The 288358-nt window shown below is 39.0% G+C and overlaps 1 pseudogene; it reads right to left on the minus strand.

The window, feature by feature from the left end:
- Positions 1-14241: 14241 nt before the first annotated feature.
- LOC126073191 (28S ribosomal protein S35, mitochondrial-like) lies at positions 14242-14933 on the minus strand (annotated as a pseudogene).
- Positions 14934-288358: the final 273425 nt, after the last annotated feature.

Here is a 288358-nt window from a genome sequence, read left to right on the forward strand (position 1 = left end):
TGTGCTGACCCAAGATATGGTATTTTCAGTCACCTCATATGCATGTGAAAGTTGGACAATGAATAAGGAAGATTGAAGAAGAACTGATGCCTTTGAATTACGGTATTGACGGAGAACGTTGAGTACACCATGGGCTGCTAAAAGAACGAAAAAATCTGTCTTGGAAGAAGTACAACCAGAATGCTCTTTGGAAGCAAGGATAGTGAGACTTCACCTCAGTTACTTTGGACATGTTATCAGGAGGGACCAGTCCCTGGAGAAGGACATCATGCTTGGTAAATCAGACAGTCAGTGAAAAAGAGGAAGACCTTCAATGAAATGGATTGACACATGGCTTCAAGGATGGGCTCAAGCATAATAAAGTTTGTGAGGATGGCACATCAGGCAGTGTTTCGTTCTGTTGTACATAGGGTCTCTATGATTTGGAACCTACGCGATGGCACTTAACAACAACGACATGCTAAAATAGTTCAACCCTGTCATCTTAAAATAGATAATAGCTAGTAATTTTCCAGAATTGATGAAATATGCCAATCCTTGAACTCAGAGAGTCTGATGAAATTGAAACAGGGTAAATGATAAAAACAAAAACACCATACCTCGTCATATCCTAATGATACTTCAGAACATCAAAATCACAGAAATTACTTTATAAGTAATCAGAGAAAAAGAACAGATAACTCATATAGAAATGATAGTGTGATAGCTGACTTCTCAACAACAATGAAAGCCAGAAGACAATGCAATAGTGTCTTTAATGTGCTGAGAGAAAAGGACTGACAACCTTTAGTTGTATATCCAGGAAAAATATTTTTAAAGAACATAGGCAAAATAAAGACATTTTAGAAAAACAAAACTAGGAGTTTGCCACCAGCATATTTTCACTAGATAAATTCTAAAGGATGTATTTGTAGCAGAAGGAAAGTGTTCTGAGAATACAGCTGCTAACCAAAGGGTTGGCAGTTCAAATCTGCCAGGCGCTCCTTGGAAACTCTGTGGGGCAGTTCTACCTTGTCCTATAGGGTCGCTATGAGTCGGAATCGACTCCACGGCACTGGGTTTCTGGGTTTAAGAAAAAATGAAGAGCACAGAAAGTGCTAAATATATGAATAAATACCAATAAATATTCACTATTTTTAAGCAGTAGTAATAATGTCTTATGGGGCTTATAAAAATAGATATCAGTATAAATTCTGAAAGATGAGAGTATACTAGTTGTTGTCGATTTAGACTCATGGTGACCCCCGTGTATCAAAGTAGAGCTGTGCTCCGTAGGGTTTTGAATGTCTAGTTTTTCAGAAGTGGATCACCAGGCCTTTCTTCTGAGGCAGCTCTGAGTGGATTCAAACTTTTAGCCTTTCAGTTAGCAGCTGAACATGTTAACTGTGTGAGAGCAAATGGCATTAAAGTATTCTAAGGCAATTCTTCTCAAACCACGGGTGATGAAGAACCAGTTTTTTTAATTTTCCAAACCCAAGGTAGGCCAATACTTTTATTAAAAAAAAAAAAAAAACAAATAAAAAAGACAAAAATGCAAGCTCTAATTGTTTATTACTAGGTTAAACAGACATAAATTATATTTGAATATATGCAATCAGAACAAACAAAACATAGGGGCAAAAGAAAGAATTACAAAAGCTTTGTTCATTGAATATTGCTACTGGTAAATTCTTATTGTCCTGGGATCATAAGTTACGAGTGAACAGGAGAGTCAGTTAAACATGTATATACACACACTTTGAAAGAATTCTGTGAGGAATGAGTTTGCTTCTTGTTTATTAACTTATTTAACATAGATTAGATCAATAAAAATGCTGCCTGTAGGGATGATGTATATTTAAACAGGTAATGTATAACATTCCACCCTTTGGCCCCCCAAAATTCATGTCTTTGCCACATGTAAACCACATTCACCCTGTCATATCATAGTAAAAGTCTTAAATCAACTCCAAGTCCAAAATCCAAAAATACCTCTCCATCTATGAAATCTAGAATACAAGTTATCTGCTTCCAAAGTACAATGGTGGAAGAGGTACAACCTAGATATTTTCATTACATATGAGAGAAACTGGAAGAAAAGGAGGGATAACAGGCACCAAGCAAGTCAGCAGAACACATTACATTAGCTGTCAAAGCTTGAAAATAATTCTCTGTTACCAGAGACAATTTACACAACGGCCCTGCCCTCTGGACTGTGGGTGTTGGTCACACTCTCTGGATTCTGTGTGGAGGCCCCTGGGCTCTGGGCTTCAGCTCTGCCTTCCAGGCCTATTGGAACGGTAACTCTGGGTAGCCCCATTCTCCTAGTCTGTCTGAGTGGCAATGCTACCCACTGCAGGCCCTGTTCTTCTGCCCATTGGGAATGACAACTCAGCTCCCTCAGCTTTGGACAGCAGATCTGGCCCCATTCCACTGGCACTTATGAAAGGCAGCCCTCACACTCTGGAACTGAGTTGTGAAGATCTGATTCTTTGAAATCTTAGATACTGTGGCCCCACCCTTTGAAACCCAGAAACTGTGGCTTCACCCTTTGAGACCCCAGAGGTCTTGTCCGTACCCTTTGAGACCTAGGCAGCTCTGCTTCCTCTGTTCTTTGTCTCTTCAGCTTTGCTTCATGATTCCTTGGCCTCTCGACCCCTTGGCATCTGCCCTGCTGGGGCTAGTGTTCCAAAGCTCTTTAGCTCTACTGATCAGTGCCTTGAGGCACCCTACTCTGCCAGTAAACCTAGACTGGAAGGCACTTAGCTTTCTGGCTCCATGGGTCAGCTCCAGTCTGTCTCAAATACCAGTCTCCTGGTTCTGCTGCTGCTGTTTCTCTTGCAGTCTGCTCCATCTCTGGTGTTGCAGCTCTTCTCACTTCCTTCTGAGTCCCCACCAGAATTGCCTTTGATGGTCATAATTCCACCAACAGTGTCTTGAAGGCAATCTAGGCTTTTACTATTAGTCATCTTAATATTCTTCCAACCTCTACCAATTCACAATTTCAAAACCACTTCTACATTTTAGGTATCTGTTAGAGTAGCACCCCACTCTTCCAGTAACAAATTCTGTCTCAGTTAACCAGTGCTGCTATAACAAGTATACCACAAGAGGATGGCTTTAACAAAGAGAAATTTATTCTTTCACAGCCTAGTAGGCTAGAAGCCCAAATTCAGGTTGCCAGCTCCAGAGGGAAATTTTCTTTCTCTGTTGACTCTGGGGGAAGGTCCTTGTCATCAATCTTCCCCTGATCTAGGAGCTTCTCAGCACAGAGACCCCAGGTCCAAAGGGCACACTCCCCTCCTGGTTCTTGATTCTTGGTGGTAGGAGGTCCCTCTGTCTTTCTGCTTGCTTCTCTTTTTTTTTTTATCTCAAAAGAGATTGACTTAAGGTACAACCTAACCTTGTAGATTGAATCCTGCCTCATTAACATAATTGCCTCTAATCCTGCCTCATTAACATCATAGAGGAAGGATTTACAACACATAGGAAATCACATCAGATCACAAAATGGTGGACAATCGCACAAGACTGAGAATCATGTCATAGTCAAGTTGACACACATTTTTGGGGAACACAATTCAATACATAGCAGCATGCACATTAAGTGATTGAAAATACCAGTCTGTCTTAGTCTGGAAGTTCTGCTGAGAAGTGTCCAGCATGGGTGACCCTGCTGACTTTTGAAATACTGGTAGCATAGCTTTCAGCATCACAGCAACACGCAAGCCACCAGAGTATGACAAACTGACAGACCAGTGGTGGTCTTTTATCAGTAACCAGTTTAAAAAATTAGCTTCTAAAGTTATAATTAATTTTACTTTCGGTTAAAGAACTTTATATTTTCTCCACTTTTGATTTACAGTTGATAAACCAAACTTAACATATCACAGAACATTATCTAGTCCTACTAAGCTTTTGAAACCCTGGTGGCATAGTGGTTAAGTGCTACCGCTCCTAACCAAAAATTCAACAGTTCGAATCCCCCAGATGCTCCTTGAAAACTCTATAAGGCAGTTCTACTCTGTCCTATAAGGTCAATAGCTCATGCCACATTGACTCACAAAATGAGTTCAATAGCACTAGCACTGCTCTGTACACTGTTCAATAAGATAATTCCCCTTATCATATGCTTGGTTGTTGTCGCAATGTCATGAAAGTTTCTCAACTTAAAATTAAATCCTTATTCCCTATTTCTATACTTGTCGCTGACCAGTAACAAAGTTAGCTGAGTGTCAGTATTCTGTGACCACACTTTTAGTAGCATTCTAAGGTGATTAATTGTTCAGCAAGAGTGTAAAAATCACACTTAGAGCTATAAAAGTAAGATGTATGTTGTGATTACTAATGTGATCCAATAAAAGAATAGAAACTGAATGTATGATTTCTTAACTAATGTAGGAAAAAAAATGAGAAAAATACCCAATCTAAAACATGCCTAAATAAGTAAAGCAATTAGGAAATACAAAATAAGATGGTAGTTATAAGTCCAAATGTATTCTTTTTTTTTAATTTTATTGTGTGATCAGTGAAAGTTTAGAGTGCAAATTAGTTTTTCATTTAAAAAGTTATGCACTTATTGTTTTATGACATTGATTGCAATGCCTACAATGCGTCAACACTCTCTTCCTTTCCACCCCGGATTCCCTGTGTCCATTTGTCCAGTTTTCCTCTCTCTTCCTGCCTTTTCGTATTTTCTTTTGGGCAGATGTTGCCACTTAACTTCATTGAACTGAGAAGCATGTTCCTTGCATATGCTATTGTTTGTTTTACAGGCTTGTCTAATCCTTGGCTGAAAGGTGGATTTGGGGAGTAGCTTCGATTCTAAGTTAGCAGGGTCTGGGGCCATAGTTTCAGGGGTTCCTCCAGTCTCTGTCAGACCAGCGAGTCTAGCCTTTTTGTGAATTTGAATTTTCTTCTACATTTTTTTCCTGCTCTGTCCAGGATCTTTGCAGTGTGATAGATCACTTTTGTGTGTGACCTTTCTAGCCATGGTCTTGTAACTTCCATTCAACTGATTGTGCTGGACTATGCAGATAGGGTAATTGTAGCCCACCAAAGGGATAGGTCAGTTTCACCATACCGCTGGGCTTGAAATGAGCTACCCCAGCGGTGGAAGGAGAGGAATCCCACCACCACCACTATGGAAGAACAGCCAGGAGCCAGCACGTACTTTGGATCCTAGATCCTGGTGCTGAGAAGCTCCTGGAAGCAGGAGACTGAGAGAGAAAGCGAGCTGTAACCCTCAAGACCCTGAGAAGCAGTGGCAGAAGAGACCTGGCAGCAGAGGCCCAGCAGCAGGGAACGGCATGGTGGGCTTCCTAGCCCATGAAGAGAGAAAGCTGAGTGCCTTTTGGCAGAGGTGGAGGGTCAGGGAGAGGTGTGCCTGTGAGCTATCCTGACTGAAGAACTGTATTCTGAGAGTTCCTGACCTGAATCATAACCTGTTACTTTCCCAATAAACACTGTAATCACAACAATTATCTGTGAGTTCTATGTGGCCATTGTAATAAGTTATTGAACCCAGCAGAAAAGTAGAGAGTGCCATGGGAGGGATGGTTGGTGGAGACAGGAGGCAGGTCTGACCCTAGCCTCATGGGAATCAGCCTTGGGTTGTTGATCTTGATTCTCCTTCTGCCTGATGAAGTTAGAGGAGGTCAGACAACTCCAACACGCCATTTTTACAACTCTCTATTGTGCTCCCCGTTAGGGTGTCAGTGGTGGTAGCTGGGCACCATGTAGTTCTTCTGGGGTCAGGCTAGTGGAGGTTCATGTGGTCCATTAGTCCTTTGGACTAATATTTCCCTTGTGTCTTTGGTTTTCTTCATTCACCTTTCCTCCAGATGGAATAGGACCAATAGACGAATCTTAGGTGGCAATTTGCAAGCTTTTAAGACCCTGGACGCTGCTCACCAAAGTATAATGTAGAACACCTTCTTTATGAACTATGCCAGTTGTCCCCTGTGACCATGGTTTCTAGGCCTCAGCTCCAGTAACTCGGTTCTTCAAGGTGTTTTGATGTGTCTAGGAAGCTTCCGTGACTTTTCTTGGTCACGTTGTGCTGGCTTCCCCAGTATTGTGTACTATCTTACCCTTCACCAAAGTTACTACTTATCTATTGTCTATTTGGTGTTTTTCCCTCTCAACCCTCCTCTCCTTCACAACCATTAAAGGTTTTTTCTTTTTTCATGTAAATCTTTTCATGAGTTTTTATAGTAGGGATCTCATACAATATTTGTTCTTTTGTGATTGACTTATTTCACTCAGCATAATGCCCTACAGATTCATCCTTATTGTGAGATGCTTCACAGATTCACCATTGTACTTTATCATTGTATTACACTGTGTGTATGTACCACTGTTTATCTGTTGATGGGTACCTAGGTTGGTTCCAACTTTTTGCTATTGTGAACAATGCTGCAATGAACATGAGTGTGCATATGTCTATTTGCTTGACAGCTCTTGTTTCTCTAGGATATATTCCTAGGAGTGGGATTGCTAGATCATATGGTATTTCTATTTCCAGGCCTTTTAAGGAAGTGCCATGTTGTTTTCCAAAATGGTTGTACCATTTTCATTCCCACCAGCAGTACATAAGAGTTCCAATCTCCCTGCAGCCTCTCCAACATTTGTTATTTTCTGTTTTTTTTTTTTTTTTGATTCGTATCAGCAACCTCTGGGTGAGATGGTATCTCATTGTAGTTTTGATTTGCATTTTTCTAATGGCTAGTGATTGAGCACTTCTTCATGTGCCTGTTAACTACCAGAATGTCTTCTTTGGTGAAGGGTCTCTTAATATTATTTGCCCATTTCTTAATTGGATTATTTGTCTTTTTGTTGTAGAGGAGTTGAATTTTCCTATAGATTTCAGAGATTAGAACTTTGTTGGTTTTGTCATAGCCAAATTTTTTTTCTCAGCCTGTAGGTTCTCTTTTTATTCTTTTGGTGAAGTCTTCTGATAAGCATAAGTGTCTAATTTTTAGAAGATCCTAGTTATCTAGCTTATCTTCTGGTGTTTGTATGTCATATTCATTTATTTGATGACAGTAAAGGTTTGAAGCAATCTAAGTGGTTGTGGAAGCAATCTAAATGGCTTGCTGTGTTAGAACATTCTTGGCCCCGTATCCTTCCCCTTTCCCGCCAGGACTCTTGGGAAGAAGTCTTGACATGCATCTAGATGTACATTGAAGGAAAATAGGAGAGAGAGGGAAGGAGACACTGTAGAAAGCCAATATAATCATCCATAATATCCTGAATTACTGACTTATTTTCCTCACCGTATGAGCATACTCATGTCTCTTTTCTCTAATAAAGAAGAACTCTTCATAGATGTAATGGTTAATTCCAAGATTCCTGCCCTTGAGGAATTTACAGTAAGATGGGTATAGTAAGGCAAGAGCTGTGGTAGGGATATGCTCAAGAATGGGGATTACGTAGCACAGGCACCTAATTCAAGTCTTCTTAGAAAGAATTGCCAGAGTGCAGAGGTTTGCCAGACACAAGGGAAGCAAAAATAAAATGGTGCGGTAGATCGTTCAGGGTCTGGTGGGTCCTCCGAGAATGAGAAAGCACATATCCTCCCTTGAAGCAGAGGGTGGAAGACGCCTTCTTTCTTTCTTTCCTTTATACCAATCCTGAGAATAAACACAATTACTTTGCTCATATTGGAATTAATTCAATCTAATTTGTTCCAGCATTTAAAGTTATTCGTTCCTCCTTTCTTCTTAATAGAATCATAAAATCTTAGAGCTGGAAGCAATCTTAGAAGTTATTCATCTGGCTTTCTTTTCCACTCAGGGGGCATCCTAGTTCTCCTAAATCATTTGAAGAAAGTGTTTCCTTTATCGTCTCTTTGGTTTCAAAGCCTACTGTTTCCCACTGGTATCCTACAATAAATATTTGCTTCCCTGGGTTGTATTTCTTATTAAGTATCAGTGTAGGGTGTTTGTACTGAACATTTATACATAATTTTTAAATAAGACAATCATGCAATTAACCAAATCACTTTGCCTTGGGTATGATGTGAAACAAGAGAGGTGAGCCAGCAGTTTGTGGCCTTGAGTTGGGGTGAGAACTCCCAGGAAGCTGTGGACATTGCCTCTGAGATTCTGAAAAGGCATCTTGTTTCTATACACTAGGACAGGATGCACAGTTCATAATGTTGTTTTTGTTAGGTGCCATCAAGTTGGTTCCAACTCATAGCGACCCTATGTACGACACTACTCGGTTCTCCACCATCATCACAATCATTGTTATGCTTGAGTCCATTGTTGCAGCCACTGTGTCAATCCATCTTTTCGAGGGTCTTTCTCTTTTTCACTGGTCCCCTACTTTACCAAGCGTGATGTCCTTCTCCAGGGACTGATTCCTCCCAATGTCCAAAATATGTGAGACTTAATCTTGCCATCCTTGCTTCTGAGGAGCATTCTGGTTGTACTTCTTCCAAGATAGTTCATAATAAGCTTATCAAATTCTTAATGCTTTTAATCAAAGATGGTTGTGAAACTTTCAGAACAAAAACTAGGAGTTTAGGCTTTAAAATAAGTTGTATGGTATAAAACAGATTAAAGATAGACAGACTTTGAGAGCATTAAGAAAGAAAACCAAAAACCAAACCCATTGCTGTTGAGTCGATTCCAACTCATAGCGACCCTAATAGGACAGAGTAGAACTGCCCCATACAGTTTCCAAGGAGCAACTGGTAGGTTCGAACTGCTGACCTCTGGGTTAGCAGCCATAGATCTTAACCACTGCACCACCAGGGCTGCTGGGAGCATAAATAAAACATAAAATATCAAAATGATGATTTCATACATGAAAGCATTGTATGAAAATATCACTATGACAAAGATTGGCTGTGTGTGAAATGATGTTTTGATGACAGTGCAGAAGAAAAGACTAAATCAGAAACATGTCAATATTAGGTAATTCAACCTTCTTGACTAGAATTTGGTTGCAAAACCAAATTAAACTCAAGAAAAAGTAGCTTGCAGTCTTGTATTTGTAGCTCCTCCTTCCTCCCCCCTCCAACCCCTTGATTTTAAATCCCAATACCCTGCCAGGAATGGAGCTATAAACGTAGCTAAGAGTCGTCTGTGCAATTTCATCCAAACTTCCTTATGGTTGTGTGGGAATTCCATAGATTTTCCCTAGTGGATGCAGCAAAAGTGGTAAAATTTGGTTGAGGGGTGAAAAAAAAAAAGCGGCACTCAGCTAGCTCTGCTTTAGGCTAAGAAGAGAAGATGAAAAAACTAAAAACCAAATCCATCGCCATCAAGTCGATTCCGACTCATAAGGACCTTATAGGACAGAGTAGAACTGCCCCATAGGGTTTCCAAGGAGCACCTGGTGGATTTGAACTGCCGACCTTTGGGTTAGCAGCTGTAGCTCTTAAGCAATATGCCACCAATGTTTCCAAGGAGAGAAGATGAGAGGGCAGATAATTCAAAGGTAAGTCCAATCTTTTGCTTCTTGTTTTTAGCATGGGTCAAAGAAGGCACATTCTCCCAGGCGTGGGCTGTGTAGAGAAAAAACAGCTTTAAAAAAAAAGAGGTTATTTGAATGGGAGAAAAAGTGATATGCAGGGACTGTGGAAGTCAGCAATCTACCCAGGAAATTACAAGTGTATCCTAGAAGATATAATGGGGAATTAAACTGTTTCACAGCCTCAGAGACAGAATGCTTAAAGAAAAGGAATAAACACAGTATGGAAATCTCTTTCTCTCTTTCTCAATGTTTTTCTTTCTTTTTGAGATTTCAGGGAACATCCACTGAGATTAGAAAATAACTGGAAGAGCTTATGTAAGGAAATTATATTTCTTAATGCTTAGTGATTTACCTTGTGGAATAAAGAAAAATGGAGATTTTTAAGCATATCTGAAATGGACAGTCAGCAGATATGCAATTATGTAGTCAGATTTGGATTATATCTTCATTTATCCATTTAAGAAATATTTGTTGAATATCTAATACATTCCAAGAAAATATATGTGTCATGGGTTGAATTGTGTCCCGTCAAAATATCTGTCAATTTGGCTAGGTCATGATTCCCTTATATGATTGTACGATTGTCTACCATTTTATATTCTGATGTGATTTTCCTATGTGTTGTAAATCTTATCACTATGATGTAATAAGATGGATTAGTGGCAGTTATACTGATAAGGTTTACAAGATTAGATGGTGTCTTAAGCTAATTTCTTTTGAGATATAAAGGAGAGAAGTGAACAGAGAGACATGGGAACCTCATACCACCAAGAAATCAGTGCCAGAGCAGAGTGCGGCCTTTGGACCTGAAGTTCCTGTGCTGAGATGCTCCCAGACCAAGGGAAGAATGATGCATCATAAGGACCTTCCTCCAGGGATGATAGAGAGAGGAAGCCTTCCCCTGGAGCTGACGCCCTGAGTTTGGACTTGTAACCTACTAGACTGTGAGAGAATAAATTTCTCTTTGTTAAAGCCATCCATTTGTGATATTTTGTTATAGCAGCACTAGATGACTAAGACAATGTGTTTCCCCAAAGTTAGGTCTTTCAAAGAAGGGCTTTGATATTAATATGCACTGAGTGGAGCAGATGACTTACTGTGACATTTTTTGAGAACATATATATGTATATATAATGGAGCCCTGGTGGCACAGTGGTTAAGCACTCAGCTGCTAACTAAAAGGACAGCAGTTCAAACCCACCAGCTGCTCCTCATGAGAAAGACGTGGCAATCTGCTTTTGAAAAGATTACAGCCTTGGAAACCCTGTGGGACAACTCTACTCTGTCCTATAGGGTCTCTATGAGTCAGAATTGACTCAACAGCAATGGATTTGGTTTCAGGTTTTGGATGATGAATAGTCTACCTGAGCTATTCAACTCTTCCATAATTACATTTTTATTTTCATAATAAATTTTGCTAGTGGATCCGTATTTCCTTGCTGTTGGCAGTACATGCATTTTGCTTACCACTGCAGGAGATTAAGTTTAAGAAAAGGAGTTTCTAGGAAATTATTGGACTAATTGAATGAATTGTTTTTCACCTTTTCATGATGTTTTTGTTTTTATTTTTATAGGTTCCTACATATACCACTCCAATGCTAGAAACAATAGTTTTCTCTAGAGTATAGAATGGAGGAAGTTGGACAGACTGCAGAGTCTCAGGGAAAGGAGTGATTCATTTCAAGAGTAATGATGTGCAAGAGAAAGAATGAGGTCTATCACTCAAATACACTTAGACTGGGAACCAGGCAGCCTGAGTTCTAATCCCAGTTTTCTGACCAACTAATTAGACTCTTTTCATTAAGGCATCTATCCTTTCTGTACTTCTTTATCTACTAATTTCTAACATTTATTGACACTTACTGTGTTCCAGGAATTGTGCTAAGTTAGAAATTTTCATGCACTTTGGTATTATGAATGGTACTATGATTATCTCCACTTTATAGATGAGAAAGCTGAGGCACAGAGAGGCTAAGTAATTTACCCAAGGATGCACAGTTAGAAAGTGGTGGAGCTCATATTCAAATCAAGTTTGTTCACCACTACCCTGTGCTGTACCTCTAGAATACCTTTCTCAAATAACTCTAAATAAAAACCAATGGAATTATGGACTAAAACAATCCAAATTTTTTTTTTTTTTACTTTTTTCATTAGTAGGTTATCTCAAAACTATAGGCATATCAATTAGCAAACTACATAGAAGTATATAAAGTTAAAATAAGGTACTTTAGTCCTTAATGGAGCCCTGGTGGTGCAATGTTTACCAGTTCAGCTGCCAACGAAAGGGTCGGCAGTTTGAATCCACCAGCCACTCCTTGGAAACCCTATGGGGGTGTTCTACTCTGTCCTATAGGGTTGCTATGAGTTGGAATCAACTCAACGCAACAGGTTTTTTTTTTTTTTTTATTTCTTCATACCATTCCTTACAGGTAATGACTCTTAACAGTTTACTGTGTATCCTCCCAGAACTTTTAGTATGCTTATACAACATGTATTTTCTAAAACAAAAATGGAATATAGGGTATTTTTCTGGATCTTGCTTTTTAATGTAACATATGGTATACATCGTCTACATTATTACATACAAATCTACCACGTTTTAAACAAAAATTGCCTAATATGTCATTGTAAGTACAGCCGTAATGCTCATTAGAAGCAAGGATGGCAAGACTCATCTTACATACTTTGGACATATTGTCAGGAGGGACCAGTCCCTGGAGAAGAACATCATGCTTGGTAAAGTAGAGGGTCAATGAAAAAGAAGAAGACCTCAACGAGATGGATTGACACAATGATTGCAACAATGGGCTTAAACATAACAATCAAGAGGATGGCGCAGGACCTGGCAGTATTTTGTTCTGTTATATATAGGGTCGCTATGAGTCGGAGCCTACTTGACATCATCCAACAACAACATCAACAACAATTATGTATACAACAATGTATTTAACTGTGTTTCTTTGATGGCCATTTATGTTGTTTCCAAATTTTTGCTATTTACATTATACTACTGCCACGTATATATATCTGGGTGTACATGTGCAAGATGCCTAGAAGTTACATACTTTTGAAAATTATAAAACTAATGTGAATTTAAAGAAGCATTAGTGATAAACTTATTTTTTAATGGAATTGTCTTGCTGAGTTGTAAAATTAATCTAATAAAAATGAAGTTTCTTTTGTTAAAAAAAAAAAAGCTTTCTAAAAATATGGAAGAGGTAGTTGAATCCAGAAGATAGTCAAGCCAGACCTTAATTAAGAGAATGACATTCTGGTTCACCCTTCAGCCAAAGACTAGACAGGCCTATAAAACAAAATGACACAAAAAGGGCACACCAGCCCAGGGGCAGGGACTAGGAGGCAGGCGGGAACAGGAAAGCTGGTAATAGGGAACCCAAGGTTGAGAATAGATAGAGTTGACATGTCATGGAGTTATTAACCAATGTCATAGAACAATGTGTGTACTGGCTGTTTAATGAGAAACTAGTTTGTTCTGTAAACCTTCATCTGGCTGTGCCATCTCTTTCACTCCCAGGATGGTGAGGGAAGGTCATTTGTGAGTGCATACAAGATGAGTTCAGTTATATAGCTGCCTGTGATACAGAATTTTAAATCAATTTAGCAAGGTGCTGATGCTGATTACAGACTATCTTTCCCTGCAGGTATATTAAAGTGGGACAAAATCACATTATTTGCCCACCTGAGAGGCAAAAAGTGGGCCAGCTGACCTCAGAAGGCCCCTGCAGGTCTTTTATCTCAGTAGATGAATTTAAGGATGGTGACATTCTTTGTAATTCTGTATCAGTAAGATTCATTTTGCTGAATCCTAGCCGTCTCCTTCAGGCTAAGGTGAGATGTTGGGAAACAATAGCTAAGTTAGTTCTTTTTTTTTTTTTTTTTAAACATTTTCAATTTTATATCAAATTAGATATTGATTACATACATATCATAAAATTAATAAATCAAGCACATTTTTCTACTTCATGACTATCTTAGTCATCTAGTGCTGCTATAACAGAAATACCACCAGTGAATGGCTTTAATTAGGAGAAATTTATTCTCTCAGAGTCTAGCCGGCTAGAAGTCCAAATTCAGGGTGTCGGCTCCAGGGGAGGGCTTTCTCTCTCTGTCAGCTCTGGAGGAAAGTCTTTCTCGTCGATCTTCCGCTGGACTAGGAGCTTCTCTGCACAGGAATGCCAAGTCCAAAGGACATGTTCTGCTCCTGGTGCTTCTTTCTTGAGGGTATGGGGTCCCCCACTCTCTGCTTGCTTCCCTTTTCTTTTATCTCTTGAGAGATAAAAGGTGGTGCAGGCCACACCCCAGGGAAACACTGTTTATATTAGATCAGGGATGTGACCTGGTAAGGGTGTTACAATCCCACTCTAATCCTCCTTAACATAAAACTACAGCCACAAAATGGAGGACAACTGCAGAATACTGGGAATCGTGGCCTAACCAAGTTAATACACACATTTGTGGGGGCACATGATTGAATCCATGACAATGCCAGATTCAATACTCTTCACTGATTCTTTGTACTGAGAAATGGTATTTTCATTTTCAGCCTCAATCTTAAGAGTAACAAGAGGCTTTTCGTAGTCTTCAATTTCTTCAGTACCAACGAGCTGTTCTTTATTCACTTTCATATTTTTCTCAGCAGCTTTAATCTGGAGAAGCGTTTCCAAGATATTTTTCTCTGAGGAGCTATTTTTCCATACGTACTCCTCCATGTCTGCTTCAGTCTTATTTTTCTCCCGTTCTTCAGTTTTCCAAGATTCATGGTATAAAACTGTTAGCAGATAAATCGTATAATCATAATTCTGTCTCTTGAAAGGGCACCTACCTGTTTTGATGGTAAGCACATCTGTGGTCTTGCAGTATCACTTTCCTACAAGTTCAATAAGTTTCTTCTTTGCATGATCATCTGTATTCAGACTGGAAAGTTTAACCCTTAAGTTTACTACTTGAGCCTCAGGGTTTCAAACAGATGGTCCTGCTGACACAAAATCAGCTGTGTCAATTTCTCTAGAAAAATGTTTCTCATACTTGTCATCACTGTCTAGTGCAGCTGGCCACTCAGTGCAAAAACCTTTAAGAGCTTCACAGTGTTTTTTAGTTGTTACAGGGGTCAAATACAGAAAACTGGGCATCTTTAAACATTCTAGATTTCCCTCCTTTGCCATGGGCACTCCCCTTTTTACTGGCTAACCCGTTCGAACAGGAAGAGGTACTGCAGATGGTTTAAAAGGTAAAGACTAGGTGAGTCTTGGTCAACAGCCATTTTCTCTATCCGGAAATAGTGTTTTTCTTCTCATCAGCCTTTCACTTCTGGATGTTTTAATGATTTCTAGTATATGCAAGCTTGATCTCAGTGTTAGAGTGGCTAGAGACACATCAGTAGAGAAGGCATGCAGGGTCCTGGCCCCCAGCTGCAGGGACAGGTACACTGGGAGCCTGGCGGCCACCATAGCTGTAAAGACTTCACCTTGCTTTTGAAATAGTTTTCAACTATTTTCACCACATTTAAAGATGAAGACTCTTTTCTTTGAGCGAGGCTGTCACACAAACTCACAATAGCTTAAGGTGCCTACCAAAGAGAAATTCATGTCAGATACAGGATAAAATATCAGGAAGATTCCTATTTTTCTGCCACAAAAAAATAGCACATAAATACCTACATGTATTAAAAGGAAAATCAATGAATATAATTTCCTGTTACTTGGAAGCTTCTTAACATCAGATGATTGTTTTTAAAAAATGAATATGGTGTAGGTTCAAGATCTGATTATTTGTTATGTGGCCTTGGGAAAACCACTTAACTTCTCTGGGCCTCAGTTTCCTCATTTGTACAATATGAAAAATTGGTGTTTTTTTTTTTTTTCTCTCTTTCTTGGTGTTTTGAGAATGAAAATAAGTATCTAAATCAGTTTTGAAAATTTTTAAGCAAAATGTAGCTGAAAACCTGTGGCAAATATTGTCCAACAATAATTCTGCCCTCAATCCATTTATTAAATTCAATTTTATGTAGGTGTTCAATGGGGGCACAGGGCTCTTCCTCAGCTCAGAGAAGGAATCTTGATTGTTGTAAGGCAATTACAGTGATTTCAATCTACTTGCCTGTGCTGGGTTTAAGAACAGGCAAGTGAATTACTTCTGGCCATGAGATTTGAGGCAAAGTCTGTCAGGGCCTTTTGGTTAAAGAGAGTGGATGTAAGCCAGGGATATTCTCATTTTCTGCAAATGGAGGTTGTACTGTGAGGATGGAATGCTCAGAGCTGCTGAAGTCCTCTTGCAACCAAGAGGGCACACGTTCAAGTACAAAAATCCATTTATGGAAGATGCCAGAGCCCTGATATTAGTGAGCTGCGGAATTCTCCAACTCTGGGACTTCTCTACCTCTGAACTTCTTAGAAGAGTTCCACTAATCCTTATTGTTTAAGAAGATTTTAGTTGTGTTTTTGGTTAACTGTAGCTGGAAGTATGCCAGTTGATGAGAAATTATTTGGTCAAAGTAGTTTCTCAGTTTGAAAGACCTCATTTACTTATTCTTTAAACTCTATGTTGTCAAACCAAAGTAAAACTATGAATTAGTATCCAGTAAATTCTGATAATGTAGAACACACCTAAACAACTCAAGCCTTCTTTCAGCAATAACAATTTGAGAAAGGGAAAAAGAGAGGGCTCTAAATGTCCTAAATATGATTTTCTTTTGTGCAGATAAAGTTTAAAATGTTATTTTTTAAAAAAAGAAGTGAATAAATGAAAACAAAGCATAATTATCCAAAGTCGTTACTACCATGAACACCATCACACAGTGAGGGAAGAAAAACCCCATAGCCATTAAATATGCTTGAATCATTTTAAATAGTGATGAGCTACTGGGCACCAGTCAGCATTTCTTCTAAAAGTTCAGAATTTCCAAATATAAGCAGTTTAACTTTATTGCATTCTAGATTTATGAAATGTAGTCTGGAATACAGACTTCAAGCTTTGAAGTTTAAGTCCTGGTTTCAAAGAGACATCTTTGTTTTGACTGTCATTGTTGAAACCTTGGGATGTGAAATTACTATCTCTTTTATGAAAGAAATTAACTAGACATTCATAAATTAGCAGAATTCCTGTAGAAATGGATCTGACCTAGATAACCAAAGCTGTTCTAGAGTTTATTGAGACTTTTAGTGTGTGTTTAATCAATGATAACAATTTATAAAAGGCATGATGCTTGATTTTATAATATAATAATTTAATTATCTGGAATCAAAACTAGACAACTCAATAATATGATTTGTCACTTTTCTACTGTTGTAAATTAATGTTTCAAGAATAATGTATACTGACAATGACGACTGTAAAATCTTCAAGATTTGGAAGTATGTTGTGCATCAGAAAATCAAAGAGAGCCCTGGGCGCAGTGGTTAAGAGTAGGCCTTTGAAGCCATGCAGTTCTGGATTTGAATTCCTGCTCTGCCATTTACTGTATCACCTTATTGTTGCTGGATGTCATTGGATCAATTCTGACTCACAGCAACCCCAGGTGATAGACTAGAACTGCTCCGTGGGGTTTTCTTGACTATAATCCTTACGGGCGCCGATTATCAGGTTTTTCTCCCACAGAGCTTCTGGGTGGGTTCAAACAGCCGGCCTTTCGGTTAGAAGCCAAGTGCTTAACTTTTGTGCCACCAGAGCTTCTTGTGTCACCTTAGACAAATCATATTATCTCCTAACCCTCAAATCCTGGTTTCTTCCTCTGTAAAATACCAACAGGGAAATGGTGTCTAATAAAATCTAACCCACAGTGATTGAAGATCAAATGAAATGATTCATGGGGGGTGTTTAGCATGGTGGCTGATCCATTAGAAGTGTCCAACAAATGCAAGTTATAGTGGAAAAAAATGCAATTGTATTTATATTCTGCTTTAAATTTTCTAAATGATCTTTCTCATACCATCCCAATTTATTTTGGGATAAATGGGAGTATGATAGGATAAAAAAAAAAAAATTTTTTTTTTAAGATGAAAAATAGGGAATTGACAATGAGTTTGAGATTATTTATTTAATGTTCATTCATTCAATAGTCACTTAACAAATATTTATTTAGTGTCCACTATGGGTCAAATACTGTTCAAGGCATCTTTTATGGATTGAATGGTGTCCCTAAAAAGACATGTTGAAGTCCAAACTCCCGGTAACTGTGAACATGACCTTATTTGGAAACAGTCTTTGAAGAGGTTATATCAGCTAAGTTAACATGAGGTTGTACTGGAGTAGGACGGGTCCTAATCCAATCTCAGTGGTGTCCTTATAAAGAGAAGAAACACAATGAGAGACAGAGGAAAGCCTGCCTTGTGATGGTGGAGTTATGTTGTAGCTGCAAGCTGAGGAACTCCTGGGGCTACCAGAAGCTGAAAGAGGCAAAAAAGGTTCTTCCCCTAGAGCCTTTGGAAAGAATATGACCCTGCAGAAACCCTGAATTTATACTACTGTCCCCAGAAATGTGAGAGAATACATTTCTGTTATTTAAATCTACCTACTTTATGGTCCTCTGTTACAGCAGCTCCGGGAAACGAATACAACACCTAAGATAGAAGTTAACAAAAGAGCCAAAACAAGAGATGCCTACCTGGACATCTGTTATTTTTTGCCATCCACTATCCAGTCCTCCTTTTTTGGGTACTTAAAGATTTCTTCCTGGATAACTTCTCTCATCTCCAGTATGTGTGACCTTGGAGGTACAAAAGGGTTGGGCACAACAGAAACCAGGGCAATCACTTTCACTAGGCTGGGGTTTGGAAACTTGTGGGAGGGACACAGGATAAAAACAATTGCAGTTCATTCAACTCTGATGACACTGCCCATTAGTCCATGTGAAGATGCCCAGACCTGCCCTGATGTCAACCCTGGTTATTTGATTCATGAGCTGGCCCCTTCCATAATAAATTCCCCTTTTGCTTAGGTTGATCAATGTTAGATTACATTACTTTCAACAAAAATTTGATTTAGGAACGTCCTAGGATCTGGAATCTTTATCTTTCCTTTTTTCAGAACCTCCCAGTCTCAGGCTAGGTTTTCCAGCTCGTGTTATTTTCAATCCTTTAGTGCTCTGCCTCAGTAAATTCCAAACATTGACTGTCTTTCTTTTAATCTCTGAGTTTCTGCCTCTCCCTGAAAGCTTCACACTTAGCCTCCACAATTGCTCTTAGTTTGATTTTGTGCCCAGGTGGAGAGCACGTGAGGATATGTATTAATGTTCCCTTAGAGCTGAGGCAAGAACAAGTAGTTGCAATACTTGTCTTCAGCCAATCTTTTTCTTTGGTGCTTTACTCCCTAACTCTGTTTCATTGCTCTTTTCTGTTCTGCAGCTGTCCAGGCATTGCCTCGTGTATTTCCCTTATATATTAGCCAGGTTTTATTGTGTAATGAACAACTTAAAAAATGTCAGTGACTTGTACCAACAAACATTTATTTTTCTGCCCCATGTGTCTGTGGGTGAGCTGGCTTGGCTTCAGCCTGTATGTTGGGTCCAGGTCGACTCCACATGTTTCCATGTTCTTGGATGAGGCCTGTTACTCTCCTGGCAAATGGCAGAGATGCAAAAGGCCAAGCTAAATCATGCAAGCAAACCTAAAACATCTGCTTGCATTACATCTGCTACTATCCATTGGCCAAAACAATTCACGTCAATGGAATGGAGAACATATTCTGCTTACCTAGTGGGAGATACTGCAAACTCATATGGCAAAGAGGTTGGATGTAAATTCTGTAACAAGGTGGGGGTGAAGAATTTGAAGCAATGTTCCAGTCTATCACACTCCCCATTTTCACTCCTTGCACTGGAGTACATCCATTCTTTTTATCTCATTCTGACTTATCTCAGAATCCAAAGTGACCTACGGAAGACTAGAAGAAAGCAGAATCCTAGATAATATAAACCCATTTAAACCCAGCCTTAGGCCTTCTGAACAAAATACCAAGTTAGTTGAGAATTTTTTCACCAAGAGTGGGGACAGAGGAGAGAAGTGGATGAAAATGTTTTGATATTCTAGAAAAAGCACTCAGATCACATTTCATAGGAACTCAATTCATTACCAGAAAAGAATGGTATCCCCCTTACAGACAAAATGCTACGTGCGTATCTTATATATATACAAATAACCTTCATTGAATATTCACTATGTGCAAGCAGAGCATAAGTTCTTCATGAGCATTGTTGTCATTGTTGTTACTTGCTGTGGAGTCAGTTCCAACCCATGACGACCCCATGTGTACAGAATAGAAGTTTGCTTCACAGGGTTTTTCAGGCTGTAGACTTTCAGAAACAGACCACCAGGCCTATCTTTCAAGGCGCCTCTGGGGGGCTTTGAGCAGACAATCTTTCAGCTAGTAGTTGAATGCTTAACAGTTTTGTGCCACCCGGGGATTTATCTTTTAAAATCCTTATTAAACTCTCTGTGAAGTTTATAGATAAAGAAATTGAAATTTATAAGGTTTAGTAAGGATCATTTTTAAATTTTTTACAAACATGAAAGATTATTTTTCTGTTGCTATGGCAACTAGTAGCCAACAGAACTGGTTTTAAACCCAATTACTTCATCAACAGAAACTGAGGCAGTGAACACTCTTTTATAAGCCAACCAATCAGGACCAGGCCCTGGTTTCTGAAATTCAGCCAATCAGGACTCAGTCCAATAAGCTTGTCTCTGGGTGCCAACTAATCAACAATAGTCTCCATACCCAGTAATCACATTCTATAAATGATATTAACTTACTCGTGTGCTACTTATCTAGGATGCAGTGGGATCTGAGAGGAAAGAGTTCCTAAATCTGTCTTTAGCACTGGGGACACTCAATAAATAACTGCCAAATGACTTACGTTTATGCATTATTTAGTTCATTGGAGCAAATAGTTATTTCACAGTCAAAAAAAAAAAAAAAAGTCCTCAAAATACTAAGAGCCTTCAAAAGCCTCTTTGAAGTACAGCTCCCCAAAACTCTTGAATAAGATGAGCCTGAGACTTTCTTACTGTGCTAGGCAATACATTCAGCTTTACCTTTTTATATCCAATCTTATGTAATGGTCTCACCATCCTTTGACAGTGACTTATCGAAGTTTGCACAGCTAACAAACAGTAGTTCCATCTGATTTCAGAGACTGAACTCTTACCCAGCACATTGTATTGCCTTTCCCCAATCCACTATAATTATTGCTCAGGTAATTTTCCCTGGAAAAGTTTAGCCTCTGGTAGTACTTCAGCTCTTGTATTGCTATTTAAATTTGCATGTCTTATCTCCCCAGCTAACTTGTAAAATCAGTTGAATCTTACAGTTTCCTACTTCCAGTAGTGCCTAATTTATCTACTTACTCATTTATTAAATTGATAAGATTCAGTGGATTGCTTACTCTGTGCCAGGTACCATGATTGTCATAAAACTAGAGTTTTATCTCTCAAGAGCCCATAGCCTAATGGGAGAGACAGACAACAGTAGTGAGATGTGCAATGTGAAATGTGCTACAGTGTGTCCAGAGTACAGTGGAATCTGAGGGGAATAGTCCCTAAATCTATTGGTAGCATTGTGGGCCCTCAGTAAATAACTTTCAAATGACTGATATTTGTGCATTATTTAGTTCTTTGGAGCAAATAATTATTTCTGTGTCAAGAAAAAAGTCCTCAAAATTGCTAAAACTCTTCAAAAGTTGAGCATTGAATCTGGAATTACCTTGAATGGGTTCTGAATTATCTGAGGCCACATGATAAATATGTAGTTTATCAAATTTAGAAATACGTAATTTATCAAGTGGTAATACATGTAAGTGAATGCCATTTTCCCTCTCTATTGCTCGCTGTATAGTTTCATTTATTTATTTTTATCAAGTTGCAGGTATAGTTGCCTTAAGCAGAGTATTGCACACTTAAGATAATTTGCAGAAGATTATGAAGAATGTGAAAAAAATACTTTCATGACATTTAATACAATAGGAGCTGCCTTAATTAGAAGGAAAAATTTCACAATGATCTTCCATTTCCACTTACACTGATTCCTTTTTATTTATAAATTTTATTATTATTATTGTTCTTGGTGAAAATATACACAGCTAAAGATATGCCACTTCAGCAATTTCTGCAGGTACAATTCTATGACATTGGGTACATTCTTTAAGTTGTGCTACCATTCTTGATATCTTTTTGGCATTATTCCACTACCACTGACTCCTTTTTATACTTGATGTAAAGCTATTTTTCTGGATTACCCTCCACTCATTTTCTTTTGAGTGCGGTTCAACTCTGCAACACACGGGGTTGCTATGAGTTGGAATAGACTCAGCAGCAAGTGGTCTGTTTTTTTCAGGTTTCTACCAATTTTTAAACATAATGCAATCACCAAAATGAAAGTTTTGTACACTAGGAGAAAAAGATCTCTAGTTTTTACAGAAGATGTCAGCGCTTTAGATACAGAAGCAAAGTTTTTGTTTAGTCTTGGTTAATGATAAGGCACCACCTTACATTTCAGTACTTCTCTTGGCTTTCCCAAACAACTAAAACCTTGGGTGACAAGTTTCTTGCCTGAGCCAAAAAGTAAGGGCCACTGAATAGTGATCATTTCTGCCACAGGGAGAACTAGACTCCCTTGTGTTTGCTAGTGCTGCATCGATTTTGATGTAAGATGGTGCATGTTGTATACCGAGCAAAAAATGATTTGTGCCCTTGGATGAACAAAAAGACAGTGAGTGCATTTCAAAAGGTTTAACATCATCGGGAAAAGTCAGGGTTCTCATTGGAATCACTGAGGGCAAAGTTTACTTTGATCACTTCCGTCTTTGTGGAACCCCTGTGACTCCAAAATGCTTAATCCACCCTTCCATCCTTGTCTCCTATTTGGCTCCTCAAGTATGCATTTTCTCCTGCATTCTAAATCTATATTTCCTCCCCTTAATTGAAATATGAGTATTTACAAGTCTTGGACCCATTCCAGAAGCTAACTGCTTTCTGGGATCAGATAAAATCATTCCTACACTGTCAAAAAGAACAATAGCTATAATTTGTTGATCATTTGCTGAGTGCTTTCAAGGCCTAATTGCATTTAATTCTCACAAAAACCTGGTAAAGCAAGTACTATTATTGTCCCTATTTTGCAGATTACAAATCCAAGGTTTAAAGAAATTAAGCAAATTGCTCAATTTCTGATAGCCCTCAAATGGCAAAGTCAGTCTTCTCACCCAGGTCAGGTAGGCTCCGAAGTCTTGTTCTCTCCACAGTGCCATCTCACAGGCATTGGTGACTGATAATGGGCTTCCAAAGACATTTGTAATTTGATAACGGACAATGCCCACAGAAATGTTGTTCACTGTCTTGGACTGAATTTTTTTTCCCCAAAATGTGTGTACCAATTTGGCTAGGTCATGATTCCCAGTATTGTGTGATTGTCCAACATTTTGTCATCTAATGTGATTTTCCTATTGTTGTAAATCTTGTCTCTATGATGTCTTTGAGATGGGATTAGCAGCAGTCATGTTAATGAGGCAGAACTCAATCTACAAGATTGGATTGTGTTTTAAGCCAATCTCTTTTGAGATATAAAAGAGAGAAGCGAGCACAGAGACACAGAGACTTCATACCACCAAGAAGCAGTGCCAGGAGTACAGAGCATCCTTTGGACTCGAGGTTCCTGCACTGAGAAGCTCCTAGACCAAGGGAAGATTGACTCCAAAGTAAAATGAGAGAAGTAGGAAGAAGAGCCCACTAATGTGTGCCACCCTTTCCCCTGGCTCATGACTGCTTGCCACCCTTTTTACATCAGTAACCAGTGGAAAAGTAGAATCACAATGTACAGAATGATGGAATATTGGTGTTGGAAGTAATCTCAGAGGTGATGGAATCTAAACAATTTATTGTAGAGAGGAAAAAAAGGTGACCCAGCTAGGAAGTAGATGAGTCTCTCTCTCATCACTCTCTCTTTCCTAGAATTCATTGAATATCTATCATATGCCAGTCACTGTAAATACAGAACAGTAAAAACAGTCAAAAATTCCTGCCATGATGGAGTCTACATACCAGTGGGGATAGACATACAACAAACAAGAAAATCAGTAAAATTTATACTGTATCAGTAAAATATATAGTATTGACAATGATGCTAAGGGCTACAGAGAAAAGTAACAGCAGACAAAGGGTATATGGAGAGCTAGAGGAGGGAAATGATGCTATTTAAATGAGGTGTTTGTGAGGATGTGAGCCATAAAGCAAATCCCAGATGGACAAACAGCAAGTGGGCTTGGCTCGCTTGAGGAAGAGCAAGGAGGCCAGTATGGCTGGAGAGCAGTGAGTCAAAGGCAAGTCACAAGATAAGGATCAAATGGTGGCAGGATTCAGATGACTGGCTCCTCTAAACTACCAGTCAGCATCATTCTATCAACTTCATCACCTCTTCTCAAGAGGCTCATAGAATGGTGTGTCTAACTAATTTGCCTTTTATGAGCATGACTAATCTCAGCGGTCTTCCACCTAGAGATATGCAATGCAGTATAAAATACATTCGATCTGGAGTCAGAATAACCAGATGCAGGTGCTGCCACAATTAACTAGGTCATTTGCCATGTTTAAGCTCCTTTTCTTTCTCTGTAAAATGGTGATGAGGTTACTATTTTCCAGCATTTTTATGAGGACTGAGAGTGTGTGAAAGTGATTTGGAAATTGTATATCTTGAGTAATTGCAGTCACTCAGTGAGATTGTAAGTTTTGTGCCTTCTGATGTCCAGACAGCTGCTACTTCTTTGTCTCTAGTAAGGTCTGAAGAAGGACTTGAATAGAACTGTAGAGGAAGTGAAGGAAAAGAAAAAATGTTTATCTTTCACTCTATCTTTCCACCAGTACCTTCGACTTCCTTCCTCTACCTGCCAGCAACAGTATGAGGGAGAAAGTTATGATCAGTGTGGTAGTGCTCAATGAAAATAAGTACAGCTTATTTTCTTCACTGTCAGGGAAAGAGCTATGGGATGGATAGTATGACTGCTGGCTTTTGGAAGAAAGAGTACTGCCAGTTATGAAATTTACAATGTAGATATTTTCTAGTTTTAAATGTATGGGCATTGATACGCTAGTGTGCCACCGCTATCTATCATAGTAACTTCCAAACTCTATCATAGAATTCAAGACTCTTAAAATGAAAATCTATTATGGAGAAACTATTTGTCATGGACCTGAAAATTTCGTGTACAGACAAGAATTATACCTCCTTTTATCTAGTTGCCCAGTATAGTATATACAGATCATTGACTGCATGCAAAATGTTGTTAGTTGCCACGGAGTAGAGTAGACTTCAACTCCTGGTGAATCCATGTGTGCAAAATAGAACTGCTCCACAGGGTTCTCAAAGCTGTGAGGTTTTGGAATCAGGTTGCCAGGGCTTTCTTCCGAGACACCTTTGGGTGTGTTTGAACCAGCAACTTTCCTATTGCTAGTTGAGCTCTGAAATGTTTGCACCACCCAAGGATTCCTGCATAAAGAGTATTGTATTCTAAAGAAAATTTCAAGTAGTTACAGTCAGGAAAATGGTTTACTGTGTGATGTTGTTGTTGTTAGGTGCCATCAAGTTGATTCTGACTCCTAGTGACCCCATGCACAACAGACAAAAGACACTGGTCCTGGGTCATCCTTATAATCATTACTGTGTTTGAGCCTATTGTTGCAACTGCTGTGTCAATCCATCTCGTTGAGGGTCTTCTTTTTCACTGACCCTCTACTTTGCAAACCATGATGTCCTTCTCCAGGGACTGGTCCCTCCTGATAACATGTCCAAAGTATGTGAGACGGTCTCACCATCCTCGCTTCTAAGAAGCATTCTGGCTGTACTTTTTCCAAGACAGTTTTTTTTCATTATTTTGGCAGTCCATGATATATTCAACATCCTTTGCCAACCATAACTCAAAGGCATCAATTCTTCTTTGGTCTTTCTCATTCATCGTTCAGTTTTTGCATGCATATGAGGCAGCTGAAAATACCATGGCATGAGTCAGGTGCACCTTAATCCTCAAAATGACATCTTTGCTTTTGAATAGTTTGCAGATTTGCCCAAAGCAATATGTCACTTGATTTTTTGACTGCTGATTCCATGGGTGGTGATTGTGGATCCAAGAAAAATGAAATCCTTGACAACTTCCATGTTTTCTCCATTTACCATGATGTTGCTTATCAGTCCAGTTATGAGGATTTTTGTTTTCTTTATGTTGAGGTGTAATCCACACTGGAGGCTGTAGTCATTGGTCTTCATCAGTAAGTGCTTCAAGTCCTCTCCATTTTCAGCAAGCAAGGTTGTGTCATCTGCATATCACAAGTTGTTAATGAATCTTCCACCAATCCTGATGCCACATTCTTCTTCGTATAGTCCAGCTTCTTGGACTATTTGCTCAACATACAGATTAAATAATTCTGGTGAAAGGATATGGCCCTAACACACACTTTTCCCGATTTTAAACCATATAATATCCCCTCATTCTGTTCAAATGACTGCCTCTTGTTCTATGCACAGGTTCCATATGAGCATAATTAAACAAACAAACAAAAAAGCCAAACCTGTTGCCGTCGTTCTGGAACTCACATTCTTCACAATGTAATCCATAATTTGTTATGATCCACACAGCAGAATGCTTTTGCGTAGTCAATAAAACACAGGTAAACATCTTTGCGGTATTCTCTGCTTTCAGCCAAGGTCTATCTGACATCTGCAATGATATCTCTTGTTCCATGTCCTCTTCTGAATTTGTCTTGAATTTCTGGCAGTTTCCTGTCGATGTACTTCTGCAACCATTTTTTAATTATTTTCAGAAAAAATTTAATTGCGCGTATTTATTAATTACATTGATAATTTCTACATTTGGTTGGATCACCTATCTTTGGAATAGTCATAAATGTGAATCTTTTCCAGTTAGTGTGCCAGATAGCCGTCTTCCAAATTTCTTGGCATAGACAAGTGAGCACCTCCAGCACTGCCTCCATTTGTTGAAACATCTGAACTGGTGTTCCATCAATTCCTGGAACCTTGTTTTTTATCAATTCTTTCAGTGCAACTTGAACTTCTTCCTTCTACACCATCAGTTCTTGATCCTATGCTCCCTCCTGACTAATTGTTTTTGGCACAGTGACTCTGTATTTCTTCTATCTTCTTTTGATGCTTCTTCTGCCATTCAATATTTTGCCCATAGAATTCTTCAATATTGCAGCTTGAGCCTTTAATTTTTTCTTCAGTTCTTTCGGCTTGAGAAATGCTGAGTGTGTTCTTCCTTTTTGGTTTTCTAGCTCCGTATCTTTGTGCACTTCATTGTAATACTTGACTTTGTCTTCTCAAGACTTCCTTTGAAATCTTCTGTTCAGCTCTTTTACTTCATCATTTCTTCCATTTGCTTTAGCTACTTTAAGTTCAAAAGCCAGTTTCAGAGTCTCCTCTGACATCCATTTTGGTCCTTTCTTTCTGTCTTGTATTTTTAATGTCCTTTTGCTTTCTTCATGTGTGATGTCCTTGTTGTCATCCCACAACTCGTCTGGTCTTCAGTCGCCCGTGTTCAACGCATCAAATCTATTCATGAGATGGCCTCTAAATTCAAGCAGGATATTTTCAAGGTAGTACTTTGGCTCTTGTGGACTTGTTTTAATTTTCTTCAGCTCCAACTCGAACTTATGTATGAGCAGTTGATGGCCTGTACCTCAGTCAACCCCTGGCCCTGTTCTGACTGATGATATTAAGCTTCTCCATAGTGTCTTTTCCACAGATATAGTCAACTTGACTCCTAGGTATTCCATCTGGCAAGGTCCACTTGTATAGCAACTGTTTATGTTATTTAAAAAAAGGTATTTCCAATGAATAGGTTGTTGGTGTTGCAAAATTCTTTCTTGGGATCTCCTGCATTCTTTCTATCACCAAGTTGTATTTTCCAACTACCAATCCTTGTTCTTTGTTTCTTACTTTCGCATTCCAATTGCCGGTAATTATCAGTGCATCTTGGTTGCATGTTTGATCAATTTCAGATTGAAGAAGTTGGTACAAATCTTCAATTTCTCCATCTTTGGCATTAGTGGTTGATGTGTAAATTTGAATAATGGTTACATTAACTGACCTTCCTTTTCCAAAAAAAAAAAAACATTGCTGTTGAATTGATTCCAACTCATAGCGACCCTATGGGACAGAAAAGAGCTGCCCCATAGGATTTCCAAGGAGTGGCTGGTGGGTTTGAACTGCGAGCTTTTTGGTTAGCAGCTGAGCTCTTAACCACTATGCCACCAGGGCTTGGGTATTAACCTATCAGTGATAGCATCATACTTCAGGATATATCTTAAAAAATCCTTTTTAAGAATAAATGTGATGCCATTCCTTTTCAATTTGTCATTCCTGGAATAGTAGACCATATAATTGTCCAATTCAAAATGGCCAATACAGGTTCATTTAAGCTCAGTAATGACTAGGATATTGATCTTCAAGTGTTCAATTTCATTTTTGACAACCTCCAATTTTTCTTGATTCATACTTTGTACATTCCACGTTCAGGTTACTAATGGAATTTTGGAGCTATTTCATCACATTCTGAGTTGTGCCACAACAGCAAACGAAGATCCTGAAAGCTTTACTCCACCCACATCATTAAGGCTGACTTTACTTTGAGGAGGCAACTCTTCCCCAGTTGTAATTTGAGTGCCTTCCCATCTGAGAGGCTCATCTTCTGGCACTGTATCAGAAAATGTTCTACTGCTGTTCATAAGGTTTTCACTGGCCAATTTTTTAAGAAGTAGATTGCCAGGTCCTTCTTCCTAGTCTGTCTTAGTCTGGAAGCTCTGCTGAAACCTGTCCATCGTGGGTGACCTGGTTGGTATTTGAAATAGTAATGGTATAGCTTCCAACATCACAGCAACACACAAGCCACCACAGTATGACAAACGGATGGGTGTGATCTTGGGGATCCTCATTTTTAAAACGGGAATAACAAAAACTCTGTCTCAAGGAGTTGTTATCAGGATTAAATGATATAATATTTGCTAAAGTTTTTTTTTTTTTTTAAAGTTGAAGCTGTTAATATGATAGATTGCAGTGACTGATTTTCAAATATTGTACAAGTCATGCATCTTTGGAATAAACCTCAAATGGTTGTGTTGTATAATCCTTTTTATATATTGCTGAATTTTATTTGCTAATATTTTGTTAAGAAATTTTGTATGTATATTCTTAAGGGATATTGGTCCGTAGTTTTCTTTGTCTGGTTTTGGTATTAGGGTAATATTACCTTTATAAAATGAATTGGGAATGACTCTAGCAAGATGGCGGACTAGGCAGACGCTACCTCGGATCCCTCTTATAACAAAGACACAGAAAAACAAGTGAATCGATCACATACATAACAATCTACGAACCCTGAACAACCAACACAGATTTAGAGACGGAGAACGAACTAATACGGGGAAGCAGCGATTGTTTTCAGAGCCTGGAGCCAGCGTACCAGTCAGGTACGGCACAAGCACATAGAGCTGCTCCACCCCCCCGAACTAACCCCAGGAGGGGGACCAGCTGGTTCCGCAGGCGGCGTGGGATGCAGCTGGTAGAAGAAGTCCCTGGGAGGCAGTGACTGGTCTTGGAATGGGGAGAGCAGTGTCCCAGCCAGGGAACCGTCCCGCCGGGATTTGGACTGGACGCAGGTACGGCATAAACACGGAGAGTTGCTCCACCCCCCTGAACTAACCCCGGGAAGGGGCCCAGTTGGGTCGTGCGGGCGGAGTGGGATGCAGCTGGTAGGAGAAGTCCCTGGGAGGCAGCGACTGGTATTGGAGCGGGGAGAACAGTGTCCCAGCCGGGACACTCGGTCATGGCACAAGCACGGGGAGCTGCTCCACCCACCTGAACTAACCCCGGGAGGTGGCCCAACTGGTTTGCGGGAGCGGCACGGAAACGCGGCTGGAGGGACGAGAAGTCCCTGGGAGGCAGCAACTGACTTTGGAGTCAAGAGTGCACCGTTCCAATAGGGGAGCCTTGACGCTGGGCGTGGGGCTGGAAGAGGAGGATCTGACCTTGACTCCAGCAGGCCAGACCCCCCGGGGGCAATCTCCACACAGCCAGCACACAAAGGCGACGTGCCCTGCTGGAATCTCAGATATAATAGTCATTCCAAGCAAGACAAGCAACTCTGGCTATATTCTGAGGTGCTACTCTCCTATCTCTCTGTTCCCTCCCCCACCCTCCCCAGGCGGCTTCATTAACATCCGAATAGCCTGAGCCAGAGGGAGAACTCTGATAGGGATCTGACTGCAGTTTTTTTTTAGCGGATTTTCTGGAAAAACCAGTTTCGCAGTGATGGCTCGGAGACAGCAATCCATATCAAACCACTTAAAGAAGCAGACCATGACAGCTTCTCCAACCCCCCAAACAAAAGAATCAAAATCTTTCCCAAATGAAGATACAATCCTGGAATTATCAGATACAGAATATAAAAAACTAATTTACAGAATGCTTCAAGACATTACAAATGAAATAAGGCAAACTGCAGAAAAAGCCAAGGAACACACTGATAAAACTGTTGAAGAACTCAAAAAGATTATTCAAGAACATAGTGGAAAAATTAATAAGTTGCAAGAATCTATAGAGAGACAGCATGTAGAAATCCAAAAGATTAACAGTAAAATTACAGAATTAGACAACACAATAGGAAGTCAGAGGAGCACACTCGAGCAATTAGAATGCAGACTGGGACATCTGGAGGACCAGGGAATCAACACCAACATAGCTGAAAAAAAATCAGATAAAAGAATTAAAAAAAATGAAGAAACCCTAAGAATCATGTGGGACTCTATCAAGAAGGATAACCTGTGGGTGATTGGAGTCCCAGACAGGGAGGGGGGACAGAAAACACAGAGAAAATAGTTGAAGAACTCCTGGCAGAAAACTTCCCTGACATCATGAAAGACGAAAGGATATCTATCCAAGATGCTCATCGAACCCCATTTAAGAGTGATCCAAAAAGAAAAACACCAAGACATATTATCATCAAACTCACCAAAACCAAAGATAAACGAAAAATTTAAAAGCAGCCAGGGAGAAAAGAATGGTTTCCTTCAAGGGAGAATCTAAGAATAAGTTCAGACTACTCAGCAGAAACCATGCAGGCAAGAAGGGAATGGGACAACATATACAGAGCACTGAAGGAGAAAAACTGCCAACCAAGGATCATATATCCAGCAAAACTCTCTCTGAAATATGAAGGCGAAATTAAGATATTTACAGATAAACACAAGTCTAGAGAATTTGCAAAAACCAAACCAAAGCTACAAGAAATACTAAAAGATATTGTTTAGTCAGAGAACCAATAATATCAGATATCAGCACAACACAAGGTCACAAAACAGAACGTCCTGATATCAACTCAAATAGGGAAATCACAAAAACAAACAAATTAAGATTAATTAAAAAAAAATACACATAACAGGGAATCATGGAAGTCAATAGGTAAAAGATCACAATAATCAAAAAGAGGGACTAAATACAGAAGGCATTGAACTGCCATATGGAGAGTGATACAAGGCAATATAGAACAGTACAAGTTAGGTTTTTACTTAGAAAAATAGGGGTAAATAATAAGGTAACCACAAAAAGGTATAACAACTCTATAACTCAAGATAAAAGCCAAGAAAAACGTAACGACTCAACTAACATAAAGTCAAACACTATGAAAATGAGGATCTCACAACTTACTAAGAAAAACGCCTCAGCACAAAAAAGTATGTGGAAAAATGAAATTGTCAACAACACACATAAAAAGGCATCAAAATGACAGCACTAAAAACTTATCTATCTATAATTACACTGAATATAAATGGTCTAAATGCACCAATAAAGAGACAGAGAGTCACGGACTGGATAAAGAAACACGATCCATCTATATGCTGCCTACAAGAGACACACCTTAGACTTAGAGACACAAACAAACTAAAACTCAAAGGATGGAAAAAAATATATCAAGCAAACAATAAGCAAAAAAGAAGAGGAGTAGCAATATTAATTTCTGACAAAATAGACTTTAGACTTAAATCCACCACAAAGGATAAAGAAGGACACTATATAATGATAAAAGGGACAATTGATCAGGAAGACATAACCATATTAAATATTTATGCACCCAATGACAGGGCTGCAAGATACATAAATCAAATTTTAACAGAATTGAAAAGTGAGATAGACACCTCCACGATTATAGTAGGAGACTTCAACACACCACTTTCGGAGAAGGACAGGACATCCAGTAAGAAGCTCAATAGAGACACGGAAGATCTAATTACAACAATCAACCAACTTGACCTCATTGACTTATACAGAACTCTCCACCCAACTGCTGCAAAGTATACTTTTTTTTCTAGCGCACATGGAACATTCTCTAGAATAGACCACATATTAGGTCATAAAACAAACCTTTGCAGAACCCAAAACATCGAAATATTACAAAGCATCTTCTCAGACCACAAGGCAATAAAACTAGAGATCAATAACAGAAAAACTAGGGAAAAGAAATCAAATACTTGGAAAATGAACAATACCCTCCTGAAAAAGGACTGGGTTATAGAAGACATTAAGGGGAGAATAAGGAAATTCATAGAATGCAACGAGAATGAAAATACTTCCTATCAAAACCTCTGGGACACAGCAAAAGCAGTGCTCAGAGGCCAATTTATATCCATAAATGCACACATACAAAAAGAAGAAAGAGCCAAAATCAGAGAACTGTCCCTACAACTTGAACAAATAGAAAGTGAGCAACAAAAGAATCCATCAGGCACCAGAAGAAAACAAATAATAAAAAATTAGAGCTGAACTAAATGAATTAGGAAACAGAAAAACAATTGAAAGAATTAACAAAGCCAAAAGCTGGTTCTTTGAAAAAATTAACGAAAGTGATAAACCATTGGCTAGACTGACTAAAGAAATACAGGAAAGGAAACAAATAACCCAAATAAGAAATGAGAAGGACCACATCACAACAGAACCAAATGAAATTAAAAGAATCATTTCAGATTATTATGAAAAATTGTACTCTAACAAATTTGAAAACCTAGAAGAAATGGATGAATTCCTGGAAAAACACTACCTACCTAAACTAACACATTCAGAAGTAGAACAACTAAATAGACCCATAACAAAAAAAGAGATTGAAACGGTAATCAAAAAACTCCCAACCAAAAAAAGCCCTGGCCCAGATGGCTTCACTGCAGAGTTCTACCAAACTTTCAGAGAAGAGTTAACACCACTACTACTGAAGGTATTCCAAAGCATAGAAAATGACGGAATACTACCCAACTCATTCTATGAAGCCACCATCTCCCTGATACCAAAACCAAGTAAAGACATTACAAAAAAAGAAAATTATAGACCTATATCCCTCATGAACAGAGATGCAAAAATCCTCAACAAAATTCTAGCCAATAGAATCCAACAGCACATCAAAAAAATAATTCACCATGATCAAGTGGGATTTCAACCAGGTATGCAAGGCTGGTTTAATATCAGAAAAACCATTAATGTAATCCATCACATAAATAAAACAAAAGACAAAAACCACATGATCTTATCAATAGATGCAGAAAAGGCATTTGACAAAGTCCAACACCCATTTATGATAAAAACTCTTACCAAAATAGGAATTGAAGGAAAATTCCTCAACATAATAAAGGGCATCTTTACAAAGCCAACAGCCAATATCACTCTAAATGGAGAGAACCTGAAAGCATTTCCCTTGAGAACGGGAACCAGACAAGGATGCCCTTTATCACCGCTCTTATTCAACATCGTGCTGGAAGTCCTAGCCAGGGCAATTAGGCTAGACAAAGAAATAAAAGGTATCCGGATTGGCAAGGAAGAAGTAAAGTTATCACTATTTGCAGATGACATGATTATATACACAGAAAACCCTACGGAATCCTCCAGAAATCTACTGAAACTAATAGAAGAGTTTGGCAGAGTCTCAGGTTATAAAATAAACATACAAAAAACACTTGGATTCCTCTACATCAACAAAAAGAACACCGAAGAGGAAATAACCAAATCAATACCATTCACAGTAGCCCCCAAGAAGATAAGATACTTAGGAATAAATCTTACCAAGGATGTAAAAGACCTATACAAAGAAAACTATAAAACTCTGCTACAAGAAATTCAAAAGGACATACTTAAGTGGAAAAACATACCTTGCTCATGGATAGGAAGACTTAACATAGTAAAAATGTCTATTCTACCAAAAGCCATCTATACATTTAACGCACTTCCGATCCAAATTCCAATGTCATATTTTAAGGGGATAGAGAAACAAATCACCAATTTCATATGGAAGGGAAAGAAGCCCCGGATAAGCAAAGCACTACTGAAAAAGAAGAAGAAAGTGGGAGGCCTCACTTTACCTGATTTCAGAACCTATTATACAGCCACAGTAGTCAAAACAGCCTGGTACTGGTACACCAACAGGCACATAGACCAATGGAACAGAATTGAGAACCCAGACATAGATCCATCCACGTATATTTTTTTATGAGCAGCTGATATTTGACAAAGGACCAGTGTCAATGAATTGGGGAAAAGAAAGCCTTTTTAACAAATGGTGCTGGCATAACTGGATATTCATTTGCAAAAAAATGAAACAGGACCCATACCTTACACCATGCACAAAAACTAACTCTAAGTGGATCAAAGACCTAAACATAAAGACTAAAACGATAAAGATCATGGAAGAAAAAATTGGGACAACCCTAGGAGTCCTAATACAAGGCATAAACAGAATACAAAACATTACCAAAAATAATGAAGAGAAACCCGATAACTGGGAGCTCCTAAAAATCAAACACCTATGCTCATCTAAAGACTTCACCAAAAGAGTAAAAAGACCACCTACAGACTGGGAAAGAATTTTCAGCTATGACATCTCCGACCAGCGCCTGATCTCTAAAATCTACATGATTCTGTCAAAACTCAACCACAAAAAGACAAACAACCCAATCAAGAAGTGGGCAAAGGATATGAACACCCATTTCACTAAAGAAGATATTCAGGCAGCCAGCAGATACATGAGAAAATGCTCCCGATCATTAGCCATTAGAGAAATGCAAATTAAACTACGATGAGATTCCCTCTCACACCAGCAAGGCTGGCATTAATCCAAAAAACACAAAATAATGTTGGAGAGGCTGCGGAGAGATTGGAACTCTTATACACTGCTGGTGGGAATGTCAAATGGTACAACCACTTTGGAAATCTATCTGGCGTTATCTTAAACAGTTAGAAATAGAACTACCATACAACCCAGAAATCCCACTCCTGGGAATATACCCTAGAGGTACAAGAGCCTTCATACAAACAGATATATGCACACCCATGTTTATTGCAGCTCTGTTTACAATAGCAAAAAGTTGGAAGCAACCAAGGTGTCCATCAACGGATGAATGGGTAAATAAATTGTGGTATATTCACACAATGGAATACTACGCATCGATAAAGAACGGTGACGAATCTGTGAAACATTTCATAACATGGAGGAACCTGGAAGGCATTATGCTGAGCGAAATTAGTCAGAGGCAAAAGGACAAATATTGTATAAGACCACTATTATAAGATCTTGAGTAATAGTAAACCTGAGAAGAACACATACTTTTGTGGTTACGAGGGAGGGAGGGAGGGAGGGTGGGAGAGGGTTTTTTATTGATTAATCAGTAGATAAGAAATGCTTTAGGTGAAGGGAAAGACAACACTCAATACATGGAAGGTCAGCTCAATTGCACTGGACCAAAAGCAAAGAAGTTTCCGGGATAAAATGAATGCTTCAAAGGTCAGCAGAGCAAGGGTGGGGGTCTGGGGAACATGGTTTGCGGGGACTTCTAAGTCAATTGGCAAAATAATTCTATTATGAAATCATTCTGCATCCCACTTTGAAATGTGGCGTCTGGGGTCTTAAATGCTAACAAGCGGCCATCTAAGATGCAGCAATTGGTCTCAACCCACCTGGAGCAAAGGAAAATGAAGAACACCAAGGCCACACGACAACTAAGAGCCCAAGAGACAGAAAGGGCATCATGAACCAGAGACCTACATCATCCTGAGACCAGAAGAAGTAGTTGGTGCCCGGCCACAATCGATGACTGCCCTGACAGGGAGCACAGCAGAGGACCCCTGAGGGAGCAGGAGATCAGTGGGATACAGACCCCAAATTCTCATAAAAAGACCAAACTTAATGGTCTGACTGAGACTAGAGGAATCCCGGCGGCCATGCTCCCCAGACCTTCTGTTGGCACAGGACAGGAACCATCCCCGAAGACAGCTCATCAGACATGAAAGGGACTGGTCAGCGGGTGGGAGAGAGACGCTGATGAAGAGTGAGCTAATTATATCAGGTGGACACTTGAGATTGTGTTGGTGACTCTTATCTGGAGGGGGGATGGGAGGATAGAGAGAGAGAAAAGCCGGCAAAATTGTCAAGAAAGGAGAGACTGAAAGGGCTGACTCAAGAGGTGGGGAGCAAGTGGGAGTAGGGAGTGAGATGTATGTAAACTTATATGTGACAGACTGATTGGATTTGTAAACGTTCACTTGAAGCTTAATAAAAGTTAATAAAAAAAAAATGAATTGGGAAGAGATTGTGTAAAACTGGTATAATTTTTCTTTAAACATTTGGTTGAATTTTCCAGCTTCATCACCTGAGCCTGGAGATTTTTGGGGGTGTGTTAAAGTTATGAATTCAATTTCTTTCGTAGTTTGAAGGTTATTCCAATGATCTATTTCATATTGGGCATGTTGTAGTAGTTTGCGTTTTGTGATGTAGTGGTCCATCTTGTCTAAGCTGTAGAGTTTGTGTGTGTATAGTTGTACTCTGTATTATGCTTTTGATTCTTCAGAGACTGTAGTGATATGTGATATTCCTGATATTGATAATTTGTGTCTTCTCTCTATGTTTCTTTGTCAAATTTGCCACAGGTTTGTCAATTTTATTGATCTTTGCAAAGGACTAACTTTATATTGAACTGATTTTCTCTATTTTTCTGTTTTCAATTTCATTGATTTCTGATTGTGGTGCCATAGATTGCTTTTGTGTGGCCTTTCTAGCCATGGTCTTGTGACGTCCTGATAGGATTATCTGATTCATTTGTGAGTATTGCTTGTTCAAAGGGTTAACTGTGATTGTAAAAACTGTAATTGTAGAAGCTGTAACTGTGAAAGCGTAGACTAAGGGGGGTGCACTGCTAGACTGGAGTATGGTTGCAGAACCTAAAGTCCCTTAAAGGTTTTGCTATGCTGATACCTCCTGAGGCTCGTAGCAAGGGAATAATTTCTCAGTTAAATTTTACCAGACACCAGAAAGGGTGAAGCTGAGATGACTTTTGGAGAACCTGACCGGATCAGATGGAAATCAGCTGCAGATCTGAGTGACTGGTACTTGAGTAACCTCACCCTGTGAACTGTTTGCCTTGAAGGACTAATTGTTAAAGACTGTTTTGGAACGGTATAATGATTGGGATGGGGAAGTTACCCCCCAGGTATAAAAGAACCATGGCTGGAAAATCCCAGGGGTAGCCCGTAGTGTCATAAAAAAAAAAAAAAAAAAAAAAACATAGATCGCTTTTTTGTGGCCATTCTAGCCATGGTCTTTTAGCCCCCACCCAAGTGATTGGGCGAGACTATGCAGATATGGTAACTGTGGCCCACCAAAGGGATTGGTTAGTTTTGCCATTCCACTGGGCTTGAAATAAGCCCTCCCAGATGTGGGAAAGAGAGGAGCCCACCAACACCAAGGTAGGACAGACCCTCAGGAGAGACCTGCAGAAGGCAGTGCACTGGACTTCCACGCCCATGGAGTGAGAAAGCTGTGTGCCTTTGGGCAGAAACTGAGGGCCAGGAGAAGCATGCCTCTGAACACGTCTGAGAAGAGGCTGTCCTGATGGAAGACCTGTATCCTGAGTGTTCCTGAGCTTGAATTATAACCTGTTACTTCCCTAATATACCCCATAATCGTGAGTATGGTCTGTGAGTTCTGTGAGTCCATTGCAATGAATTATTGAACCCAGCAGAGAAGTAGAGAGTGCCATGGGAGGGACGATTGGTGTCAGAATTGGTAAAGATGGTGGAAAGAGGAGGTATTTTCTGTTTATTGTTTTGATTGAGCAAATTCTATTGTTTTATCTCCCAGTTCATTGATTCTTTCCTGCTCTTGAGTCCAGCTACTGAATTTTATATTTCAGCTATTTTCTTTTTCATTTCTAAAATTTCCATCTGGTTCTTTTTATGTTCTATTTCTTTGCTGAGGCTTTCTATTTTTTATATTTGTTTCTAGTGTGTTCACAGTTTCTCATTGATGCATCTTGGTCATGGCTGGTTTAAGATCTTTGTTAGATAATTCTAACTTCTCTGTCATGTTGGTGTTGGCATCTTGAGTTTTTTTTTTTTTTTTTCTTTCAGTTTGAGATATTCCTGATTTTGGTATGATGAGTGATTTTTTATTGCAACCTGGACATTTTCATAATATGCTGTGAGGATTTGGATCTTATTTAAACCTTCTGTTTTAACTGTTTTTTTCTGACATTGTTCTGGAAGTGGAGGGAGGTGCTACCTTTTTACTACCACATAAAAGTTCTCCACTGGGCCTCATTTGATACCTAAGTGGGGGTCCTAGTTAGTGCTGGGCAGGAGCAGGAGCTCTAGCTCCCAACATGGGCTCCACCGACACCATAGCAGGTTTGGTCTCATTGCCAATGTGCAGTGGTAAAAATTCCAAGTCTCTATAGACCTTTACTGACACCATTTCATTGTTGAAAGGGAGGAGCACTTCATTACTGCTGGTGGAGATGTAATTCCAGGCTCCTCATATGTTCTCCATTGACACAGTCCAGTGTGAGGGCAGGAAAGAAAAGGGTGCTGGTTACTGACCAGTGGAGATTAATGTTCTGGCTCCCTATCAGCCTTTTCTACCACCACCCCAGGGCAAGTGGGAGGCATCTCATTAGAGCTTGGCAAGGGTGAAAATCTATGCTCCCCAGCCAGTCTGTCCTGGCATGAGAGGGAAAGAGGGTATAGTTTTTCTGTGGTGTTTGGCTGGTGTAGCATGGTTATCACCTAAAAATTTTCTGCTTTACTCGGCTGCCCTTTTCCTTTTTAGAGAGAACAGCCTTTCTCTCTCTCTCTCTCTCTGTTTCTGGGTTGACAGCTTCTTCAGCTCCAAGTTTGGAATTTATGGGGCAAAAAGAAACCCTAGAAGAATCGTCACCATGCCACTTCTGGGTCTCCCAAAGTTCTTCACCAATCTGTCTCTTCTCTCTACTTTTCAGAGTTTTCTTATGTTTGTTTTATATACAGTATTCAGGATTTTGAGATGGACTTAGTGGGAGGAGTAGTAAAAAGTATATCTACCCATCTCCCTGGAAGCAGAAGTCCTGGGAAACATAATTTTACAAAAAGATCTTTGATAATCCAAGAACAATTATGATGTATAAATTTATGATATATAGGGTTCTCTTAAGCTCTAACCATTCTATGATTATGAGAACAACATCCAAACTGACTGACTTACTAACCTGTGGGCTGACTGATAATAAATCATCTTCACATTTATTAATGAAAGAAATACATATGAATAGATGTGAGAGATAGTGTTGACGCTCAGTGATTGATGCTGAGACAAGTAAAGGCCTTCTTTTATTGCACTAAAATCTTGTCTCTGCATAACCTCATAGAAAAGATATAAATTCCAGGTGCTTCATACTATGAATTCACCTCTGTCTCTGCTATCACCTCTGTTGAGTCACCGCAGATTCAGATTTAAAGAATAAAATTTTCATTTATTGTTATTTCCGTGTTTACTTCTAGGCCCAAGTTTTCCTTTATGGGGGAAAGAAAAGCTAGTGGTTTTTTACTCTCCTCTTATGAATAGGTTATCTGGATATTTATCTTGACTTCATTGTTTAGATACATTACCCACCCACCCATTGCTGTCAAGTCGATTCCGACTCATAGAGACCCTGTATGACAGAACAGAACTGCCCCCATAGGGCTCCAAGGCTGTAATCTTTACTGGAGCAGACTGCCACATCTTCTTCCTGTGGAGCGGCCAGTGAGTTTAAACTTCCAACCTTTCGATTAGTAGCAGAGTGCTTAACAACTGCACCACCAAGGCTCCTTTTAGATATATTACATTTCTACAATTGTGTAAACTTAATCAAAGCTTATTGTTCATAGACTTATTTTATGAGTTATTTAGTCTATCCGCACTCACTTTATAAACTTCTTTGTGACATAACTGGGTTTCACAATTCTAGCTGAAGGTTATGTTTTGTGCTCAGTATTGTAGAAACAGTAGTTTGGCAATTGTGCAGCTGAGTAATTGCTCTGTAATGATAATCAGTGTCTGTTAATGACTTCGAATGCAATTGACAGAGACAACAGTTAATAATTTGAACAAATGGAAAAAACGTTTCTTTTTCCTAAGCAACCTACGGAAAACCAGTGCCTGACTGTCAGGCTGGCGGTCATAATCATTTCTCTAGCCCTAATGGTTATAGAAATTGTTTATGGTGCCCTCTCTCAGTGAGTTTTCAAAAGGATTCAAGAGTAACAACCGAAAGAATGTTTTAACTGAAGAAACCAAGTTCAAAGAATCACAAAGTTTCACAAAATTTATTAGTAAAAACAAATCACTCTGGTAACTCCAACAAATGACAAATCATTCTTGGTAGCAAATTATCAAAAACATGTCATTGCCAGAAACAGTCACCTACAGTCATACCAGAGCTAGCAAATGACCTCATCATCTTGTCAAGTGTGGGCCACAGTCATAGTTCACTGGCTGTGACAGTTTGGGCATAAAAAAGAACAGCAGAAATGAAATAATAAAAACTTTTTATTTTCTGGTTTCCTATAAAACCAGAAGCCATGAAGTAATATAGTAATTGTTTGGGAAATGTCCTTTTCTTCTATGACCATATTTTCTGTACAGTGAAGTGCATATTAGGGAAGTGTGAAAAAGATTTGGAGAACGTACAAAGACCTTGCTCTAATTCTGATCTTTCCAGATACATTAGTGCTGGAACATGGCTCTTCTTGACAAGTTAAAGTCAAGAGTGAGGATAGATAAGTTCATTGTTTTTTTCTACATGACACGTCATTTATACACTACATCCTCACCTGTGGAGCCCCTTATCTATCTATTTCCCTATCCATCTATCTATCCAGTAATTTGTGCATCTGCCCACCCGCCCATCCGTCCATCCATCCATCCACGGATCCAGCCATCCATCCATCCATCTTTCGTAGTACTCTGCTCTTTAACTAGAGAAAAAAAAAGGAAGAAGAATGAAAGTAAACAAAAGAAATATACCATGTTTTTACACAAATAACGGGTGTTTTCTACATTTGCCAACGGAGTCTTCCCCTTGCAAGATGGTTTCATAAGTGCTGCTTTGCCATTTTTTTTTTTTACATGTTGCTTAAAATACTTCTTTGCTGTGTGAATTTAGAATGCTTTTTAGAAGTGAGAATGCCGAGACTTTGTCTCATGTACTTTGGACATGTTACCAAGAGGGATTAGTCCTTGGAGAAGGACATCATCCTTGGTAAAGCAGACGGTCAGTGAAAAAGAGGAAGACACTCAATGAGATGGATTGACACAGTGGCTGCAACAATGGGCTCAAACATAGCAATGATTGTGAGGATGGCACAGGACCATGCAGTATTTTATTCTGTTGTACATAGGGTGACTATAAGTTGGAAGTGGGAACCAACCAGATGACATCTAACAACAACGTAAGCATTAGATTACAGATTTTTTTTTTATTCCTGTGCAGGACACAATATATGTTTATTAAACAAGAAGGCACCCATTTTCTGAACTTTCTTGCTAGTTTTTGTGATTTCCCCAGATTTTCTCTTGAACGCTCTTTGCAGGTAATATCAACTGCAAGGAGTCATTTGTTTCTTGCTTTCCAAAGTTTGTATATCTTACTTTGTTTTTGGCTAGAGCTTCTGGTTCAATGTTTAATAGAAGTGGTATAAATAACATTCTTAACTTGCTACTGTTACAAAAGAGTATACTTGTAAACTTTTACCATAGAATATCACATTTGTTCCATATATTTGAAGACACTTTTTTTCAGGTAAAAAAGGATACTGAGTTCCATCAAGATTCAAGTGTTGAGTGTTTCTGAAGGCCTTTTCTTTAGCATTTTAGCAGTTTGAATCATGTTTTATTTTACTTTATTCTGTTAATGTAATGAGAATATATGTAGCCCCCCATATTAAGGCATTTTGAATTATTGAGATAAATTCATTTTTGTTTGCTATTTTTATAATGTATATCACATAACATGATAGAGTCTCATAATATGGAGCCTTGTACAGATGGGAAAGTTAGTTTATCTTTAACTTTTTTTTTTTAATTGTCCTTTATATGAAGGTTTACAGAACAAACTAGTTCCTCACCAAACAGTTAGTACACATGTTGTTCTGACATTGGTTAACAACCTCATGACATGTCAATGCTTTCCCTTCTCAACCCTGGGTTCCCTATTACTAGCTTTCTTGTTCCTTACTGCCTTCCAATCCCTGCCTCAGGGCTGGTGTGCCCCTTTAGTCTTGTTTTATTCCATGGGCCTGTTCAATCTTTGGCTGAAGGGCGAACCTCAGGAGTGACCTCATTACTGAGCTGAAAGGGTGTTCGAGGGCCATACTCTCAGGGCTTCTCCAGCCTCTGTAGACCAGCAAGTCTGGTCTTCCTTTTTGAGTTAGAATATTGTTCTACATTTTTCTCCAGCTCTGTCTGGAACCCTCTACTGTGATCCCTGTCAGAACAGTCAGTGGTGGTAGCCAGGCACCATCTAGATGTACTGGACTCTACTAATCTTTCCCTTGTATCTTTAGTTTACTTCATTACTCCTTACTACCAAAGGGGTGAGACCAGTGGAGTATTCTAGATAGCCGCTTACAGGCTTTTAAGATCCCAGACGCTACTCACCAATGTAGAATGTAGAACATATTCTTTATAAACTATGCTATGCCAATTGAGCCAGATGTTCCCTGAGACCGTGGTCCCCACAGCCCTCAGCCGAGCAATTGGGTCCCCCAGGGAGTTTGGATGTGTCTATGGAGCTACCATGACCTTGCCTTGTACAGGTTGTGCTGGCTTCCCCATCTGATGGACTTCGGGCACTTTTTGAAGATCACGTGAAAGTAGGTGGATGGATTTACATCTGGTTCTCAATTCTGTTCCATTGGTCAATGTATCTGTTGTACCAGTATCAGACTGTTTTGACTACCATAGCTGCATAGTAGGTTCTGAGGTCAGGTAATGTGAATCCTCCTACTTTATTCTTCTTCAATAATACTTTACTTATCCAAAGCTTCTTCTCTTTCCATATAAAGTTAATCATAAATTTTTCCATCTTTTTAAAGAATGTTGTTATATTTGTAAATCACTTTAGAAAATCTGGTGGCATAGTGGTTAAGTGCTATGGCTGCTAACCAAAGGGTCAGCAGTTCGAATCCGCCAGGCGCTCCTTGGAAACTCTATGGGGCAATTCTACTCTGTCCTATAGGGTCGCCATGAGTCGGAATCAACTCGATGGCACTGGGTTTGGTTTTTGTTTTTTTTTGGGTAGAATTGTCATTTTCACTATGCTGAGTCTACCAATCCACAAGCATGATTTTTTTTCCATTTATGTAGATATCTTTTGGTTTCTTGCAATAGTGTTTTGTAGTTTTCTTTGTACATATTTTCTACATCCCTGGTTAGATTTATTCCCAAGTATTTTATTTTATTTATTCCCAAGTATCTTATAAATGGTGGAAATCCTGGTGGTGTAGTGGTTAAGTGCTACGGCTTCTGCCCAAAAGGTTGGCAGTTCGAATCCACCAGGCACTCCTTGGAAACTCTATTGGGCAGTTCTACTCTGTCTTATAGGGTCGCTATGAGTCGGAATCGACTCGACGGCACTGGGTTTGGTTTTTGGTTTATTATAAATGGTATGGTTTTCCTGATTTCCTTTTCATCAATCTCTTTATTGATGTATAGGAATCCAACTGATTTTTGTATTTTATCTTGTTTCCCTCTACTCTGCTAAATCTATTAGTTCAGTAGTTTTCTCGTGGAGTCTTTGGGGTTTTCTATGTATAATATCATATCATCCACAAATACGGAGAGTTTAACTTCTTCGTTACCAATTTGGATGCCCTTTATTTCTGTTTCTTGCCTTATCATTCTAGCTAGGACTTCCAACATAATGTTAAATAGGAGTAGTAATAAAAGGCAACCTTGGGAGGCAGAGACAAGATGGTGGAATAGACAGATGCTTCCGTCGAGCCCTCTTTACAACAAAGACCCAAAAAAACAAGTGAAACGAGTATATTTGTGACAAGCTGGGAGCCCTGAGCATCAAAGGGAAGCTTAGACAATGAACCGAGGGGCAGGGGGAGGAAAAGGCCGTTCAGAAGTGGAGAGGAGTTACCGGACCTGAATCGCGGGGAGCCCTCAGGCACCATTCATGGAGTGGCGGCAGTGGCAGCGGTGATGGTGGGCTAGTACTAGCATTCCACTGCAGTTTCCTCAGGGAGAAGCAGCCAGCCACAAAGCCCACTCACACCTCCAGAACCTGAGGAGAAAGGCGCTGTCGGCAAAAGCTAAGTACTTGCAAATATTTTACTGCCCCCCCGCCCCAAGCCAGTTTCAGCAGCTGAATCCCTGGGCCTGAGATAGACCCTGGTGAGCACCTGGAGCCATCCTCCCGGCCTTGGGGAAGGAAAAAAATTGCAACTGGGGGGAAAAGATAATTTGCTAGCTCCATTAACTGGGGGAGCTCAGGACAGAAGTGGCTCCTGTCCAGGCATAAACTATCCATGGACCTTGAGCACCTTTCCCTTCTCCATGGATCTGTGTGGGCCTATTTCAGGAGAATAGGCCCTTGTTGGCAAACTCCAACCATTTCAGTGGTGCTGTGGAGAGTTGGGCATTTGACGTTTGACATTGCTTTGCCTATTAAACAAGGTCCTCACCTACCCACAACAGGGATCTAAGGACTGGTGGCTCCACTTGGGTTGCCCAGCCACCTGCGACAGGGGTCCAGGGATGACTGGTACCTCTCAGTCCTTAAAACAAAAACTTTGGGTGTCCACCGTCCCTCTGAAGAGCCCACCCACCAGCACACTCTAGGGAACAGAGACCCGTTTTCCTCAAGACACCTGGGGGTTGGTTCTCAGCCCGTGCCTTGTTCAGAGTGTGTCCCCCTGCTGCAATCAGATATGGGTATACACGCCAATCTCCTCTGCCCCTCTAAGACTGTAGGACAGAGCCTTTACTACACACTTGATATCAGCTACCTGGAAACCTGAGCTGAATTTGTACAAGAAAACTGAATGGACTCCTAGACTGATATATCTGATAACAGCTCTAGCCAGCTGGGGAGAGGACACCAGAGCACCAAAGGCAAAAATAATCAAGCTAGCTCACTCAAGCAACCCATAGGAATATACCAAAACAAAACAAGGCAAGCAGCTATGACACAGTAAGCAAGCATAAACTAATACAATAACTTATAGATGGCTTGGAGACAACAGTCAGTATCAAGTCACATAAAGAAATAGGCCATGATCACCTCAACAGGCTCTCAAAACAAAGAATACAGGGATCTTTTAGATGAAAGTGGATTCCTGGAATTACCAGATGCAGAATACAAAAGTTTAATATACAGATCCTTTCAAGACATCAGGAGGGAAATGAGGCAATATGCAGAACAAGCCAAGGTACACACAGATAAAGCAACTGAAGAAATTAGAAAGATTATTCAGGAACATAATGAAAAGTTTAATAAGCTGGAAAAATCCATAGACAGACAACAATCAGAAATTCAGAAGTTGAACAATAAAATTACAGAATTAGATAACTCAATAGAAAGTCAGAGGAGCAGAATTGAGCAAGTAGAAGCTAGAGTTTCTGAATTTGAAGATAAATCACTTGGCACTAATATATTTGAAGAAAAATCAGATAAAAGAATTAAAAAAAAAATGAAGAAACCTTAAGAATCATGTGTAACTCTATTAAGAGAAATAACCTATGAGTGATTGAAGTACCAGAGCAGGGAGCAATAACAGAAAATACAGAGAAAATTGTTGAGGATTTGTTGGCAGAAAACTTCCCTGATATTGTGAACGATGAGAAGATATCTATCCAAGATGCTCATCGAACTCCACATAAGGTAGATCTTAAAAGAAAGTTACCAAGACATATTATTATCAAGCTTTCCAAAACCAAAGACAAAGAGAGAATTATAAGAGCAGTGAGGGATAAAGGAAAAGTCACCTACAAAGGACAGCCAGTAAGAATGAGCTCAGACTATTCAGCAGAAACCATGCAGGCAAGAAGGCAATGGGACGACATATTTAAAAAATTGAAGGAAAAAAAATTGCCTGCCAAGAATCATATACCCATCAAAACTGTCTCTTAAATATGAAGGTGAAATTAAGATATTTCCAGATAAACACAAGTTGAGGGAATTCATAAAAACCAAACCAAAACTATAAGAAATACTAAAGGGAGTTCTTTGGTTAGAAAATCAATAATATCAGGTATCGGCCCAAGACTAGAACACTGGGCAGAGCAACCAGAAGTCAACCCAAACAGGGAAAACTAAAAAAAAAAAAGCAAGATTAAAAAAAAATCTCAACGCAGGGTAACGGCCATGTTATTGTATAAAAGAAGACAACATTAAAATAATAAAGAGGGACTAAGAAATGTAATCATACACCTTCCATATAGAGAGGAAGATATGGCGATACAAAGAAATAAAACTTTATTATAAATTCAGAAAAATAGTGGTAAATAAAAAAAAAAAAAAGGTAACCACAAAGGAGACAAACTATCCTTCCCATCAAAATAAAATACAAGGGAAAAATACAGACTCAGCAGAAACAAAATCGACAACAACCAATATGAGGAAAGGACAATATATAAAGAAAATCTACTCAGCACGTAAAATCAAGTGGGAAAAAGAAGCTGTCAACACGTAAAAAAAGCCATCAAAATGATAACACTAAATTCATACCTATCCATAATTACCCTGAATGTAAATGGACTAAATGCACCAATAAAGAGACAGAGAGTGGCAGAATGAATTAAAAAACAAGATCCGTCTTTATGCTGCCTACAAGAGACACACCTTAGACTTAGAGACACAAACAAACTAAAACTCAAAGGATGGAAAAAAATATATCAAGCAAACAACAATCAAAAAGAGCAGGAGTGGCAATATTAATTTCTGACAAAATAGACTTTAAAGTTAAGTCCATCAGAAAGGATAAGGAAGGACACTATATAATGATTAAAGGGACAATACACCAAGAAGATATAACCATATTAAATATTTATGCACCCAGACAGGGCTGCAAGATACATAAAACAAACTCTATCAGCATTGAAAAGTGAGATAGACAGTTCCACAATAATAGTAGGAGACTTCAACACACCACTTTCGGTGAAGGACAGGACATCCAGAAAGAAGCTCAATAAAGACACAGAAGATCTAAATGACACAATCAACCAAATTGACCTTGTAGACGTATACAGAGCACTCCACCCAACAGCAACCAAGTATATTTTCTTTTCTAGTGCACATGGAACATTCTCTAGAATAGACCACATATTAGGTCATAAAGCAAGCCATACACTCTTATTCAACATTGTGCTGGAAGTCCTAGCCAGAGCAATTAGGCTAGGTAAAGAAATAAAGGGCATCCAGCCTGGCAAGGAAGAAGTGTAAGAGTGTCTCTATTTGCAGATGACATGATCTTATACACAGAAAACCCTAAGGAATATTCAAGGAAACTACTGAAACTAATAGAAGAGTTCAGCAGAGTATCAGGATACAAGGTAAACATACAAATATCAGTTGGATTCCTCTACACCAACAAAAAGAACATCGAAGAGGAAATCACCAAGTCAATGCCATTTACAGTAGCCCCCAAGAAGATAAAATACTTAGGAATAAATCTTACCAGAGATGTAAAAGACTTAAGCAAAGAAAACTACAGTACACTTCTGCAAGAAACCAAAAGAGACTTACATAAGTGGAAGAACATACCTTGCTCATGGATAGGAAGACTTAACATTCTAAAAATATCTATTCTACCAAAAGCGATCTATACATTTAATGCAATTCCGATCCAAATGCCAATGACATTCTTTAATGAGATGGAGAAACAAATCACCAATTTCATATGGAAGGGAAAGAGGCCCCGGATAAATAAGGCATTACTGAAAAAGAAGAACAAAGTGGGAGGCGATTACCTGATTTTAGAACCTATTATACCTCCACAGAAGTCAAAACAGCCTGGTACTGGTACCACAACAGATACATGGACCAATGGAACACAATTGAGAATCCAGACATAAATCCATCCACATATGAGCAGTTGATATTTGACAAAGCGCCCAAAACAGTTAAATGGGGAAAAGTCAGTCTTTTTAACAAATGGTGTTGGCATAACTGGATATCCATCTGCAAAAAATGAAATAAGACCCATACCTCACTCCATGCACAAAAACTAACTCAAAATGGATCAAAGACCTAAATATAAAACCGAAAACAATAAAGATCATGGAAGAAGAAATAGGGACAACATTAGGAGCCCTAATACATGGCACAAACAGTATAGAAAACATTATAAAGAATATAGAAGAAAAACTAGATAACTGGGAGCTCCTAAAAATCAAACACTGATGCTCAATCAAAGACTTCACCAAAAGAGTAAAAAGATTACCTACAGACCAGGAAAAAGTTTTTAGCTATGCGATTTCTGATCAGCGCCTGATCTCTAAAATCTACGTGAAACTGCAAAACCTCAACTGCAAAAAGACAAATAACCCAATTAAAAAATGGGCAAAAGATACAAATAGACACTTCACTAAAGAAGACATTCAGGTAGCTAACAGATATATGAGGAAATGTTCACGATCATTAGCCATTAGAGAAATGCAGATCAAAACTACAATGAGATTTCATCTCACTCCAACAGGGCTGGCATTAATCCAAAAAACACAAAAGAATAAATGTTGGAGAGGCTGTGGAGAGATTGGAACACTTCTACACTGCTGGTGGGAATGTCAAATGGTGCAACCACTTTGGAAATGGATTTGGCGCTTCCTTAAAAAGTTAGAAGTAGAACTACCGTATGATCCAGCAATCCCACTCCTTGGAATATATCCTAGAGAAATACGAGCCTTTACACGAACAGATATATGCACACCCATGTTTATTGCAGCACTGTTTACAATAGCAAAAACTTGGAAGCAACCAAGGTGCCCATCAACGGATGAATGGATAAAGAAATTATGGCATATTCACACAATGGAATACTACGCTTCATCTATAAAGAACAGTGAGGGATCTGTGAACATTTCCTAACATGGAGGAACCTGGAAGGCATTATGCTGAGTGAAATTAGTGAGTTGCAAAAAGACAAATATTGTATAAGATCACTATTATAAGGACTTGAGAAATAGTTTAAGCTGAGAAGAAAACATTCTTTTGTGGTTACGAGAGGGGGAGGGAGAGAGGGTGGGAGAGGGACATTCACTAATTAGATAGTGGATAAGAACTACTTTAGGTGAAAGAAAAGACAGCACACAATACAGGGGAGGTCAGCACAATTGGACTAAACCGAAAGCAAAGAAGTTTCCTGAATAAACAATGCTTCAAAGCTCAGCATAGCAGGGGCAGGGATCTGGGGACCATGTTTTCAGGGGGCATCTAAATCATTTGGCATAATAGAATCTATTAACAAAACATTCTGCATCCCACTTTGAAGAGTGGAGTCTTAAATGCTAGCAAGCAGCCATCTTAGATGCATCAATTGGTCTCAACCCACCTGGATCAAAGGAGAATGAAGAACACCAAGGACACAAGGTGATTACGAGCCCAAGAGACAGAAAGGGCCACATGAACCAGCAAGAACATCATCCTGAGACCAGAAGAACTAGATGGTGCCCAGCTACACCCGATGACTGCCGTGACAAGGAACACAACAGAGAGCCTCTGAGGGAGCAGGTGAGCAGTGGGATGCAGACCCTAAATTCTCATAAGACCAGACTTAATGGTCTGACTGAAACTGGAAGGACCCCAGCGGTCATGGCTCCCAGACCTTCTGTTGGCCCAAGACAGGAACCATTCCCAAAGCCAACTTTTCAAACATGGATTGGACTGGACAACGGGTTGGAGAGGGATGCTGGTGAGGAGTGAGCTTCTTGGATCAGGTGGACACTTGAGACTATGTTGGCATCTCCTGCCTGGAGGGGAGATGAGAGGGTGGAGGGGGTTAGAAGCTGGTGAAAAGGACATGAAAAGAGAGAGTGGAGGGAGAGAGCAGACTGTCTCATTAGGGGAGAGTAACTGGGAGGGTGTAGCAAGGTGTATATGGGTTTTTGTGTGAGAGACTGACTTGATTTGTAAACTTTCACTTAAAGCACAATAAAAATTATTAAAAAAAAAAAAAAAAAAGCCATCCTTGTCTTGTTCCCGTTCTCAAGGGGAATGTTTTCAGCCTCTCTCCATTAAGAATGACATTGGCCATTGGTTTTGCATATATGCCCTTTATTATGTTGAGAAAGTTTCCTTCTATACCCATTTTATTGAGAGTTTTTATCAGGAACCGGTGTTGGGGTTTGCAGAATGCCTTTTCTGCCTTGATTCAGGTGATCATGTGATTCTTTTCTTTCCTTTTATTTATGTGGTGGATTATGTTGATTGATTTTCTAATGTTCAACCCTCCTTGAGTAACTGGTATGAATCCTATTTGGTCGTGGTATATTATTTTTTGATATGATGTTGAGTTCTGTTGAGAATTTTTGCATCTATATTCATGAGAGATATTGGTCTGTAATTTTCTTTTTTTGTAGTGTCTTTGCTTGGTTTTGGTATCAGGGTTATGCTGGCTTCTTAGAATGAATTCGGAAGTATGGCTTCCTTTTCTATGTTTTGAAATAGTTTGAGTAGTACTGGTGTAAGCTCTTCTCTGAATGTTTTGTAGAATTCTCTAGTGAAGCCATCTGGGACAGGCTTTTTTTTTTTGCTGGGAATTTTTTTTTTTTTTTTTTAATGATCTTTTTAATCTCTTCACTTTCTTGTTATGGGTCTGTTCAGATTTTCAACATGATTCTGTGTTAGTTTGGGTAGGTAGGGTGTTTTTAGAAATTTGTCCGTTTCCTCTAGATTTTCAAATTTGTTGCAGTATATAGTTTTTCATAATACTCTGTTATGATTTTTTTTTATTTCAGTTGGGTCTGTTGTAATGTCCCCCATTTCATTTCTTGTTTGGGTTATTTGTGTCCTCTCGTGTTTTTCTTTTGTCAGTTTGGCCAGTGTTTTGTCGATTTTGGTTATCCTTTCAAGGAACCAACTTTTCATTTTGTTGATTTTTTCTATTCTTTTTCTAGTCTCTATTTCATTTATTTTTGCTCAGATCTTTATTATTTCCTTTCTTCTGGTGTTTGTAGGCTTCTTTTGCTGTTCTTTTTCTATTTGTTCAAGTTGTATAGCTAATGTTTTGATTTTGCCCCTTTCTTCTTTTTTGATTTGTGCAACTATTGCTATAAATTGACCTCTGAGGACTGCCTTTGCTGTGTCCCAAAGGTTTTGGTATGATGTGTTTTCATTCTTGTTTGATTCTAGGAATTTTCATTTGTTTGTTTGTTTGTTTTGGTACATAATTGTTTATTTTATATATATATATATATTATTGTACTTTAGATGAAGGTTTACATAGCAAACAAGTTTCTTATAGACAATTGGTACACATATTGTTTTGTGACATTTGTTACCAACCCCACGACATGTCAACACTCTCCCCTTCTCGACCTTTGGTTCCCCATTACCAGCTTTCTTGTCCCCTCCTGGCTTCTCGTCTCTGCCCCTGAGCTGGTGTGCCCATTTAGTCTTGTTTTGTTTTATGGGCCTGTCTAATCTTTGGGTGAAGGGTGAACCTAAGGAGTGATTTCATATTGAGCTATGTGGGGGTCTGGGGGCTATACTCCATATTGTGACTTCAATATCAATTTTTTTTAAATAATTTTTATTGTGCTTTAAATGAAAGTTTACAAATCAAGTCAGTCTGTCACATATAAGCTTATATACACCTTACTACATACTCCCATTTACTCTCCCCCTAATGAGTCAGCCCACTCCCTTCTTCCAGTCTCTCCTTTTATGACCGTTTTGCCAGTTCCTAACCCTCTCTACCCTCCCATCTCCCCTCCAGACAGGAGACGCCAATACAGTCTCAAGTGTCCCCCTGATAGAAGTAGCTCACTCTTCGTCAGCATCTCTCTCAAACCCATTGTCCAGTCCCTTCCATGTCTGATGAGTAGTCTTCAGGAATGGTTCCTGTCCTGGGCCAACAGAAGGTTTGGGGACCATGACTGCCGGGATTCTTCTAGTCTCAGTCAGACCATTAAGTCTGGTCTTTTTATGAGAATTTGGGGTCTGCATCCCACTGTTCTCCTGCTCTCTCAGGGGTTCTGTGTTGTGCTCCCTGTCAGGGCAGTCATCGGTTGTGGCCGGGCACCATCTAGTTCTTCTGGTCTCAGGATGATGTAAGTTCATGTGGCCCTTTCTGTCTCAGGCTCATAGTTATCGTGTGACGTTGGTGTTCTTCATTCTCCTTTGATCCAGGTGGGTTGAGATCAATTGATGCATCTTAGATGGCCGCTTGTTAGCATTTAAGACTCCAGATGCCACACTTCAAAGTGGGATGAAGAATGTTTTCATAATAGAGTTTATTATGCCAATTGACTTAGAAGTCCCCTTAAGCCATAGTCCCCAAACCCCCGCCCTTGCTCCGCTGACCTTCGAAGCATTCAGTTTATCCTGGAAACTTCTTTGCTTTTGGTCCAGTCCAGTTGAGCTGACCTTCCCTGTATTGAGTATTGTCCTTCGTTTCGCCTAAAGTAGTTCTTGTCTACTAACTAATCAGTATATAACCCTCTCCCACCCTCCCCCGCCTCTAGTAACCACAAAAGAATGTGTTCTTCTCAGTTTATACTATTTCTCAAGAACCTATAATAGTGGTCTTATACGGTATTTGTCCTTTTGCATCTGACTAATTTCACTCAGCATAATGCCTTCCAGGTGCCTCCATGTTATGAAATGTTTCACAGATTTGTCACTGTTCTTTATCGATGAGTAGTATTCCACTGTGTGAATGTACCATAATTTATTTAACCATTCATCTATTGATGGGCACCTTGTTGCTTCCAGCTTTTTGCTATTGTAAACAGAGCTGCAATAAACATGGGTGTGCATATATCTGTTTGTGTAAAGGCTCTTATTTCTCTAGGGTATACTCGGAGGAGTGGGATTTCTGGGTTGTATGGTAGTTCTATTTCTAACTTTTTAAGAAAACGCCAGATAGATTTCCAAAGTGGTTGTACCATTTTACATTTCCACCACCAGTGTATAAGAGTTCCAATTTTTTGGCAGCCCCTCCAAAATTTATTACTTTGTGTTTTTTGGATTAATGTCAGCCTTGTTGGAGTGAGATGGAATCTTATCGTAGTTTTAATTTGCATTTCTCTAATGGCTAATGATTGAGAGCATTTTCTCATGTATCTGTTAGCTGCCTGAATATCTTCTTTAGTGAAGTGTGTGTTCATATCCTTTGTGGACTTTTTGATTGGGTTGTTTGTCTTTTTTGTGGTTGAGTTTTAACAGAATCATATAGATTTTACAGATTAGGCATTGGTCAGAGATGTCATAGCTGAAAATTTTTTCCCAATCTGTAGGTGGTCTTTTTACTCTTTTGGTGAAATCTTTAGGTGAGCATAGGTGTTTGATTTTTAGGAGCTCCCTGTTATCTGGTTTCTCTTTGTCATTTTTAGTAATGTTTTGGATTCTCTTTATGCCTTGTATTAGGGCTCCTAGGGTTGTCCCTATTTTTTCTTCCATGATCTTTATCATTTTAGTCTTTATGTTTAGGTCTTTGATCCACTCGGAGTTAGTTTTTGTGCATGGTGTGAGGTATGGGTCCTGTTTCATTTTTTTTTCAAATGGATATCCAGTTACGCCAGCACCATTTGTTAAAAAGACTATCTTTTCCCCAATTAACTAACACTGGGCCTTTATCAAACATCAGCTGCTCATATGTGGATGGATTTATATCTGGGTTCTCAGTTCTGTTCCATTGGTCTATGTGCCTGTTGTTGTACCAATACCAGGCTGTTTTGACTACTGTGGCTGTATAATAGCTTCTAAAATCAGGTAGAGTGAGGCCTCCCACTTTCTTCTTCTTTTTCAGTAATTCTTTACTTATCCGGGGCTTCTTTCCCTTCCATATGAAGTTGGTGATTTGTTTCTCCATCACTTTAAAAAATGTCATTGGAATTTGGATCGGAAGTGCATTGTATGTATAGATGGCTTTTGGTAGAATAGACATTTTTACTATGTTAAGTCTACCTATCCATGAGCAAGGTATGTTTTTCCACTTACGTAGGTCCCTTTCAGTTTCTTGCACTAGTACTTTGTAGTTTTCTTTGTATAGGTCGTTTGCATCTTTGGTAACATTTATTCCTAAGTATTTTATCTTCTTGGGGGCTACTGTGAATAGTATTGATTTGGTGATTTCTTTTTCAATGTTCTTTTTGTTGATGTAGAGGAATCCAAGTGGTTTTTTTATGTTTATCTTATAACCTGAGACTCTGCCAAACTCTTCTATTAGTTTCAGTAGTTTTCTGGAGGATTCCGTAGGGTTTTCTGTGTAAGATCATGTCATCTGCAAATAGAGATGATTTTACTTCTTCCTTGCCAATCCGGATGCCTTTTATTTCTTTGTCTAGCCTAATTGCTCTGGCTAGGACCTCTAGCACAATGTTGAATAAGAGTGGTGATAAAGGGCATCCTTGTCTGGTTCCCGTTCTCAAGGGAAATGCTTTCAGGCTCTCTCCATTTAGAGTGATGTTGGCTGTTGGCTTTGTAAAGATGCCCTTTATTATGTTGAGGAATTTTCCTTCGATTCCTATTTTGCTGAGAGTTTTTATCATAAATGGGTGTTGGACTTTGTCAACTGCCTTTTCTGCATCAATTGATAATTTCATGTGGTTTTTGTCTTTTATTTATATGGTGGATTACATTAATGGTTTTTTCTAATATTAAACCAGCCTCGCAAACTATTAAACCAAACTTGCAAACCTGGTATAAATCCCACTTGGTCATGGTGGATTGTTTTTTTTGATATGTTGTTGAATTCTATTGGCTAGAAATTTGTTGAGGATTTTTGCATCTATGTTCACAAGGGATATAAGTCTGTAATTTTCTTTTTTTTGGGATGTCTTTACCTGGTTTTGGTATGAGGGATATGGTGGCTTCATAGAATGAGATAGGTAGTATTCCGTCATTTTCTATGCTTTGAAATACCTTTAGTAGTAGTGGTGTTAACTCTTCTCTGAAAGTTTGATAGAACTCTGTAGTAAAGCCGTCCGGGCCAGGGTTTTTTTTTGTTGGGAGTTTTTTGATTACCGTTTCAATCTCTTTTTTTGTTATGGGTCTATCTAGTTGTTCTACTTCTGATTGTGTTAGTTTAGGTAGGTAGCGTTTTTCTAGGAATTCATCCATTTCTTCTAGGTTTGCAAATTTGTTAGGGTACAATTTTTCATAATAATCTGATATGATTCTTTTAATTTCAGTTGGGTCTGTTGTGATGTGGCCCATCTCATTTCTTATTCGGGTTGTTTCCTTTCCTGTATTTCTTTAGTCAGTCTCGCCAATGGTTTATCAATTTTGTTAATTTTTTTCAAAGAACCAGCTTTTGGCTTTGTTAATTCTTTCAATCGTTTTTCTGTTCTCTAATTCATTTAGTTCAGCTCTAATTTTTATTATTTGTTTTCTTCTGGTGCCTGATGGATTCTTTTGTTGCTTGCTTTCTATTTGTTCAAGTTGTAGGGATAGTTCTCTGATTTTCGCTCTTTCTTCTTTTTGTATGTGTGCATTTATCGATATAAATTGACCTCTGAGCACTGCTTTTGCTGTGTCCCAGAGGTTTTGATAGGAAGTGTTTTCATTCTCATTGCATTCTCAGAATTTCTTTATTGCCTCCTTGATGTCTTCTATAACGCAGTCTTTTTTGAGCAGGGTATTGTTCAGTTTCCAAGTATTTGATTTCTTTTCCCTGCATATTCTGTTATTGATTTCCACTTTTACGGCCTTGTGGTCTGAGAAGATGCTTTGCAATATTTTGATGTTTTGGACTCTGCAAAGGTTTGTTTTATGACCTAATATGTGATCTGTTCTAGAGAATGTTCGATGTGCACTAGAAAAAAATGTATACTTTGCACCTGTTGGGTGGAGTGTTCTGTATAGGTCTATGAGGTCAAGTTGGTTGATTGTAGCAATTAGGCTTTCCATGTCTCTATTGAGCTTCTTACTAGAAGTCCTATCCTTTTCTGAAAGTGGTGTGTTGAAGTCTCCTACTATAATTGTGGAGGTGTCTATCTCACTTTTCAGTTCTGTTAAAGTTTGTTTTATGTATCTTGCAGCCCTGTCATTGGGTGCGTAAATATTTAATATGGTTATGTCTTCCTGATCAATTGTCCCTTTAATCATTATGTAGTGTCCTTCTTTATCCTTTGTGGTGGATTTAACTTTGAAGTCTATTTTGTCAGAAATTAATATTCCTACTCCTGCTCTTTTTTGATTGTTGTTCGCTTGATATGTTTTTTTCCATCCTTTGAGTTTTAGTTTGTTTGTGTCTCTAAGTCTAAGGTGTGTCTCTTGTAGGCAACTTATAGACGGATCGTGTTTCTTTATCCAGTCTGAGACTCTCTTTCTCTTTATTGGTGCATTTAGTCCATTTACATTCAGTGTAATTATAGATAAGTATGTGTTTAGTGCTGTCATTTTGATGCCTTTTTGTGTGTGTTGTTGACAATTTCATTTTTCCACTTACTTTTTTGTGCTGAGATGTTTTTCTTTGTAAATTTTGTGTCCCTCATTTTCATAGTAGTCAAATTTATGTTTGCTGAGTCATTATGTTTTTCTTGGTTTTTATTTTGAGTTATGGATTTGTTAGGCCTCTTTGTGGTTACCTTAATATTTACCCCTATTTTTCTAAGTAAAAGCCTAACTTGTATCATCCTATATTGCCTTGTTTTCCTCTCCATATGGCAGTTCTGCACCACCTGTATTTAGTCCCTCTCTTTGAATATTGTGATCTTTTACATATTGACTTCAATGATTCCCTGTTTTGAGCATTTTTTTCTTTTTAAAATTAATCTTAATTTGTTTTTGTGATTTCCTTATTTGAGTTGATATCAGGATGTTCTGTTCTGTGACCTTGTGCTGTTTTGTTATCTGATGTTATTGAATTTCTGACCAAACAATTTCCTTTATTATTTCTTGTAGCTTTGGTTTGGTTTTTGCAAATTCTCTAAGCTTGTGTTTATCTGTAAATGTTTTAATTTTGCCTTCATATTTGAGAGAGAGTTTTGTTGGATAAACGATCCTTGGCTGGCAGTTTTTCTCCTTCAGTGCTCTATATATGTGATCCCATTGCCTTCTTGACTGCATGGTTCCTGCTGAGTAGTCTGAACTTTTTCTTATTGATTCTCCTTTGTAGGAGACCTTTCTTTTATCCCTGGCTGCCTTTAAAATTTTCTCTTTGTCTTTGGTTTTGGCAAGTTTGATGATAATATGTCTTGGTGATTTTCTTTTTGGATCAATCTTATACGGGGTTCGATGAGCATCTTGGATAGATATCCTTTCGTCTTTCATGATATCAGAGAAGTTTTCTTCCAACAGATCTTCAACTATTCTCTCTGTGTTTTCTGTTATCCCTCCCTGTTCTGGGACTCCAATCACGCGCAAGTTATTCTTCTTGATAGAGTCCCACATGATTCTTAGGGTTTCTTCCTTTTTTTAAAATTCTTTTATCTGATTTTTCTTTAACTATATTGGAGTCAATTGGTTTATCCTCCAACTCCCCCACTCTGCATTCCAATTCCTTGATTCTGCTCCTCTGACTTCCTACTGAGTTGTCTAATTCTGTAATTTTACTGTTAACCTTTTGGATTTCTGAATGCTCTCTCTCTATGGATTCTTGTAGCTTATTAACTTTTCCACTATGTTCTTGAATAATCTTTTTGATTTCTTCAACTGCTTTATCAGTGTGTTCCTTGGCTTTTTCTGTAGATTGCCTTATTTCATTTTTGAGGTCTTCCTTGATGTTTTGAAGCATCCTGTAAATTAGTTTTTTATATTCTGCATCTGGCAATTCCAGGATTGTATCTTCATTTGAGAAAGATTTTGATTCTTTAATTTGGGGAGTTGTAGAAGCAATCATGGTCTCCTTCTTTATGTGGTTTGATATCGACTGCTGTCTCCGAGCCATCTATAAGATATTGTAATGATTTATTTTATATTTGCTCACTGAGTCTTATCTTGTTTTGTTTTCTTTCAATATATGTAGATGGACTACTAGATTGCACTGTCTGGATTGTTGTAGCCTTTGAATCACTTATATCCTCTTACCAGTTGGTTTGGGCTGTTACCAGAAATATAAGCCTAAGAGTCCATTCACTATTCTTGAGTAGAATCTGATTTTGGGTCACCAAGTGTGTGGGGTAGACTGTCACCTATTCGCTTACAGGAGTAGTGGTGATACTTGTGTGCACCAGATTCTAGTAGCAGCAGGGGGTCACATTCCAGGGGGGGCAGGATGCTGACAGGCTTCCCCCAAGTGCCAGTGAGGTAGGTGTGTCTCTATTCCTAAGGCACTTTGTTGGGTGGGCTCTGCAGCTGTACCTTAGGCACCCAATGCATGTACCTCTACAGATTGGTAGATGTCAACTTCCTCAGACCCCTATGGCAGGAGGTTAGGTGGTTTGGGTGGAGCTTCAGCCCTCAGTTCCCTGTTGTGGGTCAGTAAGGGCTCTGTTTAATAGGTAGAGATATCAGACCTGGGAAACTTGTCTTTCCAGTAATCTGCTAAAACAATTACAGTCAGATCACTATCAGAATTGCCTTTGCATTTTAGTAGCCACCTTGTTCCCTGTAGGGATGAAAGCCCAAGACTGTGGATCGCATATGCTTGGCTGGAGCTGGTTCTGTATTTTTAGTCCAACTTCGGGAAGTCAGGGAAGGATTCCTGGTCCCTGGGCTTTTTGTAGCTGCTTCTCTCAGGCCAGGAGAATGGGTTAGGAAAAGAAAAACAAACAAACAAACAAACAAAAAACTGTAGAGCACTTCACTCTCTGGCCCAGGAAATTTCAATGTTAATGAAGCCACCTGGGAAGGGGAGGGGAGGGATCAGATAGATAGGAGAGAGTAGCACCCAGGAATATAGACAAAGTTACTTATCTTACTTGGTGAGGACTGTTTCATCTGAGATTCTGGAGAGGCGGGTAGCCTACGTGCGTTGGCTGGGTCGAGATAGCCCCGGGGGTCAGGCCCACGTCCTGTGCATGTGCTGTCTCAGAAGCCGTGGTCAGTTCCTCCGCTCCATGTCCAAAGCCCTGTGCCACAGTTACCCAGCTGGGATGTTGCATTCCGTCTCCAAAACCAGTCACTGCCTCCTGGTGACTTCTCCTCCTGTCAGCCGCTTTGCTGCGCTGTCTGTGTGCACTGGCTGGGCTCCCCCCGAGGTCACTTCTGGGGGCTAGGGCTGCATCCCGTGTTTGTGCTGTCTCAGGATGCCATGCTCAGCTCCCCTGCACCCAGTCCAAAACCCAGCACCAAGGTTTTCTGACTGGGACACTGGCTCTAGGCTCCGAAAACAGTCGCTGCTTCCCCGTGGTTGCTCGTTTGTTCTCTCGTTAGCCCCGTAAGTGTGCAGCCTGCTTGCTCTGGCTGAGTCTCTACTGAGGTTACCCCAGGGGGCTAGGGGTTAGGGCTGTGTCCCTTGCCTGCCCCGCCTCAGCAAGCCACTATCAGCCCCGCCACTTGGCACCAGGGAACTGCGAGTGCTCAAGGCTGTGGAGCAGGTCGCAGGTTCCAGAAGTGGTCACTGGTTCAGGGCACAGCTTTTCGCTCACCTGTCACTCAGGTCAACTCTTTAGATCTGTGTTTGATGGTCAGGGCTCGTAGATTGTCATGTATGTGATTGATTCACTTGTTTTTCCAAGTCTTTGTTGCAAGAGGGATCTGAGGTAGCTTCTACCTAGTCAGCCATCTTGGCCCCGCCTCCTCTAGGAATTTTTTTATTCCATCTCTGATTTATTCTATTACCCAGTGGTGATTAGCAGGGTGTTTTTCATTTTCCACATAATTGATTTTTTCCCCTTACTCTTTATGTTGTTAATTTCTACATTGTCGGCTGATCAGAGAGGATACTTTGTATTATCTCAATGTTAAGGATTTTATTTTGGGTTGCTCTGTGGCCTAAGGTGTGGTCTATTCTGGAGAATGTTTCATGTGTTTTGGAAAAGAATGTGTGCTTTGCAGCTGTTGGGTGGAGTGTTCTTTATATGTCTATGAGGTCAAGTTGACTGATTGTGCTCTTTAGCTCTTCTGTATCTTTGTTGAGTTTCTTTCTAGATGTTCTGTCCTTTACTGAGTGTGGTGTGTTGAAATCTCCTACTATTATTGTGGAACTGTCAATTTCTCTTTTCAATGCTTTTAGAGTTTGTTGTATGTATTTGGGAGCCTTGTCATTGGGTGCAGAGATGTTTACTATGGTTAAGTGTTCATGATCGATCATCCCTTTAGTTATTATATAGTGCCCTTCTTTGTCTTTTATGGTGGATTTTGTTTTAAAGCCTATTTTATCTGAGATTAGTATTGCTACTCCTGCTCTTTTTTAGTAACTGTTTCCAAACTTTGATTTTTAACAAATTTTCATCTTTGTTTCTAAGGTGTGTCTCTTATAGGCAGTATATTGATGGATCCTGTTTTTTAATCCATTCTGTCACTCTGTGTCTCTTTATGGGTGCATTTAGGCTATTTACATTCAGTGTAATTATTGATAGCTGTGAGTTTTTTCCTGTCATTTTGTAGTGCTTTTTCTTGTGGTGCTAATATTTTCTTTGTTCCTCTTACTCTCCTGAGCTGAGTTCCTTTTGTTTGTGGATTTCTTTTTCATTTCTTAGTTTTTTGTTTTTTTTTTTTTTAATTGAGACTTTATGTTTCTCTTCTTTATTTTGAAGATCAGGTTTGTTAACTTTCTTTGTGTTTGCCTTGAAACTTATGCTTATCTTCTTAAGTTTGAACTAGCCTATTATTACTTGGTATCACCTTGCCTTCCTCTCCATTAGAAAGCTCTATACCTACACAGTTTATTCCCTCTTTTATTGTTCTGACATTGTTGTCATTTACAAATTAACCTCTCTGATTCCCTGTTGCAATCTTTTGGTTTTGAGAGTTCATTTCCTATTTGGTATCTGGCTGGTATTATCTTGTGTGCTAGATTCAGGCTGTGGTCTGATGTTGGTTGTTCTCAGACCGAAATACTCCTTTTACTAATTCTTGTAAGTTTGGTTTGGTTTTTACATATTCCCTTAATTCCTGTTTATCTGGAAATGTCCAAATTTCACTATCATATTTGAACAAATGTTTTGCAGGATATATTATTTGTGGTTGGCAATTTTTTTTCTTTCAAGATTTTGTACATGTCATCCCACTGACTTCTTGCCTGCATGGTTTCTGCTTAATAATCAGAGCTTAGTCTTATTGTTTCTCCCTGCATGTTACTTTTTGTTTTCCTCGAGCTGTCCTCAGGATATTTCTTTGTCTTTTGTTTTAGTGAGTGTGATTATGATACGCCTTGGTGTTTTCCTTTTGGGGTCTACCCTACATAGGGTTCATTGAGCTTCTTGGATGGTCAGCTTTTCATCATTCACGATGTTAGGGAAGTTTTCTGTCAGCAATTCTTCAATGATCCTCTCTGTGCTTTCCATTTCCTCTCCCTGTTCTGGAACTACAATCACTTACAAGTTTTTGCTTTTGATTGTATCCTACATAATTCTCAGGGTTTCTTCATTTTCTTTTCTGATTTTTCCTCAAACATAGTTGTATCCAAGTATTCGTATTCAATTTTGCTGATACTGTCTTCCATCATTTCAAATGTGTTCCTCAGCCCTTCTATGACACAATCCCTTCCTGAAATCTTGTTATTTATCGTTAGGATTTCTAATTGTTGTTTTTGTATGATTTCTAGTTGTGAATTTATTTTGGCATTTTGTTCCTGTGTTCTTTTCCTGAATCTTCCAGTTTTTTTGTCTGTATTTTCCATGAATTTGTATGCCTTTTCCATAAATCTATTTTTTTCTCATTTTTGTCTGCTTTTTTCTTCAACTCTTGGATAGCTCTGAATATTAGAGATTTGAATTCCCTGTCAGGTAGTTCTAGTGACTTTTCTTCTTCTGGAAAGTCATCCAGTGTTTTATTTTGGACACCTACTGGGACCCTCCTGTCCTTTTTTTTTTTAATATATATTTTTGATGTTGTCTGCTGTCTTCGAGACATTCAGTAGTTATTTTCTTCATTTCTTGATTGTAGATTTGTTTCATTCTGGTTTTTTGTTTTATTTGGTTATGCCTGAGCAGGTGGGCTGTGTGTTCTTTATTGTTTGCTTATCTGTAGTCCCAATACTTTTCACCTCCTTCTCCAATGGGTGGGGCCAATAACTCAGCTATGGTGCAGCAAGGCAGGCCCAGCCGAAGGGAAGGGACTGGGATTGGTTGTTTGTCACACATATAAGGGCCAGGAATCAGCGGTGGGCAGTTTCTAGTAGGTCGTGTCTGTGCTGCTCAGGGATGTGATGTTCAGCACACATTGCAGGTAGGAAGGAAGGAGGGGGGAGATTGTGATGTGTGGAGCTAATATGGGTTTAGGGAAGAAGAAAGAGAAACAGGAACCAAAAACAAATAAACAAACAAAGGGGAAAAAAGAATGCTAATGGAGCTTATGGTTGAAGTGGAGAGAAGAGAAACCGAGAGATGGAGAAAAGCAAAAAAAAAAAAAAAAAAAAAAAGGACAAAAAATAACTAGATAAAAATTTGTAAAAGAAAAGCCCCTAGGGGTCCCACTGGTGGAGCAGTGAAGACCTTGCAAGTGGCTTCCAGGCTGCTCAGTATAGCCTGGGTAGAGGGGGTAAGGTTGTCACACAGCACCAGTTATTCAGGAGACATGAAAAGAGGGTAAGTATTTTTTTTATAGATGGATGAGAACTGAGAAATGAAGAAAGACAGAAGAGAAAAAGAGAGAAAAGAAAGAAAGAAAAAAACAAATACCCCCAGGGATCCCACCTACGTGGTTGTGCAGATTAGGGGAGTGACCCCTAAGTCGTGCAGTGTACCCCAGCTAGAAGGGGCTCTCACGTGTGAAAAGAGAAAGAAAACAAAATGGAACAAAGCAAAACAAAACAAAAGAAGCCCCCCCCCCAAAAAAAGCCCCTGGGATCCCACCAGCATGGTGTCACGGGCTAGGGTGTGATTCTCCAGTGAGTGGGGCTTCACAGCCTTTCAAGAAGAAGCAAAGATGGCACATGGAGCCAGGTGTTTGAGAGAAAGAAAGGGGAGATGGTAAGAGGCACAGAAGAAACCAAAAGAAATAGAAAGAAGCAACACCAGCTCAGGGACCTGGCCAGTGTGGGTGAGGTGAAGCCAAGCAGCCTGGAGCTGAAGCATTTGTCTCCTGGCCAAGAGACTGTGACTGGCTGGAAGCAGAGGAGGCTGAGGTATTGGGGGGGGGGGGGGTTAGGAAAAAGTGTGTATTGCTCCTTACAGAGTTCTCTGTCTCTTGCTGGGAACTTTGTGAAGCTGCTTTCCCGTCCTCCCTGCCCGCTGATCTGCAATGTGGGTGGGACAAATCCAAGTGGCATGGACACTGCACTTCCCAGCTGGCCAAGCCACCACAGCCAGCCAGGAAGCTCGGAGGTAGAGCAGCAGGGAGAGGATGGGGGTGGGGGAGCATGCATCACTGGTTACCAGGTACTCTGTCTCCTGCTGGGAGCTCCATGAAGCTGCTTTCCCGTGCTCCCTGTCCACGGACCCCCGACAGGAGTCAAAGATGGCAAATCTGTGCTACGTTAACTGATAAGGGGCCTCCACACGTACTCTCCTTACTCTCTTTCCTCTGTCAGTTTCTTATTCCATTTGGTGTTTGGCTGAGTTTGTTATCACTTCATTCGATGCTTCGGGTTCCAAGAATGATGTTTGTCTCTGTTTTACTTAGATTCTTGGGTCTTTGCTGTGGAGGGATGGTGTGGTGCTTCTGTTTATGGTGCCGCGTTGGCCGGAAGTCTGCAAACATTTTTAAGTTAGTGTCTTGAAGGAGAAAATATTGAGGTGCTGGATCTTTCTCAAGAATCTTATTTAAGTGTTCTCTCCCACTCAATAGGAGTGAGCCTCAGGAAAAAAAAAAAAAAAAAACTGGATTAAGGGGCAGTGCCTTTCCACCCAAGGGAATCAACCATTAAGACAGGGCAGTGAGGCAGAGAGGCCCGCAGGTAAGTGGCTAGAATTCTCAGCCTAAAAGAGTGTTTCTTAAACTATCTGTGGCGAAGGAGCAACCTCTCCTACCTTTCCCTTGCTGACAATGAAAATAAATTATTAAAAATAAAGACATAAACAAGAAAACAAATACATAACAAATACAAACCCATTTTAATTATTGCATTTAACAGATAAAGATACTCTTTGAAGTTACTATAACATTTTCTTAGCTTGTACACTTTCCTTGTCATGGAGCAATAACAGTTCACTGACTGGCACCTGTCCTTGAGCTGTATGTTGAGTAGCTCTGTTCTGAGAGATCCTGTCTAGAAAAGACATTTGGCTGTGAATATTCACTCACTGAGTTGATAGGAAGCTAACAGATGGGAAGGTTACTATGCTTTGAGAAAACTCTATAGACAAACACTAAGCTTATCTAGAAATAGTCTATGACTCTTCAACTCTTAAAACTTTGACCTTAACCCCAAACTCACACCAACAGGAAGTAGACTGGGAAGTTGTTCAAGATCCAGGAAGTGCATCCTCTTTAATATTCATCTCAGTTGTAGCAAACCATATGCCCAGAGTTCAAAACTGGTGGCCACGGAGAGCAGTGGGCAAGACACATTTATGCAGAGACCATCGCCAGAGGCTACCACACTGACTAAAAAGGCACCTCAAAAGAAAGGCCTATAAGTCTACTTCCTCTACTTCCTGGATGAAAAATATTTCTATTATTGTATAAGCAGTTGTTGCTGTTCAGTTGACTCTGACTCATGGCAACCCCATGAGTGTCAGAGCAGACCTGTTCTCCATAGGGTTTTCAATGGCTGAATTTTTTTTTTTTTTTTCAGAAGTAGAATGCCAGGATTTTCTTTGGAGGTATCTTTGGGTGGACTCAAAGCCCCAAGCTTTTGGTTTACAGCTGAGCATGTTGACTGTACCATCTGGGGACACTGAGATTTAATATTTACTGTGGGCTATTACTGTCCTCCATTCTCCTTTCTTTCTGCCAAAATGGAAGGTTTTACTACAGTAATCCTGTTTTTAATTTATTAATCCTGTTTTTTCTCTTACATTGAATGTTGGGTATAATGGAGTATGAAAATTTGTCTTTTAGTTTAAAGTCAGAATCATCAGTCAGAACAAGCCCAGGGGCCAACTGCAAAACAGAGCATCAACTGCTCTTATGCGAGTTCAAGTTGAAGCTGAAAAAAATTAAAATAAGTCCAAGAGAGCCAAAATACAACCTTGAGTATATCCCACCTGAATTTAGAGACCATCTAAAGAATAGATTTGATGCATTGAACACTAATGAGCTGTGGGAAGACATCAAGGATATCATACATGAAGAAAGAAAAGGTTATCGTGAAAAAGACAGGAAAGAAAGAAAAGACCAAAATGGACGTCAGAAGAGGCTCTGAAAGTTGCTCTTGAATGTAAAGTAGCTAAATCGAATGGAAGAAATTATGAAGTAAAAGAGCTGAACAGAAGATTTCAAAGGACAGCTTGAGAAGGCAAAGTAAAATATTACAATGAAATGTGTAAAGACCTGGAGTTAGAAAACCAAAAGGGGAGAGCACACTCAACATTTCTCAAGCTGAAAGAACTGAAGAAAATAGTCAAGCTTTGAGTTGAAATTTTGAAGAATTCTTTGAAGAAAATATTGAATGATGCAGCAATTCTCAAAAGCAGATTGAAGGAATATATAGAGTCAGTGTACCAAAAATAATTCCCCGATGTTCAACCATTTCAGGAGGTAGCATGTGATTAAGAACCAATAGTATTGAAGGAAAAAATCCAAGCTGCCCTGAAGGCTTTGGTGAAAAACAAGGCTCCAGGAATTGGTGGAAGCAGTGCTGGAGGTACTCACTTGTTTACGGCAAGAAATTTGGAAGACAGCTACCTGGCCAGCCTACTGGAAGAGATCCATATGTGTACCCATTCCAAAGAAAGGTGATTCAACAGAAGGTGAAAATTATTGAACAATATCATTAATATCACATACAAATAAAATTTTGCTGAAAATCACTCAAAAGTGATTCCAGTAGTACATTGAAAGGCATTACTAGAAATTCAAGCCATATTCAGAAGAGGATGTGGAATGAGGGATAGCATGCTGACGTCAGATGGATCTTGGCTGAAAGCAGAGAATTCCAGAAAGACGTTTACCTGTGTTTTATTGACTATGCAAAGGCATTCTGCTGTGTGGATCATAACAAATTATGGATAACACTGCAAAGAATGGGAATTCCAGAACGATTAATTGTACTCATGAGGAACATGTATACAGAACAAAGCAGTTTTTCCACAGAACAAGGGGATACTGTGTGATTTAAAGTCAAGAAAGTTTTGCGTCATGGTTGTATCCTTTCACCATAATTGTTCAATCTGTATGCTGAGCAAATAGTCCGAGAAGCTGAACTATATGAAGAAGAACGTGGCATCAGGATTGCTGGATGACACAGCCTTGCTTGCTGAAAGTGAAGAGGACTTAAAGCACTTACTGATGAAAATCAAAGACTACAACGTTCAGTGTGGATTACACCTTAACATGAAGAAAACAAAAGTCCTCACAACTGGACCAATAAACAACACCATGGTGAGTGGAGAAAAGATTGATGTGGTCAAGGTTTTCATTTTACTTGGATCCATAGTAAATGCCCATGGAATCATCAGTCAGGAAATCAAAAAACATATTACATTTGGCAAATCTGCTCTCAAAGATCTCTTTAAAGTGTTAAAAAACAAAACGTCACTTTGAGAACTAAGGTGCACCTGACCCAAGCTATGATATTTTCAATCACCTCATTTGTGTGCAAAAGCTGGACAATGAATAAGGAACACCAAAGAAGAATTGATGCCTTTGAATTATAGTGTTGGCAAAGAATATTGAATATACCATGGACAGCCAGAAGAACAAACAAGTTTGTCTTGGAAGAAATATAGCCGGAGTGCTCCTTGGAAGCTAGGATGGTGAGACTTAGTCCACATGCTTTGGACATGTTATCAGGAGGGACCAGTTCCTGGAGAAGGACATGATGCTTGGTAAAGAAAGGATCACAGAAAAAGAGAAAGACTCTTGATGAAGTGGATGGACAACACAGTGGCTGCAGTGACGGGCTTAAGCATAGCAACAAATGTGAGGATGGTGCAGGATCGGGCGTGTTTTGTTCTGTTGTGGATAGAGTCACTGTGAGTTGGTACCAGCTTGACGGCACCTAAGAACAACAAGAAGAATCCTGTTTTTTGTTTTTTGGAGTAATCATGTTTTTTCTCTTATATCGAATATTAGGAATAATGGAGTACAGAAAATCTGTCTTTTAGTTCAAAGTCACTAAACCATAAGTTACTACAACAGAATGTAATAGTGAAGACTGCTCATCACCTGAGAATGCTAGACATTTATCAGGATGCACTAACTGGATGAGATTTTGTTTATCTCCCATGCGGGAGCTTGAATTATTTCTATATAAGGTGGAATGTATGTTTTGGGAAATGACTGTTGGGTAGTCCAACAATTTGTGTGACAGATACTGCTGGTTGGTTCTTTTAATATACATTCTCAACTATCCCCTTCCCCTGCCTTTTTTAACTTCTAATACAAAGACTCTAAAAATGTAAATACTTTTATAATCTCCCATGATGGTGAGGTGACAATGTGACATAGTTATGACTAATAAGCAGAAACCATTGGAGGGATATTTTGGGAAAGTGTTTGCTTACCCTATAAAAAGTAGATATATATCATTCTTTCTGTTTTTAACTGCCTTGAACTTGGACTAGATGTCTGGAGTTGCAGTGGTCACTTTTCAAGCATGAGGTGCAAGCATGCAAATTAAAAAGTAGAAAAATCTTAAGAATCTAAGGCTTGGCTGTGTTAAGCAATTAAACCAATGCCAGACATCACATACCCCTAGAATTCTTAACATGAGCACAATAAAACCGTATTTGTTAAGATATATCTAGATATTTAATTATTAATGGAATATTTATCATTGTCTTTTGTCCTCTGCAGCTTTACGAAGTTTGCCATCTTTTGAATTGTTGTGGATGTGTAAGTAATGTCTGTTTTTTCTTTTTCTTTATTGTACTCTAATTTCTCTACAATGTGCTTGGGTGTGGGTTCCATTTCATTTATCCTGCCTGATCGGATGTGATTTTTCAACCTAAGGATTTATGTTTATCATAAGTTTGGGAAATTTTCCAGCCATTTCTTTTTGAATATTAATTCTCTTTACTTCTTTTCTATCCTTCTAAACTCTTCTGAAGCTTCTTAATCTATTACTTGCATTTCTTAATTTCTTTTATATGTATTTTCCCTCTGTACTGCATTTCCAGTAATTTCCTAGATTTAATTATTTAATTTCCTGTTCGTTAATTCTGTCTTCAGCTGTGCCTAATCTGCTGTGTAACCTGCCCATTGAACACACTTATTTTATAATCTCTAAATCTAAAGTGAGTTAGCTGCTATTGCTTTTTTTTTTTTTGGAGGGATCTGCTTATTCCACTTCACAGTGCATTGTTTTTTCGCATGACTTGTTAATTTTTTACTGTGGACTTATTTTTAGTGAGTTTTTTTCCCCTGTTGACTCTCTTGTGTCCTGGATTGTAGAAATAAATGCCCATAAACAGAAATTTTGGGTATTTAGATGTTTTATTAGTCCAAAATAAATATTTGCAATAATTTCTCAGCCTCAGATTCCTAGAACATGTGGACTTTGATCCTACATGTTGTATACTCTGAGGTTATTATTTCTTATAGGATACATTTGTTTTTTCACCCAAATTTATAGACAGAGCAGATTCTGGGTTGTTTGCGGGTCTGAGGAGTAGAGTTTTTCTAATTCTCTATGTTTCTAGTTTTATGGAAAGGGCCTCAGTACCAGCTTTCATCTTGAGTAAGTTTCATCTTGAGTTTTTAGTCCAAGACTAAGACTCCAGTATGAAATTTCTGTTTCTGGCTTGGGAGCTTTCCATTTTTTCCTTTTTCTTTGGCAATAAATTAAATTTTTTTTCTTGTTGTATTTATCCAGCATTTCTATGTGTTTGTCATGGGTCAGGGTACTGTTTTAACTTCATTTCTCATATTTTCCAGAATTAATTAAAGGATTTATTGTTTTTGTTGTTGTTAGCTGCAGCTGATTCAGCTCCAACTTGTGATGACCTTATGTATAACAGAACAGAATGTTGCCCAATCCTGTGCCATCTTCATGATCAATGGTATGTTCGAGTCTGTTGTTGTGGCTGTTTTGTTAATCCTTTTCATTGAGGGTATCCTGCACTTTCACTGACCCTCTACCTTCCCAACTATGATGTCCTTTTCTAGCGATTGGTCTTTCCTGATGACATGTCCAAAGTAAGTGAGACAAAGCCTCAGTGTCCTTGCTTCAAGGAAGCATTCTGGTTTATTTCTTCCCAGACTGATTTTTTTGTTCTGGCAAGTCATGGTATATTCAATATTCTTTGCCAACACTACATATTGAACTCATCAATTCTTCTTCTGTCTTTCCTTTTCATTGCCCAGTTTTTGCATGTATATATGAGGTGATTGAAAAGCTCATGGTTTGGGTCAGATGCACCTTAATCATCAAAATGACATCTTTGCTTTTTAAAACACTGCCTGGTCCTACCCATCCTTACAATCATTGTTATGCTTGAGCCCACTGCTGCAGTCACTGTGTCAATCCATCTCATTGAGGGTCTTCCTCCTTTCCACTGACTCGATACTCTAGGAAGCCTGACGTCCTTATGCAGGGACTGATCCCTCCTGGCAACATGTCCAAAGTATATAAGATGCAGTCTCACCATCCCTGCTTCTAAGGAGCATTCTGGTTGTACTTCTTCCAAGACAGATTTGTCCATTCTTTTGGCAGTCCATGGTATATTCAATATTCTTCGCTAACATCACAATGAAAAGGCATCAATTCTTCTACAGTCATCCTTATTCATTGTCCAGCTTTCACATGCACATGATGTGATTGAAAATACCGTGGCTTGGATCAGGCACACCTTAGTCTTCAAGGTGACATCTTTGCTTTTCAACATTTTAAAGAGATCCTTTGCAGCAGATTTGCCCAATGCAATGTGTCTCTTGATTTCTTGACTGCTGCTTCCTTGGGTGTTGATTGTGGATCCAAGTAAAATGAAATCCTTGACAACTTCGGTCTTTTTTCCTTTTATCATGATGTGGCTTATTGGTCCAGATGTGAGGATTTTTGTTTTTTTGTGTTGAGGTGTAATCCATACTGAAGGCTGTGGTCTTTGATCTTCATCAGTAAGTGCTTCAAGTCCTCTTCACTTTCAGCAAGCAAGGTTGTGTCATCTGCATAACACAGGCTGTTAATAAGTGTTCCTCCAATCCTGATGCTCCATTCTTCTTCATATAGTCCAGCTTCTCGTATTATTTGCTCAGCCTACAGATTGAATAGTTATGGTGAAAGGATGGAAACCCTGGTGGCATAGTGGTTAAATGCTACGGCCGCTACCCAAAATGTCAACAGTTCGAATCCAACAGGCATTCCTTGGAAACTCTATGGCGCAGTTCTACTCTGTCCTGTAGGGTCGCTATGAGTCAGCGTGGACTCGACGGCAATGGATATGGTATGGGTATGATGAAAGGATACAACCCTGACACACACCTTTCCTGACTTTAAACCAATCAGTATCCCCTTGTTCTGTCCGAACAACTGCCTCTTGATCTATGTACAGGTTCTGCCTGAGCACAATTTAGTGTTCTGGAATTCCCATTCTTGGGAATGTTATCCATAATTTGGTATGATCTACACAGTCATATGCCTTTACATAGTCAATAAAACACAGATAAACATCCTTCTGGTATTCTCTGCTTTCACCGAGGATTCGTCTGACATCAGCAATGATATCCCTGGCTCCACGTCCTCTTCTGAAACCAGCCTGAATTTCTGGCAGTTCCCTGTCGATATACTGGGGCAGCTGTTTTTGAATGATCTTCAGCAGAATTTTGCTCACGTGTGATATTAATGCTATTGTTCTATAATCTCTGCATTCGGTTGGATCGCCTCTCTTGGGAATAGGCATAAATATGGATCTCTTCCAGTCGGTTGACCAGGAAGCTGTCTTCCATATTTCTTGGCATAGACGAGTGAGCACCTCCAGCGTTGCATCTGTTTGTTGAAACATCTCAATTGATACTCCTTCAATTCTTGGAGGCTTGTTTTTCGCCAATGCCTTCAGAGCAGCTTGGACTTCTTCCTTCAGTACCATCGGTTTTTGGTCATATGCTACCTCATGAAATGGTTGAATATCGACTAATTCTTTTTGGTATAATGACTCTGTGTATTCCTTCCATCTTCTTTTGATGCTTCCTGTGTCGTTTAATATTTTCTGCATGGAATTCTTCACTATTGCAACTCGAGGGTTGAATTTTTTCTTCAGTTCTTTCAGCTTGAGAAACGCCAAGCGTGTTCTTCCCTTTTGGTTTTCCACCTCCAGCTCTTTGCACATGTCATGATAATACTTTACTTTGTCTTTTTGCGTTGCCCTTTGAAATCTTCTGTTCAGTTCTTTTACTTCATCAATTCTTCCTCTTGCTTTAGCTGCGTGACGCTCAAGAGCAAGTTTCAGAGTCTTCTCTGACATCCATCTTGGTCTTTTCTTTCTTTCCTGTCTTTTCCGTGACCTCTTGCTTTCTTCATGGATGATGTCCTTCATGTCATTCCACAACTTGTCTGATCTTCAGTCACTAGTGTTCAATGCTTCAAATCTATTCTTCAGACGGTCTCTAAATTCAGGTGGGATATACTCAAGGTCATATTTTGGCTCTTGTGGACTTGCTCTGATTTTCTTCAGTTTCAGCTTGAACTTGCATGTGAGCAATAGATTGTCTGTTCCACAGTTGGCCCCTGGCCTTGTTCTGACTGATGATATTGAGCTTTTCCATCATCTCTTTCCACAGATGTAGTCAATTTGATTTCTGTGTATTCCATCTGACGAGGTCCATGTGTATAGTCGCCGTTTATGTTGGTGAAAGAAGGTATTTGCAGTGAAGAAGTCATTGGTCTTGCAAAATTCTATCATTCGATCTCTGGCATTGTTTCTATCACCAAGGCCATATTTTCCAACTACTGATCCTTCTTCTTTGTTTCCAACTTTTGCATTCCAATCGCCAGTAATTATCAATGCATCTCGATTGCATGTTTGATCAATTTCAGACTGCAGCAGCTGATAAAAATCTTCTATTTCTTCATCTTTGGCCCTAGTGGTTGGTGTGTAAACTTGAATAATAGCCGTATTAACTGGTCTTCCTTGTAGGCGTATGGATATTACCCTATCACTGACAGCATTGTACTTCAGGATAGATCTTGAAACGTTCTTTTTGACAATGAATGCAATACCATTCCTCTTCAAGTTGTCATTCCCAGCGTAGTAGACTATATGATTGCCCGATTCAAAAAGGCCAATACCGGTCCATTTCAGCTCACTAATGCCTAGGATATTGATGTTTATGCATTCCATTTCATTTTTGATGATTTCCAATTTTCCTAGATTCATACTTCATACATTCCAGGTTCTGATTTTTAATGGATGTTTGCAGCTGTTTCTTCTCATTTTGAGTTGTACCACAACAGCAAATGAAGGTGCCTAAAGCTTTACTCCATGCACATCATTAAGATCGATTCTACTTTGAGGAGGCAGCTCTTCCCCAGTCATCTTTTGAGTGCCTTCCAACCTGGGGGCTCATCTTCCAACACTATATCAGACAATGTTCCGCTGCTATTCATAAGGTTTTCACAGGCTAATTCTTTTCAGAAATAGACTGCAGAGTCCTTCTTCCTAGTCTGTCTTATTCTGGAAGCTCAGCTGAAACCTGCCCTCCATGGGTGACCCTGCTGATAATCTGAATATCCTTGGCATAGCTCCCACATCACAGCAACACCCAAGCCCCCACAGTCTGCCAAACTGACAGACACATGGGGGGTGCTGTTACTGTCTGTATTGGCTGATTGTGGGAAGTAGGCCACCAGATCTTTTTTCCTGGTGTTGCCATAGTCTGGAAGCTGTGCTGAAACCTGGTCACCATGGGTTACCCTGCTGATAATTGAAATACCAGTGGCATAGCTTCCAGTATCATAGCAATATACAAACCATCAGTATGACAAACTAACAGACACTTGATAGGTGTTGATAAACCAAGAAATTGCAGTAATCAAGATGCCAATACCTACAGAGATATGATTCATCAGCTTTCTTATTCTGCCTAACTGGATGCATTAGCAGACATTTGGAAATACTTCAGAATGGGTAAGAACATGCAGTTCAGAATCAGAAATCCTTGGATTAAAATTCCACTTATATCTGGGCAAATTATACATACTACCTGTCTAAGAAAGCAGTCCTGATATGCAGTGGCTTAAGTGTTCAGCTGCTAACTGAACAGTCGACAGTTCAAACCCACCGGTTTCTCCATGGCAGAAAGATATGGCAGTCTGCTTCCATAAAGATTTATAGCTTTGGAAACCTTATGGTGCAGTTCTACTCAGTCCTGTAGTGTAGCTGTGAGTTGTAATCAACTTGATGGCAATGGGTTTGTTTGTTGTTTTTTGGTTTTATTAGGTGTATAGTGGTATCACATAGTGGGTTGAACTTATATTTCCCTGATAACTAATGATCCAACTGACACCAGCAATGATATCCCTTGTTCCACGTCCCCTTCTGAATTCAGCATGAATTTCTGGCCGATCCCTGTTGATATAACAGAGGCCCTGAAGCACTTATTTATAAAGATCAAAGACCTTGAAGACCAAGCTGCACCTGACCCAAGCCATGGTATTTTCAATCGCATCATATGCATGGCAAAGCTGGACAATGAATAAAGAAGACCGTAGAAGAATTGATATCTTTGAATTGTGGTGTTGGAGAAGAATATTGAATATACTATGGATTGCCAAAAGAACAAACAAATCTGTCTTGGAGGAAGTACAACCAGAATGCTCCTTAGGAGTAAGGATGGTGAGACTACATCTCACATACTTTGGGCATATTATCAGGAGGGATCAGTCACTGTAGAAGGACTTCATGCTTGGTAAAGTAGAGGGTCAGCAAAGAAAAGGAAGACCCTCAATGAGATGGATTGACGCAGTGGCTGCAATAATGGACTTAAGCATAACAGCAATTGTGAGGATGGCGCAGCACCAGGCAGTGTTTCATTCTGTTGTACATAGGGCTGCTGTGAGTCAGAACTGACTTGATGACACCTAACAACACAACAACGATTAATGATGTTGAACAACTTTTCATGTTCTTATTTGCCATCTGTTTCTCGAAATTTTTTGTCCTTTTTAAAGTTGGGTTGTTTGCTTTCTTCTTAGTAAGTTTTGGGGGTTCTGTATATATTTTGGATACGAGTCCCTCATGAAATATATGTTTTCTAAGTATTTTCACCCTTTTTGGATTTTCATTTCCAGTTTTTAAACAGTATCTATCAAGGAGCAAATAATTTTAATTGTAATTTACCTGTAATTTTTTTTATGGCTTGGGCATTTCGAGTTTTAGGTCGGAAAGCTTTTCTTCATTCAAGAGCACAATGATTTTCTCCTCTGTTTTAGAAGAATTAGTTTTAGTTTGGTTTTTGCATTTACATCTATGACCCATTTTGAGTTAATTTTTGTATGTGGTACGAGGTATGATATGTGATTCATTTTGAGTTAATTATTGTGAGGTATGATTTGGCATTCATTTTGGATGAACAGTTTTTTCAGCACTCTTTGTAGAAATGCGTTTTCTTTCTCCATTGAATTGCTTTTGCAATTTGTCTAAAATCTGTTGAACACCTATGTGGGGGTCTATTTCTGGAGTCTCTATTCTGTTGCATGTATCTATGTGTCTATTCTTTTGCATTTTGGATGAACAGTTTTTTCAGCACTCTTTGTAGAAATGCGTTTTCTTTCTCCATTGAATTGCTTTTGCAATTTGTCTAAAATCTGTTGAACACCTATGTGGGGGTCTATTTCTGGAGTCTCTATTCTGTTGCATGTATCTATGTGTCTATTCTTTTGCCAGCGCCACACCATCTTGATTACTGTAGCTTTAAAGTAAATCTATTCCTATTTATAGTAAATCTTTCCTTTTGCTTAGTTTGGGCTTAATTTTAGTCTTCTTTTTCTGGTCTTAGGTGGCAACATAGATCCTTATTTTTTGACATTTCTTTTTAACATAGGCATTTAATGCTATAAATTTTCTCTTAAAAACTGTTTTAGTTGCATCCCATAAATTTTATTATCAAGCTTTTATTTCCTTTCAACTCAAAATATTCTCCAGTATCCTTTGTGACTTCTTTTTGACATGGTTTACTGAGAAGCATTTTTTAATTTCCAAATATTTGGGGGATTTTCCAGGTATGTTTGTGTTTTTGACTTCCAGTTCAATTGTGTAATAACCAGACAAAATACTTTCCATGATTTCATTTCTTCTAAATTTGTTATTGCTTTGTTTTTCTTCCAAAATATGATCAATCATGCTGAACATTCTTTGTGTACTTGAAAAAAATGCGTATCCTGTTGCTTTTGAGTGGTATGCTCTATAAATGACAATTATGTTAATTTGACTTTCAGTGTTATTCAGATCTGACATATTCTTTTTGAGTTTTACATCATTCTGTTATGCTAATTATTTAGAGAAAAGTGCTGAAGTCTCCAACTATGAATATAGATTTGTCTGTTTCTTCTCTAAGCTCTGTTTGTCTTTCCTTCATGTAATTTAAAGCTCTACTGTTAAGTACATAAACATTTAGGTTTATTCTGTCTTCTTGGTGTATTGAGTCCTTTATCAGTATAAAATGTCCCTCTTTATCCCTAGCAATGGTTTTGTTCTGAATTGTATATTGTCTTATGTCAATGTAGCCATTCCAGCTTTCTTTTAATTAGTGTGTGCATTCTAAATCTTTTTACTTATAACCTAAGGTTTTTTATTTAAAAATGAATTTCTTACTGACGGCATGTAATTTCTTTTTCGTTTTTGTTTCTCCTCCAATCTGGCGATATCTGGTTTTAATTAGTATGTTTAGACCATGCACATATACTGTAAGTAATGTTCTGGTTTGATTAATATTGGCCACTTTACTAGTTTTTTTCATATTTTTTGTTGTTGTTTTCTTCTATTTTAACATGACTTTGGATTGACTATTTTTTATGATTACATTTAATCTTCACTTTTGGCTTATTATTTATACCTCTCATTTTAATTTATCTTAACTGTTACACTTGGGTTTACAATATGTATGATAATTAATCACAGCCTACCTTAAAAAAAAAGTAACCATTATTCCACTTCATATGTAGTATAAGAACTTCTGACAGTATACTCACAATTCCTCCTGTCCATCTTTTGTGTTATTGTTGTTATACACTTAATTTTACAAATGTGCTAAACCTACAATGTATTGCTTATTTTTTCTTTAGGCAATCAGTTATGTTTTAGAGTGATTAAAAATAAGAAAAATAAGTATCTTTTAGAATTATCATCATTTTAACCTTTCAAGAGATTCTAATTTCCTTTTGCAGATTTAGGTTCATTTCTGGTATCGTAGTTATTTGTCCCAAAGAATTTAACATTTCTTATAGTTCATATATGCTATTAATGAATTCTTTTCATTTTTGTTTGTTGAAAAAACTCTTCCTACTTCATTTTTTTTTTCATTAAGTATAGGGTTAATGAATTTTTCTTTTATGGCAAGCAATATTTCTGGCAAAAAGTCTGTTATGACATATCTATCTATTTTTCTATGTAATGTGCCTTTTTTCCTGGGTGAGTTCAATATTTTGTCTTTATCTTTTGTGTTCAATATTTTGAATTGATGTGTCTTTTGTTGTGGTGGTGGTGATTCATAGGGTTTTCAGAAGTAGATTGCCAGACCTTTCTTCCTAGTCTGTCTTAGAAGCTCAGATGAAAGCTAGTCAATATGGGTGACCCTGCTGGTATTTGAAATACTGGCAGCATAGCTTCTAGTATCATAAACCAAAAAATTAAACCTGTTGCCATCGAGTTGATTCCTATAGGACAGAGTAAAACTGCCCCATAGGGTTCCTAAAGAGTGGCTGGTGAATCCAAACTGCTGAACTTTTGGTTAGCAGCCAGCTCTTAACCACCGCACCACCAGAACTCTATCATCATAGAAACAAAACAAAAAACCCATTGCCATCAAGTCTGACTCATAGCAATGCTATAGGACGGAGTAGAACTGCCCCATGGGGTTTTCAAAGAACAGCTGGTGGATTCCAACTGCTGACATTTTGGTTAGCAGCTGTAGCTCACCATAGCTCTTAACCATTGTGCCACCAGGGCTTCTCCATCATCATAGCAACACTAAATCTACCACAGTACAACAAACTCATAGAATGGTGGTGGGTCTGAGGTGAGCAGGAGAAGTATGGGATGAACAGACTAGAGACAAGTCAGACACAGTTGTAATATTCCATGCTATATAACACAAGGGCTAGGAGCTATGACTGCTAACCAAAAGGTGAGCAGTTCCAATCTACCAGCCATACTCCTTGGAAACCCTATGGGGCAGTTCTACTCTGTCCTATGGGATGGCTATGAGTTGAGTTATATAATAGTCTATGTGAAGAGTTGTGGCAATGAGAAGAGAAAAGCTGTCAAAGCTACAGAGACGTTCCAAGCAGAAGTAACAAATGCCTGCAGCATGTACCATGGAATGTAGGTATGAAAATTTAAAGATGATAAAGGAAAGTGGATGACTCTCCCTTTGAAGTGAATTGTTTATTTAACCCAAACACATAAATTAATACCTAATTCCAGAAACATTCGCTGTCTTTGTTCTATTTATATTAAATGACGAGAGAGTAAAATACAGCATTTTATACAAATAGGTTCTTTTTTTTTTTTGACAAAGCCTATGAATACGAAATTGTCAGATATAAAGGTACGAGTCATACAGATGGAAATGTGAGCCATATTCTTAAGAACCTGACTCATTTATCTAATTTATTGGCAGCTTCTCAAAGGGGAAGACAGAAACAGAGAAGGATGATGAAGGTTTGCTCATGTTTCTCCCCCTTGTGCAATCTAGTTCTCTCTCAGCCTGTTTTTGGTTACTGTCAGAATGATTCCAGAGAGGCGGCAATGTGGCCAGATTTATCATGTGCTTAGAATGAAGCCTTCTTTGGGTTACTTAACATTGAAAAAAGTATATGTTTGCGTTCACCATTTGATCTCAGATCAGTTAAACTCATGAAGGATGAGCTGGAAATGCACGAAATATGTCCAGGAGTAATTGTGATGAGATTACTAAACTTTCCATCTTGGCTATACAGCAGATAAAAATGATGGTTCTATAATTTAATAAAAGAGTAAGGAAAGTGAGGCATCTACTGATGGGAGGTGTAAGCACTTCCATTCAGTCGGTCCCTTTAGAATGTTCTGATGGAAACTGTGACGCACTTCAATTCCAGACCCTAGCACTGTTGAGAGTGCTCAGCTGCCTCCAAAATGAAGAGGTTATTCTGTTCCTATGGAAGGATGATGCACTGCTTTAATAAAAGGTGGGTGTGGCAGAAATCAATATCATAACAATAGTGAATTAGGTCCTTCCTTTACCAAAGGGTCGGCAGTTTGAATCTGCCAGGCGCTCCTTGGAAACTCTATGGGGCAGTTCTACTCTGTCCTATAGGGTCGCTATGAGTCAAAATCAACTCGACAGCACTGGGTTGTTTTTTTTTTTAAGTCACTGAGGAGCCCTGGTGGCGCAGTGGTTAAGCATTTGGCTGTTAATCGAAAGGTCAGCAGTCCCAACTCACCAGCTGCTCTGCAGGAGAAAGACATGGCAGTCTGCTTCCATGAAGATTTACAGCCTTGGGAATCCTATGAGGCAATTCTACTCTGTCCTATAGCATTGCTATGAGTTGAAATTGACTTCATGACAATGGGTTTTTTTGTTTGTTTGTTTTGTTTTAGTTACTGAGACCAAAGATAGAACTGCCCCATATGGTTTCCAAAGAGCACCTGGTGGATTTGAACTGCCAACGTTTTGGTTAGCAGCCATAGCACCTACTAAATGCCATGCACTTTGATAGGTACATTTACACATATTTTTCTCATTTTAATCTCAAAACAAATCTGAAAATATTATCAAGAGAATTTTTACAGACACAGAAACATTTTCTACATCACCTAGTAAGAAGTAGACCTGGAATTTGAACTCAAGTCTGTCTTTTTCTAAAACTTTTCCTGTTAACAAGAAGTGATAGAGGATGTGGATCCTGGGAGAAAGTTAGTTCGTCTTGCTTGAGGTTAAAAGAGCCATGGCTTTCAGTAGATCATTGAAGCTCAGAGTAAATAAAGCCCAAAGTTCCTGCTGTGAGCTTCCCAGATCCTATGAAAAGTGAGAGGAGTTGGGAATTTTCCCCAACTGACCCATGTTTCCACACATATCAGGAAAGAGTATCTGACAAAAGGTGGGTTAAAAACGAATGTGAGTGGTGATGTTAGAGTTGGAATTCCATTAACAAAACCAGATGGGGGCTACCCTGATACCTTTAAATTTTTAAACCAGGTCTTTTATTTACTTATTTCGTTTCTGTGGAAACCTAAAGAAAATTTTAGCTGCGAAGAGAATTATTTGAGAAGTTTATATTTGATCTTTTTCTTCCTTTATTTCCTTCCTTCCTTCTTTCCAGAAGTTGTGCTGGTTTCAGAATGAGAACTGCTACCATAAGGATGGTTTTAAAAGAAAGGGTGCTGGTATCCCACTGAAGTGGAAGCTTTATTTAATCAAGATTGCAGGGAGAGCATTGCCAGAAGCAGAGTAAGTCATGTTCAAGAGGACAGCAAACTCATATCTTGGAAGATGATGCTGAGGGTCAATTCAGAAGGGTCAGGTAAGGATGAAAATACAAGGGTTTAAAGCTATGAGGTATCAAAGTAAGACAAAGTCAGCAGAATAAATCAGGACAAGTTGCTCAGATGTTTGGGAATGAGAGAATGTTGAAGTTCTTATTTTTTGTGGCATTTGGCCAAGAGTGGAGGAAATATATTTATTTTTGTGTGTGTGTTTCAAATGGACTGTGAATCACAAGGCTTCTCCTGGGTAGATGGTACCTATGACATCTTGGAGAATTTATTTTTACTATTATTATTATTTTTGATCTTGATGAATATTTGACCTACACATAAATAAAATATAAAACATCTTGATAGTTGTTTTTCCCCTGGAGGAGTTATGTATAAGTGAACCAGAAATTGTAGGGTCATAATTTCAGATCTAATCTTGGAAAAAACATGATGTCTCATTTCTCTCACCTTTAAAAATGAAGTCAAAGAGAGATAGAGGGTCTTTTTCTATTCTTAGGTGAGGAGATTTATAGAAGTGCAGAGTATCAACCTATCATTTTTACAACCCTGAACTCTACTGTCCTCAGAATGTAAGATAGAAAACTGTAGTTGAGCTCATTGCAACCAGCCTCCACTGATCCATAAATAGCTGCAGAGCAATTCAAATAGAAGAAATAACCCTGGATAAGAAAGTAGCACACGATAGCTCCAAATATCAATCTATTGAGTAATAACCAAAGGAACATAAAACTACTAACGTTTGCATGGGCAGATGTAATCTTCTTATCTCCATCCCAGTGGAAAGGTAAAATCAAAATTATGGTTTACTGAGCTAAAGTAGAGCCTGATTCATGAGCTAAGGCCGTGATTCACTTCTGAGCTGTAAGCTTTCCTTCAAGACTGAAGCATGACGCAGTCAAGTTCATCACTAATTTATGAGGCAGTCACATTCACAAGTGAAGCTGGGGTCGGGGGAAGAGGAGGGTGGGAGACGCCTCCAGGAAATTTTAGATGCTTTGAGTTGGAAACAATTCCCATTATCTAGCTAAGAGAAAAGCGGTAACTACAGAGATTGTGTACAAATTTATTTATAATTTTAAATAGTTCAGAAATGGATAAAGCTCCTGGTTATAAAGAGCCACATAATATGAATAGATGCATAGATTATTGACCAGGTAATGTCTAACCACTTTCTCTAAATTGACAACATTTTTTTTTAAGGGGGGACATCGAGAATTTTTAGGATTTTTTTCTTTAATATATCTGGTATGTAAATGGAACAAAAGTGGTAAAAATAGAATTACTTCCCCAAAAGCAAGACCTAGGAAACATCCACAGTTACTCTGCATCTCCATTGCAATAGAAAAATGCAGTAAATCTGGGCTCTGGGACAACCTGTCTCCTCTATGATGACCTGGCTGTGTATCAACAGCAAGCCTGCACTACTTCAAGCTTTTCATCTAGAATGCTTCAATGAAAGCTTTTTTATGGGGAAATAATTTTTTTTCCTTTCTTGGGTCGTTTATTACTTACTATACCAAAACCAAAAACCAAACCCAGTGCCGTCAAGTCGATTCCAACTCATAGCGACCCTATAGGACAGAGTGGAACTGCCCCATAGGGTTTCCAAGGAGCACCTGGCGGATTTGAACTGCTGACCCTTTGGTTAGCTGCTGTAGCACTTAACCACTAAGCCACCAATATTTACATATACCTGTCACAAATGCTCACACTATTCCAGAGCATATTAAAGGGAACTTGTGGAATATATGTGTGCTGTGTGTGTGGTTGTATATAAAAAGTTGTCAGCTCCTTATCTTGAGAATTTAAATGCCCCTTCAATGAGCAACCTGAAGTTTTCTTGAACAGGGCTTATGAGTATTTCAAAAAAAATCTGGGGTCAAACTATAGACCGTGTTCAAAAGAGAAAAGAGTCTTGACGTTTTCTAATCTTTGATGTTAAGAAAACCCAATGATATGACAGTTTACAGTAGAGCGGTCAAAAGAAAATACCTGCTTTACCACTTATAACAACATGACCTTTGGAAGACTATCTGACTTTTGTAAATCTCAGTTCCCCGGTCCGTAAAGTGGAAAAATAATAGCATCTATATCTTAAAGTTGCTGTGACAATTAAATGAAATAATGCGCACTGTCTTAGTCAAGGTTCTTTAAAGAAAAACAATCAGTCAGAGAGAGGGGAGAGGAGAGAAGAGGAAAGGAGAGGAGAGGAAAGGAGAGGAGAGGAAAGGAAAGGAGAGAACAGATTTATTTCAAGGAATTGGTTCACACAATTATGGAGGCTGGCAAGTCCAAAATCCATAGGTCATGTGACAGGCTTTAGACTCATGCAGGCTTGTGTCCCAAAATCCATAGGTCACACAATGGGAAGAGTGAAGAGTGAGGGAGTTTTGCCAAAATATCTGTATATAGTCTGGAGGCAGAACACATTCTTCAGAATCATTTTTTGCTCTTAAGACCTTCAACTAATTGATTGAGGCTAACCTATATAATGCAAGATAATCTGCTTTACTTAAGTCCAACTGATTTAATCACTTGTAATTACTCCATAACAGAACTAAACTAGTGTTTGACCAAACAGCTTGTCACCATAGCCTAGCCAAGTTGACAAATAAAATTAACTATCACACACATGGAGCAAGTAACACATTGATCATTTAATTCTCAAACCACGCTATGAAGTAGGACTATCATTATTTCTCATTCTACAAATGAGGAAGTTGAATCTTAAGAAAGTTAATAAAATTTTTAAAATTAATGCTGTTACCAAGTACTGGTTTTTGCTGTTAGGTGTCATAGAATCAGTTCCCACCCAAAGCAAACCTACGTGCAAAAGAATAAAACACTGCCCATCCTCACAATCTTTGTTATTCTTGAGCTCATTCTTGCAGCCACTGTGACAATTCATCTCATAGAAGTACTTCCTCTTTTTCACTGACTCTCTACTTTACAAAGCATGATGTCCTTCTCCAGGAAGTGGTCCCTCCTGATAACACATCCAAAGTATGTGAGACAAAGTCTCACCATCCTTGCTTCAAAGGAGCATTCTGGCTGTACTTCTTCCCAGACAGATTTACTCATACTTCTGGTAGTCCATGGTATTTTGGTCTTCCTTATTCATTGTCCAGCTTTCCCATGCATATGAGGCAATTGAAAATACCATGACTTGGATCAGGCACACCTTAGTCCTCAAAGTGACATCTTTGTTTTTGAACACTTTAAAGAGGTCTTTTGCAGCAAATTTACCCAATTTAATATGTCATTTGATTTCTTGACTGCTGTTTCCATGGGCATTGATTGCGGATCCAAGGAAAATGAAATCCTTGACAACTTCAATCTTTTCTCTGTTTATCATGATGTTGATAATTTTTCCAGTTGTGAGAACTTTTGTTTTCTTTACATTGAGGTACAATCCATACTGAAGGCTGTAGTCATTGATCTTCATCAGTAAGTGCTTCAAGTCCTCTTCACTTTCAGCAAGCAAGGTTGTGTTACCTGCAGATCACACGTTGTTTATGAGCCTTCCTCCAATCCTGACACCACATTCTTCCTCCTATAGTACAGTTTCTTGGATTATTGCCCAGCATACAAAGTGAATAAGTATGGTGAAAGGATACTACTGTGACACACACCTTTCTTGACTTTAAGCCTCACAGTACCCCCTTGTTCTGTTGAGCAACTGCCTCTTATTCTGTGTATATGTTCCTCATGAGCACAATTAAGGGTTCTGAAATTCCCATTCTTTGTAATGTTTTCCATAATTCGTTATGACCCACACAGCAGAATGCCTTTGCATAGTCAATAAAACACAGGTAAACATCTTTCTGGTATTCTCTGCTTTCAGCCAAAATCCATCTGACACCAGCAGTGATATTCCTCATTCCACATCCTTTTCTGAATCTGGCTTGAATTTCTGACAGTTCCTTCTTGATGTACTGCCACAGACACTTTTGAATGATCTTCAGCAAGAATTTTATTTGTGTCTGATATTAATGATATTATTCAATAATTTCTGCATTTATTGGATCACCGTTCTTTGGAATGGGCACTAATATGGATCTCTTCCAATAGGTTGGCCAGGTGGCTGTCTTCCAAATGTCTTGGCATAAACAAGTGAGCACCTCCAGTGCTGCCTCCTCCATTTGTTGAAACATCTCAATTGGTATTCCATCAATCCCTGGAGCCTTGTTTTTGCCAATGCCTTCAGTGCAGCTTGAACTTCTTCCTTTGGTACCATCGGTTTTTGATCGTATGCTATCTGCTGAAATGGATGAACCTTTTTTGGTACAGTGACTCTGTGTATTCCTTCCACCTACTTTTGATGCTTCCTGTATCATTTAATATTTTTTCCATAGAATCCTTCACTATTGCAACTCGAGGCTTGAATTTTTTCTTCACTTCTTTTAGCTTGAGAAATACCGAGCATGTTCTTCTCTTTTGGCTGTCTAACTCTAATTCATTGCACATTTCATTGTAATACTTTTTCTTCTCAAGGAACCCTTTGAAATCTTCTGTTCAGCTCTTTTACTTCATCATTTCTTCCATTCGCTTTAGCTATTCTGCATTCAAGAGCAAGTTTCAGAGTCTCTTCTGACATCCATTTTGGTCTTTTCTTTCTTTCCTGTCTTTTTAATGGCCTTTTGCTTTCCTCACATATAATGTCTTTGATGTCACCCCATGACTCTCTGGTCTTTGGTCATTAGTGTCAATGTGTCAAATTTATTCTCAAAATGGTCTCTAAATTTAGGAGGGATGTACTCAAGGTCATATATTTTCTTCAACTTCAACTTGAACTTGCATGTGAGCAATTGATGGTCTGTTCCTCAGTTAGTTCCTGGCTTTGTTCTAATTGAGGATATTGAGCTTTTCCATTGTCTCTCTCCATAGATGTAGCTGATCTGATTCCTGTGTATTCCATCTGGTGAGGCCCACATGTATAACCAAAACCCACTGCCGTTGAGTTGATTCCGACCCATAGCGACCCTATAAAAAAATAGAGTAAAACTGCCCCATAGAGTTTCCAAGGAAACCTAGCGGGTTTAAACTGACAACCTCTTGGTTAGCAGCCGTAGCACTTAACCACTACACCATCCAAGTGTATAGTCACCATTTATGTTGTTGAAAAAACTATTTGCAATGAATGCATCTTTGGTCTTCCAAAATTCTATCCTGTGATCCCTGGTGTTGTTTCTATCACCAAGGCCATATTTTCCAACTACTGTGTTTTTTTTGTTTGTTTGTTTCCAAATTTCATATTCCGACTGCCATTAATTATCATTGCATCTTGATCGTATGTTTGATCAGTTTCAGACTGCAGACGTTGGAAAATCTTCAATTTTTTCATCTTTGGCCTTAGTGGTTGGTGTGTCATTTTGCATAATAGTAGTATTAACTGGTCTTCCTTGTAGGTGTATGGATATTTTCCTATCACTGACAGCATTGTACTTCAGAATAGATCTTGAAATATTCTCTTTGATGATGAACATGATGCCATTTTTCTTCAATTTGTCATTCGCAGCATAGTAGACCATATGACTGATGGATTCAAAATGGCAAATGTCAGTCCATTTTAGCTCACTAATCCCTAGAATATTGATGTTTATGCTTTCCATTTTATTTTTGACAACTTCCAATTTTCTTAGATTCATACTTTGTACTGGTTTGGTATTCAAATCCAGCTTTGCCTGTCTCTGAGCTCTAGACACTTTAACACTGCACTATACTTCTGTGAGTGTTCACTAGTTTTTAGTGATGGAGATTTTAAGTCACTGTCCAACTTTTCTGTATAATCTTTGTAAAGTACATAATTTAGCCTAACCTAATTGTATGGAAACCTCACTACAGTTTTCATAATATACTACAGGTTCAGCCAGGTCTAAACAAACTGATTATTATTTTAAAGTCACAAACGTAAAAACCCTCTCAAGTGTTGTTATAGTTCCATATCTCACAGGTAATTCCCAAATGATAGCTGCAATGAAGGTTATGGGGCTCAGGGTAGGCAGAGCAAATCAACAACTGGTACAAAATCAGTCTCTCTTTGGGTGTTCTTTAGGTTACAGTCAAATTTAAAACTTCTTTTTTTTTGTCCAGCTGATACCTATTTCAAGGGTTATTTTTCCTCAAGCCAACACGAGAAAATCCAAACTACAGATAAAATTACCTCTGCAGGAACTGGCAGCATAATAGCATCACCCAGTAGATCTCAATCTTTTTGATTTCAGGACCCCTTTATGCTCTTAAAAAGTATTGAGAACAACAGATTACTTTTGCTTATGTAGATTATTTATTGCTATGTTCCATATTAAAAATTAAAAATGAGGAGATGAAGCCAACATGATACTCTAGGTAGTTGGGTCATGCCATCCCTCTGCAGCAAAGACCTTAAAAACTAAGCAAAACAAATACAAACTTCAGTCCTGGAACCGTAAGCATCAAATGAAGGGATAAAGAACTAGATCAAATACCAAATGGTAGAAGAAACTGACAGAAGACAGAGAAAAAGGAGAGGTACAGAGTGAAAGTCCCCTGCCAACTCACACGGCAGAGTTGCCATTCTGAGGCACAACCAGCAACAACCCCAGACAGGGAATATGGGAAGGCAACTTCACAGAGTTCTCAACTGGAGACAGAGTACCTGGTAACCAGAGAAACAGGCTTTTCCATACCTTGCCCTTCTGGTGAGTTGAAGCAAGAATTCCCCCATCTGGCAGCTCCCACCACCGGGGTCCACAATACCAGCCACCTCATGGACTGTGTGGCTTTTTTTTTTTCTCTTTCTTCCTTATCTGCTCCTTCCCACCTAGCCCCATACACCATCTGCTCCACTTCCAACAGGCTCCCACCATGCCACTGCTGTCAGAGAGCCACCGGCTTGCTGCCAGTCTAGGTCTGCACAGCCCTGATCTGCTGTCTCCCACTGAGACACCTTTTTTTTTCCATAATTTCCCTTTTTTTCTCCCTCCCATCTAGCCCCATATGCCAACTAACCACCTTCCTGCTGGCCTCCACAAGGCTGTGGCTGGGGGGCCACAGGTCTGCTCTGCCCGGCTGCCTCCTGTCAGGGCGCCATTTATTTTGCTTTTTTTCTTCGTCTTTTTTTTCTTTCTCTCTCCCACTTAGCCCCATACATCACCTTCCCTTCCTTCCTATCAGCCCTTGGGTCTGCCTTGTGCCCACTTGCTGGCCCCCACTATACCACCAGTTTTTTTAATTTAATTTATTCATTTATTTATCTCTTTCTTCCTTTCCTTACTCAGTCCCACCTAGCTCCATAGTTCACCTATCTCCCTTCCCACAAGCCCCTGCTGTGCCACCGTGGCTAGAGGGCCACACGCGCACCAGCCGGCTGCCGCCCTGGTCTGCCCTGCCCCCACCTGCCATCTCCTGGCTTGCCGTTTTTTTTTCTTTTTTTCCTTCCTTTGCATTCTCTCTCCCACCTGAGGACTGCCCTGCATCCTCTCACAAGCCCCCACCCTGCAACCAGTTTTTTTTTTTTTAAATTTTTATCTATTTATTTTCTTCTCTCTTTCTTTCTTTTCTCCCTCCCTCCCACTTAGCCCTGTATGCTACCTTCCCCCCTCCCAACTGGCCCTTGCAGTGCTACTGTGGCTAGAGATCCACCAGGCACACTGGCCCACCTCTGCCCCAGGTCCATGCCACCACCAGCCACACCATGCTGCCATTTTTTTCTTTTTTCCTTCTTTTATTTCTCCCTCCAAAATAGCCCAGTACATCAACTTCCCTCCCTTCCCCTGGCTCCTAAGTCCACCCAAACCCCACTTGTCTGCCCCCACCATGCTGCCATTTTTTTCTTTTCTTTTTCTTTTCTCTTTTGCCCTTTTCTTTCTCCCTCCCACCTAACCCTGTACACTACCTCCATCACCTTCCCCTGGCCACCCCCTGCCCCACTGCCACAGCTAGAGAGCCAACAGCCCACCACCTCCCCAGTTCTGCCCTGCCCCTACCTTCCAGCTTCCACTGCACCACCAATTTTTCTTTCTTCTCTTTCTCCCTCCCATGTAGCCCAATAAGCCACCTCTCCTTCCTTATACTGGCCCCCAGGTCTCCCAGCCCCCACATTCAAGCCTCTGCTGTGCCATTTTGCAAACTCTTTTTTCTTTGTTTTCTCTTTCCCTCTCACCTAGCCCATATGTCACCTCCCCCCATCCAGCCAGCCCCCACCATGGTGCCACGGATAGAATACTACAGTGCACAGCCCTGCTCCCACCAACTGGTCCCCACTGTAGTGGGAAGTGTGCCTATACCACTCCCTGTCTGACATTCCCACACATCTGGCAAGGGGTTGTGAATGCTCCCACACCATTGGACCAGCATCAGAAGGCAGATGGCAGCTGCCCAGTCTGCCTTCAGTCACCATGCCAAGCCAGTGTACAGTGAAACTTGCTTGCTCTACTTGCTACTTACCTGTCCACCTGGGCAAGGAGGTGAGATCTATCAGGCCCGCAGAGAACAAGCAGCAAAGTACACCCAGTCCCCCCACTCTGACATATCAAAACAAAACAAAAAAATCAGGACAAAACAAATGAACACACAATCAATTAAAAAGAAAATCTTAATGTCTCGGAGATAGTAGACAATGTCAAAAGATGAAAAAGCAGGACAAGATGTCTCCAGCAAGTGACCAGAATGAAGAATCAGATAACTTTCCAGTAGAAGAAAAGGCAGTGGAACTACCTGATATGGAATTCCAAAGATTAATACTTTGGGATCTTCAAGAGATAAGGAAATAAATCAAGGAAAACAGAGACAAAACCAAGGAAAAAATAGACAAAATCATGGAAAACAGAAAAATCAACAAAAACGTAGTCAAAATTAAGGAAAACACAAAGCAGTAGAAGAATTCAGAAAAATAATACAAGAACCAATTGTAAAAATAAATAAACAATTAGAAATCACACAAAAACAGCAACTAAAATTCAAAAGAACAAAATTTCAGAAAAGAGTAACTCAGTAGAAAGTTTTAGGAGCAATTTTGAAACAATGGAAGACAGAATTAGTGAGATTAAAGACAAATCCATGGATACCACTTTGATGGAGGAAAAATCAGAGAAAAGAATGAGGAAAAATCCTGGCAGAAAATTTTCCAAATATCATGAAAGGTGAAAAACTGACCATCCAAGATGCTCAACGAACTCCATACAGGATAGACCCCAAAAGAAAGTCACCATGACATATCATAATCACACTCACCAAAACCAAAGACAAAGAAAGAATCCTGAGGCCAGCTGAAGAAAAGTGAATAGTCACTTACAAAGGTGAAACAATAAGACTAAGCTCCAATTATTCAGCAGAAACTACTCAGGCAAGAAGGCAATAGGATGACACATATAAAACTTTGAGAGAAAAATTGCCGGCAGAGAATAATATATCCTACAGAATTATGTCTCAAACACAGTGGTGAAATTAGGGTACTCCCAGATAGACATAAATTAAGGAAATATGTAAAAACCAAACCAAACTTATAAGAAATATTACAGGGAGTCCTTCAGTAAGAGAACCAACAACAATAGAAAAAAACTGGAGTATAGGACACAGGATAGCATCAGCCAGATACCAGCAAAGGTAAAACACTCTCAATAATAAAACAAAGCTAACAGACTTAAAACAAGGAAACAGACAACAATCTGCAAATGATGACAACATCAAAAACAGTGAAAGGGGGAATAAAATGTGTAGGTATAGAACTTCCAAATGGAGAGGAAGTCAAGACGATATCAAGTAATAAAAGAATGATTCAAACTTAGGTGTATAAGGGTAAATGTCAAGTTAACCACAAAGAAAGTTAACAAAACTACTCATCAGAATAAAAAAGAAGAAATACATAAAGACACAGTAAACACAAAATCTATAATATTGAAAGGAAAATCCACAAACAAAAGGAACTCATCACAGAAAGTAAGAGGAACAAAGAAAATGTCAGCGTGACCAAAAAAAAAAAAAAAAGCACAACAGTATGACAGCAATAAAGTCATACCTATCAATAATCACACTGAATGCAAATGGCTTAAATGCACCTGTAAAGAGACATTGAGTGGCAAAATGGATTTCAAAAATATGACTCATCAATATGTTGTCTACAAGAGACACATCTGAGACAAAAAGACATAAATATGTTAAAAATCAAAAGATGGAAAAAATATATCAAGCAAACAGTAACCAAAAAAAAGTAGGGATGGCAATACTAATCTCAGGTAAAATGGACTTTAAGGAAAAAGCAAACATAAAAGACAAGGAAGAACATTATAAAATGATTAAAGGAACAATCTACCAAGAAGACATAACCTTAATAAGTATTGATGCACCAAACAACAGGGCTAAAAAATACGTTAAAAAAAAAAAAAAAAACCTCAAATGGCACTGAAAAGAGAAAGTTCCACAGTGATGGCAGGAGACTTCAGCACACCACTCTTGGTAAAGGACAGAACATCTAGAAAGAAACTCAACAAAGATACGGAACATTTAAAGGCAGAAATCAATGAACTTGACCTCATAGACGTATACAGAACACTCCACCGAACAGCAGCAAAGTATACGTTATTTTCAATGAACATGGAACATTCTCCAGAACAGACCACATTTTAGGCCACATAGCAACCCTCAATGAAATCCAAAATATCGAAATAATACAAAATTGACCACAATGCCATAAAAGTAGAAACCAGTAACCAGAACAAGGAAAAAAAATCAAATACATGGAAACTGAATAACAGCTTGCACTAAAACAACTGTGTAATAGATGAAATCAAAGATGGATTAAAAAAATTCTGAGAATCAAATGAGAAGGAAAACACATCATACCAAAACCTTTGGGACAGGGCAAAGGCAGTGTTCAGAGGTCAATTTATAGCAATAAATGCACACATCAAAAAAGAACTGATCAAAATCAAAGTGTTACCTTTACAACTCGAATAGAGAACAGCAAAAGAAGCCCACAGCCACGAGAAAAATGTAAATTATAAAGATTAGAGAAGAAATAAATGAAATAGAGAACAGAAAACAATATAAAGAATCAACAAGACCAAAAATTGGTTCTGTGAAAATACCAACAAATTCGACAAACCATTGGCCAACTGAGGAAAGAAAAATAGAAGCAAATAACCTAAATAAGAAATGAGATGGGGGATATTACAACAGACCCAACTGAAATAAAAAGAATCATAACAGAGTGCTATGAAAAACTGTACTCTGACAAATTTGATAACCTAAAAGAAATGGACAAATTTCTGCAAACACAGTACCTACCTAAATTGATTCAAACTGACATAGAAAATCTAAACAGACCCATAACTAAAGAGAGTAAAGAGGTAATAAAAACAAACAAACAAAAAACTCCCGACAACAAAAAAGAGGCCTGAGGGCTTCACTGGAGAATTCTACCAAACATTCAGAGAAGAGCTTGCACCAGTACTACTCAAACTATTCCAGAACACAGAAAAGGAAGGAATATTCCTGAATTCATTCTGTGAAACCAGCTTAACCCTGATACCAAAGCCAGGCAAAGACACCGCAAAAAAAAGAAATTTACAGACCAATATCTCTCATGAATATAGATGCAAAAATTCTCAACAAAATTCTAGCCAATAGAATTCGGCATCATATAAATAACAATAATAATACACCATGACCAACTGGGATTCATACAAATCATGCTAGTGCGATTCAGCATTAGAAAATCAATGCAATCCACCACATAGATAGAAAAAAAAAGAAGAGAATCACATAATCATCTCAGTCAACCCAGAAAAGGCATTTGATAAAGTACGAGGACTCCTGATAAAAGTTCTCAATAAAATAGCAATAGAAGGGAAATTTCGCAATGTAATGAAGAGCAACTATACAAAATCAACAGCCAACATTATTCTCAATGGATAGAGGCTAAAAGTGCTCCCCCTGAGAACAGGAACAAGACAAGGATGCCCTTTATCACCACTCCTATTTAACATTGTGCTGAAAGTCCTAGCTAAAGTAATAAGGCAAGAAAAAGAAATAAAGGGCAATCAAATTGGAAAGGAAGAAGTAAAAATATCCCTATTCAAGGATGATATGAATCTATACGTTGTTATTGTTGTTAGGTGCCTTTGAGTCAGTTCCAACTTGTAGTGATGCTATGTGCAACAGAATGAAACACTGCCTGGTCCTCTGCCAACCTCACAATCGTTATTATGCTTTAGTCCATTGTTGCAGCCACTGTGTCAACCCATCTAGTTGACAGTCTTCTTTGCTGACCTTCTACTAAGCATGATGTCCTTCTTCAGGGACTGGTCCCTCCTGATAACATGTCCAAAGTGTGTGAGATATAGTCTCACCATCCTTGCTTCTCAGGAGCATTCTGGTTGTACTTCCTCCAAGACAGATTTGTTCATTCTTTTGCTGGTTCATGGTGTATTCAATATTCTTTGCCAACAGTGCAATTCAAAGGCGTCAATTATTTTTGTCTTCCTTTTTCATTGTCCATCTTTCACATGCATATGAGGTGATTGAAAACACGATGGCTTGCATCAGGAACATCTTAGTCTTCAAGCTGACAGCTTTGCTTTTTAATACTTTAAAGAGGTCTTCTGCAGCAGATTTGTCCAGTGCAGTTTGTCTTTTAATTTCCTGATTGCTGCTTCCATAGGTGTAGATTGTGGATCCAAGTAAAATGAAATCCTTGACAATTTCAATCTTTTCTTCATTTATCGTGATGTTGCTTATATGTTCTATACATAGAGAACCCCAAAGATTCCACAAGGAAACTACTGGAGCTAATAGAAAGATTCAGCAAAGTAGCAGGATACAAGATCAACATACAAAAATCAGTAGGATTCCTATACACCAACAAAGAGAACTTAGAACAGGAAATCAGGAAAACTATACCATATATAATAGCCCCCCAAAAGGTAAAATACTTAGGAATAAATCTAACCAGGGATGTAAAAGATCTATACAAAGAAAACTACAAATCACTTTTGTGAGAAGCCAAGAGACCTACATAAATGGAAAAACATACCATGTCCATGGGTAGGAGGACTCAGCATTGTGAAAATGTCAATTCTATACAAAGCAATCTACAGCTATAATGAAATCCCGATCCAATTACCAACAGCATTCCTTAAGGAGATGGAAAAAATAATCACTAGCTTTATATGAAAAAGAAAGAGGCCCCAGATAAGTAAAGCATTATTGAAAAAATTAAACAAAGTAGGAGGCCTCATACTACCTGATCTCAGAATCTACTATACAACCATGGGAGTCAAAACAGCCTGGTACTAGTATAATAGACACACAGACCAATGGAACAGAATTGAGAACCCAGATGTAAATCCATCCACCTATGGTCAGCTGGTCTTTGACAAAGGACCATTAAATGGGAAAAGACAGCCTTTTTTTAAACTGTGCTTTAGGTGAAAGTTTACAGCTCGAGTTAATTTCTCATACAAAAGTTTATACACGTATTTTTATGTGACAGTAGTTGCAATCCCTGTAATGTGGCAGCACACTCCCCTTTCTACCCCAGGTTTCCCATGTCCATCCAACCTGCTCCCCTCCGTTTCTGCCTTCTCATCCTGCCTCCAGACAAGAGCTGCCCATTTAGCCTCACGTACCTGCTTGAACAAAGAAGCACACTCTTCACAAGTATTACTTTACGTTTTATAAAAAGCAAAACCAAACCCACTGCCAATGAGTTGATTCTGACTCATAGCGACAGAGTAGAAGTGTTCCATAGAGTTTCCAAGGAAAGCCCGTGGATTTGAACTGCTGACCTCTTGGTTAGCAGCTGCAGCACTTAACCACTATGCCACCAGGGACTGTTTTATAGTCCAGTCTAATATTTGTCTGAAGACTTGCCTTCAGGAATGGTTTTAGCTTTGGGTTAACAGGGCTTCTGGGGCTGTCTTCGAGGGCTCCTCCAGTCACACCGCTAGGTCTGTTCTTTTTACATGAATTTGAGTTCTGCACCACACTTTTCTCCTGCTCTGTCAGGGACTCTCTGTTGTGTTCCCTGTCAGGGTGGTCATTTGTGGTAACCGGGCACTATCTAGTTCTTCTCGTGTCAGGCTGATGGAGCCTCTGTTGCCTTTTTGTGTCTTGGGTTACATTTTCTTTGTGTCTTTGGTGTTCTTCATTCTCCTTTGCTCCAAGTGGGTTGAGACCAACTGATGCATCTTAGATGGCTGCTTAAGAGATTTTAAGACCCCAGACGCCACTCACCAAAGTGGGATGCAGAACATTTTCCTAATAAAATTTATTATGCCAGTTGACCTATATGTCTCCCAAAGCCATGGTCCCCAGAACTCAACCTCTGCTACTCAAAGACAGGGTTTTTAACAAATGGTGCTGCAAACTTGGATGTCCACCTGTAAAAAAAAAAAAAAAGAAAGAGAAAGGAAGAAAAGAAAGAGGGGAGGGAAGGGAAGGGGAGGGGAGGGGAGGGGAGGGGGAGGGGAGGGGGGGAGGGGGAGGGGAGGGGGGAGGGGGAGGGGAGGGGGGAGGGGGAGGGGAGGGGGGAGGGGGAGGGGAGGGGGGAGGGGGAGGGGGGAGGGGGAGGGGGAGGGGGAGGGGGGAGGGGGAGGGGGAGGGGAGGGGGGAGGGGGAGGGGGGAGGGGGGGAGGGGAGGGGGGAGGGGAGGGAAGGAAAGGAAAAGGACCCATATAGGACCCACAAAAAGTAACTCAAAATGGATCAAAGACCTACATACAAAACCTAAAATGTTATAGATCATGGAAGAAAAAAATAGGGATAACACTAGGGGCCCTAACACATAGCATAAATAGAATATAAACCATAACTAACAATGCACAAATGCCTGAAGGTAAACTAGATAACTTGGAGCTCCTAAATGTTAACCACTTATGCTCATCAAAAGACTTCATCAAGAGTAAAAAGAGAACCTAAAGACTGGGAAAAAAATTTTGGCTACAACATATCCAACAAGGGTATAATCTCTAAGATCTATAGAATACTTAAGCACTTCATCAACTAAAAGACAAAAAATACAGTTAAAAAATGGACAAAAGATATGAACAGACACCTCACCAAATAACACATTCAGACAGCTAAGAGACACATGAGGAAATGCTCCCAATCATTAACCGTTAGAGAAATGCAAATCAAAACTACAAAGAGATACCGTGTCACCCCAACATTTCTGGCACTAGTCAAAAAAAACCCAACCCAAACCCAAAAATGGGTTGGGTTTTTTTGACTAGTGCCAGAAATGTTGGGGTGACACAGTAAAAAAAACAGAAAGTAACAAATGTTGGAGAGGTTGTGGAGAGATTGGAAGATTTTTATACCCTTGGCAAGAATGTAAAATGATACAACCACTATGAAAAGTGATATGGTTCTCGCCTCCTTAAAAAGCAAGAAATAGAAATAGCATATGGTTCAGCAATCCCACACCTAGGAATATAACCTAGAGAAATAAGAGTTGTCACACAAATAGACATATGCTCACCCCTGTTCATTGCAGTACTGTTCACAATAGCAAAAAGGTGGAAACAACCCAAGAGCCCATCAACAGATGAATGGATAAACAATTATGGTACATACACACAGTGGAATACTATGCAAAGATAAAGAACAATGATGAATTAGCAAAACATCTCACAACATGGACGAATCTGGAAGGTGTTATGCTGAGTGAAATAAGTCATTCACAAAAGGACAAAAATTGTATGAGATCACTATTATAAAAAGTCAAGAAAAGTTTTATACACAGGGAAAAACATTCTTTGATGGTTACAAGAGAGGGGGAGGGTGGGAAGGGGAGGGGAAATCATCAACTAGATAGTAGACAAGTGTTAACTTTGGTGAAGGGAAAGACAACACACATTATAGGGAAAGTCAGCACAACTTGAGCAAGGCAAAGTCATAGAAGCTTCCTACACACATCCAAACACCTTAAGGGACCGAGTTACTGGGGCTGAGGGCTGGGTACCATGGTCTCAGGGACATTTAGGTCAAATGGCATAACATAGTTCATACAGAAAATGTTCTGCTTCCTACTTTGATGAGTAGCATCTGCGGTCTTAAAAGCTTGTGAGCAGCCACTTAAGATACATTTATTGTTCCTATCCCATCTGGAGCAAAGGAGAATGAAGAAAACCAAAGACATGAGGAAAATATTTGCCCAAAGCACTAATGGACCACATGAACCACAGCTTCTACCAGCCTGAACCTGGAAGATATAAATAGTGCCAGGCTACCACCACTGACTGCTCTGACAGGGATCACAATAGAGAGTTGGAGAAAAATGTAGAACAAAATTCAAACTTACAAGAAAAGACCAGACTTACTGGTCTGACAGAGACTGGAGGAACTTCCAAAACTATGCCCCTGGACACCCTGCTAACTCAGAACTGAAGTCACTCCCAAAGTCCAACTTTCAGTCTAAGATTAGACAAGCCTATAAAACAAATGCATGTATTCAAAAGCAATGAATAAGGAAGACCAAAGAAGAATTGACGCCTTTGAATTATGGTGTTGATGAATTGAATATACTGTGGACTGCCAAAAGGACAGACAAATCTATCTTGGAAGAAGTGCAGCCAGAATGTTCCTTAGAGGTAAGGATGGGGAGACTTCATTTCGCATAATTTGGACATGTTATCAGGAGTAACCAGTCCCTGGAGAAGGATATCATGCTTGGTAAAGTAGAGAGTGAAATAGAGGAAGACCATCAAGGAGGTGGGTTGACACAGTAGCTGCAACAATGAGCTCAAGCATAACAATGATTATGAGGATGGCACAGGATCAAGAAGTGTTTCATTCTGTTGTACATATGGTCGCTATGAGTTGGAACCAACTTGACGAAACCTAAGGACGAAACCTAACAAATAAAAAAATAAAACAAAGATGAGGAATGTGCTTCTTAGTTCACTCAAGTGTGAGAGACCAAATGGGTAACATCTGCCCAAAAGCAAAGATGAGAAGGCAGAAAAGGACAGGAAACCTAGATGAATGGACACCTGGAATCCGAGGAAAGCAGGGAGAATGCTGGCACATTGTAGGGATTGCAACCAATGTTACAAAACAATTTGTACATAAATTTTTGAATGAGAAACTAACTTGCACTGTAAACTTTCACCTAAAACACAATAAAATTTTTTTTAATTAAAACTGGGAATTTTTTTTTTAAATCATGGTAATAAACTCATTACATGTTAACATAAATAACATTTTTAATTAAAAATATATTTTCTAAAACAAAAAATTTAGTGAGAAAAGCAGCATGTCTTAATATTTTTGAAAATCTCTTTGATGACTTAATAGAAGACAGCTGGAGCCTCACACTGTTCCTACATTTAATCTGTTGTGTTATCACACTGAAAAACGTCAGTGTTCACTCATGAGAGAATTAGAAGACAGAGAAAATGACATTATTTAGTTTCAACTTTACAGGCTTCCTGAGAGGGTCTTGGATACTCCCTGGGGGTATTCCTGGACCACACGGTGAGATATGTCGGCTTAGTCAACAAACGCAATGACATGAGAAACATCTCACTGATGCTATTGGGCTGATTGATAGTACAATAATATTTATGGCTGAAATTATTCGAGCTAAAAAATATATATAGTGTATTTAGCAGCATAAAGTATTGAATCACATAAATACATAAATTGTAAATTCTAAAGCTTTCACACAATTGTGGGAAGGCCTGGGATTTTTGTTGCTACCATTTTTTGCTGATATGAGAAGCAACACTATTCCTTTGTCATGATTTTTGTTCACTTAGAGCCTCATCTGACTGATTCCAAAAGTCATTTCACAGACAATGGTTTTTTTGAGTTCTAAATGTGTATTTCTTTCCAGCCCCAACAGATCCCATGAGGCGTCCAGTGTGTAAACAAGCCCGTAGGAGCTCTGGCTTTCTCTTCCAGGGACTCCCCAAAAAGTCCAAATCTCTCCCCTTTTCCCATTCGTTATTTAAAGTATTGGGCTGTGATGACTGGGAGACTGTAGTATGTTCCAAGTTTCTTGAGCTTAGAGTATTGTAGACCGTGTATTTTGGCAGATGTCTTGTGAGCACGTAGCCTGGCTGTCCACTAGTGTGAAAGCTTCACAGATCTTCCAGGCACTCTTACGTCCCTGCTTTTGGTAGACGTATTCATTATGTTTGCTGTGGTTACATTGCTAGGTCCCAAAGTAGGCCAGACTACTCCAGAACACAGTTCCTTTATTAATCACCTCTCCTCCAAGTACCCATCTGCTTTCTTCCACCCTACTTGATTTCCTTTCTTCCTCCACCCAAATGGAGGTCCTTATTTGCCTGCAATTTCTTGTGACCCTGCTAATTTGTGTAGCTCACTCCAAACTTCCTCTGTTAGTAGTGTTCAGCTAATTCCGAAGCTAGTCAGGCATATAATAAACCTTGAAAATGAACCTGATACCAATGTTATCAATATTTATACTATTTTATAAAAAGTTTAAAAACAATCATTGCTATTATTGATGCTATGTGTAAGTCCCTAAACTTTGACACATGCTTATCATTCATCTTGTAATTTGTGTGATTCTTTTAGAACTACTGTGATATATATCCTAATTTGAAATGTCAGTTTTGATTTGTTCATAAAAATAATAAGCTAACATTTGGGTAACTCTTTTCAATTTACAAGGTGCTTTCACAGGTATTATTTCATTTACTCCCCAAGACATGTTCTTTTAAGCAGTTGATGTTATTCCATTTCTACATATGAGAGAAAACAATTGAGGCTAAGTAGCTTTCCTGAGTAATTGACAGGGCTGTTTTCTAATCACAGGTCTTCAAATTCAAAAATCAGCCACCAGTGTGTGTGTGTGTGCACATACCCACGCTCCTGAATATGTGCAAGGGGGATTCTTCTCTTCATATTTAGTTGCTCCTGTTCTTCTAGATACGTTGGGAAGAATAGCAAACAAAATCCATTGCCATTGAGCTGATTCTGACTCATAGCGACCCTATAAAGCAGAGTAAAGCTGCCCAATAGAATTCCCAAGGCTGTGATCTTTACAGAAGCTGACTGCCACACCTTTCTTTCACAGAGCTGCTAGTGGATTTGAACTGCTGTCCTTTGGTTAGCATCTGAGCACTTAACTACTGAGCCACCTGGGCGTCTTGTTGGGAAGAATAGAGTTTGATACACCAGTATATATTCAATTAAGTCTAACATATATTAAATACATTACCTAAGCCAGACAGTAGTAGATACATGAAAAGATAAATAAGACACAATTTCTTCCCACATTCATGAATAATTTCGTTGTCATGCTATTTTTACGACTATATGAACAAAATGCAATTAAAAAAATTGTGCTTTAAGTGAAATTTTGCAGCTCAAGTTAATTTCTTATTCAAAAATTTACACACATATTGTATTGTTACATAGGTCGCAATCCCAGCAATATGACAGCACTCTCCCCTTTCCGACCCCGGGATCCCCGTGTCCATATGTCCAGTTTTCCTGTTCCTTCCTGCCTTCTTGTCTTACTTTTAGGCAGGAGTTGCCCATTTGGTCTCATATATTTGACTGAACTAAGAAGCATATTCCTCACATGTGTTACTGTTTGTTTTATAGGTCTGTCTAATCTTTGTCTTAAAAGTGGGATTTGGGAGTGTCTTCAGTTCTGAGTTAGCACGTTGAGTGTCCGGGTTCATAGTATTGGAAGTTCCTCCAGTCTCTGTCAGACCAGTAAGTCTGGTCTGTTTTGTGAATTTAGATTTTGTTCTACATTTTTCTCCTGCTCTGTCCTGGACCCTCTATTGTGATCCCTGTCAGAGCTGTCCATGATGGTAGCTGGGAGCCATCTAGTTCTTCTGGGCTCAGGGTGGTGGAGGTTATGGTTCATGTGGTCCTTTAGTCATTTGGGCTGATATTTTTGTTGTGTCTTTGGTTTTCTTCATTCTTTTTTTTGCTCTGGACAGGATGGGACGAATAGATGTATTTTAGATGGCCACTTGCAAACTTTTTTAAGACCCCAGACACTACTCACCAAAGTAGGATGTAGAGTATTTTCTTTATGTGTCATGTTATGCCATTGACCTAGATGTCCCCCAAGACTATGGTCCTCAGCCCTCAGCCCCAGCAGCTCAGTCCTTCAAAGTGTTTTGATGTGTCTAGGAAGCTTCTATGACTTTGCCTTGGTCAAGTTGTGCTGACTTCCCCAGTATTGTGTATTGTTTTTCCCTTCACCAAAATTGGCCCTTTTCTGCTATTAGTTAGTGATTTCCCCTCCCCACCCTTGTAACATCAAAGAATTGTTTTTTCTGTGTGTAGACTTTTTCTTGAGTTCTTATAATAGTGGTCTCATACGTATTTGTTCTTTTGTGATTGACATATTTCACTCAGCATAATGCCCTCCAGATTCATCCATGCAGGATGTTTTGTGGATTCATCGTTATTCTTTATCGTTGCACAGTATTCCATTGTGTGTCTGTACCATAATTTGTTTATTCATTCATCTCTTGATGGGCACTTGGGTTGTTTCCATCTTTTTCCTATTGTGAATAGTGTTGCAGTGAACGTGGGTATGCATATGTCTATTCGTGTGACTGCTCTGTTTCTCTAGGATGTATTCCTAGGAGTAGTATTCATGGATTGTATGGTGTTTCTATTTCTCGATTTTTAAGAAGACAGGCACCATATCATTTTCCATAGTGGTCGGACCATTTTCCATTCCCACCACTATTATTTTCTGTTTTTTTTGATTAGTGCCAATATTGTAGGGGTGAGATGGTATCTCATTGTAGCTTTGATTTGCATTTTTCTAATGGTAATGACCACAAGCATTTCTTCATGTGTCTGCTAACCACCTGAATGTCTTCTTTGGTAAAGTTTCTATTCATATCATTTTCCCATTTTTAAATTGGGTTGTCTTTTTGTTGTTGAGGTGTTGAGGTATTCTACAGATTTTACAGATGAGACCCTTGTTGGATATGTCACAGCCAAAAATTTTTTCCCAGTCTGTAGGTTCTCTTTTTTACTCCTTTGGTGAAATCTTCTGATGAGCATAGTGTTTAATTTTTAGGAGTTCCCAGTTATCTAGTTTATCTTCTGGTGTTTGTGTATTGTTAGTTATGGTCTGTATTCTCTTTATGTCATGTATTATGACCCCTAAAGTTGTCTCTATTTTTTCTTCCATGATCTTTATTGTTCAGGTTTTATATCTAGGTCTTTGATCCATTTTGAGTTAGTTTTGTGTATGGTATGAGGTATGGGTCCTGTTTCATTTTTTTTGGAGAGGTACATCCAATTATGCCAGCACAATTTGTTATGGAAAATGTCTTTTCTCCATTTAATGGACTTTGGTCCTTTGTCACATATCAGCTGCCCATAGATGGATGGATTTACATCTGGGTTCTAAATTCTGCTCCACTGGCCTATGTGTCTGTTGTTCCAGCATCAGGCTCTTTTGACTCCCATAGCTGTATAGTAGGTTCTAAGATCAGGTAATATGAGGCCTCCCACTTTGTTCTTCTTCCTCATTAATGCTCTACTTATCCAGGTCCTCTTCCTTTTCCATGTAAAGTTAGTGATTAGTTTCTCCATTGTGTTAAAGGATGCTAATGGAATTTGGATCAGGATTACATTGTATCTGTAGATCACTTTGGGTAGTATTGACATTTTCACGATGTTGAATCTTCCGATCCATGAGCATGGCTTTTTCTTTTTTTCCATTTATGAAGGTCTCTTGATTTCTTGATAGTATTTTGTAATTTTCTTTGTACAAGTCTTTTATGTCCCTGGTTCCATTTATTCTTAAGTATCTCATCTTCTTGGGGGCTATTGTAAATGGTATCGATTCCCCTTTCAAAGTTTTCTTTGTTGATGAAGAGGACTCCAACTGATTTTTTTATGTTAATCTTGTATCCAGTTGCTTTGCTGACATCTTCTATTAGTTCCATAGTTTTCTTGTGCATTCCTTGGGGTTTTCTATGTATAGGATCATATAATCTGTGAATAGGGATAATTTTACCTCTTCCTTACCAATTTTAATGTGCTTTAGCTCTTTTTCTTGCCTTATTGTTAGCACAATGTTGAATAAGAGTGGTGATAAAAGGCATCCTTGTCTGGTTCCCGTCAAAATGAAAATTTTGAAGTCAATCATTTCAAGTATCAGTCGTATGGTTTCTCTAGAATTCAAGGAATTTTGCTTGAATCTTTCGAGAATGTGGATATTTATTCTAGAACTTAGTTACATGCCTTCGCACTCATATTGGTAAGCTGTTTAAGAAAAAGATTCATTGAAAAGCAAATCCCCATGTTACTCATTTAGCCATCAATATAATTTTTTTCAAAAAAACTTTAAATACTTTAAGGAGGAAGGTAAAGTACAATCTATAAACTGAGTACATTTGAGCACCAGCGTAAAAACATCAATGCCAAGGCATCATTGGGTTTTCTTCCAGTGTTCAAACTAAATGTGCTTCCAAATTAAGCTGAAACAACTACAAAAGTCAAATGTTTGCTCTCTTCAATAATACATTGTTATTAAAATGAGGACAGACTATAACAACCTCACAGGATTTTCTTTAAAGTCCCTACCTAGATTACTGTTCTCACTTTTATGTTTTATCCTTCCCTTAATTAGTTTTTATGTATTACTTTATTATATCTATTTCAATGGGAAATTTGCCTTAAGTTCTGATAATTGGCTAAATAATCAATGCCTTCAATATCAAAGAAAGTTTTTTTTTTTTTTTCAGCAGTGAAAAAATCTCTTTCTCCTGGAATGATGATTATTATTATTACGGTTGGCAATATATTTCAAAGGAAGTTTTACTGAAACTTCTGTGTTGAGAAAGATGTGTGGGTATTTTCTCTAAATGCCAAACATGATCTCTTTATTATGGTCCTAACAAATAATGCTAATATATTATAGTAAAAGAAAAAAAAAAAAAGATCTAGTTTATTTTCAGATCAGCAGTCACCAGTCAGTCAATCCTGTTTAGTGCTAGCAGGACTAATAACAAAATCTATAAGTTGTAGGAAGAGATACTAATAATGTTATCTTTAATAGTGATGGGGGAATATTAAGCATTTTATGCTCATAGAGAAAATGGCAATGAAAGGTATGAGGTTAATTAAGAATGGTTACTTCACTTTTCCTTTAGCATTAAAAACATTGAAACCATAGGAAATGAGAGAGAATAGAGAAGGAGAAGGAGAAACAGAAAGAGAGAGAGAGAGAAAGAAATATAAAGATCTAGCTATAATGGTATAATGGAAAATTAGCACAGGAATAGTGGAAAGAATGGAGGATTTGGAGTTAGAAGTCGTGGCACTGATTTCCTGTGCACAGATATTTGGGAAGGATGCTTCTTGTCTTTGAATACTCATTTTCTTAGGGCTTTTATCTTTTCTGTGCTTCTGCCTTACCCCTCACCACATAATCCACAGTCTCAGTTCTATTCCTGAGTGAATTCCAGGTTCCATCTTAAAAAGGCAATAGTGGGTCCTTACTGTCCAGCTAGAGTTCCTGGGTGGTGCAAGTGCTTAATGCACTCAGCTACTAACAGAAACTAACAGATTGACTGTTCAAATCCACCCACAGGTGCATGAAAGAAAGGCCTAGCAATCTACTTCCAAGAAATCAGCCATTGAAAACCCTAAGGAGCACAGTTCTACTCTAACACACATGGGGTTGCCACGCGTTGGAATCAACTCCAAAGCAACTTTTTTTTTTTTTTAACTTACCTTGCAACTAAGTGAAAAAGCAAACAAACTAGTTGCTGTGGAGTTGATTCCGAATAATGGCAACCCTAGAACTGCACTCTTAGGGTTTTCAAGGCTGCAAACTTTTGGAAGCAGATTTCCAGGCTTTTCTTCCAAGACTCCTCTGGGTGGGTTCAAACCACCAAACTATCGGTTAGTAGTTCAGTGCTTAACTATTTGCGCCACACAGGAACACTTAGAAGTAAGCTCAAGCTTCTCAAATTCTTAAGGGAGGAACATCTACAATAGGAGGAACGTCTACAATAGGAGGAATGTCAACTTTTCTCTTGCCATATTGGCTGCATTTGCATAGCAGAGCTTCCATAGGATATTATGCTAACGAAGTGTCTGTTGCTTTTGTTTTCCTGTCACAGACAAGGAAGATAAGGGGAGAAATGCACAGTTGGAGGGGTACAGAAAACCAGACTGTACAACATGAGCTAATTTCATGGGAATGGCAACTCTGTAGAGTTCTCTAAAATAGTTCTCAAATTTTAATGTGAATAGGTATCTCCTAAGGATCTTGTTAAAAACAAAACCCATTGCCATAGAGTTAATTCCAACTCATAGTGACCCTATAGGACCAAGCATAACTTCCCCTTAGGGTTTCTAAGGAGTGGCTGGTGGATTCAAACTGCCAACCTTTTGGTTAACAGCCAAGTTCTTAACCACTGCACCGCCAGGGCTCCAAAGAAGAATGGAATCTCTGAGTGGTGCAAAAGATTAACTGTTCAGCTACTAACCAAAAGTTTGGCAGTTTGAATCCCACCCGGAAGCACATTGGAGAAAGACCTGGTGATCTACTTCTGAAAGATCATAGCCATCGAAAACCCTGTGAAATGCAGTTCTATTCTGACACACATGGGGTCACCATGAGTTGGAACTGACTCAGTGGTAACTGGTGATAAAGAAGAATATTTTCCTTTGCAGCCCTGCCTTATAATCCCCTGGAAGCAACATTATGCAAAGGAAAGAGCAAGATGATTTGGAGTTAGGTAGACCTGGATTTGAATTCTGGTTTCACTATTTAAATGACATTGGGCAGAACCTTTGTGTGTGTGTGTGTGTGCGCTTTAGGTGAAGGTTTACAGAGCAAATTTGTTTTTAATTAAACGATTAATACATACATTGTTTTGTGACACTGTGTGCCAACCCCGAGATGTGTCAACATCCTCCCCTCTGGACCTTGCATTTCTCATTTCCATTTGTCCAGCTTTCCTATCCCCTCCTGCCTTCTTATCCTTGCCCCTAGGCTGGTGTGACCACGTAGCCTCATATACATGGTTGAGCTATGTGTATTACTGTTTGTTTTATGTGCCTCAGTAATCTTTGGCTGAAGGGTGAATCTCAGGAGTGACTTCAGTACTGAGTCAAAAGGGTGTCTGGGACCATACTCTCTGGGTTTCTTCTGTCTCTCAGACCAGTAAGGCTGGTCTTCCTTTTTTAGTTAGAATTTTGTTCTACATTTTTCTCCAGCTCTGTCAGGACCCTTTACCGTGGTCTCTGTCAGAGCAGTTAGTGGTGGTAGCCGGGCACAATCTAGTTGTGCTGGACTCAGTCTGGTGGAGGCTGTGGTTGTTGTGCTCCATTAGTCCTGTGGATTTATCTTTGCCTTGTGTCTCTGCTTTTCTTCATTTTTCCTTGCTTTATAAGGGGTGGGAGCAGTGGACGGATCTTAGATGGTCACTCACAAGTTTTTAATACGCCAGATGCTATTCACCAAAGTAAGATGTAGAACATTTTCCTTATAAACTATGTTATTGGGCAGGACTTTTTAAAAAATATATATATCATCTGTCATGGATTGAATAGTGTCCCCCAAAATATGTGTATCAATTTGTCTGAGCCATGATTCCCAGTATTATGTGATTGCCCACCATTTTGTCATCTGATATGATTTTCTATGTGTTGTAAATCCTATCACTATGATGTTAATGAGATCGATTAGTGGAAGTTATATTGATGAGATCCACAAGATTAGATTGTGACTTAAGCCAACCTCATTTGAGATATAAAAGACAGAAGTGAGTAGAGAGACAGAAGGACTTCATACCACCAAGAAAACAGCGCTAGGAGCAGAGCTCATCCTTTGGACCCAGGGTTCCTGTGCAGAGAAACTCCTAGCCTAGGGGAAGATTGATGAGAAGGACCTTCCTCCAGAGCCGATAGAGAAAGAAAGGCTTCCCCTAGAGCTGATGCCCTGAATTTGGATTTCTAGTCTACTAGGCTATGAGAAAATAAATTTCTCTTCGTTAAAGCCATCCACTTGTGGTATTTCTGTTATAGCAGTGCTAGATAACTAAGACATCATTTACATATACAAAAACCAAACCCGTTGCCTTTCAGTTGATTCTGACTCACAGTGACTCTATAGGACAGGGTAGAACTGCCCCACAGGGCTTCCAATGAGCGGTTGGTGTATTCAAACTGCTGGCCTTTTGATTAGCAGCTGAACTCTTAACCACTGCACCATGAGGGATCCACGATCTATATATAACCTCTCTAAATCTCAGTATCATCCTCTCTTCTCCTTTCAAATTCTTCAAAATAATATACGAACTCAGATTTTATTTCAAATTTCATTTGCTTCTGTTCTTGACAATGTAAACCATCTCCACTCACTCAACTGACTGCCTACATTAACATGATTTTACTTTTCAGCCTCTGCATTAACCTGATATTAGAATTCCAGGAAATTCTTGCCCAGGAAGATAAACTTGCAAATAACTATCATTTATGTCAGGAACCTTCTGAATTTATTTATCTGAAGAATCAATTTGTTCTCTTTAGGTAAATAGGTTCTTAGAACAATAAAACATTCAGCTGGGCTCATCAAATGACTGCTTATTCTTCAAAGACCTTCTTGAAAGTCCTTCCCTTCCTGTGTCCATTAATCTTAGAGTATTATGTTATGATCTTTGTGCAATACCAATCAGACCCCACACTGAAAGATTTCTTGTAAAGTAGACGCCAAAATCTTATAAAAGCCCCATATGACTTCTCCCTTCCAAGATGCTAAGACTCTATCAAGATAGAGAGTATCCTCCCTTATTGTGGTTAGCAGTGAACTTGTCTTTGCTTGATCAAACAGGTTATTTCGGTGGTCTCTTCAGCGAGCTGACAGTCTACAATCTCTTCCATGAAAACTATTATTCAGAAAATTGTAAATGATTGTTATACCCTGAAGGTATCATGTTTTTTCATATTCTGTGTGTTTTTACGCAATCAGTTTCCTTTTCCTAGGTATCATCTCCTTATCTTTTATTTAACCTTCAATACTCAGACTAAATGTTTCTTCTATGAAGTCTTTATGGAAACACTTTAACTAGAAACATAGACTACTCACATTCTTGTCTTTCCTTAGCAGTCTATATTATCATATTATGTTCTGATTGGTTGGTTACACATTTTTCTCTCCTAAAGACAGTTCAGGAAACCTTGGTGGTGTAGTGGTTAAGTGCTACGGCTGCTAGCCAAAGGATTAGTGGTTCGAATCCATTAGGCGCTCCTTGGAAACTCTATGGGGCAGTTCTACTCTGTCCTATAGGGTTACTATGAGTCAGAATCGACCCGACGGCACAGGGTTTTTTGGTTTTTAAAGACAGTTCATTCTTAAAAGCTTACTAGGTGGTCAATACTTGTTGAATATTGAGTGGGAGCAGTGGTGGCTTAGTGGTAGAATTCATGCCTTCCACGAGAGAGGCCAGGTTCCAGTCAATGCACCTTATGTGCAGCCACCATTTGTCTGTAAGCATGTTGCTGTGGTACTGAACAGGTTTCAGTGGAGCGCGAAGACTAATACAAAGTAGGAAGAAAGACCTGGAGATCTATTTCTGAAAATCAACCAGTGAAAATCCTATAGATCACAATGGTCCAATCCTCGACCAATCATGGGGATAGTACAAGACCAGGCAGGGTTTTCTTCCGTTGTACACCAGATCACCGTGAGTTGGGGGCCAATTCGTCAGCACCTAACAACACAACAAAATTTACAGTTGAATGAAAAATATTTACCCTAGCTATTTAGAGAGAGAAAGGGGATAAAGAAACATCTTGTCAGGAGGAACTTGGGCTTGTGTATATAAGGATTTCCTTAGCATCCTCTATTGTATTTCCTTTTTTGTTCTAGGAAATACTCAAAAATGTTAAGCTCTGAAGTAGTAGCTCTCTGTGTCAACTAAATAGGATCCCGTTGATGTTTCAAGCCTCTGTTGAAAAAATAATTTCTGATTTTCCTTCCACTACTAATTACAGATGATATCTGACAGCATACAGCTATCCCAGCCCTTTCTGTCTGGGTAGCAGATGGCCCTTTTTCCTTCTTCAGGAAAATTTTACCTCCTCTGGTATAAGGCTGAATATAAATGTAGTCAGTTTCATGACATGAAATAAAATGTAAGCATTTTGTTTAGCTCAGCCAGAGCTGGTAGAAAGATCAAGTTTTATAGTTTTATGAAATTCATGACACATTCAGGTTAATGAAGTGACATAGTTATATTTCTGTATAAGTATTATTTATACCCTACGTATGGCATGTGCTTTTTTCAATAGCCACAATTAATCCAATACTTGAGCTATTCAAGACAGATTTATATTACAGTAATATAATTAAAAAATAATTCCACCTAAACAGAAATCTAGAAATCCTATAAAAGTGTCCGAGCTCATGGCTAGCAGGTTTTGACAAGGGCTAAGGTAGTGTTTGCAGCAGTGAAGTGCTTCCTAGAAAATAACATGTTTGGATATCAGAAAAGTTGTTGAGAAGAAAAATAAACTCTAGAGAGTACTTATCTCAAAAAGTAAGCCTGGGTTGACCTTCCATATTAGCAAAATAAGCTGTTTTTTTTTTTTTTTTGAAGAGTGCAAAATTATACACCTCATATTTGTGTTTCTGATAATCTTGGACCATTGGGAGGAAAAAATTATTTAATAAATACATTTAATATTTAGTAGCAAATCTAAGCTATTTTCGTATCTCTTCCTCTCTCTGGCTATCATCTAAAAACAAACAAACAAAAACCCTTTATTATAGTGTAAGCTAGTCAGCGTCCTGAGTGCTCCATGTATCATTTGTTTCATATCATAATAACAATAAGCATTACAACATATTTGAGTAAAATCCCAATGATCCTAATTTTTGTGTACCATTTGTTAATAGTATTTTTCAGGAATGTGGCCAATAATCACTATAAGTTTATTATGGTTTTTGTTTGACACGCATGACCCATGTAATCCTTAAACAATTCTGTGAGACAGTAATGTACCCATTTTGCAAAAGGTGAATGGAGGCTCAACAAGAAGTATCAAGCTTCCATAGGTCACATAGTTGGTGAATGGCAGAGCCAATACCAGAACCCATAACTCCTGTCTCCTGGAGCAGTGCCCTTTGTTCTACAATACCCAGATCCCCGTTAATTAATATATTTAAAAATAATTGCAGAAGAGATACTACAGACCCTGCACATAGAATCTGATCAATGTTCATTCTGAGGAAAGTGAATTAATGCAGCATTAATTTTAATTATATTCTCAATTTGGGAACAGTAAGCATGAAAAGGAATTAAAAGATTGATTTCAGAATAGTTTTCTTGTGTTTGTAGCAACAAATGAAGTTTCAAGAAACTTGTAGAAAGACTTTTTTTAGAGACTGACTTTTCCCATGTTAGAGCATCAGAGACAATACCAATATTGAGGGCAATGTTGATCACACAGGGCTTGAACTCAGACCTTTCTCTATGGATGTTCCTGCACTTTACAAACTGAGTGTCAGTGCACCTGTGGCATAACACAAATAATTAATGATATGTATCAGTAGTTTTCAAGCACCAGCATGTGCCAGACACTATGCTGGCTACTTGTTTTATATACTTTTTCAATTAATATTTATAAGAATTCTATATCTATTTCATATCGTGAAAACAGGCTCAGAGGAGCAGAGACTCTTGCTTAAATTCACACAGATGTTAGGTGATGGAGTCTGGATTTGAACCCATGTCTACCTGATTCTAAAGTCCCTTGTGCTCTAAGATGCTGCTTTTCTCTCATCACATTTTGGTGGCTTAGAAATAGGGAGGAACACATGGGAAACTACTAATAGAGCAAAGAGAACTGAGCTTGGTAGGAAAAGAGAGACGATGGGAATTGTGGAAATTGTACCGGAACAGACGTCAAGAAAATATGGCTTCTGGTCCAGGCTCTGGTATTAACTAGCAGGACTTCAGGGGTATTACATCGCTATCTTGTCATTTATTTTTCTTGTCTGTAAAATGTGGAAGTTGGACTTGAGTAGTAGTTTCCTAGACAGATTCAGATGAGTCCCAGAGATCTAAAAGGTGATGTGGCTTCTAGAAAGACTCTGCAACAAGAAATGGAGTTCACCCAGAAATAAAAATCATACATACATGTCTATATAAAATACTTTTTTGCTTCAATTTGACAAACTTCTACCAAGCATTTTCTGTGTTATTAATTTACTGGTTACATGGTAATTAAGTACACAGTTGTGGGGAGGAAGGAAACCCAGACACAGTTCAGATTCCTCATGGAGATCACTGTTTCTATGAGGCAAACAGGCTTTAAACAAATTACTGCAGTTATAACCACATAACAACAAATTGTGACTAGTGCTAGTATTAAAAGTCCAGGATGCTCTGAGAAACAATACCCAGTGGCCTACTACAGATTAATGTTGGTGTGGAAGGTTTCTATAAGGAAGTGACATTTAAACCAAGACCTGAGGATGACCCGGAAGTGATCATTTGAAAGAATGAGAGAAGAATATTTCAGGTGGGCAAATGTTTACAAAGCTTGGTGGTGAAAAAAACTTGTCAGAAAAACTTCACATACCAGACCCACTTTATGTGTCCAAGAGATTCGCTGAATCCCACTGACCCCTCACCCCACTCAGTCTTTGCAGTTTTCTTGATATAAAAGCAATAACAAATGAACTAGAAGTAACTCAGTTGTCAGTTGACAGTAGAAAGCATGAATATATTGCTGTACACTCATACATTGGACTGCTGTTGTAAAAAATGAACAAAATGCAACTTATGAGAAAGTCTGACTTATAATGTTGAATGAAAAGTAGATTTTATTTTTGAGAAAGGTTTTGTACACTCTGAGTCCATACATATGAATTTCAAAAAACTTGCAAAAATAAACAATATATTATACGTGGCAAAATGCTAAAGAAAAGCAAGGAAATGATAAACACAAAGTTCAGTATAGGATTTACTCCTCAGGGGAAAGTATATACTATAGCGCATAAGGGTTCAAAAGGCAATGGAAATGTTCTTTTTCTTGAACTATGTGCTGAGTACATGGATGTTCTCTTTATCTTTATTATTTAAAAGATTATAGGTATTCTTTGAATCTACTTAATAATATTTAGTGAAGATAATATACTGATCCATTAAAATATGAGTAAAAATGTTCAGTGTATTGGTAAGAAAAAGAAATGCAATTAAATATAATATAATTTTTTAACTTATATTAACATCCTTAAAAATTATTAAAATTTTTGAAAGAGTGGTTGAAAATAGATATTCTTTTTTTAAACTGTTGATGAGAAAGTAAGTCAATCAGACTTTTTGGGAAACCAATTTAAAAATATCCTTTGACTCAGAGAATCTACTTTAAGAAAATTATCCAAACAAATTAATCGTGAGCTGCACATAAAAATTTATAAACAAAGATGTTCAAAATAGTAGCAAGATAGTGGAAGCAACCTAAATATCTAGCAGTAGGGAATTGCATAAATGACAATATAGCCATACAATGGATTTTCAAGAATACATTAAAAATACTGTTTGTACCAAAACATTTTCTGAAGTCTTCTTAAACCCAACCAATAGTTTAGCTAAACTAGTTAAAAAATGTCTGCCTTAAGCATTATGCTCTTTTAGGAGCTATCTATATGGGATCAAAGTGACAACAGCAACTCAACAGATTAGGCTGGAACCTTAGGAGGCCGTGAGTTTATGTTAATGGTGGAGGAACAACTCATAAGAGGACGGTGAGAATGGTTGTACAACTCAAAGAACACAGTCAATGTCACTAAATTGTACAAGTAGAATTGAATGAATTGGTGTATGTTTTACTGTGTGTAGTCTAAACAACAACAAAATAAATTTTAAAAAATGTTTTTAAAACATGTTTAATTACATGAGAAGAGATGCACTATAGATTGTTACATCAAAATATAGGTTTGTTTGCCAACCACACCCTCCCCCCATGGGGTATTTTCATAAGCAACACTATGACAATTTTTTTAAATATGTTGCTGTAAAAAATTAGTATAGCATGCCTATGAAAATACCTTGTGGAGGGATGGAGTGGTAGGCGAACAAATGTAGAAGATCTGTGTTATTTGCATAAAAATACGATAAGCCTGGCTTTTAGTGTGTTTAGAAAGATCTTCTTCCACACATCTTCATTTTTTCCTTATTGTTTTCTCCTCAAATATCTTATCAGCGCTTTCCTGATGATACAATATATCACACTCCCCATCCTTGCCTTCAGGCCCCATCTCCCCTTCTCAGCTCTACTTTTCCTCATTGCACTTTTCACCAACTGACGAACTACATATTTGTTTATTATCTATCTCCCCCTATTATGGATTGAATTGTGTCCTAAAAAATATGTTTCACCTTGCTAGGCCAGCCAGTATTGTATGATTATTCACCATTTTGTAATCTGATGTGGTTATCCTATGTGTTGTAAATCCTAACTTCTATGATGTTAATAAGGCAGGACTCAATCTACAGGATTAGGTTGTATCTGGAGTCAATCTCTTCTGGGACATAAAAGAGAATTGAGCAGAGAGGAGAGGGACCTCATGCCACCAAGAAAGAAGTGCCAGGGGCAGAGCGTGTCCCTTAGACCTGGGATCCCTGCACTGAGAAACTCTTAGACTCAGGGGAAGATCAATGACAAAGACCTTCCCCCAGAACTGACCAAGAGAGAAGGCCTTCCTTGGGAGCTGATGCCCTGAACTTGTACTTCTAGGCTCTTAAAGCATGAGAGAATAAACTTCTGTTTGGTAAAGCCATCCATCCAAGTGTAGTATTTCTGTTACAGCAGCACTAGATAACTAAGACATCCTCAACTTGAATGTAGGCTTCGTGAAAACAGGAACTTTGTTTTATTCACTGCTGTCTTCCACTGTCTCAAAGACTATCCGACGTATAGTAGATGCTCAGTAAATAATTGATGAATAAATTAAACGAATAAATACATGTGAGTATTTGTATTTATGTACATAAAAGGAGAAGGGTTTATGGGTAATTTTGTAAAATATTTTCTGTAATTTTCAAAATATTTTGCAATGAATATTACTTTAAGAATCAGAAACAAAAAAATAATTTCTATGATCTCACTTACTTTGAACTAAAATGTATCCTTAGAGTTACATCTGACCAAATGTCCCACTATTTTCATGTAAAAGACATTATACTATATTAAATAATAATTATCCCCAACCCCAAAATCTCCTGCTCCACCATGTTCTTACCACCATTTCTTGGGTGGCTAAAATTTAAGTCTCTTCATCATGGTTGCTTTCACTAATCTCTTTCTTTTCTGTGGTGAGCCTAAAGTCACTAATCAATGATTCTCTAATCTTAATAGAAAGCTGAAAATCATAGATAAACTTAGTTATTTTCACTTCAAATAGAAGCACATTGTTTTGTGTTATTTTGTATTCATTTTGCTTACCCCTTGTGTATACCAAAAACCCAAACTTGTTGCCGTCAAGTTGATTCCAACTCATGGAGACCCCATATGTTACAGAGTAGAACTGCTCCACAGGGTTTTTTTTTTTTTACTGTAATCTTTATGGAAGGAGCCCTGGTGGTGTAGTGTTTTAGAGCTTGGCTGCTAAAGGAAAGGTTGGTGGCCCGTAAAGACTACAACCTTGGAAAGCCCACGGGGCAGTTATACTCTGCCCTGTAGGGTTACTGTGAGTCAAAATCAACTCAATGAAGCAACAACAGCAAATCTTTACAGAAGCAGATCACCAGGACTTTCTTACATTATCCTGTTAGATGGGTTTCAACCACCAACCTTTACATTAGTAATCGAGTGCAAACAGTTTGTGCCACTCAGGGAACTTTATGAAGCAAATATTGCCCTAATAGCAAAACTATACGAAGTCATTATAAGAAAGAAAACCACATACCAATATCACATGTGAATATAGACTCAGCAATCTACATAGCTGTGAGTGTAGACACAAAAATTTGAACAAAATGCTAGCAAGTCAGATACGCCAACATATAAAAAAGAAAATACAACATGATGGGATAATCTTTATGTCCTGGGAATGCATGACTTTTTAAAACTTAAAACTCAAATTAGTGTAGTGCTTGCTTAGTGGTGGTTAATCCTTCAATTTTCTCATAATTTAGAGGCATCTCTTACAGGGTCGCTATGGTTGTAATCAACTCGATGGCAATAGGTTTGGTTTTGGTTCTTTATGAAAGAAAAACTATCAAGTCTGAAATTTAGGTGTTTTTAGGACTATTTTGGAAGCCCCAGTGGTGTAGTCGTTAAGAGTTACCAAAAGGTCGGCAGTTCAAATCTACCAGGCTCTCCTTGGAAACCCTGTGGGGCAGTTAGTTCTACTCTGTCCTATGGGGTCGGTATGAGTCAGAATCGACTTGACAGCTATGTGTTCGGTTTGGTTTTTGGTAGAACTATTTGCTAAGTTACATATTTTTCAATGTTTCTACTTTTCCGAAATTCTCAAGCCTTGGATTTAAAATCACCTAAGTACTTTTTTTAAGTACCCAGGAATGAACCAAGTAAGGGATGGAGCTCATTAGTTGCAACTGGTATTCAGTGTCACCATTGGGAATAAATAGATTCATCTGCTGCTGATGTTTTGACACTGTATTGGCAATATCATTTGGTTTCTCTCTATCCGTGTAAGAATGAAAATATTGTTTTCTATGATTTTGAAAAAAATGTGCCTTATATACACATTTTTCCCCTAAATGCTTAGCACTGAAAAAAAGGAAAGAAAAGGTAGAATCATTATACGTTAAATCCAATGAGGGAGGTGTAGTAAGGGGTGAGAGACCAATCAAAAAAAACCAAAGCCGTTGCTGTCAAGTCGATTCCAACGCATAGCAACCCGATAGGACAGAGTAGCACTGCCACCACAGAGTTTCCAAGGAGCACCTGGTGGATTCAAACTGCCAACCTTTTGGCTAGCAGCTGCAGGGTTTCCAGGAGTGGGAGACAGGACTTACATATTCTGCCTGTATAGCAATTTCTATCTCTGTAGAGCTTTATTCTGAGTTCTAGATCTACCTATCTACCTGTTCACTTAATATCTTTTCTTGGATATCTCAAATATCACATAATGACATGTCCAACCTGAATTTATAGTTTTACCCCAAACCACTTTACCTCCTACTTTGGGTTCAGGAAAAAATTGAGGAAAAAAAAAAGTGGCAGATAGAAACCAAAATATCACTGTTCTACAGTCAGGAACCCAGGCTGACAGAGTCTCAGTATCTTGGAGTTATGCCATCTGGAACACGTGTCTCTTTCTGCTGCCTAGCAGGGAAAGCGATCATGGGGAATCTCGTCCCAAGTCTTTATTGCCTCTGTTCAGAAGCGGCAAAGGTCACTTCTGTTAAAATTTCATAGATCAAAGAAAGTCACATGGTCATGCCTAATTCCAGTGATGCATATGCTCAGAGGGAAAGACGAACAGGAAATCTTGATGTTCAGTAGACTGTCTTCCACTAACAGCAACTTTATCTCATTCTGTTTACTCATATGATCCAATGTTCTTTCATATTCTCAATATCTATAGTCTTGCTTCCCATTCCCACAGAGTGCTGAGGCCTAGGATATGTGCTGGGTAAAGGGGGACTGGGTAGTATCTTAACCCATTTCATCATCCCTCAATCTTCCCGCCATTCTTCCCACAGCCCTAGAAGAGATTGTTTTCCCTCACGGGAGCTGGAGGCTTCCCTGATATCATAAACTGTGTTCTCATCTGAACAACCCTTTCTATTCTATGATTCACACCTGTTATGGATTGAACTGTGTCCCCCAAAAATATGTGTGGTAAATCCTAACCTCTATGCCTGTGACTATAATCCCATTTGAGAATGGGTTGTCTTTGTTATGCTAATGAGAAAGCATTGGTGTGGAGTGTATTTTGAGTCAATCTCTTTTGAGATATAAAGGAGATTAAACAAGAGAGCAAAGCAGAGATGGAATAAAATAGATGCCAAGACTAATGTAGATCTCCAAGGAACAAGGAAGCAGAAGCTGAAGGGACAAGAACCTTCTTCCACAGCAGACAGAAAGAGAAAGTCTTCCCCCCTAGAGCCAGTGCTCTGAATTCAGATTGCCAGCCTCCTTCGGCAGTTTGAATCTGCCAGGCGCTCCTTGGAAACTCTATGGGGCAGTTCTATGCCGTCCTATAGGGTAGCTGTGAGTCAGAATCGACTTGAGGGCACTGGGTTTTGGGGTTTTAAACTGTGAGAAAATAAACTTGTTACAGCCACCCACTTGTTGCATTTCTGTTACAGCAGCACTAGATAACTGAGACAATGCCCTAGTCAATCCTCCAAGCTTTAGTCCCTGATATTTAAAGGAAAAAAATTTAGAATTTAGGAAATCCCTTTCTTGCTCAACAGAATCTAGCTTTCAAGACTACTGTACTAAATTAACTTAGAAAGAAGTCTAATTTGGACCTAAACCTAAGTACTGGCCCCTTTGTTATGGGCAAGAACAACTTTCACTATGAAAAAAAAAAAGCCATTGCTTTAATATATGAGAAGCTACAGGATGACAAAACTTAAAGGGAATTGAAACATCAGATAATTTTCTTTTTTAAAGTTAGCTTTGATGTACCTGCCTCCTCTACTGAACTACAAGATTCATGAAGGTAGGAGCCAAATTCCTTTATTAAAAATGGCTCAGCATTTTTAATAAATGAAAGACTGAAAGCAGGGGCAGATTATCTAATAAACAAGGTAAACATGGTACTTACCTTGCTTACCAGATCATCTGTAGTTCACTACAGATTAGTAAGCACAAGTAAGACTGTGCTTACCTTGCTTACTGGGTCATCCACCCCTGTCAGGGATTGTAAATTTAAAAAGAGGCTTTGATTCTGTAGGGAGGTGCTGTGAGACTGGGAGAGAGACAGATGCCAGCCATATGTAGAAGCAGAATCTTTGATGTGGTGAAAAAATGTGAAATTGTTCACTGCACGTGACCTGATAAACAAGTTAAGCACTTGTGCTTACCTTTCGTATTGGATAACCCACCCCTGAGTATATGAATGAATCAGCAGGTCATTAAGATCATTGCTTACATGAGTGTGTTAGTAATTTTGGATAAAACAGGGAAGAAAGCATTTAAATTGTCAATATGATCTAAGGTTCTAAAGTTACAGTCTCAAAAAATAAAAGGGTGAGCGAAGTGCCTTGGATGGTCAGGGAACTCACTGTGGTAAAGGAAAGAATTGAGGTGCACAGATACCTGAATGGGATACCAGGGGCAAGCTTGGGGGAGAGAGATTCTTCTGGGTGAGATGTACCAGGAACCATTGAAGTATCTTCTGATCTAGCACTGGGATTTATTCTAGGTTCCTTGAGGAGGGAGGATGGTAAAAAAAAAAAAAAGAACAAAATGAAAGAAATAGCTTGCCTAGGGGGGCTAAGGGCACTCATCTGAGGGATTCAGGCCAGATTAAGGGCCACGTGGCAGTGGCAGCAGAGCATGATGGCCATGAATGGAGACGTGGTGATGACCATGGCAACAGTACTATTGCCCCAAAGTACATGGAGATCAAGGAATGGGTCTTACTCATTTTGGATACAAACCCGCTAGGGACTGTGCAGGAAATGAGAAGGCTCTTGGAATCCCCCTGTGACTTGGTTCACAGACCAGAGGTCATCAAGATTACTACCCACATATTTAATTGGTTCAGGCTTGAGGGACCTCAGCAAACAAAGGTCACAGATTAAGGATCATTGCTACATCCTAACAAATCTCCCATATACTGTACCATTCTGATGAACAAGCAGGTCTCCCTGTGAGAGGGAAGTTCTTTAATACTGTGTATAGGGACTGTCCTTAGGAATTGCAATATGACTATGTTTACCAGAATTTGGAATGAATTTCCAAGAGTTCATCTCTTATCAGCCACCAGTAGGTAGTCCAAAAGTATTAAAACTTCAACGGCATGAATTTGGGGACCGTCCAAAATCAGCATATATAAAATTTGAACTTTCAATCTATGGCTACATGACATTTATTTCATTTCAAGTCCAATATACTCAGTTCTCTGTGTATATTCTCAATTCTTAAATCTGTCCAGGATTTAAAATTGGAAGTTTTTTTTGTTTAAATGGTCATGGACCTTAACATAAACAATTTCCAGCTGGTTCCACTCAAAAGCGTAAAATTTTTCTCTCTGGTTCCCAGAATATTACACCAGCATATTTATTTCATGCTTGTCTATAAAGAATTAAGTCCTATTTGCATGCATGTTAATTTCCTCCCCTGGTGGCACAATAGTTAAGTGCTTGGCTGCTAACCAAAAGGTCAGCAGTCCAAACCAACTAGCCGCTCTGCTGGAGAAGGGCGTGGTGATCTACTCCCTTCAAGATTACCGCCTAGGAAGCTGTATGGGGCAGTTCTACTTTGTCACATGGGATCACCGTGAGCTGGAATTGACTTGACAGCACCTAATAACAACAACAACAACAACAATTTCCTCCTTATAGTGGTATCATTAATATAAATAGCTTTATATAAAATCAAGTTACAAAATGGAACTGCTTTCAATAACTTTCTAATCTATAATTTTGTCATACTTATAAAATAATAAGCACGGGAAGATGTCTTTTTTCAAGAGTAACCACATAGATTGTATGACATGTTAAAGGTTAATATGATTTAGTTCATTTGCAGTAGAATTTGGAAGTTTCAGTAAATAAAAATACAAGACACTCAGTTAAATTTTTACGTCCCAAATGTATGTCCAGTGTGGGACCCAGCTGTTGGGAGTGCCCTGATGATTTTTCTAATTCCACCTCTGGAGGCCAGGATGAACCTGGGACATACTTATTCTAAAAAAAAAAAATGTTCCTTGTTTATCCAAAATTCAAATTTACCAAGTTGTCCTGTATTTTATCTGAAAACCCCAATTTGGAGGAACTGGCTGCTGGCCATGACACTAAAAGTACCTTTATAATTTTTCATCTTGCATTATACTTATATGTTCAGGCTTATTCACAAGAGAAAAAAATTAAATTGGAAAGCAAAGTATCATTGAATGAAACCACCCTGGCTTTTCACTCCATCAGCCTTTTCCTTTGCATAATACTGAAACCTATATTGAAGGGAAAGGGGATTTGTTGTGAAGTGTTTTGCAGTTGTCTAGCTTGGGATTTTGTAAACAGAGCCAGTTCTGAGGAAAGGCCCAGCACCCCGCTGAGCACTGCTCTTACCAGCACACAGCTTTTAGCTCTAGTACTTGAATGTGCCCAGTGAGCAGAGGAGTCATAACTTAGACTTTCGGATTTACTCCCACTTACTTCCTATTGTTCACAGCTTTGCATCTTTACAAATAGCTCTTGTCCATATTTGAGGACAGAAATAAATTTCTCATATCATCAATAGGCTCAAGGAGTTTAGGTCAATCTAATGTTCCCTCACGTATTCGTGGTGAATTTTCCCTCCTCAATACACCTGCGCAGCTGCCATCTTGCTACCCAAATCACATATAAGCCCTGCTTACCCGTTTTTTACCCGTAGCTTGGGGAGCCACATCTGAGTCGATTTCAACTCAAAATGACGGTATAGGACAGAGTAGAACTGCCCCATAAGGTTTCCAAGGAGTGGCTGGTGGATTCGAACTCCCGATCTTTTGGTTAGCAGACAAGCTCTGAACTGCTTCTCCACTAGGGCTCCTTTCATGGTGAAGATAAGTATAAAATGAAGGTTTTCTTGAATTCTTAAAGAGTACCGAAAACCAAACACATTGCCTTCGGGTCAATTTCGACTCATAACAACCCTATAGAACAGAGTAAACCTGTTCCATAGGGTTTCAAGGAGTGGCTGGTGGATTCAAACTGCCAACATTTTGGTTAGCAGCCATAGCTCTTAACCACTGTGCCACCAGGGCTCCTCTAGGACTTCTTTTAAAGAGTAGGGAACACTATTTAGGGAATAAGTTACCTTTGGTTTTATTATTTGTAATAATAAAAGCCACAATTTATTTGGCACAAGGTAAGTGATCTAGCCATTATTTCTTTTAATCCCCTCACACAGGTCCCATTTTATAAATGAAGGTTAAGCTTTCATCCCCGACTCATGAAGTTGCCAAGTATAAACCTGAATTTCAAACCAAGCACTGATGCCAAAGTTTATATTTTGACCGCCACACTGTTTCTCACCATTTTTATTTCTGTGTTCATTTTGCTATAAAGCACAAAATGACTGCTAGCAAAAGCTCTCACAATAAATCCCTCACTTTTACTCCAAGTTACAACTCCTTTCCAGAATGCCAGGCATATTAAAGGTTTGCTCACATGGGACTGATGCAAACTGGCCAGATGCATTCCTCCGAGGAGGTAGGGAAAATGGAACCCAAGTGAATTCTCTTCTGCCTGAAATGAATCGCTTTTCATTGCTGACTGGAGATCCAGCAGTGTGTCTCTCCTCGTAACCAAGTTGCTGTCATTTAACATCTTCAACCTCAGGGAAAAATTCCATTAGCAGACCTGATGGAGGTACAGCCTGGGCTCACTGCTTGCCAGAAGTGCCCTGGATGTTTTGATCTTAATCATACCCCAAGAAGGGTATCCCCATGTTATGTAAACTCACAAATCCAAAAGCTGGAGTTGAGTATAGTTGGAAGAAGACATTGGGAAGTAACAAATATTCCAAGTCTGGAAGCTACTGAGATTAGCCTATGGATAGTCCCTCATCCTCAAGGAAACTAGGACAGAGCCACAAATAATTTTCCTTCAGCACTGTAGGTGAATAGTCTAGGTTGGAAAATCGGCACACAAAGGAATTAGTTCGTTGGTACAGCTTAGTGATTGTCTGATAAAAAATTCTTGTTTTTTTGTTTTGTTTTGTTTTGGGGGAGGGATACTATTGTCCTTTAACAGTGAGGTAAATAAAAATAAGGAAAAAACAAAGTGAAGAACAATTTGCACTAGTTTACCTCTGTGTTGTTGTTGACACTTAGCCTACCTGGACATTATTATAGCAAGAAGGAAGTTATATTACAGTACCTTTTTGAAGGATAAGTTTTCATGCGCAATTTGGATTGTTGTATTAAATGTTACTCTGGCAGCCGTAAAGACTTAATGTGCCTCTGCTACTTGTCCATAAATTTTGACCACAATTGACATAATTGTTATAATTCATGAAATATCTGGAGTACTTTACAGACATCATTATTTTACAGTCTTTTGAGGAAGTCTATTAGGTAAATCAGTACTATTTTTCAGCATTTTGCAAGTGAAAAGTCAGAGGCAAGGCTACATCTATGAGTAGACTTTCAAACTAGAGTCCAGGATTTGCTAAAGGTAATACACACCATGATGAAACAGTATAGAACTGGAAGTCAGATCTTTTTTGGGTCTAGACTCTATTACCTACCTGTATGCCCTGGAAGCTTAACCAAGGTGAGCTTCTGTTTTCCAGTGGGTTGAATTATTACCAGTAAATTTATACTAATTCTATGTAAAAAGACTGTGAAAACTTTGTAATCCTTTGGGCTTAACTGAAGACACTTAGATGTCTAAGGTCTAGGCTGTGCCTTGAATATGAACACCGTAGGCATGCTGTCATGAAGATGGTACAGGATCAGACAACATCTCCTTCTATTATATAAAAGGTCGGTATGAGTCTGAGCTGACTTGATGGGAACTAACAACAACAGGAGTTCAATCAGTATTTTTTGGAGAAAAGAAAGAATGAATGAATATAAATATTGGTTATCGTTGGTTTTACCTTTGATTAAACTTTCAAATATGGCAGCATCTTCTTCTTGTTTGGCAGTATAATCTATATTCTACAGTAATTTGAGAAATAATAATATTAGTATTGTATATTTGTATGATGTTTTGTACCTTTTTTTTTTTCCACTTACATTATCTTATTTGATCCTGATGAAAACCAGATGAAGTTGGCAAGGAAATTATCATTTCCTTTAATATTTCTCATGATGAAAATGGAGTTCTAAGGAGCGAAATTAGTTTCCCAAGATTCTGCAGCAATAAGTGGCTGGATAGAGTGTAAAAACAAAATTCTTCATCCTTTCCACCACACAGTTATTCTTCTATCAAAGTTTCTGTCAAAAATGAGATAATGTATATAAATTGCCAAGCACAGCAGAGATTGTGCTGCAAAATTATTTATCCCCCTTTACCTCACTACTAGATTCCCTAGGTGACGTAAATGGTTGAAGTGCTTGGCTGTTAACCAAAAGGTTAGAGGTTCGAGTCCACCCAGAGGTATCTTGGAAAAAAGACCTGGAGATCTACTTACAAAAAAATCAGCAACTGAAAATGCTATGGAGCATAATTCTACTCTGATACACATGGGTGACCATGAATAGGAATGGATTCAATGGCAACTGGTACTGGTACTCACACTTACCATGTAGGAATGCAGGAAAAGTGCCTCTTTGACTGGCACGATTCATATTTTCAATAAATATTGGTTCAAGGCCTATGAACCAAGCATTGTGCCAGGCACAATCCTTACATTCAAGTTGCTTACTCTTTAGTGCAGAAGACAGCCTAGTAAATGCGGAATACTTCCACAAATCTGATTCCTGCTAAGAGAGGTACCTCCTGAGAGCTAAAGAAGTACCAATTCAGTCTTGAGAGTCATAAAGGTTGACCCAGCAAGTAAGCATCCAGGCTGAAACCTTCATACAGGATTTAGACAGGCAATGGTGGTTAAAATGTGTCCACAAATTCTTTGATGGCCCCTTCAAGAGATGGAGCTTAATTTCTCTCCCCTTGAGTGTGGGTTACACTTAGTGACTTGCTTTTAGTAAACAGAATATGCAAAAGGGCATGGTGTTTCACTTCCAAGACTAGGTCATAAAAGGCACGTGACTGCGGCTGTGCTTTCTCTTGGATCACTTGCTTTGGGAGAAACCATCAGCCATGTCGTGATGAGACTGAGGAAGCCCTGCAGAGAGGCCCACATGACAAAGGAGCTGAGTCCTTTGCCCTTAGGCAGTGAGGAACAGACCCCTGTATAGCCACAGAAGTGAGTCATCTTGAAAGTGGATTCTCTATCCATAGACAGCCTTTGTAACCTGACCCTACAAATGCCAGTAAATTTCTATTAGTACTTAAACTAGCCCAAACCAGATTTGGCCTGCCCTGCATGTGCAGAAGGGCCAGCTATGACTGCTAATTGGCCTCAACAGAGGATGCAGCAAAAGGAGGGATGAATTAGAAGGAAAATCATGACCCGGGCCCTATTCCGAAGCAAGAGGTTTGACAAGAACCACATCACCTTCTGTTTCCTGGTTGCCTTCTATAATTTTCCCTCCTCAGTACACCTGCGCAGCTGCGATCTTGCTACCCAAATCACATATAAGCCCTGCTTCCCCATAGCTTGGTGAGCCAGATCTGAGGAACTTCCTCCCAGCTCCTTGCTCTGCGCATTGCAATAAAGTTAGTTTCTCAAAGACTGGTGTCCAGATAATTGGAAAGTCTGAGTGTGCCAGACAAGGAGCCACCTTTCTGGGTTCGGTAACGCCTTCAGATGACAGCAGCCCTGTAACAGCTTGTCTGTAACTTCTTGAGGGACTCTGAGCCAGAACCTCCCAGTTAGTCTGCTTCCAGATTCCTGACCCACAGAAACTTTGATAGTAACTACTTGTTATTTTAAGCTGCAAAGCTGGGATTTCTTATGCAGCAATAGACATAACTAATACTTAGGAAAATGGGAGAAGTAGCTGCGTATGTGTTCTAGCCAGAGGGAAGAGTACGTGCAGAGGTCGGAAGGGAAGAATATGATGTGTTTAAGAAAATGAAAGCAGGGGAATATGACTAGAGACTGATTTTGGAGCAGAAGGGGCTGGAGAGGGGATAGTGAGGAAAACAGGGGGTCATATCATGAAACGTCTTATAAAACATGAAAAGGAGTTTGGAATTCTTCCTGTGCCCAATAACATTCACAAAAGAAGGAAAATTCAAGGATGTGACATGATTGACATAAAGTATATGCCCTTTTTATTTCATTTCCTCCCTTCTAAACACCAAAAAACCTGTTGCTATTGAGTCGATTCTGACTCATAGCAACCCTATAGGACAGAGTAGGACTGCCCCACACAGTTTCCAAGGAGCAGCTGGTGGATTCAGACTGCAACCTTCTGGCTGGCAGATGAACCCTTAACCACTGTGCCACCAGGGATTGCTCATTGGCTAAATATCTTAATGAAAGGCATACTCACTCCATAAAAAAAAAAAAAAAAAAAACACTCCATAAGTACTTAGAAAATAGAAGCCACAAATTACATGGACTCTGAAAAAAGACAGATTTACTGACCAGTCTAGTATATCATTCTTCTGTCAGAACGAGAAAGGATAGTGGCCAGTGGCTTCATTTGCTCCATCTCCCAGTGAAGCTCTGGGCTGAAGAGAGGTGGTGGGTGTGGTTGAGGGCTTGCTCTGCTCTAATTATCTTGGAGTTTCCCATGAACTATAATTGAATTAATATTTCCTCTGGTCAGTTTCTGTGTGGAATCCCAGGGGGACAGTTGTCATTAGTCAAAATTTGTTGATTTTACCATCACGGTTAAAGTGTGTAGTGCTGTATCCAATCAGAACAACAATTAAAGTGATCATATAAATAAGCATTATTCCCGCTCCCTAATCTAAAGCTTGTTTTACATTTGTCTGGTCCACACTTTTGTGCCTTTAAGTTGAAATACCTGATGAGAATTCAGTTGTTAGTTTAAGTATGTGTTTTCTTTTTTCTGGCCAGTTTATCAAATGTTCTCATTTAAAAGGCAGTGTAAACTAGAAGTTCCCAGCTCGGGTACCATATGACCAGGCATTTAATGTACGTTAACAAAAGTAAGTCAGGCGATCAAGTTGGAGGGTGCATCCCACACTCTAAAGGGGCAACTACTGTTAGTTTCTGTCACCCAGAAGCCCCAGTGGTGTAGTGGTTAAGTGCTGCGGCTGCAGACCAAAAGGTAGTCAGTTTGAATCCACCAGGCGCTTCTTGGAAACTCTGTGGGGCAGTTCTACCCTGTCCTATAGGGTTGCTGTGAGTCGGAATCAACTAGATGGCAGCAGCATACACAGTGTACCAGAAAGGCAGGTCCAATGACCACAGGCTTTCCAGTTTTTCAGCAGAAGCCAGTAATCCAAATGTTTATGTGAAATCTGCTTTCTAAGTCTGGTGAGCAAATTCAGTTTGTTAAATGGCGTGCATGTTAGCACTGATTATGCAAAAAGAAAACAAAATAAAAAATATACATATGGATTGGATCCCGTCCATGGGCTTTTGGTTTGTTATCTCAAATATAAACAATACAAAATTTCTGCCTCACACAAATTCATCTTCTAAACAGCCATTAGAGGCTCTAACTAAAACTCAGTTCTGCGTGTAATCCTTCATTAGCTTCCCAGTGCTTAATTTCAAGCTCCTTTACATGGTTTGAGGAGCCCTGGTAGTGCTGTGCTTTTAAGCAAGCATTCAGCTCTAACCAAAATTTTGGAAGTTCGAACTCACCAGCTGCTCCTCAGGAGAAAGATGTGGTAGTTTGCTTCCCTAAAGGTTAAATGAAAAAACCAAACCCTTTGCGTTCAGCCGATTCCTACTCATAGAGACCCTATAGGACAGAGTAGTACTGCTCCACAGGATTTCCAAGAGGCAACTGGTGGATTTGAACTTCAGACCTTTTGATTAGCAGCCAAATGCTTAACCATCGTGCCACTATGTTCTTGTTGTCAGGTGCCGTCGAGTCAGTTCCAACCCATAGTGACCCTATGTACCACAGAGCGAAACACTGCCCAGTCCTGCGCCATCCTTAAAATCCTTGTTATGCTTGAGCCCATTGTCACAGCCACTGCATCAATTCATCTCATTGACGGCTTCCTCTTTTTCGCTGACCGTCTACTTTACCAAGCATGATGTCCTTCTCCAGGGACTGGTCCCTCCTGACAACATGTCCAAAGTTTGTGAGACTCAGTCTCACTATCCTTGCTTCTAAAGACCATTCTGGTTGTACTTCTTCCAAGATGGATTTGATCATTCTTTTGGCAGTTCGTGGTATATTCAATATTCTTTGCCAAAACCACATTTCAAAGGCTTCAATTCTTCAGTCTTCCTTATGCATTGTCCAGGTTTCACATGCATATGATGCGATTGAAAATACCATGGATTGGGTCAGGTGCACCTTAGTTTTCAGGTGACATTTTTGCTTTTCAACACTTTAAAGAGGTCCTTTGCAGCAGATCTGCCCAATGCAATGCGTCTTTTGATTTCTTGACTGCTGCTTCCACGGCTGTTGATTGTGGATCCAAGTAAAATGAAATCCTTGACAACTTCTATCTTTTCTCCATTATCATCATGTGGCTTATTCTTCCAATTGTGAGGATTTCTGTTTTCTTTATATTGAGGTGTAATCCATACAGCCTTGAAAACCCTATAGGGCAGTTCTACTCTGTCCTATAAGGTCACTATGAGTCGGAATCAACTCGACAACAGTGGGTTTGTTTGTCTTTTTTTTTAACATGGTGTGTGAGGTCCCTAATGATCTGAACTTTTCCCACTTTCTACTTTACCCCTCCCTTAACTAGGGGGTGATCATATGTCCACTTTGCTTAGAATAATTCAGATTTATGAAAATCATCCTAAAGACATATCTGGAATAGTCTTTGTCGAGGATTTTAAATTTTATTAAATAAAGATCACTCATAGTTCATTAAAAGTAAACTGAGATTGGTTTGTTCTTCTCTATGTTTCTGACTTTTGCCATGTCTTATTTAATAATGATGAGCTACTTGTGCATTAGGGTTCTCACTATAACGCATGGCTAAAGATGAAAGATGCTCTGCAATAACCATCTTCTTTTGCCCAGCCTTTTACAGGCACAATGTAACTGTCACCTTCCTTTCAAAGATGGGATGAAGAGTATTTATTAATTTAAAAAATGGCTAGGGATAGCTCTCACCACTCATCTGTAAGTTTGTTGTACTTTTGTGGCTTTTGTGCTGCTGTAATGCAATGAGTTGTGGGATGACATCATACATTAAAAAAAAGACCAAAATGGTTGTCAGAAGAGACTCTGACACTTGCTTTTGAACATAGAATAGTTGAAGTTAACAAAGAAAATGATGAAGTAAAAGAGCTGAACAGAAAATTTCAAAGGACAGCTCAAGAAGACAAAGTATTATATTATAATGGCATGTGCAAAGACCTGGTGTTAGAAAACCAAAAGTGAAGAATACATTTGGCATTTCTCAAGCTGAAAGAACTGAAGAAAAAATTCACATCTCAAGTTGCAATATTAAAAGATTCTGTGGGCAAAGAGTTGAACAATGCAGAAACCATCAAAGGGAGACAGAAGGAATACATAGAGTCACCGTACCAGAAAGAATTGGTCGACATTCCGCCATTTCAGGAGGTAGCATATGATCAAGAACCAATGGTACTGAAGGAAGAAATCCAAACTGCACTGAAGGCACTGGAGAAAAACAAAGCACCTGGAATTAATAGAATACTAACTGAGATGTTTCAGCAAATGGATGCAACATTGGAAGTGCTCACTCATCTATGACAAGAAATTTGAAAGACAGCTACCTGGCCAATTGACTAGAAGAGATCCATGTACATGATTATCCCAAAGAAAAGTGATCCAATGGAATGCAGAAATTATCAATGTCATTAATATTGCTTGCAAGTAAAATTATGCTGAAAATAATTAAAAAATGGTTGCAACAATACATCAACAGGGAACTGCCAGACATTCAAGCTGGATTCAGAAGACGACATGGGATGACGGATATCATTGCTGATATCAGATGGACCCTGGCCAAAATTAGAGAACATTGGAAAGATGTTTACCTGTGTTTTATTGACTATGCAAAAGCATTCGACTGTGTGGATTAGAATAAATTATGGATAGCATTGCAAAGAATGGGAATTCCAGGATACTTCATTGTGCTCAGGTAGAACCTGTACATAGACTGGGAGGCAGTCATTAGAACAGAGCAAGAAGATACTCCATGGTTTAAAGACACAAAAGGTGTGTGACAGGATTGTATCTTTCACTATACTTAACCTGTATGCTGAGCAAATAATCCAAGAAGCTGGACCATACGAAGAAGAACATGGCATCAGGATTGGAGAATGACCTATTATCAACTTGCTTCATGCAGATGACACAACCTTGCTCACTGAAAGTGAAGAGGACTTGAAGCACTTACTAATGAAGATCAAAGACTATGGTCTTCAGTATGGATTACACCTCAACATAAAGGAAACAAAAATCATCACAACTGGACCAATAAGCAACATCATGATAAATGAAGAAAATATCGAAGTTGTCAAGGATTTCATTTTACTTGGATCCACAATGAACTCCCATAGAAGTAGCAGTCAAGAAATCAAACAACACATTGCATTGGGCAAATCTGCTGCAAATGACCTCTTTAAAGTGTTCAAAAGCACAGATGTCACCTTGAAGCCATAGTGTTTCCAATCGTCTCATATGCATGTGAAAGGTGGTCGATGAATAAGGAAGACCGAAGAAGAATTGATGCATTTGAATTACGGTGTTGGTGAAGAATATTGAATCTACCATGAACTGTCAGAAGAATGAACAAATATGTCTTGAAAGAAATACAGCCAGAATGCTCCTTAGAAGTAAGGATGATGAAACTTTGTCTTATGTACTTTGGACATGTTATCAGGAGGGACCAGTCCCTGGAGAAAGATATCATGCTTGATAAAGTGAAGGGTCACCGAAAAAGAGGAAGACCCTCAATGAGATGGATTGACACAGTGGCTGCAACAATGGGCTCAAACACAGCAAGTAACAATTATAAGGATGGCACAGAGCTGGCCAGTTTTTTGTTCTTTTGTACATAGGATCACTATGAGTCAGAACCAACTAGAGGGGACCTAACAGCAACAGTAGGAATAGCTCACATCTTTTGGAGAAATATTTAATGTTGTCAGCCACTCGTACTGTCCCAGAGACTTGTTGAACCCATATATTTGTATCAAGAATAATTATTCTGCTTATGGTAGGTTTTCAGTGTTCAAATAATCAATACACAGAAGGTAAATTTGTTTCTCTTCGTGTGCATAGGTATAAGATATTTTAATTTTTTAAAAATATTTTTTTGAAAATAGTTATTGAATAAACTTATTATACCTAGCCAAAACCCAGTGCCGATTATAGGTCCACCAATATAATATGTTAGGCAATATATAAACATTTTAAATTATATAATTTTAATTATTTTTAGCATTCTTTTTCACTTTTAATAGAGTCACACTTCAAAGAGGAAATTATACGTTTGGCTTATTTAATTGCTGCTGCATTCCTGCCATGCAAAATAGCTTATTGTCTTCCTGACACAGCAAACCCCTTGTTGTCTCTGAGGCTGTGGTCATGCAAGTCCCTCTATATGCTGTGGCACCATTCCCAACTCTATCTTGTCCTTACTCCCCTCCCCTCCCCTCCCCCAAAGTTTACCTCACACTCATCATTTAATAATTAGTATGTTCGAATGTGTGTGTGTGTGTGTGTGTGTGTGTGTGTAGGAGAGGTATAACGGATAGAGAAGAACAAATTTTACAAGTGTAAAGAAGGATTATCTAGCAAATTAAAGTTTATGTTTATTATTAAACTAAAACAAAATTAAATCAAGGATCATATCCTCCAGAAAGACTAACATTACAATAATCTGTATAGATGCCTATTTCTCAACCAGATTTTAACTTATTGGTGACTCCATCTCACTTGTGTGTGTTCCTCGTGGCTAGCATGGTGTTGATACACAATATTTGCTTAATGACCATCTATGAAATAAAAGAAAGAATAAATAAATGGATGTATGAATGAATAGGATAAAAAGAAGGATATGATCCAACACCCTCTTAGTTCCTCATCAACCTCTTGGCTGTTTTCCCCAAAAACAGAAACAGGGTGATGAGTTTTATCCTGGTTTCACATGAGGAAGATTTTTCAACACCCACGCATTCCTATTTCTAGTCTAATATGCACTCTGACAGAAATGGTCTCCAGTGACATCTGCATCCCATAACAGTGTTGCCTGGAACAATACAGTGCCATGTTTATCCTTTCTGTTCCCTCAGGATATAGTTCAATTTCTTGGTTCTCATTCACGAAAGCTGTGTTTTTCTGTTTTCATTTCATCTACTAAAAAGTAGAATGGAATTTGTAGTTTATATTTTTCATTACTGGCTTAGCAATGGGGGAGAAAAAAGACTTCTCTCTGATACCTTACTTTAAGAGAAGAAAATCCAGAGCTTGGATTTCAGATAGGAAATGAAAGGGAGAAGACTTCAAAATTGTTTTGTCCTTGGTCTACAACATATGGCAGGAATTGACTCTGGTTTAATTCTGGAGAAAATAAGAACATCAGTTGGGAGTAATGCAATTGTAGCTGCCTGTTATGCCTCAGTTGGAGACATCACCATGCTACCCGTTGTCAGTATCTTGCAGTCACTTGTGCATGGAGCTCAGAAAATGTGAGCATCAGATCTTTATATGAGAAATTTATGATGGAGGTAGGAAAGGGTTCCAATTTACATCCATCCATGAGCTATATAAAAGAAGATTTAGGGACATCTATTTTAACTAAAGGAGCCCTGGAGGTGCAGCGATTAAGTGCTTGGCTGCTAGCTGAAAGGTTGGCTGTTCAAACCCACCAGTCACCCCTGGGAGAAAGATGTGGCAGCCTTGGAAGCCCTAAGGGGCAATTCCACTCTGTCCTATGGGATCGCTATGAGTTGAAATTGACTCGACAGTAACGACTATGCAAAAGCTTAATAGAGAGAAAGAAATAATGTTGAATATGTGTATCAAACGGAAACTAAATCCTTCTCAAGTCAAAGGAAAGAAGCAAGTGTCCAGAATGTTCAAATCAGCAGGCAGATTGCATGTCATGCTCTATAAATCCACAATCTCAGCTCCGTTCAGACCCAGTGAATGCACAGACACTGTCCTTGCTGCAAAGGTGGAACAGAGCAACATTCATTAACCATGGTGGGGTCTCTATGGAAATGCAAATTGTTGTACAGATAAATCCCATTTCTTGAAATTATGAATAAGAAAACAAAGTTAAAATGTCTCCAGATGTTATCCATAAAATTAAACTTAAACTATTACAATGTTAGAAATGAAAATGGCGTTAGTGATCATCTGGTCCCAGCCCTTCACTTTACAGATGAAGGAACCAAGTCATTTAAATTTAAATGTAAAAGACTGAAAGACCAGAGAAGCCCTGTGGCCTGCCAGAGCTTTCATCCAGGGGAAAAAGTCCCCCATTAGAAAGTGCTTTGATTATATCCCACAAGTCATGTTTGGCAGATTTATTAAGCACTTACTATGTGCTAAGCACTGAGCAGTGGTTTAGATGTGGGTGAAACACTGCCAATTTCTTTGAAGCAAGAGCCCCTTCTGAAATTGCTGGTACCTTCTCAGATTGCAAGCACCAAAACACACACAGTTAAGGCAGATTATTAAAATGGAATGTACTCTCTTACTATTACTTTACTCTTTAATAAGGGATGAATAATATGAGACTTTAGTCTTTATTCTTTAAATCATATGAGACCATCTTACAAGAAGTACAGGAGAGATGATGAGGCTCAAGTGAGAGAGGAAGTAATTATAAAATGTGTTTTGCCATAGTTATATATGTATTAGAGTTCTGTGCATTTATTTATACATTTTTTAAAATTTGACGACCATTTATTGAGGGCCTACTATGTGCCCTACTGCTTGAGTCCTTAAATATGAGATACATATCTATCTCATGAAAGATAAAGGTCCCACTCTTGAAGAACCTTTGGCTTTTCCCAGTGTATATCAGTAATTGTTAATGTTAGCTGGCATTGAGTTGGGCCCTAGACTCATGGCAGCCTCACAGAACTGCTCCATAGGGTTTTATTGGCTGTAATCCTTACGAAAAAGGAGTCTGGTGGCACAACAGTTAAGTGCTTGGCTGCTAACCAAACGGTTGGTAGTTTGAACCCACTCAGCAGCTCCGGTGATCTATTTCCGTAAACAACACAGCCTAGGACACCCAATGGGGCACTCCATTACATGGAGTCGCTATGAGTTGAAATTGACTCGACGGCACTCAACAACAACAACCTTCACAGAAGCAGTTTGTCAGGCCTTTCTTCTGTAGAGTTGCTGGTTAGGTACAAACTGCCAATCTTTAGGTCAGCACCTGATTGCAAATCACTTGCACCACACAGAAAAAATTGTGTATTTCTCTACAAAGTTTTGTTTTGTTCAGTTTAAATAAGTTTTGAATAATTAAGTTGTATAGCCAAAATCAACTAATCCTTTTAAAATTAGAAGTTCTGCTAGAACTATGGATTAAGGTGGAATGCTAGTTTATAAATCCCTGATGGGAGGGAAGAAGCCCAAAGTTAGTTAGTAAAGCAGCTGAAACTCATTTTTGATTGGAAGTGCCTATCCTGGAATTTCCACACAGTTTACAGGTTAGAGTGAGGAACCTTTGAATAATTATTTTTCCTTCTTTAGATAGACCAGTGTTCTCAGGTGTTCTCATTCTGATTTAATTAATCTAGAGTGAGAGCCAGACGTTGAGATTTTTAAAAAAGTCTTCCCAGGTGATTCTGACATGCTGGTATTAAGAACCACCAGCGTGAATCATTGTTTCTCAAAGAGTCATACTCATAGTTAAAATTGTCTTAAGTAATGCTGGATCATTTTAAATTTTAATGGTGATATTTTTAAATGTCTACTTATCAGAAAGATATATAAGTAGCCCATAGGTATTATTACTTAGAATAAGTAAAAGGTTATGAAAAGTGGATTAGTTCAAAATATATGTATTAATAAAATATAGGTGGCAACGATTATAATGTTTGGATGCAAAGGACTGAATTTTAGAAAATCCTGGGCTGGGGTTATAAGAGTGGAAACATGGAGGAGCAAAGAATTTGGAAGACAAAAAGGGCCTTTTTTTCCCTCTCACAAGAATTGAGGATGAAAGGGAAAATAAATAGTTTGAGGACAATGGCAGTACAGGTAGTCCTCGACTTACAATGTATTTGGATCGTGATGAACCACACTTTTTTTATTTTTGTATGTCTTATTGTTAGTAATATGTACTACATACAATGTTGCAGTGTGTAATTTGCTGATTTTATAATTCCCAGATATTCACTCCCAGATGTTTAATGTTATGATTTGCTGTTGAATACACTGCTGTATAGCAGGGAATAATGAAACAAACAAAAAAAAGAGGTATTCGGCTTACAACAGATCCGACTAACGACGGAGTTGTTGGAATGGAATCCTGTAGTAAGTCGAGAGCTATCTGTGTTTTCAAATATTCTTTGTTAATTGTACTGGAATCAAGACACTTAAAAATCAAAGAAGTATTTAATAGGATTGACACGATTTTGTGTAAACAAAGAAACTTCATTAACACTCTTGCCTGGATGGATGGCCTACCCTTCTCTATGTAGAAATGAACCAGCATGAGTTAACCGTGAAATGACACTCAGACACCACTGTCACCTATAGGCATTAAGACCATCCATATTGTGATAGCCAAGGGGACAAAGAGTAATCCCAGAGAAACAAATACTGCTTAAAATCAACACAGGTGAGTGGATATTTTCATTGACTCCATAGATGTCATCCTATCTGCTCTGAGAGTAGTGGCTTGGCATGTGGTGCAGTAGTTCTGCAAGTATTGACAGGAGAAAATTAGTAATGTTACAGAGATGAGTGCTTGAGCCTACCAATGAATGAGAAGGAAAGTCAGAGTGATGAACAGTTTGTCTTCTGTGGCAAGTTTAATTGAATGGTAGTCACTGATGGAGGAATGTGTTGAGAATTCTGAGCCTGTTCTTAAGAATCAGTTACTGATGCTAATCATGGATGTTGGACACAGGAGTGGTAGTACCTTGGTCATATTTTCCATCTCTGAGATCAGTTAACCTATCATTTAAGAAATCACAAAAGGACAAATATTGTAGGCTCTCACTTATATGAAATACTTGGAATAGGCAAAGATATAGAGATCAGAGTTTAATAGTCGTTACCAGGGGCAAGAGGGAGGGGGAAAAGGGGAGTCATTGTTTAGGAAGCATTCAGTGTGCATTTATGGTGATAGAAAATTTTCAAGTGGATATTGGTAATAGTTACACAATATGATTGATGTAATTGTTGTCCCTAAATTATACAAGTGAAAGATGTTAAATTGGCAAATGTTGTGCTGTCTATATTTTACAATGATAACAACAAAAAGAAAGAATATGCTATCCAGCATAACAATCATGAGTAGGGTGAAACTTTACAATTTAAAGCTAGTGAGCTGTGCTAAGAGAAGGGTATGTTTCTCATCACACTGGATAAAAGAGCATACATAGACTAATGATTTCTATTTCCATTTTTTTGCTGCCTATGTTTCCTGTACTGGGAGTCCTGGTGGCGTAGTGGTTAAAAGATATGGCCGCTAACCAAAAGGTCAGCAATTTGAATCCACCAGCCATTCCTTGGAAACCCTGTGGGGCGGTTCTACTTTGTCCTATAGGGTCACTATGTTTTGGAATCGATTCGATGGCAACAGGTTTATGTTTCACGTAGAGTTCTTCATGATGCGTTATAACAACATATGAAAATACAGTATTAAATTGTGCCTGAGTGTGGTTTATAGCTCCTTGGCTTCTTGCCAGGTCCATCTGTGTATATTCCAGCCAATGCAGTTCTTCGGCCTTCAGCCAGTGTTGCCTTTTGGGTATCAGTCTAGTCTCCAGTCCCGCATAAGAAACAAAGTCCTACACTTCTCTCCATGGTTGATGAACTTCCAACTTCAGTTTGGGACTGAGTTCTGTAAGTCAGTGTCTCTTTACTCCTTAATCCATCTAGCTACTAAATGAGACAAGCTTGCAAATGAAATTGTTTTAAAGGGCAACCTTTACATCTATCTGGCCACCCCTTGACATTAATTCATAATTTAATATAACAATAAATAGGTTAAGCAATCGACCCAAACTCTAAGCAGTGGCTGCACTTATCTAAGCTGTCTTTTTTTCAAAGAGAGCCTGGGTATCTTACTCTGGGAGGAAAGCCAGGCATCAGGCATTGTGGCTAAATGACTTTCTATCCTGTGGCTAAATCAAGGAGTTGTCTTATTGCTGAGTACATATTTTATGGTTATTAAACTCAGTTATCTTAAAGAGTTTACATCCAGGGAGACATTCTGGGGGAATATATATATATATATTGGAATACATACCTTATATGTAGTACATGTAATATATTATCATACATGTATACTATAAGGAGGCCTGATGGTGCAAACACTTAAGTGCTTGGCAGCTAATCAAAAGGTTGACAGTTCGAACCTACCTAGTGACTCTGTGGGAGAAAGACCTGGCAATCTGCTTCCATAAAGATTATACCCAAGAAAACACTATGGGGCAGTTCTACCCTGTCAGACAGGGTCACTATAAGTCAGAATGGACTTGGTCGCACCCAACAACATGTATAATATATACTTTAAAAAACCAAACCAAACCCATTGCAGTCGTGTTGATTCTGATTCATAGCGAACCTATGGGACAGAGTAGAACTGCCCAATAGAGTTTCCAAGGAGTAGCTGATGAATTCGAACTGCTAACTTTTTATTAGCAGCCCAGCTCTTAACTACTGTGCCACAAGGGCCTCAGATATATATTATATACATATAATATGTATGTGTGTGTGTGTATAACCAAACCCCCTTTCTGTCAAGTCGATTCTGACTCATAGCAATCCTATAGGGCAGAGTAGATCTGCCCCATAGGGTTTCCAAGGATCGAATGGTGGATTCAAACTGCTGACATTTGATTAACAGCTGAGCTCTTAACCACTGCACCATCAAGCATCCATTGTTTGTTTTTTTTTTTTTTCTTTTCCCATTAGCACATTCCCTCAAGGAGATATTTTCTGATTGCAACTTAGTGTACCAGTTGTATAAATGTTCAAAAACAAACAAACAAACAAAAAATCCTTTCTCCTCTCAATCTCTCTCTCTCTTTTTTATTCTTTCATTTATTAAAAAATATTATAAATCCATTATGATTCAGACAATGTCCTAGACTTAAGCAATGTGTCATTGAACAGAAAAATACAGTCTCTGCCCTCATGGGTGATATGCTCGTTTTTTCAATCAAACACATTTAATCAATCACATTGAAGAGTGAGATGTACAATTACAGGGAAGTAAAGGGGAAAATGGAAGCACCTAGGAGAGGCCCTTAGTCTAGTGTCAGTGAAAGGCAAGGCTTTAAAGAGGGTTTCCTAGAAGAAGTAACATCTTGACTGAGTTCTGAAAACCAAAAAGGAGTAATACAAGTGAGGAGGGAAGCTGGAGGTGTGGGCACAGGAAGAAAGAGGAGGGGGAAAAAAGTCCAGGTCAAGAAAAAGCCACTCAAGGAACTGAAAGTGTTCACTATGACTAAAATATGAGAGGGGAGGTGGAGTGGGAAAAGTGATTGGGAAGTGCAGCAGGCAATGCATAATGAAGAATTCTGAGGCCATTTTAAGAAATTTGAACCTTATTTTGAAGGCAAGAAAGTGTTGAAGGATTTTTAATCCTGGTCCAACATGATCAGATTTGCCTTTTAGAAAGATTTTGTTCCCTCCCTCTCTTTTTCTTTCTTAACACACACGGTATGTATTATATATATAAAAAAAAGGATACATAAAAAAGAGGAAGACTGGGAACCAAGATGGCGGAATAGACAGATGCTTCCGGCAAGCCCTCTTTACAACAAAGACCAAAAAACAAGTGAAATGAGTATATTTGTGACAAGCTAGGAGCCCTGAGCTTCAAAGGCAAGCTTAGAAAATGAGCTGAGGGGGAGGGGGAGGAAGAGACCATTCAGAAGTGGAGAGGGGTTACCAGACCTGAACGGCAGGGAGCCCTCAGGCACCATTCTTGGAGCCGCTTCAGTGGGCTGGTACTAGAATTTGGCTGCAGTTGCCTCAGGGAAAAGCAGCCAGCCACACACAGCCTACTCACAACTCCGGAACCTAAGAACGGCGCTATTGGCAAAAGCTAAGTACTTGCGTGTATTTTGCCGCATCCCCCCACCCCCAAGCCAGCTTCAGCAGCTGAATTCCCTGGGCCTGAGATAGGCCCTGATGAGCACATAGAGCCATCCTCCTGGCCTTGGGGAAGGAAAAAATTTGCAGTTGGGGGAAAATATAATTTGCTAGCTCTACTAACTGGGTTATCTCAGGGCAGAAGTGGCTCCTGTCCAGGCATAAACCATTCCTGGACTTTGAGCACCTTTCCCTTCTACATGGACCTGTGTGGGCCTATTTCAGGAGAATGGGCCCTTGTTGGCAAACTCCAACCATTTCAGCTATGTGGTGGAGAGGTGGGTGTTTGATGTTTGACATTGCTTTGCCTATTAAACAAGGTCTTCACCTACTTGCATCAGGGACCTAAGGACTGGTAGCTCCACTCAGGTCACCCAGCCACCTGCAACAGGGGTCCAAAGATAACTGGTACCTCCCAGTCCTTAAAACAAAAACTTTGGGTGTCCATGGTACCTCTGCAGAACTAACCCATGCTCTAGTGAACAGGGACACACTTTCCTCAAAGACACTCAGAGGTTAGTTCTCAGCCCTCTGCCCTATTCAGAGTACGACCCCCTGCTGCAATCAGATACAGGTATATACGCCAATCACCCCTGCCCCTCTAAGACTGTAGGACAGAGCCTGTACCACACACTTCGTGATCAGCTACCTAGAAACCTGAGCTAAATTCATACAAGAAAACTGAATGGACTCCTAGACTGATAGACCTGATAACAGCTCTAGCCAGCTGGGAACAGGACGTCAGAGCTCCAAAGGTGAAAATAATCAAGCTAGGTCACTCAAGCAATCCATGGGGATATACCAAAACAAAACAAAGCAAGGAGCTATGACACAGTAAGCAAGCATAAACTAATACAATAACTCATAGATGGCTCGGAGACAACAGTCAATATCAAGTCACATAAAGAAACAGGCCATGATCACCTCAACAGCCTCTCAAAACAAAGAATCCAGGGATCTTCTAGATGAAAGAGCATTCCTGGAATTACCAGATGTAGAATACAAAAGTTTAATATGCATAACCCTTCAAGACGTCAGGAAGGAAATGAGGCAGAACAAGCCAAGGAACACACAAATAAAAGCAATTGAAGAAATTAGAAAGATTATTCAGGAACATAATGAAAAGTTTAATAAGCTGGGAAAATCCATAGACAGACAGCAATCAGAAATTCAGAAGATTAACAATAAAATTACAGAAGTAGACAACTCAACAGAAAGTCAGAGGAGCAGAGTTGAGCAAGTAGAAGCCAGAATTTCTGAACTCAAAGATAAATCACTTGGCACTAATATTTTTGAAGAAAAATCAGATAAAAGAATTAAAAAAAATGAAGAAACCTTAGAATCATGTGGGACTCTATCAAGAGAAATAACCTACGAGTGATTGGAGAACCAGAACAGGGAGGTGTAAAAGAAAATACAGAGAGAATTGTTGAAGATTTGTCAGCAGAAAACTTCCCTAATATCACGAAAGATGAAAAGATATCTATCAAAGATGCTCACAGAACTCCACATAAGGTAGATTTTAAAAGAAAGTCACCAAGACATATTATAATCAAACTTGCCAAAACTAAAGATAAACAGAGAATTATAAGAGCAGCGAGGGATAAATAAAGTCACCTAAAAAGAAGAGCCAAAATGAATAAGCTCAGACTACTCAGCAGAAATGATCCAGGCAAGAAGGCAATGGGATGACATGTTTAAAGAATTGAAAGAAAAAAAATTGCTGCCAAGAATCATATATCCAGCAAAACTGTCTCTTAGATATGAAGGTGAAATTAAGAGATTTCCAGATAAACACAAGTTTAGGGAATTCGTAAAAATCAAACCAAAACTACAAGAAATACTAAAGAGAGTTCTTTGGTTAGAAAATCAATAGCATCAGGTATCAACCCATGATTAGAACACTGGGCAGAGAATTCAAACCAGATAGGGCAACCCCCAAAAACAAAGCAAGAGTATATATATATATATATAAAAGCTCAAAACAGAGCAACAGCAATGTTGTTATATAAAAAGAAGACAACATTAAAATAATAAAGAGGGACTAAGAAACGTAACCATACACCTTCCATATGGAAAGGAAGATACGGTGATACAAAGAAATAAAAGTTAGGTTTAAATTTAGAAAAATAGGGGTATATAAAAAGGTAACCACAAAGGAGACAAACTATCCCACTCATCAAAATAAAATACAAAAAAAAAAAAAAAATACAGACTCACCAGAAACAAAATCAACAACAACAAATATGAAGAAAGGAAAATACATAATCTACTCAGCACATAAAATTAAGTGGGAAAAAGAAACTGTCAACAATACACAAAAAAAGACATCAAAATGATAGCACTAAATTCATATCTATCCATAATTACCTTGAATGTAAATGGACTAAATGCACCAACAAAAAGACACAGTGGCACAATGGATTAAAAAACAATATCCGTTTATATGCTGCCTACAAGAGAAACACCTTAAACTTAGAGACACAAACAAACTAAAACTCAAAGGATGGAAAAAAAAAAATACATCCAGCAAACAACAATCAAAAAGAGCAGGAGTGGCAATATTAATTTCTGACAAAATAGACTTTAAAGTTAAGTCCTTCAGAAAGGATAAGGAAGGACACTATATAATGATTAAAGGGACAATACACTAAGAAGATATAACCATATTAAATATTTATGCTCCTAATGACACGGCTCCAAGATACATAAAACAAACTCTATCAGCATCGAAAAGTGAGATAGACAGCTCCACAATAATAGTAGGAGACTTCAACACACCACTTTCGGTGAGGGACAGGACATCCAGAAAGAAGCTCAATAAAGACATGGAAGATCTAAATGACACAATCAATCAACTTGACCTCATAGACCTGTATGGAACACTCCACCCAACAGCAACCAAGTATACTTTCTTTTCTAGTGCACATGGAACATTCTTTAGAATAGACCACATATTAGGTCATAAAGCAAGCCTTAGCAGAATCCAAAACATTGAAATATTACAAAGCATCATTCTGACCATAAGGCCATAAAAGTGGAAATCAATAACAGAAAAGCAGGGAAAAGAAATCAAACACTTGGAAACTGAACAGCATCCTACTCAAAAAAGACTGCATTATAGAAGACATTAAGGATGGAATAAAGAAATTCATAGAATCCAATGAGAATGAAGACACTTCCTATCAGAACCTTTGGGACACAGCAAAAGCGGTGCTCAGAGATCAATTTATATCAATAAATGCATGCATCCAAAAAGAAGAAAGAGCCAAAATCAAAGAATTATCCCTACAACTTGAACAGATAGAAAGAGAGCAACAAAAGAAACCCATAGGCACCAGAAGGAAACAAATCATAAAAATTTGAGCTGAGCTAAATGAAATAGAAAACAGAAAAACAACTGAAAGAATTAACAAGATCAAAAGCTGGGTTTTTTTGAAAAAAATCAACCAAATTGATAAACCACTGGCCAAACAGACAAAAGAAAAACAGCAAAAGAAGTAAATAACCTGAATAAGAAATGAGATGGGCCATATTACAACAGACCCAACTGAAATTAAAAGAATCATATCAGATTACTATGAAAAATTGTGCTCAAACAACTTTGAAAACATAGAAGAAATGGATGAATTCCTAGAAAAACACTACCTGTCTAAACTAAAACAAACAGAGGTAGAACAAATAAATAGGCCCATAACAAAAGAAGAGATTGAAAAGGTAATCAAAAGACTCCCAACAAAAAAAAGCCCTGGTCCAAACGGCTTCACTGCAGAGTTCTACCAAACTTTTAGAGAAGAGTTAACACCTCTACTACTAAAGGTATTTCAGAGCATAGAAAATGACGGAATTCTACCAAACTCATTCTATGAAGCCACCATATCCCTGATACCAAAACCAGGTAAAATTACCACAAGAAAAGACAATTACAGACCTACATCTCTCATGAATGTAGATGCAAAAATCCTCAACAAAATTCTAGCCGATAGAAATCAACAACATATCAAAAAAATAATTCACCATGACCAAGTGGGATTCATATCAGGTACGCAGGGGTGGTTCAACATTAGAAAAACAATTAATGTAATCCACTATATAAATAAAACAAAAGACAAGAATCACATGATTTTATCAATTGATGCAGAAAAGGCATTTGACAAAGTTTGACACTCATTTATGATAAAAACTCTCAGCCAAATAGGAATAGAAGAAAAATTCCTCAGCATAATAAAGGACATTTATACAAAGCGAACAACTGACATCACCGTAAATGGAGAGAGCCTGAAAGCATTCCCGCTGAGATTGGGAACCAGACAAGGATGCCCTTTATCACCACTCTTATTCAACAGTGTGCTGGAAGTCCTAGCCAGAGCAATTAGGCTAGATAAAGAAATAAAGTGCATCCAGATTGGCAAGAAAGAAGTAAAAGTATCTCTATTTGCAGACCACATGATCTTATACACAGAAAACCCTAAGGAATCCTCAAGAAAACTACTGAAACTAATAGAAGAGTTCAGCAGAGTTTCAAGATACAAGATAAACATACAAAAATCAGTTGAATTCCTCTACACCAACAAAAAGAACATTGGAGAGGAAATCACCAATTCAATGCCATTTACACTAGCCCCCATGAAGATAAAATACTTAGGAATAAATCTTACCAGAGATGTAAAAGACTTCTACAAAGAAAACTACAGTACACTTCTGCAAGAAACCAAAAAAGACTTAAAAAAGTGGAAAAATACATCTTGCTCATGGATAAGAAGACTTAACATTATAAAAATGTCTATTCTACCAAAAGCAATCTATACATTTAATGCAATTCCAATCCAAATCCCAATGACATTCTTTAATGAGATGGAGGAACAAATCACCAACTTCATCTGGAAGGGAAAGAGGCCCTGGATAAAAAAGGCATTACTGAAAAAGAAGAACATAGTGGGAGGCCTTACTTTACCTGATTTTAGAACCTATTATACCACCACAGTAGTCAAAACAGCCTGGTACTAGTACAATAACAGATACATAGGCCAATGGAACAGAATTGAGAACCCAGACATAAATCTATCCACATATGTGCAGTTGATATTTCACAAAGACCCCAAAACAGTTGAGTGGGGAAAACAGTCTTTTTAACAAATGGTGCTGGCATAACTGGATATCCATCTGCCAAAAATGAAACAAGACCCATACCTCATACTATGCACAAAAATGAACTCAAAACGGATCAAAGACCTAAATATAAAATCTAAAACGATAAAGATCATGGAAGAAAAATTAGGGATAATGTTAGGAGCCCTAATACATGGCATAAACAGTATACAAAACATTATTAAAAATGCAGAAGAAAAAGTAGATAACTGGGAGCTCCTAAAAATCAAACACCTATGCTCATCCAAAGACTTCACCAAAAGAGTAAAAGTCTACCTACAGACAGGGAAAAAGTTTTTAGCTCTGACATTTCTGATCAGCACCTGATCTCTAAAATCTACAGGATACTGCAAAAACTCAACTACAAAAACACAAATAAACCAATTAAAAAATGGGCAAAAGACATGAAAAGACACTTCACTAAAGATGACATTCAAGAAGCTAACAGATACATGAGGAAATATTCACGATTATTAGCCATTAGAGAAATGCAGATCAAAACTACAATGAGATTTCATCTCACTCCAACAAGGCTGGCATTAATCCAAAAAACACAAAAGAATAAATGTTGGAGAGGCTGTGGAGAGATTGGAACACTTATACACTGCTGGTGGGAATGTAAAAATGGTAAACCACTTTGGAAATGGATTTGGCGCTTCCTTAAAAAGCTAGAAATAGAACTACCATACTATCCAGCAATCCCACTCCTCGGAATATATCCTAGAGAAATAAGAGCCTTTACACTAACAGATATATGCACACCCATGTTTACTGCAGCACCGTTTACAATAGCAAAAACATGGAAGCAACCAAGGTGTCCATCAATGGATGAATGGATAAATAAATTATGGTATATTCATACACAATGGAATACTACTCATCCATAAAGAACAATGAGGAATCTGTGAAACATTTCATAACATGGAGAAACCTGGAAGGCATTATGCTGAGTGAAATTTAAAAAAATGAGTCAGTTGCAAAAGGACAAATATTGTATAACACCACTATTACAAAACCTTGAGAAATAGTTTAAAATGAAAAGAAAACATTCTTTTGTGCTTACAAGAGGGGGAGACAGGGAGGGTGGGAGAAGGGTATTCACTAATTAGATAGCAGATAAGAACTACTTTAGGTGAAGGGAAAACAACACTCAATACAGGGGAGGTCAGCACAACTGCCCCCACGTGTCTGTCAGTTTTTCGCACTGTGGGGGCTTGTGTGTTGCTATGATGCTGGAAGCTATGCCACCGGTATTCAGATACCAGCAAGGTCACCCATGGAGGACAGGTTTTGGCTGAGCTTCCAGACTAAGACAGACTAGGAAGAAGGACCCGGCAGCCTACTTCTGAAAAGCATTAGCCAGGGAAAATCTTATGAATAACAGCGGAACATTGTCTGACACAGTGCTGGAAGATGAGCCCCCCAGGGTGGAAGGCACTCAAAAGATGACTGGGGAAGAGCTGCCTACTCAGAGTAGAGTTGACCTTAATGATGTGGATGGAGGAAAGCTTTCGAGACCTTCATTTGCTGATGTGGCATGACTCAAAATGAGAAGAAACAGCTGCAAACATCCATTAAAAATCGGAACCTGGAATGTATGAAGTATGAATCTAGGAAAACTGGAAATCGTCAAAAATGAAATGGAAAGCATAAACATCGATATCCTAGGCATTAGTGAGCTGAAATGGACTGTTATTGGCCATTTTGAATTGGACGATCATATAGTCTACTATTCTGGGAATGACAACTTGAAGATGAATGGTGTTGCATTCATCATCAAAAAGAACGTTTGAAGATCCATCCTGAAGTACAACGCAGTCAGTGATAGGATAATATCCATATACCTACAAGGAAGACCGGTTAATACGGCTATTATTCAAGGTTACGCACCATCCACTAGGGACAAAGATAAATAGAAGATTTTTATCAGCTGCTGCAGTCTGAAATTGATCGAACATGCAATTGAGATGCATTGATAATTACTGGCGATTGTAATGCTTTTGCTTTGGAAACAAAGAAGAAGGATCAGTAGTTGGAAAATACGGCCTTGGTGATAGAATCAATGCCAGATATCGAATGATAGAATATTGCAAGACCAACAGCTTCTTCATTGCAAATACCTTCTTTCACCAACATAAATGGCGACTGTACACGTGGACCTCGCCAGATGGAACACACAGAAATCCAATTGACTACATCTGTGGAAAGAGACGATGGAAAAGCTCAATATCATCAGTCAGAACAAGGCCAGGGGCCAACTGTGGAACAGACCATCAATTGCTCATATGCAAGTTCAAGCTGAAACTGAAGAAAATCAGAGCAAGTCCACAAGAGCCAAAATATGACCTTGAGTATATCCCACCTGAATTTAGAGACCATTGGAAGAATAGATTTGAAGCATTGAACACTGGTGACCGAAGACTACAAGAGTTGTGAAATGACATCAAGGACATCGTCCATGAAGAAAGCAAGAGGCCACTGAAAAGACAGGAAGGAAAGGAAAGACCAAGATGGATGTCAGAGAAGACTCTGAAACTTGCTTTTGAGTGCTGAGCAGCTAAAGCAAAAGGAAGAATTGATGAAGTAAAAGAACTGAACAGAAGATTTCAAAGGGCAACACAAAAAGACAAAGTAAAGTATTATCATGACGTGTGCAAAGAGCTGGAGATGGAAAACCAAAAGGGAAGAACATGCTCGGCATTTCTCAAGCTGAAAGAACTGAAGAAAAAATTCAACCCTCGAGTTGCAATAGTGAAGAATTCCATGGGGAAAATATTAAACGACACAGGAAGCATCAAAAGACGATGGAAGGAATACACAGTCATTATACCAAAAAGAATCAGTCAATATTCAACCATTTCAAGAGGTAGCATATGATCAGGAACCGATGGTACTGAAGGAAGAAGTCCAAGCTGCTCTGAAGGCATTGGTGAAAAACAAGACTCCAAGAATTGAAGGAATATCGATTGAGATGTTTCAACAAACAGATGCAACGCTGGAGGTGCTCACTCGTCTATGCCAAGAAATATGGAAGACAGCTTCCTGGCCAACTGACTGGAAGAGATCCATATTTATGCCTATTCCCAAGAAAGGCGATCCAACTGAATGCGGAGATTATAGAACAATAGCATTAATATCACATGCAAGCAAAATTCTGCTGAAGATCATTCAAAAACGGCTGCAGTAGTATATCGACAGGGAACTGCCAGAAATTCAGGATGGTTTCGGAAGAGGACGTAGAACCAGGGATATCATTGCTGATGTCAGATGGATCCTGGCTGAAAGCAGAGAATACCAGAAGGATATTTACCTGTGTTTTATTGACTATGCAAAGGCATTCGACTGTGTGGATCATAACAAACTATGTATACACTGCGAAGAATGGGAATTCCAGAACACTTAATTGTGCTCATGAGGAACCTCTACATAGATAAAGAGGCAGTTGTTCGGACAGAACAAGGGGATACTGATTGGTTTAAAGTCAGGAAAGGTGTACGTCAGGGTTGTATTCTTTCATCCCACCTATTTAATCTGTATGCTGAACAAATAATACGTGAAGCTGGATTATATGAAGAAGAATAGGGCATCAGGATTGGAGGAAGACTTGCTCGCTGAAAGTGAAGAGGACTTGATGCATTTACTAATGAAGATCAAAGACCACAGCCTTCAGTATGGATTACACCTCAACATAAAGAAAACAAAAATCCTCACAACTGGACCAATGAGCAACATCATGATAAATGGAGAAAAGATTGAAGTTGTCAAGGGTTTCATTTTACTTGGATCCACAATCAACAGCCATGGAAGCAGCAGTCAAGAAATCAAAAGATGCATTGCATTGGGCAAATCTGCTGCAAAGGACCTCTTCAAAGTGTTGAAGAGCAAAATGTCACCCTGAGGACTAAGGTGCGCCTGACCCAAGCCATGGTATTTTCAATCACATCATATGCATGTGAAAGCTGGACAGTGAATAAGGAAGACCAAAGAAGAGTTGACGCCTTTGAATTGTGGTGTTGGCGAAGAATATTCAATGTACCATGGACTGCCAAAAGAACAAACAAATCTGTCTTGGAAGAAGTGCGGCTAGAATGCTCCTTAAAGGCAAGGATGGTGAGACTGCGTCTTACATACTTTGGACATGTCGTCAGGAGGGATCAGTCCCTGGAGAAGGACATCATGCTTGGCAGAGTACAGGGTCAGTGGAAAAGAGGAAGACCCTCAACGAGGTGGATTGACACAGTGGCTGCAACAATGAGCTCAAGCAGAACAACAATTGTAAGTATGCCACAGGACCGGGCAGTGTTTCGTTCTGTTGTGCATAGGGTGGCTATGAGTCAGAACCAACTCGACGGCACCTAACAACAACAACAACAGCAGAACTGGACTAAACCAAAAGCAAAGAATTTTCCTGAATAAACTGAATGCTTCAAAGGCTAGTGTAGCAGGGGCAGCGGTTTGGGGACCGTGGTTTCAGGGAATATCTAAGTCAATTGGCATAATAAAATCTATTAAGAAAACATTCTGCATCCCACTTTGAAGAGTGGCATCTGGAGTCTTAAATGCTAGCAAGGAGCTATCTAAGATGCATCAATTGGTCTCAACCCACCTGGATCAAAGGACAATGAAGAATACCAAGCACACAAGGCAATTATGAGGCCAAGAGCCAGAAAGAGCCACGTGAACCAGAGACTACATCATTCTGAGACCAGAAGAACTAGATGTTGCCTGGCTACAACAAATGACCACCCTGACAGGCAACACAATAGAGAACCTCTGAGATAGCAGGAGAGCTGTGGGATGCAGACCCCAAATTCTCATTAAAAGGCCAGACTTAAAGATCTGACTGAGACTAGAAGGACCCCAGTGGTCATGGCCCCTAGGCCCTCTGTTGGCCCAGGACAGTAACCATTCCTGAAAGCAACTCTTCAGGATGGATTGGAGTGGACAATGAGTTGCAGAGGGATGCCTGTGAGGAGTGAGCTTCTTGGATCAGGTGGACACTTGAGGCTATGTTGGCATCTCCTGCCTGGAGGGGAGATGAGAGGGTAGAGGGGGTTAGAAGCTGGCGAAATGGACACGAAAAGAGAGAGTGGAGGGAGAGCGACTGTCTCATTAGGGGGAGAGTAATTGGGAGTATGTAGCAAAGTATAAGTTTTTGTGTGAGAGACTGACTTGATTTGTAAACTTACACTTAAAGCACAATAAAAGTTATAAAAAAGAAAAAAGAGGAAGACCCTCAATGAGATGGATTGACACAGTGGCTGCAACAATGAGCTCAAGCATGACAACGATTGTCAGTATGGCGCGGGACTGGGAAGTGTTTTGTTCTGTGGTACATAGGGTCGCTATGAGTTGGAAGTGGCTCGACGGCACCTGAAAACAACAGCAACAGCAATGATGAATTGATTGTTTTCAACTGCTAGTACTGTGATAAAGTTTGAAAACAGCTTAGTAAACTGTAGTGGAAGACATAAATCATAAACTGGGTTTATGGTGATCAATGAACAATGACTGTGATAGTGGCCCTCTGATAATATTGTTCAGAAAATAGTGATGATTCATCCCCCCTTATGGTGATCCCATGGACATCCTTCACTTCTCTGTAAGATCCGTTGTTAGATGGAATAAGAATAAAAGTAACTTTAGATAACTCTGATGAAGTGTGTCTTTTGGTTATAAGTGACAGGAATTAAACTCAACCTAGTTTAGGCATGAAAGCAAATTTATCACTTCATTTGTTGGGGGAACTGGAGTGGCTGGAAGCAGTGATTGAGTCATCTATCTGCTCGTTGACTATTTTCTCAAGCGATATTATCCTTGAGGAATGAGAGAGAATTGCTGGCTTTTCTGTTTTTTTTTTTTTTTTTTTTGGATTAGATTCTTGAGAAGCAGATCCTGAAAGTAATTTACTAGGCAGTATCCCCAGGAAAACCTAGTAAGGGAGTGGAGAATGGAGCCAGGGAATGGAAGGAAACTAAACAAATGTGCAAAATGAAGCAAAACCACACAGAAAGTCATTTTGGCTCAATCTCTTAGTGAGGCTCTGGAGATAGAGTTGATTCCCTTTTAGCATCATTCCAATAAGGGAATAGGAATCTGAGGTATTTGTAATCTGGTTGCTACTGGTTATTAGCTAAAGGCTGCTCCCAGGGGAATGCGTGCAGATGGAAAGAGAATCTAGAATCCTGAGGAAAATCCTACAACAAAAAGATGCAGGTGCATAAAAGTGATAATGAGATTCACAGGGAAGCATATAAGGCCTTAACAGCATCTGCTACATTTAGGAAGTTGACATTTTCCCTCCCTTTCCACAACCCCTTCTTACCCCACCTGGCCTCCCCAATACCCGCTGCCTTCGAACTGATTCCAACTCATAGCGACTCTATAGGTCCCGTTAAAAAAATGGGAGACTTAGGCCTGATTGCTGGGGCTTGAGTCACACACCCACCCTTTTCATCACTGTGTCTTGGGTGCTGGTGAAGTGTTATGCTTGGCCTAGTTTAGGTCGTGTGTCTGTGACACATGGAGGCCAGAGTGAGAACGTTAGTAGAAACAGGGGAAAAGGACAAATAAATCCTGGATGTTTACTAAGTTCCCTATCTATATAGTCTTCTAAGAGTCTCATAGTTTATTTTAAAATGCTATGGAATTAGATTTTTGGAAACAAATGCCCAGAGGAGATAAATCCAAAGGAATGTTGTATTAGTCTGGGTTCTTGGTTGAAAAATCGACAGTAGATTTGGTCAACTTAAGCAGAAAAAGAGTTCATAGCTCACAGAAACGTGGAAAGCTTGGAGAAGAACTAGGATTGGCAAGAAATAAGGGAGGCCTTGACAGCCAATTTCCTGACACAAGAGTGGTTTTGCAAGTGAAGTTATCTCCACACATCTACCGGCACCATGCCAGGACCACTGCTGCAGGGCACTTGTTAATGTACAGTGGTTCCCCAGCAGTTGGACGCATATATTCATGCCTCTGGATGCTCTCCTTCTCTGCAATTTCAACTGACCCTGTATTCACAATAAATATACTTTGACTATTTTTATTTAAGCTCCTGTCTGAGTTAAATGAGGGCAGTGGTTGTTCAATGGTAGAATTCTTACCTTCCATGCAGGAAACCTAGGATCGATTTCCAGCAATGAACCTCAAGTGCAGGCACTACCTGTCTGTCAGTGGTGGCTTCGGTGTGTGACCCAAGCCCCAGTAATCCCAGGCACACCAGAACGAAACACTGCCCAGTCCAGTGCCATCCTCACAATCTTTACTGTTTGAGTCCGTTGTTGTACCCACTATACCAATCCATCTTGTTGAGGGTTTTCCTCTTTTTAGCTGACCTTCTACTGTACCAACCATGATGTCCTTCTCCAGGAACTAGTCCCTCCTGATAACATGTTCAAAGTATGTGAGACAAAGTCTTGCCATCCTCACTTCTAAGACGCATTCTGGTTGTACTTCTTCCAAGTCAGATTTGTTCATTCTTCTGGCAGTCCATGGTAGATTCAATATTCTTTGCCAACACCATAATTCAAATGCATCAATTCTTCTCTGGTCTTCCTTATTCATAGTTCATCTTCCTCATGCATATGAGGTGATTGAAAATACTATGATTTGGGTCAGGGGTACCTTAGTCCTCAAAGTGATATCTTTGGTTTTTAAAGAGGTCTTGTGCAGCAGATTTGCCCGATTCAATACATCGTTTGATTCCTTGACTGTTGCTTCCATGGGTGTTGATTGTGGATCTAAGGAAAATGAACTCCTTTACAACATGAATCTTTTCTCTCTTTATCATGATGTTGCTTATTGCTCCAGTTGTGAGGACTTTTGTTTTGGTTATGTTAAGGTATAAACCATGTTGAACGCTGTAATTTTTTATCTTCATCAGTAAATGATCCAAGTTCTCTTCACTTTCAACAAGCAGGTTGTGTCATCTGCACATAGCAGGTTGTTAATGAGTCTTCCTCCAATCCTGACACCACATTCTTCTTCATATAGTCCAGCTTCTTGAATTATTTGCTCAGCATATAGATGGAATAAATATGGTAAAATGATACAACACTGTCTCACACATTTCGTGATTTTAAACCATGCAGTATCCCCTTGTTACATTTGAATGATTGCCTCTTGGTCTACGTACAGGTCCTGCATGAGCACAATTAAGTGTTCTAGAATTCCCATTCTTGCAATGTTCTCCATAACTTGTTATGATCCACACAGTTGAATGCCTTTGCATAGTCAATAAAACACAAGTGAACATCTTTCTGGTATTCTTTGCTTTCAGCCAAGATCCATCTGACATCAGCAATGATATCCCTGGCTCCATGCCCTCTTCTGAATCTGGCTTGAATTTCTGGCAGTTTCTTGTCAATGCATACTGCAACCATTTTTAAATTATCTTCAGCAAAATTTTACTTGCACTTGATTTTAATGACATTGTTTGATAATTTCTGCATTCTGTTGGATCACTTTTCCTTGGAATGGGCAAAAATACGGATCCTTTTATACCCATTTAAAAAAAACCCTTTGCTGTCGAGCTAATTCCAACTCATAGCGACCCTATAGGACAGAGTAGAACTGTCCTATAGAGTTTCCAAGGAGTACCCGGTGCCGTAAGTAGCCAATGTAGTTCTTCAAGATGGACTCATTAAATTAACATGCAAGTATTTGTCAATATCATGTATATTGTCTTAGGCTGGTTTGAGGGTGCCCCACTTTGTTCCGGCTTTGCAAATTCTAGTTTCTAAAAAGTTATCATCTGCTTTATTTCTATAGCTTATGGTAAAGCTAAAAAAAAAAAAAGAAAAAAATGGTAAAGCTAAACTTTTATAGGTATTCTAGCTCCACTTCAGACTGTCAGCTCCTACTTCTCATTCATGCCAGTACATCCAACTGCTTTTGCTCTGTCACAGTTAACTGCCTTCTTAAAGTGTTATGTATTTATATATTTACTTATACCTTGCCTTATTCCAAAATGATTTTGACACAGTTCAATAGAGTGGAGAGATTGGATGGTAGGCTTTATGACCATTTTTGGCTGCTCAAAGTCTATGAAAAATTCTTCAATGTTTTTATTTGAAAATGTAAATATTCCCTTCAGAATTTTTTTTAGAATTGTTTAATGTTTAATCATTCATTATTCATGAGCAAAATTAAACATTTATAATACTTCCCTTGTATGAGAACAAAAGCTTTGAAATACTGCTTGGGAAGTGAAAATGAAAATAGGTCTTAATATTCCATACTTGGCTATATCGGTAAATATAATATACAAATATAATCCTGGTAGATGGTATAGTTTATTCACTAAGCCAGCTTTGTCAGATGTTGTGACACAGCTCTGATTAAAAATAATTCTACAGCTGTTACCAAGAAAACCAAATTGTCTCCTTTGCTAACTAGCTATTGGGTTATGAGTTAGCTAGCTTCTTGAGAAACCTCTAATTGGATACTCACAGTACTAGAAAATCTGTCATGGATGTGAATTTGTTTTCAATGGTCATAACCTCTCTTGTGATAACTGAGGCAAGCTCTGTGCAACAGAAAGTAATTTCTCCAACATCGAATAATGAAGGCACTAAAACTTTTGTCCCCTCCTGGGATTAACAGGTATTCTGTTGATATTGGTTGATTTAAATTGGTTTGATGTAAAATGAAAACAGAGCTGGCAATAGAGAAAAGCTGTAGGAGGAGGCATTTTAACTGCTATACCCATCACTGTCAATTTGGTTCAGACTAATAGTGACCCTATAGACAGAGTAGAACCGCCCCATAGAGTTTCCAAGGAGCACCTGGTGGGTTCGAACTGCCGACCTTTTGGTTAGCAGCCATAGCGCTTAACCACTATGCCACCAGGGATTCTGCCAGTCACTGGGAATTTCATACAAGCCACACCTTTTGAATATCCAAAGTACTAGTAATCATAGTAAACTTTTGTTATTAAAGCAGAATAAGAAAATTAAAAATAAGACATTACTGAATTACACGTACATGTTTGTTTTTAAAATTACTGTAGTACATTTATCAATTTTTACTAAGTTCTAGATAAGTGACAATGCTTGAATTATGTTCTAGATTTCCCTTTCCCTGTTATCCACATTTGGTAAAAGTTCAATTGAGAACATACATGGAGCAAATATTGAAATTGTCAAGGATTTCATTTTATTTGGATCCACAATCAAAGCCCATGAAAGCAGTAGTCAAGAAATCAAATGACATATTGAACTGGGCAAATCTCATCTGCTGCAAAAGACCTCTTCAAAATGTTAAAAAGAAAAGATGTCACTTTGAGGACTAAGGTGTGTCTTACCCAAGCCATGGTATTTTCAATCACCTCATATGCATGCGGAAGCTGAAAAATGAATAAGGAAGACCAAAGAAGAATTGATGCATTTGAACTATGGTGTTGGCAAAGAATACTGAATATAGCATAGACTGCCAAAAACAAATAAATCTACTTGGACGAAGGACAGTGAGAATGCTCCTTAGAAGGGAGAATGGCAAGACTTTGTTTTATGTACTTTGGGCATGTTATTAGGAGGGACCAGTCCCTGGAGAAGGACATCATGCTCGGTAAAGAGAAGGTCAGCAAAAAAAGAAGAAGACCCTCAACGAGATGGATTGACACAGTGGCTGCAACAATGGGCTCAAACATAGCAATGATTGTGAGGATGGCGCAGGACCAGACAGTGTTTTGTTCTGTTGTGCACGGGGTCAGAACTGACTGGATGGCACCTAACAACAATTATAGCATGCAAGGAAAATTTATTGAGTCTCTAGTATGGCCAGAAACTAAGCATCATGGGTAAAGACAGTAACAAAACACAGTCTCTGCCTTCAAAGATTTCACCATGATCCGGTGGTGAATGCAGCAAAACAAAACAAAACAAACGAACACAAACTCAATTCTCACAATAAAAAGAGCTATATGCCATAATGAAGGTATACATGCAACATTATGAAAATATAAAGAAGCAGCATAAAGGAAAAGCCCCTAGCCCAACTCAGGAGGAGGAAAGGAAGGGTTTAAGAAAGTCTCCTTAGAGTAGGCAAAGCTTGTGTAGAAATTTAAAAAAGTAATTTAAGAACTGTAGAATCAAAGATGGAAAGACCATACCCCAAAGACTATTTTTCACCTAGTGGAAGCTCCTTGCATTACAGTTTTAGTTTAGAGCTATAAAAAACAAAAAACCAAAACCAAACCTGTTGCAGTGGAGTCCATTCCAACTCATAGCGACCCTATAGGACAGAGTAGAACTGCTGCACAGGGTTTCCAAGGAGTAGCTACTGGATTCAAACTACTGACCTTCTGGTTAGCAGACAAACACATAACCACTGTGCCACCAGGGCTTCTATCGGAGTTAATAACCAGGTATTAAAATATAATGTAAAGTAACAATGTATCAAGATAATGTGGTACTGACTTAAAGGCAAGAATATAATTAGAGTTCATAAGAGACGGCTCAGAAACAATTCCAGTCATATTTGAGAATTATATTTAAGAATTTAATATATGGTAAATTAAGTAGCATAAGACAATGGCGGATGAGATGGCTCGTTTGATAAATTATGTTAGGCAAATTAACGTTTAAGGGAAAAAAAAAAGTTGATTCTTCCACCATACCATTTGCCAAAATTAATTCCAGATGAATTGAAGAGGTTACTAAAAACAAAAAAAGTATATGAATGAGTTTTAACCCTTTTTAGTATGGACAGGAAACCCTGGTGGCATAGTGGTTAAGTACTACAGCTGCTAACCAAAAGGTCGGCAGTTCGAATCTACCAGGCACTGCTTGGAAACTCTATGGGGCAGTTCTACTCTGTCCTATAGGGTTGCTATGAGTTGGAATCGACTCGACGGCAATGAGTTTGCTTTTTTTTTTTAGGACAAAAATGTTACAACTGATATACAGTAGGTTTTCATTATTCAAGTTAGTTATGTTCTGCACATTCTCCACCAATGCTGAATTAGTTAATACCAAACCAGTTTTACTAAACCTCACCTGGGATTCACTGCTCTGGGCATGTGTGAAAGTGCCAGCAGTATTTTTTGTGATTAGGTGAATTCATAAATAAGCAGTCCATGAATGAGGGCCAGTTGTATTTGACTTGATAAAAAATTTATCTGTACAAAAATTATAATATTTAAAAGTAAATAGAAAACTTGGAAAGTTTTAGCCAAAAAAAAAAAAAAAAGGCATGGTTTTGCATATATTTAATGTAAAAAAATAGCTTCCACCCCAACAAGAAAATCTAATACTACAATACAATGGACAAAGGGCATTAAAAGAAATTTCCCAAAGCAGAATCACTTATGATTGGTTAAAAGGCATATATAGATATATATATACATATATATATATGAACTTCTACAATGGCAAAGGACCTCCAAAATCCGATCTTTCACAAAAACAACGAAAGCACTGGCAAAAACTGTTAAAATCAACTTTTTCAGAACTCTGTAAATTAACCAAAGGCTTATAACACTCTGAGGAGCATTTTTTCAAGAAAAAGAGATAAATCTTGATAAAAACAGTGTGCTTCGTGGTGTTTTAAATTGCTCTATTCCTGTTCCCCTATTGCCAGCTCTGTGCAGTAGCCTTGAAAAATAGCAGCCTCACATGACTCCTGTGCAAGGATGACGCACAAATTCTTGAAATGTTCCATGTTTTTAAAACAATATGTGTACAAATTTTTGAATGAGAAACTAGCTTGAGCTGTAAACTTTCACCTAAAGCAGAATAATTTTTTTTTCATACTATCTTAGAAAAAGCATATCTGTGAAAACAAGCAGCCTGTCAGTGATGGAGAAATTATAAAGGGCTTGGAGCTCTCCAGTAGGCCCCATACCCAGTACAATACCTTTTACAAATATAGAAACAAAAATCAGCACACAAATGCAACAGTATATTAAAAGAACTATACACCATGATCAAATGGGATTTATCCTTAGAATATAAGAGTGGTTCAATATAAGAAAATGAATCAGTGTAATACAGTGCATTAGTAGAATGAAGGAAAAAAAAAGAAAACTCATGAGCATCACAGTTGACACAAAAAAGGCATTTGACAAAATCCAACACACTTTGACTATAAAAAACACTCAGCAAACCAGGAATAGAAACGACATTTTTAAAAAACAAAACAAAGAAACAAACCAAAACACAACAAAAGTCACGTTCAATGGTGAAAGACTGAAAGTCTACTTTCTAAGATCAGCAAAGAAAGGATATCTTCTTTTGCAGCTTCCATTCCTGAAAGCTTTATCTAGAGCAATTATGCATAAAAATATCCAGTTTGGCATGGAAGAAGTAAAACTGTTTGCAGAAAACGTAATCTTATACATAAAATATTCTAAAGAATGACAAAAATTTATTAGTGCTAATAAACAAATTTAGCAAAGTTATAGGATACAAGATCAGCACACAAAAATCAGTTGTTCTTTTATACACAACCAATGAAAATCTGAAAAGAAAATTAAGAAAAAAATTATATTTCTAATAGTATCCCGAAGAATAAAATACCAAGAATAAAATTTAACCTAGGACATGAAAGACTTGTATCTACAAACTACAAATATTGTTGAAAGAAAGAAGACCTAAAAAAATGGATTGGAAGATAGATCTGGTGATCTGCTTATGAAAAATCAGCCATTGAAAACTGTGTGGAACACAGCTCTACAACGATGTACATGCGGTCTCCATGAGCCGGAATCAACTTAATGGCAACTGGTTTCTGGTGAAGAAATGGAAAGACATCTCATGTTCATGAAATGGAAGACTAAATCTTATTAAGATGGCAATTATACCTAAAATGATCTACAGATTCAACGCAATCCCTATCAAAATTCCAACATCCTTTTTGGAAGAAATGCTAAAGCTGATCCTCAAATTAACATGGAATTGCGAGGAGTCACTGAATAGCCAAAATAATCTTTAAAAAAAAAAAAAATTGGAGGACACATACTTCGGGATTTCAAAGCTTACCACAAAGCTACAGTAATCAAAACATTTTGGAACTGCATAAGGATAGACAGACCAATGCAACAGAAGTGATAGTCTAGAAATATATCCATACATCTATGGCCAACTGATTTTTGACAAGAGTGTCAGGACCATTCAAATGGAAAAAAAATGTTCTCTTCAACAAACAGTTCTAGGATAAATGGATATGTATATGTGAGAGAATGAAGCTGAATCCTTACTTCATACCATACGCAAAAATTAACTCAAAATAGACAAAAGATGTAAATATAAGAGCTAAACCTATAAAGCTCTTAGAATAAAACATAGTGATACAACTTCAGGACCTTGATTTAGCACTGAATTCTTAGATGCAAAGCCAAAAATATGAGCAACAAAAGAAAAAAATAGCTAAATTGGACCTCATCAAAATTAAAAACTTGTGTGCATCAAAGGACATTATCAAGAAAGTGAAAAAGTAACCTACAGAATGGGAGAAAATATTTGTAAATCTTATATCTGATAATGGCCTAATATCCAAATTATATAAAGAACTCTTACTACTCAACAACAAAAAGACAACTCAATTAAAAATGAGCTATGGACTCGAATAGGCCTTTCTTCCAAATAAAATATACAAATAAATTATAAAAATATACTTAATATCATTCATTAGTCATTAGAAATGCAAATTAAAACTACAATGAGATACCATTTCCCATCCAATAGTATGGCTATTCAAATAAAATTGGAAAATAACAAGTGTTGACAAGGAGGTGAAGAAATTGAATTCCTTGTATAATTGTTCGTAGGAATGTAAAATGATCCAACCATTATGGAAAACAGTTTGGTGGTTTCTCAAAAAGTTAAACATAGAATTATTATATGACTTAGCAATCTCACTCCTAGGTATATAAGCAAAAGAACTGAAAATAGAGACGAAACAAATACTTGTACATGAATGCTTAAAGCAGCACTATTTCTAATTGTCAAAAAGTGAAAGCAACCCAAATGCCCATGAACAGAATGGATTAAAAAAAAAAAAAATGTGGCATATGCATACAGTGGGGTGTTATTCATCCATAAAGAGAAATGATGTTCTGATATATGCTATGACATGGATGAACCTTGAAAACATTATTCTGAGTGAAATAAGTCAGACGCAAAATGACAAATATTGTATGATTTCTTTCACATAAAATATTCAGAATAGGTAAATTCATAGGGACAGAAAGTAGATTGGTGTTTGCCAGGTATTGGGGAGGAACGAATTAGGTGTGACCGATTAATGTGTATGCATTTTCTTTTGGAGTGATGAAGATGTTTTAAAACTTGATATAGGTGGTGATTGCATAACATTATGATTGTACTAAATGCCACTGAATTTTGTATTCTGGAATGGTTAATGTGACATTAGATGAATTTCATCTCAATAAAAAATGACACAGGGAAAAAAACTTTTATGACCCCAAAATAGAAGAAAATGAACTACAAATTACGGAAATAAAACATTGTCACTAAAACAAAACAAAAAAAATCTTAAAAGAATTATCAAGTGAAGGCAAAGACAGCACACAAAACAGGGAGAATGAGCACAACTGGCCTAACCAAAAGCTAAGTTTCCTAAATACAACTAAACACTTCAAGGGACAGAGCAGCAGGGGCATGGGGTCTGGGGACCATAGTTTCAAGGGACATCTAGGTCAATTGGCATAACAAAGTTTATTAAGAAAATGTTCTTCATCCCACTTTGGTGAGAGGTGTCTGGGGTCTTAAAAGCTAGGGAGCAGCCATCTAAGATGCATCAACTGGTCCCAGTCCACCTGGAGCAAAGAAGAATGAACACCAAAGACAAGGAAAATATTAACCCAAGGGACAGAAAGTATCACATAAACCAAAGACTCCATCAGCCGGAGACCAGAAGAACTAGATGGTGCCTGGCTACCACCAACGAACACCCTGACAAGGAAAGCAACAGAGAGTCCCTGACGCAGCAGGAGAAAAGTGGGGTGCATAACTCAAATTCTAGCAAAAAGACCAGACTTAACAATCTGACTGAGACTGGAGGAACCCCGGAAGACATGGCCCCTGGACTGTCTATTAACCCAGAACTAAAACCATTCCCAAAGCCAACTCTTCAGACAAAGATTAGACTGGACTATAAGACATAAAATGATACTCTGGAAGTGTGTGCTTCTTAGTTCAAGTAGATAAAAAAAAAAAGGTAGATACATGAGACTAAATGGGCAGCTTCTGTCTGGAGGCTAGATGAGACGGCAGAAAAGGACAGGAGCTAGTTGAATGGATACAGGAAATCCAGGGTGGAAGGGAGGAGTGTGCTGTCACATTATAGGGAGAGCGACTAGGGTCACATAAAAATATGTGTATAATTTTTTTGTATGAGAAACTGACTTGAGCTGTAAACTTTCACTTAAAGCACACGCACACACAAAAAAAACTTAAGATAAACTGTAGACTGCACAAAAGGAAGATTAATGAATTGGAAAAAAAAAAAAAAGCCCCTGAAAAGCTCACCTAGAATGCATTTAAGAGAGATAAAAGATTGACCATATGAAAGAAAAGTTGTGACATTGAGAAGTTCCAACATACAGAAGAAGTGAGAGAATTATTGAGAACTGAAAAAAGAAGTCCTCAGAATAGAATACCACAGCAAGTCCCATTCAGGGTCCATAATAATGATAATGAGATCAGCATTACAGTGATGATGATGATTATGATCGAGACACATCACAGTTGAAACTATGGACACTAAAGACAAAGAAAAAATCGGAAATAAAAGAGAGAATGAGCAGCCAAGAGATTTCCTATAAAGAAGTAACAGGCCGACAGCAATCTTCTTAATAGCATAAATAGATGCAAGAAAATGGCTAGTTAATAAACAAATTTTCCTTCTTCTCTTCCTCTTTACTAAAAGAATCCTGCTTTTGTTGGATGTTGCAATGTGTCAGTTAAAAGAATCTGCTTATCTAGATTTTGTTGAGGGGGTCATGTGACTCATTCTAGCCACTGAGATAGAAGAGAAAGTGGCTGGGTTAGGTTATGGGAAAGCCCTTTACAAAGGACAGATTCTGCAGGCATTTAATTCTCTCTTTTCTTCCTGCAGACTTGCGAGCAGATGTTTACAGCACATACCTAACAAATGATTAATATCCAGAATATTTAAAAAAAATATTTAGTGAACTGCAAATAGATTTTAATAAGAGATAATTATGTTTACTAAACAATATTCTTACTTTATCTCAGTCATGATTCCTCTAAGGATCTAAACTAGAAGAAATAATTCTTAGTTAAGCTATTAAATCCAATTCTTTAAAGATTTTTTTCAAGCATCAGTTAAAAGTTAGTATCTAATTTTTAGAAACATTATCATTGGCAGTTTATCTTACTGCTTTGAATATAGAATATGGGTATCTTTTCATTACATACAAATGTAAGAAACAATGTTTATTTTAATTAAGGTAGACCCTTCCTATTAGAAGATTTATGTAGTTGTATAAATATCTTTTACACGTGTTGTGATTAGCTTACTTAATTGTCTGCATCTTGGTAATGTTACCCTCCTGCCACTGGGTTTAATTATATTGCATTATGACTGGTAATTAAACAGGACAAAATATCATTACATCAGTGGTTGGTTTTATAAGACCTTGAAACCTTTTGCTAAGAGCTCTTGTGTTTATTACAAGCTATCACAACTATGAGGAGCCCTGATGGTGCAAATGTTAGGCACTCAACTGCTAACCAAAAGGTTGGCAGTTCGAATCCACTAGGAGCTCTGCGGGAGAAAAAGTCTAGTGATTGGCTCCCAGAAAGATTGTTATTATTGTGTGTCATGGAGTCAATTTTGACTTATAACGAACGTATAAGACAGAGCAGAACTGCCTTATCGGGTTTCCAAGGCTGTGATCTTTACAGAAGCAGACCGCCACATCTTTCTCCCACAGAGTGGCTGGTGGGTTCAAACCACCAACCTTTTGGTTAGCAGCCAAGCACTTAACCACTGCGCCACCAGGGAGCATTCTGGTTAAGTGCTTGGCTGCTAGCCACAAGGTTGGTGGTTTGAACCCACCAGGCACTCTGCGGGAGAAAGATGTGGCGGCCTGCTTCTGTAAAGATCACAGCCTTGGAAACCCTACAGGGTAGTTCTATAGAGTCGCCATAAGTCAGAGTCAACTCCACGGCAGCAGATTTAGTTTTGGTTTAATCTTTACAGAATCAGACCCCCCAGGTCTTTTCTTCTGAGGAGCAGCTGGGTGGGTTCAAACTGTCAACTTTTTGGTTAGCAGTGAACACTTAGCCATTGTACCACCAGGGTCCTAAAGGGCAGTTCTACTCTGTCACATGGGGTTGCTATGAGTTGAAATCAACTCAACGACAACATCATCACTATGATCAGTGCTCCTGGATTGTTTCTGGTCACTGAATTATCAGGTATAATTTGGCAATTATAATTTGAGATTAAAAGCCACTGATGTGCATTGATTTGGGTGGACAAAGTCCTACTATTTAGCTAGGTAGATAATAACCATTTTGTAGCAGTCTTACTGTTAAATTTTTCTGTTCTGAATGTGGGTACTGAAAGCCCTAAAGCAACAACTAGAAAACTCATTTTGACTGAATTGTTTGTGATTATTAATAAACACGGAGATTCTCCATGGTGCAAATGGTTAACACGCTTGGCTGCTAACCAAAAAGATGGAGGTTCAAGTCCACCCAGTGGCATCTCAGAAGGGATGCCTGGCAGTCTACTTCCTAAAAATCAACCATTGAAAACCCTATGCAGCGCGGTTCTACTCTGACACACATGGGGTCACCATAAATTGGGATCAACTCCACAGAAGCTAGTTAGTTAATTAATAGAAAAAGATGTTGCCAATTTTAAGCAGCTGAATTTTGTCTTCCAATGAATCTTGAAACTGCCAAGGCAGTGCATCTTGTACATGTTTATATAATACTATGAGTATTGGAAGGAGGGTAGAAATATGCTAAGTAAAAGGTACTTGTGAACCATAGTTGTGAACACAATCCAGCATTTGTACAATCATGCAGAAAGTAGCCATCTTTCAGCAAGACTACATCTCAACTCTATGCCTTTACTTCTCTCACTAACACTTTGCTTCTCTCTCCATCTCGATGTTCACAGTCTCAAGCGATCCTATAACCAAAGCCTGCTATTTTTCAGAGAATGGAGAACCAATATGAGATGCCCTACTGTGACACAGAAAGCATCAAAAAAGATAAAAGGAATACACAGTAACTGTATCAAAAAAGAATTAGTCTAAGTCCAATCATTTCAGGAGGTATCATATGATCATAAAAAAAGTAATTTAGAGGAGTTTTGTAAGAAAAATTTTATCTTTTCAGCTTTCCTTCTTTATTAACCTTTGTATTTCTTGCTTTATACTTACTTTTAAATCTCTCATCCAGTTCATCACATAAAATTTGCCACTTTTTCCAGCTGTGGGCTTTAAATATTTTCTGTGTCCTTGGTTTATATGGCCTAATTCCTTAGAATCACTGATAGGCTCAATAGTATGAGTTTTGGGATAACTTGTTCTTCCCTTTATTAAGCAAACAAACAAAAGAAAGTTAGCATAACTTAGTAGTTTTATAGCTTGTAAATAACTTGTAGTTTCAAAATGAACCAAGATCCACAAAACTTTAACTGGGATTAATTTTAAATTATGTTGGTCAGTTAAAGATGTCATGTTGTTGTTGTGTGCTGTTGAGTCGACTAGACTCATAGTGACCCTATAGGACAGAGTAGAACTGCCCCATAGGGTTTCCAAGGAGTGGCTGGTGGATTTGAATTGCTGACCTTTTGGTTAACAGCCGAGCTCTTAACCATTTATGCCACCAGGGCTCCAAAGATACCATAGAACTCAGAAAAAAAATATATACGAATATCTCAGAGCTACATTATCCTCACGGTTAGAGCTTGGTTAGAGACTTCTAGACTTATGTGAGGAATCCTTGGTTCTTGTTCTGGGTCAGTTAATTTCCTCTGTGACCTTGGGCAAATTGCCTAACCTCCCTTGGCTTATTTTCCTCACTCGAAGTGAGAGTTGACTACTGGATGACTCTCAGCCCTTTCGACTGTAACCAAGTATGAGTTATCGACTAGATTGGCTGTAGCAGCCTCTACTATGGCCTGTGGCTCCTGGGTTCTCACTGTGTAACCAGAACCGTGCATCTGAAATAGCTAACCAGTAATCTGGATCCATATTTTTTATTGCCTTTCCAGCTGGTTGCATTTAATTGTGCTGCCAACCTTTGATTTCTCAGATCACCTGATGGCGGGCCCTTGCTTTGCCCCTTATCATTGCTACAGTTTCACCTCTCTGTGGTTGATTGTAGAGTAGTAAGCAGGGTAATTGAACAGGAACGAACACCAAGGACTCCGTTTTATAGCCTGTTTATACAAATGACCTGTTTTTTGGCAGAAGAAAAGATATTTGGGAAAGGATGATCCTCTTATTGAAGTAAAAAAACATCAGTAAAATACCAAGCAAAGTCAATGGCAAAATAGAATGAAAACCCATCCATAAATTGTTGGCACCAAGGGAAATACCTGGACAATTCACCTATATAGTATTACATGACCTGATGCCCTAATGAAGTGGACCTAATAAGACAGCTCCACTTTACTGGCAAAGATAGTATACTCTGTTTTTCTGGTATTTTCTTTGCCATCAACTAATTGTGAATTGTGAACACTTTATCTGACTTCACCGAAGCCATATCCTCCTTAAAATGAATGGGGTTGGATTAGTTGTCCTCAGAAGTTTTTAGCACTAATCATTTTATACAGTCCTCATCCTGTGATAAGTATACTGTCAGAGTCTTGATATAGGACCTCTACGTAGGGCCACCCATCTTTGCTCATTCATGCTTTAACAGCATACTGCTGAGTTTGATTTCTCCTTCTTGACCTTGCTTGGCATGCATTTCTGTAATATTTTCAGCTAAATTATCTTCAGTGGTAGATTCAAGGTCAGCTTTCTAATTCCTTGACTACATTCCCAGTTCCAATCCTATACAAAGAAATTACAAATGAATGATGAACAACGTGATGGTTTTGTCTGCCTCCTGGGAACCCTAGCTCTGAAGTAAGACAGTTGAGTTTTGAGCACTTAAGACTATTGCACACATTAAAACAGTTTTGAGGACATAAATTATTTACCAGTGTTTTGTTTAGATCTCTCTCTTTGCATGGTTTAGAGAAATTATTGTACATTTCCTTTACCCCGCATATTCAAATAAGTGAATGGCTGTGTTGGTGATGAGGTAGAATATAAGTAGGTTCAGTGCTTCCCTAGAGCATCATTCTTAGGTGCAGACTATGAAATCCTTAAGTGTGTTAATACAAAGAAACATTACAAAGGCACATTTAATCGACAAATTCATTGTTATAATGAATTTATTAATTGAGGGCCAGATAATATCATCATGTAAAACATTTGCACGATGACTGGTTGTTCAGGCATATATGTCAATTTAAGTACAAATGACTGAGCACAGCAGTTCTTTTGTTATGTCAATATGTCCTAACATATTCATTACAGAGAGATCTCTGGGAAAGACCATCATTTTAACTACTGAAAACAGGAGACAAAAGTCAGGTGAGAATAGAGTATTTCTTAATTTCAGCTCCCTTGACAGAAATTAACTGATTTTAGTAAACTTTCCTTCCCTATTTTTATAACATTTATTCGAACTGAATTTTTTTCTATCTATTCTTTATCTTATGTTTCATAGTTTGCATTTCTACTTACGTATAAAGCTTTTGTATTTTTTTTTTTTTTGGAACTGACTCTGCACAAATTCTCTAAGTATTGTGTCTCTCCTGAGTGTTAAGAAGTTTTTGTATATTCTTCAGGTTGTTCTAGATAAAACCTGCTATGCTGCTATGCTATGTCAATCAGAAAATTCTAAGAATGAAGAATAGATTCTCAGCAGGGACTTAATCATTTGTGTCTCTTTCTTGAGTGAGGTAGATAGCCTCACTCCATATCATTAGACGTCATCACCTTGCTCAGCCAAGCTCAAAGTGACATCACCAACAACTTGGGGCTATGCACTTATGAGCTGCAACTGAATTTCATTTTTTTGCTCTTTTGTTACAGAAATGAAGAATATTATATCAGTTTTAATGCTGCCAATTTAAATGACAATATTCAAACTTTAAATAACCCAATGAGCATGATCTACATTAAGGTTCTTGACTGAAAGCCTGTAGTTAAAAGCCTGCACATTTTCTTGCCCTTCTGGGTACAGAGCTTCAGTTAAATATAAAGGAAATTTTAAGCCAGTGTGTTTGGTTCTCAGGTTCAAAAAGGAGAGAATAATAATAATATTTGCCTAAGATTATGTAAGAGCCCTGTTGATGCAGTGGTTAAGAGCTACGGCTGCTAACCAAAAGGTTGGGAGTTCGAATCCACCAGCTGCTCCTTGGAAACCCTATGGGGCAGTTCTACTCTGTCCTGTAAGGTTGCTATGAGCCGGAATTTACTTGACGGCCACAAGTTCGGATTTTTTGGTTTAAGATTAGGTAACTCTCAGACCCCCTGGAAAGTTGTATCCAAAGCCATTTTTCATCATTTCATTCCACATTTCATACTTCTTACACTCCAGACTCTGTATGTGAAGGTGAAAAAAGCATGGTGCTTCAGGGTGTAGTTCATTCCTAAGTATGTTCTGCAGTCTTATTATTCTGATTTTGAATGAGTTCATTCATTTATTCAAAATATTTATTGTGCACTAAATACTTGTCAGGAACCAAGTGCTTGGTCTATATCAGTGAAGAAAATACAAAAGATTTTAGCCCTATCTAAGATACAATCTAGTGGTGGAAGGCAGACAATAAGTAATTAACATAATAAAAAGTAAATTTTATAGAAAAAAAATAGAGTGCTAAAAAATAAACCAAACCTGCTGCCGTTGAGTAGATTCTGACTCACAGAGACCCTAAAGGACAGAGTAGAACTGGCCCATCGGCTTTCCAAGGAGTGACTGGTAGTTTCGAACTGCTGCCCTTTTTGGCTAACAGCCATTGCTCACTGTAGCTCTAACCACTGTGCAACCAGGGCTCCTCCAGAGTGCCACATGGTGATAAAAACGAGGGAAAAAAAAAGGATAAGAGAATGGTAAGAGGAATCAGTGGTACAGCATTGAGGGGGCAGCTGGGAGGGTGATGCATAGGTTGCAGTTTTAAATAAGGTTGTTAGAGTAAGCCACATTGAGATGGCAGCTTTTGAGCAAACTGAGATGACAGCTTTTGAGCAAAGAGTTGAAGGAGGTGAGAGTCAGGCATGTGCATAATTGGTGGAAGAGTGTTCAGGCAGATGGAAGGGCCAGACCAACTGCCCTAAGGCAGAAGAATGCCTGACATTTATGAGAGACAGCAAGCATAGCCACTGCGACTATGGTGAATTGATTTTCAATGTGAACATGGGAATATCTTCTAATGTGCAACCCAATCTCTGTGGATAGGAAGATTGGGTTCAATTAGCCTACAGTATGATATGGAAAAGAAGGAGTCCTGGTGGTGAAAGGGTTAAGTGATTGGCCCCTAACTGAAAGCTTCGTAGTTTCAACTCACATGTGGCGGTTGCTATGAGTCAAATACCAACTTTAGGGCACCTAACAACAACAAGATAGAAAAGGAGACTATAAATATTGAGTACCTAGTATTTGCCTGGCCCGTTATATGTTTTTTTTATTTTATTTTTTATATTAATCTATTGAAAAAGTTATTATAATCACCAATTTACAAATTAGGATAAAAACACATAAGTAGATTATGTAACAAGACCAAGACTACAAAGCTATTAAGCAGTAGAGATTTGATTCTTTCCAAGCCTGAGCTCTTTCGGCTACACCATCTAACCTTACTAGCATTTGTTGCTTTGAGGTTCAATCCCCAAACAAAGCAAATAAGAAACATCTAAGTATCATTAAAACTCAGCTCCAAGGCTAGCAAGTAGGGTCAGGTTGGCTAATCGGGCCAGAAGTGACTGGGATTCTTGCTTGTTTTCTCTTACTTGCTCATTTCCCAGCAGTCCTTTCCCTGTTTACAGGAAGAGAAGTTGTTGAAGGTGACCTAGGTATGGATCGCAGACATCAAAAGTTGCAGACGACTATTTCAAACAACCCTCCAAAGAGAGCCATATGACCAACCTCTGTGTCCAAATTAGCATCCCCTTCAGGGCACATTCCTGAGCAGTCATCTGATAACATCTACTTCCTCCTCCCTGTTTATAACTGCTAGGGCAATTCTGGGAGCAGTCAGCTGGACTCCCAACAGCACAACCCTTGCCAACAGCCCCCTCCAACAGCAACCAGTTGTCAGAATCTGCCTGTGATGATATTTTATTTTAAGCCCCAGATGCAGCTCCTAACGAACTGTGAATGCTTGTGGTGGGCACTTTCATAGTTGACCAACCTGAGATTTGTAATCCTTTCTTCTTTGAGGACATACATCGTTTGCTTTTTGATAAGCGCTTATCAGTGCTTGAACCTCTCTCTTATTATCCTGGATAATGATAGTTTGCTACACGCGCACACAGACATGCAAGTGCACACACATACACTACTCATTTTCTCAATCACACTCTATCTTGCTTCAAGTACAATATGTAAAATGTCTTTGTAAAATGTAATACAAGAAGATTAAAGTTAAATTCATTGACTAAATTGTTGTGGTTTGGAGAAGAAAGCAATAATAAGTATATTGGTGGGAAAGAATACAGAGAATTAACCTCGTGTTTTGGATGGCGTGATATAGACAAGATCCTAGACCCACACATTAACTTCCTAGAGTGAATATGCATTGCTGTAGGAAGTAGATGAAAAAGCTTAAAACCCGGGAAAACACTGGGCCTCCTTGTGGCCAGTTTTACCACAGTGATACAAATGAAACACAGATCCAACTCTCATTTAAAAAAAAAAAAGCAGTAGACGTCGAGTCAATTCTTACTCATAGTGACCCTACAGAACAGAGGAGAATTGCCCCATAGTGTTTCCAAGGAGGAGAAGGTGAATTTGAACTGCCGATCTTTTGGTTAGCAGCCAAACCCTTAACCACTGCATGACCAGGGCACCACCTCTCATTAAGCTCTCAAAATAAATAGAATCTTGACTTCCACTTCCAACTGTATGGTGGACTAGAAATACTGGCAGGGCTCCCACTGAGGTACAACTAGACTGTGGCTAATACGTTACACACAATTTTAAATATGTTTCTGGCTGACAAGAAAGTAAGAAAAATCTCTAATGGCAACAACAACAAAAAAGAAGTAGGAGAAGAAAGGAAAGTGGAGGAAAAGGAAGGAGGAGGAAGAATGAGCTGAAACTGGAGTAATGATCAATGAATGATAAGCAAGTTGGTTTACCTGGGATTGCCTGGCCACTGATGCCAATATGGCACCTTGACAGCCTTGACTCTGTTGCAAAGTGCAAAAGCATAATCTAAAGCTTTCATATTAAGTCAGGGCCCTCAAAGTGGGCTAAGGAGATGTGGGGTTCATTAGCAACCCTGACACCAGGTAGAAGAAGATATATATCATCTTTGGAAGAAAGCTTTCCCAATTTACCAACTCAGGATTACCATGGATTAAGTTTCCCTTAAACCTCCTGAAAAGCACTGTTTCAAAACCACTGCCTCTTGTGAATCATGATTAGGTATAATAGAAGGACCTGGCCTGGAGAGAGAAAAAGAAACCCATCTGCTATTGAGCCAGTGAAATACCTGAACTATCAGAAAAACACACATTACTGTGATTCAGACTCTGATATCCACAATGATCAGAACAGCTAAATCAGCGGAACCTTTGATAAAATTCTGCCAGAACATGTGATCTTATTGTGCCATTCCTAACATTAATAGTAACAATAATATAATAATAATAGCAAATATTTAAGGAACACTCACTTTGTGTCAGGCACTATCCTAAGCATTTCATAAGAACAAAAGTTGAGCTATCATAGCGACACTGAGGTACATACTAATATTATCTTCATTTCACAGACAAGAAAACTGAGGTACCGGGAGGTTATATCCTTGTCCAAGACCACATAGGTGGTAAGCATTAAAATGTAGCGCTGCTCAGATCTACGCTAACTACCACTCGTTACTCAGGAGGACCTAAGTAAATATTTATTGTCTTTTATTTCTTTTCCCTTTGTCTACCTATTGAGCAATCTTGGCTGGGCTGAGAGATAAAAGAGATTACCTTAGTTTCCTCTCAACACCTTCTAATTTCCGGGAACATTCAGAACCTGGGCCCTTCCCAGACAGGCAATAGTGTTTGTGCCTGATACAGCTGTTTGTTCCAGGGTCTATTACGATGTCACAGGTATTACTCATTCGGGGGCCTTAATGTGGCTTAATATGAGCATTAATCAGATTTACCTGGAAATTAAAGCTTTTGTAAAAGGTTATGAAGCAAGAAGCTTACCTATCCTCTTATACTGAACGCTTGTGAGAATGGTTTCAATCATTTAGTAAATTCAGAGCCAGAGATTTATAGTAAGAAGCACAGCCTTAAGTTAATATGTACATTATTTTTACCATTTAAAAAACAAAACAACTTTGGGACAGGTTAGGACACAAAATCTCCAAAATAATTAATTTCTTTTGAGTGTTATGCAGGCTGAATAAAATAAAAAGTAAAAATAATGAATATTTTTTCAAGTAAAATTAGTCTTTTTGCATTTTGCATTATACAGAACTCTAATTCAAGGACTCTTACGTTTGGGACCAAATAGGATTCTGTCGAATTCCTAAGATAAATGCCCTCATGGTACAAGCATGAACTAATAAATGGCTTAGAGTTTGCAAGCTTCTGCCAAGATGGTCTATTACAATAATTGAGGGGCCATGAACTCTGGAGAATGCTTATCATTTTCCAAATAAAATTGTATCATTGGACAGTCAAACATATGCTATTTTTCTGTCCAAATCTGACTCAGCATTCAGAATAGGGGTTTTGTTTTTTAGGTTACAATTCTACTTTAGATGAAAATTTATAGTGGGTACAAACCTGGACTGGGTATGCCATCCCAACATAGCCCTTTCTTCCACTTTTGTCTTTGTAATTAAAACCCCCTACCATTCTTTGTCTAACGTATTTCCCTGTAAAAAATTATTTTAGACTATGTAAAAATACATTCACTAGGACCCTACCATCCTCCTTGGACTATTATCACCAAATGTTAAGATATTACTTTTATTTCAGAAACTTTAGTAAGAAGAAGACAAAATTAAGGATTTCACCCATGAAACCAAACAGTTGCCTATTCTTAAAATTAAAGTTTAAAATAATTTTAAGTTTAAATTGGGATTCATATAAATAACTCTAGCCTTTAGATATGCCTTCTCTAGTCTCTGATAACAGAAAGTCCGAGAAAGAAAAGCAAAGAAAGCCTCTAGTCATTTTATTCTAATTTAAGAGCTTTTATTAACTAAAAAAAAAAAAAATTTTTTTTTTAAATTTTTTTTTTTTTAGTTAATAAAAGCTCTTAAATTAGAATAAAATGACTAGAGGCTTTCTTTGCTTTTCTTTCTCGGACTTTCTGTTATCTAGACATAAATATTAAATGCAAAGAAAACCTCTAGTCATTTTATTCCAATTTAAGAAGTTGTATTAACTAGACACCGATATTAAAAAAGGACTTTCTTCTGACTCAGAAACTTACTGAATCTTCCAGAGGAATTTGTGCATTGACTCCAATTTTGAGTACGGAGATAATGTGATATCATGATTTGGTACAGCCTAGAAAATTTTCTTTTTGTTCAAATTAATAATGGCATACATCCATTTCAATAAATTGACATTATCCTCTGAACTGAATCATTTGGCAGTAACATCAAATTATCCTACAAATGTGTAGCCTGTGTTTAAAAAGTAATTAGAATTCCTTTTTTTTGCTTTTTCTATCATCCAGATTAGCATCGATTTCACACCTAACATTTTGTTTACTGCATTCACTAGACTTGGAACAATCTTAGCAAAAAGATGGGACGGGAAAGGTCCAGAAACAGAGAAGGCATAAGAGGTATGCTTAAAGGAGGAAGAATCCCAGTTGAACTTGAACTAATACACAGTATCTGATTATATCTGGCAAAGAGTTTGCCCATAAAGGTGATATACTTCTACTCCCAGTACCTATTTGCATGAGTGTCAATGCTTTGGAAAGAAGGGATGTTTCAGGAAGAAATTTTTTTGTGGTGGTCCCAGGGATGAAAGGCAGTTAGAGACAGAGGATTAGGAAATAAAATGACAGTGTGGTGCCTGTCTTTCAGCATGTTTTCATGGACAAAGTCTGAACTGTAGGAAGAAAAAGCCTATGAGACAAGGAGAGAGAAAAAGAGAAAATTCGCAGAAGACTTTATAAGACTCCTTATATTTAATAAACACCAAAACAAACAGAATTATTATCCAGAATATATTTTAAAAACCATCACAAACTATTAAGAAATGGATACATAACCTGTCTTAGTTATCTAGTACTGCTATAACAGTAATACCACAAGCGGATGTACTTATCAAAGAGAAATTTATTCTGTCACAGTCTAGTAGGCTACAAGTCCAAATTCAGGGTGTCATCTCCAGGGGAAGGCTTTTTCTCTCTGTCAGCTCTGGAGGAAGGTCCTTGTCATCAATCTTCCCTTGGTCTAGGATCTTCTCCACACAGGGACCCTGGGTCCAAAGGATGTGCTTTCTGCTCCAGGTGCTGCTTTCTTGGTGGCAGGAGGTCCTCCCCTTCCTCCTCACTTCCATTTCCTTTTATCTCTTGTAAGATAAAAGGTGCAGGCCAAACCCCAGGGAAACTCCCTTTACATTGGATCAGGGGTGTGACTTTAGTAATGGCATTACAATCCCACCCTAATCCTCTTTAACGTAAAACTACAATCACAAACTGGAGGACAAACACACAATACTGGAAATCATGGCCTAACCAAGTTGATACATATTTTGGGGGGGACACAATTCAACCCATGACGTAACCCAGGAGAGAAATTGTCAAGTTTTGTAAACAGGTTATACACAGAAGAAGAACAACAAATGTTCAATAAGACTTGAAAAGATCCTTAATGTCACTGGCATCAGGAAACTGTAAAAATAAATTAACAATGAGATACCATTTCACACAAGGGTGTCAAAAATCGAAACATCGTAGTTGCTGATATGGGCAGATTAACCAGTAAGCAAGGTACGCAGAGCTTAATTGTGTTTACTTAGTAATCTGTAGGAACAATTTCACATGGTCTTTATCACACCTTTGATTATCTTGTTTACTGGATAATCTGTCCCTGTTGTTGGTGCATATGTGCATTGGGAAACTTTCATACATCATGGGCATGAGAAGATGCCCACGGCCTTTGACCCAGCACTTCCACTTCTAGGTATTTAGGTATTTATCTTAGAGAAATTCATGCACATGTGCACAAGCAAAAATGTGCGGAGTTGTTTGTTTGCAGTGTTATTTGTTAAGGTGAAAAACTGGAGATAATTTTTCCTCAACAAAGGAATGAATAAACAAATTATGCTTTCTTTATAGCAGGGAATACTCTATAACTGTTAAAATGAATGATCTAGATTTTCATATTTCAATCTGGCTAAATCTCAAGAAATATAATTTTGAGTGATAAAAACCAAGTAGCAAAATCATACACATAATATCACCACATCTATGTAAATATTCTAAACCCACAAAACAATAGTATCTAAACTTAATGGATGCATGTATAAGCAGTAAAAGTACAAAAACATGCCCAGGAATAGGAGACACCAATTTCTGAATAGGGGTTACCTTTAAAAAAAAAAAAAAATTTTTTTTTTTTTGGGGGGATGGTCATAGGGGAGGGAGTGGAAAAAAATGGGTTGAGAGGTGAGGTATTTGTACAACAGTTTTTTTCTTTATAAAAATTAGGGTAGAGAAACTTCCAGTGATGTAATCTTGGCAGCAAGGTAGAATTTAACTTCTCAAGCACTCCTCCTGAAAAAAAAAAAAAGAAAGAAAAGAAAATGAAAAAACCTACTGATGGAATCTTTAGTAAAACTAGGAGGCAAGGAATTTCCATAAACTTTATGTACTAGAATGGCTAAATCACCTAGGGCAGCAGAACAAGGGCAAGATCAAAATTTCGTGGCAAAAACATTGAGAAATGAGTGGGGATATCTGCCCCACAAACTAAGGAGACACAAATTTTGCCAACAAGTAATCACTTCTAAAAGAAAAAAAGAAGAGGACCTTAAATACCCTCGATGGAAATAAGGAAATTGAAAAAAAAATCCCCAAATTCTCCAGTTTGCAAGTGAGTGCAAAAAATTGCATACAGATCTGAAAAGATCAAAGAAGGCTCAGCAAAGCTCACTTCCAGAAACCCAGAGCCTCACTTTAAAGGAAAACTACTGAAAACAGATAGGAAAATCAAAAGGGCAGGGATAAGAGTGAGAAGGAGTAGGGTTAGGAGGGGCCCAGAGGGAAAGGCTTACAGACTTCTGAGGTCCTATGCCACTATGCCCTGATAGCTGAAAGTCATAAATTGTATTTTTTTTAGAAACTGCTAATAAAGTTATCAGCTGTAGTCATAACCCAGACAAAATGATTCATCAGTTTTATGTACAGTGTTATTGAAGACATACAAAAGAAGAAAATGATCATAACATCAAAACAGAACTGCACTTCCAAAAGCAAATAGGTCATAAATGACCGTATAAAAACAAATAACAAATACGGAGCAAGTGTGGTCTATAATTTTATAGCAACTCTTTATTGTATTTTTTTTAATGCTTTCTCATGCTTAGAAGTCTCAGAATATGACCTAATAAAGTGTTTTCTAAAACTTAGTTTTTATTTTTAATTCTGAAATAATTACAGATTTACCGGAAGTTGCCAAGATGGAAATGTCCCTTGTACCCTTCACCCAGTTTCTCTCAATGGTTACATCTTGTATTAACTATAGTACAGTGTCTTAGGCTGGGTTCTCTAGAGAAGCAAAAGCAGTGAAATGTATATATATATAAAACCAAAAACCAAACCTAGTGCTGTTGAGTCGATTCCGACTAATAGCAACCCTATACGACAGAGTAGAGCTCTCCCCTAGAGTTTCCAAGGAGCACCTGGCAGATTCGAACTCCCAAACCTTTGATTAGCAGCTATAGCACTTAACCATTACGCTTTCAGGGTTTCCACGGTCATGAGATCTCCAGAATGATCTGGATCAAGTCAAGTTTTCAGGACCTTCATTTGCTGATGTGATACAACTCAAAATGAGAAGAAATGGCTGCCAACATCAATTAATAATCATAACATGGAATGTATGAAGTCTGAATCTAGGAAAACTGGAAATCACCAATTCAGTGACATTAATTACATTCACAGTGTTGTGCAAACCATCAACACTATCCATTTCCAAAACTTATTCATGATCCCAAACAGAAATTCAGTATCCATTAAGCAATAATTCCTCATTCTTCCCAGCCCCTAGTTGCACAATCTTCTTATGTTTGTCTTATGTATCTTGCCCAGGATTTTTAGGTGTACTTAGTTGGAGAAATAGGGACACGTGCATCTCTTCCATGTTGATCTGGAACCAAAAATTCAGTGAAGAACTTTATAAACTTCTTAACTTTGCTCACCTGATTAAACATTTGTCATTTAAAATTTGAGTACAGTAAAATGAATAACTCTTGAGTGTACCATTTGATGAATTTTGACAAATGCATATACCTGTGTAATCTGCGCCTCCTGTAGTTCTGCCAAGCATGGGACAAAGCCAGCAAGGGAAAACGAAGGCCATGGTTTATGGAAGGAAGTAATTAACAATTAACCAGATAATTTTAAGGAGACAGTGAAGGACGTAAGAAAACCAGGGTGTGAAGAAGAATGAAAAGGGGATAAAATCAGTGGATTGACTATCCATGTGGGGTGAAGGAAAGTGATAGCATAGTGACTGACACAATAAATGTTTGTTGTCAAAATACGAAAATTTGAGAGTTTGATTTCAAAAATTTTAAAGGATTTGTTTCCCTGGAAACAGCTTTCTTGAGGGCACATATTGATTGATGTATTTGTAAATTGTTTCTCACATCTGCTAACCTTAATATGAATGTGTGAAATAAGAGGCTACAAAACTTGTTTCGTTATTATTATTTAGTTTAGATGCCAATACAGTATCTCTTCTAAAAAACGGCTTTCAATTTTACAATTTTAATGAACAAATGCATCATCCTCTAATGGGAAACACTTAGTCCTGAAATATAGGATCCTTTTTCTAACTTTGCATTCCAAAGCAATTTTAGTAAATTATAAAAACCCCTCCAAGAGTCTAATGTGAAATAAAACTGTGTATTCTATGTCTACTGCCTTGCTTAAAAGTCATCAAATATCAGTTTTTCTAATTCGAGGGATAAAAAAAAGACGAGTCGATTTTTTCCTGTGAAGTCAATAGATTCAACTCATATAGGTTATTTATTTTCAGACTTTAGCTGATAGAGGATATTGCTTTGCGGCAACTTTAAGATAAGTGAGAATATGTACAGGGGACCAAGATGGCTGACCAGGTAGAAGCTTCCGCTGATCCCTCTTGCAACAAAGACTTGAAAAAACAAGTGAATCGATTACATACATGGCAATCTATGAACTCTGACCATTAAACACAGAACTAAGGAGTTGACCTGAGTGACAGGTGAGCAAAAAGCTGCGTGCTGAAGCAGCTATTGCTTCTGGAGCCAGCGTGCCATGCCACAGCCTTAAGCCCTCGTGGATCCCTGGAGCCAGAGTGGTGGGACTGATTGTGGCTTACTGAGACAGGGCAAGCACAGGACCCAGCCCTAACCCCCTGGAGTAACCTCGGCAGGGACCCAGCCAAAGCACGCAGGTTGTACACCGATGCAGCTGACAGGAGAATGAGAAACCATGGGGAAGCAGCGACTGGTTTCGGAGCCTGGAGCATAGCGTCCCAGCCAGGATACCTTGGCGCTGGGCTTTGGACTAAGCATGGAGAGGCTGATCATGGCTTCCTGAGATGGAGCAAGCACAGGACACAGTCCTAATCCTCTGGGGCAATCTCGACCCAGCCACCCAGCCAGCATACACAGGCTACACACCCTTCTGGAATCTCAGATAAAACAATCCTCACCAAACAAGATAAGTAACTTTGTCTATCTTGCTGCACTACTCTCTCCTATCCATCTGATTCCCCCCGCCCCCGCCCCAGCTGGCTTCATTAACATTCGAATTCCCTAGGCCAGGGAGTGAAGTGCTCTGTGGGTTTGTTTTTTTTTTCTAACCCATTCTCCTGGTCTGAGAAAAGCAGCAATTAACAATCAGGGGGAAAAAATCCTTCCCTGACTTCCCTAAAATGGAATAATAACACAGGACCAGCTCCAGCCAGGCAAAAGAGATCCACAGTATTTGGCTTTCATCCCTACAGGGAAACAGGGGGCTCTTATAATGCAAAGGCAATTCTGATAGAGCTCTGACTGTAATTGTTTTAGCTGAGCAGTGGAAAGGCAAGTTTTGGAGGTCTGATACCTCTTTACGTATTAAACAGAACCCTCACTGATCCACAGCAGGAAGCTGAGGGATGAAGCTCCACCCACACCACCTAGCCGCCTGCTAAAGGGGTCTGAGGATAGCGATGCCTACCAGTCTTCAGAGATACAAGCATTAGGTGCCTAAGGTACAGCTGCAGAGCCCACCCACCAGAGTGCTCTAGAGAATACAGACACTGCTACCTCACTGGCACTTGGGGGAAGGCTGTCAGCATCCTGCCCTCCTCGGAGTGTGACCCCCCTGGTGCTACTAGAATCTGGTGCATACAACCATCACTACTACTCCTCTAAGTTAATAGGTGACAGCCTACACCACACACTAGGTGACCCACTATCAGGACACCTAACCTGATTCTATTCAAGAATAGTGAATGGACTCATAGGCTCAAACCAGCTGGTAACAGGACTTGAGTGATTCAAAGGCTACAACAATCAAGATAGCGCAATCTAGTAGCTCGTCGGGGTGTATTGAAACAAAACAAGAAGATAAGACTAAGTGAACAAATATAAATCATTACAATATCTTATAGATGGCTCGGAGCAGCAATAGGCATCAAATCACAGAAAGAAGCAGGCCATGATTGCTTCTACAAATCAAAGAATCAAAATCTTTCCCAGATGAAGATACATTCCTGGAATTGCCAGATGTAAAATATAAAAAACTAATATACAGAATGCTTCAAGACATAAGGGATGACCTCAGAAATCAAATAAGGCAATCTACAGAAAAAGCCAAGGAACACACTGATAAAGCAGTTAAGAAATCAAAAAGATTATTCAAGAACATAGTGAGAAATTTAATAAGCTGCAAGAATCCAGAGAGACAGCATTCAGAAATCCAAAAGATTAACAATAAAATTACAGAATGAGACAACTCAATAGGAAGTCAGAGGAGCAGAATCAAGGAATTGGAATGCAGAGTTGGGGAGATGGAGGATAAGGCAATTGACACCAATATAGTTGAAGAAAAATCAGATAAAAGAATTTTAAAAAATGAAGAAACCATAAGAATCATGTGGGACTGTATCAAGAAGAATAACTTGCATGTGATTGGAGTTCCAGAACAAAGAGGGATAACAGAAAATAGAGAGAGAATAGTTGAAGATCTGTTGTCAGAAAACTTCCCTGGCATCGTGAAAGATGAAAGAATAGCTATCCAAGATGCTCATCAAACCCCATACAAGATAGATCCCAAAAGAAAATCACCAAGACATATCATCATCAAATGTGCCAAAACCAAAGATAAAGGGAAAATTTTAAAAGCAGCCAGGGTTAAATGAAAAGTCACCTACAAAGGAGGATCAATAAGAATAAGTTCAGACTACTTGGCAGAAACCATGCAGGCAAGAAGGCAATGAGATGACATATATAGAGCACTGAAGGAGAAAAACTGCCAGCCAAGAATCATATATCCAGCAAAACTATCTCTCAAATATGAAGTCGAAATTAAGATATTTACAGATAAACACAAGCTTAGAGAATTTTCTGAAAACCAGACCAAAGCTACAAGAATTACTAAAGGAAATTCTTTGGTCAGAAAATCAATAATATCAGATACTAACACAACACACAGTCACAGAACAGAACATTCTTATATAAACTCGGATAGGGAAATCACAAAAACAAAATAAGATTAATTTAAAAAAATGCTCAAAACAGGGAATCATTGATGTCATTATGTAAAAGATTACAGTAATCAAAAAAGAGAGACTAAATATAAGAGGCATAGATCTTCCATATGGAGAGGAAACCAAGGTGATATAGGGAGATACAAGTTAGGTTTTTACTTAGAAAAATAAGGGTAAATATTAAGGTAACCACAAAGAGGTCTAACAATTCCTTACTTCAAAATAAAAACCAAGGTAAACATAACGACTCAGCAAAAATAAATTCAACTACTATGAAAATGAGGAACAGACAATTTACAAAGAAAAACTCAGCACAAAAAAGTAAGTGGAAAAATGAAATTGTCAACAATGCACATAAAAAGGCATCAAAATGACAGCAGTAAACTCATACTTGTCTATAATTACCCTGAATGTAAATGGACTAAACGCACCAATAAAGAGACAGAGAGTGGCAGAATGGATTAAAAAACACAATCCATCTATATCCTACCTACAAGAGACACAACTTAGACTTAGAGACACAAAGTAAAACTCAAAGGATGGAAAAAATATATCAAGCAAACAACAATCAAAAAACAGCAGGAGTGGCAATATTAATTTCTGACAAAATAGAATTTAAGGTTAAACCCACCACAAAAGATAAAGAAGGACACTACATAATGATTAAAGGGACAATTTACCAGGAAGATATAACCATATTAAATATTTATGCACCCAATGACAGGGCTGCAAGATACATAAAACAAACTTTAAAAGAATTGAAGAGTGAGATAGGCACCTCCACAATCATAGTAGGAGACTTCAACACACCACTTTTGGTGAAGGATAGGACATCCAGTGAGAAGCTTAATACAGACACTGAAGATCTAATTGCTACAATCAACCAACTTGACCTCATAGACTTATACAGAACACTTCACTCAACAGCTGCAAAGTATACTTTTTTTCTAGTACACATGGAACATTCCCTAGAATAGATCACATATTAGGTCATAAAACAAACCTTTGCAGAACCCAAAACATCGAAATATTACAAAGTATCTTCTCAGACCACACGGCCAAAAAAGTATAAATCAATAACAGAAAAACCAGGGAAAAGAAATCAAACACTAGGAAACTGAACAATATCCTGCTCAAAAAAGACTGGGTTATAGAAGACATTAAGGAGGGGATAAAGAAATTTGTAGAATGCAATCAGAATGAAAACACTTCTTATCAAAACCTTTGGGGCACAGCGAAAGCAGTGCTCGGAGGTCAATTTATATCAATAAATGCACACGTACATAAAGAAGAAAGAGCCCAAATCAGAGAAGTCTCCTTACAATTGGAACAAATAGAAAGACAGCAACAAAAGAAATATTAAATGATGCAGGAAGCATCAAAAAAATATGGAAGGAATACACAGAGTCATTATACCAAAAAGAATTAGTCGATATTCAAGCATTTCAAGAGGTGGCGTATGATCAGGAACTGATGGTACTGAAGGAAGAAGTCCAAGCTGCTCTGAAAGTATTGGCAAGAAACAAGGCTCCAGGAATTGATGGACTATCAACTGAGATGTTTCAACAAACAGATGCAGCACTGGAGGTGCTCACTCATCTATGCCAAGAAATATGGAAGACAGCTTCCTGGCCAACTGACTGGAAGAGATCCATATTTATGTCTATTCCCAAGAACAGTGATCCAACCAAATGTGGAAATTATATCACAATACCATTAATGTCACACGCAAGCAAAATTTTACTGAAGATCATTCAAAAATGGCTGCAGTAGTATATCGACACGAACTGCCAGAAATTCAGGCTGGTTTCAGAAGAGGACGTGGAACCAGAGATATCATTGCTGATGTCAGATGGATCCTGGCTGAAAGCAGAGAATACCAGAATGATATTTACCTCCGCTTTATTGACTATGCAAAGGCATTTGACTGTATGGATCATAACAAACTGTGGATAACATTGCAAAGAATGGGAATTCCAGAACACTTAATTGTGCTCATGAGGAAACTTTACATAGACCAAGAGGCAGTTGTTTGGACAGAACAAGGAGATACTGATTGGTTTAAAGTCAGGAAAGGTGTGCATCAGGGTTGTATTCTTTTACCCCACCTATTTAATCTGTATGCTGAACAAACAATGCGAGAAGCTGGACTATATGCAGAAGAAAGGGGCATCAGGATTGGAGGAAGAGTCATTAACAACCTGTGTTATGCAGATGACACAAACTTGTTTGCTGAAAGTGAAGATGACCTGAAGCACTTACTAATGAAGATCAAAGACCACAGCCTTCAGTATGGATTGCACCTGAACATAAAGAAAACAAAAATCCTCACAACTGGACCAATGAGCAACATCTTGATAAACAGAGAAAAGATAGAAGTTGTCAAGGATTTCATTTTACTTGTATCCACAATGAACAGCCATGGAAACAGCAGTCAAGAAATCAAAAGACGCATAACTTTGGGTAAATCTGTTGCAAAGGACCTCTTCAAAATGCTGAAGAGCAAAGATGTCACCCTGAAGACTAAGGTGTGCCTGACCCAAGCTACGGTATTTTCAATCGCATCATATGCATGTGAAAGCTGGATAATGAATAAGGAAGACCAAAGAAGAGTTGGCGCCTTTGACTTGTGGTGGTGGCGAAGAATATTGAATATACCACGGAATGCCAAAAGAACAAACAAATCTGTCTTGGAAGAAGTGAGGCCAGAATGCTCCTTAGAGGCAAGGATGGCGAGACTGGGTCTTACATATTTTGGACATGATGTCAGGAGGGATCAGTCCCTGGAGAAGGACATCATGCTTGGCAGGGTACAGGGTCAGTGGAAAAGAGGAAGACCCTCAACGAGGTGGATTGACACAGTGGCTGCAACAATGAACTCAAGCATAACAATGATTGTAAGGATGGTGCAGGACCAGGCAGAGTTTCGTTTTGTTGTGCATAGGGTGGCTATGAGTCGGAACCGACTCAACAACACCTAACAAAAACAACAACATGCAGGGATGGTTCAATATCAGAAAAACAATTAATATAATCCACCATATAAATAAAAAAAAAGATAAAAACCACATGATCTTATCAACTGATGCAGAAAAGGCATTTGACAAAGGCTGACACCCATTCATGATAAAAACTCTCAGCAAATAGGAATAGAAGGAAAATTCCTCAACACAATAAAGGGCATTTATACAAAGCCAACAGCCAACCTCAACCTAAATGGAGAGAGCCTGAAAGCATTTCCCTTGAGAATGGGAACCAGACAAGGATGCCCTTTATCATCGGTCTTATTCAACATTGTGTTGGAGGTCCTAGCCAGAGCAATTAGGCTAGGTCAAGAAATAAAGGGCATCCAGATTGTCAAGGAAGAAGTAAAATTATTTCTATTTGCAGAAAACATGATCTTATACACAGAAAACCCTAAGGAATCCTCAAGAAACTACTGAAACTAACAGAAGAGCTTAGCAGAGTGTCAGGTTACAAGATAAACGTTAAAAAATCAGTTGGATTCCTCTACATCAACAAAAAGAACATCGAAGAGGAAATCACCAAATCAATACTAAGAAGATAAAATACTTAGGAATAAATCTTACCAAGGATGTAAAAGACCTATACAAAGAAAACTACAAGTTACTACTGCAAGAAACCAAAAGGGACCCACATAAGTGGAAAAACATACCTTGCTCATGGATAGGAAGACTTAACATTGTAAAAATGTCTATTCTACCAAAAGCCATCTATATATACAACACACTTCTGACCCAAATTCCAATGACATTTTTTAATGTGATGGAGAAAAAATCACCAAATTCATATGGAAGTGAAAGAAGCCCCGGAGAAGAAAAGCATTACTGAAAAAGAAGAACGAAGTGGGAGGCCTCATTCTACCTGATTTTAGAACCTATTATACAGCCACAGTAGTCAAAACAGCCTGGTACTGGTACAACAACAGACACATAGACCAGTGGAACAGAATTGAGAACCCAGATATAAATCCAGCCACATATGAGCAGTTGATATTTGACAAAGGCCCAGTGTTAGTTAATTGGGGAAAAGGTAGTCTTTTAACAAATGGTGCTGGCATAACTGGATATCCATCTGCAAGAAAATGAAACAGGACCCATACCTCACACCATGCACAAAAACTAACTCCAAATTGATGAAAGACCTAAACATAAAGTCAAATATGATGAAGATCATGGAAGAAAAAGTAGGGACAACGTTAGGAGCCCTAATACAAGGCATAAACAGAATACAAAACATTACTAAAAATGCTGAAGAGAAACCAGATAACCAGGAGCTCCTAAAAATCATACACCTATGCTCATCTAAAGACTTTGCCAAAAGAATAAAAAGATAACCTACAGACTGGGAAAAAATTTTCAGCTATGACATCTCCGACCAGCACCTGATCTCTAAAATCTACGTGATTCTGCTAAAACTCAACCACAAAAAGACAAACAACCCAATTAAAAAATGGGCAAAGGATATGAACAGGCACTTCACTAAAGACATTCAGGCGGCTAACAGATACATGAGGAAATGCTTTCAGTCATTAGCCATTACAGACCAGACCCAGACCCAGTGCCGTCGAGTTGATTCCAACTTATAGCAACCCTATAGGACAGAGTAGAACTGCCCCGTACAGTTTCCAAGGAGTGCCTGGCGGATTTGAATTGCCGACCCTTTGGTTAGCAGCCATAGCACTTAACCACTACACCACCAGAGTTTCCTCATTAGCCATTAAAGAAATGCAAATCAAAACTACAATGAGATTCCATCTCATTCCAAGAAGGCTGGCATTAATCCAAAAAAAAACACAAAATAATAAATATTGGAGAGGCTGTGGAGAGATTGGAACACTTATACACTGCTGGTGGGAATGTAAAAATGGTAAACCAGTTTGGAAATGGATTTGGCACTTCCTTAAAAAGCTAGAAATAGAACTACCATACAACTCAGCAATCCCACTCCTCGGAATATATCCTAGGGAAATAAGAGCCTTTACACCAACAGATATACGCACACCCATGTTTATTGCAGCTCTGTTTACAATAGCAAAAAGATGGAAGCAACCAAGGTGCCTGTCAATGGATGAATGGATAAATAAATTATGGTATATTCACACAATGGAATACTATGCATCGATAAAGAACAGTGAGGAATCTGTGAAACATTTCATAACATGGAGGAACCCGGAAGGCATTATGCTGAGTGAAATTAGTCAGTTGCAAAAGGACAAATATTGTATAAGACCACTATTATAACATCTTAGGAAATAGTTTAAACTGAGAAGAACACATTCTTTTGAGGTTACAAGAGGGGGGAGGGAGGAAGGGTGGGAGAGGGTATTTACTAATTAGATAATAGATAAGAACTACTTTAGATGAAGGGAAGGACAACACACAATACAAGGGAAGTTAGCACAACTGGACTAAACCAAAAGCAAAGAAGTTTCCTGAATAAACTGAATGTTTCAAAGGTCAGTGAAGCAGGGGCAGGGGTTTTGGGACCACGGTTTTAGGGGGCATCTAAGTCAATCGGCATAATAAAATCTATTAAGAAAACATTCTGCATCCCACTTTGAAGAGTGGCGTCTGGGGCCTTAAATGCTAGCAAGCAGCCACCTAAATGCATCAATGAGTCTTAACCCACCTGGACCAAAGGAGAATGAAGAACACCAAGGACACAAGGTAATTATGAGCCCAAGAGACAGAAAGGGCTACATGAACCAGAGACTACATCATCCTGAGACAAGAAGACCTAGGTGGTGCCCGGCCACAACCGATGACTGCCCCGACAGGGAACACAACAGAGAACCCCTGAGGAAGCAGAAGAACAGTGGGATAAAAAAAAAAAAAAGCAGACCCCAAATTCTCATTAAAAGACCAGACTTAATCGTCTGACTGAGACTAGAAGGACCCTGGTGGTCAGGGCCCCCAAATATTCTTTTGGCCCAGGACAGGAACCATTCCCAAAGCCAACTTGTCAGACATGGATTGGACTGGACAATGGGTTGGAGAGGGATGCTGATGAGAAGTGAGCTACTTGTATCAGGTGGACACTTGAGACTATGTTGGCATCTCCTGCCTCGAGGGGAGATGGGAGGGTAGAGGGGGTTAGAAGCTGACAAAATGGACACAAAAAGAGATGGTGGAAGGAGGGGGCGGGCTGTCCAATTGGTGGGAAAGTAATTGGGAGTATAAGGTGTATATATTGCTTTATTTATTTATTTATTTTTTGAGTAAGGTGTATATAAGTTTTTAAGGAGAGACTGACTTGATTTGTAAACTTTCACTTAAAGCACAATAAAAATTATTATTTTTTTAAAAAAGAATAGGTACATATTCACAGTCCTTGTTTCGGTTATGTAATTCATGTTCCCATATACAAAGTCCTTCACAGATAATTTCAGCTAATGTGTTCTCTTTATTGCTTTATTAAACAAAGTTACATACTTTAACTACCATATACTTAGAGAGAAGATAGCTATCAAATCCAGTGAGTGGTACTAGAGCAATTGGTAATTTTCTCAACTGAATTTGAACTTTGTGACCATGAAAAGTTCATCAAATCTCCTTACAGTTCACATCTCAATCAGTAAATTTGGAATGACAGAGACACTGGCCTACTGAGTTTGGGGATTTATGCAAATCACAGCTTACTTTTTTGATGCAACATGGTTTTTGCTTGTCTCATCTTTCTTTAGTATTGCTTTCAGAAAATACATAGAAAAAGGGAATATTGTTAAAACATATCAATTTTGAACTTTGTTTCCTAAATTACAAATATCAGTATTTGCAATGAAAATGTAAACTAAAAAAGTTTAAGGAATCACTTTTTTTCTAAGACAAATGTCCTAAAATTCTATTATACTCTGAAAACCTCTTCTCTCTGTGGGTGGTATTCTTTTGTTCTTAATAAGGACAGTCAACACTGAATCCCAGCAAACAGCCTGAGACAGTGAAAGGGCTGGGGGTCTTGTAAAGCACCGAGGATATGGTGTTAGGAAGACAAATATTTACCAGTGACTTCTAGCAAATTTATTTACTGATATTTACCAGTGACTTTGAACAAGTCTATTTAATCTCTTTGAGCCTCAGATTTTGTATCTATTAATAGAGGACAACAAAATCTATCCTAGAAAATTTGTAATGAGAATTAAAAACAAAATGTAAAGTGTCTGGGACGTGGGGCCAAGATGACAGAGTAGTCAGACACTTTTGGTGGTCCCTCTCACAACAAAGAACCCCCCCCCCAAAGAAGTGAATCGATTATATATGACAATCTAGGAGCCCTGAACAACAAAGGCAAATGTGAGTGGCAGGGTGAGGGAGACATGGTTCAGAAGCAGCAAGGATTTGCCAGACCTGACCTGGTATAAACCGGCACCCTGCAGGCTGAATCGGCTGCTGTGCTTGGTGAGGCAAGCAGTGGCATTCAGAACATTTTTTCCACATCAGAAGAGACCAAGTGGCGGAGAATCTGCTCAACCTTCCAGAACCATTGTCTTCATCATCTAGTGCTGCTATAGCAGAAATACCACAAGTGGATGGCTTTAAGAAAAAGCACGTTATTTCACAGTAAAGGAGGCTATGAGTCCAAATTCAGGGCGTCAGCTCCAGAAGAAGGCTTTTTCTCTCTGTCAACCTTCTCATCAATCTCCCCCCAGACTAGGAGCTCCTCCTCACATGGACCCCAGGTACAAAGGATGTGCTCTGCTCCCAACAATGCTTTCTTGGTGGTGTGAGGTCCCCCTGTCTCTCTGCTCACTTCTTTCTTTTATATCTCAAGAAATTGCATCAAGACACAATGCGATCTTGTAGATTGAGTCCTGCCTCACTAACACAACTGCTGCCCATCCTCCCTCATTGACATCATAGAGGCAGGATTTACGACATGTAGGAAAATCACACAATACGAGGAATTATGGCCCAGCCAAATTGATACATATGTTTTTGGGGGACATAATTCAACCCATGAAAACCAGCAAGAAGTGGCCCTCAATCAGCAAAAGATAACGACATGCATATAAACTATCATGTGGATCAAAAGACACCCAGTTTGGGAAAAACCTCTTTCCCATAGGTCTCAGGTGGCTTCAGTGATTACCGCTTTCCCTGGGGAAATCAGGGAAGGTCCCATCACATCCTCTGAGCCATTCTACCAGCCTGGGAGAGGGAAAAAATGAACAAACAGGAAAAAATAATATGCCAGCTCCCCTAGGCTGGGAATTCAGGGCAGATACAGCTCCTTTGCCTAGGCACAGGCATAAGAGTTCCACACATTTTGAATGGCTTTCACCCTGCATAGACTTCTGTGGGCTTTTCAACAGTGTAGGCCCTCATTAGCACAGTACAACAGGGTATATACCTGAAGCCTAATTTCACTGCATTAGCTATGTGGTGGAGTGGCAGATCCATGACATTTGACACCTCTCTGCCCATTAAGCAGGATCCTCACCTGCCCACATCAGAGACCTGAGGACTTCTGGCTCTACCCACACTACTTAGTCACGTGCAACAGGGATCCAAGAATAAGTGATGCCTACCAGTCCTTCAGCCAACAGCATTGGATGCCCATAGTCTGACTGCAAAATCCACCCATGTACGCACTTTAGGGAATAGAGACATGCTTTCTTCTGAGACACTCGAAGGCAGCCATTAACCCCCTGCCTTGCTCAGCACATGACCCCCTCCTGCAGCCAGATGCCTGTAACTAATCCAGTAAACCCTGCCCCTCTAGGGCTGTAGGAAAGAGTATGCACCACACACTTGTTGACCAACTATCTGGACACCTGAGCTGAGTCCGTATAAGAAAAGTGAATGAACTCCTGGGATTACATACCTAGTAACAAATCTAACCACCTGATGACAAGACATTAGAACTTCAACAGTGCCAATAATCAAACTAGCTCACATGAGCAGCCTGTTTGGGCATATCAAAACAAAACAAGAAGCTAGGACACAGTAAGCAAACAAAATAAATAAATATAATAACTTATTGATGGCTCAGAAACAACGGTCGATAGCAAATCACATAAAGAGACAGACCATGGTGGCTTCAGCAAGCTCTGAAAACAAAGAATCAAGAAATCTTCTAGAGGAAGATAACTTCCTAGAATTACCTAAGGTAGAATGCAAAAGATTAAAGTACAGAACTCTCCAAAAGATCAGGAAGTAGATCACACAAAACACAGAACAAGCCAAGGAACACACAGACAAAGCAATACAGAAACTTAAGATTATAGAACAGCACAATGACAAATTTAACAGGCTGCGAGAATCCACAGAGAAACAACAAACAGAAATCCAGAGGATTAACAATAAAATTTCAGAATTAGACAACTCAATAGAAAGAGGAGCAGAATTGAGGCAATGGAAGTCAGAATTAGTGAGACTGATGATAAAGCGCTAGACACCAACTTATTTGAGGAAAAATCAGATAAAAGAATTTAAAAAAATGAAGAAACCCTAAGAATTATGTGGGAGTCTATCAAAAGGAATAACTTACGAGTGATTGGAGTACTAGAACATGGCGGATAACAGAAAATACAGAAAGAATTGTTGCAGATTTGTTGGCAGAAAAGTTTCCTGATATTGTGAAAGATGAGAAGATATCTATCCAAGTTGCTCTTCGAACCCCACACAAGGTAGATCCCAAAATAAAGTCACCAAGACATATTATAATCAAACTTGCCAAAACCAAAGAAAGAGAATTTTAAGAGCAGCTAGGGAAAAACAAAAAGTCATCTACAAAGGAGAGTCAATAAGACTAAACTTGGACTACTGAGCAAAAACCATGCAGGCAAGAAGGCAATGGGGTGACATATAAAAAGCCTTGAAGGAAAAAAAAAATTACCAGTCAAGAATTACATATCCAGCAAAACTGTCTCTCAAATATAATGATGAAATTAGGGCATTTCCAGATAAACAGAAGTTTAGGGAACTTGCAAAAAACTAAACCAAAGGAGGCGGGGCCAAGATGGCAGACTAGGTGGACGCTACCACGGATCCCTCTTGCAACAAAGACTCAGAAAAACAAGTGAATCGATCACATACATAACAATCTACGAACCCTGAACAACAAACACAGATTTAGAGACGGAGAACGAACAAATACGGGGAGGCAGCGATTGTTTTCAGAGCCTGGAGCCAGCGTACCAGTCAGCGGATTTTCTGGAAAAACTAGTTTCCCAGTGATGGCTCGGAGACAGCAGTCCATATCAAACCACATAAAGAAACAGACCATGACAGATTCTACAACCCCCCAAACAAAAGAATCAAAATCTTTCCCAAATGAAGATACAATCCTGGAATTATCAGATACAGAATATAAAAAACTAATTTACAGAATGCTTCAAGACATCACAAACGAAATAAGGCAAACTGCAGAAAAAGCCAAGGAACACACTGATAAAACTGTTGAAGAACTCAAAAAGATTATTCAAGAACATAGTGGAAAAATTAATAAGTTGCAAGAATCCATAGAGAGACAGCATTCAGAAATCCAAAAGATTAACAATAAAATTACAGAATTAGACAACACAATAGGAAGTCAGAGGAGCAGACTTGAGCAATTAGAGTGCAGACTGGGACATCTGGAGGACCAGGGAATCAACACCAATATGGCTAAAAAAAAAATCAGATAAAAGAATTAAAAAAAATGAAGAAACCCTAAGAATCATGTGGGACTCTATCAAGAAGGATAACTTGCAGGTGATTGGAGTCCCAGAACAGGGAGGGGGGACAGAAAACACAGAGGAAATAGTTGAAGAACTCCTGACACAAAACTTCCCTGACATCATAAAAGACGAAAGGATATCTATCCAAGATGCTCATCGAACCCCATTTAAGATTGATCCAAAAAGAAAAACACCAAGACATATTATCATCAAACTCGCCAAAACCAAAGACAAACAGAAAATTTTAAAAGCAGCCAGGGAGAAAAGAAAGGTTTCCTTCAAGGGAGAATCAATAAGAATAAGTTCAGACTACTCAGCAGAAACCATGCAGGCAAGAAGGGAATGGGACGACATATACAGAGCACTGAAGGAGAAAAACTGCCAACCAAGGATCATATATCCAGCAAAACTCTCTCTGAAATATGAAGGCGAAATTAAGATATTTACAGATAAACACAAGTTCAGAGAATTTGCAAAAACCAAACCAAAGCTACAAGAAATACTAAAGGATATTGTTTGGTCAGAAAACCAATAATATCAGATACCAGCACAATACAAGGTCACAAAACGGAACGTCCTGATATCAACTCAAATAGGGAAATCACAAAAACAAACAAATTAAGATTAATTAAAATAATAATAATAATAATACACATAACAGGGAATGATGGAAGTCAATAGGTAAAAGATCACAAAAATCAAAAAGAGGGACTAAATACAGGAGGCATTGAACTGCCAGATGGAGAGTGATACAAAGCGATATAGAACGATACAAGTTAGGTTTTTACTTAGAAAAATAGGGGTAAATAATAAGGTAACCACAAAAAAGGTATAACAACTCCATAACTCAAGATAAAAGCCAAGAAAAACGTAACGACTCAACTAACATAAAGTCAAACACCATGAAAATGAGGATCTCACAATTTACTAAGAAAAACATCTCAGCACAAAAAAGTATGTGGAAAAATGAAACTGCCAACAACACACATGAAAAGGCATCAAAATGACAACACTAAAAACTTGTTTATCTATAATTATGCTGAATGCAAATGGACTAAATGCACCAATAAAGAGACAGAGAGTCACGGACTGGATAAAGAAACACGATCCGTCTATATGCTGCCTACAAGAGACACACCTTAGACTTAGAGACACAAACTAAAACTCAAAGGATGGGAAAACATATATCAAGCAAACAATAAGCAAAAAAGACCAAGAGTAGCAATAGTAATTTCTGACAAAATAGACTTTAGACTTAAATCCACCACAAAGGATAAAGAAGGACACTATATAATGATAAAAGGGACAATTGATCAGGAAGACATAACCATATTAAATATTTATGCACCCAATGACAGGGCTGCAAGATACATAAATCAAATTTTAACAGAATTGAAAAGTGAGATAGACACCTCCACGATTATAGTAGGAGACTTCAACACACCACTTTCGGAGAAGGACAGGACATCCAGTAAGAAGCTCAATAGAGACACGGAAGATCTAATTACAACAATCAACCAACTTGACCTCATTGACTTATACAGAACTCTCCACCCAACTGCTGCAAAGTATACTTTTTTTTCTAGCGCACATGGAACATTCTCTAGAAGAGACCACATATTAGGTCATAAAACAAACCTTTGCAGAGTCCAAAACATCGAAATATTACAAAGCATCTTCTCAGACCACAAGGCAATAAAACTAGAGATCAATAACAGAAAAACTAGGGAAAAGAAATCAAATACTTGGAAAATGAACAATACCCTCCTGAAAAAAGACTGGGTTATAGAAGACATTAAGGAGGGAATAAGGAAATTCATAGAATGCAACGAGAATGAAAATACTTCCTATCAAAACCTCTGGGACACAGCAAAAGCAGTGCTCAGAGGCCAATTTATATCGATAAATGCACACATACAAAAAGAAGAAAGAGCCAAAATCAGAGAACTCTCCCTACAACTTGAACAAATAGAAAGTGAGTAACAAAAGAACCCATCAGGCACCAGAAGAAAACAAATAATAAAAATTAGAGCTGAACTAAATGAATAGAGAACAGAAAAACAATTGAAAGAATTAACAAAGCCAAAAGCTGGTTCTTTGAAAAAATTAACAAAATTGATAAACCATTGGCTAGACTGACTAAAGAAATACAGGAAAGGAAACAAATAACCCGAATAAGAAACGAGAAGGACCACATCACAACAGAGCCAAATAAAATTAAAAGAATCATTTCAGATTACTACGAAAAATTGTACTCTAACAAATTTGAAAACCTAGAAGAAATGGATGAATTCTTGGAAAAACACTACCTACCTAAACTAGCACATTCAGAAGTAGAACAACTAAATAGACCCATAACAAAAAAAGAGATTGAAACGGTAATCAAAAAACTTCCAACAAAAAAAAAGCCCTGGCCCAGACAGCTTCACTGCAGAGTTCTACCAAACTTTCAGAGAAGAGTTAACACCACTACTACTGAAGGTATTTCAAAGCATAGAAAATGACGGAATACTACCCAACTCATTCTATGAAGCCACCATCTCCCTGATACCAAAACCAAGTAAAGACATTACAAAAAAAGAAAATTATAAACCTATATCCCTCATGAACATAGATGCAAAAATGCTCAACAAAATTCTAGCCAATAGAATCCAACAACACATCAAAAAAATAATTCACCCTGATCAAGTGGGATTTATACCAGGTATGCAAGGCTGGTTTAATATCAGAAAAACCATTAATGTAATCCATCACATAAATAAAACAAAAGATAAAAACCACATGATCTTATCAATAGATGCAGAAAAGGCATTTGACAAAGCCCAGCACCCATTTATGATAAAAACTCTTACCAAAATAGGAATTGAAGGAAAATTCTTCAACATAATAAAGGGCATCTTTACAAAGCCAACAGCCAATATCACTCTAAATGGAGAGAACCTGAAAGCATTTCCCTTGAGAACGGGAACCAGACAAGGATGCCCTTTATCACCGCTCTTATTCAACATCGTACTTGAAGTCCTAGCCAGGGCAATTAGGCTAGACAAAGAAATAAAGGGTATCCGGATTGGCAAGGAGGAAGTAAAGTTATCACTATTTGCAGATGACATAATCTTATACACAGAAAACCCTATGGAATCCTCCAGAAAACTACTGAAACTAATAGAAGAGTTTGGCAGAGTCTCAGGTTATAAAATAAACATACAAAAATCACTTGGATTCCTCTACATCAACAAAAAGAACACCGAAGAGGAAATAACCAAATCAATACCATTCACAGTAGCCCCCAAGAAGATAAAATACTTAGGAATAAATCTTACCAAGGATGTAAAAGACCTATACAAAGAAAACTATAAAACTCTGCTACAAGAAATTCAAAAGGACATACTTAAGTGGAAAAACATACCTTGCTCATGGATAGGAAGACTTAACATAGTAAAAATGTCTATTCTACCAAAAGCCATCTATACATATAACGCACTTCCAGTCCAAATACCAATGTTATATTTTAAGGGCATAGAGAAACAAATCACTAATTTCATATGGAAGGGAAAGAATCCCCGGATAAGCAAAGCATTACTGAAAAAGAAGAAGAAAGTGGGAGGCCTCACTCTACCTGATTTCAGAACCTATTATACAGCTACAGTAGTCAAAACAGCCTGGTACTGGTACAACAACAGGCACATAGACCAATGGAACAGAATTGAGAACCCAGATATAAATCCATCCATGTATGAGCAGCTGATATTTGACAAAGGACCAGTGTCAGTCAATGGGGGAAATGATAGTCTTTTTAACAAATGGTGCTGGCATAACTGGATATCCATTTGCAAAAAAATGAAACAGGACCCATACCTCACACCATGCACAAAAACTAACTCCGAGTGGATCAAAGACCTAAACATAAAGACTAAAACGATAAAGATCATGGAAGAAAAAATAGGGACAACCCTAGGAGCCCTAATACAGGGCATAAACAGAATACAAAACATTACCAAAAATGATGAAGAGAAACCAGATAACTGGGAGCTCCTAAAAATCAAACACCTATGCTCATCTAAAGACTTCACCAAAAGAGTAAAAAGACCACCTACAGACTGGGAAAGAATTTTCAGCTATGACATCTCAGACCAGCGCCTGATCTCTAAAATCTACATGATTCTGTCAAAACTCAACCACAAAAAGACAAACAACCCAATCAAGAAGTGGGCAAAGGATATGAACACACATTTCACTAAAGAAGATATTCAGGCAGCCAACAGATACATGAGAAAATGCTCCCGATCATTAGCCATTAGAGAAATGCAAATTAAAACTACGATGAGATTCCATCTCACACCAACTAGACTGGCATTAATCCAAAAAACACAAAATAATAAATGTTGGAGAGGCTGCGGAGAGATTGGAACTCTCATACACTGCTGGTGGGAATGTAAAATGGTACAACCACTTTGGAAATCTATCTGGCGTTATCTTAAACAGTTAGAAATAGAACTACCATACAACCCAGAAATCCCACTCCTGGGAATATACCCTAGAGATACAAGAGCCTTCACACAAACAGATATATGCACACCCATGTTTATTGCAGCTCTGTTTACAATAGCAAAAAGTTGGAAGCAACCAAGGTGTCCATCAACGGATGAATGGGTAAATAAATTGTGGTATATTCACACAATGGAATACTACGCATCGATAAAGAACAGTGACGAATCTGTGAAACATTTCATAACATGGAGGAACCTGGAAGGCATTATGCTGAGCGAAATGAGTCAGAGGCAAAAGGACAAATATTGTATAAGACCACTATTATAAGATCTTGAGAAATAGTAAAAACGGAGAAGAACACATACTTTTGTGGTTACGAAGGGGGGAGGGAGGGAGGGAGGGAGGGAGGGAGAGGGCTTTTTATTGATTAATCAGTAGATAAGAACTGCTTTGGGTGAAGGGAAAGACAACACTCAATACATGGGAGGTTAGCTCAATTGGACTGGACCAAAAGCAAAGAAGTTTCCGGGATAAAATGAATGCTTCAAAGGTCAGCGGAGCAGGGGCGGGGGTCTGGGGAAAATGGTTTGAGGGGACTTCTATGTCAATTGGCAAAATACTTCTATTATGAAATCATTCTGCATCCCACTTTGAAATGTGGCGTCTGGGGTCTTAAAGGCTAACAAGCGGCCATCTAAGATGCATCAATTGGTCTCAACCCACCTGGAGCAAAGGAAAATGAAGAACACCAAGGTCACACGACAACTAGGAGCCCAAGAGACAGAAAGGGCCACATGAACCAGAGACCTACATCATCCTGAGACCAGAAGAACTAGTTGGTGCCTGGCCACAATCGATGACTGCCCTGACAGGGAGCACAACAGAGAACTCCTGAGGGAACAGGAGATCAGTGGGAGGAAGACCCCAAATTCTCATAAAAAGACCAAACTTAATGGTCTGACTGAGACTAGAGGAATCCCGGCGGCCATGCTCCCCAGACCTTCTGTCGGCACAGGACAGGAACCATCCCCGAAGACAACTCATCAGACATGAAAGGGACTGGTCAGCGGGTGGGAGAGAGATGCTGATGAAGAGTGAGCTAATTATATCAGGTGGACACTTGAGAGTGTGTTGGCAGCTCTTGTCTGGAGGGGGGATGGGAGGATAGAGAGAGAGGGAAGCTGGCAAAATTGTCATGAAAGGAGAGACTGAAAGGGCTGACTCAATAGGGGAAGAGCAGGTAGGAGTACGGAGTAAGATGTATGTAAACTTATATGTGACAGACTGATTGGATTTGTAAACGTTCACTTGAAGCTTAATAAATGTTAATAAAAAAAAAAAAAAAACTAAACCGAAATTACAAGAAATACTAAAGGGAGTCCTCTGGTTAGAAAATCTATAACATCAGATAACAACCCAAAACTAGAACACAGGACAAAGCAACCAGATATAAACCTAGATAGGGAAATCACAAAAATAAATCAAAGCTAAAATGCTTTTTGAAAATAGGGAAACACAGGTGTCAATATGTAAAAGATGACAACATTAAAACAAAAAAGAGGGACTAAAAAATGTAGTCATAGATCTTCCTTATGGAGAGGAAGTCAAGGTGATATAAAGAAATAAAAGATTTGTTTAAACTTAGAAATATAGGGATAAATATAAAGGTAATCACAAGGGAAACAAACAATCCTACACAGCAAAATAAAAAAAAAAGGAAAACATAGACTCAACAAATACAAAATCAACAACAATGAAAAAGAAGAAAAGAAAAGAAAAATGACTCAGCACAGAAAATTAAGTGGAACAAAGAAACTCAACAACACACAAAAAAAAGTCATCAAAATGACAGCACTAAACTCATACCTATCAATAATTATGCTGAATGTAAATGGACTAAATGCATCAATAAAGAGACAGAATGGATTAAAAAAAAAAAACATGATCTGTCTATAGGCTACCTACAAGAGACACACGTTAGATTAAAAAACACAAACAAACTAAAACTAAAAGGATGGAGAAAAATACATCCAGCAGACAACAATCCAAAGAAGAACAGGAGTGGCAATATTAATCTCTGACAAAATAGACTTCAAAGTAAAATCCACCGCAAAGGATAAGGAAGGACACTATATAATTATTAAAGGGTCAATACACCAGGAGGACATAATCATAATAAATATTTATACACCCAAAACCAGGGCTCCAAAATATGTAAAACAAACTAACAGTATTGAAAAGAGAGATAGACAGTTCCACAATTACAGTAGGAGATTTCAACACACCACTTTTAGTGAAGGACAGAACATCCAGAAAGAAGCTCAATAAAGACACGGAAGGCCTAAATGCCACAATGAACCAACCTGGTCTCACAGACTCAACAGCAGCCAAGTATACTTTCTTTTCCAACGCACATGGAACATTTTCCAGAATCGACCGCATATTAGGTCATAAAGCAAGCCTTAACAGAATCTAGAACATTGAAATATTACAAAGCATCTTTTCTGACCATGAAGCCATAAAACTTGAAATCAATAACAGAAAAAGCAAGGGAAAAAAATCAAACACTTGGAAACTAAACAACACCTTGCTCAAAAACTACTGAGTTTAGAAGAAATTAAGGGCAGAATAAAGAAATTCACAGAATCAAATGAGAATGAAAACACATCCTACCAGAACCTTTGGGACACAGCAAAAGCAGTGTGCAGAGGTCAATTTATACCAATAAATGCACATGTCCAAAAAGAAGAAAGGGCCAGAATTAAAATGTTAACCCTACAAATCGAACAAATAGAAAGAGAGCAGCAAAAGAAGCCCTCAGGCATCAAGAAAACAAACAATAAAAATCAGAGCAGAATTAAATGAAACAGAAAATAGAAAAACAATTGAAAGTGTTAAAAAGACCAAAAGCTCGTTCTTTGAAAAGAGCAAGAAAATCTATAAACCATTAGCCAAACCACAGAATAAAACCAGGAGAGAAAGCAAATAACCCAAATAAGAAATGAGAGGGATGATATCACAACAGACCCAACTGAAGTTAAAAGAATCATGACAGAATGCTATGAAAAATTGTACTCTAACATATTTGAAAACCTAGAGGAAATGGAGAAATTTCTAGAAACACACTACCTACCTAAACTAACACAGAGGTGGAACAACTAAAAAAACCTATAATAAATGAAGAGATTGAAAACGTAATAAAAAAAACTCTCAACAAAAGAAATCCCTGGCCCTGACGGCTTCACTGGAGAATTCTACCAAACTTTCAGTGGAGAGTTAACACCACTACAACTAAAGGTTTTTCAGAGCACAGAAAAGAATGGAATACTCTCAAAGTCATTCTATGAAGACAGCATAACCCTGATACCAAAACCAGGTAAAGATGCCACAAAAAAGAAAATTACAGGCCTATATCCCTCATCAACATAGGTGCAAAAATCCTCAGTAAAATTCTAGCCAATAGAATTCAACAGCATATCAAAAAAAAAAAAAAAAAAAAGATACACCATGACCAAGTGGGATTCATACTAGGTATGCAGGTTTGATTCAACATTAGAAAAACAATCAATGTAATCCATCACATAATTAAAACAAAAGACAAGAACCACATGATCTTATCAACTGATGCAGAAAAGGCACTTGACAAAGTCCAACACCCATTCATGATAAAAACTCTCAAGAAAATATGAAGAGAAGGGAAATTCCTCAACCTAATAGAGGGCATTTATACAAAGCCAACAGCCAACGTCATCTTAAATGGAGAGAATCTGAAACCATTCCCCTTGAGAACAGAATGAGACAAGGATGCCCTTTATCACCACTCTTGTTCGACATTGCTCTGGAGGTCCTAGCCAGAACAATTAGGCAAGAAGGAAATAAAGGGCATCCAAATTGGTAATGAAGAAGTAAAAGTATTTCCATTCACAGATAATATGGTCTTATACACAGAAAACCCCAAAGAATCCACAAGAAAACTACTGGAACTAATAGAACATTTCAGCAAAGTGTAAGGATACAAGATAAACATATGAAAGTCAGTTGGATTCCTTTACACCTACAAAGAGAATGTCAAAGAGGAAATCACCAAATCAATACAATTTACAATAATCCCTTAGAATATAAAATACTTAGGAATAAATCTAACCAAAGACATAAAAGACCTATACAAAGAAAACTACAAGACCCTACTACAAGAAACCAAAAGAGACCTACATAAATGGAAAAACATACCTTGCTCATGGATAGGAAGACTCAACATTGTGAAAATATCTATTCCACCCAAAGCAATCTATAGATACAATGCAATCCTGATCCAAATACCAATGACATTTTTTATGAGATAGAGAAACAAATTACCAACTTCACATGGAAGGAAAAGAGGCCCCGGAGAAGTAAAGCATTACTGAAAAAGAAGAACAAAATGGGAGACCTCACATTACCTGATTTTAGAACCTATTATACCGCCACAATAGTCAAAACAGCCTGGTACCAATACAACAACAGATACATAGACCAATGGAACAGAATTGAGAATCCAGATGTAAATTCATCCACCTATGAGCAGCTGATATTTGACAAAGGCCCAAACTCAGTTAAATGGGGAAAAGACAGTCTGTTTAACAAGTGGTGCTGGATAACTAGATATCCATCTGCAAAAAGATGAAACAAGACCCATACCTCACACCATGCACAAAAACTAAATCAAAATGGATCAGAGACCTAAATATAAAATCTAAAATGATAAAAATCATGGAAGAAAGAATACGGACAACACTAGGGGCCCTAATATACAGCATAAATAGGATACGAACTATAACTAACAATGCACAAACACCAGAAGAGAAACTAGATAACCAGGAGCTCCTAAAAATCGAACACTTATCAAAAGACTTCATCAAAAGAGTAAAAAGACAACCTACAGACTGGGAAAAAATTTGGGGCTATGACAAATCCAATCAGTGTCTAATCTCTAAAATCTACAAAATACTACAAAACCTCAACAACAAAAAGTCAAATAACCCAATCAAAAAATGGGCAAAGGAAATGAACAGGCGCTTCACCAAAGAAGACATTCAGGTGGCTAACAGATATATGAGGAAATGCTCACGATCACTCACCATTAGAGAAATACAAATCAAAAGTACAAAGAGATACCATCTCACCCCAACAAAGCTAGCATTAATCCAAAAAACACAAAGTAATAAATATTGGAGAGGTTGTGGAGAGACTGGAATACTTATACAGTGGTGGTGGGAATGTAAAATGGTACAACCACTTTGGGAATCAATTTGGCGCTTCCTTAAAAAGCTAGAAATAGAAATATCATATGATTCAGCAATCCCACTCTTTGGAATATATCCTAGAGAAATAAATGCAGTCACATGAATAGATATATGCACAGCCATATTCATTGCAGCACTGTTTACAAAAGCAAAAAGATGGAAACAACCTAGGTGCCCATCAGCAGATGAATGGATACACAAATTATGGTATATTCACACAATGGAATACTCCCAAATGATAAAGAACAATGATGAATCTGCAAAACATCCCGTAAAATGGATGAATCTGGAAAGCATTATGTTGAGTGAAATTAATCAGTTGTAAAAGGACAAATATTGTATGATACCACTATTATAAGAACTCAATAAAAGGTTTAAACACAGAAGAAAACATTCTTTGATGGTTACAAGGGTAGGGAGGGAGGGAGAGCGGTATTCACTAACTAGATTGTTGTTGTTAGGTGCTGTCCAGTTGGTTCCGACTCATAGCAACCCTATGTACCACGGAACAAAACACTGTCCAATCCTGCACCATCCTTACAAACTCTGTTATGAGTGAGCCCATTTTTGCAGGAACTGGGTCATTCCACCTCATTGAGGGTCTTTCTCTTTTCCACTGACCCTGTACTTTAGCAAGCACGATATCCTTTTTCAGGGACTGATCCCTCCTGACAACGTGTCCAAAGTATGTAAGATGCAGTCTTGCCATCCTTGCTTCTAAGGAGCATTCTGATTGCACTTCTTCCAAGACAGCTTTGTTCATTCTTTTGGAAGTCCAAACACAATTCAGAGGCGTAAATTCGTCTTCAGTCTTCCTTAGTCATTGTCCGGCTTTCACAGGCATAGGATGCAATTGAAAATATCATGGCTTGGGTCAGGCACACCTTAGTTTTCGGGGTGACATCTTTGCTTTTCAACGCTTTAAAGAGGTCCTTTGCAGCAGATTTGCCCAATGCAATGAGTCTTTTGATTTCTTGACAGTTGCTCTCATGAGCATTGATTGAGGATCCAAGTAAAATGAAATCCTTGACAACTTCAGTCTTTTCTCCATTCATCATTATGTTGCTTATAGTTCCAGTTGTGAGGATTTTTGTTTTATGTTGAGGTGTGATCAATACCGAAGGCTGTGGTCTTTGATCTTCATTAGTAAGTGCTTCAAGTCCTCTTCACTTCGAGCAAGAAAGGTTGTGTCATCTGCATAATGCAGGTTGTTAATTGAGTCTTCCTCCAATCTTGAAGTCACATTCTTCTTCATATAGTCCAGCTTTTCAGATTATTTGCTCAGCATACAGACTGAATAGGTATGGTGAAAGTATACAACCCTGAGGTACACCTTTCTGGATTTTAAACCACTCAATATCCCCTTGTTCTGTCCAAACAACTGCTTCTTGATCTATGTACAGGTTTCTCACAAGCACAATTAAATGTTCTGGAATTCCCATTCTTGGCAATGTTATCCATAATTTGTTATGATGTACGCAGTCAAATGCCTTTTTGCATAGTCAATAAAACACAGGTAAACATCCTTTTAGTATTTTCTCCATTCAGCCAGGATCCATCTGACATCAGCAATGATATCCCTGGTTCCATGTCCTCTTATGAATCAGGCCTGGATTTCTGGCAGTTCCCTGATGATATACTGCCGCAGCCCCTTTTGAATGATCTTCAGCAAAATTTTGCTTTCATGTAATACTAATGATATTGTTTGATAATTTCAGCATTCAGTTGGATCCCCTTTCTTGAAAATAGGTTTAAATATGGATCTCTTATAGCCAGTTGGCCAGGTAGCTGTCTTCCAAATTTCTTGGCATAGAGGAGTGAGCACTTCTAGCTCTGCATGCATTTGTTGAAACATCTCAGTTGATATTCTGTCAATTCCTGGAGCCTTGTTTTTCACCAATGCCTTCAGTGCAGCTTGGACTTCTTCCTTCAGTACCATTGGTTCTTGATCATCTTTCAGTGGCTGAATGTCAACTAATTCTTTTTGGTATAACGACTCTGTGTATTCCTTTCATCTTCTTTTGATGCCTCCTGTGTTGTTAATATTTTCCTCATAGAATTCTTCACTATTGCAACTCGAGGCTTGAATTTTTTCTTCAGTTCTTTCAGCTTGAGAAACAGTGAGTGTGTTCTTCCCTTTTGGTTTTCTATCTCCAGCTCTTTTCAGATGTCATTATAAGTAGATCCCAACCCAGTGCCGTCAAGTCGATTCCAACTCATAGCTATTATAAAAAGTAGATAGTAGATAAGAATTATCTAAGGTGAAGGGAAGGACAACATACAATACAGGGGAAGTCAGCATAACTGGACCAAAACAAAAGCTAAGAAGTTTCCTGAATACAACCAAACACTTTGAGGGAGAGAGTGGCAGGGATGCGGATCTGCGGACCATGGGTTCAGGGACATCTAGGTCAATTGGCATAACAAAGTTTATTAAGAAAATGTTCTGCATCCTACTTTGGTACGTGGCATCTGGAGTCTTATAAAAGCTTGCAAGCGGCCATCTAAGATGCATCAATTTGTTCCAACCCACCTGGAGTAAAGAAGCATGAAGAATACCAAAGACACAAGGAAAATACTAGCCCAAGAGACAGAAAAGGCCATGTAAGCCAGAGACTCCATTAATTTGAGACCAGAGGGCTAGATGGTGCCTGGCTACCGCCAATGACCACCCTGACAGGGAACACAACAGAGAGTCCCTGATGCATCAGGAGAAAAGTAGGGTGCAGAACTCAAAATCTAGTAAAAAGACCAAAGTTAGCACCTGACTGAGACTGGAGTGACCCCAGAAGATATGGCACCCGCATTGTCTGTTAGTCCAGAACTAAAACCATTCCCGAAGCCAACTCTTCAGACAAAGATTAGACTGGACTATAAGACATAAAATGACACTCGTGAAATAAGTGCTTCTTAGCTTAAATAAATACATGAGACTAAATGGGCAGCTCCTGTCTGGGGAGAGATGAGAAGGCAAAAAAGGGACATGAGCTGGTTTAATGGACACAGGAAATCTGGGGTGGAAAGGAGGAATGTGTTGTCACACTATGGGGAGAGAAACTAGGGTCACATAACAATATGCGTATAGATTTTTGTATAAGAAACTGACTTGAACCATAAACTTTCACTTAAAGCACAATTTTAAAAAGAAGGTAAAAAAATTTTTAAAAAATGTAGATTGTTTAACATCACTGGTCATACAGAAGGGACACCAAAATTCCTTATTATCTCCTGGGAGTCAGAGGCTTTGAGTTCTACCTCTTAATACCTGAGGAGCCCCTGAGTGGTGTAAACAGTTAATGTGCTTTGCTGCTAACTGAAAGGTTGGAGGTTTGAGTCCACCCAGAGGCTCCTTGGAAGAAAGACCTGGTGATCTACGTCTGAAAAATCAGCCATTGAAAACTCTGTGGAACACTGTTCTACTCTGACACACATGGGGTCGCCATGAGCTGGAGTCTACTTGACAGCAACCGGTTAGTTAGTTACACGGAAATTTTAATGTGTATCAGGTACTATTGTGTCCCGTGGATGCAGAATCAATGAGTAATTCACAGTCTGTTAAGAAACAGAGACACATCCATAAATAGGGATAACATAGTATTAAGTACAATTTGAAAGGCAAATCACAAAGGCACTCAGAGTGGGATAATTAATTTGGCCTGAGGGATTTTCATTGACCTGCGGTGTACCTCACAGAAGAGATGACATTTGAGTTTAATAGGCACCTGCAGGCGGAGGAATATTCCAGTCAGAAAGAAATCAAAGGCACGAGGTATGATAATGCAAAATATTTAAAGGGTATAGCAAGAAATTAAATGAGGCTCTAGGGTAGCTATGAGTCGGAATCGACTCGACAGCAGTGGGTTTGATTTGGTTTGGTCTAAATACTTTGCAAAAGCCTCAGAGATGTATTTTCAAGACTTTTGGCTTGTGAAAATTACAGAATCATTCTGTTCAGAAAGGCCTTTCTCATTTCAAATTTTATTTAAGTCAAATAATCTTCAGAATACATTTCTGCTGTCCCTGTATCAGCATTAGGAGCCTCACCATCAATCATCATATTTTAATAATTGCCACAAGTGTTGACCACCTGTGACTAACCCAAAGTCTGCATTATTGTGGCTACACTTCGCCTTATTGTCTTGAAAAATGTTTAAACTTAGCCCATAGTTTTCAGTTGTGAATAGAATTCAATAAAAGGGTGATTAACTCAAATAGGATTGACAAAATGTGAGCTGACACTACAAAGAGGATCTTTCAAGCTCCATGAACACCATGTGTTGGGAGGCAAAAGAACTTCCCCTATGCTGCTAACCAAAAGGTCGGCAGTTCAAATCTGCCAGGCGTTCTGTGGAAACCCTATGGAGCAGTTCTACTCTGCCCTATATGGTCGCTATGAGTCGGAATCGACTCAATGGCAGTTTTTTTTTTTTTTTTTATGGTATCTCGTGCTTGCTGTGTGCTTCTCCCTTCGAATATTTATCATTCATAAGTATTTTTTAATACATAATGCAAAATTTTTCTGTTCCCTAAACACTTGTTATGCTCTTGTGGAACTAACTGGCTGTGTTAAAGTTCACACAAGCTTGGAGTGCATCAGCACCATAACAGCCTACATGTCTGGGTCTTAAGGGAAACAATGGCATCTGACCCATCTTGTATCTTCAATATCTGGCACTTAGTAGGTGTTTAATAAACATTTGAGAAATGGATGGAGAGAATAAGTGAATGAATCTGTGGAGAAAATTCCATTGATCTGAGGATTTAGATACTGGCCAGGATGAGTCTGGTAAGAAGTTATCTAAAAGAGAAATTATCAGGAAAGTTGGGATTTTAGGGAGCCAAAAATAACTCTTTTTCCCTTTCTAAGTTTGTGAAATACCAAAAAAAAAAGTTTGTGAAATAAGACACATAAAACAGATGGAGATAAAATATAATATTACTATTAGGCTGTTTAGAGATCATGACTTAAACCTGCTGGCAAAATGGTTTGCTGATACTTCATCCCAGTGTTAGACTGACTTCCTCCTCAAGTCATAGGCATAGCTGAACACCGTAGGCTCTCCCACACAGGGAGGATGCTTACTTGGCAGAGAGCAAATCAGACCTATTTTGTTCATGCTAGAAGTCTTTATTTGTATACCTATTATATGCTAGGTGATAGAGATACAGTGCTGAATAATTCCTGTGCTCACACTTTTGCCTTGTTTAAGATCTAGTGAAGTGAATGGATTTTTTCAATACAACACAATGGTAAACCCCAAACACTAAGGGAATACAGGGGAAAAACCAATAGCCTGAATTTAGAAGGCTCAAGGAATGTTTCCCTTCAGGTAGCCAAGATGTGACTTAAAGGAAGAGTAAGAGCTGGACAGGAAAGGGGAGAGTATTCCACATAGAAAATGGTGTGTTAGAGGTACAAGGAACTTTTTTTTTTTTAATGATTGAAAGGTTGAATATGGAATGTGAAGGAGGGAGAAAGGGAGAGATAGAGGCAGGAAAGGTCAGTGGACGTTTGAGAAAGGGTTTTGCTAGCAATTTAGGCACTATCGATTGGATACCCTTTTGAGGGGGAAAAGAGAATAACTGAATGGTTTCAAGCAAGAGAGTGACATGATAAATCAGCCAATATGTGAATTTTGCTAAGAAAAGTGGCAGAAGGACCATTGGAGAGGCTTGAACTCCAGTGGCAAATGTGAGGTTGGAGATAAGTAGACAGATTTGAGAGCTACGTAGAATGTAAAGTCAAGAGAAATATGTGGCAGGATAGTTGAAGAAGTCAAGGCTGATGCCTGTGTTCTCTGGCTTAACTGGAGAGATGATGCCACCTTCTAATTGAGGAAACGTATGCAGATGATTTAGGGTGATGATAATGAATTCACTCGTAGATTGCTGAGTTTCGGGTGTCTGCAGGTCATTACGGAAACCCTGGTGACATAGTGGTTAAGTCCTATGGCTACTAACCAAAAGGCTGCCAGTTCATATCTACCAGGCACTCCTTGGAAACTCTATGGGGCAGTTCTACCCTGTCTTATAGGGTCTCTATGAGTAGGAACCGACTCAATGCCAATGGGTTTGGTTTTGGTTTGGGGGGTCATTACAGGAGCCCTGGTGGCACAGTGGTTAAAGTGCTCAGCTGCTAACCAAAAAGGTTGGTGGTTCGAATCCACCAGTCATTCTGAGGGAGAAAGATGTGGCAGTCTGCTTCTGTAAAGATTTATAGGCTTGAAAACCCTATGGCACAGTTCTACTCTGCCCTGTAGGGTCACTGTGAGTCGGAATTGACTTAACAGCAGTGAGTTTGGTTTTTTGGTGAGTGGGTCATTGTTATAGCCATGTCCAGCTGGCAGTAGTAAATACATAAGAATGAAATACAGGAATGGAATCCTGGCTGGAGATAAAGGTTTGAAGAACAGTAACAAGATGGCAAATTGATCCAGGGGTTGAAGGTTTAAAATGTGAAATAGAAGAAATACTGAAATACTTGAAAAGCCCCAGTTTAAAGATAATGGAAGATGTAAAAACAATTTTGAAAAACAGGTCCTTAGGGGAGTAGTTATTACAAAAGAGACAAGTCTTTCCTGTGGACAGTGATAAAGCAAATCTATCTGCAAAGGCACATTTATTGCACAACATGAGCTACAGCTGCAGCTGTTTGCCATGGGTTTTTGCTAATGGAGAATTTTTTTCTCTCAGTTACAGCTGGAGCAAATATTCTCCCATGTTCATGTTTGCCCAATATGTGATCTGGAAGAGCTCAATACAATTAGCAACTTCAATTCAGAACATTGGCTGGATTGGAAGAGCAAAGTGTGACATCTACAAATTAAGATGTATTGCCAAGTATCCTCAGGGTGTCTTGGCTCTGCATGATTAGCTTCCTTTATCTTAGTCCATTGACAGAATTTTACCATCCTATATTCAGAAAGAAAAGAGCCATAGTGGCACAATAGTTAAGTGCTCGGCTACTAACCGAAAGGACAGCGGTTTGAACCCAGCAGCCACTCCACAGCACAAAGATGTGGCAATCTGCTTCCATAAAGATAACAGCCTTGAAAACCCTATGGAGCAGTTCTACTCTGTCCTATACGGTCACTAGGAATTTGAATCGACTTAATGGCATACAACAACAACAACAAGAACACTACAGAACTTGGAGGGACACCAGATGGAGGAAGTGAGGGTCTTTTCAAGATTCCTGACTAGGAAAATCAGGCCACTGCAGGGTGGGTGAAACAGTACCAAGGGAGAGGAGTATTTTAAGGAATAGAGATGGTGGGTTGTTTTTGGAGCATGTTTCATTAGCGATAAGCTATCTAGGTAAAAAGCCCATCAGATACTTGGTAATGTGAGGTCTCCAATAAGTGAAAAGTTTTGAAGTACCCAAATGTTAGTGGGTTAAATGTTAGTGGAAGCCATGGGTGGATATGAAGTCACTGAGGAAGAGAACAAAGGGAGGATCTGAAGGCTGAACACCAAACCTTGGGGGGCCAATAAAGGCAGGGGTGGGAAGAAGAAGAGGCAGAGGAGGAAAATTCAACATGGCCAGAGAGGCAGGAAGATACTTGTCAAGTACTGCTTTACAGAAGCACAGGCGGCACTCTCCCATTTGCCCATCTGACAAATTCCTACTCATTTGTTCTTCAAAGTTAAGCTCAAGGGCTTCCTCTTCTGGGAGGAACCGTCCCTGATGGACCTCTTTCAACATAAATGCCTATTTTCCTTTGCTGCCACCTATGTATAACTTGTTCTTTATAGAAAATATTCATTCACCTCTCTGCCTGAACACCTGTCTTAACACTTGAGTGTAAGCACCTGGAGAGCCAGAGCAATTCTTAATTCCACACCGCATTGCCCACCAGAGGGCTTAGCCTGTAGAAGACACTTGATAAATGTTTGCTGAAGGAGACACTTCGGAAAACACTGGATAACTATTTAGAAAAAAATCTAACTAATTCTGTTTCCATTGCTGATGTTCTAAGAACACAAAATTTCTTGCAGCTCCCCTAATACTTCATGTTGATCTCTATTCCTGGGAAGCCCGCACTCTACTAATTGACTTCTGAAGTCCTAATCTTCTTTTGAATTTCGATAATGTCTTCCATGAGGCCCTTTCTGCTGCCATCCAGAGACAAAATCATCATCAAAGCCCCCACTTACAAGAATTAGCCACCCCTCTTCTATATGAACTTTGCATCTTACAGACCCTACACTTATAATAATATGCTCATTCAGCATCTCACCGCAGTGCAGCGAATTGCTTTTACATGGCCTTTCTAGCCACGGTTTTTTGTAACTGTCACAAAATAATTGTCTGGAACTATGCAAATAAGGTGTGTAAAACTCTTGCAGGGATTGGACAGTTTACTATGACTATGTAAGTAAGTGACTGTGGCCTACCAAGGGGATTAATCAGTTTTGCATTCTGGCTAGGCTTAAAAGGGCTAATTCCACAGAGGTCCAGGGGGACCTCACTGCTATCAAGAAGAGTCTGGAGCATAGCACATCCTTTGGACCAAAGACTTGGGGGGTCCCTTAGCTGAGAATCTCCTAGACCCAGAAGAAAGCACAAACCCTGAAGATGGCAAGAGACAGATGCAGTGAGTCTGCCTGGCCCACCGAGCAAGACCTGAGCACCTTTGGGCAGACAGCTTGCCAGTGGAGCTAAAAGAGCTGTAACACTTGCTGGTGCAGGGCAAGAGAGGCTTGAGTGTGCCACATGCAGGTGTTGCATGCCTCTCCCACCTGGGAAATGGGGACGTGGGTGGCATGGAGGTAAGAGAGCCCTGCAGGCCTGGGTAGTGTGGTGGGAGCCAGCAGCAAAGGCTTAGAAAAGCCCAGCAGCAGAGGCTCAGGAGATCCTGTGCAGAGGTCTTCCAGCTGGCAGCAAGGCTTAATGGTAGAGCAGAAACTGCAGGAGCTGTGCAGCTTCCCCCTACCCCAGCAACATGGTGGTAGCAGGAGGCAGTGATGATGTGAACACATCATCTGAACTGAACCACAGCAAGCCTACCCAGTGACATACTAATGGACGTGGGTAATTTGGGGAAAGGTAAGTAGTTCTCGTTTGGGAATCTGTTGTTATTGTTTCATGTTTGCTTTCTATAAATAATAATAATGATTTTTCCTTTGCCAACACTGTGTAAGTGTCTTGTGTGTTTTGGCTTGATCACAGACAAACGTAGCACCTATAGAATTGTTGATGCCAGTGGGTGTATGTGTTTCATTCCTAGCAGTCTCATGGCAGCCTGGGAGTTTGAGGCACAGCCTATCTACCTGTGCAATGCAGATAGACAGGTGTGTACATACACTCACATGCTTCTGGAGGGCAGGAGTCATCCTTCGAGATCTGTGGCCTCAGCAGCTCACAGGAGCCAACACATAGCAAGTACTCAGAAACGAGTGAGGAATTAGATGAACCTGCCGGTATATTCTGACCTTCAGGTGGGCCACCACTAGAGAGCACTGGCAGCTCTGTCAGACAGAAAGTGCTTAAGGTGTTTCCACAGCCTGAAACACAGAATCCAAGTCTACAACAACCCCTCAGAGCAAAGCCAGGATGGAAGCCAGAAGGCTGAGAGGACAGCATGTCAGAGACATACCATGTGGACATGGAGTGAGTGAAGGATGGGGCAAGTTGTTTTGATAAAACTGATACCAGAGCCGGGAAAAAAGACTAGGCACACTATTTTGGAAGATACAAAAAAACCTTCCAAATTGCTTTACCATTAATTATCTCATTTGATCACCCCAATAAACTTGTAAACCAAGGGTTATTAATTATGCCTAATTTACAAATAAGGAAGTAGACACTCAGAGAAGGGCTATTTGTGATAGAACTAGAAAGCAAACCTGGACTCTTACCTTTTGTATTCTTCCCAGACAACAGGAGGGAGGAGTGGGTGCTCTTATTTTCGGCTCAGCATCTCTGCTCTGAATGTCTTTTTAGATTTTTAAAATTACTCTTTCTGCATCCACACTGTCTAAACCTTACAACTCAATCTCCTAACTTCATCAGAAGTGTGTCTAAGATACAGCTCTGTTCAAGTCACTTAGCAGCCGAACTCTTAACCACTACAGGGCTTCCCATTGTACAAAATTCTTCACAATTGCCCAATACTCCTTTCCAGTTGCCCATCTGCCATTGGTCTCCTGCACTCCCCAGCCTGGCTATGTGGAACTGTTCATTGTTGCCCAACTAGACCCCAAAACCCACTGCCGTCGAGTCGATTCCGACTCATAGCAACCCTATTGGACAGGGTAGAACTGCCCCATAGAGTTTCCAAGCAGCGCCTGGTGGATTCAAACTGCCGACCTCTTGGTTAGCAGCCACAGCACTTAACCACTACACCACCAGGGTTTCCCCGAATAGACCATGCACTGTCATATTGCCATGCTATTTGCTCAGGTGTTTCCTCTTCCATTAATGTCCTTCTCTATCTCTGACTCCCACTTATTATGCAAGGAGATTTCATTATATACAAGATGAAGAGTTTTCCAACCATCCATGCAGATAATTTGTTGTTCCCTTCTGTGCTTTATGTGCTTTGAAAAATGTACCTTAATTGTAGCATTTATCACACTATTTATAGTTCTTTGTTACTTGTCACCCTCCCTAGGTTAATCTTTTCTCCTCAAGGGCAGGTATCATAACTCAGACTCTATGAGCTGTTTACTTGCAATTAAAAATGGTTGCAAAGATAGAGGACCTGAAAATTTCACCTTTTTTTTTTTGCCTACTGAGCCAGGCTCCTAAAAACATTATGCCAACTGGTTTGGCAAGGTAGAAGCTTTTAGGCACATTGTTGACCAAGCTCATTAAACCCTTCAGTGAGCCAATGCTATTTCTGCTTAGACTGCAAGTACACAGCGTCTGTGTCACAGTCTTCTCTTCCTTGTCTCTCACAGAACTCAGTTGCTGTGGAGTCGACTCTGACTCACGGGGACTTCATGTGTGTCAGGGTAGAACTGTGTCCCATAAGATTTTTAATGGCTGATTTTTCAGAAGTAGATTCTTCCTCCAAGGTGCCTCTGGGTAGGCTCAAACCTCCAGCCTTCCAATTAGCAACCTGGCATATTAACCATTTATACTACTCAGGGACTCCATTACCTACAATAGACAATACCAAATTGTTCAGAGTAGGCCTTAAGATTAATTCCACTTGCCATCTTGGGCCTACAAGGTAAGGATCAAACTCCTAAGCAAAACATACAAGGCTATCATACCTTAGGTATACAATACTGTTTTAGATTCTAGGCCTTTACACGTGTTCTTTCTTCTCCCTGTAATCCATGTACTTCCACTCCTCCCCATTACACCTGTCAGCCATCTTGTCCATTTAGTATACTCCTGTTTCACCTTCACAAGTCCACTTCAACCTCATCTCCTCTATGAAGCCCATCCTAACTTTCATAAGCATACTTTGTCTCTCCTTCTCCACTTGTCCATGTGTTTTTGAATACTTCCATTAAAGCACTTTTTATAAATGTCTGTTACCTCATTTTTTTCTCTTGGACACTGTGTACTCTTCAATGATAGGGTCTATGTCTTCTTATTTATGTAGCTCCAGCATTTGACACAGTCTCTGACATAAGCACATACTTAATAAATAATGAATGAATGAATGAATATTTTATTCCCCCACTCACAAATATTGATTGTCAAAATGTTCATCCCTGGGATTGAGTAGTTTAACTTTCAATAGCTGAATTTCCCTGGAGGAGGGAATAAGGTAATGGAGAAGTTGAATTCACAAAGGTGTCATTAGGGAAAACTGTCTGCATATGAAAGGATCACAGTCACCAAGGCTGGGTCTGAATAATGTTCATTCCCAGGGAGGTGGGACTGTTTGAATCAAGACAAACTCTGCCTAGAAAGAATATAGAGAACTATGAAGACTTCTAGAACAAGAACTCAAATGGGAGCCTAAGTTGGAGCTTATCACACAAAATGTCATCATAGAAAATCCACACTCACATTCCCTATTATCAGAATCAAGGCCAAAACTCAAGAGTGCAGGAACTTTGAGTCACAGCTGTTGTTAGTTGCCATCCTGTCAGCTCCACCTCATGGTTACTTCATAGATAACAGAATGAAATGTTGCTCAGTCCTGCATCATCTTCATTTTTTTGAATCCTCCCTTACAGGGAGGGCAAAAATACCAACCTATACTTGGGAGCCATTGAAGATTTTTTTTTATCCCTACAGGGACTAGCTCAAGAGTTAAAAGGGGGGTGGGGGTGGGGAAGGGACTGAATGGAACCAGCTGTTAGTAGGGGGGGAAAGTTGTGCCAGGGTTTTAAGATGGGGCTAATAGCAGGGACCATGCCAGGGTGGAGTAAGGCAGGAATGAGATTGGTTGATAGGGTCCTTAGGTCACACACCATGATTTCTGATGTGAATGTAAACTTTATTACATAATAAACTGGAATATCAACCCGACTCTATCCTAGACTCTACTGCCAAATCTCTATGTGGAGTCATTCCATTTTTAAGGTACAATTTTAGCTTATCAAAAATTAAAGTATGTTTTCTCCTCCCACGTCCCATTTGAGAAGTATATCTGGCATATTATGGTACTTTTATCAAGGTCTCCAGCCGGCCTGTCAAAAGTTTGTTAAAGTTAGTCACCAGAGGATTATAAATAGTTTTAGCCTTCAAACATGGTTGTGTTGGAGGAAGGGAGAGGAAAAAACGAAGGAGTAGGCTGGTGGTTGATTTTTTAAACGATGTTACCATATTAGGTGCTTTGAATTGCTTCTCTATTGTCCTTCTCCATGTGTTTGAGGTTTCTTAGACATGTTGATCTGGATGGGCACAGCCCCATTTTTGTAGAGTTGTAAAGATGGTTGATGGTTTTCTTTGCCCTACACTCTTATTGCTCTCTCTGCAAGGGATAGTGGCATTTTTCCTGAAAACTACTAATATTTTTATTTTATAAATCGTATGCATAAATTAATAGTGTTTCCCTCTTTGCAAAGGTTGCCTGAAAACTTTGTGTCGAAATTTTGTCCCACTTCTAGTAGGCTCAGTTTTCCAACTGAATAAAATACCTACCATTATTGAGCATATACTATGTTCCAGGTACTGGACTAAGCACCTGAAAAAAAAAACTAGCATCTATTTAATACTCAGTGGTTATAAGGCCTTATAAAGTAAAATCTACTTTTATCTCCATTTTACAGATGAAAGAACTGAGACTTGGAGAAACTAAGTTAAGGTACCCAAGGGTTACTCAGACCTGGTTCTATCGGATGTCAAAACTTGTGTGACAGGTATGATATTCAGCCCGCAAACACAGATATATGAGAAATATCATGCCTTTTTATTTACATATAATTTTATAAGTTTTAATAAAATTAACTGAAATCATTCTCTGAGCCCATTTAGCCAGAATGGTAGAAAATCCAATCTCAGTTGCTGTTATGGGTAGATTTGTGTCCCCAAAAAACATACATTGAAGTCCTCACTCCAGTGCCTGTGAATGTTACCTTATTTGGCAACAGGGTCTTTGCAGATGATAACATGAGATCATACTAGAGCACGATGAGCCTTAATCCAATATGACTGGAAAGAGACACGGACACAGAGAGATGCAGAGGGAAGATGGACTTGTGAAGTTAGAAGCAGTGCTATACTGTCACAAGCCAAGAAACATCTTGAGCCACAGGAGCTGGGGGAGACAAGAAAGGATTTTCCCCTAGAGACTGTAGAGAACATAACTGCCAACACCATGAATTTGGACTCCTAACCTCCAGAAGTGTAAGACAATAAATTTCTGTTGTTTTACACCACATAATTTGTGGTAATTTGTTACGGCAGCCCTGGGGAAATAAAACAGTCACTACTGGCACTTAAGGAGCCTCGATGGTGCAGTGGTTAAGTACTTGGCTGCTAACCAAATGGTTGGTGGCTTGAACCCACCAGCTGCTCTGTGGAAGAAAGATGTGGTAATAGGCTTCCTTAAAGATTACAGCCTTAGAAACCCTTTAAGGCAGTTCTACTTTGTTCTATAGGGTCATTATGAGTCAATTCAACTTGACGGCAATGGGCTTTGGTTTTTTATTGGCACTTACTCTACCATTGAGTTGTGCTGAGATCCTAGAGCAGTGCCACATCACTGAGAGACAGTCGTTGGTCACTGGTCTACTGTACCATTGAGATTCTAATTGTTCCAGACTGGTCCTTCATATCTGGCTGTTCTGATGCTCATCTCACACTTGAAGCATGGGGACCTTTGGTACATTCAGGACTCTGGTGCCTAGAATGTCGCTCTCTTGATACATCAAAGAGTCATTCCTGCTGCTTTATGCCACCTCCCTGGAGTGCTGATTTTGTTACCAAACACTATGGGTGCCTGACATTTGACCCTCTTTTAGTCTGGGAGACATAGCTTCCTGTTTCCAAGTTTCTCAGAATTATTCTCTCCGCCCCACTCTCAACCCTGGGATAATTAATAGCATAATTTCTTCAACAAGTTCTCACTTTTACACAACACAAAAAACTCTTTACTCCAAGCACATTCTGTTTCTACCCTGCAATAATCCCAGAAGCCAGGAAATATTAAATTTAGGTCTGGCCATGAGGTAGGAAGAATAAAGGTAAGCTAATATTCTCCTAAATGATCTGGCCACGCTCTCCAGTTCTTCTTTCTTTCAGGTCTGCCAGATGGTTTAGTCTAAATGGGTGTGGATTCACTGTGGGAGTTTAATGAGTTTTGATGGTTATGTCTTTCCCCTGTAATTCTATTTTATAGAATCCACTGCCAGTAATAGTTGCATTTCCTTCTAAACCACTGGTTTATTTTTATCTCATAGACACTGTAAGCCATATAACAGACTGCATTTCCCTCTCCGCAGGTCTTCTGGAAACATTTTGGTAAGATACATGTCTGTGAATGCTGATATTGTAAGAAATATTTACTAAATTCTGTGAAATAAAGAGAGTTTTATTTTAAAAGTACTGGACATTACTATGGAACCCTGGTTGTATAGCGGTTAAGTGCGATGGCTGCTAACCAAAAGATCAGCAGTTCGAATCTACCAGGTGCTCCTTAGAAACTCTATGGGGGCAGTTCTACTCTGTCCTATAGGGACACCATGAGTCGGAATTGACTTGATGGAAATGGGTGTGCTTTGGGTTTGGACATTACTATAAACATCAGAGAAACCTTGGTGGCATAGTAGTTAAGAGCTATGACTGCTGATCCAAATGTCAGCAGTTCAAATCCACCAGGGGCTCCTTGGAAACTCTATGGGGCAGTTCTACTCTGTCCTATAAGGTTGCTGTGAGTCGGAATCGACTCGACGGCAACAGGTTTGGTTTTTTGGTTTTTATAAATGTCAGGATATGGAAGAAGGGATTCCTAATGTAAGTGACCTTTGATTCAATTTCTTTTTTTACTGTGCTTTAGATGAAACTTTACAGCTCAAGTTAATCTCTCACACAAAAATTTATACACATACTGTTTTATGTGACACTAGTTGCAGTCCCCACAATGTGACAGCACACTCCCCCTTTCCACCCTGAGTTTCCCATGTCCATCCAAACAGCTCCTGTCCCTTCCTGCCTGCTCATCCTGCCTCCAGACAGGAGCCACCCACTTGGTCTCGAGTATCTGCTTGAACTAGGAAGCACACTCCTCACAAGTATTGTTTTATGTTTTATAGACCAGTCTAATCTTTGTCTGAAGAATGGGCATTGGGAATGTTTTCAGTTCTGGGTTAACAGAGCATCTGGGGGCCATGGCTTCGGGGGTTCCTACAGTCTCAGTCAAACCATTAAATCTGGTCTTTTTACATGAATTTGAGTTTTGCTCCACACTTTTCTACCACTCCTTCGAGGACTCTTTGTTGTATTTCCTGTCAGGGCGATCATTTGTTGTAGCCAGCCACAGTCTAGTTCTTCTGGTCTCAATCTGATGGAGTCTCTGGTTTATGTGGGCCTTTTGTCTCTTGGGCTCATATTTGCCTTGTGTCTTTGGTAGTCGTCATTCTTCTTTGCTCCAAGTGGTTTGGGACCAATTGCTGTATCTTAGATGACCTCTCGAAAGCTTTTAGGACCCCAGACAACACTCACCAAAGTGGGATGCAGAACAATTTTCTTAATAAACTTTGTTATGCCAATTGACCTAGATACCCCTGAAACCATGGTCTCCAGACCCCAGTCCCAGCTGCCCTGTCCCTCAGTGTTTGGTTGTGTTTAGGAAACTTCTTAGATTTTGGTTTAGTCCAGTTGTGATGACTTTCTCTGTATTGTATATTCTTCCCTACACCTAAGATGATTCTTGTCTACTATCTCTTTTAATTTTAACATTTCTTTTTTTAATTTATAGCTTCCAGCTTTTTTTGTTTAATTAAAAAATATTGCTACTAATAATAACATTTGCTTCAGATCTGATGTTACAAATAAAAGAGAAACATATATCTTCATCTTTGTCTTTCTTTAAATATTTGTTTTTCCTCCATAGGAACTAGGGGAGGAGAGGGCTGCAGGTCATTCTAAGGAGACAGGGATGAGCTGGCCAAACTGCTGGAACCAGAACACACTGTGGATCTGCAGGTACTTACACCTCCTGTCCCCCTAGACAGTTCCATAGGCCTGAGCTTCCCCACCCTTCAGAACTGGAGAGAATTGAATTTATTTCCACCTAAGTTTCTCATAGGTTGCCACACACCCGTGGGCACTCAATAAGAATTGACTGAATTGAATGTTGCCTTGTGTTATCTTCTTTCTCTCTTTTTTCTCCCTTGGTACTCTGGCTGGATCATTGGATCCTTGAAAAAAAAAAAAGTTGTTTTTTTTTTCCTGTAGTCTGCCCTTACTTTTTGTTAGTTTTCAGTGTTAGCCCTCTCCGTGTTCTAATACCACCTCTCCTTTTTTGTATTCCCTGTATTTGGTTCTCATCTTATAGCTTCCCTCTGAATCTCTCTCTGCTTTCTCTGAGACTTCCTCTCTGTTCTTCCATTGTTCTCTTGCATCTTTCTCTCCCGATCTCTGTGTTTATCTCTTTCACATCCACATGCACCCATGCACACACATACCCATCTTTCCATAATCGTGTTTTTTCTTGTCCAGGGTTTTCAGAAATCATTGTATTTTTCTAAGAACCGTACACATGTCAAGATTTTTATAAATATTTTGAATAATTCATTTTACACTTCTTTCTTGAAACAGAATTTTCAGTTTCCAAATGTAGGAACTCGAGGAAAAATGGATTGGTCTAAATTAGCCATAAACATTCTAAGTCATGTAGAGTGATTGGCACCGCTCTCTTCTGGGTGCTTTGTTTTCTTTCTGTCCAGACAGGATTGCATTCCTCTGCTCATTCTGACACAAATAGAGTGACATTTCACCAGGCGACTATTAGCCTAGAGGAAATACCCAGTTTCTCCCTTCCAACAGTGTTTTCAACCCCATTCCAGTAATTGGGTCAGATACTGGCACAGAGACACTGGTTGCATAAAGTCCTTGGAACCCCAGTGCTGACTTCCTGCCCACCATGCCTCAAATTTTAAGGACTGAAATGGGACATCTGTTTACTACTGCCTTCCTTCAGCTGCTTTCTGGTGAAGAACTGAAGGTTTGAGACAGGTGACATCGTTGCCTCTGGCATTAAAATTTATTCGTTAAACACAGTTTGTTCCTGGAAAGTTAAAAAACTAATTGTTACCTAAGAGGGTATCTAGAGTATAGGACGTCCAAGTGTCCACGGTATGGATGGACTGTAAACAAAAGCTTCTTGTATTTTTTGTTTTCTCCCCGTTTAACCTATCATCTCTGGGGCCTAACATATGCCAGACACTTTACGCGAAATATCTCATTTAACCCTTACAAAAGCACTGTTAGTTAGGTATGAAGACCTCCATTTTGCAGACAAGAAAACTGAGGCTGAGAGAAGTTAAGTGACTTCCTAAAGGTCATGCAAAATAGCAGAATTAAAACTTGGTAAGTATGAGTGTTTTATATTAATATATATATTAATATAGCCACAAGGAAATTGTGCTGGAAGGCAATTTTTATGCCTAGAAAATAAGCTGTTCATGCTTATTTTTGGAGAAAAATTAGTATTTAATTCATTTAAAACCCTTGTTCTTTTTAAGCTTTTATGTTTATAAATCTTATTAATATAATCACGAATACAGTCAATTTCATAATTACTTGTAAGGAAGATTTTACAACTCAATTAAATTTCTTAAATATTTAACCACATTTATTAATGTAATATATTTTTGACTATGTGTCACTTAACAAACTTCCTAAGAACTTTGTAATTCTTATTAAGGTAATAAATTAAATTTATAGATATGGTGAGCTTAGGTTCTGTTTCATGTTCCATGTAAGATTTCAATCTGAAATTACAAGCCTAAAGCAATTATTCACTCACTCATTTTAACTTGAAATTACAAGGTTGACCATTTATTCCAAAAGGTCAAATTTTCTTTAAACATCACAAATAATCAAAATTCTAAATAAGCACAGATTCCTAAATATAAATATTTTACTGTTGTGAGTTTTATTCTTTCTTCATACAGAATATTAGAATTTGTCATCATTAAAAGATAAGAAAACTACTATAACATCTCCAATAATTTTGATGTTACCTTCCTAAGTAATTTGGGAGGTTTCCTTCTCAGCTGGTTTAGTTTTCTTAAAAATCAGAGTTACCAGCTGGACATGACTGGACTCTTATCTGTATTGATGTTGGGACGCACTACCCTGTTTATCTAAGTTAATGCCCTCTATGGTAGACAGAATTCTAAGATGACCACCAAGATCCTGCCTCCTGGTGTGCACAGCCTATATAATCATCTCCCACTGAGTATGGACAGTACTTGTGAATATGATATCACTCTTCTGGTTATGTTACTTTATATGTTGAAAGGAATTTTTCAGATGTAATTAAGTTCCCTAATCAGTTTGAGTTAATTAAAAGGGAAATGTTCCTGGGTAAGACTTTAAAAGAGACAAGAAGCAGTAAGCAGTAAGCTGCCATGTTGTGAGAGGGTGAGGCCATGTGACAAGGACCTGAAGGTGGCTTCTAAGAGCTGAGAGTGCTCCCTGGCTGACAACCAGGAAGAAAATGAGGGCCACAACTATGTAGGCACCATGAAATGAATTCTGCCAAGACCAGTAAGATTGAAAGAAGGTCTAAAGCTTCAAATGAGATCACAACCCTGGGTGATAGCATGATGTCAGCCTGATGAGGCCCCAAACAAAGGACCTCGGTAATCTGGTATTCTCCAATGGAAAATATGAGAAAATAAATTTGTGTTGCTTTAAGCTGCTAAGTTTATGGTAATTTGTTAGGCAGCAATAGAAAACGAACACACCCTCCAAATGAGGATCCCAAATGATGGTCATCACCTGTGTCCCTTAAATTCAAGATATAATACCTAACCCAGTGCCCAGCTCAGAGCCTGGCCCTCACTAGATGCTCAATAAATATTGGTGAACGAATGAATGAAGGATGTGGCTTGTCAAGATCACATCCCTGGTGTATGGTAGAGTTGGCCCTTGAGCCCAGGCTTTTGTCTAACTCCAGAGACAAAGTTCTTAAATACTTCTTTTTGTTATCTAGGAGGAAGAATAAGGTAACTTTGGAGAAAGCTGGCACATATGAGATAAAAGAGTAAGAATCTTGAAGATGGGACTAGGAAGGTTGTTTGGGACAGAGACTGGATAGCAACATAGACACAGGGAGGCAGAGGAAGGGTGCCAGGTGATGCTGCAGCTGCAAGCCAAGGAAAGCCAGCAGCTGCCAGAAGCTAGGAGAGAGGCGTGGAACAGACTCTCCCTTAGAACCTCAGAAGGAATCAACACTGCCAGCGTCCTAATTTTGAACTCCCATCCCCCCAAACTGTGAGACAATAAATTTCTGTTCTTTAAAGCCACCTGCTTGGTGGTATTTTGGTACAGCAGTTCTAGGAAACTCACACACCGATTTCTCTCTATAATTAAATTTCCAAATGCTTAATTTCGTCTCTGTGGTGCACTACAGAATGTAAAGCAGATTTTAAGAATCTATTTTACACGTGAGCTGGCTGACTACATAAGCTATCATTTTGTAGCTGGGTGGTTAAGCTAAGCTTCATAGTATGCCAAAGCTCGTATTCACACACAAACTGTAGACAAGTACATAAACAAGACCAGAGAAGTATTTTCTTTCCAACAGTATGTTTGGATATGAGATTGTATTTAGAACTCTCTGAGTATCTCGAAACATGGGTGGAAAAGGAAGCTTCACATGGGTTTAATCCTGCCTGGAAAGCAAGCAAGGAAGCAACACTTTCTATTTTTGGTTTTGGTGTTAATCAAAGCATACAGAGCAGTGCGTGTTGACTGTTTGAAAATCAGCAGAACTGCGCCATGTACACTGGCAGGCTTCACCTTGGACTTTCTCCAAGCTGAGTTTCTGGGAGGTAGAAAACAACCCTAAGAAGCCCAGTAAGCACAAAAAAGAGTAGACATGGGTGTGTTGTGGGAGACAACTTAAAGGCATGAAAGGGCACCAAGGACACAGCCTTTTATGATCTCAGGCAGAACCAAAGCCTCTGAAAACTCACAATTTAAAGGATAAATAATAGATCCCTAGCGAGAAGTACAGAGAAGGCTAGGGAAGCTCACAAACACTAAAAAAGTATCAATATTGATCCTCATTTTTCAGTCACCCCCTCCCAGGCTTTTAAATGTATGTGGGATGCATGTGCTGCTCTGTGGTAAGAAACTAGGCCTTGATTTATGGGTTGGAGATTTTTTTTTTTTTCCAGTTGAAAGCTGGTGTGCACATTACAAAAAGATACCCTTCCTTCACTTTCCCCTCAGCACCCTGGGAATGGGATGGGCCAAAGTACACTGCAAGAGTTTGGCAGGTTTGTTAATAAATAAAATGCTTGAGAGCTGCTGAATATATCTGGTATTAAAGATCTTTTTCCCCTTCTTCATACCCGTTTGGCTTAACTTTACATACTGCTGACCTACTGCAGATAAACCGAATTAGCAACATGCAGATTAACCCCCCAAAATCTAAATCCAACACATCAAGAATTTCCACTTGCTCCATCTTGCTGATAGAAATGGTTATACTTACATTAATGATATATTTTTTTTCTCTGTTGGAAAAGTTTAGTTTGAGGATGCAAAAGCAATTGCTTAATTTTTTTCTCATTTATATATAAACATTAACATGCCTAACATTCAAAGAAAATTGAATGACCAAAAGAAAAATAAAACAAGAATCATGATACTGACTGAACAATAGATCAGTGTTCAGATGAGGTTTCTATTCTAGGCTTATGTTTAATTCTTTTCATTTGGGTTATGCACTGTAGTTTTCTCCTTGGAGTGATAATGTGTTAGAGAGTTTCTGACATGATACCTCGCTAAAACCTTGAGCTAAGAAGGAAAAAACTCTGATTTTTAACTTTCTCTTGAAAGCTTTTTGTGTCGGTGAGGATGCTTTCTTAGGTTCATTCCCTTGAGTCACTGTGCTCTCTTTGGTTGTTATTTAATCAATACCATAGCTCTTTTCCTTCATGCCCAGATGCCACTCCTGGCCTTTTCTGAATGACTTGTTTATCTGGAGTAGTGCATTAAACATGCCCGAATCCTACGTTATCTCTCTCAGAAACTTCATTTGGTGTTTCCATGTTCCACCATTTCAGTCCAGCTCCATTCAACAATTACTTCTTGACAACTTATTATATACAAACTACTCTTCAAGGCAATGCGAGGGGGAAAAGCAAAGATGGAGGGAAATGTAGGGCCTGCACTCAGCCAGCATTCAACAGACACAATAAAAGTAATAAAACCCACCATTTACCCAACATTCACTTTGTGTGAGGAGTTCTTTACGCATTGTCTCTTTTAACACTTACTTACAACAACCCTGTGATATAAGTATTCTTATCATTTCACCAATGAGAACATTGAGGCTTCTAGAAGCTTAGTGGTCTTCATGCATTCAGAAAGCCTGTAAGTGGCTGATCTGAGATTTGAACTGATCCCCTAAATCAGTCTTCTAATCACTATAAACTAGTAAAAGATGGAAAGAGAAATAGATACAAAAATAATAACATGAAATATAGGTACATTAAACATATGCCACTATCCACTTCCAAAACAAAAAAAAAACCCAAACCCGTTGCCATTGAGTCTATTCCGACTCATAGCAACCCTGTAGGACAGAGTAGAACTGTCCCATATGGTTTCCAAGGAGTGCATGGTGGATTCGAACTGCTGACCTCTTGGTTAGCAGCCATAGCTCTTAACCACTACGCCACCAGGGTTTGCAGTCACCTTCACTACCACCTAATCCAAATTCCCTCTTGAATACCTTTTCTTGGTAAATTGCAACACTGTCCATTTGGCTGCCAGGGTCTGTGTAATCTTTCCCTTTCATTTCATCTCCTTTCCTAGCCAGGTACTCTCTTATCAATTTTTTTAAAATCACTTAATACCCATCCCCATGGCCACTATCTTTTCTTAGTATAATAGCCTGCTCTCCTTCTCACACAAGCCCTCCCTGACCTATCCTCCACATTGCTACAAGAGAAATTGGTTTATTGTGTTCTTACTAAAAACCCTCCAAACACTCCTTAGCAAGTAGTCCATGCTCCTTAGTCTGGCAAAGACAGTCCTTCAAGATCTGGCTCTTATTTTTCTCTCCAGTTTTACCTTTTGTATTACCTCCCAGTACATCAAATTATATATCCACAGTAGGTTTTTTTTTAGGGTCCCTAGGTGGCACAAACAGTTTGTGCTTGACTGTTAACCTAAAGGTTGGTGATTCAAAGCCACCCAGCAGCAGCACAGAAGAATAAGTCTGGAAACCTGCTTGCATTAAGATTACAGCCAAGAAAACCCTATGAAGCAGTTCTACTCCATAACACATGGGGTAACCATGAGTTGGAATCAACTCAACAGGAACTAACAACCTTAAACATAAAAAAAAAAAAAAAAGAATTTGCAGTTGAGTCAATTTTGATACATGGTAACCCATGTGTGTCAAAGTAGAACTGTGCTTCACTGGGTTTTCAATGGCTGATTTTTCAGAAGTCGATCACCAAGCCTTTCTTCCTAGTAGGTCTTAGTCTAGAAGCTCCGCTGAAGGCTGTTCAGCATCATATAACATGCAAGCCCCCACTGACAAATGGCTTGTGGCTATGCTTGAAGTGCATTGGCCAGGAGTCAAACCCAGGTCTCCTGCACAGAAGGCAAGAGTTTCACCAATGTCCCCCCCACCCACACCTTAAACATAAGCCCTCTTATATTCTTTAAACCTATTCGTATACTATCTTTTCTGACTGGAACCCATTTTTTTGCCTCAGTGACTTCTACTAATCTTGCAAAACTCAGCTTCACCTTCTCTAGCCTGGGCTTCCCTGACTCACTCCTACCAGGCTGATTAAGGGACACTCCTTTGGATTTCAAGTACAACATGCAATTCTGCTGTCCTAACACTTGTCCCACAACATGATAACCAGCAGTGTCTCTGTCCAGCTCTGGCCCTAGACCATGAGCTTCTAGAGAGCAAGGATTATCATGCATTACACAAGGACTTAATTAATGATAGCTTAAGGAAGGAAGAATAATCCAAAAATTATTTCTATTTGATTTTGGAATGCATTTCCTGTATCCCAATTTGATATAAACACATAAACCCACTCCCAACACACATACACACATAAAATGGAGATGCCACCTTGAAACTTACAGTTAGACATTGGTGAAGGCTCCAGGAACACTTCAATGAATTTTGAAGGCTTAACCCTCCTGGCACTGCTCCCTTCTCCACTCCTGGTTATCCTTTGTAGGGGGTTTCTCTCTCTCTGTTTCTCTCTCTAAAAGTGAATTTTAAGAACAAAATAAACAAACAAGTAAAAATACTCTCCAGCTTTAAACTATGGGACATAGGATGATGTCTGCTATTGCTCTAGGCAATGGAAACAAAGTCAGTGATTGTCTTAAGTGCTGTGATACATCCACTTGTGGTTTAGAGAAGATGTCCCAAGGGCTGGAACTGTGTTCTTGGTATATTCTGCTTATTTTAGAGCTTGCAAACTTGCAAAACATTCTTTTTCTCTAACAACAACAATCACAAAAATACCAAGAACTTTCTTGCAACCTTCCTCATAGCCTGAGGAAGGAAAATATGAAATTATGCCAATGTGAGATTATCAACCAAGGTTTCAAAATTTAGTAAGAGATGCTTAGCAAATGCCTCATATAATAGGAGAACCGAGTGAAAGAGACACGTGTCACGGGTTTTAGGGAACACTTTTGAGATTGCACTTAAGAGGGGAATACCACTAATGAGCATAATCTTTGCTACGGAATCTCATTTAGCTGGGAAGGCCAAGTCCATAATAAGTACATATCCAGGCCAGTAATTTATTTCTTTATAATCAACCTATAAATAAGTGTTTGTAGGCACCTACTGTGTAACCACTGTGGTGAAATAGAGGCGAAGTGGAAAAACAGGGAATTTCAGGGGAAAAAGGGCTTTGGCGGGCAGACAGGTCCACATTTAAATCCTGATTTTATCACTCATTAGCTGTTACTTTGGGGCATGTTAGTTAAGCCCTCTAAGCCTTAGCTTCTGTATTTGTAAATTGCTGATGATAATTCTACCTCATGAGTTTGTTCTGAGATTTAAGTGAGATAATGTATTAAAAGTGCTCAGCACAGTGCTTTGCACAGAGTGAGTGCGTACTAAGCAGTGGCTCCCATTGGCTGACATCAATTTAATACCATGTATCAGTTCTTTTTTTTTTTATCAGTTCAGGGCACAGTGGTTAAGAGTTTGGCTGCTAACCAAAAGGTTGTCAGTTCGAATCCACCAGCCACTCCTTGGAAACCCTATGGAGAAGTTCTACTCTGTCCTACAGAGTCGCTATGAGTTGGAGTTGACTTGATGGCAGTGGGTTTGGTTTTGGTTTTATCATTTCAGAAAAGCTCCCTGAGTGTTGCAAACGATTTGCGTTCCACTACTAACTTAAAGGTTGATAGTTAAAACGCATCCAGAGGTACCTCAAAAGAAAGGCCTAGAGATCTGCTTCCAAAAGATCACAGCCTTGAAAGCCCTAGAGAACAGCTCTACTCTGCACACAGGGGATCGCCAAGAGTCAGAGCGATTCAATAGCAACTAACAACAACACAACTAACCTAAAAGTTGGTGGTTTGAACTCACCCAATGGCACCAGAGAAGAAAGGCCCAGTGATCTGCTTCTGCAAAGGTTGTTGTAGTGTATGTACCATTGAGTCAATTCCAGCTCATCATGGCCCTTTAGGACAGAGTTGAATTTCCCCATAGTGTTTCCTAGGCTGTAATCTTTACAAGAGCAGATTGCCAGGTGTTTTCTCCAGCAGGGTGGCTGATGAGTTTGAACTGCCAACCTTTTGGTTAGCAGCCAAGAGCTTTAACCACTGCTCCTTTCCATAAAGATTACAGCCAAAAAAAAAAAAAAAAAAAATCCTATGGAGCAATTTTATGCTGTAATGGGGTTACTATGAGTCAGGATAGACTCGATGACAACGGATATTATTGTTTTTTTGTTTGTTTTGTTTTATATGTTCAAGAGTCCTTGGGTGGTACAAACAATCAGTGCTCTCAGACACTAACTGAAATGTTGGAAGTTCTAGCTCACTCAGAGGCACCTCGGAAAAAATGTCTGACAAACTACTTCGAAAAAATCAGCTATTGAAAACCCTGTGGAGCACAGTTCTACTCTGATACCCATGGGTCACCATGAGTCGGGCTTTTCATGAATCCAGATCTCTATTAGTAGGGGTCAACTTGATGGCAATTGTTTTGTGCATGTGTTTTATAACTGCAAGGACAGATTATCCAATAAGCAAGGTACATGTCTTAGTCATCTGATGCTGCTATGACAGAAATACCACAAGTGGGTGGCTTTAACAAAAAGAATTTTATTCTCTCACAGTCAGTAGGCTAGAAGGCGCCAGCTCCAGAGGAAGGCTTTCTTTCTCTGTTGGTTCTAGAGGAACTTCCTCGTCATCAGTCTTCCCTAGGTCTGGGAGCATCTCAGCACAGGAACATAAGGTCCAAAGGATGTGCTCTGCTCCCGGCACTACTTTCTTGATGGTATGAGGTCCTCCTGTCTCTTTGTTTGCATCTCTCTTTTATATCTCGAAGAGATTGGCTTAAGACACTATACAATCTTGTATTTCTCATCAATATAACTGCCACTAATCCATGTCATTTCATCATAGTGCTAGAATTTACAGCACATAGGGAAATTACATAAAATGGTGGACAATTGCACAATACTGGTACTCATGGCCCAGCTAAGTTGGCAGATATTTTGGGGGGACACAATACAATTCATGACAATATGCATAGTCTTGCTTGTGATTACTTACTAATCTGGAGTGCACGATTTCACCTATTTTTCACCACATCAAAGATATAGTGAACAGATGTGATATTATGCATTCTAGATTAGTAAGTAAGCACAATTAAACTTGGGCGTACACTGGTTACTGTAAACCCATGCATACCTTGCTAACTGGTTAACCTGGCCCTGATGATCAGTTCAAATGAGAGTTATACATAGAAAACTTTTATAAGAGAAACTTCACCTCGCATACTTTGGACCCGTTATCAGGAGGCACCTGTCCCTGGAGAAGGACACCATGCTTGGTAAAGTAGAAGGTCAACAAAAAAAAAAGGAAGGCCAACAACGAGATGGATTGACACAGTGGCTCCGACAATGACCTCAAGCATAACAACAATTGTGAGGAAGGCACAGGACTGGGCAGTGTTGCATTCTGTTGTACATGGGATTGCTGTGAGTCAGAACTGACCTGATGCACCTAACAGTAACAACAATGGTATATATATACACACACAAATTATACTAGGTCCTCCTAGGCTCCCCTCACTCCCTTCTTCCTCCACTAATTATCATGTCCTTAAAAACAGGAATATTTTTTATCTTACTTTTGTATTGCCCTAGCAGCTAACATAACACTGCGCTCACAGCCAGTTTTGAATGCATATTTAGTATTATTTTATCTGTGTTCCATCTGTGATTAGGGATTGATTCCTGGATGGTAGAAAAATGACTGCTTTTTTTTTTTTTTTTAATATTCAGTCGCTGCTGAGTACAAGCTAAAGCTAAAACAAATAAAACTTCAAACTGAATCTAATTTATCTGCTCCAGAGCCAAAGCTTCCCATATCATTACCCTCATTTATTGACTGTAATTGTGTGGTTTAAGGGTAGAAATTGAAGGTGTATCTATTATGTGTCAGGCACTTTATACTATCATACTTAATTTTCAAAATGACCCACATGAAGTAGATACTAATATCTCCTAGGTACACATGAGGAAGCTGAGGCTCAGAGAGGCTAAGTAACTTTTCTAAATTCATGCAGCTAGTAAACGGCAGCACTGGGATTTAAATCTAGAAGAGCCTAATGCTTTCTACCAGAGCACACTGCCTCTTGTGTCGGCCATGGGACAGTGATGTGAAGGAAGATATTGGGACAATTACAACGTGCTGTGAATTGCAGGGTAGGTTCTTGGTGGCTTTGCTATGCACTTATCTTTCCTTGTGATCACTGTCATTTCCTGATGAGGCTACATCACAAACAAGCCCCAATATCTGCCTCAACCAGACGGGTGACAAGAGCACAAGCAGAAACTATTATTTTAGTTAGAATCCAGTTCCCTAAGTTTCTATGTCATAAAGGAATATAAAATGCAGTTTACATGTCTAAGAACCCTTCCCTGAATGGTTGGGACTTTTCCCTGAATGGATAAGTTTTTCTTATACAAAATGGCAAAATAAATCAGGAAAAATTCCTTTCAAAACTACTTCCAAGAGAAAATTCTCCGAATGTTCCTGTCAAACGTACATTTGATGCATGGTACAAAAACGACAAAGAAATTTCATTTGTAGGTCACTCCCTGATATTTTAATTATATCCTTCAAATCCCATTTTCTTCAATCCAAGAATTTTATTCTTAAAAAATGTTTTTAGAATTCCAGCCAGCAAGGCGCCATAGACAGAAGCAGCATGCTATCCCTCCACAGCAAAGACCTGAAAAACTAAGTAAAACAGAGATAAATGTCACTCCTGGAATCCGAAGGCTCAGATGAAGAGAGAAAGAACTCAGCCAAGCACTGAATGGAATAAAACTGCAGACACAAGAGAGAAAAAGGCAGAGGTTCCCTATCAGCTAACACAGCACAGATCCACCATCTTGGAGATCGATGGACAGGGAGCACGGGAAAGCAGTTTCCCAGAGCTTTCAGCAGGAGACAAAGCACCCAGTAACCAGTGATACATGCTTTTCCACCCCCCATTTTCTCCCCGTTGCTCTACCTCTGTGCCTCTTGGCGGGCAGTGGTGGCTCAGCTGGCCAAGAAGTGCAGCATCCATGCCCCTTGGACCTGCCCCACCCACATCAGAGATCAGCGGACAGGGAGTACAGGAAAGCAGCTTCATGAAATTCTAAGCAGGAGACAGAGCACCTGGTAACTAGTGGTATACTCTTTCCTAACCCCCACCATTCTTCCCCCTTACCTCCTCTGCTTCCCACCAGCCACAGTCTCTTGGCTGGTGGCAACTGCTTCTGCCCCAGGTGGCTTGGATTAGCTCCGCTTACTCTGGCCAGCTACCTGAGTGCCATTTGTCTGCTCCTTACGCTGCTGTTTTTCCTTTTCTTTTGGTTTCTTCTGTGCCTCCCACCACCTCCTCTCCCTTCTCTCAAACACCTGGGTCCATGTGCCATCTTTGCTTCTTCTTGAAAGGGTGTGAAGTGCTTACTGCTTGATTGGGGAACCACTCACCTGGCCTGAGATACCACACTGGTGGGATTCCCACCACACTGGTGGGATTCCCAGGGCTTTTTTTTTTTTTTTTGCTTTGTTTTGCTTTATTCCGGCCTATTTGCTTGTTTGTTTTTGTTTTTGTTTTGCAGCTTGGGAGCCCCCTCTAGCTGGGCTGCACTGCATGATTAGGAGCCAATTCCCTAGCTGGTGGGATCCCTGGGGGCATTTCTTTTGTATTTCTTTCTTTTCAAATTTTTATCTAGTTACTGTTTTTTTCTTTTCCTTTTTTTCCCCTTTTTGGTTTTCTCCATTTCTTGGTTTCTCATCTGCCCACTCCAAATGCTATTTCCCTTAGCTTCTTATTTGTTTGTTTTTGGCTCCTGTTTCTCTCTCCTCTTTCCAACACCCATATTAGCTCCACACATCACAACCTCCCCCCTCCTCCTGCCTGCCTCCACTGTGCTCTGAACATCACACCCCCAAGCAGCACAGGCACGGCCTACTGGAACTTGTCCAGCACAGATCCCTGGCCTGCCCTGGTGGCCCTAGTACATGCCACAAAAAATCCAGCCCAGCCCCTCACCCTCAGCTGGACCTGCCCTGCTGCACCATAGCTGAGCAACTAGATCTGCCCATGGGACAAGGAGGTGAAAAGTTATCATGACCTCAGACCAGCAAACAACAAAGAACGTACAGCCCACCTACTCAGACATAACCAAATAAAATGAAAAAGCAGGATGAAACAAACAGATCTACAATCAACAAATGAAGAAAATAGCTACTGAATGTCCCAAAGACAGCGAACAATATCAAAACATATATATGTGTGTGTGTGTGTGTATATATATATATATGGACAGGGTGCTTACAGTAGGCATCCAAAGTAAAACAGCAGATGGCTTTCCAGTAGAAGAAAAGGCACTGGAACTACCTGACAGGGAATTCAAATCTCTAATATTCAGAGCCATCCAAGAGTTGAAGAGAAAAGCAGAAAAAATGAGGAAAAAATAGACAGATTTATGGAAAAGACAGACAAATTCATGGAAAATACAGATTAAAAAATCGAAGAATTCAGGGAAATAGTACAGGAACAAAATGCCAAAATAAATTCACAACTAGAAATCATGCAAAAACAACAATTAGAAATCTAAAAGATAAACAAGATTTCAGAAATGGACAGTGTCATAGAAGGACTACATAGCAGGTTTGAAATGAGAGAAGACAGGATCAGCAAAATTGAATACAAACACTTGGATACAACTATGTTTGAGGAAAAATCGGAAAAAAAGAACAAAGAAAAATGAAGAAACCCTGAGAATTATGTGGGATGCAATCAAAAGCAAAAATCTGAGACTGGACGGAGTTCCAGAACAGGGTAGAAAATGGAAAACACAGAGAGTATCATTGAAGAATTCCTAACAGAAAACTTGCCTAATATCATAAAAGATGAAAAGCTGACCATCCAAGAAGCACAACGAACCCCATATAGGATACACCCCAAAAGAAAATCACTAAGGCATATCATAATCACACTCTCTAAAACCAAAGATAAAGAAAAAAAAACCTGAGAGCAGGTTGAGAAAAACAAAAAGTCACATACAGGGGAGAAACAATAAAACTAAGCTCGATTTCAGTGAAATCAAAAAGGCAATGGGATGACATATATAAAATCTTGAAAGAAAAAAAACTGCCAACCAAGAATAATATATCCTTCAAAACTCTCATTTGAATATGATGGGGAAATTAGGACACTTACAGATAAACAGAAATTAAGGGAATATGTAAAACCCATACCAAACTTACAAGAATAATTAAAGGGCGTCCTTTGACAAACAACATTAGACCACAGCCTGAATCTAGGATGCAAGACTGTACCAACCAGATACTAACCTAGGAAATTAACTCTAAAAGATTACCCAAACCAAAAGAACTACAACAATGAACCAGAGAGGTTAATCTGTAATTGACAACAATGTCAGACTAATAAAAAGGGCATAAACTGTGTAGGTCTAGAACTTTCTAATGGAGAGGAAGGCAAGGTGATACCAAATAATAATAGACTGGTTCAAACCTAGGAAGATAAGGTTAAATTTCAAGGTAATCACAAAGAAAGTTAACAAACCTACTCATCAAAATAAAGAAGAAAAATATAAATTCGCAATAAAAACAAAATCTACTAAAACAAAAGAAATCCACAAACAAAAGGAATTCAGCACAAGAGACTAAGAGGAACAAAGAAAATGTCAGCACCACAAAAAAAAAAAAAGGAGGTACAAAATGACAACAATAAACTCACACCTATCAATAATTAATTACACTGAATGTAAATGGACTAAATGCACCTATAAGGAGACAGAGAGTGACAGAAGGGACAGAATGGTTAAAAAAAAAAAAAAAGGATCCATCAATATACTGTCTACAAGAGACATACCTTAGAAACAAAGACATAAATTTATTCAAAATCAAGGAATGGAAAAAATATATATCAAACAAACAGCTACCAAAAAAGAGCAGGAATGGCAATACTAATTTCAGATAAAATAGACTTTAAAACAAAATCCATCACAAAAAACATTGAGGGGCACTATATAATGATTAAAGAGACAACCCATCATGAAGACTTAACCATATTAAACATCTACTCACCCAATGACAGGGGTCTAAAATACATAAAACAAACTCTAACTGCACTGAAAAGAGAAATTGACAGCTCCACAATAATAGTAGGAGACTTCAACACACCACTCTTGGTAAAGGACAGAACAACTAGAAAGAAGCTCAACAAAAATATAGAAGAGCTAAAGGGCACAATCAGCCAACTTGATCTCATAGACATATGTAGAACACTCCAACCAACGACTGAAAAATACACATTCTTTTCCAATGCACATGGAATGTTCTCCAGAATAGACCACATCTTAGGCTACAGAGCAACCCTCAACAAAATCCAAAACATTGAAATAACACAAAGTATCTTCTCTGACCACAATGCCATCAAAGCAGAGATTAACAACAGGAAGAGTAAGGAAAAAAATCAATTACATGGAAACAGAATAACACCCCACTTAAAAACCACTGGGTAATAGAAGAAATCAGAGAGGGAATAAAAAAATTCCTAGAATCAAACAAGAATGAAAATACATCATATTGAAACCTTTGGGACACAACAAAGGTAGGGCTCTGAGGTCAATTTATAGCAATAGATGCACACATCAAAAAAGAAGAAAGCAACAAAATCAAAATATTAGCTAAACTTGAATAGAGAACAGCAAAAGATGCCCATAGCCACCAGAAGAAAGGAAATAATAAAGATCAGAGCAGAAATAAATGAAACAGAGAATAGAAATACAATAGAAAGAATCAACAAAACTAAAAGTTGGTCCTTTGAAAGGATCAACAAAATCAACAAACCACTGGCCCAACTGACAAAAGAAAAACACCAGAGGACACAAATAACCCAAACAAGAAATGAAATGGGGGCATTACAACAGATCCGACTGAAATAAATAGGATCGTAACAGAGTACAATGAAAAAACTATACTCCAACAAATTTGAAAACCTAAATGAAATGGACGAATTTCTAGAAACACACTACCTACCCAAACTAAAACAAAATGATGTTGAAAATCTGAACAGACCCATAACAAGAGAAGAGATTGAAAAAGGTAATAAAACTCCCAACAACAACAACAACAAAAAACCTGGCCTAGATGGCTTCACTGGAGAATTCTATAAAATATTCAAAGAAGAATTTACTCCGGTACTATTCAAACTATTTCAGAAAATAGAAAAGGAAGAAATACTTCTGAATTCATTCTATAAAGCCAGCATAATCCTAATACCAAAACCAGGCAAAGACACCATAAACAAGAAAATTACAGGCCAATATCTCTCATGAATAAAAAATATGGATTCAAAAATATTTGGCAAAATTCTAGCCAATGGAATTCAGCACCATATCAAAAAAATAATATACCACTACCAAGTAGGATTCATACCAAGTATGCAAGGATGGTTCAATATTAGGAAATCAATCAACATAATCTACCACATAAATAAAAGAATCACATAATCTCAACACAGAAAAGGCATTTGACAAAGTCTGACAGACATTCCTGATAAAAACTCTCAATAAAATATGTATAGAAGGAAATTTCTCAACATAATAGAGGGCATCTATGCAAAAAAAAAAAAAAAAAAAAAAGGCCAACATCATTCTTAATGGAGAGAGACTGAAAGCATTCCCCTTAAGAACAGGAAGAAGAAAAGGATACCCTTTATCACCACTCCTATTTAACATTATGCTGGAAGTTCTACCTAGAGCAGTAAGGCAAGAAAAAGAAATAAAGGGCACCCAAATTGGTAATGAAGTTAAACTGTCCTGATTTGCTTATGATATGATACTATACATAGCAAACCCAAAGGATTCCACAAGAAAACTACTGAAACTAATAAAAAAAATTCAGCAGAGTGGCATGATACATGATAAACACACAAAAATCAATTGGATTCCTATACACTGATAAAGAGAATGATGAAAAGGAAATCAAGAAAATACCATTTATAATAGGCCCTGGGGGAAAAAAAAAACTTGGGAATAAATCTAACCAGGGATGAAAAAAACCTATAGAAAGAAAACTACAAAACGCTACTGCAAGAAATCAAAAGAGATCTACGTAAATGGAAAAACATGCTCATGGATAGGTAGACTCAACATTGTGAAAATGACAATTCTGCCCAAAGCGATCTACAAATACAATGCAATCCTGATCCAAATACCAACAACATTCTTTAAAGAGATCAAAAAACTTATCATTAACTTTATATGGAAGGAGAAGAAGGTCCAGATAAGTAAAGCACTGTTGAAGAAGAAGAGTAAAGTAGGAGAACTCGCACTACCTGATCTCAGAACCTACTACACAGCTACGGTAGTCAAAACAGCCTGTACTGGTATAACAACAGATACATTGACCAGTGGAACAGAATTGAGAACCCAGATGTAAATCCATCCACCTATGGTAACCTTATCTTCGACAAGGGCCCAAAGTCCATCAAATGGGGAAAAGACAGTCTTTTTAACAAATGGTACTGGCAAAACTGGATGTCTATCAGCAAAAAAATAAAACAGGACCTGTACCTCACACCATATACAAAAACTAATTCAAAATGGATCAATGACCTAAATATAAAACCAAAAACTATGAAGTTAAAATAGAAGAAAAAATAGGATCAACACTAGAGGCCCTAATGCACAGCATTAACAGGATACAAACCACAACCAACAACTCACAAACTCCAAAGATAAGCTAATAACTGGGGTCTTCTAAAAATTAAACATTTAAGCTCATTAAAAGACTTCACCAAAAGAGTAAAAAGAGAACCTACAGACTGGGAAAAAAAATTTTGTCTATTACAAATCAAAAGTCTAATCTCTAAAATCTACAAGAAAATCCAACACTTCTGCAACAAAAAGACAAATAATCCAATTAAAAAATGGGCAAAAGAAATGAACAGACACTTCACCAAAGAAAACTTTCAAGAGGCCAACAGACAGATGAAGAAATGTTGTGATCACTAGCCATTAGAGAAATGCAAATCAAAGCCACAATGAGGTAACATCTCACCCCAACATTACAGTCATGAAATAAAAATGTTGGAGAGGCTGCTGGGAGATCAGAACTCTTATGCACTGCTGGTGAGTGCAAAATTATACAACCACTTTGGAAAATGATATGGTGCTTCCTTAGAAAGCTAGAAACAGAAATATCATATGATCCAGCAATCCCACTCCTGGGAATATATCTCAGAGAAATAGGAGTCATCACATGAATAGATATATGCGCACCCATGTTCATTGCAGCATTGTTCACAATAGCAAAAAGATGGAAACAACCTAGATGCCCATCAACAGATGAATGGATAAACAAACTGTGGTACATGCACACAATGGAGTATTACCCAACGATAAAGAACAATGATGAATCTGTGAAATATCTCATAACATGGATGAACCTGGAGGGCGTTACGCTGAGTGAAATAAGTCAATCACAAAAGGACAAATACTATATGAGACTGCTACTGTACTGAAAAGGTTTACACACACAAAAAAACAACATTTGATGGTTACGAGGAAATGGAGGGGTGGGGATGGAAAACATTAAATAGACCATAGATAAGCGGTAACTTTGGTGAAGGCTAAGACAGTACAGAGTACTGGGGAAGCCAGGACAACTTGTACAAGGCAAGGTTATGGAAGCTCCAGACACATCCAAACTTCCTGAGGGACGGAATTGCTGAGTTGAGGGCTATGGAGACCATGGTCTCAGGGAACATCTAGCTCAATTGGCAAAACATACTTTATAAAGAAAACATTCTACATTCTACCTTGGTGAGTAGCATCTGGGGTCTTAAAAGCCTGTGAGTGGCCATCTAGGATACTCCACTGGTCTCACACCTTTGGGAGCAAGGAATAATGAAGAAAACTAAAGATACGAGGAAAAGATTAGTCCAAAGGACTAATGGACCACATCTATCACAGCATCCACAAGACTGAGTCCAGTACAGCTAGATGGTGCCCAGCTACCACCACTGACTGCTCTCACAGGGATCACAATAGAGGGTCCCAGACAGAGCTGGAGAAAAATGTAGAACAAAATTCTAACTCAAAAAGAAAGACCAGAGTTGCTGGCTTTGCAGAGACTGGAGAAACTCTGAGAGTATGGTCCTTGGACACCCTATCAGCTCAGTAATGAAGTCACTCCAGAGGTTCACCCTTCAGCAGAAGATTGGAAGGGCCCATAAAACAAAATGAGACTAAAGGGGCACACCAGCCCTGGAGCAAGGACTAGAAGGCTGAAGGGGGAAGAAAAGTGATAAAAGGGAATCTAAGGTTGAGAAGGGAGAGTGTTGACATATTGTGGGGTTGTTAACCAATGTCATAAAACAATATGTGTACTGTTTAATGAGAAGCTAGTTTGTTCTGTAAACCTTCATCTAAAGTACAATAAACAAAAATTGTTCATGAGAAGAAAAAAAAGGTATTTTTAATCCATCTGTAACAGCAAAATCGATGTATATCTTTTGCCTTATTCAATATGAAATTACAAATGCCAGAAAGTACAATTTGCTTTTGGTCAGAATGGAAAGTAAACCTTAGAAGACCTGATAAATTTGATTTCTTATGTAGTTTTATGATAATCATCAGTTTAACTTTGTTAACTACCAAACGGCATTTTGAGTCTGCAAGGCTGCTAGAAAACTATAATCCATTTCCAGTTTTCTACATGACCTTGAATAGCTTGAGACATTTCAGAACGCTTCTGAGTCTGATAGAAATGATCTCTGGCTCTTTTCTATTATTCTTGAAGGCAAACTCTTAATTTTCAAAAGTATGTTACATAATTGCTCTAGTAATTGAAGAAAATTGGAATATTTTTTATAAATAGGGTACTATCATGAACCACAGTTTCTATGGCATTTTGGGTCAAGTATCACCTTTAGGCAAAAGTTCTTTGAGATTACTCTTTGCTTCTTTACCCCCTGTTTTCACCAGGTATACTTTAATCTTTAAAACAACCCTTTCTGGTAAGGTAGACATTATTAATTCAATTTTATGGATAAAGAAACTGAGGCTCAAGAAGTTTAAATAATGTGTCCTAGATCACTTAGCAGCTCTGAAAGTGCTCACTTGTATATGCCAAGAAATTTGGAAGACAGCTACCTGGCCAATCAACTGGAAGAGATCCATATTTATGCTTATTCCAAAGAAAGGGGATCCAACCAAATGTGAAAATTATTGAACAGTATCATTAATATCACACACAAATAAAATTTTGCTAAAGATCACTCAAAAATGGCTGCAGCAGTACATCAGTGAGGGACTTCCAGAAATTCAAACCGGATTCAGAAGAGGATGTTGAACCAGGGATATCATTGCTGATGCCAGATGGATCCTGGCTGAAAGCAGAGAATACCAGAAAGATGTTTACCTGTGTTTTATTGACTATGCAAAGGCATTTGATTGTGTGAATCATAATAAATTATGGATAACGTTGCAAAGAATGGGGATTCCAGAACACTTAATTGTGCTCATGAAGAACCTGTACATAGATCAAGAGGGAGTCATTCAGAAAGAACCAAGGGGTACTGGGTAGTTTAAAGTCAGGAAAGGTGTGCATTAGCGTTGTATCCTTTCACCATATTTATTCAAACTGTATGCTTAGCAAATAATCCAAGAAGCTGGACTATATGAAAAAGAATGGGACATCAGGATTGGAGGAAGATTCATTAACAACCTGAGTTATGCAGATGATTCAACTTTGCTTGCTGGAAGTGAAGAGGACTTGAAACACTTACTGAAGAAGATCAATGACCACAGCCTTCAGTATGGATTATACCTCAACATAAAGGGAAAAAAAATCCTCACAACTGGACCAATAAGCAACATCATCAATGGAGAAAAGATTGAAATTGTCAAGGATTTCATTTTACTTGGATCCACAATCAACACCCACGGAAGCAGCAGTCAAGAAATCAAATGACACATTGCTTTGGGCAAATCTGCTGCAAAAGACGTCTTTAAAGTATTAAAAAGCAAAGGTCTCACCTTGAAGACTAAGGTGCACCTGACCAAAGCCATGTTCTTTTCAATCGCCTCATATGCATGCAGACCCTGGACAATGAATGAGGAAGACCGAAGAAGAATTGATGCCTCTGAATTGAGGTATTGGCGAAGAATACTAGATATACCATGGATTGCCAAAAGAATGAACAAATCTGTCTTGGAAGAAGTAGAACCAGAATGCTCTTTAGAAGCAAGGATGGGGAGACTATGTCTCAAGTACCTTGGACATGTTATCAGTAGGGATCAGTCCCTGGAGAAGGACATCATGCTTGATAAAGTAGACGGTCAGGGAAAAAGAGGAAGACCTTCAATGAGAGGGATGGACACAGTGGCTGCAACAATAGGCTCAAACATAACAATGTTTGTGAGGATGGCACAGGACTGGGCAGTGTTTTCAACTCGACAGCACCTAACAACAACAGCTATGCAGAGGTCAAAGTAGGGGCCAAACCACATTTATCAGTCACCAAAGTCCAATCTTTTTACCTACAGTATGACTTTCTTAATATTCTTTTATTTTTCTCTCCTTAAAGGTTTTTTTTTACGCCTCAACATTGAGTACTCCCACAGCACCAGTAATGAGGGGGTCAGATTTTGAAAAAGAAATGACAAATAGGTGAAATGACTGAGTGATATACAACCCGTGGTATTTACCTACCATTTTGTTATTTTCTCAAAACTACTAGACAATCCGCAGTCCACCTTCTGTATTTTGGGTCCCTGGTCACAATTAAGGTGAAGTCAGTTGTTGGTTGTGAATAACATCTCTAACAATCCAAGGTTAATGTAGTTAGTGTTCTAAAGGCTTGAGCAAGCTTGTCTCGGCTCAAAGATAAAAGAAGAGCGTTCCTGAATTCAAGTGGTTGCTTGTAATCAATCACTGCCTTTGAATAGTGGCTATTCCTTGTTCTGCAAACATTCATGCAAAATCCAATTTAAAGGCTGATTAAATCAGCATCAGCAAACCTGACAGGGAGATACAGAGCTGAAATTTGAATTCCAGATACTGCAAAGATGTTTTAGAATGCCGTGCTCAATCCCTGAGTGAAATTTCATAAAAGCAAATTTCTGTGAAGAACATGAAAACACAGAGGACAGGAAAGGAACCAGGTTTCACACAATTTGAGGTACAAAATTATGATGTCAAGTCAACAATGTAACCTCTTGACAGCCTGTTTTGTTTGTAGCCGTTACCATGTATGGGAACTGTAGTTTCAAAGCTCAGGCTAAGTGTGCTTGTAGAGGCAATTTAAGCAGTGGGTAAGCAGTTGTACTAGACCAAGGAATCCAGAGAAACACTTTGCACAGACACCTGCTGATCTGTGACAAAGTCCCAGCCAATCTGGAGTGAAGTTAGGAAGTGAGAGCAATGCTGTGCGTGCATGCGTGTTGTCTGGTTACGGTTGCAGCTGTTCTTTCTGGGAAAGACTGTCCTTTGCAGGGAAATGATAACATGCCTAAAATTTTTGATGTTAAAATAGCTTCTATTTTAAATGATGAAGATAGTAGACTGGTTTTTTAAAAAAATATTTGTATTTAACTAAATTATAAGTTGATCTCTCTGTGTAAATTCTCTGTTTTTGCTTTTATTTCATTTTGCTTTAAAGATTTCACTAGTTCTTGAAATCCCAAAGTCTGGGAACACTTAAATGGGGCTACCTTAAGGTCCTAGCCAACCTTACAATACTTTGTACTATGGAACCTCTTTTCCAAGCTTTCTGGTTAGCAACCAGGGTGCCAGCACGACTAGAGCCTTCCAGAATCTCTTAAGATACCTTTTGCTGTTGAGTCGATTCTGACTCACAGGACAGAGTAGAATTGCCTCATGGGGTTTCCAAGGCTGTAATCTTTATAGAAGAAGACTGCCACATCTTTTCCCCATGGAACAGCTGGTGGGTTAGAACTGCCAACCTTTTTGTTAGCACCCGAGCTCTTAATCATGATGCCACCACAATTTTTCTCTCCTTAAGATACCCGTTGCCATTGAGTCAGTTTTGACTCACAGTGACCCTATAGGACAGAGTGGCACTGCCTCATAGAGTTTCCAAAGCTGTAATCTTTACGGCAGCAGACTGTCACATCGTTCTCCTGCAGAGCGCCTGTGGGTTAGAACCACCAACCTTTCAGTTAGCAACCGAGTGCTTAACCACTATGCCACCAAGGGGATACCAGGATCTAAACAGGAGAAGCATCTAGGTGCTTCAGAGTCTAACCTGAGAAAGTATTTCACTGTGTGAAACCCTAAAAGCAAATGCTGGATTTTTTTTTCTCATTTTTTGAATAGGAACAAAACTCCACACATTCCTAGTGTTAGAAAACAAAGATTGGACACTCTTCCATTCATGGATCTGATTAGGAAGGGAATTTCTTAAAAGGTTAGGGATAGGTGCATGAGGAACCTGTGAGGTTTCTGTTATGGATTGAGTTGTGTCTCCCCAAAAGATATGTCAATGTCCTAACTCCTCCCTCCCCAGTCCCTTTGAACATGACCAAAACTTGTTTGGAAAAAAGGTCTTTTAAGGTGTTAGTTAAATTAACATGAGATCATACCAGAGTAGGGTGAATCCTAATACAATCTGAGTACTGTCCTTATAAAAGAAGAGAACAGACACAAAGAGGCACAGATGTGAATGACAGCCATGTGAAATGTACCTACAAGCCAAGGAATGCCAACAATTATGTTGGACTACCAGAATAAACACTGATGGAAACTCCCCTAGAGTGGGAAAACATGGCCCTCTGAAGTCAGACTCCTAGCTTCCAGAACAGTGAGATTATAAATTTCTGTTCTTATAAGCAACCCATTTTGTGGTATTTTGTTACGACAGTTTCTGTGATGGTTAAGGTTGTGTGTCAGTTTGGCTGGGACGTGATTTTCAGTGGTTTGGTAGCTATATAATGATATAATCACCTCCATAATGAGATCTGATATAATGTAGTCACGTCCATGATGAGATCTGCTTTGAGTTTCCTTGTAGGTGTAGTCTGCCTCCGATACATGTGGACTTTCTGACAAAGCTTGTGGGCTTTTGCTTACTCCGGATCCTGCATCTGGCTCCCATTCATCTGACCTCCATTTCTTGGGACTCGAGCTAGCAGCTTACCTGCCAATCTTGGGATTCGTCAGCCTCTGCAGCTACATCAGTCAGGAGAAGTCTCCAGCCTGACCAACGGACTTGAGACTTCCCAGTGAAGTGTGTATATATACTTTCCAGCCTCTACAACCACATGAACCATTTATTTGATATAAATCTCTCTATATATACGTATATATACACCCTTCACTGGTTTTGCTTCTCTAAAGAACACAAACAGCCTTAAAACATTTGATACTGAGGGAGCTCTAGAGAAACCAACCTGTAAGGCTGAGTTTTTTTAATTGTTTCTCAAGGCTGGTTAATCTTAAAGATGTTGATGATTCTGCTTCCAGTAGTAAACAGGCACAGCTAGTCTATGTTGGGATGTAGCAATAGAAATATGCAAATTATCAGCACCAGTAGATCAGATATTGGTGAGAGATGAGGCTCTGGGTGGTCACATGTTTGATACCTTTTTACGATTTTGCCTGAATGAGAAATATAAGGAAGCAGTTTGGTTGGTCCTACTTTCCTAGACAAACCAGTGAAAAAAAGATGAACTCAGAGCTTCAGATTCACAGCTCAAGTGCCACATAAAAGATCTCAAAGTTTGTACTTTTGGCTTGAAATAAAGCCTTGTTTCTTGTAGTAACAGAGCTAATATCGCCAAAAACCAAACAAAGTCTTTTCGTAAAAGTGGCTGCATTAAACGCCAGTTGAATTCCCTATATCGAATGGTGTCTGTAGTTAAAGTGAAGGCATAGATTGGGAAGAAGTGGGATCCTGAAACTTGGGGTGGGGATATATGGGAAGATAATCAAAAAGCTGGGGACACTGAGCATCTAAATTTTATTGAATCACTACTGCCAACAAAACCACTGCTCTCACTCTCATTTGAAGAGGTTACCCTTTTTCTGCTAAACCACCCTCCCCAGTAGAACCACCAGCTCCTCTACCCCCATCTGATGAGATTAACCCACCTATGTCTAAAGAGCCTTTGTTTGAGTCATTATCTGGGGCATTGCCTGAGGCAAATGCTTTTGAAGACAATGCTAGACTTAAGTCCCAGCGAACCCCCCAAAAAACACTGCACTCCAAAAGAACTGCTTGACTTTTCTAATATGTACAAACAGAAACCTGGGAAATAAGTGTAGAAATGACTATTAAGGGTATGGGGTAATGGTGCAAAGAACATAAAGATGGATCAAAAACCAAAAGCAGTCTGAGTTTATTGATATGGGCTCACTAAGCACAGATTCTTCATTCAATGTTTCAGCTTGAAAGGCTAGGAAAGGATCTAATAGTTTATTTAGTTGGGTGGCTGAAGAATGGATTACACAGTGACCCTCACTAAATCAAGCTGAAGTACGAGACCTGCCTGGGTACTTTTAGAGAAAGTCTCTAAAGGCTTAGGGAAATTGGTGTGTTAGAATGGATATATCAGGTTAGATCCACAGACCCACACATGGAGTGCCCAGAAGACAAGCCTTTTACCACAACAGTGAAGAAAAAACTTGTGACAGGAGGCCCAGCATCCTTGAAGCTACCTTATGTAAGTCAGATTTGACAGTGCGAACTGCCCTAACTGAATTAAGACACCTAACTACAATGGGGCTAATTGGACCCTGTGGTCGGGGGGGGGGGGCCAAGTGGCAGCACTCAATCAACAAAGATAAGGGGAGCCTGGTTACCGTAACGAACAGCTGAGTCAAAACAGTGATCGGAATAGTCTGACTCATATGGACTTAAGGCATTGGCTACTTAGTCATGGTGTCCCTAAGAGTGAAACAGATAGGAAATCTACTAAATATTTACTTGATCTGTATAAGTGGAAGAATTCTGGGTCAAGTGAATTGCAATTGCAGTCTAACTCAAATTGTCAGAATAGAGAGTCATGATCCCGCAATCAAATCCCAGACTTCAGCCAGTTTACAGACCCCCCACCCCACAATGAAGGGGAAGCCGGGTCCCCTAGAAGAAGGACCCCACTACATTGCCAAAAATTTATACTGTTAATCTTTCTCCCAGCCTTTCCCGAAGGGATTTATAGCCTTTTACAAGAGTGACTGTTCACTGTAGAAAAGTAAATAATCAGATTTTTAGGGGATTAAGGTTACTGGACCTGAACTGACACTAATTCCAGGAGACCTAAAATGTCACTGTGGCCCACCAGTCAGAGTAGGGGCATATGGAGGTTACTAACGGAGTCTTATCTAATGTTTCTCTCACAGTGGGTCTAGGGAGAACCCAAACCCATCCTGTAGTAATTTCCCCAGTTCCAGAATGCGTATTTGGAATAGATATAGTCATCAACTGCCACAAATCCCACATTCGACTCCTGTCAAGTGGAGTAAGGGCTATTACGTTAGGAAAAGCCAAGTGGAAGCCATTAGAACAGCCCCTACCTAGGAAAATAGAAAAACAAAGGCAATACTGCATTCATAGAGGGGTTGCAGAAATTACTGCCACCATCAAGGACTTGAAGGATGTACGGGAATTGATTCCCACCCTATCTGCATTCAACTTGGCTATTTGGCCTGAGCAAAAAAACAGGTGGATTTTGGAGAATAACAGTGGATTATCAAAAACTTAACCAGGTGGTAACACCAATTGCAGCCACTGTTCTAGATGTTATTTCATTGCTTGAGCAAATTAATTCATTTCTTTGTACCTGGTAGGTAGTTATTGATCTTGCTAATACCTTTTTTTCCACACCTGTTTTGAAGGACCACCAGAAGCAGTTTGACTTCAGCTGGCAAGGACAGCAATACACTTTTACTGTCCTATCTCAGGGTATATCAACTCTCTGGCCCTATGTCATAATTCAGTCCAAAGGGATTTGATTGTCTTTTCCTTCCATAAGACATCACACTGGTCCATTACATTGAGGACACCATGAAAGATTAGACCTAGTAAGGAAGAAATGCCAATGACTCTGGGCTAATCAGTAAAGCATTTGTGTGTGAGAGGCTGGGAAATTAATCTCAAAAATTCAGGCACCTTCCACCTCAGAGAAATTTCTAGGGGTCTAGTGGTGTGGGGCATGTTGAGATATTCCTTCTAAAGTGAAGGATAAGTTATTGCACCTGGTCCGTCCCACAGTTAAAAAGGAGGCACAATGCCTAGTGAGCCTCTTTGAATTTTGGAGGCAACATACCCCTCATTTGAGTGTGCTACTCCAGCCTATTTATCAAGTAAATAAAAAAGCTGCTAGTTTTGATTGCGCCTCAAACCAAAGGGAGACTCTGCAACAGGTGTAGGCTGTTGCGCAAGAGGCTCTGCCACTTGGGCCATATGATCTGACTGATCAAATGATGTTTGAAGTGGCAATGGCAGTTAGAGATGGTGTTTGGAGTCTTGGCAGCCCCAATTGGTGAATCACAGTGTAGGCAGTTCAGATCTTGGCACAGAGCCCTGCCATACTTTGCAGATAACTACTTTCCTTTTGAAAAACAGCTTTTGGCTTGTTATGGGCCTTAATAGAGACTGAATGCTTAACCATGGACCACCAAGTCACCATGTAGCCTGTCTTAGGCTGGGTTCTCTAGAGAAGCAAAACCAGTAAAGTGTATAAATATATATAGGGAGAGATTTATATTAAGGAAATGGCTCACACAATTGTAGAGGCTGGAGTGTCCAAGTCTGTGGATCAGTGTAGAGGTTTCTCCTGATTCACATAGCTGCAGGGGCTGGAGAACCCAAGATTGGCAGGACAGACAGCAGGTGCTTGCTCACAGGCTGTGAAGATCAATGAATCCCAAGATCAGCAGGCAAGACAGAAGGTAAGCTGCTAGCTCAAGTCCCAAGAACCAGCAGCAGAACCAGGAGACCAGCACCAGATAGTGCTAGAACCAACACATAAAGCAAGAAAGTTGAGTGCCTTTGTGCAGGAGGCTTTCTGGTAGAGTGGAGTATCTCCAGTCACTTACCGCTGAAGCTAGACTTTCCACTCACAGAGCAAGAGAGCTGAATGTCTTCCAGCCAAGGTTTACTGAGACAGTGGGATGCCTCCAGGCACTTATTGGTAAAGCTAAAGAACTTTGGAACACTTGCCCCAGCAGGACAGACTTGGGTAGTGAGGAATGAGACCAAGGAGCAAGATGCTGAAGAGACAAGGAACACAAGAAGTAGTTTGCCTTCAGCTGACAAGGACAGTAACCCAACTTCAGTTGCCTACCTCAGAGCTACATCAACTCTCCAGCCCTATGTCATAATTTAGTCCACAGGGACCTTGATCACCTTTCCTTTTCACAAGATATGACGCTGGTCCATCACATTTATGACATTATACTGACTGGACCTAGTAAGGAAGAAGTGTCAATGACTCTGGACTTATTGGTAAAATATTTTCATGCTGAAGGGTGGGAAGTGAATCCCACAGAAATTCAGGCACCTTCCACCTCAGAGAAATTTCTATGGGTCCAGTGGTAGGGACATGTCAAGATAATTCTTCTAAGATGAAGGATTAGTCGTTTCATCTGGTGCCTCCCACAACTAAAAAGGACACACAGTGCCTAGTGAGCCTTTTTGGAATTTGGAGGCAACATATTCCTCATTTGGGTGTGCTACTCTGGCCTATTTATCAAGTGACTCGAAAAGCTGCTAGTTTTGAGTGGGGCCCGGAACAAGAGAAGGCTCTGCAACAGATCTGCCATGCCAGCCACTCTGCCCCTTGGGATATGATCGGGCTGATCCATTGGTGCTTGAAGTTGCAGTGGCAGATAGAGATACTATCTGGAATCTTTGGCAGGCTTCTATTGGTGAATCACAGCACAGATCCTTAGGATTTTAGAACAAAGCCCTAGCAATCTCTGCAGATAACTACTCTCCTTTTGAGAAACAGTTTTTGTTTTGCTACTGGGCTTTAGTAGAGACTGAACACTTAATCATGGGCCACCAAGTCACCATGAGGCCTGAACTACCCATCATGAACTGGGTGCTGTCTGACCCACAAAGCCATAAAGTTGGATGTGCACAGCAGTGCTTGATAATTAAATGGAAGTCGTGTATACAAGATCTGGCCTGAGCAGGACCTGAAGGCACAAATAAGTTGCATGAGGAAGTGGCCCAAATGCCTGTGGTCTCCACTCCTGTCATGTTACCTTCCATTTCCCAGTCTGCACCTAGGACTTCATGGGGAGTTCCTTATGATCAGTTGACTGAGGAAGAGAAAACTCATGCCTGGTTTACAGATGGTTCCGTACAATATGCAGGCACCATTTGAAAGTAGACAGCAGCAGCACTACAGCCCATTTCTGAGACCTCCCTAAAGGACAGTGGTAAAGGGAAATTCTCCCAACAGGCAAAATTTTGAGCCGTGCACTTGGTTGTCCACTTTGTTTAGAAGTAGAAATGGCCAGATGAGATTGTAGACTGATTCATGGGCTGTGGCCAATGGTATGACTGGATGGTCAGGGACTTGGAAGGAACATGAATGGAAAATTGGAGACAAGGAGGTATGAGGAAGAAGTATGTGGATAGACCTCTCTGAGTGGGCCAAAAAAGTGAAGTGTGCAGTGTGAAGATATTTGTGTGCAATGTGAATGCTCACCAAAGGGGGAACTCCTACCACCAAGAAAGTAGTACCAGGAGCAGAGTGTGTCCTTTGGACCCAGGGTCCCAGAGTTGAGATGCTCGTAGACCAGGGGAAGATTGATGACAAGGACCTTCCTTCAGAGCTGATAAAGACAGAAAGCCTTCCCCTGGAGCTGGTACCCTGAGTTCAGACTTCTAGTCTAGTAGATTGTGAGACAATAAATTTCAGTTAAAGCCATCCATTTGTGTTATTTCTGTTATAGCAGCACTAGATGTCTAAGACATGGCCTCAGCAGCCCATCATGAACTCGGTGTTGTCTGACCCACAGAGTCATGAAGTAGGATGTGCACAACAGCATTCCATCATTAAATGCAAGTGGTATATATGAAACTGGGCCTGAGCACAACCTGAAGGCACAAGTAAATTCCGTGAGGAAGTCGTCCAAAATCCCATGGTCTCCAATTCTGTCACATTATCTGCCCTCTCCCAGTCTGCACTTATGGCTGCATGGGGAGTTCCTTATGACCAGTTGACTGAAAAAGAGAAAACTGGTGCCTGGTTTACAGGTGATTCTGAGCCACATACAGGCACTACTCAAAAGTGGACTTTGGGAGAACCACAGCCTCTTTCTGGGACCTCCCTGAAGGACAGTGGTGAAGGGAAACCCTCCCGAGGGGCAGAACTTTGAGCAGTGCACCTGGTCAATCACTTTGTTTGGAAGGAGAAGGGACCAGATATGTGACTATATACTGATTCATGGTCTGTGGCCAATGGTATGGTTGGATGATCAGGGACTTGGAAAGATCATGATTGGAAAATTGGTGACAAGGAGGTATGGGGAAGTGATATGTGGAGAGATGTCTGAATGCAGCAAAGAAGTGAAAATTATTTGTGTCTCATGTGAATGATCACCAAAGGGAGACCACTGCAGAGGCTTTTAACAATCAAGTGGATAGGATGACATGTTTTGTGCAAATCAGTGGCTATTTCCCCAGCCACTCCAGTCATTGCCCAATGGGCTCATGAACAAAGTGCCCATGGTGGCAGGAATGGAGGTTATGCATGGGCTTAGAAATATGGACTTCCGCTCAACAAGGCTGACTTTGCTACAACCCTGCTGAGTGCCCTACCTGCCAGCTGTAAAAACCATCACTGAGTACCAGATATGGCATCATTCCTTGAGGTGATCGGCTGGTGAAGTGGTGGCAGGTTGATTATATTGGACAGCTTCCATCATGAACAGTGCAACGTTTTGTTCTTACTGAAATAGACACTTACTGTGGATATGGATTTGCCTTCCCTGCATACAAAGATTCTGCCAAAACTGGCATCTGTGGACTTACAGGATGCTTTATCCACCATCATGGTATCCCACACAGCATCACCCCAAATCAAGGGACTCATCTCACAGCAAATGAAGTGCAGCAATGGGCCCATGTTCATGAAATTCACTCGTTTCACCGTGTTCTCCATCATCCTGAAGCAGCTGACTTGATAGAACAATGAAATAGCCTTCCAAAGACACAATTACGTTGCCAGCTAGGTGGTAATACCTTGCAGGGTTGGAGCAATGTTCTCCAGGAGACTGTATATGATGTTGTTTCTCCCATAGCCAGGATTGATGGGTCCAGGAATCAAGGTGTGGAAATGGGAGTGGCATCCCTCACTATTACCCCTAGTAGCCCACTTGCAAAATTTTTGCTTCCCGTCAGCATGACCTTATGCTCTGAGGGTCTAGAGGTCTTAGCTCCAAAAGGAGAAATGCTGCCACAAGGAGATACAACACTGATCCCATTGAACTGGAAGCTAAGAATGCCACCTGGCCACTTTGGTCTCCTCATATACTTCTGTATCAACAGGCAAAGAAAGGAGTTACGGTAGTGGCTGGTGTGTATGATCCTGATTACCAAGAGGAAATTAGATTGATATTACATAATGGAGGTAAAGAAGAGTATGTCTGGAATACAGGAGATCCTTTAGGATGTCTCTTAGTACTACCATGCTCTGTGATTAAAGTCAATGGAAAACTACAGCAACCCAATTCTGAAAAGACGACTATTGGCCCAGGTCCTTCAGGAATAAAGGTTTGGGTCACCCCACCAGGCAAAGAACCACAACCAGCTGAGGTGCTTGCTGAGGGCAAAGGGAATACAAAATGGGTGGTGGAAGAAGGTAGTCCTAAATACCAGCTATGACCAAATGACTAGTATTTTTGTTTTATTCACTTATAAAATAAAAGATACAAATTTTTTTTTAACGTGTTTTTGGTTGTATGCTTGTTAGTTGTATCATGTTAGGTGCAAATATGGCTTTATAATTGTCTTTATTTAGAGACTGTGAACGGTTTAAGGAGATTTGTACAGGTGCCAAGTTGACAAGGAATGGACTGTAATGGTTAAGGTTGTGTGTCAACTTGTCTGGGCCATGGTTCTCAGTGGTTTGGCAGTTATGATTTATTTTGGCAGATTACCTGCTGATCTTGTGTTCACCAGCTTCTGAATCTACATAAGTTAGGAGAGGTCTCCAGCCTGATCCATGGACTTGGGACTCTCCAGCCTCTACAACCATGCAAGCCATTTTCTTGATATAAATCTCTCTCTCTCTCTCTCTTTCTGTATATATATGTATGTGTAGACGCTTCACTGCTTTTGCTTCTCTAGAGAACCCAGCCTAAGACAGACATTGATGAGGGCAAGGAAGGACTGGGAGGTCAGGTAAACAGGAGCCTGCTGTAGGATCCAGAGCAGCCAAAAGCCCACGAACCTTGCTAGAAAGTCTACCTATATTGGATTCAGCCCACACCCATAGGAAACTCATTTTAAACTCTTTGGCTACTCACAGCAGATCCCATCATGGAAATGATTATATTATATCAGATCTCATCATGGAAGTGATTACATCATTATATGACTGTCAAGTTACATCATAACTGCCAAACCCTTGAGAATCATGACCTAGCCAAGTTGACAGGCAATCTTAACAATCACAATGTCCATCATCTGACAAAAACCTGGTTAAGAACTAATCCGCTTTAAGAAGACTTGGAGCCATGGTGGCCCAGTGGTTAAGAGCTTGGCTGCTAACCAAAATGTTGGCAGTTTTTGAACCCATCAGCCACTCTTTGGAAGCCTTATGGGACAGTTCTACTCTGTCATATAATGCTGCTATGAGTCGAAATCTACAGGACGGCAAAGCGTTTAGTTTTTGGGTTAGGAAGACTTAAAATTTTGTAGTTTCAATCTTTAGTCAACCCTTCCACTTAGATTTTAAATTGTACAATGCCTGTCTTTTGTTTTTGTATTTGATGAGATTTTGTGCTGTTATTGATATCAAAGTGTTTCTGTGTTTGCTTTTTACCTCTATGAAAGGTCATCAGCTCCTTAAAGGAAAATGTTGCATCTCCTAGTTTCTTGTCCTAACTATGTTGCTCAGGAGCTGTACAATTTTTGTTGTATCACTTAATCTACTTGGACCTCCATATCCTTATCAATAAAAAGAGAGGTTGGGCAGTTGCTGTATATGGGCATGTCTTATCCTGATAGTTTGTGTCTGTCATTATTGTTGTTATCTGTTGTACTGTCAGCCCCCAACTCATTGCAACCTCGTGCACAATAAGAGAAAATGCTGCCTCATCCTGCACCATTTCTATGATCAGTCACAGATTGAACTGTGTGATCCATAGACTTTTCATTGGCTGATTTTTGGATATAGTTCACCCGGTGTTCTGCCTAGTCTGTTTTAGTCTAGAAATGCCACTGAATCCTGTACAGTATCAAAACAACATGCAATCCTCCACTGACAGCTGGGTGGTGGCTTCAGACGAGGGCATTGACATGAAATCAAACCCAAGTCTTCTAGATGGAAGGCAAGAATTCTACCATTGAACCACCACTTCCCCTGATAGTGTGTTTAGTGTCTCCCAAATATCTGAGTGCTTTGCTGGCTCAGGGACATGTCCAGATGAACTTGTTTACCCACTTATTCATGTGGGAGATAGTCTAGTCCTATTAAAGTGGCATTACCCACATCCCTGCTGGGTCACCTAGGCCAACATGACTGTCTGAGTGTGGACTCAAATGACCCACACCATTGTCCATCTTGGTCTTTCTATTTCTCCTTTTCCTAGTCACCTGGTATACAGTTCTAAATAGACCTCCAGACCAAGTTAGAAGATTCTTCTCCACGTCTTCCTCATCTTTATGTGGTGTACCACTCCCTTTTCCTAAAACACTCTTAAACTTTCTACTCCTCCCCGCTTGGTGAATTCCTTCCTCTCTAAGACCTGGTCATTACTTGCCTCCTTTTGACACCTTCTTTGACCCCCAAGCTGTCTTCAGTGTCTGTACCATTGTCATAGCTTGTTAAAACATTTACCACGCTGCATTGTAACTGCTACTTGTAAAAAGAACACAGTGTATGATTATGAGTGCAGTCTCTCAGTTTCATATTGCCTAGGTTTATAATCATCACTGTGCCACTTACTAGCTATGTACCTTGGATAAGTTATTTCTCTGTACCTCGATTCCCTCATCTGTCAAATAAGGATGATAACAGTACTTACCTTCTGAAGGTTTTTGAGGATTAAATGAGTTAATACATGAAAGCACATAGAATAGTGAATATTTCTCACACTTAACACTACACAATAATATCATCTCCTGTCCCTTTTCCCCTTTAATATTAAAAACAAGAACTATTTTGTTATAACATCAGAGTTATAAAGTCTTAAGATATCTGCTATTTATTATCTTCTTTCTTAACTATCTCATCTTTCATTGTCCACTTCTCATTTCAGCATCCTCTCTCTCCTTGAATTGTCTGATGTAATCATACTCACCTGAACTCCATCTTGATGCTTGAAAAGTGCCCCCAAAACTGGACCATTCCTGTTCTTCATTCTACTCACTCACAATCAAATTGTACCTGTCTTATGTACCCTTGCGAAGCAACTATGGTATAGCAGAAAGAACACCAGGAAAATCTAGGTCCAAGCACTTACTGGATATGAGGCCTAAATGGGAATAATAAAGCTACATCACAGGCTATTGTGAGAATGAAAAGATGTGATATCTGAGAAAGCACTGCCTTACGAGTATAAGGTCTTATTCCCAGCAGGTATGATAAGCCCCCAGTGAGTTAAGGAGTTATCTTTCCCTGGTAATTTATGCAGCCCTGTGAAATATTTTACTCCTAATTTTCTAATTTCCTGTGTCAAAAGAAATTGTTGTATTCAATGCTGGGAAGGATGTAAAGGGGTGTGATTTGCACTACATCTTTCAGTGATTCTATATTAGGCTCTTCAGCATTTCAACAAAATTTCTAGATTGTCATGATAGGAATTTTGGGGTGTTCTCTGCTGTGGGTATAACACAGCTGGTCCCTGAGGAATGGCTGCTTTGTGTTCTTATTCTGAGTGTGAGGCTCTTTTACTGTTCAGGAACCAATGACTGAGTGTCCAAGGCTCTAATTAAATGATGTGTTGTAGATTGAGCTCCTATGGACTGCTTAACCCATTGCCATTGAGCCGATTCTGACTCATAGCTACCCTATGGGACAGGGTAGAACTGCCCCATAAGTTTTCCAAGGAGCTCCTGGTGGATTCAAACTGCCAACCTTTTGGTTAGCAGCCATAGCACTTAACCACTACATCACCAAGGTTTCCTATGGACTGCTTGAATATGCTTTAATATCTTTTTTGTTAGCAATATTATATTGCAATTGTATGTATGTGGCAGCTGGAGGAAAGAGACTGTGGAAATAATCTTCTTTTAAGATCCTATTTGTTTCCTGTCTGAGGTAAGACATAAAAAGTAATGTATATAGCTTGATGTGTATATTAATAAGGGAATTGCCCTTCAGCTCAGCATTTCAATTTGAAGCAAGTATTGGAGGAGTGGTAAGCCCTGGGTGGTGCAAATGGTTAATGTGCTTAGCTGCTTACCATAATGTTGGAGGTACTTGTAAAAAAGTCAATCGCTGAAAACCCTATGGAGCAGACAGAGTTCTACTCCGACACACATGGGATCACCATGAGTTGTGATCAACTCAACAGCAACTGGTTGGTAAAGGAGCAAGAGAGGGAAGCACGGCCTTTTATAGGGGGCCACTGTACTACACAACTTATCAAACTTCATGAGAATGTCAAGCTCTTACCAGGAGGTGATTCTAATACATTAAACCAACTTATACTGGATAAACATCTCCAAACTCAAGTGGCAAATTGGTGGTCTGGACTTGATTATTTTAAGGCTTGACTACCTACTGCAAATATATATATATATATATATATATATATATGTGTGTGTGTGTGTTACCAAAAACCAAACCCACTGCCGTTGAGTCGATTCCGGCACATAGCTACCCTATAGGACAGAGTAGAACTGCCCCATAGAGTTTCCAAGGAGCACTTGGCAGTTTCGAACTGCCGACCTCTTGGTTAGCAGCCGTAGCACTTAACCACTACGCCACCAGGGCTTCCATATATATGTTAGAACATATAAAAATAACAATTTAAAAAATGCCCAAATAAGAAAATAAGACAAATGTATCAGTAGAGTTTACACTACTGAAAGGAGAATAAGACGCTAGGGGCCTTATTTAGTGGCCTTTTTATATAGTAGTAGACTAGAGGAACCAAAGGGAAGATGGCTGTCAATTGTCCTGTGTGATTCACCAAGCTGTGTTGAAAGCTTAACATGTGCTTGGCCTTGTGCTACATGCAGTGGGCAGTACAAATATGAATGAATTACACTTTATGTCCTGAAAACAACAAAAACAAACTTCAGTCTACTGGGGAAGCAGACAAGTGTCCAGTTCTGATGATAAAGCTTGGCCTGAGGAAAGTGCTATAATCAAGGTAAGGAGTTCAGAAATCTAGTAATTTTGGAAAGTAAAGAAGAAATAGTCATTTTCTGAGCATCAGTAAGGACTTCACAAAAGAGGAAAAAAACAAGGATGAAGTCCAGAAAGAGGAAAGGCAAGCAAAAGGAGTGGCATAAGCAGACATGGAGTTAAAGTGCAGGCAATATTCTGTGAACATCAGAGAGTTCTGTGAGGTTCATTGGGGGAACAAGGCTGGACTGGGAATTATGTCTATTGGCAAGTGGCAGTAAATGAATCAAAGGGTAGCATATTGAGTTCAAAGAAAGAAAAACGTTCATAGCACCAGTGGTAGATTGAATGGTGAGCCTCAAAAAGGCATGTCCATGTCCTAATTCTAAGAATTTATGAATGTTGCTTAATTGGAAAAAGTGTCTGTGCATGTGTAATTAAGTTAAAGATCTTGAGGCAATCATCCTGGATTATTCAGGTGGGCCCTAAATCAAATGACAATTATCCTTATAAGAAAAAAGCAGAGGGATATTTGAGACACACATAGAGGAGAATGAGGATATGAAGACCGAGGCATAGATTGGCGTGATGCTGCGGTAAGTCAAGGAATGCTAACAGCCACCAGAAGTTGGAAGAGGCAAGGAATGGTTTTTCTCCTAGAACATTCAGGGGGAGTATGGCCCTAACAACACCTTGACTGTTTACTTTTAGGCTCCAAAACTGGGAAAGATAAATTTTTGTACTTTTAAGCCTCCAGGTTTGTGGTAACTTGTTACAGCATCCCTAGAAAACCAACACAATAATTCAAAATCGATCATTACTAATGAAATACTCTCCCACGTGTCTGTCAGTTTGTCCTACTGTGGGGGCTTGTGTGTAGCTGTGATACTGGAAGCTATGCCACCAGTATTCAGATACAAGCAGGGTCACCCAAGGCAGACAGGCTTCAGCTGAGCTTCCAGGCTAAGATGGTATAGGAAGAGGGACCCAGCAGTCAACTTCTGAAAAGACTTAGCCAGTGAAAACCTTATGAATAGCGGAGGAACACTGACTGATAAAGTGTCAGAAGATGAGCCCCTTGGGTTGGAAGACACTTGAAAGATGAATGGGGAAGAGTTGCCTTCTCAAAGTAGAGTCAACCTTAATGACATGGATGGAGCCAAGCTTTTGGGACCTTCATTTCCTCACATGGCACAATTCAAAACGAGAAGAAACAGCTTCAAATATCCATTTTAATAACTGAAACCTGGAATGTACAAAATATGAATCTAGGAAAATTGAAAATCTTCAAAAATGAAATGGAACACATAAATATTGATATCCTAGGCATCAGCGAGCTGAAGTGGATTGGTATTGGCCATTTCAAATCAGATAATCATATGATCTATTATGCTGGGAATGACAACTTGAAGAGGAATGGCATTGCATTCATCATCAAAAAGAACATTTCAAGATCTATCCTGAAGTGCAACGCTGTCAGTGATAGGAAAATATCCATATTTCTACAAGGAAGACCAGCTAACACTCAAATTTATGCACCAACCACTAAGACCACAGATGAAACACTTGAAGATTTTTACCAAGTTCTGCAGTCTGGAATTGAATGAACATACAATCAGGATGCATTGATAATTACTGGTGATTGCAAAGCAAAAGTTGGAAACAAAGGAGAAGAATCAGTACTTGGAAAATATGACCTTGGTGATAGAAATGATGGCAGACATCACGTGATAGAACTTGGCAAGACCAATGACTTCTTCATTGCAAATACCTTCTTTCACCAACATAAATGGCAACTATACACGTGGACCTTACCAGACGGCACACACAGGAATCAAATTGACTACATCTGTGGAAAGAGACAATGGAAAAGCTCAATATTATCACTCAGAACAAGGCCAGGGGCCAACTGTGGAACAGACCAGCAATTGCTCATACGCAAGTTCAAGCTGAAGCTGAAGAAAATTAGAACAAGTCCATGAGAGCCAAAATATCACCTTCAGTATATCCCACCTGAATTTAGAGACAATCTCAAGAATAGATTTGACACATTGAACACTAATGACCGAAGACCAGACGAGTTGTAGAATGACATTAAGGGCATCATACATGAAGAAAGTAAGAGGTCATTAAAAAGACAGGGAAGAAAAAAAAAGACCTAAATGGATGTCAGAAGAGACTCTGAAACTTGCTCTTGAACGTCGAGCACCTAAAGCAAAAACAAGGAAAGATAAAGTAAAAGAACTGAACAGAATGTTTCAAAGGGTGGCTCAAGAAGACAAAGTAAGATATTATGATGACATGTGCAAAGAGCTTGAGATAGAAAACCAAAAAGGAAGAACAAGCTTGGCATTTTTCAAGCTAAAAAAACTGAAGAAAAAATTCAAGCCTTGAGTTGCAATAGTGAAGGATTCTATGAGGAAAATATTAAATGATGCAGGAGGCATCAAAAGAAGATACCAAATAGAATTGGTAGATGTTCAACCATTTCAAGAGGTAGTATATGATCAGGAACTGATGGTACTGAAGGAAGAAGTCCAAGGTGCTCTGAAGGCATTGGCAAAAAAACAAGTCTCCAGGTATAGACGGAATATCAGTCGAGATATTTCAACAAATGGATGCAGCACTGGAAGTGCTCACTGGTCTATGCCAAGAAATTTGGAAGACAGCTACCTACCTGGCCAACTGATTGAAGAGATCTACATTTATGCCTATTCCCAGGAAAGATGATCCAACCAAAAGTGGAAATTATGGAACAATATCATTAATACCACATGCAAGCAAAATTTTTGCTGAAGGTCATTCAACAGCGGCTGCAGCAGTATATTGATAGGGAACTGCCAGAAATTCAAGCCAGATTTGGAAGAGGACATGGAACCAGAGATATCATTGCTGATGTCAGCTGGACCATGACTGAAAGCAGAGAATACCAGAAGGATGTTTACTTGTGTCTTATTGACTATGCTAAGGCATTCGACTGTGTGGATCATAACAAATTATGGATAACATTGCAAAGAATGGGAATTCCGGAACACTTAATTGCTTTCGTGAGGAACCTGTACATAAATCAAGAAGCAGTTGTTCAGACAGAACAAGGGGATACTATATGATTTAAAGTCAGGAAAGGGTTGTATTCTTTTACCATACCTATCCAATCTGTATGCTGAGCAAATAATCTGAGAAGCTGGACTATATGAAGAACAGGGCATTGGGATTGGAGGAAGACTCATTAATAACCTGTGTTATGCAGATGACACAACCTTGCTTGCTGAAAGTGAAGAGGACTTGAAACACTTACTGATGAAGATCAAAGACCACAGCCTTCAGTATGGATTATACCTCAACAGAAAGAAAACAAAAATCCTCACAACTGGACCAATAAACAACATCATGATAAATGGAGAAAAGACTGAAATTGTCAAAGGTTTCATTTCACTTGGATCCACAATCAACACCCATGGAAGCAGCAGTCAAGAAATCAGAAGACTCATTGCATTGGGCAAATCTACTGCAAAGGTCCTCTTTAAAGATGCAAAGATGTTACCTTGAGGACTAAGGTGCACCTGACTTAAGCCGTGGTATTTTCAATTACATCATATGCATGCGAAAACTGGACAGTGAATAAGGAAGATTGAAGAAGAATTGATGCCTTTGAATTGTGGTGTTGGCGAAGAATATTGAATATATCATGGACTTCCAAAAGAACAAATAAATCTGTCTTGGAAAAAGTACAACCAGAAAGCTCCTTAGAAGTAAGGACGGTGAGACTTTGTCTTATATACTTTGGACATGTTGTTAGGAGGGATCAGTCCCTGGAAAAGGACATCATTTTTGGTAAAGTACAGGGTCAGCAGAAAAGAGGAAGACCCTCAAGGAGATGGATTGACATAGTGGCTGCAGCAATGAGCTCAAGCATAATGATTGTGAGCATGGCCCACTACTGGGCAGTGTTTCGTTCTGTGGTACATAGGGTCTGTGTGAGGAGGAACTGACTCAATGATACCTAACAACAATAACAACAATGAAATACTGGTGGCTAGCATGAGTATAATGTCTTTAAATTCATAAATCCCTTTTATAAACATTATCTTAGTGTATCTATATGTTAAAACTGTGAGGTAGTTACTATTATATTTACCATTTTATTGAGGAGGAATTCGAGCTTCAAAAAAATAAAATGACTTTCTTAAGGTGTCTAACTTCTATCTCCAATTCTGTTTTTACTATTAAACCATGCTGCTTTAGTAATGAGACATTGGTGGCTCAATGGTAGAGTCCCTGCCTCCTATGCAGGAGACCCAGAATCTATTCCCAGCCAATGCACTTTGTTTGCAGCTACCACCTATCTCAGTGTGGCTTGTGTGTTGCTATAATGCTAGCAGGTTTAAGTGGAGCTTCCAGACTTAAACAGACTAGGAAGAAAGGCCTGGCAATCTACTTCCAAAAATCAACCAGTGAAAATTCTATAGATCACAATGGAATGGTCCAGTCCACATCTGATCATGAGGATGGCACAGGACTGGGCAGCATTTCATTCTGTTGTGTATGGGTAGGCATGAGTCCATGGTCAACTCCATGGCAGCTAACAACTATAACTTTAGTAATGAATCACATTCCTAATAGTCACTCCAGCCTCATCCATACATAGTTGAAAATTTTAAATGGCCTCCAAGTAGCTCTTCCAGTTCTGGGCTGAGAGATAACCCAGAAGAGGAGAGAAAGAGTCCAAAAGGGAGTATGATCAGGAGATTCTAAAATAGGAGGGTGGCCCTCTTTAAGTGTTCTTGGTTTTCAACTACTGAGTCTGTTATACTTGGGTAAGATTTTAAAACTCTAAATCTCAATTTCATCGTCTATAAAAGGGGCATAGGAATCCTCACCTGAGTCAGTTTAAGGATTAAATGAACTACGTATTTAAATTTTTTTGAAAACTGTGAGAACACTGCATCAGTTATAGCTATGAGGGTGAAGACAGTGGTTCTCACACCTGGTTAGACATTTGAATCATCTCTGAAACTTTTGAAAAATGGTAACATCTAGGATTCACCCCAAAATTATTAAACAAAATTTTTTGGAGTGGGCCTCAAGCATCACTATTTTGTAAGCGTGTCTCATATTCTTATATACGCAGGCAGTTTTGAGAATACCTGCTGCAGTGAGTGAAAAAAAAAAATGAAGTCTAAAGTCAGATTGAGGTGAACATTAATGCTACAGAATAATTATAAATTGCTACTTTACAAATTGTGTAATCTTGGGCACGTTACTTAACCTCTCCTAATTTCTGTTTCTGCAACTTGAAAATAGGAATAATAATAATTCGCTCATAATGCTATTGTAAGAATTGAATTAAATGTACATACTAATTAGATAGTCAGTTCATGTTAGTTTAATTTCCCCCATTACTTTTTTATCTATGAATTCATTGGAAAGCCAAAAGGAAAGCAGAAAGGGAGGAAGATGAACTTAGTGCATTACGTGCAGTTGCTCAAATTGGCCACAAATCGTATTTTCTCCATTTGAGATGCAGATATATAGAGACGTGGCTCTTGTGTTATAATTGCAGACACCAATAAATATAGCTTTCACAGAGAACAGATTTCTTATACAACTAACAAGTTTCCAGGGGTTAAAATCATTCTCATTAAGTATGAAACCAAGTGATTCCTCATTAATCGATGCCTGGGGAAAGTACCAAGGGTTTCCTGTGCTTAGCATGGATGATTAGGCTAGAGTCACAAGGCACCACTTTTTTTTTTTTTTAATACTTTTTATTGTGTTTTAAGTGAAAGTTTACAAATCAAGTCAGTCTCTCACACAAAAACTTATATGCATCTTGCTACACACTCACAATTATTCTCCCCCTATCTTTTTTTAATGAGACAGCCTGCTCTCTCCCTCCACTCTCTCTTTTCATGTCCATTTCTCCAGCTTCTAACCCCCTCTACCCTCTCATCTCCCCTCCAGGCAGGAGATGCCAACATAGTCTCAAGTGTCCACCTGATCCATGAAGCTCACCTCTCACCAGCATCCCTCTCCAACCTACTGTCCAGTCCAATCCGTGTCTGAAGAGTTGGCTTCAGGAATGGTTCCTGTCCTGGGGCAACAGAAGATCTGGGGGCCATGACCACCGGGGTCCTTCCAGTCTCAGTCAGACCATTAAATCTGGTCTTCTTATGAGAATTTGGGGTCTGCATCCCACTGCTCTCCTGCTCCCTCTGTTCCGTATCAGGGCAGTCATCGGTTGTAGCCGGGCACCATCTAGTTCTTCTGGTCTCAGAATGATGTAGTCTCTGGTTCATGTGGCACCTTCTTTCTCTTGGGCTCATAATTACCTTGTGTCCTTGGAAAGCACCACTTTTATTGTCCAAGAACATTTATGGTCATTAATTGTTAGGTCACTGGTAATGACCAAATATTACCGTACTCACCCTGGTGGATATGTTCAAATATTGGTAACAAGATGAGGTGATAGTCACAGCTTCTATGGTTATTATTTTTAGTATAGTTATGGAAAATCATCTCCATATGGCAAGGCATTTCAAGGCCCAAAAAGGCATTTTTATCTTTGCTCTCTAGTCTGAAGAAGTTAGAATAAGTGCATCTCAGAAAGGCACTTCTAAGAAATGTACAGTTTCTATTTATAAGTACAAAGTTCTATAAAGCTCTCCATCATGGACAACACTGGAGAGATTGTAACACCCATGAGAGATGCATGGCTTTAATTTGTAATTTTATCTGAGAATAGATGACCTTATGTAAAAATCATTCAAGGGCTATTGATTGCCAGAAGTTATTTCTGTCAGACTCATAATTCAAGCACAAGTCAGGATATTATAAATTACATTACAAACTTGTTTATTAAACTATTTTGTATTGGCTTTGGCTATGGGCTTAAGGGTAGGTCCAAGTTATAAAGATCTTTCTTAGAGTCAGTAAAAATTTACTGAACATCTACTATATCCCAGGTACCTGGCAGATATTGAGGATAGAAAGATATATAAGATAGGAAAGAAAAAAGAGGAGGCAGAGAAGAAGGGAAGGAGGAAAGGTGAAAGGAAAAGAAGAGGGAGAGAGGAGAAAAGGAAAAAAGAGGGAGAACTATTATTAACTGAATGCCTTCTATGTGCTGAAAACTTACTTTCCAGGATATTAGAGTCTAGTAAAAGATATAAAAACAAACAAAAAAAGTAATTAAAACACAGTAATTAAAAGTGATGTAAAAATATAAGAAAATCACTAACCACAGAAACATCCAAGAAAAGATTAAAACATGTAGCTATGTAAAAGGGAAACTTTTGTACAAGATAAAAACATGCCATAAACAAGGAGGAATTAAAAAAAAAAAATGACAAACATCAAAATGGGAAAGAATTTACAAGTCATTTGAGAAAGGGCTGATTTCTTTAGAGAGAATTTTTACAAATCATTAGAAAAAGACTAACTGCAATACAGAAAAATGAGCCAGGCATATGATAAGGAATTGCCAATGATTTTTTCACAGTGAAATAAATATCTATGCATGAAAAGATATTCAATTTGTTCATAAATAAATGCAAATTAAAACAACAATGAAATACCATTTCTCAAAAGGCTATCAAATTTGCAAAGATCAACCATCAATAATAAAATGTGGTGGCAAGGATGCAGAAAAGAGGCATCTCATATATTGTTAGTGGGGATGTAAAATGAAATGCTTCTTTGGAAGATTATTCAATTATAACATATCAGAAGATGTCAGCACATTACCTATATTCTCTTGCCCTTAAATTGTAATGCTTGCTGTCCTGACTTCCAAATGCCATAACCTACAGAAATGGGCTGGAAGATAAGAAGAAGATGACACACTGGCTTACCCTATAACTCTAGAATATATATAAAAAAAAATATATAAGAGATGATATAATGGTAAGGATGACGGTAGAGTTGGCTGGTTGCTGGTAAGTGTCATTGGCGTGCTGATTAAAAAAAAAATAGTAGGCTCAATTACCAATAAGGATATGATGTAAAAACCAGAGGGTCTAGCAGTGGGATGCAGACCCCAAATTCTCGTAAAAAGACCAGACTTAATGGTCTGACTGAGACTAGAAGGACCCTGGTGGTTATGGCCCCCATACCTTCTGCTGGCACAGGACAGGAACCATTCCTGAAGCCAACTCTTCAGACATGGATTGGACTGGACAATGAGTTGGAGAGGGATGCTGGTGAGGGGTGAGCTTCATGGATCAGGTGGACACTTGAGACTTTGTTGGCATCTCCTGCCTGAAGGAGAGATGAGAAGGTAGAGTGGGTACAGGGGGTTAGAAGCTGGTGAAATGGACATGAAAAGAGAGAGTGGAGGAAGGGAGCGGGCTGTCTCATTAAGGGGAGAGCAAATGGGAGTATGTAGCAAGGTGTATGTAAGTTTTTGTGTGAGAGACTGACTTGATTTGTAAACTTTCACTAAAAGCCAAAAAAAAAATTAAAAAAAAAAAAAAAGACCAGAGGTTCTCAAGGAATGATTTACCATTCAAAAAGCAGTGCCTGGTATGCTGCTCAGCCTAGTAGAAACTGAGCCTGATCATAGGACATCAAGCAGCCATGCAACTGGAGCTGCTCATCATGTGCTGGTTATTGTCATCTCCTCCAGGTCAGGTTGGGCTGACACAGCAACAATCCATCATACAATGGATAGTACATTTGGGGCCAGGCATAAACACGTCTGGAAAGCATGAGTAAATTCCACAAACTGGCAGCCCAATCTCCCATATTATTAAATTGTTAACCAATATCTCTCCCTCAGATCACACCTATGGCCTAGGAAGAGTTCCCTATAACCAGTTCTCAATGAAAAAAACAAAACAAACAAACAAACAAAGCAGTCTGTTTCACAGATAGATTGGCTCAATATAATGACCTGAAAATGTACTGCTTATGCCACACAGCTCCAACCAGGAGTGGCCATAAAAAGCAGTAGTGAGGAGGAAATTCTTACCCCTGTGGGCAGAGCTTCAAGCAGTATATTTGGTCCTTCATAAGCAGTACACTTATGGAGGGATAAATGTCCTAATGTAAGAACAAATAGAGACTCTTGGGCAGCGGTGAATAGTTTGTTGGTTTGACTGGGCCTGGAAGGAGCAAGAATGGAAGATTGCAGACAAACAGAAAAAAAAAAAAATGAGGGGGACAAGTAGAGAGAAGAAGCTATGGAAACGTGTACGTTGTGTGGATATCTTTGTATTTCACATGAGTGCCCACACAAAGCATCACCTATAAAAGAGGCACAGTACAACCAGGTAGATAGGATGACTCCTTCAGTGGAAGTTAGAGAGTCTCTGCACAGCTACCCCAGGGCTTGCACCATGGACCTATAATGGCATTGCCATGGTGGCAGGGATAGAGGCTCTGCAGAATAGGCTCCATCTCATTAAGGCTCATCTAGCAATTATCACTGCTGAATGTCTGACCTGTCACTGTCAGAATGAGACACTGCCCTCATCATGGCACCATGTCTCAAGGACATCAGTCAGCCATTTGGTGACATGTTGATTACATCCAACCCCTTCCACTTTGTAGAGGTTGTACTATTTGTCCTTACTAGAATTTATAGGCATTCTGGGTGTGAGTTTGCCTTTTCTGCCCATAGTACTTGAGCCAGTGCCATGTGAAGGCTAATAGATGATATATCTACTATAACATCATGGGATCCCTCATAATATCACCCCAGACCATGAGACTCTCTTTTTGGCAAAAGAGGTGTAACAATGAGTCCATGACCAAAATTTCCACTGGCCTTGCCATACATCGTATCACAAAAGCTGCTGGCCTGACGGAATCTTGGAATGGTCTCTGAATGACATAGCTAAGGTGCCAGGTTCAAATGACACCCTGCAGGGTTGGGGCCCTGACCTGTGAGGTGCAATAAATACTTTGAATTATGTGGCGCTGTGTCCCCATAACTCCAAGAACCAAGGAGTGGAAGTAGGAGTGGCCCCTCTCACTATCATTCCCAGTGACACCACTGGGAGAATTTGTGCTTCCCATCTCCACAGCTTTAGGCTCAGTTGAACTAGGGGTCCTGGCTTCCAAGAAGTTTTCAGTTAGGGTTTCACTAAAGTAAAAGTAACGGTTGCTACCAGGTCATTTTGTGCTTGTCATGCCAGTAGACCAGCAGGCAAAGAAAGGAGGTACATATTGGCTGGAGTAAATTACCCTGATTATCATGAGGAGATAGACTGCTATGTAATGAGAGAAGAGAGGAATAATGTCTGGAATTCATGGGGTTTGCTGAGACTCTTCTTGGAGCTCTCATGCATGGTGATAACCACCCATGGGCAATTTTACAGCAACCATGGCCTGATAAATGAAAGAGAACTGGGAACTCAGATGCCTCAAGGATAAAGATCTGGGCACACCACTGGACATGCCACATAGACCAACAGAAGCACTGGTCAAAGGTGAGGGAAACATTGAATGAGTGAAGGAGGAGGGAGTATCAATCACAGCAATGAGGACTGTAGCTTATCTCACTAACCTTTCTCTTGTAAATCTCTTGCTTTCTTCCTCACTCATTTTCTCTCTTTCTCTCTCTTCCTCAGAAATTGTGACAGACTTTCTCCTTGAAGAACTAGTGGTGGAATGGAGTGAACTTAATGAAGAGCAAGAGTGGATCTGAGTGGAGCAGGTTCAAATGTGGAATGCTGTTGCCACTCTGACCATATGCTTTCTCCCTTGTTCTTCAGTTCATGATGGCCCAGCTGCCAGCTGCCAGTACCTGCATTTCTTTCACTCTCTGGTCATAAAACCCACTTTCCTGCCTGTGCAATAGGCCAGAAGTGTTGAGAAATAACATCTCCCAGGCAGTGCAATGTAGGGGGTAGGAGGCATTACATCCCTGAAGGGAGGAATATTTTATAACTAAGGTTGTAGAGAGCTGCCAGCACATGGTGATGATAAAAATCAGAATGACTGTTAGTTAATTTTGTTATTCTTTTTAAACAATTTACAGAAATTCCCATTATTGCCTGCATCAGTGGCAGAACCTTCCCACTGCCGTGCCCTTGGTATGCCGCTGCTCACAGGAGCATCCCTCAGACAATGACTGGCCTGACAGGAGCCAGTGCAGTAATGCCCCAGCTCCCTCACTCCTTCAGCGAGACAACACTAAGGCTTGTGCCTATACTGACTCTCAGAGTTTACCCAGCAGGACTGTGTTCTAGTTACCCTATATGGTAACTGACTTGATAATATATCCATTATTGATTGGCTGTCTTCCCTTCCCTGACTCACTTCCCCACTCTACTTTTGTATCTTCTTTCACTGCCCAAATAAGGTATTTGTATCCGATCCTTGTCTCAAGGTCTGCTTACAATGGGAATCAATTAAGACAAATATCTAGGAAAGTTGTAAGTGTACATATTCTTTGTCCCACCAATGTTACTTCTAGTAATTTATTCTAAAGATTCACTCACAAATGTGCCCAAAGGCATATGATTATTACTAGTATAAAACCAAACCAAACCCAGTGACATCAAGTCGATTCCGACTCATAGTGACCCTATAGGACAGAGTAGAACTGCCCCATAGAGTTTACAAGGAGTGCCTAGCGGATTCGAACTGCCGACCCTTTGGTTAGCAGCCATAGCACTTAACCACTACACCACCAGGGTTTCCATTATTAGTATAAAAAATAGTAAACGGTTATTGAGTGCTTACTATATGCTAGGCATTAAAGCTCTTTCCATGTAGTAATTCATTTAATCCTCAAAACAACCCTATAAAGTTACAATTATAGCTCCATTTTATATACTTGGAAATTGAAGAACACAGAGGTTATTAACTTGATTAAGACTCTAAGTAAGAGACTGTAGTGCAGAACTGGGGTTCAAACCCAGAAAAACTGGCATTAGAGATCATCTTCTTATCTGCTACAAAATGCCCTCTCTCTGTAGAAACACACAGACTTGAATACTTAATACAGCATTGTTTGTAACAGCAAATGCCTGGAAACAATCCAATGCCCTTCAATAGGAGAATGGTTAAATAAGTAATGGAATAGAGGAAGTACAGCCAAAATGCTCCTTAGAAGTAAGGATGGATGGCAAGACTTCATCTCGCGTACTTTGAACATTATGCTTGGTAAAGCAAAGGGTGAGCATAAAAGAGGAAGAGCCACAATGAGATGGATTGACACAGTGGCTACAACAATGAGCTCAAACATGCCTACTATTGCGAGGATGGCAAAGGACGAGGCAACTGTTTGTTCTGTCATACACAGGGGTTGCTATGACTCAGAGACAACTTGATGGTACCTAACAACATGTATGTATAATAAAATATTTAGACCTATTAAAATATTTATATATTAATATGGAAAGCATTCCAAGATATATTCAGAGAAAGAAAAAAAAAAGGAGAGATGCAGAAGATTGTGTAAAATAGGATTTTAATCATGCAAAACCCAAAGATCTACACATACACATAAATTTTTATGCGCATTGACTATCATGGGTGATAGTCATTACATCAGAGAGGCCTATGCGTCAAGCATAAAAGGAAGGCATACTTGACACTTAAACCCTTTCTTACTGTTGTAATTCTTTAACATGAACATATATTACCCTTTCAAAAAGGTATCCTAAAAAATGCCATGTAATAACATGGGGAATGTAATTAATGTCACTGAATTATACAGGTAAAAATGGAGATGACAAATGTTTGTTATGTATGTTTCACCACAGTAAAAAATTTAAAAATACTGTGTAATAAAGACATATATGAGTTTATATGGGATCACAGAAAAAAGAGCAACTAACTCATTCTGTCTGGAAGAGTCCAGGAAGACCCCATGAAAGATCATAATGGATGGATAGGAACTTGCCAGGCTAAACGTGAAAAACGTCACTCCTGGCAGAAGCATATTTGAAGGTTCAGAAGCTTGACAGCCCAGAGGCTGTTGGGTAACTATACGCAGTTTGATGTGTAGGGTTGGCAGGAAATGAGTCTAGAAAGTGAGGTCAAGATGAGATGGTTTGTAGATAGATTAATTCACAAGTGAAATGAAATGTTCAAGCCTGTCAATAACTACTTGGTAAAGATAGTTTCTTTGTGGGCTATTTAAAATATCTTTGAATTTCACGTTTGCCAAAGAAGATATTATGATAAAGGAAGAAAAAATGATTATAAATTAAAGAAGGCTCCTCCAAGGGATATTAGTTGTCTTCACTCTCTCTCATCTGTGAGCATTTGGGGAAGAAGTGTTTCAGTTAAGAATCAGAAAGGACCGAACTGAAGTACCCCTTTCACCACTTAACAACTGTGTGAGCCTGGAAAATTATCTGGTAGGCCTCAATGTCTTCATCTATAAAGCATAAAAAACAAAACAAAACATAGACTATACAGAATACAAGCTTCACAGAATTCGTGAGAATTGAGATAATTTATGCAAAGCAGTAAGTATACTGCCAGGCATTTAATAAGCACTCAATAATCATTACCTGCTGTTATTGTTGGAGCCCTGGTGGTGCAGTGGTTAAGAGACTGACTGCTAACCAAAAGGTCACCAGTTCAAATCCACCAGCCACTCCTTGGAAACCCTGTGGGGCAGTTTTACTCTGTCCTGTAGGGTCTCTATGAGTCAAAACTGACTCCCCAGCAATGGGTTTATTGTTAATATGTTGCTGCTGTTGTTATGTTCCACTCCTAGAGACCATATGTACAACAGAACGAAACACTGTCCAGTCCTGCACCATCCTCACAATCATTGTTAATAAACAACAATTTCAACATGATCACAACCTTATAGATATAATAAGGGACTATTTTCAAGTGAAAGGAAAACACTTCTTTTGGAAAATGAAGGTCTGTAGTTTTAGTCCAAAAAACAATCTCATCCTCAAATTGCTCTCCCTTGCCTTCTCTGCTGCCAGACCCTCGATGGCACTCATGCTGTTCCCCGAGCCAAATGGGTAACTGACCTGTCACTCAGCTATGGAATCTGTCAGTTCATCCACAGCACATGTCTCAAGGTCTCTGGTCCAACCAGCTGCCCCCAGGATGCTGAACCATGGCTGAGCTATTTGACTGTCACTTTAAACAATTACTTTAAAAATTGAGAACATTCATTTTGCCTGGGGCAATGCAATAATATAAAAAAAAAAAAAAACTAGTGCCATCGCCTTTAAATCTAACTTCATGATTAAAAAATATTTCAGCCATCCTTTCTGTTGGGGATACTCCCAAAAGGGGTAGCATTTTAAAAATCAAACAAGCACTGGAAAAAAAATGTCACCAAGAAATGTGCTGGCAACACAACGCTAATTAGCTATCACAAAAGCAATTTTTTTAAAAAAAAGGATATCATGGGTGTCACATTCATCATTCTAGACTGAAACCCAAATGCCAAATATGCTTAGCATGAATAAAATATGAAACCGGTTCTGATAGAATTGTATAAAAACTGCCAAAGAACCTAGACTAGAGACACTTGTATCTAATATTTTAGTGATTCACTGTACCCCTTTCTTAATACCTATTCTCTGTCTTCTCTGTTATCCTGCCCCATGATATTATATACTTCCCCTCTCCATAGTTACAGTGACAATTCTTGTTTTCCAAGCCAAAAATTAAAGTGCATGTTTTGATAAGATCAAATACCCTCATGGTAACAACGAAACCAAAACTCATTGCCATCAAGTCGATTCTGACTCATAGCGACCCTATAAGAGAGAGTAGAACTGTCCCACAGGGTTCCCAAGGCTGTAATCTTTATGGAAGCAGACTGCCATGCCTTTCTCCCACAGTGCAGTCCTTGGGTTCAAACCGCCGACCTTTCTATTAGCAGCCGAGCACTTAACCACTATACCACCAAGGCTTCTGACAATGGAACAGAATATCTTAAAAGATGATTTTCTTCCTAAACCCTGGAAATGCGGTAGAATCCATGAGACTATTATAGATATATATTTCTTTTTTTCCTGATATTCCCCTTTAAATGTGAAATATGAAACTTTGAATTCAATGCACTTGATATGTGTGCATTATATTAAAGGCAAGGAAAAAAAAGAGAGATCAAAAAAAAAAGCAGGGTGGCAGAAACTGACTACATTATTACGAAAGAAAGAAAGAAACTAAAAGGAAAAAAGGAGATAGGTCATTGTCATGAAGTTTTTAGCCAATTTTATCTATAGATGAGTTTAGAGTTAATAAAAAAAAACTTAGAGGGAAAATAATATTATAGCATGATAAAAATGAAAATTTCTTTTATTTTGGATGCCACCATGAATAAAATGGCCCCCCAATGAATAATGTCTATACTTATTTTTCACATTCTGCAGATTACCTTCATATTTTCTTTAAAAACCTCCAGGGAGAAAAAGAAACCTACCTCGTGTAGCAGAGGTATAAAATTTCTTAGTACTTTCATGATCCTAAATATTCACAGCTATGATCACAGGAAAGAATCATTTCTCAGAAAATAACTGGTAGCGACACAAAAAATCTCTTTAGTGTTTTCATTCGTGTCTGAACATATTATGCAGATTCCCAGAAATGGTGAACCTGGCTTGCCTTGGATCAGAGAACTTGAATTTTTAGTGACTTTAGGGGTTGTTGAGGAGAGAGTATCCTTACAAGATGCTGCAAAATCATAGGCAATTTTCTCATCTTCTCAATATTTACAAATCTTTGAACTCTGATTACAGAATTCAGGAGACCATCCCTTTCTTCTTTAACTTAATGCCTTATCAAGCTCTGCTCATCTTACAAAAGAATAAAGAAGTAGAAAATGTTTCTGGGCTATAACCTTTAAAGATCGTAACATAATCTAATAGCTTATCTACTGGATGGGTTTAAATCTAAGTCATGATATTTGTTGTGATAGAAACTTGTAGCCTCAATATCTGTTCTCCTTTCTTCCTTTAGCAATGGTAACCCTGAGTTTTAGCTGTATACACAATGTTGTTGCTGTAAAAACTAAATGTCTTGGCCTCCTTCGAAGCAAGTTGAGGTTGTGTAGCTCAGTTCAATGGGATATTAGCATAAGTGATGTGTTCAACGTCTAGCTTGTGCCCTTAAAAGAAAAGGTTTGTCTTCCACTTCTTTTCTGTCTTTCCCACTGGCTATAATGTAGATATAATGAACAGAGCTTGAACAGCTATTTTAAATCACAAGATGAAAGCCAAATGTAGAGAATTACAGAGCCACAAGATAGAAGGAGGCTGGGTCTTTGACATCATGTCAAATCATATCAACCCTGTACTATTTATACTCAGTCTATTACATGAGAAAGAAGTAACCTTCAATTTTGTGTTATTTGCGTTTTCTATTTTTTATAGCTTTATTGAAGAATAAGAGGTATACCATAAACTTCACAAATTTAGGTGTTCAATTTGATAACTTTGTATACCCAAATGAGACACCTCTTTACATATCAGATACTTGGGATACAAATGCCCAAGCAAAACAAAAAAGAGAATTAGGACAATATGCTATTAAATTTGAGCTTGAAATAGCCATATGTATGAAATAAGCATAGTTCCTTGGACTCTTATTCAGAGGCACAGAGGCTCAGTAAGAAGTAGAATCATGAATAGCATAGAGGTTAGGACTGTTCTCTGGGCTCACTTGGAATGACACTACGTTATGTTCAAGTAGGCCATCTGTAGAGTATGGCTTCCACATCTTGCTTTTCATCCCCCCACTCCCCATCAGGGTTCATAGCAATTTATTTCTCTAATAATTTGAACTACAACTTCAACTCTGCAACTCTTCAGTTTTGTCTGCAGCTATCTAATCCAACCCAAATAGACCCTGAGTTCTCAAATGATGAAAAAGGAATAATCTTGTATGTTCTTCCTTTCTTAAAAGGAAATTTCTCTGGTCTGTATTTCTAAATAAAGGTCTTTATAAAGAACCGATTCATTGAGTTTTCCTAATTTTTTGGATCCATCATGAAATAGATTTCCCTTCCAGTGACCTGAAAGGAACTGAGAAATCTGGGAGCAGAGCTGGTAAGTAAAAATGGAGAGGAGAAAACATGTCTTACAGAGTATATTTGCCTAGGTAGAAATACAATTTAAATTTTAACTGCATATCTGGCACTTCTACTTTTATGTATTTAAGTGGCTAGAAGTCATTGCAAATCAGGCAGCAAATCTGTCAACCAACAGATCATTCACAGTGACTAAAATTCAGGCAGTTACATCAGCATTTGTAATCTCTGCTGCTATTGAAATAAAATCCATTCCCCCCACTCCTTTTTTTTTTTCATTTTGACTTTTGTTGTAACTGGGGCATAAATGGAGTAAACGTAGAATGTGGCTATTGCCTGCTGAATCTGCATTTAATAGAAAGGAATATCTGATGGTATAAATGGTTAAGTGCTCCAATACCAGTCATAATGGTTGGTGGTTCAAACCCACACAGAGGCACCTCAGAAGACAGGCCTGGCATTCTGCTTCTGAAAGACCACAGCCTTGAAAATCCTATGGAACAGTTGTACTCTACACACATGGAGTCACCATAATTAGAATTGACTAGACAACAACTAACAAGAACAACTATACTTTGTACCATAGAGAGGAAAATAATTAGAAGCCAGAAAATTCCAGGAAAAGTTCTTATTTGTAATGTCCAAGGCTTTCTTATAAAAAACAGTTGTAAAGGATTGGGGTAAATACCCATTTATCAGAGGCCTGAAATAATCACTAAAAATGTCTCTGTTTTGAGCCCCAGCAGCCTCAGATAATTCTGGTGTGACCTTATCAATGATAAGGAGCTCTAGGCCTCACTGGGGTGAGCTGACTCATGGCCACCTCCTTGTCCTTTGCAGAGACTCTGTTGATTGTGACAATTCTTGGGGCTAAGAGCATGGGGCCTGATTAGACCTGACAATTGTCACATTTCCTCTCTTATGTGTAGAAACTGCCGCAAGTTTTTTAAAAGAACATGTGACGATGAGGAGTGACTGTCTGGGAAGCAGGCTAAGAGAGTCTGTAGAAACTTTAAAACAAAAACAAACCAGTTGCCACCAAGTCAATTCTGATGCATGATGACCCCATGTATTGCAGAGTAGAACTGCTCCATAGAGTTTTCATGAATGTGACCTTTCAGAAGCAAACCACCAGGACTTTTTCCCAGGCACCTCTGGGTGGGTTCAAACTGCCAAGCTTTCAGTTAGTAGTGCAGTGCTTAACTGTTTGCTCCACCCAGGGACTCCATAGAAACTTTAGAGGCTAGAAATCCATTTTCTACTCCAGACTAAGCTGATTATCCTCGCCCTTCCAGTTTTGGGAGTGATTTTTGTTGGTAGTGACAGCCCTCTCAATGGGCTGGAGAAAATTAAAGACTGGGGAGATTTCTAAAGTCCTCATGTGACTCAGCTGTTCAGGATGTCTATACTTTGAAGCCCTGCTGTCATTGGGCAAGGCTTCAAAATAATTTTAACCTGGGTTTTATTTCCTCAGGGTTCTACTTGCTAAAGGAAATCTCAGAAACCAATTTGAACCAAGGTGTTAATGATTAATTATGGTTTACTTTGTTTCCACTCTAGATTATATTTGCATGTTGACATATTATCAGTGTACACAGACCAAAAGATAAGTACTGTGAGAACTTGAGATACATAGATACAAAATCAGAGATTGAGTTTTTTTTTTTTTTTTTGGTTAAAGAAGCCTTTTAAACAACCTTTGTCAAGATGAGAAGACATATATGTGAACAATTATGTAGGAACAGAAAAAAAAAAAGAAAATCCTGCTTCTGCTAGAAGTAGGAATTTAGTTTCTTTACGTATGTAAAGTGCTGCTAATCCTACCTACTTTGGAGGGTTATTGAATTAAATGAAATGACTTGTGAAACAGCATGGCATCTCCTAAAAAACAAAAAAAAAAACAAAGTCAACATTTATTTCTGTTCTCCCTTCTGAAACACTACAGGGATACTGAATTTGGCATCTGTTTTTCATATTTTATGTAAAAAAAAAAAAATTACCCTGTTGCTGGTTGTGGAAGCTCCATAGACACATCCAAACTCCCTGAGGGACCAAATTACTGGGCTGAGGGCTGTGGGGGCCATGGTCTTGGGGAACATCTAGCTCAATTGGCATAGCATAGTTTATAAAGAAAATGTTTTACATTCTACTTTGGTGGGCAGCATCTGGGGTCTTAAAAGCATATGAGTGGCTATTTAAGATACTCCACTTGTCTCGCCCCCTTCGGGAGCAAGGGAGAATAAAGAAAACTAAAGACACAAGGGAAAGATTAGTCCAAAGGACTAAAGGACTACAACTACCATGGCTTCTACTAGACTGAGTCCAGTACAACTAGATGAAGCCCAGCTACCACCACTGACTGCTCTGACAGGGATCACAATAGAGGGTCCTGGACAAAGCTGGAGAAAAAGGTAGAACAAAATTCTAACTCACAAAAAAAAGACCAGACTTACTGGCCTGAGAAAGACTGGAGAAACCCCGAGGCTATGGTCCCTGGACACCCTTTTAGCTCAGTAATGAAGTTACTCCTGAAGTTCACCGTTCATCCAAAGATTAGACAGGCCTATAAAAGAAAACCAGACTAAAGGGGCACACCAGCCCAGGGGCAAGGACTAGAAGGCAGGGAGATTCAGGAAAGCTGGTAATAGGGAGCCTAAGGTCTAGAAGGGGGGGTGTTGACGTGTTGTGCGGTTGTTAGCCAACATCATAAAACAATATGTGTACTAACTGTATAATGAGAAGCTAGTGTGTTTTGTAGACTCCTAGCTAAAGTACAAGAAAAAAAAAATACAAAGAAAAAAAAGAACCTGTTGCCATCAAGTCAATTCTGACTTACAGCGACCCTACAGGACAGAGTAGAACCATTACATGTGATTAGGTGCAGAAGAACAAGAAGCACTAAAAGAGAAATCAAGAATACTGAAAATCTTTATATGTTGTTAACATATGCTATGCAAGGCTAACACAAATAAACTGGTAACAGAAGCTGATAATATTTAGCTACACCCATTGCTATTTTATTGGTAAAGTCTTCCATTTGCTTCTTTATTCATTCACTCACTTGTGCATTCCTTATTTACTCATTCAAATCATAAACAGGTGCTCGTGAGGCGCAAATCTTTGAACAAACCAGGCAGCCATGGTTTTCTCTTTTCCTTTCTCTGCTGGCATCTTCAGGCCTCAGAACAAACCATCACCCACTAAGGCCTGATGCTTGTTTGCAGGGTTAAAAGGATATAACTCTGGGCTAATCACCCCCATTCAGGAAATCAGGGGGGCATGATGCAATAGGATGCTTATTAGCAGGCTTAAAAAGATACAATCAGTCTCTTAGGCTGGAGGTATAAAATTGCTGGGAGAGGAAGTTTTCTGAGTCTCCTCAGCTATGGTGCAGGTGCAGCACACATAACATTAGCTTACAGCCCACCTAAATTGAGCTGCCTGGCCAGCAGGAGAGTGGCAGGAAATAGGCTCCAATTTAAGCCCCTCACCCATGGCACAAAGTGGGGTGTGCAGGGAAGAGTCATCATCTCTGTCCAGGCAGCTTGTGAGGGGGACTGCTCATTATGGAACTTTTCTGGTTGTATGCTGTCTGATTCTTGTAAGTAATTAAAGCTACTTTCCATGAGCTAACGTGTGCTCAGGTTCTGATCAGAAGGCTGTGATGTTTGTGGAGCAGTCCATATTAGTTGTTAGCGCCCTTTTTCTAATGGCCTCCTGGCTCTCTAGAATTTGTGTACAACTCGTGAACACCATGCAGATTTGGCACGTGGTCTTACAGTTATGGCGTGGTCGAGCAGAACATGTTCCTACAGTGTCAATTTTTTTTTCAATGAGTGAAAGATGAGAGATTTACTAAAAGCCTACTATATTCTGAGTACAGTCCTAGGTACCAGCAATTAAAAAAAAAAAAACAAGTTTTTGCCCTCATGGAGCTTACAGTCTAGCAGCAGATACATAAGTGAGCACTCAGACAAAACAAAATGTAATAACTGTGTCTCTGAAAGTTCAAAGGAGGAGGTATCCTGTGAATGTGTCTATACAAGCACTTGGTTGTGTTGCCCACCCCCAAAACAAAACACAGTTTCTTTGTCACCACATCTGAGTCATCAAGACCTACATCTAGTCTCTTGCTAGTAACAAACACCTGTGCAGGCCTAAGAACTCAGATCTGCTTAATCTTTAAGTTATTACCCAAATTTCTGGATCCTTACCCAGCCAAGTAAATATTGAGACTCAAAAGGATACCCCTGAAGGAATTTCCTGGGTTTTTTAGGAATATCACTATGCCTGCCAAAATGGACATTCATGGACTACAGGAGCCAGCAGATTTTGTTTCTAAGGGTAGAGGAAGGAGGGGGGCTGCAAAGCCAGAAATTTCAGTGGCATAAACACACTCTGCATTCCCGTTCTACATGGCTTCTCAGAAGAACGTTTTATGCCTGGAACAAGGGTTGTTTTTGCCTACAAGGTTTAGTTTGCTTTAGAGTAGCAGTAAAATGTCTGGAGTTAGAACTGTCCACTGGCTTCCTGTGTATGTGACAAATGCATGATTAATTGTATCTTAAGTATGCTGTTGGAAACCCTGGTGGCGTAGTGCTTAAGTGCTACAGCTGCTAACCAAAGGGTCGGCAGTTTGAATCTGCCAGGTGCTCCTTGGAAACTTCTATGGGGCAGTTCTGCTCTGTCTTATAGGGTCTCTATGAGTTGCAATCGACTCGACGGCACTGGGTTTGGTTTTTTTGGTTTTTATGTATGCTGTCACGCAAAGCCGTGGTCAGCAGTGATTTTAAGACACGAGGACCCATACATAAGTAAACTTATTTGTGCTTGAAAATATGTTTGGGCCAACCAGGCCACTACCACTGCTTCAATGCCTTTGGTGCTCTCCATTAGCTTTGCTGAGGCGCTGCAGGTATTAATAACAACACAACCCTATAAATCTACCCTCCCTTCCATATTGTGGGAGACCTGGTGGCGCAATGGTTAAGAGCTTGGAGGGTAACCATAAAGGTCGACAGTTCAAATCCACCAATGACTCCTTGGAAACCCTATGGAGAGGTTCTACTCCGTCCTATAAGGTTGATATGAGTCAGAATTGACTCAATGGCAACCGTTTTGTTTGTCTGTTTGTTTTGTTTTCTCTATTGTGGCCCAGTGGGGGTACCCTGAGTAAGCTTTGTCAGGGAAGGTGTTAGCCTCCCTATCTCTACCAATGTCCCCTCAAGCCATCACAAATAAATTAAAAAAGAAATAATGTGTTTGCTATGTAAACGCAAATTCAGAAAATAAAACACAACAAAACAACCCAACTGACCTACTAGCTCCTCACCTTTTACCTGCCTAATGTCTCACCTAATCCCCTACTAGGTTGACATTTTGGAGTCACCACTATTGTGACAGTGTGGGAATGTGGCTAAAAGCATAGTATGTGGAGTAAAAACAGCACCTCTCTTGCAGGTAACTGTGAGGATCAAGTAAATCAGTTATGTATTAATATAGTTATCAGTACGTATGAAGTGCTCAGTAAATATTATTTATTATTATCAATTATGAAAACAAATAGCATTATTACTGTTATTATTGCTAACAACTCAAAACTTGCCTATTTAAAAAAACCTTCTATGGTACACATCCACTCAGTAAAAACCCCAAACTCCCAAGTCCTTTATAATCCGGCTCCAATTTACCTTTCTTTCAGCCTTCGTCTCCTGCTGCACACTGCCACACAATCTGTACATTTGCTGTTACAGCCACCTTGCCATTTCTCAGGTAACGTGTTTTACATTCCCTATCTTTGCCTTGAAAACCCTCTGGAGCGCAGTTCTACTCTGTAACACATGGGATCACCATGAATAGGAGTTGACTCAGTGGTAACTGGTTTTGTTTTTTTTATCTTTGCTCTCGCTGTTCTCACTTCTTTGTATACACTTGAACACAGCCTCTACCTAGAAAACGCCTAGTCATCTTTTAATATTTTAGAGTTCGATGGCATCCCTTTTGTGAAGTCTTCCCTGACCCTTCCCCTAGAGAAAAATAGCTGCCATTGTATTAGCGTTATTTCTAGTTATTTGTGTCTACTCTATTCAACTACAAGACCATCCAGATGCTGGCTTTATAATTCATCTTTATTTTTCTGGTGCCCACTGCAGAACAGAGCATGTGCTAAGTGCTAAGTATTTATTGGAAAAAGTGTTAAAAATTATAAAATATTCTTACATAGATCTATCTCATTTGATGCTTTTAAGAGTTCTGAGAAGAACCTAGGACAAAGTAGAATAGTTAATGGTTAAAAAACATGTTCTAGAGGAGGATGGTAAGCAACTTGTGACTTGTGTCTGTAGGACATTGAACAAGTTGTATAATCTCTCAGGCTCATTTACTGCTTCTATAAAATTGGGATAATATTCATAAAAAAATCCATACCTTTTAATAAATGAGATAATTCATCTAAAATGCTTATAACTGTGTTTGACACATGCTAAAAATGCAATCACTCTTTTCAATCATTGTACAGATCATCAAAGATATTGAGTGGTTTATGTAAAATCACATGGCTAGACAAAGACAGATCTGAGATAAACCTTGGACTGTCTGATCGCTAGTCCAGTTATCCTTCTGTTCTAACATAACCTCCTCCTCCTGGGAATATTAATGAAGAGAATATAAATTAGAGACTGAAGAGAATTTTCCATTGCTTTGCTCTTGTTAATGCATCTAAGGTGAAGATAAGGAACAAATGTAGTGTTGGCTTTCTGGATTAATTCTAAGCTAAATTGTATTTTGATGTCCAGGCTATAGAACACCATTAAGTAAATACTATCATAAAAAAAAAAAAATACTTTGATTTTATATAATGGCTTTCCTCCAGAGAGCTCAGTGTTTTCTTGTGGTACTTCATTCGTCTTCTCAGTTATGTAAGAATGGTATTCCTACCATTTTATATTATCTCACTCATTCAATAAACATTTGAATATTACCTACCACATGCTAGCATTGGGTTAGGTTTGTAACTGTGCTCTTGAGTATTAAGTGCAAGTGAGCAGCTGACAAGGAGCCATGGTGGTGCAGTGGTTAAGCGCTCAGTTGCTAACCTAAAGGTCATTAGTTTGAATCCACCAGCTACTCTGTGGGAGAAAGATGTGGCAGACTGCTTCTGTAAAAATTTACAGCCTTGGAAACCCAATGGGGCAGTTCTACTCTGTTCTATAGGTTTGCTGAGTCAAAATTGCCTTGATAGGAATAAGTTTGGTTTTTGGGTTTTTGGAGGAGACTGACATGAAATAAACAATAGCCACTCAATCTGGTAAGTCTTCTTATTGTGCAGAAGAAGTTCATAGCAGCAGGAGCATAGGAGGCTTGCTTAGGGACAGTGGAGCTGGAGAAGAGAATTTGGAGCCAGGTCTGGGAGTGACGAAAGTCTGAGTTTTATTCTATAGACCAGTGGTCTCTAAACATTTTGATCACATGCTCCTCCTCAGAAAAAAATGTTTTGTGCGCTCACACTTAATATATCTTTAATACACTTTGAAATAAAATATAAAGACATATTTTTATTGTAAAGGAGCAACTGGGTGGTATAAATGATTAATCACTGGACTACTAGCTGAAAAGTTGGCATTTTGAGCCCATCCAGAGGCACCTCAGAAGACAGGCCAGGCGATCCTCTTCTGAGAGGTCACAGTCTTAAAAACCCTATATAGCAGTTTTACTCTGAGTCGATGACAACACAAGGTCAAATATATTCTGACTCATGGTGACCCCATGTGTGTAGGGTAGGGCCCCACTCTGTAGAGTTTCAAGGCTGTAACCTTTTGGAAGGAGGTCACCAAGCCTGTCTTCTGAGGTATCTCTGGATAGGTTTGAACCGCCAACCTTTCTGTTAATAGTTCTGTGCTTAATTATTTGTGCCACCCAGGGACTCCTATGTACATGCTTAACTGCTAACATGTTCTGAAGTTTTGCTTGTTCTGTGGTAGAGTAATTTTCTGCCAGGTGTATTCCTGAAAGTTGTGCATGTGGGCCAAGAGAATGTACGATACTATCTATGTAAGCAATGTCCGTAATAGCACAACTTGGGAGGCAACCAAGTGTCCATCAACAAGAGAATGGATAAATATTTGTGATGTATTCACACTTTGGATTATTATTCTGCAGTAAAAACCAAGAAAGCAAGAGGTCACTGAAAAGACAGGAAAGAAAGAGACCAAGATGGATGTCAGAGGAGACTCTGAAACTTGCTCTTGAGCGTCCAGCACCTAAAGCAAAAGGAAAAATTGATGAAGTAAAAGAACTGAACAGAAGATTTCAAAGGTCCTCTCAAGAAGACAAAGTAAAGTATTATAATGACATGTGCAAAGAGCTGGAGATGGAAAACCAAAAGGGAAGAACACGCTCGGTGTTTTTCAAGCTGAAAGAACTGAAGAAATAATTCAAGCCCCGAGTTGCAATAGTGAAGGATTCCATGGGGAAAATATTAAATGATGCAGGAAGCATCAAAAGAAGATAGAAAGAATACACAGGGTCATTATACCAAAAAGAATTAGTTGATAACCAAGCATTTCAAGAGGTGGCATATAATCAGGAACTGATGGTACTGAAGGAAGAAGTCCAAGCTGCTCTGAAGGCATTGGCAAAAAACAAGGCTCCGGGAATCGATGGAATATCAATTGAGATGTTTCAACAAACAGATGCAACGCTGGAGGTGCTCACTCATCTATGCCAAGAAATATGGAAGACAGCTTCCTGGTCAACTGACTGGAAAAGATCCATATTTATGCCTATTCCCAAGAAAGGCGATCCAACCGAATGCAGAGATTATAGAACAATAGCATTAATATCACACACAAGTAAAATTCTGCTGAAGCTCATTTAAAAATGGCTGCAGTAGTGTATTGAAAGGGAACGGCCAGAAATTCAGTCTGGTTTCGGAAGAGGACGTGGAACCAGGGATATCATTGCTGATTTCAGACAAATCCTAGGTAAAAGCAGAGAATACCAGAAGGATGTCTGCCTGTGTTTTATTGACTATGCAAAGGCATTCGACTGTGTGGATCATAACAAACTATGGATAACACTGCGAAGAATGGGAATTCCAGAACACTTAATTGTGCTCATGAGAAACCTTTACATAGATCAAGAGGTAGTTGTTCGGACAGAACAAGGGGATACTGATTGGTTTAAAGTCAGGAAAGGTGTGCATCAGGGTTGTATTCTTTCACCATACTTATTGAATCTGTATGCTGAACAAATACTACGAGAAGCTGGACTATATGAAGAAGAACGGGGCATCAGGATTGGAGGAAGACTCATTAATAACCTGCGTTATGCAGATGACACAACCTTGTTTGCTAAAAGTGAAGAGGACCTGAAGCACTTACTAATGAAGATCAAAGACCACAGCCTTCAGTATGGATTATACCTCAACATAAAAGAAAACAAAAATCCTCACAACTGGACCAATGAGCAACATCATGACAAATGGAGAAAAGATAGAAGTTGTCAAGGATTTCCTTTTACTTGGATCCACAATCAACAGCCATGGAAGCAGCAGTCAAGAAATCAAAAGACGCATTGCACTGGGCAAATCTGCTGCATAGAACCTCTTCAAAGTGTTGAAGAGCAAAGATGTCACCTTGAAGACTAAGGTGCACCTGATCCAAGCCGTGGTATTTTCAATCACATCATATGCTTGTGAAAGCTGGACAACGAATAAGGAAGACCGAAGAAGAGTTGACACCTTGAATTGTGGTGTTGGCTAACAATATTGAACATACCATGGACTGCCAAAAGAACGAACAAATCTGTCTTGGAAGATGTGCGGCCAGAAAGCTCCTTAGAGGCAAGGATGGCGAGACTGTGTCTTACATACTTTGGACATGTTGTCAGGAGGGATCAGTCCCTGGAGAAGGACATCATGCTTGGCAGAGTACAGCGTCGTCGGAAAAGAGGAAGACCCTCAAAGAGGTGGATTGACACAGTGGCTGCAACAATGAGCTCAAGCATAACAATGATTATAAGAATGGCACAGGACCAGGCAGTGTTTCATTCTGTTGTGCATAGGGTCGCTATGAGTCAGAACCAACTCAACAGCACCTAACAACAACAATAACAGTAAAAATGAGTGAACTACAGCTTCATGCAACAATGTGAATAAATCTTAGAAACATAATATTGAGTGAAAATAAAGCTACAAAGGCCAAATGCACTACGATACTACTTTTATAAAGTTCAAGGACAAACTAAATAATATATTATTTCTAAATAAATACATATGCATTAAGACTATGAAAAATCAATGGAGTTACAAAAAAACAAAATCCACCTTGAGTCAAGATGAATTAGTGGAAGCAAGAGGAGGGGAGAGACGGAAACAAAGGTACAGACGACAGTTCTGGCAATGTTCTAGAACTTATTACGCTTTATAACTTATGTATCTGTTATATTCTTTAGTAAATATAAGATGGAAACCCCGGCGGCATAGTGGTTAAGTGCTATGGCTGCTAACCAAAGGGTCAACAGTTCGAATCCGCTGGGGGCTCCTTGGAAACTGTATGGGGCAGTTCTACTCTGTCCTATAGGGTCCCTAGGAGTTGGAATCAACTCAACAGTACTGGATTTGTTTGGTTTTGGAAATATAAGGTATTGCAAAATAAAAAAAGAGTGAATATAAATAGGAGTCCTAATATTTTCTTTCTGAATCTCAATATATTTCCTTGAATTACCCAAAGACTGGTAATTGGGAAAATGGGAGTCAATGATATTTTTCTAGCAGGGAAAGGAAATGCTCATATTCCTGTTTTAAAGAGAGATTTTGTCAACATTGTAGAGGGTAGACAATCCAGGTGAGACTGTTGAGGGTCTGTTTTGAGTCAGTGGCTATGGGAACAGGTTATAGGGGGTGGACTTAAATACTATTTTAGAGGTAGAACTGACAGGGGTTGATGATATGTTAAGGAGGAGATAATTGTTGAAGACAACTTTTAGTTTCCTAGCAACTGATATCATTAACCAAGATAGAAAATATAGCAGGAGGAGTGCAATTATGGAGTATAAGAGTTGTGAGGATAGAGTTATATATCTGAGAGTATGAAGCATCTGCATAACATGAAAGTTGGGTCATCCAGCAGCTGTTGGAAGTACTTTCTAAATCTCAGGAGAATAGTGGGTTCTGGAACCAAGGATCTGAATGTTACCAACTTACCAGTAACTAAGACCGCACAAATAGATAAGGTCATTCAAACAGAGCATGTCGAGTAAAAAAGAGAAGAAAGCTATACTGGATTCCCAGGGGTAAACAGCCATGAAGGTTGCTGAGGAAAAACTCTCAGGGATGTAGAAGAGAACCAGGAAAATATGGGAAAGCCAAGTGGCCAGTGATGTCAAGTGCCCCAAGATAGACAAGTAAAGTAGAAATTGAAAATGAAATACAGAGAGGCTAGGCAAAAACCAAACCTGGAATCCAAGTGTCTTAACTCTTTTGTGGGTGTCCCATCCACTAATGATTTTCCAATTGTGCCCCAGAGAACACTAGAACTAATTTAAGGGTTAGAGAGGTCTCATTCTTCAAATGTATTCTAAAACCAAATACTGAACAACTTTTATCTACCAGAAACTATAAGGTGCCAGAGTCCTGCTTTTATAGTGCTTAAAGACTGTGGTTTTCAAAAATTTTGAAACATCTGCTATTAATAATGAAGGAACCCAGTCACTATTTTAAATATAGATATGTATATATATGTATGTGCGTGTATGTACATATGTATATATGTATATATATACATATGTACATACACGCACATACATACATATATATTTGACATATTTATTAAGTCCTGTTATGTCCCTGAAGTTTTTTATTATGTTCCTGAAGCCCTGGCGGCATAGTGGTTAAGAGCGCAGCTGCTAACCAAAAGTTCAGCAGTTGGAATCCACTAGCTGCTCCTTGGAAACCATATGGGGCAGTTCTACTCTATCCTATAAGGTCACTATGAGTCAGAATCGACTTAACGGCAACGGGTTAGGTTTTTTATTGTGTCCCAGACACTGGGCTAGAAAACTTTGATGATAGAGTGATAGTATATCTGACTCAAGTAATTTACAGCATTGAACCAAAAAAAAAGAAAAAAAATCCACCCAAGAAATGATTATAAATCTAGTTTATGGGTAAAAAAGACTTCCCAGAGGAAGTGACATTTAAGCTTAGACCAGCCTTTAAGGATGGAAGTGACATAATTTTTATGAGAGATTCAATATGGAAAAAAAAGAGTGTTCTGTTATTAAAAAAAAAAAAGATTGAAAACCGCTGTATTATATAGAAATTCCAAATTATCGATCATGTTAGCCATCATAAAAATGTCGAACTTCAATTTCTAATGTAGCAGGATGTGTTTAAAAAACATGTGCAGGAACATACACCAGACACTTGATGTTCATTAACTCAGGGAGGAAGGAATTGGAAGCAGAAGAAAATGCTGTTTTACTTTGTGCATTTCTGTATTGTTTGACATGCTACAATTAGCATGCAGCGTTTTTGTAATGAAGGAACAGCTATTCAGTAGGTAATTTTAGAAATACACATAGCTTCAGTAGCCTGGTTTTTTCATCCTAGGGAGTTACAGATATTTTACTTTAAAAAAAAAAAAAAAATTATAGAGTACTCACAACCTAAAAAACCAAACCGAACCAAACCAATTGTCGTCAAGTCGATTCCGACTCAGAGTGACCCTGTAGGGCAGAGTAGAACTGCCCCGTAGGGTTTCCAAGGAGAGGCTGGTAAATTCCAACTGCACAGCTTTTGATTAGCAGGTGAGCTCTTAACTACTGAGCGCAAGCAAGTGCCTAGCAAATCCTACTCTAAGACTTCATTTAGGAGACCCTGGTGGCATAGTGGTTAAATGCTATGGCTGCTAACCAAAGGGTCGGCAGTTCGAATCCACGAGGCACTCCTTGGAAACTCTATGGGGCGGTTCTACTCTGTCCTATAGGGTCGCTATGAGTCGGAACCGACTCGATGTCACTGGGTTTTAGACTCGTTTTAAGCACAATTCCTGCTAGTTTCTTTGAAGTGAGAAAGGTCCCCCAGGACACATATTTTGCAGAGCTCTCTTCCTCAGGAAGAGCTGCAAACAAGAGCTTTGTAAATTGGACTTGTATATAATTTTCTGTTCCATTGCAGAAAACCGCTTTGACATTTCTAATGACTAATCCAAAGTCATGAAATAAGTAGCAATAAAGATTAGTAGATGCAGCTGTGCTTTGATTCTGTGCTTTCCATATAAAATCTGCTCTCAGAGGCTTTTTCCCCATTCACGTTTAAACTGTAAAAAGCTGGGCAGTTCTCATCTATCATCCTATTTTCACAGCACAAGGTGAGCTGGCCGAGTTTAAAAAATACCTCTAATGAGCAGGGGTTTTTTTCCTAAAGATCTTCTTTTTCTTTCTTTTCTTTTATATTTATTTGTTATTTTTGTTGTTTGTAATCTATAAGCCTTAACAGAATCAGGTCAGGTACAGGTTTCTGATAAAGTATGATTTAATCTTTGGTTTGGCTTTTACAGTTGACCTCACAATTTAAGAACATTTATATAAAACGTAAGATGTGTGGATATGAAGAACAGGGAAATAAAGTAATTAAAAATAATACAGGTAATAACTGAAAAACCTAGTAAAATATTGACCAAATAATTAACTTTGTCATTGGCCACCCTGGTTAATCAAATACTTTGTGGCCCACATCACTCCATATGAAGTGACATTGCTTTCAGCCTAAACCAGGTCTCTCCGGGCAGTACTTAGAATGGTGAAGTAGGAACCAGGTGGAAAGATATCCCACTACTAAATTCTCAAAAATTCACAAAGAAGGGTTCTTACCTTTGTTGCCCTTTAAATTACCTGTACCTAGATGGAGAAATAAATAATGAGGTCAACTTGCAATTTTATAACCAGGGTTTTATTTTATCTTCAAAAACCCCAGTAGAGAGGGGAGGAGAAAAAGTATTTACATTAAGACTTCTACCACTGGGAAAGATAAGTGAGTTAAATGAACTAATGAAATATAGGTGGATATTCTAAGGTTCCAAGAACAAAGGATGTCAACCAGTCTGAATAGCTTGAGGTGGAAGAAACCATTCCTGAACTATGACTCCCAAAATATAAAATCTCTTTACCAGTTTAAAAAATGCTTCCATACGTATAACCTCATTTTATGTCTCTTGTTTCTGAGACCTAAATTACATTATTTCCAAAGGTAAAATTATCTGTTCTGAACTAAGAGTTATTTTTTTTTTGTTTGTTTCCAAAATTTTTCAGATAATACCAGTAGACTTTGATTTCATGCCTCCTGAAATGGAGGGCATATATATACAACATAGCTGACAGAAAGTGGGAATGAGGGAGGCCTGAAGTGAGGGCATAGATAAACCAGATGACAGTGTGCTGTTTAGTACAAAGCCTTTTGTGATCTGGTGCCTACTTGATTTTTAGCTTCTTCTGCTTCATGACTGAGCCATAATTCACATTCTTATGCTCACTCTCAGCTGCTTACACTATGCTCCAGATACTCAGTTTTTTTGCAGTTTCCTAAGGAAATTTAGTTTCCTTCCTCCTTCACTTGGAATGTTCCTGTGCTTTCCATCCCCAGGGCAGCCTGCTAAAGTGCTATTCTTCCTTCAAGACTCAACTCAAATGTCTCCTCTGGGAAGGTTTTCCAGATCTCCTATCTGTACACACACACACACACACACACACACACATAAACACACACACTTGGTTGTAGGCCTAAGGCAAAATTTGAGAGAGCTCTCAATAACTCTGTTATAAGTCTGTTGTGTGGAAATTATTGGCTTACATGTCTGTCTCTTCCATGACTAGACCATGAGCTCCTCAGGGGCAGAACTGTCTTCTCTGTATTTCAGATATTGCCATGGTGCCTGGTACTCAGTAAAGAGCTGATAAATGTTTGATGGATGACTAAGAACTTATACTCATCCTTCAAGACCCACATCAGATTACCTTGCCTCAGTGAAGTCTTTGCAGGTTTATCCAAAATAGGAATAAATGCATGTCTCGTGAGTTATAACATTTCATTTTTTCCCTCACTTATAGCCACTATCACTGACTCCTGAGGATTTTATATAATTGCATACATGACCAATGTACCCTATCAGAAAAAGATCATGCCTTCTTTTATTGTCTTTTCCCCATATAGCACTGTGCTTTTTAGAAAGTAGTCACTCTTCAGTGTTTGCTGGAATAAATTTATATATTTACATGTATTTTTTCCATAGACACATCATTAAAAATGAAATTTTTTTTGGAGAGTACAAATGATCTCAGGTTCATTTTTATTTGCCCAGGCCCAGCACATAGAAGGTACCAAATAAGCAGGTACTGGGAACGTGAAAGGAGGGAATTACTATTTGAGAAGCATAGGCCCCTTTTTTTGAAATAATCTGGTCCTTAAGCAAACATTGGGAGTGAGAGCAGTTATAATAACCCAATCAGACTCATTCTATACTTGTTCTTCTAGTACTTAGGTATCCTTGGAAATGATTTCAGGAGGTAGGGTGGGGGTGATGGCCAGTTTTTTAACTCAGGTGTTAGGGAAGCATTAACTTTTTGAAGCCATATCCTCCAAAATGGTGACAATACTGCCAAGAGTTGGAAATAGGTAGGTAGTCTTTTTCATAGTAGTTGACTGAGAAGTTGAAACATTCTCTAAGCACTGAAGTCAATAGCCAACCTGGAAGAATAGAACAGCTGTAGTTACTGAGAATAAAACCTTCAAAACTCTCATTGTTCTCTTAATGATAATAATAGCCCCATTTATCAAAAACTTCTACATACCAGCCTTTTGCCAAGCTCTTTATTTTGTTCTCATTTAATTGTCATGACAATACTGGAAAGCGAATATCATTACTCCATTTCTACAAATGAGAAAACAGAGGATCAGAAATATCGATCAAATTATCCAAGGATAGGTAATGATACTGCCTTATCAAGGGTGTAATTCAATTCTGATTGAAAATCAGGGTAGAGAAAATCTTCCTCAGCTTCTTTCAGGGCCCTATTATGTCTAACAAGTGACCCATACATATCGTTATGATTTAAGATCAGAATTTTATTATCCTAGTTCATCAAAAGGGTAGATAAAAATTGGAAAGCTTAGCTTTTAATTACCCGGAAAGGGGATGCATTAGACCACACACTTAGCTATACACAAGGCATAGTGATCTCACCCAACTCCTCTAGCCAAGTCTATTAGCAAGTTAGCCAACAATAATGGCCTATTGAAATTCTATTCCTGTTTTTCTTTCACAGTCTCGTATTTCTGAGTATATGTGTGAGTAATACATCAGTGTGAAGATGTAGCAGCATAAATAAAACATACATCTCAAAGTGACTGGCTCCATTTTGGGAATTCAGCTACTTCTGCAGAGGATATGTAGTTTGGCAAAGCTGAGCTTCTTTTAATCTTCTACATCCTCTGACTCAGTAGTTTCACATTAACTCTTCTGCTTGGGAAACTCAGTCTCCTCAGCTTAGGTTCCTTATCAGCAAACTGGCCTACCCATCACCAACATAGCCTTTAACATATTAAGCTATAAAAACGCTTATGGATTTAACTATAAAGAAAATTATGTGCTCCATAGATACGTGAATACAGGCCACATGCAGTACTACTTTCCAGAGACTTTGCCTACAGCAATGTGAAGATAAAAGTAAATGTGGTGGTTACATAAGATGATTTATCATTTTTATTATGAAAAACATGCTTTTGAAAACACTTTCCAGATCTCCTTTCCTGAAAAAAAGCAGCCCTAACAACAGAAACAACAAAAGTTCCATGACAAACAATTGGTCAGGTTTATTATAGGTCATAATATCAGCTGTCAAAATGATTACTTCCTCAAATTGACCTACTGTAACCTAGCAGCTGTAAACTTTCTCTTCTTGGCTCTTCAATATGTGATCTGATCACCAAACCTAGAAAGAGCTATCTTGTAATAAAATATCATTAGGGTTACATGTGGTTTATATTTTAAACCGGAGGTAAAAGCAGTCTATAGTGAACACATCAAGATGACTTGATCAAAAAGTCAAGTACAGGAAAACATCTAATGAATTAGGAAAGAGTCAAATAGTTGATTTAAATGAAGGGATAAATAAATCAAATGTCGAATGGAATAAGAAACTGAAAGAGAACAGGGAAAGTTACGGAGTGGAGATCCCCTACCAGCTAACACAAAACGAACTCACCATCTTGGACCTCAGCCACCAAGAATGTTGGACAGAGATTTTTGGGAAGGCAATTTCATGGAGCTCCCAACAGGAGACAGAGCACCTACTAACCAGGGATATACGCTTTCCAACCCCCTACACTTCTTCCCTCTGCATGGCCTCTGCCGCTTTCTGGCAGGTCATGGAGATGCTGACTCCTTGAAGCTTGGATTTGCCCTGCCCCACTGGTCGGCTCCTTCAGTGCTATTTTTCTGTTGTTGTTATTGTTTTTTGGGTTCTTTTTGTTTCTTCTGTCTCTCTCAGTGCCTTCCTTTCCTTTCTCCTTACCAGTTGGTGCCATGTGCTGTCTCTGCCCATTCTTGACAGGCTGTGCTGCATCATTCATCTGGGGAGCCACCAGCTTACAGTTTTCCTGATCTGTACCACCCCACCAATAAGCTCCCATGGCACCATTTTTTTCTCTCTTTTTTTCTTCTTTCTTGCCTCTCTCTCTCCTCCTTTCCTTTCCTTTCTCCTGCTGACCTGGCCACATGTGCTGTTTCCACCTCTTCCAGATGGGCAGTGCGACACTGCCCAGCTGGGGAGCCACTGGCACATGTTTTCCCAGCCTGCACTGCTAGTGGGTTCCATCAGCTCCCCCCCTTTTTTTTTTCTTTTTCAGTTTCTTATCTCTATCTCTCTTCCTTCATCTCTTTTCTCCTGCCCATCTAGCTGTGTGTGCCATCTCTGTCCCTTCTTGACAGGCTCTGCCATACCACTTAATTAGAGAGCCACAAGCACAAAGCTTCCCTAGCCCATACCACCCCAATGGCAGGCAACATCAGCACTTTTTTTTGTTTGTTTCCTACCATATCATCCTTTTATTCACTTTTTTCCCTTCATTTTATTACTTTTGTTTACCTCTCTTCTTTCTCTTCTTTCCCACACCCACTTAGCTCCACACATCACATCCTCTCCCTTCCCTCCTATCTGTACCATGTGCTGAGTGCCTCACCCCTGAGCAGCACAGTGTAGACCACCAGACACTGCCCTACACTACCACATGGTCCCATCCTGTCAGCTCCAGTACATGTCTCAAACAACCCATTCCCACCAGTCTCTTTCTGCTGGACCTGCCCTGCTGCACAATAACTGAGCAACTGGCCCTGCCCACCTGGACAAGGTAGTGAGATGTATCGTGCCCATGGATGAGCAAACAACAAAGCACACCCAGCCCACCTAACCACACATAACCAAATAAAACAAAAAAGCAGGACAGAACAAAGAAATCCACAATCAATAAATAAAGAAAATAATTTCTGAGTGTCCCAGAGACAGCCGACGATATCTAAACATAATAGTAATAATAAGGACAGGATGGCTCCAGGAAGCATCCAAAATAAACATCAGATGACCTTTCAGTAGAAGAGAAGGCACTGGGACTACCTGATAGGGAATTCAAAACCCTAATCAAGGCTCTGCAAGAGTTGAAGGAAAATGCAGACAAAAATAAGGAAAAAATAGACAAAATCATGGAAAATACAGACAAAACAAAATTATTTCAGGAAAATAATACAGGAACAAAATGTCAAAATGAGCAAACAACTAGAAATCATACAAAGATAACAATTAGAAATCCAAAAGATAAACAACAAGATTTCAGAAATAGTGTCATAGAAGGTTTTAGGATCAAATTTGAAACAATGGAAGATAGGATCAGCGAAATTAAAGACAAGTCCTTGGATATCACTTTGTTTGAGGAAAAAATCAGAGAAAAGAGTGAAGAAAAATGAAGAACCCTGAGAAGGATGTGGGATACAATCAAATCAAAAACTTGTATGCAATTGGGGTTCCAGAACAGGGAGAGAAAATGGAAAAATTGAAGTATTGCTGACAGAAAACTCCCCTAATATCATGGAAGATGAAAAGCTGACCATCTGAAAAGTTCAACTAACCCCGTATAGGATTAAAAAAAAAAAAAAAAAAAAAAAAAACCCAGTGCCCTCGAGTCGATTCTGACTGATGGCAACCCTATAAGACAGAGTAGAACTGTCCCGTAGAGTTTCCAAGAAACGCCTGGAGGATTTGAACTGCCAACCCTTTGGTTAGCAGCCGTAGCACTTAACCACTACGCCACCAGGGTTTCCTATATAGGATAGACTCCAAAAGAAAATCAACAAGGTGTATCATAATCACACTCACTAAAACCAAAGACAAAGAAAGAATTCTGAGTGCAGCTTGAGAAAAATGAAAAGTCACATACAAAAGGGAAACAATAAGACTAAACTCTGGTTACTCAGCATAAACCATGCAGGCAAGAAGGAAGTGGGATGACATATATAAAATCTTGAAAAAAAACAAATTGCCAACCAAGAATAATATATCCTGCAAAACTCTCATTCAAATATGATGGTGAAATTAGGACATTTCCAGACAAATAGAAATTAAGGGACTATAATAAACAAACCAAAATTATAAGAATTATTAAAGCTAGCTGTTCATTAGAAAACCAATGACATCAGACAACAACCTGAAACTAGGACTCAAGACACCATCGCCCGGATATCAACCTAGGTAATGAACTCTCAAGGGTAAAACAAAACTAAAAGATTTACAAGAAGGAGCCAGAGAGGTCAATCTGTAAATGACAACAATATAAGAACAATGAAAGAGGAAATAAACAGTGTATGCATAGAATTTTCAAATGGAGAGGAATTCAAGGTGATGTCAAGTAATAAAAGAGTGGTTTAAACTTAGGAAGACAGGGGTAAATTTCAAGGTAACCACAAAGTTAACAAACCTACTCATCAAAATAAAGAAGAAAAAAAGATCCCAGTAAACATAAAAATGAAAGAAATGGGAAAAAAAAAAAACTACAAACAAAAGGAATTCAGCACAGAAGATTAAGAAGAACAAAGAAAAGATCAGCACCACAGAAAAAAAGCACTATAAAATGACAACAATAAACTCATACTTATCAATAATCACACTGAAGGTAAATGGCTTAAATGTTCTCATAGAGAGTCAGAGAATGAAAGAATGGATTTCAAAAGCAGGACCCATCAATATGCTGTCTACAAGAGACACACCTCAGAAACAAAGACATAAGTGTATTAAAAATCATAAGACGGAAAAAAAAAACTATCAAGAAAACAGTAACCAAAAAAAAGGCAGAAGTGGCAATATTAATCTCAGATAAAATAGACTTTAAAACAAAACCCGCCGTAAAAGACAAAGAAGGGTGTTACATAATAATCAAAGGGACACTCCACCAAGGGACATAACCGTAATAAAAATCCATGCACCCAGTGACAGGGCTCCAAAACTCATAAATCAAACTTTAACAGCAATGAAAAGAGAAATCGACAGTTCCACAGTAATAGTAGGAGAATTCAACACACTGCTCTCAGTAAAGGACAGAACTTCTAGAAAGAAACTCAGCAAAGATACAGATATAAAGGCCAGAATCAACCAACTCGAACTCATATACGTATATAGAACACTATACCCAACAGCATCAAAGTACACATTCTTTTCCACCATACATGGAATGTTCTCCAGAATAGACCACATCTTAGGCCACAAAGCAAACCTTAACAAAATCCAAAACAATGGGACAATACAAAGTATCTTCTCTGATCACAATGACATCAAAGTAGAAAATAATAACATTAAGAGTGAGAAAAAAAATCAAATACATGGAAACTGAATAACACTCTGC

The sequence above is a fragment of the Elephas maximus genome, chromosome 3, assembly GCF_024166365.1.
Source record: "Elephas maximus indicus isolate mEleMax1 chromosome 3, mEleMax1 primary haplotype, whole genome shotgun sequence".
Lineage (NCBI taxonomy): Eukaryota > Metazoa > Chordata > Mammalia > Proboscidea > Elephantidae > Elephas > Elephas maximus.